The sequence below is a fragment of the Dermacentor andersoni genome, chromosome 11, assembly GCF_023375885.2.
Source record: "Dermacentor andersoni chromosome 11, qqDerAnde1_hic_scaffold, whole genome shotgun sequence".
NCBI classification, from domain to species: Eukaryota; Metazoa; Arthropoda; class Arachnida; order Ixodida; family Ixodidae; genus Dermacentor; species Dermacentor andersoni.
In genome coordinates this window covers 87,947,245-88,212,180 of record NC_092824.1, presented here as the reverse complement: position 1 = coordinate 88,212,180, position 264,936 = coordinate 87,947,245, and the positions used below count along the sequence as shown (strand labels likewise).

Below are 264,936 nucleotides of genomic sequence, written 5' to 3'. Positions count from 1 at the left end.
CCGCCCTAGATTGCAGATTCCGCATGCTTACGGTTCAGACATATTTAAAAATTTATGAGTTTTCAAAAATGCATGCGCAATATGCTTTTATCACTGAACCATCTGAGTTTTTTCAGGTATCGTGGTCAAGATTCCACAGCCCTCAGATACTATTTGTGCAAGCACAGTTACAACAATTGGACGTGTCCATACGCCAAGTTTGTCATTCAAATAATGACTTAACAGACCTCAAAATTGAGTTCGAGGAAATATTTCCGAATCATGCTAAACTGTTACCAAGGCGAGATTTAATTAACATCTTACATGACCACCTACACCAACTAACCACTGAAAATGTAATAGCCACTGACGCTTCTGTGTGCAATGAGAAGGCGGGAGTGGGGATCTTCTCTGAATCTCTACAATGGTCTTACTCGCTTCGTCTTCCCGATTTCACACCTATATTTCAAGCAGAATTATTAGCAATTATATTAGCGTTACGAAAACTTCCCCAAAACGACCCATTAGCTGTTATTGTGACCGACTCGCTATCTGTATGTGCAGCACTGACTGCGTCTTTAGATACAAGAATTCAAAGAACATTTCGTTCGATGGTACCTCCGTACTTACGGAAAGTATGTTTGCTTTGGGTACCGGGACATCAGGGGTTACACTTGAATGAAATGGCCGATTCACTCGCACGAGCATCCCTCAACGGCCCTATCATATCTGTTTTGCCGACATCAGCTTATGTCACCGCGGCTAGGTATAGAAATTTCGCTATATCCCAAAACTCTACAACATCCATACTAACACCGTCTTCTGATTTCCACCATCTTGGCTTCCCATGGAATAATAATTGGTGTCCTTCAAGACAATTGGAAGTATCTTTTACAAAATTGAGATGCCGTATACCTCCTCTAAATTTTTACTTACACAGGTCTGGTCTCGCGATGTCCCCTCTATGTTCTTATTGCAGTGCACCTGAAACTATCGAACATTATTTTCTCTCATGCCGCCGCTTTCTAAGACAAAGAAGAATATTAGAATACTCATTTACCAAACTTGGCCTATCACTAACCTCGACAAACATTCTTTCTTTTGGGGCAACTTCACTGGGAACCAGCCACAGGGATGCTTTTCTTGCTGTTTACAATTTTATTAGCGAGACAAAAAGAGTACCTTGCTGATTTTCTACAATTATCCATAGTTTCTATTACTTAATTCCTTTACGTTAAATTATTTTAGCAAAATTCTTACCAATACTTTCATTGCAAGTCTAAATTACAGTTCTATCGTCCCACGCTCGACTATTCAAATCTAGTTTGGCTTTACTACTAAGCATACGAAAAACCGCCTGCTTCTTGGCCAATCCCCCATAGTGGGTATGCGCCATTGTCTGGGACACAAGACAAGACAAGACAAGATCTATAGCGTCGCCTGAAGTCTCTTGTGGCTTTGTCTGTGACAAACTGGTGGGGGTGCTGGGTACGCGTCTATGTACTCTGACCCCAAGAAACTGGAAGCGGACAATCTACGCAAAAGCCGACGGCTTCAAAGACTGTCTCCGGAATACGGCCCGCAAGATCTGCCGAGGATGTCCACCACAACCGCAAGCCAGACACAGGAGACATATGGTACGGGACAGCCTCCTGCGTCGCTGGTTCTCCACACCCCACGCTGGCCGCGGCCGTTCCATGGTGAGCCTTTTGAGGACGTGGAAGACTGGCTCGATGACTTCGATCGTGTGGCAGACGTCAATTATTGGGACGAGCAGAAAAAGCTAAGGAACGTTTACTTCGCCCTAGAGGACTCTGCCCGAACATGGTTCGCTAACCACGAGCCATCCATCACCACCTGGCAAGAATTTCATTGGCAGGTACGCGATGCGTACAGCAGCCCCGCAAGAAAAGAGCGAGCAGAGCAAGCCCTTCAGAATAGGGTTCAAGGGCCGAACGAAAGCGTAGCCATGTTCGTAGAGGACATGTCGCGGCTTTTCAAGCGTGCTGACCCTGGCATGACAGAAGCGAAGAAAGTACGCCTGCTGATGCGTGCAGTGAAAGAACAGCTGTTTGCTGGACTGATGCGAAGGCCTCCAGCTACCGTAGCTGAGTTCGTCAGTGAGGCGACAACAATGGAGCGAGCCCTTCAGCAACGCTCCTCGGTCTACGATCGCCAAATCAGCCTGGGATCAGCATCTTCTCTCTCGTTGCCCTATGACACCGATGCGCTTCGAGAGCTTGTACGTAGTGTCGTGCGTGAGGAGCTCGCTCGACTACAGGGAGTGCGATTTCAACCGACCGTAACATCCCTCACAGATATCGTCCGTGAAGAAGTCCGCCAGGCGGCACAGCCATTCGTGCAAACCAGACCTGAAGCCACCCCCGTACTGACTTATGCGCAAGCAGTGAGGCTACCTGCGCAACCCGGGAACCATCGTAACCCGCCTTCTTCTGAAGAACCGCTGTGCCACCTCCAGGGCCAAGCTTCACGTACAAATATGTACGGGTCCACGAGCCCCAGAATCAATACGCGAAAGTCAGACGTGTGGCGCACACCTGACTATCAGCCACTCTGCTTCCACTGTGGCGAAGCGGGCCACTTGTACCGTGCCTGCTACTACCGAAGGATAGGACTCCAGGGCTATCACCCTGGCGCTCGTCGCCCACGTGAGGGAGAGCGCCCGCGAGAAATCCAGCAATATCTGGCCAGTCAACCTTCGTCGCCGTACGCGCAGTTCCCACCGGTTGAACAGTCCCTGAAACCGACCCGATCTCCGTCTCCACAGAGGCGCCAGTCACGATCACCACCTCCTCGACGATCGGTGTCACCTAGCCGCTACACTACGTTCTCTGCTTCCGTGGGCAACCGGTCCACAAGCCCAAGTCGGGGAAACTAAGAACAGCGACCTCCGGGGGTGGGGCCGCTGTCCAACGCACTTCGAAAGATCCTCCGCTGCGACACCCCGACGACGGCGTCGACGACGACGACGACGATAACGACGACGACAACGACGACTGCGTACCTTCGACACCTTCCTTCGAAAACCGTGAACCTGTTTCAGGCGACATACTCGTTTCTGTAGATAACCACCCGGTAACCGCTCTTGTCGATACTGGAGCCGATTATTCTGTCATGAGCGGACAGTTGTTTTGTGACTCCTTCCTGATTTGGCTTCCAAAAGGCGGCGGGCAGTAATATGTAAATAAAATAAAATAAATGATACATTAAATGACAAAGAAACGGTGTTCTGTATTCCACCAATCGCACATTGTTACTCTAGGGGCAACTGTCCTTTACCAAGCTCAATGCTACAGCAAGTCGTTCTCCAGGCTCCAGGGGTTTCTCGAATGTGGTGCTGCCGTGTGAGGTCCTCTGCTAAAAAGCTCAATAGCTTGTCCAAGAGCTGCGGCGCCTTGTGAAAGAACTTGTTGAACAATCCGTGGTCATCCTGACGTACCCGTTGCATCTGTAAAACTGGTGCATTATTGCCTGGCAGCAAGACCATGCCCTGCCCACATACACACGCAGGTATCAGGAGCTGTACACTTTTCACTGACACACACGTATAGCCACTAGCCATCATTAATTTTACCCCCTGCTTTGTTTATGTGCTTGAATACAAACAGTGGTTCGGCAAAACAGGAGAGCCAGTCAACGGTATATTAAAATTGTGCTGCCACTGCCAAGAAACTTCCGAAATTAGTCGCACAGAATTTTAACCTGCCCCCCAGGTCACACTTTAATTACATTACACTTCATATTCTACAGTCACACTTCTGAGAGACAGAAAATATAGGAAATCGTATCTTGTCCACAAGCTTCATATAAGACAACCAACACGTGTAAAAAGGTGTTCTTGAATCTATGTGCTATACTAATGGCACAAATATAACTAGCAGTCCTTAGCTATTTGTACGTGTGTGCTAATACCGTAAAAGTAGGTTTAGAATCGAATCAAATGAAGAAAAAATAATCTGGATATCAAATAAAATATCGAATAGCAGAAAATGTATTACAAAACTTAATCCTTACAAATTTTGTGCAAGAAAAGAGGGTGCTACAGAAGCTCTGTGTAAACAGTATGGTCTACTGTTAATAATGAAGGGAGCTCCAAATTAGTATTACAGATTGTCTGTTAAATAGAATCAAGCGCTTCTTCCCCTCTGAAGCTGAACAGTTAATGACCGTATGTCGTACGGCATACACGGGTTAGACTGACGGCGGTTGAAACGTCGTGAGGTGTCGTCACCACGTATCCAATATACTATCTGTATGCTTCCGGCGGCTAATCAGCCCGATCTTCGCCTATGCTTTCGCGCTTTCCGAACTGCACCCTGCTCTTGTCGTTCCCCCTGTTCGCGTACGTCACGTTATCGCTTCGATCGGTGCTGTCAACCTGGACGAACCTTGCACCGACGACGCGATGCTGTTCTGCGAATTGGGCGTTCGCGCGCTGCGAGTACGATCCCCGCATTACTACTTTAACCCTTTCACTTATGCGCGCACTTAAAAACGCTGATAAGTAATTGCTGTCCTAACGAAGATAAGTCCCCATGTCCAAACACTGGCTCCTAGTTCTACCACTGTAGATCATCGAAAGAAGTTACTCACAGCCGTAAAGTCCATCTTTACGGAGTTGAAAGACTGGCCGGACCCACCAACGTCGCCGCAGAGGCCGCAGACGCTTTCTGCGCTCCCGCCGCCTTTGCAAGAGCAGCAGCAGCAAAAGCTTCTTTCTCATGTGGTACATTGCGGGGAGAGAACGCTGATGCCGGCGAAGCAAGCGGCTAAGCAAGACCTCGGCAGCAAAGTCGTGCGTGGTCGCGCGCAGAAGTCAGCTGCAGTTGTGAGCAAGCAGACGCTATCGCGCGTGATGTTGATAATCGATGTAGCTTTTCTTGCCATAAGGATGTATAGATACGAACAGCGTGCATTTCTCAACTTAAAAACAATGTACTAGCTCTAACAGTGATAAATTAAATAAAAATGGCTAGCCATAATGAAATTAAAGATAAACTTTTCTCAAAGCCAAAGACGACCGTTTCCGCCATCGCTGGGCCGCTGGTCTGTCAGCCCTGTGCTACGCGCAACGAAGCGCGCACGTGTGCGCGTGTCGTGTGGCTGGACGCCCTTCCCTTAATGGTGGCCTGTAAAGCATTATGTTCTTTGAAGTCTCACTTCTACTTTCGACGGCTCTCGGCTTCGAATGGTATCTACGAGGCGCGTTGAATGAGACGTCCGAAGAACGAGGACATGAAACCGACTCCATTGTGAGTAATGCACGTTTGCGGGCAGAAGGGTAACGCGTCTGGGCTGCAGTGAATGGCCCTTTCCTACAGCTCTTGCTATGGGTCAGTAGATGCGATATTTTGCTGATGAGCATCCTGCAGAAAAGTTATTTCCTGCCCGCGGCGGTCGCAATCATAAGTGCTTTTTGGTAGGTGTTATCCGCTTCGTGTGCTGTACATGTGAAATGTCGCAGAGCTGTGCACGTCTGACGCAACGCCATCACGTGAGTTCCAAGCAACCGTGCACTGAAAAGCCGGCGCCCAAGTTTTTTTAGATCGTCCTAGGCTGGCGCTCGGGCCACGTTTTTGTATTTCCCGATGCAGGCCGCAGCCGCGTTAACGCCAGTCAAGTGCAAAGCGAATCTGGCCCTTTGCGTGGTTCATGTGCGCAGCATCTCCTGCTACGGTTCCATAGCAGTTTAACGAGATGATATAGAGTTTTAGAATAGGGGTCCCAGCACAGAACACCTATACAAACTTAGAGAAGGGAAACTGTACCTTCCACAGTGCTACGGAAATAAGCATAGCGGTGGCGTCGAACGCCGCGCCGAACGCTGCGTTGCTCGACGCTCACCGCGTCCAATGCGCGGCGCGTAGTCGCTGCGCCGTAGCCCATTGTCTTACACCCCTTGGCGGGTCGACGGGAACGCTGTCGCGTTCCACTCTTGAAGGCGAAGCAGAGTAACGCATGAGTTGTTTCTTCGTCTAGCCGAACCAAATATAGCCAAGCAACAGCAGTTCACCAGGCTAAACAGTGGTTCAACAACTAAAATAAAGGCTAGTATGCTTCGCATCCTGGGCTTAACCTTAGCTAAGCCACAGCCATATTTTTTTTTTTTTCGCTTCTGCTGAACCTCGCGTGGCCTTGGCGTGGAATCGTTTCAGTATTAAGTAGAAATGATTGCAATCGACCTTTACAACACTGCGCCGAATCTGTCAGGTGTAATTTCATAAAGAAAACGAAAGACTTCTTCTGAAATGATGAAATGTTTGTTTTGCTCTATATAAATGCTCGTTCCGGGCTTCTTCTGCATTCATCCAAAGTTGTGGCACCAGGTAAGCAGCAGTCGTTGCCGTACGATGCTCCACCGGATGCCATCAGCTGAAAGAAAGTAAATTACAAGCATGTATCATTTCGGTATATTGACCTAACAGGAGTATTGCGTGTAGAGGCGAAACGTGCGTAAGTGGTGAATGAGCGGCATTACAGATAAATTCACTTTTACGTACATTTCACAGCAAAGACTCCTTCCAAACAATGCCATAAAATCTGAACATCCGATTTTCAAGCACCCCTCCTTTCCCGGGCATTATTTCCTGCACTTTAAGTGCACAAATACACGGGTGACTGCGCGTTTCCAAAACAACTTGGCCTCAGTCGACACGATGGTAGGCCAAGTACACAAAGGTGGCTACAACACAGGCTCAGCCAGACCATGTTACACGCTCGCAGAATGCCTTCTAATCGCACTCAAGTCAGACTCGTGGGTGCAAAGCCTGTTTTCAGTCGCTCAGAATACATAAATGTCATGTTCTTGAGCTCCTCCGTGTTATCTTTTACGCGTCCAGCCGGCGCATGCAACACTCCCGTGTTATCACTCTCGGCAATCGCTCGTCGCGTTTTTGAGAAGCGTGAGTACCGAAATAAGGTATATGTCGTTGCAGGGCTATAAAATGCGTAACAAACTTGTCCCACTAAAATTCAGTACACGCAAAACTAACTCACTATGGCCGGCTTGCTTTTTTGCTAACAGCTTCACAACCCCAGGCGCGGCGAGCAAGCCTCAAGATATCCCAAAAAGTTACCAAATAAATTACAATACTTTTTCGGGTCAGAGAATGCGTCACGAACTTCTACCAGTAAGATTCAGTACACGCGAAACTAACTGTGGCACAGCCGAGCTGCTTTTCGCCAACTGCGTCAATAAGCCGGGCGCGGCAACCGTACTTCTAAACTACCCCAAATATAACGACGTTATTTACAATAATGTTGGGGGCCACAGAATGCGCGAACACTTGTCTGTCTTAGGCGCTACAACGTAGTACACGCATGCACACGCGCAAATGCGTCACACGGCCGAGCCGGCTTTCGCTTACTGCAGCGTCAATAAGCCGGGCGCGGCAAGCGTGCCCAAAAACTACCGAAATAAGTTACGGTAATGTTGGGGCTCCTAGAAAGCGTCGCAAACATCTCCCAGGACGAGGCATTAACTCAATTTAACTGCGCCAGGACGGCGGAGCTGTTTTTCGCTAACTGCGCCACTCGAACTAAGCCTAAATGTGCTTAAAATGCGCCGCACACTGTCAAACACAATTTCTCACCTTGCCGTAGTCCAGTAGTGCAGTGGTGCCGTGTCGAAATGCAGACGATACGCAAGAGAAGCATAGAGAAGGCCGGGAGCCCAAAAAATGGGCTATATCCAAAACAGACGGGTCGCCGAGCACGCGAGCTTCGCACGTACTCGGGCCTCTGAAGGCGGCAGCTAAAGCTTCCCGGAACGAGAGCGTTCAACAAAACACCATCATTACTGAAGACTGTTTCCGCCTTTCACTGAACCAGACACAACCCTGGCGAGCCGTCGATGTGGCCCAGCAACCGGACAGGCTACAACCAACAAGTTCAATGGGAAGGAAGACCTTACACTCACTTTTCAGAGACGGAATGACCTATAGACAACCCACACGGATTTACAGGAGCAATGTGTTTTGCGGGCAGGAGCATAGTCACGTGACCAGTCATACTACAATTCAAAGGCAACCCTTACTACAATCCAGCCAACCCAATCTCAAAGGCAAGCTAGTGCCTAAGAGCGACTTACACGCAAAGACACTACACTAACGTATGAAAACCCCAAAAATTTGGCTGTTAACGCCCCTCACATGAATCGAGACACGCTCTCCGAACTGCTGCGTACAGTGTATGTGTTAAATTGTTCTAGAGCGTTCGCAAGTCATAGCTTGTGTGCGATCTGGGCTCAATTGTTTTCTGTTGCGCCACCTCCGGACTCAAACTCTCGACACAACAAACTGAAAGTGGGGGAGAGTGTGATGAGTGGACTGGAATAATTGCAATGCACAGCAGCAGCGCAATGGAGTAAAAGAAGTGTGCGTGGTGATGCGCCGCCGTGTGGCATGCAAGGAGGGCACATGCTGAGATTCAATTGGGGATCGCTCCGGAGAAGGAGGTTGGACCTGCGAGGACCTGGCAAAACATGTTCAAGCGGGGTGATTCACTCTGCTACCGGTCCGCCTTGATGCATGCCTGTTATGGAACACAACCGGGCCAGCCTACACACGAGCGGCTAACGGTCCACTCGGGCAGCCGTCCAGGAATCATGGGGTCTTGGGAACTACTCCGGCGGCTGACGGTGCGCCCTGTTCCTGTTGGCCGTGCCTGAAGTCCCGCCCGAGTCCCACCGCCGCAACCACACAGCTCTGCAGCTCGAGTGGCCACCAGCATTGCCTTCGGCACAATTGTGCTGGCCAAAGCCAGCGGAGCTTTTTGGCTGCAATGACTCTGAGCCCCCAGAGGGGTAGCTGCACCTACCTGGTGCCAAGGCATGAACAGCTGACGTTCCGGTTCAAATCTACGTACCGTGTGTGCACTGCTGCGAGGCTGCGCACGTGATAGTCAACTATTAAGTGAAAATGGACACATATGTTAGCGAACTATACCGTGTATGCATTGATGGTTAGGCGAGGGTAATGGAGCTTTCTCTTACAGGCTTAAGTGTTCTATTGTTTTATTGTGTGTCACTGTGTCATATGTGACGGGAACCTGAACGAGATAAAGACAATGTCTGTGCTCCACGCTCTCCTCACTGTGTGCCAAGCCCCTAGGCCCTTGAACCTTTACTGTCACAAGAACCGTGGCCCCACGTTTACTGAGCAATTGGTAGCTATTCTAGATAATCAGAAGGTGTCCTGAAATGAGCTTGAGTCCATGCAGTAAAGCTTAGAATGTTGCATTGCTGAACCTAACAGAAGGCTGGCTTCAATTGAGCAGAACCTGCTGTCATTCCCAGGAAATTGTATAGAGGTTAGAAGAGTGTCTTCTTTCAAAGTTGAATGACCCGCTGTGGTTGCTCAGTGGCTATGGTGTTGGGCTGCTGAGCACGAGGACACGAAATCGAATCCCGGCCACGGCGGCCGCATTTCGATGGAGGCGAAATGCGAAAACGCCCGTGTATTTAGGTTTCGGTGCACGTTAAAGAACCCCAGGTGGTCAAAATTCCCGGAGTTCTCCACTACGGCGTGCCTCATAATCAGAAAGTGGTTTTGGCACGTAAAGCCCCATAATTTAATATTTTTTTAATGACCATGCTGAATTCCTCAAAAAAAGAATGGATGGCCTTAAATGTAGAAATCGGAGCAATAATTTATTTAAGGAATCGATGAATTTGAAACTGAAATGGTGGATTCGCTCAGGGGTGCTGTTTTGAGAGAAATATTTGAGAAAAAAAAAGGAATAAATGTAAGCAGCCTTTAGTGCATATACCGTTTGTGCAGAAAGGGAACAAACGAAATGTGCCCAGTGATAATTTGCTTCTTTTATTTGAATGAAAAAATGCAGCTTCAGAGAAAGGTAAATAAACTAAAGAACACAGACTACTCATTGTCAGTGGACTTTTCATTCAGAATTCAGAAAATAGGAAAGCAGCTATGGTCAACCGTTAAACACAGTTGTATGACAGAAAATTGTGTATCTAAAGTACGGTAAGCTAGTTTTCTACCTGGTAATGTACGTGTGGGATGGACAAGAATGAAAGACTCAGGCTTGTGGAGTCCGGTAGAGATTCAGACGGTGGCATAGCACAAAATAATGAAAGCCAGGCTGCGCCTCAACATGATCAAAGAAGCGCCTTGTGAATTACCGCGTTATTCATCGCTCAGGCCGAAAGCATTCAGTTGCAGGCGCTCTATCCCGGTCACCCCTGCCCTCTGGTCCTGTTCACTCGTCTGTTTCCACCTGCGGTGCCTTTGTCCTCAACATTTCCGACATGCCATCAAATCTTCGCTTATTCTCTTCGCTTATTGACTTCCTGTCTAGTCAGTCGCCAGCGCCGATCTCACGGATGCTCCTTCGTCAAGCCGCGCACTTCATAATTCGGGATAACCTGCTGTACCGCCACAACTACAATGCAAGCGGCTGCAAGTGGTTGCTTGTTATACCCCGAACCTCCGCTCCGACATCTGTGCCACGTTCCACGACGACCCACAATGCAGCCACGCTGATGTATTAAAGACATACTCTCGCCTCCAGCTTCGGTAATACTGGCGCGGTATGTACCGTTTCGTTCGCCAGTATGTCCGGACATGCCACATATGCCAATGAGGCAACGCGCCACCTCAACCTATTACCGGCCCCTTGCAACCTTTACCATGCCCCTTTACGGTCCACTTCCCAACACTCCAAGTCACAACCGTTGGGTTATTGTTGCTATCAACCACCTCATTCGGTACGCTGAAACTTCGGCACTAGCATCTGCCACAGCAAAAGACGTCGCCAGTTTTATCCTTCAAAACCTGATTTTTTTACGCCATGGAGCACCTTGAGAATTACTGAGCGACCGCGGTCACGCTTTCCTCTCCGACGCCATTTCAGCATTGCTAAAGGAGTTTCGCATCATTCACCGCGCTACCACGGCATATCATCCTCAAACTAATGGGATGACAGAACGTTTCAACTGCACCCTTGGCGACATGTTGGCCATATACGTTTCATCTGACCACTCGAATTAGGATCGCATTCTGCCTTTTGTCACCTACGCTTACAGTACTGCCACACAAAGCACCACTGGGTTCTCCACTTTCTTTCTCCTTTACAGACACGAACCTTCATGCACTATGGACACGATTCTACCTTACCGGCCAGAGGCTTTGGAGTGGATGACTGTTTCTAGGGCGGCTGCTTACACCGAAGAATGACGCCAGCTCACTTGTTCGTTCACATCCCAGGACCAGTGGTGCAAGAAGCATCGCCACGATTCATCCACTACGGCAATGAGCTTTGCTTCTGGCTCGCTGGTCTGGCTAAGGGTGGCTTCTACTCCTCCAGGCCTTTTCTCCAAGCTGCTCTCCAAGTACCATTGCCCTTATCAAGTACTAAAACAAACATCCGCAGTCAACTACCTCATCGAGCCAATGGAAGCGCTTTCCGACCAGCATCGTCGCGGCCAAAGTGTCCACGTCTCCCGGCTCAAGCAGTGCCATGACCCTCCCATGTTCTCGTGTCCTTAGGTTGCCAGGATGGCGACTCTTTCGGTGGGGGAGTGATTGTACTGAAGGCACTGCGCAGTGGGCTAGTGCTGGTGAAAGAGAAGGCAACAAGAATTGCTTGCTTCCCTGTTTCGCTATACTACTACCAACCTGTTTAAGCCTATCGCTACAACCTAGAACTAATGCTGCTAGGCGAACACCCCCTTTGTAGTACACCTTCCTTTTCAGTGAGAATGGTAAGCTTCCAGTGAGGAGTTGACACTGTCTACCGTATGCGATCCAACTCAATTTTATTCTATGAATTTGCTTTTCATGATCAGGGTTCCCTGTGGTTAGTTGACCTAGGTAAACGTACTCCTTCATAGACTCTAGAGGCTGACTGGCTATCCTGAACTCTTGTTGCCTTGCCTGGTTATTCATCATTATCTTTGTTTTCTGCATATTAATCTTCAACCCCACTCTTACACTCTCTCATGTTTAAATCCTCAATCATTTGTTGTGACTCGTCTGCATTGTTGCTGAATAGAACGTCATCGGCAAATCGAAGCTTGCTGATATTGGCCATCGATCCTTACTCCTAAGCCTTCCTAGTTTAATAGCTTGAATACTTCTTCCAAGCATGCAGTAAATAACATTGGAGAGATTGTGTCTCTCTATCTAACCCCTTTCTTTGTAGGTATCCTCCTGCTTTTCTTGTGTAGAATAAGGGTAGCTGTGGAACCTCTGTAGATATTCTCCAAGGTATTTACGTAAGCATTCTGTACTCCTTAATTATCTAATGCCTCTATGACTGCTGGTATCTCTACTTAATCAAATGCTTTTTTGTAATCTATGAAAGCCATATAGAGAGGCTTATTGTACTCTGCAGATTTCTTGATAATCTGATTAATGACATGAATGTGGTCCATTGTATAATATCCCTTCCTGAAGCCAGCTTGTTCCCTTGGTTTACTAAATTCCAGTGTTGACTTTATTCTATAGGAAGTTAGTTTGGTAAATATTTTATATAATACTGGGAGTAAGCTAACGGGTCTATAATTTTTCAATTCTTTAATGTCTCCCTTTTATAACGTTTGCATTCTTCCAGTTTTCTGGAAACCTTGCAGTCGACTGACACTTCGTATAAAGAGCGGCCAGTTTTTCAAGCATTACCTCCTCCATCTTTGATTAAATCGACTGTTATTCCATCTTCTCCTGCCGCTCTTCCTCATTCCATGTCTTTCAAGGCCCTTCTAACCTCATCGCTAGCTATAGGAGGAGTTTCTGTGTCCTGTTCATTACTGTTCCTAATTGAGGTACCCTGGCTCCTCTGGTTACTGCACAGGTCGGTATAGAATTCTTCCGCTGCTTTTAGTATATCTTCGAGATTGCTGATGATATTACCCTGCTTATCTTTCAGTGCATACATCTTATTTTGTCCTATGCCAAGTTTCTTTCTCACCGATTTCAGGCTGCGTCCATTTTTTACGGCTTCTTCCGTCTTTTCACGTTATAGTTACGAATATCCCTTATTTTCGCCTTGTTGATCAGTTTTGATAGTTCCGCGAATTCTAATGTTGTGCACTTTCATTCTTTGTCGTTTCTTTATTAGGTCCTTTGTTACTTGGGAGAGCTCGCCCACTTGTTGCCTTGGTGCCTTGCCTCCCACTTCAGTTGCTGCGTCTGAAACCAGCCTAGTTACTGTTTAATTCATTATCTCTATGTCATCTTCATCTCTCTGTTTTAAGGCTGCATATTTGTTTGCAAGTACCAGCCTGAATTTGTCTGCTTTTACCCTTAGTGCCTCTAGGTTGACCTGTTTCTTCATGACCAATTTTACTCTCTCTCTCTCTCTTCAAATTGAGGTGAATCATAGCCCTCACTAACCTATGATCACAGCACTTTTCCCTGTCTATCACTTCTACATCCTGCACTATGCTGGGATCAGCAGAAAGTATGAAGTCAATTTCGTTTCTTGTTTCACCATTAAGGCTTCTCCAGGTCCACTTTCTGTTGCTACGCTTCCTGAAAAAGGTGTTCATTATTCGAAGCTTATTCCTTTCTATGAATTCTACCAGCATCTCTCCACTAGCATTCCTTGAGTCAATGCTATAGTTGCCAATTGCTTATCCACCAGCCAGCTTTTTCCCCACTTTTGTATTGAAGTCGTACATTACTACAGTATACCGAGTCTGCACTTTTCTCATCACTGATTCAACATCTTCATAAAACTGATCTACATCATCATTGTGACTGCATGTTGGAACATAGGCTTGTACTACCTTTAATCTATACATCTTATTAATTTTGATTACATAACAGCTACCCTCTCATTAATGCTGTATAGTTCATCAATGTTGCTCGCTATGTCCTTATGGATTAGGAATCCTACCCTGTATTGCTTCTTATCTGGGAGACCTCTATAGCAGAGGACATGTCCGTTATTCAGCAATGTATAAGCCTCACCAGTTCTTCTAATCTCACCAAGGCTGATAATATCCCAAACAATGTCTGATAGTTCGCCAAAGAGACCTGCTATGCTAGCCTCACTCGACAGAGTTCGGCAATTAAAGGTTGACAGGATCAGTTTCCATTGGCAGCCTGTCCGAATCCAGAGAATCTTAGCACCCTCTGCCGTAGAGTTTCTCACTATATTACCTAGAGGGAAATCTGGCGCTGCTTTGCTGTGGTATGCATGAGAATGCTGGTATATTGTGACTTCGGATTGGCATCGTTGTCAGAGAGCCAGGACACCTTGAACGCCTGGCAAGTACCGTTCTGTCTGTCACAATGATTCATTTTCTACTAAAACAGGCACGTAAAAAGCTGTTTTAGCTTTATTATTACGCAAGAACATGTTTTGCTTAACTATGAGAACTTGTATTGCATGTACATTATATGATATGTAAATAGTATGAGTGGGCTGCTAAAGTTACATGAGGACAGACAACAAAATTTGCGCTCGCTTTGAAACAGTTTGTCGTCTTTTCTTGCTTTTCTTCGCTTGGTCGTGCATAAGTAGGTGAGTAAAGATGTAATGTGCGTGAATGGAAACATTTTATGAAGATTTTACTTTAAGAATGCATTATTTGTGTAGCCATAACCACATTTTAGACAAAGCCTCTTACAACACCAGCCAACAGAAGCCTCGCAGACACATATACCGTCATTCCCATGACGGCACAACACCCCTTAGGAAACTCCCATAGATGCTGGTGCCAGATTTCCCTCTAGGTGTTATAGTGAGAAACTCTATGCCTTCTGCTGCATTACAGGCCTGACTGGCGCCTTGGTCAGGTGCTCTGCAGCTGCTGGGGACTAAGGGCTGTGGGTGAATTGTAGGGATCATTTGGGAGGTGGTGGCCGAATACTGCACCAGGGAGGCCAATTCCTGTTCTGGTGTGGGAGTGTCTTTGTAGAAGCTTAGTGAGCCTTCCTAATTTGGTTGTACCTGGATTAGTATAGTCGCACTCGCTCTTGGCGTCTTTTGCCAGTGTCAAGCGCCACTCCAAGCCTGTAGATGTTGTGCTCTGTATATATGCAGGAACAAAACTGTTTTGCAACATACTTATTCAGTAAATGGCATTGTACTTAAGGAATCGCCACCTGTTAAATATCTATTACACATAATTTGAGTTGAGATCTTCTTGTTGATACAATCTGCACCAACGCTTTTAAATCTCTCCAGTTCTTTCAAAGCAGGCTTTCAAAAGCCCCTATGAAAGTGAAACTAGCAGCATATAAAGCGTTGGTCCGGCCATATCTGGAGTATGCTTCATGCCTATGGGGCCCTTATAGACAGAAAGACGTCAAGTTAGAAAAAGTTCAAAGATCAGTGGTCACATTCATTTGCAGTGAATATAAACACATTGATAGTGTGACAGAAATGATTATTTTTGTCTTGGTACTCTTAAAGCTAGGCATGCTGAATGCAGATTAACTTAACACAAATTAACAATCACAATTTCATTACCCGCCACACTCCGTATACAAGCTCATGTTTTAATCATGGGAAAATGATCCAGGAATGCAGTGCTCTAATGATGCTTTTAAATGCTCATTTTTTCCCAGAACCATAAACACATAGAACAAATTGCCAGGTCATATTGTTGATAGTCGCGGTGTTGAAGTGTTTATTACAAACTTGAAGAAAATGCATGGGTGAAGGTGTACTTGTATTCTTGTAATGTTTGAATTGCAGTGCTTCATGCCTTGGTTTCCTGTATTTGGTTCTTATTACCATTGATGTCTTCTTCAGATGTACTTCTTTCTTTGTGCCCACTCCTGCTTGGAGTCAAGCAACATTGCAGCATTCCTAAATGAAGTTTTTCATTGAATGAAGCGTGTCACATGGCAGTGTGATCTCGCAATAATGCTCTTTCCACAGTCAATGGTAAATGAGCTTGTATATGTGGCCCACGCAAGTATTATGCAAGTTAGCATTGCTGAACAAAAATTGATTGACATCTCATATCTACATCTATCTTTACTGCAGCATGCAGCTCACTCTTTAGCATGCGCAGAATGTTGCAACAGCCACTCCTTACAACACAGTGTATTCACGTATTATAGCCTGGACCTGCCTGAAAGAGGACCATTTGAATGAAAAAGTGTATTATGGATTATAATTGTGATTAATGGTGTCTCAGCGGGGAGTTTCTAAGCAAATACTTTGAACCATGTGATTTAAACAGTGCTATCTTTCTTATGGTTAAATGTGGAGGACAAGCTATCAGATTGGACAGAGGCCAGCTCATGATGTCGTAAAAGTCTTCTTTAGGTGGCTGTGCATGCCTGTTGAAGCATGTGCCTGATCATAGCATATTGTTACGCAAAGGACGAGTCGGTAAGATGAGCAACTATTTACAGGTTATATTTACAACAGCGGTTGCAGCGCTGACCGATTAGGTTCACGGCACGAGCCCAGTTTGTTCTTCCTCCTCTTTTCTCGAGAGATGGCGCCCACGCATGTCGTTCAAACAATCAAATACCATGCGCCTGTAGCATAATCCCCCGGCAGCAGAAGCGACATCCCGGAGCGTCTAAATGTCATCACTGGGAAGGTGATACTGCTTCAGTCATGTAACGTGCGCAATATCACTGGACTGGGAAGCAGATGGGGCGTCAGTGGTGATCTCATGGGTGACAGGAGTCATGGCATGAAGCACTCGCTATGGGCCTGTGTAACGAGACAGCAGTTTTTCAGCAGGCTGAGCTGACACGACGGGGACTGGGAAGTTCGTGGAGAACAGCCGAGCGGAGGTGTTTAGGGATCACAAGGAGTAATGCAGGGCCGTCGGGGTGAGCGTTGTGGTGGTAGAGTATGCCATCTTGAAGTGTGAATAAGCAGAGGGAACTGTCGGCAAGTGACGATTCCAGGCCGTCAATGATGATACACAAGGACGGGTCATGGCGCTGCTTGTCGGCAACATGGAGCAGTGGAAAAACGGAGAACACAGGCGTCAGTGTCAGTATCAGACATAGAGGTCGCATCTTCGACTGGGTAGGGAGAGAGGCAGTCTGTGTCCTGGTGTTGGCGTCGCGACTTGTAAGTCACTGTGTAGGGATAGTCTTGTAGTCAGAGGGCCCAACGACCGAGCAGGTCAGTAGGATCCTTCAGTGACGAAAGCCAACACAGCTCATGATGGTCTGTGATTACTGAGAAGGGCTTGCCATATAAATATGGGCGGAACTTGGAAACAGCCCAGACGAGAGCAAGACATTCGCACTCGGTAATCGAATAGTTGCACTCTGCAGTTGCCAGGAGCCGGCTAGCGTAGGCTATAATACGGTCGTGTCCATGTTGGCGTTGTGATAAGATGGCGCCGATCCCATAACCACTGGCATCGGTTTGGACCTCTGTAGGTGTGGATGGGTCAAAGTGGGCCAAGACCAGTGGATTGTTGAGAATCGTGATAAGGCGGGAAAATGCAGCAGCCTGAGGGGAACCCCACGTAAAAGGCACGTCTTTCTTCAGAAGTTCAGTGAGTGGTCGAGTGATTGCTGCGAAATCTGTCACCAACCGTCGGAAATAAGAACAGAGCGCCACAAAACTCCGGACGTCCTTGACAGACTGAGGTACAGGAAAAGCCGTTACTGCTTGAACCTTCTCCGGGTCGGGTTGTACTCTGGAAGTATAAACGAGATGACCTACACTGTAATCTGTCGGCACCCAAAGTGGCACTTCGATGAGTCTAACTGGAGCCCAGCCTTGCTGAAGACATCAAGGATAGCTGCGACGCGCTCATGGTGCGTATAAAATGTAGGAGAAAACACAAGGACGTCGTCGAGGTAACAAAGGCAGGTTGACCATTTGAAACCTTGAAGCAGAGAGTCAATCATTCGTCCGTACAGGGCGGGGGCATTGCATAAACCAAACGGCATAACCTTGAATTGGTAGAGGCCATCTGGAGTGACGAAAGAAGTCTTTTCTTGGTCTTGCTCATCAACAGAAATCTGCCAATATCCAGATCGAAGGTTGATGGAAGAAAAGTATTTGGCGCTGTGAAGACAAGAGCATCGTCGATTCATGGTAAAGGGTAGACGTCCTTTTTAGTAATTCGGTTTAGGTTGCGGTAATTAACACAGAAACGCCACATGCCATCTTTCTTTTTGACAAGCACGACCGGCGACTCCCAAGGACTTGACGAGGGCTTAACAATGCCTCTGGCCAGCATCTTGTTTACTTCCTGTTGAATAACTTGCCGTTCTGCCGTGGACACGGTAATGTCAGCAGTGAATAAGAACAGCATCACCAGTGTTTATCTGATGCTTAACAAGGGGCGTCTGACCAAGTGGTCAATTGTCATTGTCAAATATGTCGCGGTAGGAAAGCAAAAGGCAATGTAGGGCGGCTGCTTGGTCAGGTGCGAGGTCCAGAGCGACCATGGGACGTAATGGTTCGTCAAGGTTCAAGGCATCCTGTGGGTAATCGGGAGGATCTGGAGACGCGTCGGCTGCAAAAGTAGTGACGTGGTCATCTGTCACGGGCCGCAGCGTGGCCACCACTATGCCTTCAGCTAACGCTTGCTTCATCAAGCCAAAATTGATAACGGGGAGACACATCCGATTAGCGGCAAGGGTTACGACGGAGTGTGACACAGAGATATCGCACGCCAGGAGGACATCACGAATAGGTGCGACGATATAGTCGCCATTAGGCGCAGTTGCCGTTGAGGCCAATTCGACGAAGGTGAGGGCTTTTGGAGGTAAGCAAACCAACGCTGTAGTGCAGAGGGTGTTCGGTTGTTCGAGGCGAACGTCTGAAAGAAGAGGAAGCTCGAGGCACAGCGTACCGGTGGAACAGTTGACGAGAGCAGAATGCGTCGTCAGAAAGTCGAGCCCAAAGATTAAGTCACGAGGGCAACTGGTCAGCACGGTGAACAGGACTGGAACTTGGCGGCCAGCAATTCCTATGCGAGCAATGCGAATTCCCCTGACGGCAACAGTGGCACCATTGGTGACACGTATGGCTCAAGTGATGGCAGGCGTAAGAACTTTTTTGAGGCGACGACATAGGTTAGCGCTCATTATGGGCACTTGGGCTCCAGTATCAATCATTGCCGTCAATGGAACACCATCTATGTCTACTTCAATTAGGTTTGTGTTGGTGAGGAGCGTCTATGGAGGATTTGGACAGGACGAACGTGATGCAGCAATATTTAGAAGGTGCAGTGTGAACTGTAGGTTGCTTGTGGGCATTGTTCACAAAGAACACTGCCATCTCAAGTGGCTGCTGTCTTAGGCTCTTCTGCTCATTTGTTTTTGCAGCTGCTGCAGTACGATTGGAAAGAACTGCTTATGGATGTTGTGTGCAGTACCAATAATTTGAGGATTTCAAATAGTATGAAGACATTAAATGTATGGACTTACAAGTATGATGAATGGACATTTGTCAGTTTTGGGTGCTCGTACTCAGCCTAGAAACTTAAGCTTGTTACGAAGAGGCACAATCTTGAACACGAAAGCATTAAGCTTATTGTTGTGCTAATATTGTCTTACAACGTTTGGACAGATTTGCAGATGGAACCCATTCAATATTTTTGTTACCTCTGTAAATTGCACAACAAACAGCTCCATGGTGGGAATTTTTTTTCACTACTTTATTTTTTCATTGTGGTCACGCCTTCCACGTAAAGCGAGAGTATTACACCAATATTTTGCATGATTTTGTTTTTAATAAGTGTCTTTATTCCTTTGCTCTTACCATTTCCTTGCTTCTCATTTTCAGGTCGTCCACTTCCCGTCGTTGAGTACAGAAATGTCATACTGTACGCTAAAGAAAATGGAAGATTGGATGCTGCTTCTGTTTACTATGTTTTTGCTGGAGTATATTCTTGACAACAAGTTGGTCAACAACTTGCTTGCACGCCAAGAAGTTGTACCGATGAGGTTGCGTGCCAATTTCAAGAACCAGTGTGAGGAACTAAAGAGGAGAGCATTCTACACACACTTAATTTTGACATTACTTCCCGCTGCGGATACAGATAGGTATCTGGCTGTACACGGTGGTATCGTCGCAGCACACATGCTCTTCTCTCAAGACTTCAACGACACAACTATGCAACTGCTGCAGACTGTTTTCACTCACGAATCATCGGTACGTATTTTCACAATAAACTTGTGTGTAATGTCATGGTGTATGCCAACCGCGAAAACTGGAAATTCTCAGGAATTTTGAGTTGTCTGCGAAACCTTAGGGAATTTGTGCGTCTATCTGGGAAAATTAGCTGTAGTTTTATCGAAAGGGGACGAAAGTCGCGGTAATGCTAGCTTGAGTAACAGAAGAATCATAATGAATTATCTTTGACGCCGTGTTGTCGGCTGGAAGAGTTGCCAGTGGACAGTCAACGACCGACTTTCCGGATGCCCGATAATTCAGACGGCTTCGCGGCACTACCACGTACCCCATAGAGTTAATGTGTAACAACGTCTGAAATTTCGGACACAAGAACTCTTTGTGATCTGATTTTCCAGACTTTTTGCCGGTACCGCAGGTCCGAAACGGCATTAAATCAAAGCCACCACTGCCGCCATTTTGATTACCTCACCGGCTCGAACCGGTGCTCACGCACACAGATCCACTGGCAGCTGTAGCCACCACCGCGGCAATGCTAGGCTTAGCTGCTTCGACATTCGCTATGAAGCTTCTTGCCATTAGGTGCCATGTTTTGCATTTAAAGAATTCGCCGCTGTCAGAATGGCACAGACTCTGCCTTTGTGGTTCTCGCGATTGGCTTCGAAGCTCAGAAAGCGCGATGCGTTGCATAATGCTGGTTCCCGAAAGTCAGCTTCGCCTCTGTACAGCACTATTACGCTGTGAAGCATACGTTAAAGTATTGCGGTGAACCATAAGAAGGGTCATTTGTCATGGTGAACAGTATGTATTCCTTAATTTCACATGCATGCACTTGCCATCACCTGTTACAATACGAACACCGATATGCCTAAGAAGTGTACTGGCATGCCTTAAGAGATTTTTTGGTAGTGGCTGTAGTGATTTGATCTCTTAAGGGCAGTAAAAGACATGCATTAATTTTTTCAAACTGCCCAATTTTTCGGACATTTGATTTGCAATAGGCTTTACCATTTCTTTTGAAAATATTTTATTTGATGTGCATTTTACTAACCCCTGCCTTCTGTTTTCTTTTGGAATATGATAAACTACTCCTTGCTGTTCAAACTGGATGAAGTAGTTTTTATTTTTTAGCATGCTTTCTATAGAGTGACAGCATCGGGTGACATGGTGTGCCCGTGTTGACATAAAACTAAGTTCTGTGTCACTTGGGGAAAACCTTTAAAACTCGAGGAATTCGGAAATGTCAACTTGGTAAACACCCTGGTGTATAATTTTGTGAGAGATTAGTGCACATGTGTTAGAAGAAAAGATTGTCATGTGGAGGAAAACGATTGATCATCGTAATATCATGCTCCTAGGCTAATTCTCGACATGGAGGTAGAGACGTTCTACAGACACTCGACATACTAGCAAATATTGCTCCGCAAGGGACTTGTAAATTAAGTTTGTAGCTCATGCTTTCATTGAAATACTTAACTGAAATACCGTAATGACTGCGCGCTCAAATACTTCTAATAAAACCCGGTTCGTGTGTTGGCACTTGCAAACAGGGTAGCCACATACCTTGGCAGTTCAATGAGAAATAGGAGGCATTGTGGATATCGTAGCATAACACATATGTGCCAGGCATATACCAGCATTGTTGAAGATAGAAAGTTTAATGATACTAAATGCAGAGAGGTCGGCCCGGGATGCATTCCTCTAGCCCGCTACTTTGCACCTACTGTTGGGGAAGAGGAAAAAGAAGAGATGTATCATGGGTGACGTTCACAAGAGAAGGCGGACGTAAAACATAAAGCAAGCAATTTGCTCTACTTGGAGCCTACAGTTCAGGCCCATACTTTTTAAAAAAAGTAAGGCCTGGCTTGCCAAGGGCCTAAAAGAACGTCCTCTTATAGCAGTGGGCTGTTGAGGCGCGTAAGGTCATTGCTCATTTTCTCTTTCCCACGTACTTAAGGCAGTCGCACAGCACGTGATCTATAGTCTTAATTCACATTGCACACCTTGCTATCTGGTGACGCGGGTGCATCACATGTCGTGTACATACCTGCGTGTAAACGCTACCTCCGGCCTTAGTCTGTGCTAAAGGCTGGCACAGCTGCATTGAATTTTTGGTGGTAGCCTAAATTTCTTTGTAGAGTCCAATCTTGGAAGGTGTCTGTGGTGATTATCCGGATTATCCCCGTGCTATTCTGTCACTTTTGGGATGACGCTTGAGAGAAGGTAGTTGGCATCCGCTCTTGAACAAAGAATTGCAAGCAATAGCTCTGGTCCTTCAAGTGCCTTCTTCGCTTCTACATCAGCCAGTTTGTTGCCGTGTATGCCACATTCACTGGGAATTCATTGAAATGTAATGTGGAAGCCGTTTCCTTTCACTAGCATGTATAGTTCAGCAGTTTGAGGAGCCAGCACTCTGTAAGGGCTTTCTTTCATTGTAACTAGCTGCGGAGCCAATTTTGCATCGCTGAAGACAGCTGATACTTGAGGAGTCTAGTGAACTGCCTGTCTGATTGCCACGAGTTCTGTGGATGTTGGTGTCATCTTGTTACACAGACGAAGCTGTCAGATGACTTTATCCACAGCGACGATGAAAATGCATACGACAAGACTGATCAGTCTATATACGCATTCACCGAGGAGCCGTGTTCTTTCTACATTCAAGTGTTCGATGGCCGAGGCCCAGTAGGTATTCGTGATTTCTTTTTTGTAAATTCCAAGAGTATGGAGCCAAAACCCATATCTTGGACATTACCCATGGGGCCATACGTGGAAGGTCAGCAGGGGCAAAGCATGATGGTATAGTTGATTCTTGGCATTTAACGGCTCTTCAAAATGTGGAGTCCGACCTTATGTCGATAAGGGGTGGTGTCGTTGATAGCACAGCAGCCGCAGGAATACTCGAAGAGGTTTACAAAACAGTTTGTAGAAGGACAGGTAAAGGGGTGACGCAAGCTCCCTAAATTGTACCGTAAGTTCAGGTGAAACGTGGAACGTGGAACCCCTAGTGTTGTTGATGGTCACAGCAGAGGAGATCTAACACGAGTTGCTCCCTGGTGCTCTTTGAGGCACTTACAAATGATGCTCTAGAGGCATTCCACATTTCACCAATCTTAAACTGTGGACATTCTGTGCGAGATTTGGACCTTTGACGTTGTCCTTAACAGTTACTTTGGTGAGAACCGTTACACTTTGGCGCTCCCATGTTCTGGAGCTGAGACCAGCATTCAGGGCGTTCAGTTAAAAGTGTCCTTTTTCGCGCCCCATTTAATTTGCCCGCTTCTCTGTGAATTCACCACCGGAACTACGAATATATACGTGTGTGTGTGGGGGGGGGAGGCATATCCATATACATATAGGCACATACAGGGTGTTTCAGTGCACACTTTAAAAAATTTTCAAAGGTTGCCTGTGGCAGAAACCACAATTCTAGTTGATGAGCTGGTTTGAAGAGGCGGATATTGCTTGCACAAAAAATTGAAATGCATAATCAACTAATTAAAAAAAATTCATCATTAGGTTTTGAACAAATTATATTATGGCCTATATTGCAGCTTACAAATTCTAGGCATGGAGTTTCCAAGGTGGATCTGCCTGAAATGAATTCTCAGCATGACGCTAGTTTTGAGATATTAATTCCCAAAATTTATGGAGATATGCATTGGCATTGAAGTTAATTTCTTAACAAATGTCGTGTTTTGCATTGAAGCACGAATGTAACATGTGCAGACATACAAGCTAATAATAAACCTTAATATTTTATTATGAAGTAATGACACATTGACCAAATTTACCTGTTGTTTTCTATTACAGGTGATTCAAACTATGCAAACAATTTATTTGACATCACGCACACTACAGTTAATCGTCGGAATCTGCGGCTTGGTCAAAGAGGGATTGGCTTGCTGCGGAAGCGGCCAACTTTGGTCTGTTGCCATAACAGTATGTAAGTGAACATGGATATTACCGTTTTTAATACTTCTTGTTTGCAAACTATTTGAATCTCTCAAAATATAAAAATTGAAGAGAAGGAAATAAGTGTGCCTGTACAGTGATGATGATAGTCAATGGGACTGAATAGCTGAGTGCTTCTCGCAAGCTATTCACTTCAATCAGGAGGTGATGAGGGCAGTCATTCCTGCGCACTCCACCAAAAGTATCGAAACCATCAGGCACCCCGAGCTGTTGCAGTGCAGTGAGTGCGTCTCGCAGAGCTGTATTAGTTTATTAATAAAGGGAAAATGTTCACTGCCACAACTCTCTTGCGTGAGAGCACACTACCTTTTCGTCAGAGCCTTCTGGCGGCAGCGAACATTCGACCGCCGACCATCAACCACCGACCACTGCAAATATGGGCAAGAGGTCCAAAGAAAGCTATTCACATAAAAAAAAGATCAGTTGCACCGATTCCATCTCAATTTTTTCAGAATTTATTTGAGATTCTTCTCACCCTTCTGCTGTGTTGTCATATAATTTGCCATAATTTTGTCATATAACTTCAGGTAATTTATCTTTTATCTTTTTTTCATACATGCATAGACTTGGTATAAAAAACAGTTTGCCCTCATATGGAAAACATAACACCTTTGCAACGAATGCAATGGAATGCAGTTCATGGAACTCTGAGGTCAATGAAGGTCACTGTACGAGTATTGTATAACCAGGAGGGGGTGTATTGACCATCTTCGTGAAGTTGCAGTGACTTCAAACAAGGAACAAAAGAAACTCTCAAGGCAGCTGCAATACCTTGCATGCTCTATGACAACGTGTGACCCCTCTCTCGTACATTCCACTCGCTTCGTCATTCTCCCTTGTGGATGCCACTGAAGCTGCCCATGTTGGTGTGCATAGGCTACCTGAGTGTTTTTTCATTCGTAATGCCACTGAACATATGTGCGAGTTTGTATTCATAAACGGCATATGCTTTTTGTTTCTTTGTTTTCTTTACCTGGGTGAATGTGCGCATGTTGGTATCCATGACGCCACTGAATGCATGCGTGCTTGCAATTGCACTCTTGATGAAGGCTGGACTGCAGCCGAAACGTAGAAATGAAATGTTTGTTTTTGCTTATTTTATGTGCACCTGCACCTCTATCACTTTATTAAACACCGGATCGGCTCAACTACTTTAGTCCTATATATATGTATATATATATATATATATATATATATATTGTCGCGAAGCACTTTGAGCAGTAAGCGTTCGCAACTAGAACGTTTGAGCAGCGAGAGGTAGTGTAGCCGACCGAGCACCGAAACAATGTTGTTCTTTCTCATCGTCGTTGTCTCTCTCCTAGCCACAACCCCACTGCTCCCTCCCTATTTTACAGTACAATATATATATATATATATATATATATATATATATATATATATATATATATATGTGCTGGAGAGAACCAGACAGTCTCTTTTACTGTTGCTTCTTCTTTTCTCGCGCTCGCTGTGCAAGGACCTGAGGCCTTGTGCATTGCATCTTCACACTCGGCCACGCTGCAAATTTGCGGCATGGCTTGCAACCACATAACTTAACATGGAGAAAACTTTTACAAGGAGTGAAGTCGTCATTGATGAGCTGCTCAGCACGCAACCAGCTCCTCTGGTTGGTGGCACTGGATGCTTCACACTGGTCACAGATCTCTACGATTGCCCGGTAGCAGCTGGGCATGTACGGCAGGAAATCCTGTACACTGAACAGCCGCTTTTCTCTGAGGTTGCATGCCGGCTGTCTGGTTCTTTACAATGGCACAGTCGACGAAACACAGCCTAGAGCTACCCAGCCTTAAGGACAGTCCTCATGGGGACCACACCATCATGGGTATCTCCTGCTCCCAGGGGAGGCCATCCACACTTCCCTTGACACCATCGGCCTCTTAGCCAGCAAGGGAGGCTGTTCATGCTCCCATGGTCGTGCTTCCAGCTGTTCTCGCTCCTTTGGCCATGGGTCCGGCTGGTGTGAGTGCTGCGGCCTCATCATGCGCAGATTCCCCTCCTTGCTCAACGGGTAGTTCAGTAGGCAGCTTGACGAATATCGTGCTATCCATCTCGCTGGTGTTGAAGCAGCTGGCCTACGTCATTTCTGCCACCTTCAGTTTCTCTCCTGCAGCCTTACTACCATAGGCAGTCTTGGAACTATGGATCCCATTCTGTGGCTGCAAGTAGCCAATGCGCTCGGTGCTCAGCATGCTTGGCCAGACGACAGGATATGGGTGGTAGCAGCAGCAGGGTGGCTTCCAGATGGTGCCAAACAAAGCACGATGAAAACCCTGCAATGCTCGGGAGCAGCACCATTCTGCCGCTGCAGCTGCAGCTGCACAAGCTGCACATGCCATCACTTTTATATTCAACCTCTTTTCATCCACTGCAGCTGGTGACGTGGCTCCCAAACTCATTAAGAGGAAGCTTTAGCTTGGGCCCAAATCCTACGTGGTCTACTAAAATACATGTAAAATCCAAAAACACTTTTCTGAGATAACTTCTGAATTGATATTAATGAAATTTGTGTCATTTGATAGAGAAAGTTAAGTTCTAGTGACTGTTGGGAGCAGAACTTCAATTTAGGTCCTGAATCTTGACGAACAAATTTTCAAATATTTGAGAAAAATAGCATAAAGCTTAAAAATTAATAGCTCTGCATCAAGAATAAATATCGCGGTTTTGTAAACGGCGTCCATTAGATCATGCAAAGCAGGCAAATTCAATATGTCAATTTATATCTTTCATGAATTCGTTACGTTTACAAGATTTCTGCAAAAGCTGTATATACACATAACAAAATTTTTTGAGATTCATGTGCAACATATCAATTTTATGTGCTTTAGATGTACTACGAGATGCAATTCACAGAATTGTGATATCATTACTGAGTTACGGAGTTGTAAACTTGATAGTTTCATTTTCTGAAAATTTGTGATGTGTTCCAATTTTTACTAAAAAATTTACAATGTAAATCAAAAATCCAAAACCAACAGTCGCTACATCTTAAGCTTTTCTTATAAATGCAATACACCTCATCAAGTTTGGTGCAGTGGTTGCCGAGAAAAACGAATTCTTCTTTTACATGTATTTAGATAGGAGCACCGAGCTGACACTTCCTCTTAATGTCAGGTGCATTGAGGCATTGGCGCTACCACTCCAGGAACCCAATCTGTCCGTGGATCCTAGCAGGAGATGTTTCCTGGCCCGTTGCAGCTATATCGTTGGGTGCCGTTGCAGCTGTTCGCCAAATTTGCTGCTGTTCACCTTGCCCTGAGGGAGGCCTCAGTGAAGGAATCAAAGGAGACTATAACATGACTGAGGTCATTGTCATCAAAGGCCTTCCCATATACGACAGACGCACAAGAGACCAGACACTCAAGGCACGTGGTATTTCATCCAGCTCGACTGATTCAAGTGCACCTGTGAGCATCGATCGGTCAGTGGCAGCACTGCAAAGTATGCGACGTGTGACCAAAATGGCTGTTCAGTGTACAGGATCTCCTTCTGCACGTGCCCCATTGTGATGGGATAATCGTTGCCGAGATCTGCGACCAGCACAAAACATCCAGTGCCACCCTCCAGAGGAGCTGGTTGCATGCCCCGTTGATGACGACTTCACTCCCTGGATAAGCTGCCTCCTTGTTAAGCTTCCTGGTTACAAGCCGTGCTGCAAACCTGCAGCATGGCTGAGTGTGAAGACAAAGTGCAGTTGGGCTTCGACGCTCACACAGCGAGCGCAATAACAGAAGAAAAATTGATGGTAAAACAGGCGTTCTGGTAGACGGCCAGCTGTCTATTTCTTTACAATAATTAATTGTTTATATATATATTTATTTATTATTCATACTTTCAATGCCTGAAGGCGCTGCAGAAAGGAGTGTTAAGAAAGTAAACTAATATGCAGGCAACTATATAAAGAAAGAATGTTGAGTGATCGTGAGGTGGACTGCTGTTTTGAATGAAGATGTATCTGTGATACTTCATTCACTCAGTACTCAACATTCACCCGGAGATCGGTATGAAACTTAGTGAGGTGGACTGATAAGTTGATTCTTCAGCACATAGTTGGAGTGATAAACATTGCGGAATAGACAAAGGCAGGCACATTCGCGGCGTAATGAAAGTTCTGGCAGGTCCACTGTTTTTTTTTTATACAGGTTGCACTGTATGAAAAATGTTACATACGTGTGACATGTTACGTACCGTACATGTTACACTTTGCATGTACATGTTACCGTACATGTTAGACAGTTTATATTCGTCTTTCTTTGTCATGTTACACTGGAATGTCAAGAATAATTGGAAAAATTTAAGCGAGCTGCTCAATTTTGAATGACTTCAAGAGTAAGGGTTAGTGGTGATGCTCGATTGTTATCCCAAATGGCAGATGCGTATTCTGGTTTTGATTGAACTAGAATTTTGTAAAGTGTTAGTTTTATAGAAGTAGGAACTGTGGAAAACAAAGATATCTTAACATGCAATTAGCATTAGCAGTACTATAATTAGCATGCATGTTTCAAGACAGATCATTAGTTATGTGAAGGCCAAGATATTTGTGTTAACTGGTGCAAGCAAAGTGTCATTCGAAGTACATATCTACACTTACTGCCATTGCTGACCATGCAGAATATGCACATCGACTTACACTTGCTAGCGTTAAGTTTCATAAGCCATTTGTTAGATATACTGTGTGACGTGAAGTTCTGGTTTCGTGCCTCACCCGTAGCAAGTTGTTGATTCATTCAATTTCATTGCCATCAATTAATTTATTTAATTCAATTAATAAGTACAAGTAATTTCCTCTATGCGACACACACACACATACCTCTCCAACTTGACAGAGTTCACACACTTAAATTTTTGTTTTACCTTGACACTCCTGAACGTAATGCATTTATAAAAACAACTTGACTCGAGCCGCTGTGTTCAATCCCGTCACTTTACAAGGCGAAGTGGACCCATGTTATTAAAAGGAAGTGTTAGCTCGGGGACTCCAATCTAAATACTCAGCAAAGGATAAACTTTTTCTTCGCAATAGCTGCACTAAATTTGATAAGGCTTTTGCATTTAAAAGAACAAGTTAGAATCTAGGCACCGTTGGTAGCGAATTTCTCATTTATGCCCTCAACATTTTAAGTAAAAATTGTTGACAGTCACACATTTTCAGAAACAAACTATCAAGTGTACAACACGGCTACAAAAAAACGATGTCACAATTCTGTATATTGAATCTAATAGTATGTCTAAAGCAGATAAAGTTGATGTATTGTACATGGCTTTCAAATAGGCCACTAATACACAAGTAAAACCTTTGCAAAACCCTTGTAAACAATCTTAACTATTCACATAAAATATAAATGGATACATCAAATTTGTCCGCTTTGACTGTTGTAAGGGGTCAGTTTACAGAACTGCAATATCTGTTCTTGGTGCAGTGCCTGCATACATCAGCGTTACATGGCAATGAACAAGTGTGAATGAGATACTTTCTTGAAAAAATTCTCATATTTCTTCTTCTTTTATTTCAGTGAGTGACGTGTTTGCCCTCGGAGAGTTGGCGCTGGCGGCAATAACACCATTGTCTGATATTACTCTTCTTTATTTTACCAATTGAATTAGGTAAGTGAGCTTATACTTATAATTGTGTAAATTAATAATTAACCCTTTATTGATGCCTGTTGCCTACAGGCAACATATCAGAAAAATTTTTTTTACTGGCCGAGTTTTAATATTGAGTACGAACTTTCTAGCTTAATATCTTCACCAACACTGAATGACAGGCAGCAAGTGTCATTTGTTGCTCTAGAGCAGGAACACTGGGCGAGAAAGAAGTTTGGCACGCGACTCAGTGTGTTTTGAAAGCAAGGTCAGAGGAGACGTGTCGATGCAAAATATCCAGCTGCAGCAGTGTCACACATGTGATGTCATCATCATCAGCAGCAGCACGGTTACGCCCAATGCAGGGCAAAGGCCTCTCCCATATTTTTCCAACTACACCGGTCATGTACTCCGTATACAAGCTCATGTTTTAATCATGGGAAAATGATCCAGGAATGCAGTGCTCTAATGATGCTTTTAAATGCTCATTTTTTCCCAGAACCATAAACACATAGAACAAATTGCCAGGTCATATTGTTGATAGTCGCGGTGTTGAAGTGTTTATTACAAACTTGAAGAAAATGCATGGGTGAAGGTGTACTTGTATTCTTGTAATGTTTGAATTGCAGTGCTTCATGCCTTGGTTTCCTGTATTTGGTTCTTATTACCATTGATGTCTTCTTCAGATGTACTTCTTTCTTTGTGCCCACTCCTGCTTGGAGTCAAGCAACATTGCAGCATTCCTAAATGAAGTTTTTCATTGAATGAAGCGTGTCACATGGCAGTGTGATCTCGCAATAATGCTCTTTCCACAGTCAATGGTAAATGAGCTTGTATATGTGGCCCACGCAAGTATTATGCAAGTTAGCATTGCTGAACAAAAATTGATTGACATCTCATATCTACATCTATCTTTACTGCAGCATGCAGCTCACTCTTTAGCATGCGCAGAATGTTGCAACAGCCACTCCTTACAACACAGTGTATTCACGTATTATAGCCTGGACCTGCCTGAAAGAGGACCATTTGAATGAAAAAGTGTATTATGGATTATAATTGTGATTAATGGTGTCTCAGCGGGGAGTTTCTAAGCAAATACTTTGAACCATGTGATTTAAACAGTGCTATCTTTCTTATGGTTAAATGTGGAGGACAAGCTATCAGACTGGACAGAGGCCAGCTCATGATGTCGTAAAAGTCTTCTTTAGGTGGCTGTGCATGCCTGTTGAAGCATGTGCCTGATCATAGCATATTGTTACGCAAAGGACGAGTCGGTAAGATGAGCAACTATTTACAGGTTATATTTACAACAGCGGTTGCAGCGCTGACCGATTAGGTTCACGGCACGAGCCCAGTTTGTTCTTCCTCCTCTTTTCTCGAGAGATGGCGCCCACGCATGTCGTTCAAACAATCAAATACCATGCGCCTGTAGCATAATCCCCCGGCAGCAGAAGCGACATCCCGGAGCGTCTAAATGTCATCACTGGGAAGGTGATACTGCTTCAGTCATGTAACGTGCGCAATATCACTGGACTGGGAAGCAGATGGGGCGTCAGTGGTGATCTCATGGGTGACAGGAGTCATGGCATGAAGCACTCGCTATGGGCCTGTGTAACGAGACAGCAGTTTTTCAGCAGGCTGAGCTGACGCGACGGGGACTGGGAAGTTCGTGGAGAACAGCCGAGCGGAGGTGTTTAGGGATCACAAGGAGTAATGCAGGGCCGTCGGGGTGAGCGTTGTGGTGGTAGAGTATGCCATCTTGAAGTGTGAATAAGCAGAGGGAACTGTCGGCAAGTGACGATTCCAGGCCGTCAATGATGATACACAAGGACGGGTCATGGCGCTGCTTGTCGGCAACATGGAGCAGTGGAAAAACGGAGAACACAGGCGTCAGTGTCAGTATCAGACATAGAGGTCGCATCTTCGACTGGGTAGGGAGAGAGGCAGTCTGTGTCCTGGTGTTGGCGTCGCGACTTGTAAGTCACTGTGTAGGGATAGTCTTGTAGTCAGAGGGCCCAACGACCGAGCAGGTCAGTAGGATCCTTCAGTGACGAAAGCCAACACAGCTCATGATGGTCTGTGATTACTGAGAAGGGCTTGCCATATAAATATGGGCGGAACTTGGAAACAGCCCAGACGAGAGCAAGACATTCGCACTCGGTAATCGAATAGTTGCACTCTGCAGTTGCCAGGAGCCGGCTAGCGTAGGCTATAATACGGTCGTGTCCATGTTGGCGTTGTGATAAGATGGCGCCGATCCCATAACCACTGGCATCGGTTTGGACCTCTAGGTGTGGATGGGTCAAAGTGGGCCAAGACCAGTGGATTGTTGAGAATCGTGATAAGGCGGGAAAATGCAGCAGCCTGAGGGGAACCCCACGTAAAAGGCACGTCTTTCTTCAGAAGTTCAGTGAGTGGTCGAGTGATTGCTGCGAAATCTGTCACCACCCGTCGGAAATAAGAACAGAGCGCCACAAAACTCCGGACGTCCTTGACAGACTGAGGTACAGGAAAAGCCGTTACTGCTTGAACCTTCTCCGGGTCGGGTTGTACTCTGGAAGTATAAACGAGATGACCTACACTGTAATCTGTCGGCACCCAAAGTGGCACTTCGATGAGTCTAACTGGAGCCCAGCCTTGCTGAAGACATCGAGGATAGCTGCGACGCGCTCATGGTGCGTATAAAATGTAGGAGAAAACACAAGGACGTCGTCGAGGTAACAAAGGCAGGTTGACCATTTGAAACCTTGAATCAGAGAGTCAATCATTCGTCCGTACAGGGCGGGGGCATTGCATAAACCAAACGGCATAACCTTGAATTGGTAGAGGCCATCTGGAGTGACGAAAGAAGTCTTTTCTTGGTCTTGCTCATCAACAGAAATCTGCCAATATCCAGATCGAAGCTTGATGGAAGAAAAGTATTTGGCGCTGTGAAGACAAGAGCATCGTCGATTCATGGTAAAGGGTAGACGTCCTTTTTAGTAATTCGGTTTAGGTTGCGGTAATTAACACAGAAACGCCACATGCCATCTTTCTTTTTGACAAGCACGACCGGCGACTCCCAAGGACTTGACGAGGGCTTAACAATGCCTCTGGCCAGCATCTTGTTTACTTCCTGTTGAATAACTTGCCGCTCTGCCGTGGACACGGTAATGTCAGCAGTGAATAAGAACAGCATCACCAGTGTTTATCTGATGCTTAACAAGGGGCGTCTGACCAAGTGGGCAATTGTCATTGTCAAATATGTCGCGGTAGGAAAGCAAAAGGCAATGTAGGGCGGCTGCTTGGTCAGGTGCGAGGTCCAGAGCGACCATGGGACGTAATGGTTCGTCAAGGTTCAAGGCATCCTGTGGGTAATCGGGAGGATCTGGAGACGCGTCGGCTGCAAAAGTAGTGACGTGGTCATCTGTCACGGGCCGCAGCGTGGCCACCACTATGCCTTCAGGTAACGCTTGCTTCATCAAGCCAAAATTGATAACGGGGAGACACATCCGATTAGCGGCAAGGGTTACGACGGAGTGTGACACAGAGATATCACACGCCAGGAGGACATCACGAATAGGTGCGACGATATAGTCGCCATTAGGCGCAGTTGCCGTTGAGGCCAATTCGACGAAGGTGAGGGCTTTTGGAGGTAAGCGAACAAACGCTGTAGTGCAGAGGGTGTTCGGTTGTTCGAGGCGAACGTCTGAAAGAAGAGGAAGCTCGAGGCACAGCGTACCGGTGGAACAGTTGACGAGAGCAGAATGCGTCGTCAGAAAGTCGAGCCCAAAGATTAAGTCACGAGGGCAACTGGTCAGCACGGTGCACAGGACTGGAACTTGGCGACCAGCAATTCCTATGCGAGCAATGCGAATTCCCCTGACGGCAACAGTGGCACCATTGGTGACACGTATGGCTCAAGTGATGGCAGGCGTAAGAACTTTTTTGAGGCGACGACATAGGTTAGCGCTCATTATGGGCACTTGGGCTCCAGTATCAATTAATGCCGTCAATGGAACACCATCTATGTCTACTTCAATTAGATTTGTGTTGGTGAGGAGCGTCTATGGAGGATTTGGACAGGACGAACGTGATGCAGCAATATTTAGAAGGTGCAGTGTGAACTGTAGGTTGCTTGTGGGCATTGTTCACAAAGAACACTGCCATCTCAAGTGGCTGCTGTCTTAGGCTCTTCTGCTCATTTGTTTTGCAGCTGCTGCAGTACGATTGGAAAGAACTGCTTATGGATGTTGTGTGCAGTACCAATAATTTGAGGATTTCAAATAGTATGAAGACATTAAATGTATGGACTTACAAGTATGATGAATGGACATTTGTCAGTTTTGGGTGCTCGTACTCAGCCTAGAAACTTAAGCTTGTTACGAAGAGGCACAATCTTGAACACGAAAGCATTAAGCTTATTGTTGTGCTAATATTGTCTTACAACGTTTGGACAGATTTGCAGATGGAACCCATTCAATATTTTTGTTACCTCTGTAAATTGCACAACAAACAGCTCCATGGTGGGAATTTTTTTTCACTACTTTATTTTTTCATTGTGGTCACGCCTTCCACGTAAAGCGAGAGTATTACACCAATATTTTGCATGATTTTGTTTTTAATAAGTGTCTTTATTCCTTTGCTCTTACCATTTCCTTGCTTCTCATTTTCAGGTCGTCCACTGCCCGTCGTTGAGTACAGAAATGTCATACTGTACGCTAAAGAAAATGGAAGATTGGATGCTGCTTCTGTTTACTATGTTTTTGCTGGAGTATATTCTTGACAACAAGTTGGTCAACAACTTGCTTGCACGCCAAGAAGTTGTACCGATGAGGTTGCGTGCCAATTTCAAGAACCAGTGTGAGGAACTAAAGAGGAGAGCATTCTACACACACTTAATTTTGACATTACTTCCCGCTGCGGATACAGATAGGTATCTGGCTGTACACGGTGGTATCGTCGCAGCACACATGCTCTTCTCTCAAGACTTCAACGACACAACTATGCAACTGCTGCAGACTGTTTTCACTCACGAATCATCGGTACGTATTTTCACAATAAACTTGTGTGTAATGTCATGGTGTATGCCAACCGCGAAAACTGGAAATTCTCAGGAATCTTGAGTTGTCTGCGAAACCTTAGGGAATTTGTGCGTCTATCTGGGAAAATTAGCTGTAGTTTTATCGAAAGGGGACGAAAGTCGCGGTAATGCTAGCTTGAGTAACAGAAGAATCATATTGAATCATCTTTGACGCCGTCTTGTCGGCTGGAAGTGTTGCCAGTGGACAGTCAACGACCGACTTTCCGGATGCCCGATAATTCAGACGGCTTCGCGGCACTACCACGTACCCCATAGAGTTAATGTGTAACAACGTCTGAAATTTCGGACACAAGAACTCTTTGTGATCTGATTTTCCAGACTTTTTGCCGGTACCGCAGGTCCGAGACGGCATTAAATCAAAGCCACCACTGCCGCCATTTTGATTACCTCACCGGCTCGAACCGGTGCTCACGCACACAGATCCACTGGCAGCTGTAGCCACCACCGCGGCAATGCTAGGCTTAGCTGCTTCGACATTCGCTATGAAGCTTCTTGCCATTAGGTGCCATGTTTTGCATTTAAAGAATTCGCCGCTGTCAGAATGGCACAGACTCTGCCTTTGTGGTTCTCGCGGTTGGCTTCGAAGCTCAGAAAGCGCGATGCGTTGCATAATGCTGGTTCCCGAAAGTCAGCTTCGCCTCTGTACAGCACTATTACGCTGTGAAGCATACGTTAAAGTATTGCGGTGAACCATAAGAAGGGTCATTTGTCATGGTGAACAGTATGTATTCCTTAATTTCACATGCATGCACTTGCCATCACCTGTTACAATACGAACACCGATATGCCTAAGAAGTGTACTGGCATGCCTTAAGAGATTTTTTGGTAGTGGCTGTAGTGATTTGATCTCTTAAGGGCAGTAAAAGACATGCATTAATTTTTTCAAACTGCCCAATTTTTCGGACATTTGATTTGCAATAGGCTTTACCATTTCTTTTGAAAATATTTTATTTGATGTGCATTTTACTAACCCCTGCCTTCTGTTTTCTTTTGGAATATGATAAACTACTCCTTGCTGTTCAAACTGGATGAAGTAGTTTTTATTTTTTAGCATGCTTTCTATAGAGTGACAGCATCGGGTGACATGGTGTGCCCGTGTTGACATAAAACTAAGTTCTGTGTCACTTGGGGAAAACCTTTAAAACTCGAGGAATTCGGAAATGTCAACTTGGTAAACACCCTGGTGTATGATTTTGTGAGAGATTAGTGCACATGTGTTAGAAGAAAAGATTGTCATGTGGAGGAAAACGATTGATCATCGTAATATCATGTTCCTAGGCTAATTCTCGACATGGAGGTAGAGACGTTCTACAGACACTCGACATACTAGCAAATATTGCTCCGCAAGGGACTTGTAAATTAAGTTTGTAGCTCATGCTTTCATTGAAATACTTAACTGAAATACCGTAATGACTGCGCGCTCAAATACTTCTAATAAAACCCGGTTCGTGTGTTGGCACTTGCCAACAGGGTAGCCACATACCTTGGCAGTTCAATGAGAAATAGGAGGCATTGTGGATATCGTAGCATAACACATATGTGCCAGGCATATACCAGCATTGTTGAAGATAGAAAGTTTAATGATACTAAATGCAGAGAGGTCGGCCCGGGATGCATTCCTCTAGCCCGCTACTTTGCACCTACTGTTGGGGAAGAGGAAAAAGAAGAGATGTATCATGGGTGACGTTCACAAGAGAAGGCGGACGTAAAACATAAAGCAAGCAATTTGCTCTACTTGGAGCCTACAGTTCAGGCCCATACTTTTTAAAAAAAGTAAGGCCTGGCTTGCCAAGGGCCTAAAAGAACGTCCTCTGATAGCAGTGGGCTGTTGAGGCGCGTAAGGTCATTGCTCATTTTCTCTTTCCCACGTACTTAAGGCAGTCGCACAGCACGTGATCTATAGTCTTAATTCACATTGCACACCTTGCTATCTGGTGACGCGGGTGCATCACATGTCGTGTACATACCTGCGTGTAAACGCTACCTCCGGCCTTAGTCTGTGCTAAAGGCTGGCACAGCTGCATTGAATTTTTGGTGGTAGCCTAAATTTCTTTGTAGAGTCCAATCTTGGAAGGTGTCTGTGGTGATTATCCGGATTATCCCCGTGCTATTCTGTCACTTTTGGGATGACGCTTGAGAGAAGGTAGTTGGCATCCGCTCTTGAACAAAGAATTGCAAGCAATAGCTCTGGTCCTTCAAGTACCTTCTTCGCTTCTACATCAGCCAGTTTGTTGCCGTGTATGCCACATTCACTGGGAATTCATTGAAATGTAATGTGGAAGCCGTTTCCTTTCACTAGCATGTATAGTTCAGCAGTTTGAGGAGCCAGCACTCTGTAAGGGCTTTCTTTCATTGTAACTAGCTGCGGAGCCAATTTTGCATCGCTGAAGACAGCTGATACTTGAGGAGTCTAGTGAACTGCCTGTCTGATTGCCACGAGTTCTGTGGATGTTGGTGTCATCTTGTTACACAGACGAAGCTGTCAGATGACTTTATCCACAGCGACGATGAAAATGCATACGACAAGACTGATCAGTCTATATACGCATTCACCGAGGAGCCGTGTTCTTTCTACATTCAAGTGTTCGATGGCCGAGGCCCAGTAGGTATTCGTGATTTCTTTTTTGAAAATTCCAAGAGTATGGAGCCAAAACCCATATCTTGGACATTACCCATGGGGCCATACGTGGAAGGTCAGCAGGGGCAAAGCATGATGGTATAGTTGATTCTTGGCATTTAACGGCTCTTCAAAATGTGGAGTCCGACCTTATGTCGATAAGGGGTGGTGTCGTTGATGGCACAGCAGCCGCAGGAATACTCGAAGAGGTTTACAAAACAGTTTGTAGAAGGACAGGTAAAGGGGTGACGCAAGCTCCCTAAATTGTACCGTAAGTTCAGGTGAAACGTGGAACGTGGAACCCCTAGTGTTGTTGATGGTCACAGCAGAGGAGATCTAACACGAGTTGCTCCCTGGTGCTCTTTGAGGCACTTACAAATGATGCTCTAGAGGCATTCCACATTTCACCAATCTTAAACTGTGGACATTCTGTGCGAGATTTGGACCTTTGACGTTGTCCTTAACAGTTACTTTGGTGAGAACCGTTACACTTTGGCGCTCCCATGTTCTGGAGCTGAGACCAGCATTCAGGGCGTTCAGTTAAAAGTGTCCTTTTTCGCGCCCCATTTAATTTGCCCGCTTCTCTGTGAATTCACCACCGGAACTACGAATATATACGTGTGTGTGTGGGGGGGGGAGGCATATCCATATACATATAGGCACATACAGGGTGTTTCAGTGCACACTTTAAAAAATTTTCAAAGGTTGCCTGTGGCAGAAACCACAATTCTAGTTGATGAGCTGGTTTGAAGAGGCGGATATTGCTTGCACAAAAAATTGAAATGCATAATCAACTAATTAAAAAAAATTCATCATTAGGTTTTGAACAAATTATATTATGGCCTATATTGCAGCTTACAAATTCTAGGCATGGAGTTTCCAAGGTGGATCTGCCTGAAATGAATTCTCAGCATGACGCTAGTTTTGAGATATTAATTCCCAAAATTTGTGGAGATATGCATTGGCATTGAAGTTAATTTCTTAACAAATGTCGTGTTTTGCATTGAAGCACGAATGTAACATATGCAGACATACAAGCTAATAATAAACCTTAATATTTTATTATGAAGTAATGACACATTGACCAAATTTACCTGTTGTTTTCTATTACAGGTGATTCAAACTATGCAAACAATTTATTTGACATCACGCACACTACAGTTAATCGTCGGAATCTGCGGCTTGGTCAAAGAGGGATTGGCTTGCTGCGGAAGCGGCCAACTTTGGTCTGTTGCCATAACAGTATGTAAGTGAACATGGATATTACCATTTTTAATACTTCTTGTTTGCAAACTATTTGAATCTCTCAAAATATAAAAATTGAAGAGAAGGAAATAAGTGTGCCTGTACAATGATGATGATAGTCAATGGGACTGAATAGCTGAGTGCTTCTCGCAAGCTATTCACTTCAATCAGGAGGTGATGAGGGCAGTCATTCCTGCGCACTCCACCAAAAGTATCGAAACCATCAGGCACCCCGAGCTGTTGCAGTGCAGTGAGTGCGTCTCGCAGAGCTGTATTAGTTTATTAATAAAGGGAAAATGTTCACTGCCACAACTCTCTTGCGTGAGAGCACAGTGCCTTTTGGCGGCGGCGAACATTCGACCGCCGACCATCAACCACCGACCACTGCAAATATGGGCAAGAGGTCCAAAGAAAGCTATTCACATAAAAAAAAGATCAGTTGCACCGATTCCATCTCAATTTTTTCAGAATTTATTTGAGATTCTTCTCACCCTTCTGCTGTGTTGTCATATAATTTGCCATAATTTTGTCATATAACTTCAGGTAATTTATCTTTTATCTTTTTTTCATACATGCATAGACTTGGTATAAAAAACAGTTTGCCCTCATATGGAAAACATAACACCTTTGCAACGAATGCAATGGAATGCAGTTCATGGAACTCTGAGGTCAATGAAGGTCACTGTACGAGTATTGTATAACCAGGAGGGGGTGTATTGACCATCTTCGTGAAGTTGCAGTGACTTCAAACAAGGAACAAAAGAAACTCTCAAGGCAGCTGCAATACCTTGCATGCTCTATGACAACGTGTGACCCCTCTCTCGTACATTCCACTCGCTTCGTCATTCTCCCTTGTGGATGCCACTGAAGCTGCCCATGTTGGTGTGCATAGGCTGCCTGAGTGTTTTTTCATTCGTAATGCCACTGAGCATATGTGCGAGTTTGTATTCATAAACGGCATATGCTTTTTGTTTCTTCGTTTTCTTTACCTGGGTGAATGTGCGCATGTTGGTATCCATGACGCCACTGAATGCATGCGTGCTTGCAATTGCACTCTTGATGAAGGCTGGACTGCAGCCGAAACGTAGAAATAAAATGTTTGTTTTTGCTTATTTTATGTGCACCTGCACCTCTATCACTTTATTAAACACCGGATCGGCTCAACTACTTTAGTCCTATATATATATATATATATATATATATATATATATATATATATATATATATATTGTCGCGAAGCACTTTGAGCAGTAAGCGTTCGCAACTAGAACGTTTGAGCAGCGAGAGGTAGTGTAGCCGACCGAGCACCGAAACAATGTTGTTCTGTCTCATCGTCGTTGTCTCTCTCCTAGCCACAACCCCACTGCTCCCTCCCTATTTTACAGTACAATATATATATATATATATATATATATATATATATATATATGCTGGAAAGAACCAGACAGTCTCTTTTACTGTTGCTTCTTCTTTTCTCGCGCTCGCTGTGTAAGGACCTGAGGCCTTGTGCATTGCATCTTCACACTCGGCCACGCTGCAAATTTGCGGCACGGCTTGCAACCACATAACTTAACATGGAGAAAACTTTTACAAGGAGTGAAGTCGTCATTGATGAGCTGCTCAGCACGCAACCAGCTCCTCTGGTTGGTGGCACTGGATGCTTCACACTGGTCACAGATCTCTACGATTGCCCGGTAGCAGCTGGGCATGTACGGCAGGAAATCCTGTACACTGAACAGCCGCTTTTCTCTGAGGTTGCATGCCGGCTGTCTGGTTCTTTACAATGGCACAGTCGACGAAACACAGCCTAGAGCTACCCAGCCTTAAGGACAGTCCTCATGGGGACCACACCATCATGGGTATCTCCTGCTCCCAGGGGAGGCCATCCACACTTCCCTTGACACCATCGGCCTCTTAGCCAGCAAGGGAGGCTGTTCATGCTCCCATGGTCGTGCTTCCAGCTGTTCTCGCTCCTTTGGCCATAGGTCCGGCTGGTGTGAGTGCTGCGGCCTCATCATGCGCAGATTCCCCTCCTTGCTCAACGGGTAGTTCAGTAGGCAGCTTGACGAATATTGTGCTATCCATCTCGCTGGTGTTGAAGCAGCTGGCCTACGTCATTTCTGCCACCTTCAGTTTCTCTCCTGCAGCCTTACTACCATAGGCAGTCTTGGAACTATGGATCCCATTCTGTGGCTGCAAGTAGCCAATGCGCTCGGTGCTCAGCATGCTTGGCCAGACGACAGGATATGGGTGGTAGCAGCAGCAGGGTGGCTTCCAGATGGTGCCAAACAAAGCACGATGAAAACCCTGCAATGCTCGGGAGCAGCACCATTCTGCCGCTGCAGCTGCAGCTGCACAAGCTGCACATGCCATCACTTTTATATTCAACCTCTTTTCATCCACTGCAGCTGGTGACGTGGCTCCCAAACTCATTAAGAGGAAGCTTTAGCTTGGGCCCAAATCCTACGTGGTCTACTAAAATACATGTAAAATCCAAAAACACTTTTCTGAGATAACTTCTGAATTGATATTAATGAAATTTGTGTCATTTGATAGAGAAAGTTAAGTTCTAGTGACTGTTGGGAGCAGAACTTCAATTTAGGTCCTGAATCTTGACGAACAAATTTTCAAATATTTGAGAAAAATAGCATAAAGCTTAAAAATTAATAGCTCTGCATCAAGAATAAATATCGCGGTTTTGTAAACGGCGTCCATTAGATCATGCAAAGCAGGCAAATTCAATATGTCAATTTATGTCTTTCATGAATTCGTTACGTTTACAAGATTTCTGCAAGAGCTGTATATACACATAACAAAATTTTTTGAGATTCATGTGTAACATATCAATTTTATGTGCTTTAGATGTACTACGAGATGCAATTCACAGAATTGTAATATCATTACTGAGTTACGGAGTTGTAAACTTGATAGTTTCATTTTCTGAAAATTTGTGATGTGTTCCAATTTTTACTAAAAAATTTACAATGTAAATCAAAAATCCAAAACCAACAGTCGCTACATCTTAAGCTTTTCTTATAAATGCAATACACCTCATCAAGTTTGGTGCAGTGGTTGCCGAGAAAAACGAATTCTTCTTTTACATGTATTTAGATAGGAGCACCGAGCTGACACTTCCTCTTAATGTCAGGTGCATTGAGGCATTGGCGCTACCACTCCAGGAACCCAATCTGTCCGTGGATCCTAGCAGGAGATGTTTCCTGGCCCGTCGCAGCCATATCCTTGGGTGCCGTTGCAGCTGTTCGCCAAATTTGCTGCTGTTCACCTTGCCCTGAGGGAGGCCTCAGTGAAGGAATCAAAGGAGACTATAACATGACTGAGGTCATTGTCATCAAAGGCCTTCCCATATACGACAGACGCACAAGAGACCAGACACTCAAGGCACGTGGTATTTCATCCAGCTCGACTGATTCAAGTGCACCTGTGAGCATCGATCGGTCAGTGGCAGCACTGCAAAGTATGCGACGTGTGACCAAAATGGCTGTTCAGTGTACAGGATCTCCTTCTGCACGTGCCCCATTGTGATATGATAATCGTTGCCGAGATCTGCAACCAGCACAAAACATCCAGTGCCACCCACCAGAGGAGCTGGTTGCATGCCCCGTTGATGACGACTTCACTTCCTGGATAAGCTGCCTCCTTGTTAAGCTTCCTGGTTACAAGCCGTGCTGCAAACCTGCAGCATGGCTGAGTGGGAAGACAAAGTGCAGTTGGGCTTCGACGCTCACACAGCGAGCGCAAGAACAGATGAAAAATTGATGGTAAAACAGGCGTTCTGGTAGACGGCCAGCTGTCTATTTCTTTACAATAATTAATTGTTTATATATATATTTATTTATTATTCATACTTTCAATGCCTGAAGGCGCTGCAGAAAGGAGTATTAAGAAAGTAAACTAATATGCAGGCAACTATATAAAGAAAGAATGTTGAGTGATCGTGAGGTGGACTGCTGTTTTGAATGAAGATGTATCTGTGATACAACTTCATTCACTCAGTACTCAACATTCACTCTGAGATTGGTATGAAACTTAGTGACGTGGACTGATAAGTTGATTCTTCAGCACATAGTTGGAGTGATAAACATTGCGGAATAGACAAAGGCAGGCACATTCGCGGCGTAATGAAAGTTCTGGCAGGTCCACTGTTTTTTTTTTATACAGGTTGCACTGTATGAAAAATGTTACATACGTGTGACATGTTACGTACCGTACATGTTACACTTTACATGTACATGTTACCGTACATGTTAGACAGTTTATATTCGTCTTTCTTTGTCATGTTACACTGGAATGTCAAGAATAATTGGAAACATTTAAGCTAGCTGCTCAATTTTGAATGACTTCAAGAGTAAGGGTTAGTGGTGATGCTCGATTGTTATCCCAAATGGCAGATGCGTATTCTGGTTTTGATTGAACTAGAATTTTGTAAAGTGTTAGTTTTATAGAAGTAGGAACTGTGGAAAACAAAGATATCTTAACATGCAATTAGCATTAGCAGTACTATAATTAGCATGCATGTTTCAAGACAGATCATTAGTTATGTGAAGGCCAAGATATTTGTGTTAACTGGTGCAAGCAAAGTGTCATTCGAAGTACATATCTACACTTACTGCCATTGCTGACCATGCAGAATATGCACATCGACTTACACTTGCTAGCGTTAAGTTTCATAAGCCATTTGTTAGATATACTGTGTGACGTGAAGTTCTGGTTTCGTGCCTCACCCGTAGCAAGTTGTTGATTCATTCAATTTCATTGCCATCAATTAATTTATTTAATTCAATTAATAAGTACAAGTAATTTCCTCTATGCGACACACACACACATACCTCTCCAACTTGACAGAGTTCACACACTTAAATTTTTGTTTTACCTTGACACTCCTGAACGTAATGCATTTATAAAAACAACTTGACTCGAGCCGCTGTGTTCAATCCCGTCACTTTACAAGGCGAAGTGGACCCATGTTATTAAAAGGAAGTGTTAGCTCGGGGACTCCAATCTAAATACTCAGCAAAGGATAAACTTTTTCTTCGCAATAGCTGCACTAAATTTGATAAGGCTTTTGCATTTAAAAGAACAAGTTAGAATCTAGGCACCGTTGGTAGCGAATTTCTCATTTATGCCCTCAACATTTTAAGTAAAAATTGTTGACAGTCACACATTTTCAGAAACAAACTATCAAGTGTACAACACGGCTACAAAAAAACGATGTCACAATTCTGTATATTGAATCTAATAGTATGTCTAAAGCAGATAAAGTTGATGTATTGTACATGGCTTTCAAATAGGCCACTAATACACAAGTAAAACCTTTGCAAAACCCTTGTAAACAATCTTAACTATTCACATAAAATATAAATGGATACATCAAATTTGTCCGCTTTGACTGTTGTAAGGGGTCAGTTTACAGAACTGCAATATCTGTTCTTGGTGCAGTGCCTGCATACATCAGCGTTACATGGCAATGAACAAGTGTGAATGAGATACTTTCTTGAAAAAATTCTCATATTTCTTCTTCTTTTATTTCAGTGAGTGACGTGTTTGCCCTCGGAGAGTTGGCGCTGGCGGCAATAACACCATTGTCTGATATTACTCTTCTTTATTTTACCAATTGAATTAGGTAAGTGAGCTTATACTTATAATTGTGTAAATTAATAATTAACCCTTTATTGATGCCTGTTGCCTACAGGCAACATATCAGAAAAATTTTTTTTACTGGCCGAGTTTTAATATTGAGTACGAACTTTCTAGCTTAATATCTTCACCAACACTGAATGACAGGCAGCAAGTGTCATTTGTTGCTCTAGAGCAGGAACACTGGGCGAGAAAGAAGTTTGGCACGCGACTCAGTGTGTTTTGAAAGCAAGGTCAGAGGAGACGTGTCGATGCAAAATATCCAGCTGCAGCAGTGTCACACATGTGATGTCATCATCATCAGCAGCAGCACGGTTACGCCCAATGCAGGGCAAAGGCCTCTCCCATATTTTTCCAACTACACCGGTCATGTACTCCGTATACAAGCTCATGTTTTAATCATGGGAAAATGATCCAGGAATGCAGTGCTCTAATGATGCTTTTAAATGCTCATTTTTTCCCAGAACCATAAACACATAGAACAAATTGCCAGGTCATATTGTTGATAGTCGCGGTGTTGAAGTGTTTATTACAAACTTGAAGAAAATGCATGGGTGAAGGTGTACTTGTATTCTTGTAATGTTTGAATTGCAGTGCTTCATGCCTTGGTTTCCTGTATTTGGTTCTTATTACCATTGATGTCTTCTTCAGATGTACTTCTTTCTTTGTGCCCACTCCTGCTTGGAGTCAAGCAACATTGCAGCATTCCTAAATGAAGTTTTTCATTGAATGAAGCGTGTCACATGGCAGTGTGATCTCGCAATAATGCTCTTTCCACAGTCAATGGTAAATGAGCTTGTATATGTGGCCCACGCAAGTATTATGCAAGTTAGCATTGCTGAACAAAAATTGATTGACATCTCATATCTACATCTATCTTTACTGCAGCATGCAGCTCACTCTTTAGCATGCGCAGAATGTTGCAACAGCCACTCCTTACAACACAGTGTATTCACGTATTATAGCCTGGACCTGCCTGAAAGAGGACCATTTGAATGAAAAAGTGTATTATGGATTATAATTGTGATTAATGGTGTCTCAGCGGGGAGTTTCTAAGCAAATACTTTGAACCATGTGATTTAAACAGTGCTATCTTTCTTATGGTTAAATGTGGAGGACAAGCTATCAGACTGGACAGAGGCCAGCTCATGATGTCGTAAAAGTCTTCTTTAGGTGGCTGTGCATGCCTGTTGAAGCATGTGCCTGATCATAGCATATTGTTACGCAAAGGACGAGTCGGTAAGATGAGCAACTATTTACAGGTTATATTTACAACAGCGGTTGCAGCGCTGACCGATTAGGTTCACGGCACGAGCCCAGTTTGTTCTTCCTCCTCTTTTCTCGAGAGATGGCGCCCACGCATGTCGTTCAAACAATCAAATACCATGCGCCTGTAGCATAATCCCCCGGCAGCAGAAGCGACATCCCGGAGCGTCTAAATGTCATCACTGGGAAGGTGATACTGCTTCAGTCATGTAACGTGCGCAATATCACTGGACTGGGAAGCAGATGGGGCGTCAGTGGTGATCTCATGGGTGACAGGAGTCATGGCATGAAGCACTCGCTATGGGCCTGTGTAACGAGACAGCAGTTTTTCAGCAGGCTGAGCTGACGCGACGGGGACTGGGAAGTTCGTGGAGAACAGCCGAGCGGAGGTGTTTAGGGATCACAAGGAGTAATGCAGGGCCGTCGGGGTGAGCGTTGTGGTGGTAGAGTATGCCATCTTGAAGTGTGAATAAGCAGAGGGAACTGTCGGCAAGTGACGATTCCAGGCCGTCAATGATGATACACAAGGACGGGTCATGGCGCTGCTTGTCGGCAACATGGAGCAGTGGAAAAACGGAGAACACAGGCGTCAGTGTCAGTATCAGACATAGAGGTCGCATCTTCGACTGGGTAGGGAGAGAGGCAGTCTGTGTCCTGGTGTTGGCGTCGCGACTTGTAAGTCACTGTGTAGGGATAGTCTTGTAGTCAGAGGGCCCAACGACCGAGCAGGTCAGTAGGATCCTTCAGTGACGAAAGCCAACACAGCTCATGATGGTCTGTGATTACTGAGAAGGGCTTGCCATATAAATATGGGCGGAACTTGGAAACAGCCCAGACGAGAGCAAGACATTCGCACTCGGTAATCGAATAGTTGCACTCTGCAGTTGCCAGGAGCCGGCTAGCGTAGGCTATAATACGGTCGTGTCCATGTTGGCGTTGTGATAAGATGGCGCCGATCCCATAACCACTGGCATCGGTTTGGACCTCTAGGTGTGGATGGGTCAAAGTGGGCCAAGACCAGTGGATTGTTGAGAATCGTGATAAGGCGGGAAAATGCAGCAGCCTGAGGGGAACCCCACGTAAAAGGCACGTCTTTCTTCAGAAGTTCAGTGAGTGGTCGAGTGATTGCTGCGAAATCTGTCACCACCCGTCGGAAATAAGAACAGAGCGCCACAAAACTCCGGACGTCCTTGACAGACTGAGGTACAGGAAAAGCCGTTACTGCTTGAACCTTCTCCGGGTCGGGTTGTACTCTGGAAGTATAAACGAGATGACCTACACTGTAATCTGTCGGCACCCAAAGTGGCACTTCGATGAGTCTAACTGGAGCCCAGCCTTGCTGAAGACATCGAGGATAGCTGCGACGCGCTCATGGTGCGTATAAAATGTAGGAGAAAACACAAGGACGTCGTCGAGGTAACAAAGGCAGGTTGACCATTTGAAACCTTGAATCAGAGAGTCAATCATTCGTCCGTACAGGGCGGGGGCATTGCATAAACCAAACGGCATAACCTTGAATTGGTAGAGGCCATCTGGAGTGACGAAAGAAGTCTTTTCTTGGTCTTGCTCATCAACAGAAATCTGCCAATATCCAGATCGAAGCTTGATGGAAGAAAAGTATTTGGCGCTGTGAAGACAAGAGCATCGTCGATTCATGGTAAAGGGTAGACGTCCTTTTTAGTAATTCGGTTTAGGTTGCGGTAATTAACACAGAAACGCCACATGCCATCTTTCTTTTTGACAAGCACGACCGGCGACTCCCAAGGACTTGACGAGGGCTTAACAATGCCTCTGGCCAGCATCTTGTTTACTTCCTGTTGAATAACTTGCCGCTCTGCCGTGGACACGGTAATGTCAGCAGTGAATAAGAACAGCATCACCAGTGTTTATCTGATGCTTAACAAGGGGCGTCTGACCAAGTGGGCAATTGTCATTGTCAAATATGTCGCGGTAGGAAAGCAAAAGGCAATGTAGGGCGGCTGCTTGGTCAGGTGCGAGGTCCAGAGCGACCATGGGACGTAATGGTTCGTCAAGGTTCAAGGCATCCTGTGGGTAATCGGGAGGATCTGGAGACGCGTCGGCTGCAAAAGTAGTGACGTGGTCATCTGTCACGGGCCGCAGCGTGGCCACCACTATGCCTTCAGGTAACGCTTGCTTCATCAAGCCAAAATTGATAACGGGGAGACACATCCGATTAGCGGCAAGGGTTACGACGGAGTGTGACACAGAGATATCACACGCCAGGAGGACATCACGAATAGGTGCGACGATATAGTCGCCATTAGGCGCAGTTGCCGTTGAGGCCAATTCGACGAAGGTGAGGGCTTTTGGAGGTAAGCGAACAAACGCTGTAGTGCAGAGGGTGTTCGGTTGTTCGAGGCGAACGTCTGAAAGAAGAGGAAGCTCGAGGCACAGCGTACCGGTGGAACAGTTGACGAGAGCAGAATGCGTCGTCAGAAAGTCGAGCCCAAAGATTAAGTCACGAGGGCAACTGGTCAGCACGGTGCACAGGACTGGAACTTGGCGACCAGCAATTCCTATGCGAGCAATGCGAATTCCCCTGACGGCAACAGTGGCACCATTGGTGACACGTATGGCTCAAGTGATGGCAGGCGTAAGAACTTTTTTGAGGCGACGACATAGGTTAGCGCTCATTATGGGCACTTGGGCTCCAGTATCAATTAATGCCGTCAATGGAACACCATCTATGTCTACTTCAATTAGATTTGTGTTGGTGAGGAGCGTCTATGGAGGATTTGGACAGGACGAACGTGATGCAGCAATATTTAGAAGGTGCAGTGTGAACTGTAGGTTGCTTGTGGGCATTGTTCACAAAGAACACTGCCATCTCAAGTGGCTGCTGTCTTAGGCTCTTCTGCTCATTTGTTTTGCAGCTGCTGCAGTACGATTGGAAAGAACTGCTTATGGATGTTGTGTGCAGTACCAATAATTTGAGGATTTCAAATAGTATGAAGACATTAAATGTATGGACTTACAAGTATGATGAATGGACATTTGTCAGTTTTGGCTGCCCGTACTCAGCCTAGAAACTTAGCTTGTTACGAAGAGGCACAATCTTGAACACGAAAGCATTAAGCTTATTGTTGTGCTAATATTGTCTTACAACGTTTGGACAGATTTGCAGATGGAACCCATTCAATATTTTTGTTACCTCTGTAAATTGCACAACAAACAGCTCCATGGTGGGAATTTTTTTTCACTACTTTATTTTTTCATTGTGGTCACGCCTTCCACGTAAAGCGAGAGTATTACACCAATATTTTGCATGATTTTGTTTTTAATAAGTGTCTTTATTCCTTTGCTCTTACCATTTCCTTGCTTCTCATTTTCAGGTCGTCCACTGCCCGTCGTTGAGTACAGAAATGTCATACTGTACGCTAAAGAAAATGGAAGATTGGATGCTGCTTCTGTTTACTATGTTTTTGCTGGAGTATATTCTTGACAACAAGTTGGTCAACAACTTGCTTGCACGCCAAGAAGTTGTACCGATGAGGTTGCGTGCCAATTTCAAGAACCAGTGTGAGGAACTAAAGAGGAGAGCATTCTACACACACTTAATTTTGACATTACTTCCCGCTGCGGATACAGATAGGTATCTGGCTGTACACGGTGGTATCGTCGCAGCACACATGCTCTTCTCTCAAGACTTCAACGACACAACTATGCAACTGCTGCAGACTGTTTTCACTCACGAATCATCGGTACGTATTTTCACAATAAACTTGTGTGTAATGTCATGGTGTATGCCAACCGCGAAAACTGGAAATTCTCAGGAATCTTGAGTTGTCTGCGAAACCTTAGGGAATTTGTGCGTCTATCTGGGAAAATTAGCTGTAGTTTTATCGAAAGGGGACGAAAGTCGCGGTAATGCTAGCTTGAGTAACAGAAGAATCATATTGAATCATCTTTGACGCCGTCTTGTCGGCTGGAAGTGTTGCCAGTGGACAGTCAACGACCGACTTTCCGGATGCCCGATAATTCAGACGGCTTCGCGGCACTACCACGTACCCCATAGAGTTAATGTGTAACAACGTCTGAAATTTCGGACACAAGAACTCTTTGTGATCTGATTTTCCAGACTTTTTGCCGGTACCGCAGGTCCGAGACGGCATTAAATCAAAGCCACCACTGCCGCCATTTTGATTACCTCACCGGCTCGAACCGGTGCTCACGCACACAGATCCACTGGCAGCTGTAGCCACCACCGCGGCAATGCTAGGCTTAGCTGCTTCGACATTCGCTATGAAGCTTCTTGCCATTAGGTGCCATGTTTTGCATTTAAAGAATTCGCCGCTGTCAGAATGGCACAGACTCTGCCTTTGTGGTTCTCGCGGTTGGCTTCGAAGCTCAGAAAGCGCGATGCGTTGCATAATGCTGGTTCCCGAAAGTCAGCTTCGCCTCTGTACAGCACTATTACGCTGTGAAGCATACGTTAAAGTATTGCGGTGAACCATAAGAAGGGTCATTTGTCATGGTGAACAGTATGTATTCCTTAATTTCACATGCATGCACTTGCCATCACCTGTTACAATACGAACACCGATATGCCTAAGAAGTGTACTGGCATGCCTTAAGAGATTTTTTGGTAGTGGCTGTAGTGATTTGATCTCTTAAGGGCAGTAAAAGACATGCATTAATTTTTTCAAACTGCCCAATTTTTCGGACATTTGATTTGCAATAGGCTTTACCATTTCTTTTGAAAATATTTTATTTGATGTGCATTTTACTAACCCCTGCCTTCTGTTTTCTTTTGGAATATGATAAACTACTCCTTGCTGTTCAAACTGGATGAAGTAGTTTTTATTTTTTAGCATGCTTTCTATAGAGTGACAGCATCGGGTGACATGGTGTGCCCGTGTTGACATAAAACTAAGTTCTGTGTCACTTGGGGAAAACCTTTAAAACTCGAGGAATTCGGAAATGTCAACTTGGTAAACACCCTGGTGTATGATTTTGTGAGAGATTAGTGCACATGTGTTAGAAGAAAAGATTGTCATGTGGAGGAAAACGATTGATCATCGTAATATCATGTTCCTAGGCTAATTCTCGACATGGAGGTAGAGACGTTCTACAGACACTCGACATACTAGCAAATATTGCTCCGCAAGGGACTTGTAAATTAAGTTTGTAGCTCATGCTTTCATTGAAATACTTAACTGAAATACCGTAATGACTGCGCGCTCAAATACTTCTAATAAAACCCGGTTCGTGTGTTGGCACTTGCCAACAGGGTAGCCACATACCTTGGCAGTTCAATGAGAAATAGGAGGCATTGTGGATATCGTAGCATAACACATATGTGCCAGGCATATACCAGCATTGTTGAAGATAGAAAGTTTAATGATACTAAATGCAGAGAGGTCGGCCCGGGATGCATTCCTCTAGCCCGCTACTTTGCACCTACTGTTGGGGAAGAGGAAAAAGAAGAGATGTATCATGGGTGACGTTCACAAGAGAAGGCGGACGTAAAACATAAAGCAAGCAATTTGCTCTACTTGGAGCCTACAGTTCAGGCCCATACTTTTTAAAAAAAGTAAGGCCTGGCTTGCCAAGGGCCTAAAAGAACGTCCTCTGATAGCAGTGGGCTGTTGAGGCGCGTAAGGTCATTGCTCATTTTCTCTTTCCCACGTACTTAAGGCAGTCGCACAGCACGTGATCTATAGTCTTAATTCACATTGCACACCTTGCTATCTGGTGACGCGGGTGCATCACATGTCGTGTACATACCTGCGTGTAAACGCTACCTCCGGCCTTAGTCTGTGCTAAAGGCTGGCACAGCTGCATTGAATTTTTGGTGGTAGCCTAAATTTCTTTGTAGAGTCCAATCTTGGAAGGTGTCTGTGGTGATTATCCGGATTATCCCCGTGCTATTCTGTCACTTTTGGGATGACGCTTGAGAGAAGGTAGTTAGCATCCGCTCTTGAACAAAGAATTGCAAGCAATAGCTCTGGTCCTTCAAGTACCTTCTTCGCTTCTACATCAGCCAGTTTGTTGCCGTGTATGCCACATTCACTGGGAATTCATTGAAATGTAATGTGGAAGCCGTTTCCTTTCACTAGCATGTATAGTTCAGCAGTTTGAGGAGCCAGCACTCTGTAAGGGCTTTCTTTCATTGTAACTAGCTGCGGAGCCAATTTTGCATCGCTGAAGACAGCTGATACTTGAGGAGTCTAGTGAACTGCCTGTCTGATTGCCACGAGTTCTGTGGATGTTGGTGTCATCTTGTTACACAGACGAAGCTGTCAGATGACTTTATCCACAGCGACGATGAAAATGCATACGACAAGACTGATCAGTCTATATACGCATTCACCGAGGAGCCGTGTTCTTTCTACATTCAAGTGTTCGATGGCCGAGGCCCAGTAGGTATTCGTGATTTCTTTTTTGAAAATTCCAAGAGTATGGAGCCAAAACCCATATCTTGGACATTACCCATGGGGCCATACGTGGAAGGTCAGCAGGGGCAAAGCATGATGGTATAGTTGATTCTTGGCATTTAACGGCTCTTCAAAATGTGGAGTCCGACCTTATGTCGATAAGGGGTGGTGTCGTTGATGGCACAGCAGCCGCAGGAATACTCGAAGAGGTTTACAAAACAGTTTGTAGAAGGACAGGTAAAGGGGTGACGCAAGCTCCCTAAATTGTACCGTAAGTTCAGGTGAAACGTGGAACGTGGAACCCCTAGTGTTGTTGATGGTCACAGCAGAGGAGATCTAACACGAGTTGCTCCCTGGTGCTCTTTGAGGCACTTACAAATGATGCTCTAGAGGCATTCCACATTTCACCAATCTTAAACTGTGGACATTCTGTGCGAGATTTGGACCTTTGACGTTGTCCTTAACAGTTACTTTGGTGAGAACCGTTACACTTTGGCGCTCCCATGTTCTGGAGCTGAGACCAGCATTCAGGGCGTTCAGTTAAAAGTGTCCTTTTTCGCGCCCCATTTAATTTGCCCGCTTCTCTGTGAATTCACCACCGGAACTACGAATATATACGTGTGTGTGTGGGGGGGGAGGCATATCCATATACATATAGGCACATACAGGGTGTTTCAGTGCACACTTTAAAAAATTTTCAAAGGTTGCCTGTGGCAGAAACCACAATTCTAGTTGATGAGCTGGTTTGAAGAGGCGGATATTGCTTGCACAAAAAATTGAAATGCATAATCAACTAATTAAAAAAAATTCATCATTAGGTTTTGAACAAATTATATTATGGCCTATATTGCAGCTTACAAATTCTAGGCATGGAGTTTCCAAGGTGGATCTGCCTGAAATGAATTCTCAGCATGACGCTAGTTTTGAGATATTAATTCCCAAAATTTGTGGAGATATGCATTGGCATTGAAGTTAATTTCTTAACAAATGTCGTGTTTTGCATTGAAGCACGAATGTAACATATGCAGACATACAAGCTAATAATAAACCTTAATATTTTATTATGAAGTAATGACACATTGACCAAATTTACCTGTTGTTTTCTATTACAGGTGATTCAAACTATGCAAACAATTTATTTGACATCACGCACACTACAGTTAATCGTCGGAATCTGCGGCTTGGTCAAAGAGGGATTGGCTTGCTGCGGAAGCGGCCAACTTTGGTCTGTTGCCATAACAGTATGTAAGTGAACATGGATATTACCATTTTTAATACTTCTTGTTTGCAAACTATTTGAATCTCTCAAAATATAAAAATTGAAGAGAAGGAAATAAGTGTGCCTGTACAATGATGATGATAGTCAATGGGACTGAATAGCTGAGTGCTTCTCGCAAGCTATTCACTTCAATCAGGAGGTGATGAGGGCAGTCATTCCTGCGCACTCCACCAAAAGTATCGAAACCATCAGGCACCCCGAGCTGTTGCAGTGCAGTGAGTGCGTCTCGCAGAGCTGTATTAGTTTATTAATAAAGGGAAAATGTTCACTGCCACAACTCTCTTGCGTGAGAGCACAGTGCCTTTTGGCGGCGGCGAACATTCGACCGCCGACCATCAACCACCGACCACTGCAAATATGGGCAAGAGGTCCAAAGAAAGCTATTCACATAAAAAAAAGATCAGTTGCACCGATTCCATCTCAATTTTTTCAGAATTTATTTGAGATTCTTCTCACCCTTCTGCTGTGTTGTCATATAATTTGCCATAATTTTGTCATATAACTTCAGGTAATTTATCTTTTATCTTTTTTTCATACATGCATAGACTTGGTATAAAAAACAGTTTGCCCTCATATGGAAAACATAACACCTTTGCAACGAATGCAATGGAATGCAGTTCATGGAACTCTGAGGTCAATGAAGGTCACTGTACGAGTATTGTATAACCAGGAGGGGGTGTATTGACCATCTTCGTGAAGTTGCAGTGACTTCAAACAAGGAACAAAAGAAACTCTCAAGGCAGCTGCAATACCTTGCATGCTCTATGACAACGTGTGACCCCTCTCTCGTACATTCCACTCGCTTCGTCATTCTCCCTTGTGGATGCCACTGAAGCTGCCCATGTTGGTGTGCATAGGCTGCCTGAGTGTTTTTTCATTCGTAATGCCACTGAGCATATGTGCGAGTTTGTATTCATAAACGGCATATGCTTTTTGTTTCTTCGTTTTCTTTACCTGGGTGAATGTGCGCATGTTGGTATCCATGACGCCACTGAATGCATGCGTGCTTGCAATTGCACTCTTGATGAAGGCTGGACTGCAGCCGAAACGTAGAAATAAAATGTTTGTTTTTGCTTATTTTATGTGCACCTGCACCTCTATCACTTTATTAAACACCGGATCGGCTCAACTACTTTAGTCCTATATATATATATATATATATATATATATATATATATATATATATATTGTCGCGAAGCACTTTGAGCAGTAAGCGTTCGCAACTAGAACGTTTGAGCAGCGAGAGGTAGTGTAGCCGACCGAGCACCGAAACAATGTTGTTCTGTCTCATCGTCGTTGTCTCTCTCCTAGCCACAACCCCACTGCTCCCTCCCTATTTTACAGTACAATATATATATATATATATATATATATATATATGCTGGAAAGAACCAGACAGTCTCTTTTACTGTTGCTTCTTCTTTTCTCGCGCTCGCTGTGTAAGGACCTGAGGCCTTGTGCATTGCATCTTCACACTCGGCCACGCTGCAAATTTGCGGCACGGCTTGCAACCACATAACTTAACATGGAGAAAACTTTTACAAGGAGTGAAGTCGTCATTGATGAGCTGCTCAGCACGCAACCAGCTCCTCTGGTTGGTGGCACTGGATGCTTCACACTGGTCACAGATCTCTACGATTGCCCGGTAGCAGCTGGGCATGTACGGCAGGAAATCCTGTACACTGAACAGCCGCTTTTCTCTGAGGTTGCATGCCGGCTGTCTGGTTCTTTACAATGGCACAGTCGACGAAACACAGCCTAGAGCTACCCAGCCTTAAGGACAGTCCTCATGGGGACCACACCATCATGGGTATCTCCTGCTCCCAGGGGAGGCCATCCACACTTCCCTTGACACCATCGGCCTCTTAGCCAGCAAGGGAGGCTGTTCATGCTCCCATGGTCGTGCTTCCAGCTGTTCTCGCTCCTTTGGCCATAGGTCCGGCTGGTGTGAGTGCTGCGGCCTCATCATGCGCAGATTCCCCTCCTTGCTCAACGGGTAGTTCAGTAGGCAGCTTGACGAATATTGTGCTATCCATCTCGCTGGTGTTGAAGCAGCTGGCCTACGTCATTTCTGCCACCTTCAGTTTCTCTCCTGCAGCCTTACTACCATAGGCAGTCTTGGAACTATGGATCCCATTCTGTGGCTGCAAGTAGCCAATGCGCTCGGTGCTCAGCATGCTTGGCCAGACGACAGGATATGGGTGGTAGCAGCAGCAGGGTGGCTTCCAGATGGTGCCAAACAAAGCACGATGAAAACCCTGCAATGCTCGGGAGCAGCACCATTCTGCCGCTGCAGCTGCAGCTGCACAAGCTGCACATGCCATCACTTTTATATTCAACCTCTTTTCATCCACTGCAGCTGGTGACGTGGCTCCCAAACTCATTAAGAGGAAGCTTTAGCTTGGGCCCAAATCCTACGTGGTCTACTAAAATACATGTAAAATCCAAAAACACTTTTCTGAGATAACTTCTGAATTGATATTAATGAAATTTGTGTCATTTGATAGAGAAAGTTAAGTTCTAGTGACTGTTGGGAGCAGAACTTCAATTTAGGTCCTGAATCTTGACGAACAAATTTTCAAATATTTGAGAAAAATAGCATAAAGCTTAAAAATTAATAGCTCTGCATCAAGAATAAATATCGCGGTTTTGTAAACGGCGTCCATTAGATCATGCAAAGCAGGCAAATTCAATATGTCAATTTATATCTTTCATGAATTCGTTACGTTTACAAGATTTCTGCAAGAGCTGTATATACACATAACAAAATTTTTTGAGATTCATGTGTAACATATCAATTTTATGTGCTTTAGATGTACTACGAGATGCAATTCACAGAATTGTGATATCATTACTGAGTTACGGAGTTGTAAACTTGATAGTTTCATTTTCTGAAAATTTGTGATGTGTTCCAATTTTTACTAAAAAATTTACAATGTAAATCAAAAATCCAAAACCAACAGTCGCTACATCTTAAGCTTTTCTTATAAATGCAATACACCTCATCAAGTTTGGTGCAGTGGTTGCCGAGAAAAACGAATTCTTCTTTTACATGTATTTAGATAGGAGCACCGAGCTGACACTTCCTCTTAATGTCAGGTGCATTGAGGCATTGGCGCTACCACTCCAGGAACCCAATCTGTCCGTGGATCCTAGCAGGAGATGTTTCCTGGCCCGTCGCAGCCATATCCTTGGGTGCCGTTGCAGCTGTTCGCCAAATTTGCTGCTGTTCACCTTGCCCTGAGGGAGGCCTCAGTGAAGGAATCAAAGGAGACTATAACATGACTGAGGTCATTGTCATCAAAGGCCTTCCCATATACGACAGACGCACAAGAGACCAGACACTCAAGGCACGTGGTATTTCATCCAGCTCGACTGATTCAAGTGCACCTGTGAGCATCGATCGGTCAGTGGCAGCACTGCAAAGTATGCGACGTGTGACCAAAATGGCTGTTCAGTGTACAGGATCTCCTTCTGCACGTGCCCCATTGTGATATGATAATCGTTGCCGAGATCTGCAACCAGCACAAAACATCCAGTGCCACCCACCAGAGGAGCTGGTTGCATGCCCCGTTGATGACGACTTCACTTCCTGGATAAGCTGCCTCCTTGTTAAGCTTCCTGGTTACAAGCCGTGCTGCAAACCTGCAGCATGGCTGAGTGGGAAGACAAAGTGCAGTTGGGCTTCGACGCTCACACAGCGAGCGCAAGAACAGATGAAAAATTGATGGTAAAACAGGCGTTCTGGTAGACGGCCAGCTGTCTATTTCTTTACAATAATTAATTGTTTATATATATATTTATTTATTATTCATACTTTCAATGCCTGAAGGCGCTGCAGAAAGGAGTATTAAGAAAGTAAACTAATATGCAGGCAACTATATAAAGAAAGAATGTTGAGTGATCGTGAGGTGGACTGCTGTTTTGAATGAAGATGTATCTGTGATACAACTTCATTCACTCAGTACTCAACATTCACTCTGAGATTGGTATGAAACTTAGTGACGTGGACTGATAAGTTGATTCTTCAGCACATAGTTGGAGTGATAAACATTGCGGAATAGACAAAGGCAGGCACATTCGCGGCGTAATGAAAGTTCTGGCAGGTCCACTGTTTTTTTTTTATACAGGTTGCACTGTATGAAAAATGTTACATACGTGTGACATGTTACGTACCGTACATGTTACACTTTACATGTACATGTTACCGTACATGTTAGACAGTTTATATTCGTCTTTCTTTGTCATGTTACACTGGAATGTCAAGAATAATTGGAAACATTTAAGCTAGCTGCTCAATTTTGAATGACTTCAAGAGTAAGGGTTAGTGGTGATGCTCGATTGTTATCCCAAATGGCAGATGCGTATTCTGGTTTTGATTGAACTAGAATTTTGTAAAGTGTTAGTTTTATAGAAGTAGGAACTGTGGAAAACAAAGATATCTTAACATGCAATTAGCATTAGCAGTACTATAATTAGCATGCATGTTTCAAGACAGATCATTAGTTATGTGAAGGCCAAGATATTTGTGTTAACTGGTGCAAGCAAAGTGTCATTCGAAGTACATATCTACACTTACTGCCATTGCTGACCATGCAGAATATGCACATCGACTTACACTTGCTAGCGTTAAGTTTCATAAGCCATTTGTTAGATATACTGTGTGACGTGAAGTTCTGGTTTCGTGCCTCACCCGTAGCAAGTTGTTGATTCATTCAATTTCATTGCCATCAATTAATTTATTTAATTCAATTAATAAGTACAAGTAATTTCCTCTATGCGACACACACACACATACCTCTCCAACTTGACAGAGTTCACACACTTAAATTTTTGTTTTACCTTGACACTCCTGAACGTAATGCATTTATAAAAACAACTTGACTCGAGCCGCTGTGTTCAATCCCGTCACTTTACAAGGCGAAGTGGACCCATGTTATTAAAAGGAAGTGTTAGCTCGGGGACTCCAATCTAAATACTCAGCAAAGGATAAACTTTTTCTTCGCAATAGCTGCACTAAATTTGATAAGGCTTTTGCATTTAAAAGAACAAGTTAGAATCTAGGCACCGTTGGTAGCGAATTTCTCATTTATGCCCTCAACATTTTAAGTAAAAATTGTTGACAGTCACACATTTTCAGAAACAAACTATCAAGTGTACAACACGGCTACAAAAAAACGATGTCACAATTCTGTATATTGAATCTAATAGTATGTCTAAAGCAGATAAAGTTGATGTATTGTACATGGCTTTCAAATAGGCCACTAATACACAAGTAAAACCTTTGCAAAACCCTTGTAAACAATCTTAACTATTCACATAAAATATAAATGGATACATCAAATTTGTCCGCTTTGACTGTTGTAAGGGGTCAGTTTACAGAACTGCAATATCTGTTCTTGGTGCAGTGCCTGCATACATCAGCGTTACATGGCAATGAACAAGTGTGAATGAGATACTTTCTTGAAAAAATTCTCATATTTCTTCTTCTTTTATTTCAGTGAGTGACGTGTTTGCCCTCGGAGAGTTGGCGCTGGCGGCAATAACACTATTGTCTGATATTACTCTTCTTTATTTTACCAATTGAATTAGGTAAGTGAGCTTATACTTATAATTGTGTAAATTAATAATTAACCCTTTATTGATGCCTGTTGCCTACAGGCAACATATCAGAAAAATTTTTTTTACTGGCCGAGTTTTAATATTGAGTACGAACTTTCTAGCTTAATATCTTCACCAACACTGAATGACAGGCAGCAAGTGTCATTTGTTGCTCTAGAGCAGGAACACTGGGCGAGAAAGAAGTTTGGCACGCGACTCAGTGTGTTTTGAAAGCAAGGTCAGAGGAGACGTGTCGATGCAAAATATCCAGCTGCAGCAGTGTCACACATGTGATGTCATCATCATCAGCAGCAGCACGGTTACGCCCAATGCAGGGCAAAGGCCTCTCCCATATTTTTCCAACTACACCGGTCATGTACTAATTGTGGCCATGTTGTCCCTGCAAACTTAATCTCATCCGCCTACCTAACTTTCTGCCGCCCCCTGCTACGCTTCCCTTCCCTTGGAATCCAGTCCGTAACCCTTAATGGCCATCGGTTATCTTTCCTCCTCATGACATGTCCTGCCCATGCCCATTTCTTTTTCTTGATTTCCAGTAAGGTGTCGTTGACTCGCGTTTGTTCCCTCACCCATTCTGCTCTTTTCTTATCCCTTAATGTTACACCTATCATTCTTCTTCCCATAGCTCGTTGCGTCGTCCTCAATTTAAGTAGAACCCTTTTCGTAAGCCTCCAGGTTTCTGCTTGTATGTGAGTACGGGTAAGACACAGCTGTTATACACTTTTCTGTTGAGGGATAATGACAACCTGCTGTTCATGATCTGAGAATGCCTGCCAAACGCACCCCACCCCATTCTTATTCTTCTAATTATTCCAGTCTCATGATCCGGATCCGCAGTCACTACCTGTCCTAAGTAGATATATTCCTTTACCACTTCCAGTGCCTTGCTACCTATCGTAAACTGCTGTTCTCTTCCGAGACTGTTAAACATTACTTTGTCTGCAGATTAATTTTTAGACCCACCCTTCTGCTTTGCCTCTCCAGGTCAGTGTGATGTAAAGCAAATTAAATGTACACCTGTGGTTCACATATGATGAGAGCTGTATATAAAAAATTAAACACGAAGCCTTAGGCGGCTTGGGGTGAAGCCCACTTCCAGTTACCTGCCTGTTTTTTTCCTCCTCCTATCATCATCGTTGTTGTTGTTGTTGTTGTTGTTGTTAATGTGTTTTGCACATTTGGGTAGAAAATGAAAAATTTTTTTCTGGGGATTCATGTCTCGTCCTTAAAGGGACACTTAAGGCAAATATTAAGTCATGCTAAGATGATAGATTAGTGCTCCAGAGTCTCTAAGGTGTCAATATTATCATGAGCAGAGCTTTAATAACAGAGGAATTGAGGTAAATACAGAGCAAGGTTAGAGACTCCCTCGGGACATTCAAGCACTTGCCCGATGACCAAAGCACTCCTCAGTTAAATTCTTTCACTAGTACTCAACCATCCGCTGCAATAAACATCCTTTTATTGTAAGACGAAATAAGATGCTACTTGACCAGTTCTATTTCATCTTTTAGAAAAAAGAACTCGTTGAAATTACCCTTACAATGACACAGGCGGTTGAAAGGTTTCATTTTGACTCGACTCCGCACTCTCCACACTTCCGTGTTTCACTAGACTGGTTATCACGTAGTGCTGTGCTGGTTTTGCTGGCTCACGAAACTTGCACAAATTACAATTAGCAGAGAATTCAGCTTCCGTGTGATGTCATGGGATGCTCGAACAATCTACGCCACTTGACCAAAAAGCAGCTGCAGCGGCGAATCCACCGCTGTCTTTGCTCAGTAGCCCCGTCTGTTGGGAAGTGTTTTACTCACTGACGACAGCAAAGGGTGGTGGTGGCATATGCAACATCACTCCCCCAGTTGGGTGGCAGGCGATTTGAATTTTGAGAAAGAGATTTGAACCCTTTAGATGCAATTTTCTCGTAAACTAAGTCTTTTCTTTGCGCGAAACAAGCGTTGCGAGGTTTCTGGAATGATATTTAAACTGTAAACATCTACTTAATATTTGCCTTTAGTGTCCTTTTAAAAGGTTGAATAATTATAACCACAATGCCAAACATGAGTATATGCTAATACACCTGTAGTCCAGTTGTGTATTTTGTTTCTGAGAGCTAATCAGCCTTACAACTGTTTTCAATATTGTGCAATAAATTGCATATGCTAGAAGCTCATTATGATGAAGCAGGATATAACGAAATGATGCTTACAACAAAAGAAATGAAATTTCTCTTAGAGAACCCATAGAGATCCATGTATTTAAGACCTTGTTTTAACGAAGTGAAATTGCTCTGCCACTGGACATACAGTCAAATCTCGTTACTACGAACCCCACATTAACGAATTTCTCAAATTTACGAATATTTTAAGAATCCCCGCCCTAGTGCCTATATTTTCAATGTAAAAATATTTCAGAACTACAAATTTCAATACAGCGCATATTTCAGAATAATGCAAATAGTTTATGTTCCCCATTATAACCGAGGAACATCAGTATTACGAATTTGGCTAAAAGTAACAGCGCTGGAACTCTCACATGAAACAGAAACCGCGAGTGCAGCAGCTATCATCATCACCATGCCGAGTGCCAACTGCTTCCCCACAAACTTCAAGAAATTCATGACAAAGGTTTGGCATGTTCGTGTGGCATTGCCTCATCAACCATCGTGACCATTTCATGACCGTTTTTCGTTTTCGCCAAAGGAACAAATTAACTTGACACAGACAAGGCACGGATTCCTGTCGCAATGATCGTTTTCTAGAAGTGGCTGAATCGTACTCTAAAGACGATATTTTCAATGCAGATGAGACCGCATGTTTTTATCAGCTCCTACCAGACCGGACAATGCACTTCAAAGGGCAGCAATGCAAAGGAGGGAAGAAGTCGCATCTTCGCGCGCCAGTCCTGCTCTGCTTCAATGCAACAGGCATGAAGAAAATTAAACAGCTCGTCATCCGCAAGTACATGAAGCCTCGCTACATGAAAAACGTCATGTCGTTACTGTACGACTACCGCACCAACAAACGAGCTTGGATGACCAGAGAACTCTTTTCCAAGTGGCTCATCAAACTCGACAACCAAATGAGGAGGGATGACTGAATAATTCTACAGGTTGTCAACAACTGGTCTGCTTACATTGTGAATGTTTGCTTAACGCACATTCGCTTGGAGTTTCTGCCACCAAACAACACGGCCTTGCTGCAACCCCTAGACCAGGGCATTATGAAGAGTGTGAAAGCAGAATTTCGTAAGTGCCTTGTGCAGTAGTTGATTTTAAACCTCCGCCTAAAGCAGCCAACTGCAATCATTATTCACCAGGCAGCAGAAATGCTCACAGGAACTTGGTGGAACTTGAAAGCGTCCACCATTAGCAACCACTGGCAAAAAGCAGGGCTTGTCAAAGCACCTGTGCAGCTTGAAGATGACCTGGAGGTGACCGACAACAACCCAGGAGATCTGTGGACCGAGGTTGCGGAACTGCTGCCCATCATCTATTCTTTCGACGACTATGTGGAGAGTGACAGCGCAGCACTAACGGCGGCGGACCTGATAACCGAAGAGAATTTTAACTGCGTTCATGACATCTCCAGTGACGATGATGACCCGAAGGAAGACGACCGTAAGTCACCGAACACAGAAGATGAGATTGTGTCGAACATTGATGTTTTAGTGCACATGAACAAAGTCTGCACTTTCATCGCTCGGTGCAATGACGTACCCAAGGAGGTATTATGCAAAGAGAAAGATGTAGATGCATTCCTAACCGGTCGTGCGTGCTGCACGTGCCAGAAGAAAATAACTGATTTCTTCAAATAAAGTATTGAAGTGAATGAAACATTTTTATTTGAGAGTAGGCATGTCTGCAAACACGTCTACTGCCAAGATACATCATTTTCATTCCTAGGTTTGCCCACTGGCTTATAACCTTAAGGTTTTCATTACAATGTTTCAAAATAACGAACAATTTTCGGCAGTCCCGTGTGATTCGTTATATCGAGATTTGACTGTAATAAACTAGATTCATCTCCAAAACCAAAACAAAAGTGTGCCCAACTGTTCTATGCCAAGTCCATCACTTTCCACTGGGTGCGCTTTTAATGCCCAATTTATTTATTAGCATAATTGACGCGCCATCCCAGCTGGTTACCATGTAGTTTGGTATTTTCTACTCGGCCTTGTTCCAGCATTGTTCAGGCACAATTCCTTCTCTGTGTCATTCAGCCCACAGGGGTCACCCATCAGTCCACTTCTGTAGAATGGGGTGGCCATGGGGTGGCTGGGTATAGAAATGCTGGCCAGAGCATTCATTCAAGCAGATGACTCGTTGATCGTTGTGCCTGAGAAAAATAGTCCCAACATAGAATGCAAAGCAGCGGTGATTCTCAATTAGGTTGGCAAATGATTGCAAGCAGCATGCGTCGAAATAACTTTAACAAAGTCCTTCTATTTAGCGTTCCCTCACGGCAATGCCACATGAAGGGACAGTGACTTGGACAGCCTTGGCAAAAGTAAACGACTGGAATGGGAGCCATGGCTTCAGGTAGCATACATCAGCATGTATGCTTTCCTTGTTCATGCCTCAATGTTCCTGAAGGCATCGTAATGAACATGGCTTTTCATCCCTGCTTTACTTCCATGTTTAATACACATTTCAATGACATTACACTCGCAAACCTATTTTCACTGTTCCTGTGGCACTCAACTGGCGCACTTTCTGCAGTAACCTACCTTGTTTAGAAACCAGTCTTTTTTTTTTTCTTTCACAATCTGTGCAATACTGAAAAGAAAAAAAGAATACATTTAACGACAATATTTATTTCTGCATATTCGGGGACTCAATGTAACTGCGAGCGAGAGATTGGCCAATACCCTGTTTGGGAGCAGTGTTACTGAAGGTTGCTGTGGAAGGCTCAAAACGTTCGTCTGCTAGGCGGATGGGAACACTATGACAGGTGGTTGGACAGATATTGCGAAAGGTCAAGTTCCACACAGAAGACCGACTGATGGAGAGAACGATGGTAGACAGTGTGTTGGCAGCCTTTCTCAGAGATCACAGCGTCTGAAGGTCGTGAATGAATGCAACATAATAATTTCTTTCTTTCTTTCTCTGCCTTTTCCAGATTGCTTTTCCAGATGGTTGTCTGCTCCTCCAACCCTCTTCAAGAACCAAGCTCTCTCTCTCTGTCTCTCTCTCTGTATCTCTCACTCACTCTTTTTTTTTCTTTACAAAACTTTTTTTTTGAATTTAAAACATTGTGGTCGTGTGCACTTTTGTGTTCCATAGTGACTACTGCTCTCGTGCGCTTCGTAGTGACTACTGACTTGTCCTGTCACGACAAGACTGCAGGGTGTCTACCAAATGGGAAAACCAGGGATTCCCAGGGATTTTGAATAGTCTGAAAATACTCGGGGAAAACTCGCGGAATTTGTGCTTCTATCAGTTAAACTTAGATATAGTCTTATTAAAGGGAACGAAAGTCAAGGTAATGCTCGCTTGAGTAACAGAGTGAGTGAGTGAGCGAGCGAGCGAGTGAGTGAGTGACTGAGTGAATGAACTTTTATTTGGTCCAGCAAAACTCGATAAAACCAGCACCCGGCTAATCCCATGACAGGACTGACAGATCTAGCCTACCGGCCCGATCGGATCGTAAGGAATCGTCTTTGATGCTATATTGTTGGCTGGAGGAGTTGTGCACATACAGTCAACCACTAAGTGCAACAACAATGCATCTTTGCAGGAGGAGGAAGTAAACTTTATTACTCTAGAAAGAGTAATTCAGCGGTCGGGCCGGATGTCTTGATCTTCTATTGGTTGATGAAGATCTCCGGCCTGCATGGTTGGCGCCCCTATTCCAGGGCACCACTGAGCGTGGCTGCTCGTCGGGCATGTTCCACCAGCTTCCCTTGGAGGCTAGGGTCGCCGCTGGAGAGCACGCTCTCCCACTGCTCCGCACTCGGATTTTCTATTTTGTGGAATTCCTTATTCGTATTGCACTCCCATGTGATGTGATAAAGTGTGGGTATTGCACCACACCACGGGCATATGTCCCTGTATTGACTTGGGAACATTTTGCATAGTATATGTAAATTTGAGAAAGTTCCTGTCTGCAGCTTTCGCCAGTAAACTGCCTGTTGTTGAGTGAGTGTATTGTGGGGCGGTGGATATGTGATCCTCGTCCCTCTATGGTAATTTAGTATGTCAGAGTACGTTGGGATCACTGTCATGAAATCCTCAGGATCTCTGTTTAGGTCTGCTCGGTTTGCATGCTCGCGAGCGATCCTATCAACCCTTTGGTTGCCCTCAATCTCAGTGTGCCCAGGTACCCAAAAGATGGTGTGTCTAATGCGTTTATTCTGTTGGCCAGCGCGGAGGAAGATTTGGAGCGCTTTTTGACCGATTCTGCCGTTAATGTAGTTTCAGAATTGCTTCCTTGGAGTCTGTTAGAACTATAAGGGATCTATTTGTGCGGTAGCCCTCCACAGCTGCTAGAGCAACAGCCATTTCTTCTCCCTCGGTTACCGTACAATCCCGTGCCGACGCGCAAGCGATTTCCCTATAGTCCGAGTCTATTACTGCCGCGACAACTCTTTGTTCTGTTTCCCTTCGTTCTCGAGGATATACCGCGGTGTCCGAGTATACCGTGTTCGCTTTTGTTGCTAGGTATTTTTCTACATATATTGCCCTAGCGTTTCGCCTGGCTGTGTGTAAATTCGGGTCCATGTTTCTTGGTAGGGACCCTACCTTGATCGTGCTGCGATACCCATCGGGTAGGTTTGCCGTTCTTTGTTCTTGCCTTTCAATTTCTTTGTGCCCCAGTTTTTTTTAGGAGCTTTCTGCCCGTAGTAGTCTGCTGGAGACTGAGTAGCTGCGACCCTAATTGTGCTTCTTTGAGCTCCTCGAACGTGTTGTGGAGTCCGAGGGCCAGGAGCTTCTCTGTCGAGGTGTTGGCCGGCAGGTGAAGCGCTGCTTTGAATGCTTTCCTTATGATGGCGTCGGCCTGATCCCGTTCGCCTTTGTTTGTGTTGTAATATGGGAGGGCGTACGTAAGCCGGCTGATTTTGGGGCTCTTAACCAGCTTGACTGTATCATCCTCCTTCATGCCGCTTCTTTTTTGCGAGACGCAGGTGATCATACGTGCCACCTGTGTCGTCGCTTGCTTCAGTAGGTTTATGGTGTGTGTACAGCGTTGATTGCTCTGCACCCATATTCCCAGAATCCTGACGGCTTCTTTTTCTGGTATCCTTTGTCCTTGTAGGGTGACGCTGATTTGTTCTTCCGAGCGCTTTCCTCTTCTGACTCTCAGGAGCTGTGATTTCTCCGACGAGCAGGCGAGGCCTCTTTCCCTAACACATTCTTCCACGCATGCAGGAAGTTTGGGATAGGTGGGCAGGAAGGATTAAGTTGTGTAAGTAAACAGATGTGTTAGAAAATAGTTTCTCTATTGAAGCCACGTTAAACAAATTTTGGCGAGTACCCCAGCAAAATACGTACGTACATCACACGAAAGGCAAAAAAAATTCATAATGGAGACATTTAATTGTTATAATAATGTAAATGTCAATGAATATTAGATTTACAAGTGGTAAGGAACAATTGAAACAAAAAAATGATCAGAGAGAATACCTGTTTCATCACATTTATGTATACCCATATAGATATGCATATTGCTTCAAAAAATGCATAAGGAAACCTATTGTAGGGATGAGCTAACTTGAAATTTGGGGGTGTGTGCTTGTGCATGCTTAGGAAGGGAAAGGAAAACGCGGTGAAAGGCAGACAGGTTAACCAGATCAAGTGTTCGGTTGACTACTGTGTACGGGGGATGGGGTAAGGACAGAAAAAGTAAGAAAGCAAGAGAAGACATTAAAAAAAAGGAAAGCATTAGTTTTCACATTCTCAGATCAGCAGCAGCAGCAGCCTATCTTTATGTCCACTACAGGACGAAGGCATCTTCCTTAGGTCTTCAATTACCCTTGTCCTGCGCCAAGCGAATCCAACTTGTGCCTGCGAATTTCCTAATTTCAACACCCTACCTAGTCTTCAGTCATCCTCAACTGCGCTTCTCTTCTCTTAACACCCGTTTTGTAACTTTAATGGCCCACCGGTTATCTAACCTACACATTACATGGCCTGCCCAACTCCATTTTTTCTCTTAATGTCAGTTAGAATATTGGCTATCCTCGTTTGCTCTCTGACCCACACCACTCTCTTCCAGTCTCTTAATGTTAAGCCTAACATTCTTCGTTCCATCGCTGTGTGCATGCTTCTTGTTCTCGAGCTTCTTTATCACTTTCCAAGCTTCTGCTCCATATGTTGGCACCGGTGGAATGCCTTGATTGCACACTTTCCTTTAAATGATGGTGGTAAGCTTCCAGTCATGATCTGACATTGTCTGGTGTATGCTCTCGAACGCATTTTTATTCTCCTGTAAATTTCCTTCTCATAATCAGGGTCTCCTGTGAGTAATTGGCTTAGGTAAATGTACTCCTTCACAGACTGTAGAGGCTGACTGGTGATTCTAAACTCTTGTTCCCTTCCCAGGCTATTGATCATTATCTTTGTCTTCTGCATATTAATCTTCAACTCTACTATTACTCTCTGTTAAGGTCCACAATCATTTGTCCCAACTCGTCCCCAGTGTTGCTGAACAGGACGTCATCTGCAAACCGAAGGTTGCCAAGATATTTGCTGTTGATCCTCACCCTTAAGCTTTCCCAGCTTATTAGTTTGAATACTTCTTCCAAGTATGCAGTGAATAGCATTGGAAAAATTGTCTCTCCTTCCCTAACCCCTTTCTTTATAGCTATCTTTCTACTTGTGGAGAATTAAGGTAGCTGTAGAATCTGTAGATATTTTCCAAAATATATACATAAGCCTCCTGATAACGTAATGCTTCTATGACTGCTGGTATCTCTACTGTTGAAATGCCTTTTCGTAATCTATGAAAGCCATATAGAGAGGTCCATTGTATTCTGCAGATTTCTCGATTACCTGATTGATGACATGGATGTGATCCATTGTAGACTATCTCTTCATGAAGCCAGTCTGTTCTCTTCGTTTTATTTATTTATTTGTTGGATATTGTAATCTTTAGCAGGCCTTTACAGGACTGGACAATAAGTACATAGGTATTAATGTCAACAAAATATAAGAGTACACCTAAAGAATAGTCATCATACTTCACCACTATGTGTTATGCGACAAAGTTGGCTACATATTTCATCAAAAAAAGAGGAAAATTTTAGTTTCATGACTCTGTGTATGTCACAAAGTGCGTGCCCGCATCGCTAGTTATAGAAGGAGCCTCTGTAACCTATTCATTGCTACTTCGAATGGAGGTATCGTGGCTGCTCTGCGTTACTGTACAGGTCAGTACAGAATTCTGCTGCCTTTACTATATCTTGGAAATTGCTGATATCACACTGCTTATCTCTCAGTGCTTACATCTTGGCGTGCCCTATGCCAAGTTTTCTTCTCACTGAATTTACGCTGCATCCATATTTTACTGCTTCCTAAGTCTTCACCTTTCCTTTACCTTTATTTTACCTTTCCCAAGAACTCGTTAGGCTTTAGAGATATTTTCCTTGTATTTATATGGCATGGTGCGTTTATCTAGTCACAATGCACAATGCATGGAAGCTTTGGATATGCAAGAGATGTCCAAATCAGAGACATATGAATGCACGTCTTTTAGCTGACCCTTCACTGCCATGTACTAATGGAACATATAGATGTGAACTAGACGTCATTTAATGTCTTGGCTATTTGGTCTTTTGTTGTATGTTCAATGGATATTTGTGCTTTGCTGGGTGTATTGAAGCAGAACGCAGAGCGTCGATTACTTCCGAGGACGAATTTTACTTTTGCGTCGCATGGCATCAGTGCGTGAAGCTTCACTGGGTCGACAGGCATTCTGACGGCTGGCTTTGCCCATCTGCACCCGCTGAAAGTGATCTCCCTCAAAACGATCAACCAAGAATACCGTTCCAGGCTGGGCATACCTAAAACAAACGGAGTGACGGCTTAACTGCAGTCCTAATTAGGGGGCACAATAATATGTACAATATGATTGATTGATTTTATAATTAAAAGTAATATGAATTGAAGTTATGCGAGGTGCTATTGGGAAGGTCTTAGGATTAACGTTGACCAACTGTGGTTCTCTAATGGGCATAGAAGCCTACTAGAGACAAAAGTGATTTTCACATTTCGCATCATTGAAATGCAGCTGCCATATCCTGGAATCAAAATCGCCACCTCTTGCTCACCAGCAGGATGCCAGAACCACTGGTCTCCATGGCAAGTGTGAAAATTTTAATGAGAATGTTTCATGCTATCAGCAGATGTACAAGCGCACCTGGACTTGAAGCGTAGCGCCCGCCTAGTTCCTTTCATGGAACTAGGCGCTGTACCATAGCTGGTAGAGCAACTACACAGAAAAGGCATTGGTATCGGGTTCAATCACCAGACCAGAACAACATTTCTTCCACTGCAGAGCTTTCTTTCCAGGAAGCCTGTACAAGTTTCCTTTGTGGCTTTGCATTACTGTCAGGTGGATGGCAATTTCCATTGCTTTCATGAAATTTCCTCCACCTTGCGGTTTTCCATAGAACTGTTTTTTTAACAAGGAGCCCTGTATCTCTTGAGTACGTCAGTCAGTCACTGAATCTCTATATCTTTATCTAATCAATCAATCAGCATACTATTTTCTCAGTATAGAGTTTTGTCTCTCACCTGTTTGCCTACTAAGGCATTCTGTCCGACCCAGAGTGCTCGTATGGGGGTCCAACCCCGAGTGCTCGTACGGTGGTAGGCTGTCATACAGATGACCGCGCAGCACCAATGACAGCTGCGTCGACCTGTGCTCTCTGATCGCTGAGCAGTATGGTCTTCCCTGGAGGTCCAGCATTACGAGGGCCAAGACGGACTTCAACCTCGCCTCTACCACGGCAAGCCTTGACTTGGCTGGATACAGTGCTCATTGCCAAGATATGGTTTCTCACAGTTGTCATTGAGGTCTTTGCTGTTGTGGTTTGTAGCCTGTTGTGTTGTAGTTGCTGTGGTTTGTAGTACTGGCCCTTGTAGCAGCGCTAGCCACACCTGTGGCTTGGTTGTCGTTCTTGTTGTTGGCTGCGGTGGCAGCAGCAACAGGGCAGTGGGAGGGCTACCACCTGCTGAGGGCTAGACATTATGTGCACATGAAAAACAAGAAGTCTTCATTGACTCGAGACAGCAAGGAACGAAATGTGTTTATTGATGACTGCATGGCCCTTGCCCTGGGCCATATGCAATGGGTGCAACGTAACATCATTGTTTGTTGCTGTTTTTCTATTTCAGAGCATTCACAATGACCTGGCAGAGATTCCGTCTCACCTTCTCCTGCAGTTCTTCCTCAAAAGATGAAGCAGAGTGCCACATATGCTGCAAGTGATTTCTTTTCTTGTGACGTTTGCTAAAAAGAAGAAACCAAAACGTTCTCAGGAGCAGCTCTATTTGTACTACATGCGTTACACGTTGCAGTGAGCCTGAGTTATTGAGGTGCAAGTCCCCTAGTGGAAGGTGTGACACTGGGCGTGATGGCAGGGCACAGGCCGCGGGTTCAAGCCCCATACCTGTCGAGCGACAAGCAGCAGCTCAGCTTTCACGAGGGGGACATGATCATGCTCATTGGCGATCACAACAAAGGATGGCAGTACGATGTCAACCTCAGAAGCAACAGCTACCACTTGGGTCAACACCGGTGGAGAACATTGAGTTGATATGTAATCGTATCGATGGCTGTGACGTGTATCATCAGCACAAATATGTGGTGTCCATAACATGTTGATCATGGTGCGTTTCCAGATCCTGGAATTGCTTCTGGCACTTGCAGTATGCAAAGGAATTGCGTTCGAGACTAGCTTCCGCTCTGTGATGTGCAAATGAAAAAAAAAAAATAATAATGGTGGCAGTTCCTTTGCGCATAAGTTCATGGAAGTGCGGAGTGTAATTGCTCTGTAACCGGTTTCAAGCATGGAGTAGTCCCAAATATACATTTGAGACTTAGAACTAAGCAACTGTTACAAATACAGGTGAACCTGAAAGCGTAATGACGCATTGTACTGTGGAACCCCGGTTATGTCTCCCGGTTTTGCAATGACCCCAATTTTATGACAGATTAGTGCAGTTCCAGTGAAGTCCCCATATAAGCAGTGCATTAAAAACCTGTTATCTGACACACTTTTACGCCTGACCTGCGTTATACAACGACCCAGGTGGAGCGCGGGACCGAACAGCAAACGAAGGAAGGGGAGGAAAGTGCCGTGAACTTCTCCTCGCACCGTCGATTTCTTCCCTGTTCCTTGTCTCATGGTTCGTTTTTCTTTCTCCCCCCATCCCCCAGCAGCTGCTAGCGCTGCCTGCTGTGCCGAAATAGCGCCCTTCTCCACAATCACTTTCTCCGTCTTACTGGTGTTGCCTCTTGTCATGCTGGAAAAGCGTTCCAAGCATTCCAAGTTATCTCTCTCACAGCAGCAGCAGATCACCAACCAGGTTACAGCGAGAGGCTTAGGTGTTCGCATGCATTCGTCGCGAAGTTGTGGGTTGTGCCGCGCACTGACTGTGCGTGGTGTCCCAAAAGTGAACAGTTCTGTTGTTTGGCGATAAGCGGAACATCATCGAGGAGGCAGAAAAGCGACATGGAACCATGAAAGCTAGTATTGCCCAGGATCTGAAGATACCTGAATCTTAGCTTAAGATGATCTTGGAGAATGCAAACAAGTTCGAGCTCAAACAGAAGGCGGCAAAAGAAGGTCAACACAAGAAGTTGGAAAAGGTTTAGTTAAGTGACTGCATCAAGCATGGAGCTCTGTGATCATCGTTGGTGGTGCAATTCTCAAAGAAAAAGCTAACCTTGTTATCTTTTTCAGGCATCGAACGGGTGGCTGAACCATCTTAAAAAACGAAACAGGATTGTGTCTAGCCACTTCTGCAGAGAAAGCACCTCCGTGGACATTTCGACAGTGAACCAGTGAGTGTAGTTTCTGCTGGAGATGATTGCGGCATACAAGCCCTGCGACTTAGCGCCGACATGAGCGGCATTTTTTACCACATGCAGCCCGGGCAAACCCTTGTGTTTTAGGGTCACAGCTGTCGTGGTGGCAAGCGGAGTAAGGAGCATTTGATGGTGCTATTCTGTGCTAACGAGAATGGTTCTGAGAAGCCGCCTGTGCTCATAAATAGGAAATTTGCTAAGCCACGGTGCTTAAAAACTTGAAGATTCTGCGATGCAGCTGCAACTTTAATGAAAAGGTCCTCACTCTTCACCGACGTTCTCACTCTTCACCAATTTTTTGCAGCAGCTCAACAGCAAAATGGGTGCTAAGCCAAGGAAGATACTACTTTTCGTGGTCAATGCACCATGCCACCCACCAGATACATCCAGCCTGAGGAATATAAAGGTAGTGTTCTTTCTCCCCACTGTACAAGTGGGCTGCAGCCGCTGGATGCCAGCATCATAGAGTGCGTGAAGCAAGGCTATTAGAAGCAGTTAGTGTAGCGTTGGCTGGCAGCTATGGAGTGCAACAAGTCGGAAAAGGTTTCTCTGCTTGACGCCATGCATATCATTGCAAGTTTGTGGAACGCAGTAACACAGAGCACAATCACCAATTGTTCAAACATTGTGGCATCAAGTGAGAGGCTGCCTCCTATGCTGCCGGCATGACAACCTCTATCAACTGCACTCTCGAGGCCGATGTAAGCTTCACCGACGGCAATTTCAAGGATCTAAACCCCACCATGACCTTCGCCGAGTACATTGAGGCCGACTGCAGTGTTGCTATCTGCGACGAGGTGTCGCGGTATGACGCCATCGAGGAGGCATTGCCTCGTGCCGACACCATTGTGACATCGAACAAGGATGACAATGTCACAGATGTTGCCATACCTGAGCCTTCCACACTTGCTGATGTGCTAGGACACATAGACAGTATTCGTAACTTCATCTGTTCACCCGATACCGCAGAAAACCTCCTTTTGAATGTTGCCTAACTCGAGCGAAAGCTCTTGCATCTTGGGTAGGACAAGGTGCAAAAGAAACTGACCATTATTATTTTTTTTTTTAAGTTTGCACCGGCTGGCGGGAGTCGTGAAAGTGGATTGTGGTGCAAGGCTTGTTCAATGAAGCATGATTGGCATCCATACTGCAGTATTCTTTTTGCATTTACTTTTTTGGTGATTTGGGTTTCCAAGCCCCGCAGAGTATTAGTTTGTAGATTAAATTGAAGTTTCTCGTAAATCTGTCACGTGAAAGTGTTCTTATAGGCACAATTTTTGTTGCCTGTATTTCACGATGCCTGCATTTTTGGCCTCCACGGCCCCAACACACAGGTCACCCTGCTTCCAGCTTTGGTGTTTCCGCTAGCCCTTGATGCCTGGAGATCCTGCGCCGCCTGCTTTATTATAACCTCAGGTGCTCTCCTGAGGCCTCCTTTTTCCGGTTAAATGTGCCCTCCTGGAGTAGTGCTTGTAAAAAATCCAATCTATCGTCGCAACAGAGAACACCAGGGAGAACCTTGCCCCTTCAGATGCAGCGATCACCAAATGGGGCGTCCGTGTCCACTGCCTCACCACGTGGGCAGCCGGTGGTAGAGCATACACAAACTTGACCATACTCCGCAATGCCGGCATGTCTAGGGGACAAACAAGGCAAAGATGTTACAAGGAGATTAATATTTTAACCGAGTAACAGAGGTGAGCAAGGGAAGCCTCAGCCTGGAGCCAACGTTTCAACAAGCAGGCATATTTGTGAGCGCCGTAATGAAGACAAGTTCCCACTCTGAATCTTTCCTTGCTCGTCCACTTTTGATTGGCTGAACGTTCAGCCATACTTACTCCGAGCATATTTCAAAAACTTTGTGGGAGCACACTGTGCTCAGGTATGTCATCTGCTGTTTGAAGAGAAACAAGATTGTTTTTAGTGAGTTGTCTATTTGAGAAGTATTGAATAGACCGATTGTGTGAACATACCTTTTCTAGCTATCTCTTACAGTTCAGGCCTAGTCTAGTTATTAATTTTGTGCAATCTGTACATGAACCATTTTTAATTAACAAATGTAAAATAATTCACATATCCATGTCTAATTCTAATACTATGGTCGTCTTAACAACATTCCCTCAGACTTCATCATGCCATATAAATATCTTCCTGTACACATTACCAATTCCTTTTTAACATTTTTAAAGCACCATCTACGTTAAAGCTGCAGCTTTACAAGGTCCCATTAAGCTGGGCACTTGAATATACATCTGCAATATGGTATCCCAGTCACGTTAATCTTATTCGCTTGGACTAGTAAAAACTAACTCTACTCATTTCATTCTTTTTAATTGTAATCGTACTATGAATATAAATTCAATGAAAACTAGCCTGGCACTTATTCTATCTAACCACCGTAATGTCGCCCGTCTTTCGCTAGTTCATCAAAATTGTCCATCATACGACACTTTATGAAGACTTCAAACCGTGTCCTCAGTACATTTCAAACCGTGTTGATCATCACAGTAAGGTAGGAATTGATTCATGTTCCATGAAGTCTTTATTTATATTTTTCATTCCCTGTACATTTCAGGAATAGAACTACCTTCCTTCAAGTATCTTAGCCATTACAGATGAACATTTTCACAAAATAATTGGCTAACATTGTATAATCAGAATAATTATATTACCAGAACTCACTGCACTTCTTTGTTCGTTTGCTTTACTCTACTAATTTATAACCACTCCCCTTTCTAATGCCATATAGCCATGAGGGTATTTTAAATAAATAAAAATCAAATTATAAAATGAGTGACCGCCAGAGTTGCACTCATCAAGAAGTATAATTTCCTCAAAATTGCGTTGAGCGCATTTGATCGTTTTATAATTTTTGCATTTTCATGCAACAAGTTAGTGTTGTGAGGCAGCGTGTGATACCTGGTGGTAATGCCCGTCAAGCTTATTTGCAAAAAGCAGATGACAGTTTGTGGATTAGCCAGTAAGAGCTTGTTACATTGTTTCTGTTCAGGTCGTCATGGCTATAATGACTAGGAAAGAAACAAGTTGTCTGTCAACATGTTACTTCTCCGGTTGTCATAAAATGCCCTTAAATGCAAGTAAGCTTGTATGTAAAATTTCAGCATTCCTGCTTGGTATGATACAAAACTGTAGACTGCTGCTTTCCTGACAGTGCTTACACCCCTCTATCTGGTAAACTGGCAACCATTTCATGATGAGGCACATAGTTCAAGAGAACCTCTTGTCATTACAGTGACCGTTGAGGTTCGGATGGCTTAGCATGGGCAGCTTGAAGACAAATAATCTGTTATGTCTGTCTTCTTGAAAAGACGAATGATGAAGCCATAACAAACATGCAAACAAAAATGGTGAAGCAAAAGTTAGTCCAATAAGTAAACAAGTCACTGTTCTAGCTGAAGTGTTCGGAAACATACCTTGTGAGGATTTTAGCCCTTGATGTTAGTTCCACTGGTGACATTAACTGTTGGCTTATACATCCATGGAGACAATAGAGTCCAAAGGGGTGAACAAGTATGAGCAGCGTCTTGGAGGCCGAAGTCGAAAGAAAAAAGAGTAAGTGTGAGCGAGTTTGTCATGCATGTATCACTATGAACTGTGCACAAAACGCTGCATGAGAGAAAAGCACAAATACACACAGCACTGTTTTGCGTGTGCAGTTTCCAGCATTTTGTAATGTGCGTAGGCAAAAAAGATGGCGGCGTCTATAGAGCTAAAATAACTTGAGCATAAGGCAAAATCCTATCAGCATATGTGTTTCAGCCGCATTTGAGACCAGATGTGTCAAAACCGGCGATGGATGATGGTTTGATGTGTTGCGTTCTACGCAAACAATGACAGCATGGCTGTTGCACCGTATGTCTTACCGATGACTGGCAAAGAGCCTTGCTGTGGAATTTGACGACACATGTGCCGTACAGGCTGGGGACGGAATCGTTGTCCCCATCATATAACTTCATACGGGAACGTCAAAGAGGGACTTCGAAGACTTTATGATCGACGCATTCGGGTGAATCCTCCCGGTGGACCCCAATCCCATCATCATTGTGAGTGACCTCGTCGATGTGTCCCCTACCCTCTTATTAATGCTGTAGAATTCAACATTGTTGCCCACTGTGTCCTTATGGATTCGGAATCCTACCCCGTATTACTTCTTCCATTGTATTCCCAGTGTATCTGTTGCTATAGATTGTGGTGCAGTGAGACGGATTCCATAGCCGCGGTGAAAATTACATTTGGAATAATAGTAATATCATAAGAAGCCTACAAACACTGACACCAACGACAACATAGGGGAAATTACTTGTGCTTAATAAATGAAATAAAGAAACTATATATTAATGGAAATGAAAGTGGATGAAAAAACAACTTGCTGCAGGTGGGGAACGATTCCACAGCCTTCGCATTTCGCGTGCGATGCTCTGCCGATTGAGCTACCATGGCTCCGTTTCCCGATGCACTCTCTTGGGTATTCGTTTCCTAGTGGAACCCTGCGAGTGTTAGCCAGCGCCACCACTCACGGACCTTGGCAGCGAATGTGGAACATCCTCTCTGCTGCAGGTGTCACGAGAACGTAATCTTTTTGGGTGAAGGCAACCGGTCAATAAACCCACACATGCTACCTGAGGGCATCAGTGTTGCCAGATTCGAGACCCTCATTATCTAATAAACTAAAAGAAAGGGGGTTAACCGAGGGGCCCGTATCTATTAGTCATATCATAAGGAGCCAACAAACACTGACATCAAGGACAACATAGGGGAAATTACTTGAAGTGAGTGAAACTTGAGCTCGCTCAAGTTTCACTCACTGAGTTTCACTCGCTAAGGGAACAGGCTTTTGCGACTTAGCTAGATTTGAAGCGATCAGCAGGGGTCAAATGCATATGTGGTAGAGTTCTACTGGTACAACTTTCAAATGAGGGCCATTGTGCACGCACCCCTAGGGGCTCGTTTCATACTGCAAATACTAACAGCGGCTTTTTTTTAAAGGTTGTATGCCTTAATAATATTGTTCAAATATAGAACATCTGCAAATTGAAGAAACCTGGAGTCTCTGACGTAATTCCTAATGCATTTTGGTGCATTATATCATTCCCAATGAACTCCTCAGTATTGCTGTTAGTTTTCAGCATTCTTTCACAACAGATATTGTTCCTTCATCTTCGAAACAAACAAAAATCCTCCCTCCTTTTAAATCACTGACTAAGGCATTTGTAGCTGCATGTAGATTGATCCTCTTAACACCTTATTCAAGTGAAATGTTATAATACATAGCTTAAAAGCATATTGTTGAATTCAATGAATTGCATAATGCCTACCTAAGTTTTAACATGGCTTTCTGCATGGATTCAGTACCATCTCGCAGTTTATGGAATTCACTCATGACGTCACTCATGCTTGCATTTCCTAGCATTTCTAGCAATGCCAATCGCAATTAATAGCCTGTACTTCATTTGCTTGCTTTTCTCACATTGTCTGGTGTGTGGGTATTGTTCTAGTATACTTGAATAAAAAATTCAGTTGCAAGTCAGTGCTGTTGCATTTTTACTATGTCTTTCAAGAATGTACTAACTTGCCTAGCTGTCAGTGTGGAAGCTTAAAGTGAAGTTAAATTGAGAATCCAACATTATGACAACTGTCTGTAGGACAATAACAATTATTTACTGTTTGCAACTTGCAAGAGATAGAGTGTTACCATGTGCAAGGAACAGTCCTGCCTCTGCCTTGAATACCGCAATATCATCATAAGTGTGAACAGGTCTTTCACTGCAAGCCAGAGACCTGCTTAAGGGCTTTCTTTCTCTATTAAGTATCAGCTTCTTGCATTCTTACCGTGGTTGATAAACTGCTTACCCGATTTCCCATCCAAGTCCCTGCATATCATTCTGCTGTATTCTCCTAATTCAGCACCTTTCTTTCAGTAACATTAAGGACTACATTCATCTTGTGTCCAGCTGTTTTCTAATGCTCCAACATTAAAGTTCTCAAAAATTATCAAAGCTGACCCAATGACAAAAATATTCTCAGCCATAAAGTGTGCTCATTGAGACACGAGGAGCCTTGTCCCACAAAACATATTTTTTTAATTTTTATTAAAAGGACATGTTTCTTACCAAGCCACATCTCTACTCCAATAAGCACCCCATGGTCTTTCCGAAGAGAAGGTTGCGGAAGTATTTAAATACTCTTTAAACGTTTTCTGTTACAGAGCCCCTGAAACGGTTCGGACAAATTTTGTAGACGCTTAGGGTACAGCTTAAGTAGAACATTCGCACCACAATTTTAGTGAAGTGTTACGTATTAACGAAGCTACAAGCGATTAGAAGTTACCCTCCTCCCTAGCCATGCTTTTCCTCCTCAACTCGTTCGCCGAGTGGTCGGGGCTTCACTGGTTCTGCGTCACGATGCGACGTCAGTGGGGGGAAACTCCCCGGTTTCGGTGGCAGAGGTAATTGGCGCCGTCTCTGTAATGGGCGAATGCAAAAATCCGTTTCCCTTGCATGGCCTCGTAGATCGTCGCGCGCACACGCGCCGATCCAGGTGGCCTAGCCCTTCCTCCTCCTCAACTCCTCTCCAATCACTCTCCCTCGATACTGCCTTTGCAACTCCCTCACCTTCGACTGTCTCCGCGCGCACGCCGAGCAGCCCCGCCGGCCCGGAGCCAGCTCAGCCCGCTGCATGACGTTTCATGTTTCGTTATCTGCTGTTATCGCGAAGCGTGCGCTGCTGTGCGTTGACCGGCGTGGCTAGTTTCGTCAGTTTCGTGGTCCTCGGTAGATGTGTGCTTGTGCTCCGCGATGTTTCGCGCGTTTCACGACTCGTACCACTCGTGCATCGTGCAGTGGTGCACAGATACCTCAAAAACAAGCCCTGCAAGGTTGTTCCGGGTGCCTAAAGACAACAGGTGAGCGCTCAGACCCAAGGTCATCAGAAGGCGCATGTACAGTCTGTTTCACACTTGGGAAAACTCGGAGCGCATTGCATCGGCGATGAGGCGAGCGCTGGAGTCGCGCGGCGGAAGCAGCTCGCGCAGGTGCAGACGCTCTAGGGGCGGAGTCGTTATCTGCGTCGTCTCCTACGGTGGCACATGCCGGCCGCATTGTCGGGAAGAGTGTTACGGTCAGAGGCAGTGCGCGTATTCCATTGTTACTGCGGGAACTGAGCCGATATTACACATTAAGCGTTGTGCGACTCCAAACTCTTGAGTTTCATTGGGCACATTCGAGTTCTACAAACTTCTTTTGACGGCATGCTGCTTTCGTTTTTTCGAAAGGCCGGGGTACTTAGTACGTGGACGTATATTTCTTCGCTGTGTATGTTACCGTAACACGCAGCGACAAGAAAGCGACACCGAACTGTGCGCGCAACGTGCTCGGTGTTTATTTGACGCGAAAGGAAAACAACACTCAATGCAATGACTATGCGAGTCGAACACGGTGAAACAAACGTATAAGAATAAAAGAATGCTTTAGATTAAGGTATTGAGCTCAAGAGTGTTTCTTCTCGACAATAGTTCATTACACAAGACAGGTTCTGTCAGCCGACGAGGAAATGATGTATGTGTATACGCATGATACGCTTTTTTTTCTTCTGGAAAGCATGAGCATTGCAAGTGTCCTACATGCAGATTTTTGCAGTTCGTTTTTATTATACACAGGAGACCCAGTAGGTACGACTTAGTGCCTTAAGTGACGTAATTTTATTGCTAAGCATTGCATTCGGGTCGAAAGAAAAGTCGTGTTGTTGGCTTATTTTACCTGGTCTTTTATTGAGGAATAAGCCTTTCTGCGAATGTTTTCTATGTGCTGCTGCAAAAGCAGACTACCTTCAGTTCCCCTTGCCACCGTTACTCAAGTTGTGGCCAATTGCAAAGTAATGTGTGTTTCAGTTTTTAGTACGTTATTTTTTTCTGCCATGTTTTTTTTTTCAATTTGTTCAGCAGTAATGAACATATCACGCATTTCTTATACTTTCGTGCAGATTTATAAGTAGGCTCTTTCTTTTGGTATGGCTCTCAATCAAACAATGTTAGCATTTTATTCTATTTTTAGGTATTTTGAGTGTCATTGTTTTTGCCATTACCAGTGAGTTTTCCCTTTTTATAGTTGTCATGACTATGTCATTCATGTCGTCCAGTTTTGAGCAATATCTTAATGCATATATCAGAAGCTCGTCTACATTTCGGTCTTGAGGACGTTATATATATATATATATATATATATATATATATATATATATATATATATATATAATGTGTGTGCACATGAAACGGCCTTCGCGTTTTCTAGCGCTTTCTTTTGTTATTTTACCGTCTGCGAACTTGTGTGTTTAGTACTATTGTATATGTCATGCACCTTTCACCTTTGCTCATTTTTCGAGCGTGAATCACGCCACATTATAAGAAAAATCTGTTTTCGGAAACGAAGTCAATAAAGCGAGACCAAAAGATCTGTTGTGTTGGAAGTGGAATGTCTTTTATGTCCCGGCACATGCTGGTATAAGTATAGGCAAGACTGCGTGCCTGCCAACGCATAGCCCACGGCGCACCACGCGCCAGCTCGCAAGCAATGCCAATGCGCTGCGTAGCGCGCGCATTGCTTGCAGGCGTGTGGCACGCTATAAAACAACAACAAAAAAACGCGCCCCTTATGGGTAAAAACAAAAAAAAAAGAGCGGCGCGTATTAGTGTATTAGCGGCGAGTATTAGTGAAACATAATTTAGCCAATCAAACCTTTTTGAAAGACCAACGAATTTTCACTAAATGCCATTAGAATTATTTCTTTCTGCATTAAAAGAGCGAGTTCAGTGGATTGTCCTTTGCGAAACCTATATTGCCATTTATTCATCAAACTAAATGTATGGGAGCATCAACTGGTCAGCATTGAAGGTAAACAAAAAACTGATTAGAACCTTGGTGGTATCTAACCTAGCTTGAAAATTTACCTATGCCTATAATGATCCCATCCTCATCCCTTTCCTGCTTTGTTTTTTTTTTTTTCCACCAATACACCAATTGTCTCTTGCTGAACTCCACTGATGACCAGTTAATGCTTCCCTGAACTATGACACCAATGTTTACGGAAGGTGGACAGTCCCTCCAATTCTGGATGAATGGATATATCTTCACATTCCATTACAATGTCCTTAGTCATGCTTTTTGCTGCAGCAGACACAGGTATCAACCTGTTGCGAATTTTCGCTCCTGTGTCAGCTTACCTGAGCTGACTGCATGAGAAAATTTCTTGAAATTCTCTTTCCCCATTTCGTGTTTGCCGTCTTTGCAAAGCTTCATGGTCTTGTTTTGTTGCCATCCTTTGTATTCAATTTAATGACTCTCTCCATTTAAACTTTTTGATAGCGTGGTGGCCAAAATTCACGACCTCTACATCCATTCTGTCAGTACCGGTCCTGTACAATGCAGGCACATAAGCTCACGCTGAATTCTAGCTTCCGAGCACTACGATAATGTACTGTCTGGCCACTCGAAACGGCACTTTTCCGGCAGCATCAATATCAAAATAGTGCCTGCCCCGATACCTCCCACATGCGGTTACAACAACAGCGTTGCTGCGACACCCAAATCGCAACATGCACTGCGCGCCATGGATAGCTATGGCTTGTTGCCATTTTATAATACAGTTCAATGCCCCACCCGGTGGCGTAGCCAGAAATAATTTGCGTTAGGGGGGGGGGGAAGAGCGGTGGGGGGGGGCGTGCCCCTCCCCCCTACTTGACTACGCTACTGCTCCCCTTCCAAATACTTCCAAAACTGGGCGCGCGCCGCCGCACGCACATACACAAGCACGATATAAAAAGTTGCGGAGTATGAACAACCATGGAGCGGCGCGTATGGGCGTGTCTCGCTGAACAGTGACCTTCGCAGTGCAATTTGTATTTACCGCGACTTCCCGATACTGAGGCTGGCAGTGGAGTCAGTCAAGCAGAAATGCATTCAGCTTGATCATGCAGCTTCGGATCGCAGTCATTATAATTATGGAAACGCGTCTGCTCCCATCTCTATGCAGCTATAACGCAGCTATGTTTCACTTCTAGCAGCATTGCACAACTTTGTCCACGAACAGCCAACGCGCCCCGAGTAAATTAACCGGCCGGGTTTTCACAGAAGCACAGCCACCATAGAAGCACTGATTACCTATGGTGATAAGCCGCAGCACTTGGTCCAGCAATCGACAAAACAACATGTACGAGCCACGACAGCGAAAAACAGGCCTTTTGACTAAACGCTCTATGCAGACCAGCGCCGCCACTATTTATATCGTTTGCTACAAAAGAAGTCACAGCAAACTGCACACACAACTTTAAACTCGTATGGCTAAACTCATAGCGACTGCTGGTGCCACCTTGTCTTCTTCAAGCAAACGACAAGCGCATGCAGTACGTTCTATGCTAGACGTTACGATCGGGTTAGGTTACGTCACGTTACTGCCTCCGAAACTCGCGCCAATGTGCACAGTCTCGTGCGTCGTCTCCAAGCGGCAAGTTTATTGAGTGCTGTGCATCGAATTAGTCAAATCAAAGAGTGTCTGCGAGAACGCCGATTTTGTTCTGTGGAGGAAAGCGTCAGAACTTTCCAAATGCACGTAGTGCAACGACCTCCGCTGGCGCCGACACGCGCGACATTTTCGCCAACAGCGTTTTGGGGCCGCCCACCGGTGGCCACAAAGCCACGAAACTCAATAGATTGCATATTCAAAGCTGTTTGCACTGCCGTAAACCCCGTTGATCTACGCGCCTTCGGCAGCTTTGCGGAAAACGCCATGGGGGGACGTGGGGGAAGGGATGAGGGAAGGCCGTGAACATACACCATAGCGCCACAAAAAGAGCGCGAAGTTTGAGCTATCACACTACTTTAGCCTTTTTATTTTTTAAGGCACACCTTAGTATGTCATAAATATTACTATAGTTAGATACAGTGAAACCCTGCCAACACCCTCATAACCGCCAGCCACTTCCTCCGCGAGGCTGCATGTAGATCGTACTTCACACTTTCTTTGTTACCTACCTAAATAAGGCAGTAACCACAAAAATTAAATTATTAGCGCGTAATTTTATACGTCTGCACTCGTATATTATAGTGGGACGGTGAAATCTTAATTCTTCATTGAACTGGAATAAAACGCTTGCTTCGCTGCAACTATATATTGTCAAGTTTCGCTTCAGTTGGCAGTGAAGTTTCACAAGTAAAACGGGTTCAGCAATGAAGTGAACTGTACCGCGGATTTTCGAAGAGTGAAATGCTCAGACTCCATACACTTTGTCCATGTCTAGTGCACACCTCATCGTTTCCATCGATGAAAAGACTCTTCAACAACAGCAGACGCTCCGGAAGTATCGAGTACGACGCCATTTTGAAAATGTCGCATGGCGACGATTTCGTTTGCTTCTGTTATTAGCTGGCGGACTCCAACTTATTTTCATTATATCTCCATGAGCAGCAACATAGAAAACAAATCAACCTTGTTTTAGTGGATTTTCGGAAGCCCTCGATCAGGCACACCTTGAAAAACTAAATTATCTTGAGTTTGCTCTAGGAAACAGCCCACACTTTTTGAGTGGGTCAGAGATTACCTTCAAAATCAATGATTTGTAGAAATTGATTGGGTTAATTCATCAGTGATGCCAGTGACATTAGAAACGCCATATGTGTGTTATGGCATCATTATAATTTTCAACTAACAGAGTACTATACAAACTCATGTGTTCACTTCCATATGAAACTGTTATGACCGTATGCTACACCACAAATAAAGATGGGACCTTAAGATCTGCCTGAGAAGCACTACAGGCTAGTGCACATCTGAGTGGCACATTCACGACTCTTAATAACAGAAAACCTACATTATTATATTGTTACTATAGTTGCAAGTGATAGGCACAATTTAGAATCAACAATTCACGAAGAGCGCCATTTTCCGAAATATTACAATTCCTTCTCCGTTTTTGTTACTGCAGTTAATGGTATTAGCATGCAGTCTCTAAGCCCTATTACCAACCCATACATTGCCATAATGTATGCAGTTTATTTTACACCTCAACTGCCATTGTTATTTCGTACTTTAATTGCTTCTGTTTACTTCTGTTCCTTCACCTTACCTGTCATAATAGCTAAACCTCGACATAACGAACCTAAATGTAACGAAATTCTCGATATAACGAAGTATTGAACTTCATAACCTCTTGTCCATAGAACACCATGTATTAACCTCAACATAACGAAGTGCGTGTGCGATTTCAATATAACGAAATTTCGCCGTCCCAAAGGAATGCCGAGACATGGAAATGGAAACTTCTGCGGACGCAGATGGTCATATGATTGAATCACAAGCGGCTGCTCGCCAACACACCTCTAAAATCACTCGCCGCGCAACAAGAGCGACCGACCGCCGAAGTGGAGCCGCATCATGTTCTGTATAAAGTACAAGTGCGATAAGATCCTATAGCGCCCCACGCACTGTGTGCTTTAGGTGCGAGTAAAGGTGTGCGAGGGTAAGACAAGACACACAAGTGCCGCCTTCCCACGCGAGCAAAGGGAAAGAGTGGGAGGGGTGCAAGCTGGGGGCAACGCTATTTCCTTTCTCTGTGGTAACGCGATCAAGCACGCGCGAGGGGCCGGAATGGGGGGGGGGGGGGGGGGTATAAGTTGGCGCGCCTCGGCTGTGTCTGCGCATGGCTGTAAGCGCAGCTGAGCGCACACGCTGCCGCGCATCCCGTTTTAGTGGTAACCTGCTCTGTGTCCATGCGCTCAGCCGCGCTTACAGCCATGCGCAGGAACGGCCGAGTGGGCGTGCCGAGACGGCGTGGCACCATGTAAGCTGTCTTACCGTGAGTTTAGTATTGGAGGTTGCGTAGTATCGAGTTTCGGTGACCCGTTGAAGCGAGAGGCAGACGAAGCATTCGCTCCCCGCTGCCGGCGCTTTTCCCGATAGCGTCTCCCCAGTTGGAGCGACGCTATCAGCCACGGGACGGAGTGCACGCGACAACGTGGCAGGCTGCGTTTAAGTCGTAGCGCCGAGAAGATATCGCCAACGTACGTGGCATGAAAACGTATCATTCGTTGCCGAGTCCCAAATTTATCAAAATGAATCGTTTTCTCATTAAAATTTGGTTTTCCCGATTGCCCGATAATTTGGAAAACTCTGCGGCCCCTTTCCGTGTAAGAAAAATTGATCGGCGACTATACTGATTTGCATAAAAGGCCGAATTTCAATACAACCAAATTTTGATATAACGAAACAAATTGCCCATTTTACCGACTTCGTTATATCGGGGTTTAATTGTACGTGGAGCGTTAGAGATAGGCACGAATAACTACGGTACAAATTGCCAAAAGCGACACATGTATCTATTGCTCTTCTAGTGGCTCTACACTAATAACGCAAAAGGATGGAAAGTTGGGAGTGTTACAGTGACATACCTTTAGTTTATAACGCAAAGCGACACAGACAAAGACTAAAAGCATGCCGGATGAGCCCTAGCTCTCAAAAAAACATGTATTGAAACGATCAACATATATATATATATATATATATATATATATATATATATATATATATATATATATATATATATGATTGTCAAAACCTATGCAAAGAAACGTCATATGGTCTCAAGAATATCATCAACATTCTTTCTATGTAAACTTAAATCTGATATGTTCATCTGTTTGCTGTTATTCTTCAGACCATTTGAGGTTTCTTTGCTTACATTTTCGCTATCACTTATAAATTGTTTCAATAAAGATTTCAGTTGAGAGTTAGCTCTCGTCCTGTCTGCTTCTAGTCTTTATCTGTGCCCCTTCGCACTATAAACTAAAGATATATTACTAATAACATGGCATACATTTTGGACAATTTTCTCTATTAGACATGTATTGGACGTCACCTCTCTTGTCATACTTAAAGGGCCCCTGAAACGGTTCGGACAAATTTTGTAGACGTGTAGGGTACAGCTAAAGTTAATCATTCACACCACAATTTTTGTGAAACGTCTCATATTAAGAGAGCTACAGAAGATTACAAGTTACCCTCCTCCATAGTCATGCATCTTCTCCTCAACTCATTCGCCGAGTGATCGGGGCTAAGCTCCACTTTCACTGGCTCTGCGTCATGATGGCACGTCGTGTCATCGACTTCTGTGGTGCTCGCGAAAAGACTGAGACCGACTCTGACCGCGGAGCTCTCGTCAAAATGGAGTACGTTGTAACACAAGCAGACGACACTTGCTGTGTGCCGGAAGTGCTTAATTGTATTGAAAAATCGTTCTTGTGCATTCTCTTTATGTTACTTTCTGTTTATAAAAACAAATGAACTAACATTCCAACTATTACGAAGATCATTTGTTTACCATAAAGTTGGAAAAATTATTGATCACGCACCCTGGTCAGCCAATCGGATAGCTCGCCCCACTGACGTCATATGGGTGATTTTCGTCATATCGGTAGATATGGGTAGGGGCGGCTTAAAATTACGCCGAGCAGCGTGCTCCGATCGGCAGCGATGTGCATTTTTAAAACCTTATAATAAATTACACGCTTTACGCGGAGCACTTAGATGTGTCAATTAATCATCAGAAGGACCTACTCTAACGACTCAGTACGTTTGTAGAAAATCGTCAAAATCGTTTCAGGGTCCCTTTAACTGTAGTAACAAATTTTTTTTGTGCATTCTCTTTCTGTTACCTTCTTTTTATAGAAACAAATTAACTAACGTTCCAACTATTACGAACATCGTTTGTTCACCACAACGGTGGAAAAATTATCGATGACATGCCCTGGGCAGCCAATCAGATAGCTCACCCTAGTGATGTCAACTGGGTGATTTACGTCATATGGGTAGGGGCAGCTGAAAATTCCACCGAGCAGTGTGCTGCTATCAGCAGCGATGTACATTTTTAAAACCTTATAATAAATTACATGCTTTATGCAGAGTACTTAGATGCGCCAATGATCAGAAGGACCTACTCTAACGACTCAGTATGTTTGTACAAAATCGTTTCAGGGTCCCTTTAAACTGCAATGCAGCTGTTTAACTGATTCATTGCCAGCCTGTTAATATTTTTGCTAAGTAGCACCACAGTAGTCAAAGCTCGCGTGACATCTTCGGCTAGTAGCTGCTGCATGACAAATGCAATATAAAGAGGCACTGTGATGCCAAGTTCAATATGTAGTTCTTACATGCCATTAGCTTAGTGTGGGCCTTCACAGTGTGTAAACTGACATAACAGGCAGTGCCTGTCCCATCACTTCCTTCGCTCTTGTTCATGTCTGTGTTGCACTATTTACCTAAGGTGGTGCCATAATAGCACTGACATCAGAGCATTCAGTATGTTGGTTTGCATTAGTGTGATTCTCCACTACATCAAGCTGAAATCGAGCCTTTTTTAGCCTCTTGAGCCTGATAGCATACATCCCAGAGCAAAGTTAAGTTATATATTACAGATTAAACCATTTGGTAAGGCAACATGTGATACAATGAGACTGACTTGCCCAATTACAATAACACTAATGTGCTTTATTGACTGGACTTTAACATTTACAACAAGCATTCTGCAGCCATAGTAAAAATGCAACAGTAAAATGCATAAACTGCAAGCGAACAAGGGCAGGCAGAGTCTGTAGGCACGAAAATCTTGTCACCGAATCTAAAGCTGACAACACTATTGTCACATTACATATCACAGCTTAAATCCAGACAACAACATGGAGAAACACTGAATCCAGAAAAAGATAACAAGCAGGACAGAGTTATGAATGTTTGCTTGTTGTATAAGTAACCTGCATGTGTCCCACATGTTTGTACTGCATGCTGTCAAGATGACCCTTAACTAACACACACACAACCACTCTGAACAATTCTAATATCCGTAAATGTCCCAAGATTAGCAAAAAATTTGGTTCTTTCTTTTGTGCATTTTTCAGTGACAGTCATTTTGAACAATTTAATGCACACAAAGTACTCTGAAATTTCAGAGAGGAACCAAACTGTGAAAACTTGAGTCTACAGCAGACAAGTTGTTTATGATGTCCACCAAGCTACAGCATATAAGGCAGAAGTATTACCAGCAGTGCGGAATAAATTTCACTCAAAGCAGGCTTATCATGCTCACAAACTGGTGAATGCATGGCATGTGCAAAAAAAAAAAGATACATACACAAAACGTGTGAAAATGTTGAAAACAGATGTTAGATTTGTTCAGCTGCACGTAGGAACAAGGAACAGTGCCTACTGAATAAGTTAGCAGTGCAGAAAGTATGACAAACACATATAGTAAGCATGAATTGTCAGTGGAAGAAAACTTTCACTGAAAAAGTTTAGATATAATAAATAACCACGTTTGATGGAGATGGCCATTGGTCCGTGAATAGATTGCAGGAAAGCTGCTGCAAATGCTGCAAATGACAGAACAGTACTCTCCCCCTTCCTAATACAGGTGTCTCAATTCCTTTAAGATGGCTTCATTTGACAGCCGCATTGCCTTTTGCTAGAAGCCACATCCCTAGACTTTTGTGGCCACAATGCATACATTTTAATCTGGTAGCAGCAAAATAAGCTAACTTTATTAAGCACCAAAACGATCATGCTGTGCCAAACAAAGCCCAGCAAAAAAGTTAGGTAAACATCACATTGTCAAGCATGCCACCATAAGCTGAGCTACCGTTGTTGCTTAGCAAACTGGAAGCACGCATTTACAAAAGTGCAAAAGTAAATAGCAACATTTTCGCAAAGAGAGATTCATTTCTTTATGAGGCAGCGAACAAACCTTCCTGATGCAACAACAAGTGTGCCAATGCAGCTTCGCTAAAAAACTTGGTGTTTATAAATAAAATGCCGCAGGAAGAGTTCAATAACAATCACCATAACAACAAGTGGTGAGGCAGACTCGCAGGCCACAGCAGCCTGCAGTATAAGGAACATTTCTAAGGTTACATTACACTGGCACAAAGCTTCTTACAAGGACAGCTCAAGCAGGCACTTTTCCAAGTGGCTTATTAGCGGCCTACACTGAAACTAGTGCTCACAAATTACTACACGGTGTGCATGTACAAGAGATTTAGCATGGAAATTCTGTACAAACAACCTAGTCTGCAAAATGAATGTTGCACCAGCCACTGCAGCATACATACACATGCCAAGGTGATGCAATGCATAGAACATGACTTAGAGGAAATGTCAAAGGGCAGGAAATTTTGTTTATGCCTAAAGCAAATACTAATAGGCAAGATACACTTTGCTGCAAAGCCGACACACAACATCTAGGAGGACAAAGCTTTAGCTCATTTGCAACTTGAATTTCCATATTCAAATGCACATGAAATGCTGAAACACCCTTATTATGAGACAACCACACAGCCCATCTAAATTATACGTGCCACACGTGAAGAAAAAGTCAAACTCTATTGACTAATGTGGCTGAAGAATTATGATTTCAGGTCTTGAAAAACACGTTGTAAAAATTATAAACCTAAAATTTGGTTTGGTGATGCATGACAGCCACTTCACAAATGTGAACATGAGGGGTTGAAACATTGTGATGGCCTTATTTTCTTGCAGCCTTATACATTGAAGCGACTGCATTACGTTTTCAATTTGAGCCAAAGAAATAGGATATTAGTAGCTGGTCAACATATTGTGCAAACATATTGTTAGCACTACGGTGACTGGGCTTCAGACACTTTACAACTATAAAAATGTATCAGCATGGAATCTATTGGCAGGGTTGTGATGCATAACAATGCCTCTGCTTTCATCCAGCTGTGCACAGGGGGCCAATTGCAAACTGCAGATAAAGCTAGTGTAGGTAAAAATGACATTTGATCACCGAGCTCAGCCACATGCAATACACAAGCATCATACAGAGCTTGTATGGTTGCGACAACCTAAGAATGCACCTCCGTCCAACTTATATTTGTGTCTGTATATACGGGCCAGCCAACTACATTTGCTCATTCCCAGGATGCGCCGGCAGAGATGAACTTCTTTCAATATTAGGATGTTTCTGGAACTTTGTTTAAAAGCATGGAGGCAGTGAGGGTAAGTGCAGCTAACTTTTGTGGGCAAAGCTTGTACTATAGATTTGCTAGGCTAGCTTCACCCAGTTTTGTAGTAATCAATACAATAGAATGAGTATTTCATGTGCAGCAAGCAGATGCAGCAACGTAACCTTCATTTGTGAAATCTGGCCCATGTTCAAGTCAATATAACTGCATCACAAAATACAAAACTGGCACTTGGTGCATCCCTTTCTTTGTTCACGTTATAAAAAGCTATGAGGGACGTTCCAAAAGTAAGTTTCGTCATTTATTTTCACACGTAAAATTTATCGACAAAAAAAAAAAAAAATACACCATGGCATCATGAATAATACACCTTGCATTATTTTTCCACATAGTCGCCACCTACGTTGAGACATTTGCTGTAGCGTGCAATCAGTTTGAAGAAACCACCCTAGTAAAACTCGGTGCCCTGCGATGCAAGGCCTGAGACATGACCTCTTTACCATACACAATCGTTAGGCATTCATGGATGATGGACACACTAGTCCCACGTGCCCATTCATACCAGACGACAGCACACACTTCCATTGACCATGCTGTTAGCACACGTCTGTCTGCCACCGCAATTCGTACTCTAATAATCTCAGGCATGCTGGTTTGCTGCTACTCTCTCTTCTTCAGTGCTCTGGACATGCGTCATTCCTCCTCCACTGACGCTCCTTCCATCATTGAACCAGCAACGGGTTTGGATTCTTATGGCAATTGTTTGTTTCACCTGGTGCACCATCTTCTCTTTCAAAAAATGATGAAACTTACTTTGGAACGTATTTCATACACTAAAAACAGCAGTTGTGATGTAGCACCCCAGTCCAAATGTCACAAGAAAGAAATAATAAAGACAATAATAATAATGCAGCTCACAGCAAGGTGCACATAGGAAGGAAGTCAAACAGCCAAACAACTAATTATGTTGTTTCTTCCTCAGGGTGTCTGAATTTTCATCTGTCCCTTCTTCTAAAAATAGCATAGCTACTTGTTCAGCAAGCAGCATTACAAAAGCTAGGATTTTTGTGGCTGGGGACAATTGTTTACAGGACACACAAGTCACAAAAGATATATGTATATCAAACAGAGCAACAACCTTACGGCTTGTACAGGTCCCATCAGTTTGAAGGAAAAGCATCCAATCAGTACTCAAAAAACAACAAATATGTCTTAAGCCTCACTCGCTAGTACTTGTCAAGTATCTGTTCTGTAAAAGCATCAGCACTTTCATGCTCAATTTCAGTGCAATAAAAACAGGACAATTGAAAAGTTTTAATGAAAACCAAGTGTTAACAGTTCATACTGAACCCCCCTGTAAATGCAGGCAAGGACCCGGCAAAGCCCGAGGCATTTCATAAGCTGCATTCCTTAATACCCTCGCCATATCTGCCTTAAGGCGGGCCACTGACAGCATGTCTGCACTCCAGCTTGAACATATTTGATGCCATCAAACTCACCTCCCCTCCCACTCCACGTCAATCAGCTCTGTAATCACCCTGAAAGTGATATGAACAAGCCTCCAAATCAGTCGGGCCCCATGACCTGCCCATAGCTCTCCCACATCGAGGAGGGGGGATTTGAAGATCCAAATCAGGATCTTCAAAGTGCTCTAGACCACAAAAGCAAAGTGCATTTATGCATGAACCACATTTTCCCAGGTGGGTCTTCTCATCAGAGTTCACCGGTGTGGTTCTTTTCCTACCCTTTGCATGCGAACAGCTCTTGTGCCAACTTGAATAGGTGACCTCAATTTACTACAACTTAGCAGAACCAAGCTCCATTGGCAGCCATCACAACATTGAGTGAGACACTGTCCTAAAGCAAAGGTTTCTTTGCCTACCTTTGCAAGGTTTAGTGTGTTGTCTATCATGCCGGATAGGCTCAGCAAGGCGTTTAACAGAAGCTGTCGCTCAATAAAATAATATACGTGTCCAATGGCGAGAGTTCAACCAGGGTCCCCTACAACAATGGCGTAATGTTCTACCCATTGGGCCACAAAACAACACATGACACAAAGAGTAATGAGCTTAGCACTTCTATCATGAAAGCTAGTGCTTTGAGATGGATGCTTGGCACATGCGTGGCATCGCGCAGTGACAATTTATTTCTAAAAGTGAAAGTGTGCCAGTTTCCCGACTCCTTCCTCTGGCAGCTAGCATTTGAGGATCGACTCAATTTAACCAGTGCACTTCTTTCGGAATCAACACCAGTTGGCGATAGGAAGCATGTGCCTGGCTTTCGTGCTGTGTAACACTACTGTAGAGAAGCAGATAAAGTATAACACACGTTTGCAACAAAGCTCAGAAACAGTTGCATATCTTGCTGTTATGACTGCAATTAACTGTGAAGTACAATCATGAAACAGCTGCAAAAAATGACACTACAACTAGACAAGAAAAGAGCAAGGGCACAAGCACACATATGCTCTTGGTGCCCATAGACCGCCAATCTCTTATCCATACAGCGTAGCAAGTAAGTCGTTCCACAGGTGCTGGCACGTCTTTCAGCTCTTCAATGAAGAACGTCCCCTTTGTCCATGGAAGAGTAATGGCTATACTCTGAAACAATGTTTCATTTTTGTGTGGTTCATGGTTAAGCACAACAGTTAACTGTTACGAAGACAATCTCTTGATGATGTAATATTTCTGCCACCCAATCAATCACCACAACCATACAGTATGTCAAGATAACAGTGATAAAGAGCCAGCACACCCGCACATCCTTTCATCACTGCAGCTTACTTAAGGCTCACACTTAAGGCCTCTAAGGTTATCATTCCAAAATGCAGCCCTAACTCTCAAACTTGATTTCTTGTCTCTGCAGTGAAGAGAGAGTGATACTGCAGTGACAATAATACCGCAGGAGCAGCAACAACGATGTACAAGTGCTAATGTGTGGCATTAGAAGAAGGAAAGGGGCTCAGAGAGGTTCAGGTATAGAATTTGCTCCCTAAGGCAGTGAATACGGTTTGCATATTTCATTGGCAGTGCAGTAATAAGAATTGCCCCTTCATGCCTTCTACAATTCCAAATCTTTTAGGCACTTCCAAAGCAACTGGATGGGCATAGAATAATTAGCCACTTTCCAGTGTCATTGTTGTCTATCACTGTGCAAAATTATCTGTTATATTTTCATGTCTCAAAGCTGCAACATGGGCTATTATACTATTAGGCATGCCATATGGCAGGAAGCTCGTGATTAATTTTGAAAACCTGGGATTTTTTTTTTTAAGCTTAGCACACCAGCATAAATTTCCACTTTGAGCCCATAACAAAATGTGATCCTGTGGCTTCCCGAACAAGAGCAGAGTTTCATAGGCTCTGAGCCACTATGGCAAATCTAATGTACTGGATCATCATCATCATCATCATCATCAGCCTGGTTACGCCCACTGCAGGGCAAAGGCCTCTCCCATACTTCTCCAACTGACCTGGTCATGTGCTAATTGTGGCCATGTTGACCCTCCGAACTTCCTAATCTCATCTGCCCACCTAACTTTCTGTCGCTCCCTGCTACGCTTCCCTTCCCTCGGAATCCAGTCCGTAACCCTTAATGACCATCGGTTATCTTCCCTCCTCATTACATGTCCTGCCCATGCCCATTTCTTTTTCTTGATTTCAACTAAGATGTCATTAACGCGCGTTTGTTCCCTCACCCAATCTGCTCTTTTCTTATCCCTTAATGTTACACCTATCATTCTTCTTTCCATAGCCCGTTGCGTCATCCTCAATTTAAGTAGAACCCTTTTCGTAAGCCTCCAGGTTTCTCCCCGTACGTGAGTACTGGTAAGACACAGCTGTTATAAACTTTTCTCTTGAGGGATAATGGCAACCTGCTGTTCATGGTCTCAGAATGCCTGCCAAACGCACCCCAGCCCATTCTTATTCTTCTGATTATTTCACTCTCATGATCCGGATCAGCAGTCACTACCTGTCCTAAGTAGATGTATTCCCTTACCACTTCCAGTGCCTCGCTACCTATCGTAAACTGCTGTTCCCTTCCGAGACTGTTAAACATTACTTTAGTTTTCTGCAGATTAATTTTTAGTCCCACCCTTCTGCTCTGCCTCTCCAGGTCAGTGAGCATGCATTGCAATGCATGCAATGCATGTATTGGATAAACTGTATTAAAGGTCCTGCAGGACGTGCGTCAGCAGGTGTCTCCCACACAGGGACCATATGGCAAATCTATTGCTTCCACAAAAGCCTAGGTCATACCATTTTGTTTTGTTTCAGTTTCCATAACAGGGCAGTGGTTCATGTGCTATAGGTAGCATTGTAGCTATGAGTGGCTGTGGTAGGGTTACAGTGCCATAACCACAGTAACCTTTTTGCACTGTGCCCCCCATCAAGGTGAAATCCTGCGACTTCCAACTAAACAGCAGAGTAGCACAACCTCCGAGTCACTGTAGCAAGCCCATCGCTTCCACGAAGCTTTAGGTCATGCCAGTTTCAACAGTTGTTATATGGAGGAGCATTATGAAACATCGTTCCAGCGCACAATTGAACACGGACGAGAAGAGAAAGACAACATGAACGCCGGGAACACCAGGTAGAACAGAACAAGACGGTGGTCAAGAGCAAACGTGAGTTCTCTTGCACGGCATGTGGTCACTGCTAAAAGGTTGACAAAGGTCGAGGAAGGGTTTGCACATAAAGCAGGAGGGGAGAAAGGGCCCAATGTACTAGAAAGTATATCGCTAAGTATAGACAGCTGGGCTAGTTGGTTGTGAAGAAGCATTATGAAACATCATTCCAGCGCACAATTGAACACAGACAAGAAGAGAAAGACAACACGAATGCCAGCGTTCATGTTGTCTTTCTCTTCTCGTCCGTGTTCCATTGTGCGCTGGAACAATGTTTCATAGTGCTAATCACAACCAACTAGCCCAGCCATCCATACTTAGTTATAAGGAGGCAAGGGTGGATGTGGTGCAGATGGCACTGGTGCTTTGGGTAGCTGCGGGTAAACATGATCAGAGTAGAATCCATCCTTGGAGTAGGGAGGACTCCCCTCTTCTTGGAAGGCCCTCTGTTCTGTATCGGGTGTACTCGGATATGTGGATGCCCCCGGCATGAGAGGACGCGCTTCTGGGTGGGTGTGGGAAGCTGCGCCTGACATCACTGGACCTGGAATTGGAGCTGGACCCAATGATAGTGGCACACATGGGCTGGATTGTGTCACTGCCTGCAAAGCACAACATGAAGACTGAATATAGTGTTAAAAATAAGCTTTGTGATTGTTGACAAAAGATGTATGTAAAGGGAAAGGGCAAAAAGGTCAGCTCGCTGCTGACCACTCTGGCTTGTTATTCCGCATGGGGACAAAAGGAAAGAGCAGATAAAGAATTGCAACCATAGGTGATGATGAAGGGAAAGAGCAACAAAAATAAAATGATTAAGTGCTACTGACACAGAACCTGAGTACCATACTTAACAACAGGAGCTGCTCCTCGGCTTATTTTCTCTGAAGAATTGTTTTTTGTAGCTTACTGCCTCGACCTATGGCAATGATTACCCTAGTAAATGTTAGCATTATGCGTAGCTTGAAACAAGGCAGAGAAACAGCTTGTGCTGTTAATAGTGGCATTGAGGCTCTGCTGTATTGGTGCATTACAGCGTTGCTTTTTCTTTTTCATAATGGCTTTCAACAAGATATGTCTGTTAGTGTGCCTTTCTAAATCACTACATAGTATAAATGCTTTTTCTACAATGCTACCACATTCTTCTTTTTTTCATGTTGGAGGGCTCCTCACTAACCAGGCTGTCAGAAATTTTGGTTACAGTATACATTGGAAGTTGAAAACAGTCATCCAGGAAGCATTCTATCAAAAAGCGTTTGCTAATAGAAGAGATAGAGGCAAGTGAAATGTTGCGAGGTGTTGGTGCAAGGAGTTGCACCACTAACCCCACAGCAGTGGCTATTTTCCATTGCCTCAGTCGGCACATATGTGACATTTATGTCATCAACGCCATTTCTTTTTCACTCTCTCTTCTTTACTTGCTGTGTCGCACATTTCCACTGGCAGTTTTACCCACAATGCATTTCCCTGAAATCCCCAACCTCACATTACTCCTGGCTGTCTGCATTGAAAGTGGCGTGTATGACACAGAGGCAGTGGCAGTGACATTTCTGCTGGCGGAGAGAGAGGAGAGTGGCTACTCTGCAGAAGTGGTGCTCCATGTTTCCCATCCAATATTTACTTGTTCTTGCTGCTCACATCAGTGCAATACTTTGTAAACATGACTGCCTGACCTAGACACTGGGCTTGCCTGTATACAATGCCCAAACCAATAGAGGGGCCTTTAAGGATCACTTTTTACTGCCATTAGCTTGGAGTCACCTCATGGTGCCCCTTTGGAACTGTGATCATATTGTTCATGATATTGAACACAGAATCGAAACACACTTACACTAGAATTCTCTATCAATACTGTTAGAGCTTTCAGATTGTTATGAGTATTGTAGAAACATTCACGGAAACTTCCACGAGATACCTGAAGCAAGTGTGCACATTGTGTAAGGTAGCTAGTGTTGTGATGCATGCTGCATATGATGGATGCATCAATATGCTGACAGCAGAAGCTCAATAGAGCTACTGCTGCAAAAATGTTACACTAGGTGGTAATGGAGAAATGGGATACAATAAGGAAAAGACAGGGAGGATCACTGTCATGATCTAGGCCTCCGGTGTACTCCCACAACGCACTCCAAACTTAAGGAGACCATGCTGCTATCGGTCAGTGCCATGCTAGCACGAGCGCCAGTGTTAAGAAAAGGCGCACGGGAGACACAGTGAGGGAAAGTCTGGCTGCCTCTGAATGAAGCCTGTTACTGGACTCTTAAAAACATTTTGGCAGGAGAAAGTTCCACAGACAGTGGTGTGCGGTTGCCACTTGAAGATGAACTTTCCAAGTGGTTGCAATTGTGGGCACATTTAAAAAGGTCATCTGCATTTGTGAATTGTGCACTGCCGTGCCAACTTACCCATAAGCGTTGTCTTCTACGATAGCAGGCACACAAAGAGATGACACCAAATAATAAAGATAAGGCCACCACGACGGCTATTATGAGGATAGCTGGCAGGGGCCAAGAATCATCCCTCACTGCATGGAAAGTATACAAAAGGCTTTATATTTATAGCACAATTCATTTGTGGATGCAGATGCAAAGGCTAGGAGCAATGAGTAATTCGACAGTTAAAGAAAATTTTCGTAAGCAACATAATTAAACATGAAAATTTAGAGGAAAAAAAAAGGGAATCGCAGGAAGATGGAGACAACTTGATTATGGTGGGCTAACAAGGGTAGCCTCAGCGCAAAGTCAATGTTTCGATAAGAGGATCACAAGCCCTTTGTTCAAGTATTAGCTCAGGGCTAAGGCTTCCTTTGTTTGCTCACTGTTAGTCAATGATTAAATATAGACTGCAGTAATTGCCATGGTGTCGACAACTTGTAAAAAATGCATATATCTTATGTACTGAACATGAGACAAAGAATGAAATTTCCTTCCATAGGTGACTAGATTGCTTAAAGATTTAACTGCATTTGAGTACGATGCTGAGTGGCAATGGAATTTTGTCAGGCTAGGTGATAGATCATGGTAGTTGTATAGCGTAAGATACCAAATAACAACCTCACTTGGCAGCTACCAACTGACGTACTTGCCTCTCTTGCATTTCTACTATACATCATATACTGATTAAGAAATTATGCCCAGAACTTCCAAGAATGCACAACAAAATGATAAACAAAAATATTAACCACCTTTGTAAGTGATCCTTTGCAAATTCACAATCAGCACAGTACAGCCTTGTAAGTATGACCACAATGGTGTACTGGAGTCAGTAAGGACTTGGGCTGCTATTTTGTAACAGTGCCTTTTACAATGCTAATGTCTTCTCATGCTTCTGGCATTCATGAGTGATCAGAGCGACACTCTGATCCATCGGGATCTCTGGCAACGATTGTATGCTGCGAGAATGGTGAAATTTGCTCATTATTTCATTGACTCATCTCCAATATTATCTTGCACTGGGTATAAAACAAAATTTGGAGGACGCTTAAGCTTCACCTTTAAGAGTAGAATGTGACAGCATTAAAATATCCCCAACTTCTTCTCACACTTTCCGGCAACTGCAGCTTATGTAACTGCAATGTTTAACGGGAAGCGCTGGCAGCGAATGCTACGCACGAAGGCAAGCTTTCCGGTAGAAATGCAGCCTGTTGCGTGGGCTGCGATGCAGCGGAGGCAAGCGCCATCTGGAGGTGTTGCAAGGAACCAGGTGCACCGCTCCGTGGCGTCAGAGGTTTGTGCTCATTGATGCAGGCAAATCTCGGATGCCGTGGCCCTGTCTATGAATGGTAGAAGCGATGGAAAAAGTTTTTTTTGTGTATAACTGAAGTATGTTTTCTTGTATATTCAAACTACAATCCGACCCTATTATGTCTGTAGGTTGCGTGTAAGTCATACTTTACGATTTTTCTGAGGTATTCTACTTTGAGAAAAATCAGTTCAGTAACTTCTTTATGCTAGACGGAGGGTCTGCGTGGTTCGGAATCATTTTTGCTGAAACGACGGTTGACACAGGACACCAGACGCAGGACTCAGACGTCGCATATTCTGCGACATGGAGCTCTTAACGCTATCGTGTTAACGCCTGCTGCTGCTGCTGCTCTGTTGTTACCTAGCTTTAAGTGAAAACCAGCATAGTGTGCGGCACAACTGCACAAACTGTTTCCTGAATCTAAAAATTTTATTACCCTCATGGTTTTCCCATTACAGAGGGGAAAGGAATAGAAACACAAGGTAACAAATGCAACATCTTTAGTAACAAGAGTAAAGCTACATTAATTAGGTGAACAACCAAGGACATGTGGAAAAACAAAATATGATGATGATGATGGTGGTGGTGGTAACATGGCTAGTCAAGGTCAAAATTTATCTATTCGTGACAGGTACAGAGCTTTGGTCTTGTAAAATATTATATAACAAAGCATAACCTATGCACGTCATAATCATAACTACAACCATGATAGAAAAATGACTTGAGACCAGAAACAAAGATATGAGTACAATAATATATATATACTGGCACTCATAACTAAGTGAGAGAAACACAAAAAGAAGGCACTGAACTTAAAATGTAAACAACACTGCTATGGAGAGTGATGAATAAATCATGCAGATGGGATAATGAAGGCAAACGTTAAGTTAATCAGAAGTAACAGCATTCTAAGGCATCTAAAGTACTACTTTTATGAAGAGCATGGCCTTCGCATGCCAATAAGTGATAGAAACATAGGAAAACATTGGCACCGCCTCTGAGTATACACTATCAACAATCAAGGCATAGCATCTCCCATTAACAAACAGTAAATTGTAGTCAGCCAGTCATTGTGAAAAAGTGTTTTGTGTTCGATTTCGGTATAGGAGGAAATGAAGCTTGGCGAATGACACCACTCTGCTGGCACTTCTTAAGGTAATGTGGTACTCTCTGCATATAGGCCATGGACTCTGACATTGCCAAGCACAACTGTACTTGAGAGATCCAATTCGTCACGGCAAAATTTGTATTCTTGAAGAACAATGAAGCCCTGTCAATTGTGATTTTTTCATAACATGGCTTTCCCCAAAACTCTTGGCGTAAAACAAATGCCGCAAGCTTTTCAGAAGGGCAATCTAACAATATAGATTCTATTCGATGGTCGATTTGGCATGTCTATAACACCTGGATGCTATATTTTCACACTTATAAACAGTCAAGTGACCTGCTAATTGACAGTACACATCGTCAGAATTATTTTTCACACGATAAAGAAACTGGGTGATATGACGTCCATATGCCACCATCTCAATGTTCTCAAAATAAGTTGAGCGTTTCTAGGTTCTCTAAAGAATGCTGTTTAGCACTCACTAAACAATCGACAAAAAAAGAACTTAATCCCTTGCAAGTCCTTCAAACGTCATGGCAATCAATACAGTGCATATTTAATCCTTTATTAACCAGTTGGTGAACATGAGGAACCTCTGCACAGAGCTAATGTTTCAACAACAGGACTTGTAATCCCTTTATTGAAACACTACCTTCAAGCTGTGGCTTCCTTTGTTATCCCACTTTTGGTCAAGCCTTCATCTTTCTGTGACCCCTCTGTTCTGAATTTGCATATATACTATAATCACGTTCATGACAAAATTTTTGTTAACCACCATAACTCATTGCTGCTAATGTTTGCACTTGCAGTCACAAATAAAATGTCATTGTAAAGCCGTTTGTATACTTTACACACAATCAAGAAGTATGCTAAATCTTTGCCCCTGCCAGCCATCACCATAATGGCGTTCATGGTGGCCATGCTTGCAAGAAGCTGTGTCATCATATGGTATGCGTGGTACCATAGAAGACAAGGTGCACTGCTAGGGCGGTGCAGCAGTGCACATTTCACAAGTGCAGATTAGATTTTTAAAAGTGCCCAGTACATAATCGCTTGAAAGGTTTGTCCGAGTGGAAACAGCAAAGCACTGTCTGTGGAACCTTCTAGCACGTTTTTTCTAGAGCAGAACAACAGGCTTGAGAGGGAGCTAACCTTCCACGTGCTGTCCCCCTTGACTCTTTCCACAATACTGGCCCTCGTCCCATAGCGTAGCACTGAGTGATAGCAGCATAGCCTCCTTATGTTTTCAGTGCATTGTGAGAGTACACTGGAGGCCTACATCACGACAGTGCTGCTTCCTGTGTTTTCCTTATTGTATTCCATCTCTCCATTGTTATCAAATATAAAATTTACAGCAGTAGCTGTTTTGGGTCCCTTCAGACCTCAACATATCAATGCATCCATCATCAGCAACAGCATATGGTGTGTCCATCATATGCTATTACTAAACCCTATCTAAAACTTCTCTGTAGCATGCTTCCTAGACAACTGTTTACAACTTCCAGTGTATATATAACCAAAACTACTGATAAGGCTCGTGGTAAGGGGCCCTTTAACATAAATGAACATAGGTTTCTCACATAGGCAAAGCAATCATGCTATATAAAAAACTGGAAAGCAAACTAACTATAGCACTTTGTTGAAACCTGGTTTGGAAAACTAAAACAACATGGGGCCGATAAAGCAGTGCCTTGACACCACCACTGATATCAAAAGCTGTTTGTCTGTTTGGCTTCAAGCTATGTGTAAAACTTAAAACTAAGATTGTAACAACACAATGATAGTTAAAGGTCATACCAGTGAGCATAAAAGCAAATCATTGAAGACATTAAGCAGACAAACAGTTAATGCTGCTAACTGTAGTAATGACGTTCTGTCACAGGGGCACCTAATCATTTGCTTTTTATTGCTCCTTGTCGTCGTCATCACTCATGGTAGCAATCTTTTTCTGCTCTTTCCTTTTTCTCCCTATGCAGAATAACAGGACAGAGTAGTAAGCATTAAGGTGACCTTTCTGCCCTTTCCCTTTACGTATCCTTCCTACTCATCAAACACAGTGCTCATTTGTAACGTCTTTCAACCATCACGTTGTGCTTTGCAGGCAATGCTGCAACCCCACCCCTGTGTGTCTTCATTTTTGGGTCCAGTGATGTCTGATGCATCTACCTACACACACAACCCTCCCTCCAGAACTGCATCTTCTCACACCAGGTGCATCCACATTGCAGCTGTATGCACAACAGAAGGGCCTCCAGAAATGGAGGAGTCCTCCGTACCCTGAAGATGGATTCAACTTGTCATAGCAGCCCCTGCCACAGCTGCCTACAGTATCAATGACATCTGCATCCCCTAAGCTACTTCCCTTTGCACAAACTAAATGAAACATACTGCAATCCCCTAAAACACTGTGGAAGCGATAGACTTGCCACAGCAGCTCAGAGATCACACCACCTCGTTGAGAAGCAGGAAGTCACACAATCAAATCCCAATGAGGGCACAATGCAACAACCTTCATGTGCTATGTATGCTTTAGTAAACAACCTTAGGTTGCTACAAGAATTAGTCAGAAGCTGCACCATGTGCATTGTTCATAGCCCATGGTGCAGCTTTGGCACAATAAAATGTAAAAGTTTCCTTGAAGAGTGATGGACAACGACTGTTCTGCCAGAGTATTTTACATTCATTCAGCTACTTTGGAAGTGCTTGGAAGAGAAGAGGGTGTCAAGAGTCAATTGTTATGCTTCCATTACTACACAGCCCACTAAGACTGCATGCAAAAGCAACCATAATCATTACTTGTGAAAGCAAGTGCTATACCTGAACCTCTCTGAACACCCTTCTCTCTTATAAAGACACACTTTGCTGTGGAATTTGTATGTCACTGTTGCTGCAATTGCAGCATCACTGTCACCGCACTGCCGGTGTCACTTTGGTGCGCAGAGAAGACATGAAGCTTGAGAGTTTGTGCTGCATTCTAGAATGACAACCGCAGGGGTCTTAAATGCATCCCAATTCACTAAAACAGCAGCAGTGACAAAACAAGTGCTTGGGCATGCTGTAATTTCATCACCATTATTTTGACATACTGTGCGAATGCTTTGATCGTGTGGATATCTGAAACCTTAAAGGGAAACTCCGGCATTTTTTTTTTTTATCATATTAGGAGATTGAGATTTTCAAATGGCATTGACAGTCCTGTCACCAGTAGGGTGGTTCGATTTGCTTAGAAATTCATCAATAATCTTATATAACCAATAAACAAGATACTGAAGCCTACAGTACACTACTATCATGTAAACACACAGAATGCATGCTACACAGAACATGTAGCGCTAACGCCAAAGAATTGACGCTGACGATGTCTCCTGACAATACAGGGAGTTCTTACAGATTTTCCTAACTAGACAGCAGCGATTTCAGTGACAGTGGCAGCGTAGTCTCTGATGTCACATACACAGGGTGGACAGTAAAAAGTCATGAGTCGGGAACGCAACCAATCTTTAAAATTCATTTTCAGGAAAACTAAATGACTTGCAGCCATACTGTTTGGCATAGATAATCAGAGCGAAAAAGATAATGCATTCAGAATTTTATTAAGATCAGTGGATATCGAAAAATCACCAGATTTGCCATTTAAATCATCAAGAGGCTGTCTACGTGAAATATCGTACTGAACCGCATGCCATACAAAATTCAAAGCATCGTCATAAAGAACACTGTCCCAGAGTATAGCCCCAATACTTTCTTGGGCAGAAGGGAGAGGGGAAATTTGAAGAGCTGAGAAGTTTGCCAACATGCGTAGAACAACTTGCACGTTACTTCACATGGGGACACGACTGAAGGACCGTAGGCACCAAGAGCAGGATAGAGGTGAAAAGAAGAAGGCAGTGTCTCACCCAATGTTATGATGGCTGCCAGCAGTTATAAAGAGGAGCTTTGCTGATTCTGCAAGGTTGTATAATAGAAGTGACATCACCTGCTGAAGTTGGTACGAGAACTGCTGGCATGTAAAGGGTAGGAAAAGACCACATGGGGAACTCTGATGAGATGATGCACCAGGAAAACATAGACTACAACAATACACTTCGCGTGTGTGGTTTAAGGCAATTTGAAGGATGTTCATTTGAGGCTAGTTCTTGTCAGTTTCAGGGATCCATGGTCAATAAAACGCACAGTGCCGACAAAGGCACAGTATATTCAAATAAAATACATTTCAGCTTTCGCACGGGAGCCTTCTTCACAATGACTATTAATGACTATTGACAATGACTATTATTGGCCAGGGATCCAATTTATATGGGTCATCGACCACGAGGCTAGTTTGATGGTATATACAATGTGCTTGAGCAAGAATGCAGAGATGCTTTCAGTGGACTGCCTTAAAGGGGCCCCAAGACACTTTTTTAACTAATAATAGAATGGCCTCACTATTAAAGTACATTGTCTCACAAATCTCATGCCGCACAATCTTTTCAAAACCTTCAACTATAATAGGTGTTATCGCACCGATACGCGGCTTTCTCCCTCTTTTTGTCTTCACTACCACGCTGGAAGCTATACAGTGGAAAAGCTAAGAAGGCAACGCCCGGCCTAAAAGTTGAGTTGCAGCAGCAAAAGTACTTGTTGTAGCTGCAGCTTGCACCTCCTGACAGCTGCACTAAACTACGCTATGCAGCACGCCGTTGCCATCTTGAAAGCTACGCACAGCAGACGCAGCCACACGCAGTGCAAAGATGAAATAATATTTCTGCCATTTTGAGAAGGGAGACATATTTTGCATTTATTTAACTCAAAGTCAGCGACTGTGCACTACTGAGAATGCTTTCGCGATCATGAAATCAACCAATAGCATTGGTGTGCCAACTGCTTTTGACGACGACATTGCGGATGCAAGAGCAAGCAACTGTTCCCTGCTTTTGACAAGAGATTGTAAATTTCCTGCTGTATGCAGTGCAATATTATTTGGCTCACGTGTTCACAGGAGCTTCGTTAAAGTATCGGCCACATTCTTTTACTATGTTCAAAAAGTGTTTCAGGGTGCCTTTAAGCCACATTTAGCATGGGTTTGAGCAATGTGGCTTAACAAATGTCTCTTGGTTTGAAGAACATGTCCTAAGTGAATAAGCAATAATTAAAGGAAGCTTTCTTTGCCTATAACAGCATCATTTGGTGTGGGTTGTCATTCATCTGTCACAAGAGCTAAGCGAGAGCTAGCATGAGCTAGCATAGGCATGAGAGCTAGGATATAGCAAACCAGCATTATACAACACTGCCTGTTGACCGACGATGTAGTGCCAGTGTGTGCGTCTCTGTTCTACCTAACAAAACACTAAATCATGACATAAAGCATGTACATGTAAGTCGTCTCATAGGTATCTCTAAAACAGAAATACTTCTTAATGCCGCGCAATATTTAACATCTTCCCTGATTTTCCTAAATTTGTTGTATTTGTAGCACTACACCATTCTTGGGTCATTGGGTATGTGCCAATGGGTGTGTGCCAATTCTTTGCAAACCCTCCACAATTGGTATGTGAAACTGTGGCCCAAGGCGTATCATATCTTTAAATGTATGTCGTCCACAAGCATCATACTGCGCTGCATCTGCATTCTCTTTCCCTCTGTCTATGTTATTTCACATTGCCTAAGTCAAGCAAGCATCATACATTGCTTTTGTCCTCATGACATTGCTGCATCACTGTCTCACAATGTGCATTTGCCTCATTTGGTGCTTGCATTTCAGCATGGCTTGTGGTCTGTTATAACCAAATGTGCTTATCAGCAACTTTTTTGTTGTTGTAATAAGCAAATGCGCAGATGGCATTGGTGCTGTGGGCAGCTGGCAGGGACATGCTGCCCTTGCCAGTCGCTTTTGCATTGTGCTCCCATGGGGGGAAAAATCTTGCAACTTCCAACTAAGCAGCAGAGTGCGCCACCGTGGCCAGTCCATTGCATCCACGAAGGTCCAGGCAATGCTAGTTCGTTCAGTTGCCATAAGGGGGCGGTGGTTGAGGTGGTGCGGATGGCATTGTTGCTGTGGGCAGCTGGGGCAGGGACGAGCTGTTATAATCAGAGTAGAATCCATCCTTGGAGTAGAGAGGACTTCTCTCTTCTTGAAAGCCTTTCTGTGGTGTATTCAGGGTAGTCAGAGATGTGGATGTACCAGGTATGAGAGGATACGCTTCTGGGTGGCTACAAGTAGGTGCACCTGACATTACTGGACCTGGAATCGGAGCTGGACCCAATGTTGGTGGCACATAGGGGCCGGACCGCATCATTGCCTGCAAAGCACGACATGATGGCTGAATGAGCTCCGTAGTTGAGAATGAGGGATATATAGAGGTAAAGGGCAGGAAATCAGCCTGATAACAGCTCTGCCCCACTATTCTGCAAAAGAGCAGAAAAAATCTGCTGCCGTGGGTGATGATGGAGAGCAGGGGCACAAAAAAAAAAAAAAGAATATGATTAAGTGCCACTGATACAAAACCTCAGCACCACACAGTTAACAGCAGTAGCTGTTCCTTCCTCTGCTTAGCTTCTTCAGTTATTGGTTTGTATGACCGACTGCTGTGACTTGTTGCAGTGATTACTTTGTTACAATGTTAGCCTTATGCATATCTCAAAGTCAGGCAGAAAAACAGCGTGCACTATAACTCGCGGCAATGAAGCTCTGCTTTATTAGCCCTTGGTAACTGTTTTTCAAAGTGAAGCTTTCTCTGCCTCTTCCTCCCACTTTGCGACTGATGGCTGCGATCTTGACCAAGTAGAAACAAGCCCATTACTACCCACCTGACTACCAACCAGGCCACTAGCCACTACCACACTACTCACTAGGCTACTACCCACTAGTCTTGCCTCTGTGCAAGACTGGGTAACCATAGACGGTGCCACAATGCTGCTGCAGCTTTCAATTTTTTGCACCATGGGGCATTGAGAGGCACGAAGGAAGTCAGCAACAGAAGCACCCGAGTGTGGAGGTCAGTTGTTGCATGTCAAAACACGTCAAGTACAAAATGAGACCAAAGCATGCATCAAGTGTGCAAAAAACAGAAGCAAGAAGCATCAAGCAGAACAAAATTGTCTTCACTACACTTCGAAGTGTCATGCAGAATGCAGGTGAATGATAGCTCATGAATGCAAGAGAAAACAATGATGCTTTCCAACCTTGGGCAAGCAGTGAGTAGTGCGGTAAAAATTACACTTGGAAGCAGGAGTGTAACAATGACATGTGGAGGCCATGGACAGTGGAGAGACATGACCTGCAGTTCTGCAGCCAATTGACGGTCTCCTGTAAGCGCACCACTGGAAGCCTGAGTGCGATTTGTGTGCTGACATGGCAATTTACAAGAACAAGACTGTGCCACAGATCTCGTATTCAGCCTAATGAAGTTGTCGCTACCACCTGACACGGGTGGTACGGGTGACAATTTCTGTAAGGCCACACACGTCAGCGAACTCACTGCAATTTCCTTTTTTCCTTCCCTCCTCTCTCTCCCTGTTATCTTTGTTTTTCCCCTTTCCCTTTCCCCCGGTGTAGGGTAGCCAACCGGACATGATTCTGCTTAACCTCCCTGCCTTCTTCTTATCTCTTTTCCTCCCCTCCTGACACGGGCGCCGAGTGCACCCTATTAGACCACATGGTTGATGTACGAGTTTCACGAGTTGTGGGGATGTGGATGTCACATTGGTCGCCCTTTATATCAGACCATCAGCAATGCAAAAGATAGTTGTAACCCTTATTGTAACGAATTAATCGGGACAGGAAATTCACTTCGTTATAAGCAACATTTCCTTAAAGCGGAGAAGTTATAAGAGAGCCATAGCAACATCATTAGCATTAGTTTTGCAAGACATTTCGCTAAACATTAAAGAAAGGTTCACCTAATACAGATTCCCACATAAGCATGGTATCAGCCATTTTTTTTTCATGCTGGCTTTCAATGATGGCTGAGGTACAGTTAGCGAGTTTTTTACAGTTCATTATACTATAGTATAGTTGCTCTGTCTACGAGATGAATGCATATTTGTATACATTAAAGGGCTCCTCACCAGGCTCCATTTTCAATTTTGGTTAAACACTGGAAGTTAAAACAGTCGTCCAGGAAACATTCTACAGCAAGAATGTTTTTTAAAAAGGTTTTAGTAACAGTGAAGATAGAAGCAGACGAAATGATGTGAGGTGTTGGTGCGAAGAAGTGAACTGCACACCCTGCAGCAGAGGGGGCTCTTTCCCATTGCCTCGACCAGCACCCATAAGGGACATCCTTTCCCTACTTTCTTCCGAATCAGTCAAGCGGCCATGTTAGATTTATGTCACAACTCCTAGTCCCTTTTTACAGCAATAGCAATTATAGGGACACTCAAAGCACACCGTTGACATGGGGGTTGTTGTGTGCTCTTTATCAACGGCGCATGCGCACCATGAACACAGAGGATTAGAGGGCCACCAGAAGCATGGTGCGCATTTGACTGCAAAAAATATGATGCAAAGTAGATGCACCCTCAACAGTGCGCTCAATTGCTTTGAAGGTGGAGCCAGGACAGCATGTTGCTTTCCACTGCTGGCATGAGCATTGTGCACGCACACACTATTTAGCATACTGGCGTTCCTGTTGAGCTGCTGCGCGTATGTGCTGGTTTGAGCGGAATGAGCAGCGAATGTCAGACTAACATCATCTGATACTACAATGGAAGCTGACTATTGTCGACGGTTTCCCATCAATCTCAAACTTTGCACCATCAGCGTGCGATGCCTGCAACGCCACTCGCAGTGCTCTTCACCATGTCAGCATTGCCAGACGCCTGGTAGCTGCCAGGGCATTGTTCCAACACGTCGCACCAACACGTTGTATCCACATATAGTTAGAACATCATCTGAGGGGTTCAAGCACAACATTAAACCTTGATATTGCTGCCATGCTTCAGCCTTTGGGCGAAACAGCCAAATTTATTTCTGTCTATTCTTTTCTTGCAGCATCACACTTTTACACTGGCAGTTTTGCACATTCTGCGTTTCCTAGGGATCCAAAAGTTATGTTGCTGCTGGATATCTGCACACTTTCGGCAGTGAATGCGATGCAGAGGCTGTGCCAGTGACTTCTCTACTGGTAAGGAGAGGAAAGTGGCTCTTCCAAGAAGTGTGCGTGGGCTTTAGCTTGCACATTCAGCTGTCTTTGCAGCATACATTAGGCAATGTTTTGCAGACATGAATGTCAGACCTAGACAATTGGTTTGTTTACATTCCCCAAATAGGGCCCCTTATGATCACTTTTTGCTCCTATTACCTTGAGGTCACATTGTGGTACATGTGTGGGATCGCTTTTAATGTGATGATAACACTGACAATATTGAGCACAGAAAGCAGGGCCAGCATCATAATGTAAGGATTTCTTTTGTACAATTATGTTTCTTATCACCCATTGTTCATGACCAATTGATCACCAGGAATAAGTGGGCAGAGTGCTGCTCTGACTGACCACTGGCAAAACACACAGAGAAATAGCATTGGAATAGTACTGCTACATTATAGACCAGCTTCTTGTTGACGCCTATATTGGGTTAAAGAAAATATGCTAGCACTTTAATTCTCGACTTCTATCATTGTAGCTTTACAACTGTTATAGAAGCATTGAGTAAATATTTACTCAACCTCCTGGCAAATACCTTACGCATGTGCCTAGATTGTGCAAGGTAGTCAGTATGACTTATGGATGCATGAATACGTTGGGAGCGGAAGGAACCATAAACAGCTGCTGTTGTAAAAATATCATGATGGGCCACAATGTAGAGATGGTATAAAGTATGAAAAAGACAGAAAGGATCACTCAAAATATAGGCGTGCTCTCACAATGTAATGTAAGGTGTGCTCTCACAATTATTAGCTTGAAGCCACTTGAAGGCAAGCCATTCAAGTGGCTGAAGTTCTGGACACATTAAAAAATGATATCTGCATTTGCAAAGTGTACCGCTGCATCAACTTACCAGTGCGCGCTGTCTTCCATAGTACCAGACAGCCCAAAACATGGCGCAACATGCTACAAGTATGGTCAGTGGCAGACCAACAGCTAATAAGACGACAGTTGTCACACTCATAGGAGTCTTAGAATACTTCTTCCTCGCTGCATAGAGAATATACAAAAGATGTTAAAGTGCTATTCATTCGCAAGTGCAGATGTAAGCTTTAGCAGCAATCAGCAAGAGAGAAGTTCACTTAAAATCAGCGTAATGTGATTAAACATGCAAATTAAGAAGGGGGGTGCAGAAAGATGCTTCACTTAAAACAGGGCATACAAGGGCAGCTTCAGCTCGAAGCTAATGTTTTGGCATGGGAATTACAAGTCCTTTCAATGAAACATTATCTCTGAGCTGAGGCTTAAAAGATTCTATGGTTTCACATGCCAAAACCATGACATTGTTATGAGGAATGCCGCGGTGTCTGGGGACTCCATATTAATTTTGACCCCCTGGGATTCTTTAACATGCACTCAGTGCATGTGAGGCATGTTTGCATTTCGCCCCCACTGAAATGCGGCTGCCCCAGCCAGAATTTGATCTTGCATTCACATGCTTAGCAGCGTAACACCAAAGCCTCTACGGTAGGTTGAGCTAAGGCTTCTCTTTTTTGCCCATTGTTGATCAATGATTAAATACCAGGTGTTTCAGCAAACACTCAAAAATTCTTAAAAATAGGATCTTCGAGAAAAAATGAACACCTCTTCAGAAGGAAACTGGTGGCTGCGGTGGATGTTAGTATGTGTGAGACATGCTAATTAGTTAGCTAGCTAATTTAAATTTACTAATTAGCTTCTTAAATGGCAAATTTTGGAGGTTATTGTTAGTGGCAAATTTGTAGCCATGAAGAAGACGATGTCATATCAATTTTAAAACAAAGAAAAAGTCATTTTCTAAAGCCTTGCAGGGCTTTAGAAAACCTGGTGTTTTTTCCACACTATACCAAAACTCTCCGCATGAGGAGCGCCAGAAGTCTAGTGCGAACGCAACGTCCGCTGGTGACGTGTTGAACACTGAATCAGATCTATTGAATCAGTTTTATTGCTAAATTGCACCTCTAGAAAGCTTGTAACATTTTTCTGCCAAGAGATGACTTAATTATAGAAGAGTCAGCAGACTGCTGTGACGATGCAGCATCAGTGGGTTCCATTGTAAAATTGAAAATTGTCCAAACCGCATTTTCTCACAAGCTGAAACATAACATGCTTTTTCGCAATGTGCTTCACCATGGAAGTTCATAGAATATTTTCAGCAGCGGTGTCAATCTTGTTCTAAATTTTCTGTATTTATTCGTTTGTGAAAGCAGTGTTTCCCATAAAAGCGGCCCTTTGGACACCTTCATAATAATCGTCAGCCTGGTATGTTCAGTGCAGGACGAAGGCCCCTCCCAGCAATCTCCAATTACATCTGTCCTGCACTAGTCAATTCCAAGTAGTGCCTGCAAATGTCTTAACTTCATCATCATCATCATCATCATCATCAGCCTGGTTACGCCCACTGCAGGGCAAAGGCCTCTCCCATACTTCTCCAACTGCCCCGGTCATGTACTAATTGTGGCCATGTTGACCCTCCAAACTTCCTAATCTCATCTGCCCACCTAACTTTCTGTCGCCCCCTGCTACGCTTCCCTTCCCTCGGAATCCAGTCTGTAACCCTTAATGACCATCGGTTATCTTCCCTCCTCATTACATGTCCTGCCCATGCCCATTTCTTTTTCTTGATTTCAACTAAGATGTCATTAACACGCGTTTGTTCCCTCACCCAATCTGCTCTTTTCTTGTCCCTTAATGTTACACCTATCATTCTTCTTTCCATAGCTCGTTGCGTCGTCCTCAATTTAAGTAGAACCCTTTTCGTAAGCCTCCAGGTTTCTGCCCCGTACGTGAGTACTGGTAAGACACAGCTGTTATAAACTTTTCTCTTGAGGGATAATGGCAACCTGCTGTTCATGATCTCAGAATGCCTGCCAAACGCACCCCAGCCCATTCTTATTCTTCTGATTATTTCACTCTCATGATCCGGATCAGCAGTCACTACCTGTCCTAAGTAGATGTATTCCCTTACCACTTCCAGTGCTTCACTACCTATTGTAAACTGCTGTTCCCTTCCGACACTGTTAAACATTACTTTAGTTTTCTGCAGATTAATTTTTAGTCCCACCCTTCTGCTCTGCCTCTCCAGGTCAGTGAGCATGCATTGCAGCTGGTCCCCTGAGTTACTAAGCAAGGCAATATCATCGGCGAAGCGCAAGTTACTAAGGTATTCTCCATTTACTCTTATCCCCAATTCTTCCCAATCCAGGTCTCTGAATACCTCCTGTAAACATGCTGTGAATAGCATTGGAGAGATCGTATCTCCCTGCCTGGCGCCTTTCTTTATAGGGATTTTGTTGCTTTCTTTATGGAGGACTACAGTGGCTGTGGAACCGCTATAGATATCTTTCAGTATTTTTACGTACGGCTCGTCTACACCCTGATTCCGCAATGCCTCCATGACTGCTGAGGTTTCGACTGAATCAAACGCTTTCTCATAATCAATGAAAGCTATATATAATGGTTGGTTATATTCCGCACATTTTTCTATCACCTGATTGATAGTGTGAATATGATCTATTGTTGAGCAGCCTTTACGGAATCCTGCCTGGTCCTTTGGTTGACGGAAGTCTAAAGTGTTCCTGATTCTATTTGCAATTACCTTAGTAAATACTTTGTAGGCAACGGACAGTAAGCTGATCGGTGTATAATTTTTCAAGTCTTTGGCGTCCCCTTTCTTATGGATTAGGATTATGTTAGCGTTCTTCCAAGATTCCGGTACGCTCGAGGTCATGAGGCATTGTGTAAACAGGGTGGCCAGTTTTTCTAGAACAATCTGCCCACCGTCCTTCAACAAATCTGCTGTTACCTGATCCTCCCCAGCTGCCTTCCCCCTTTGCCTAGCTCCCAAGGCTTTCCTTACTTCTTCCGGCGTTACTTGTGGGATTTCGAATTGCTCTAGACTATTCTCTCTTCCATTATCATCCTGGGTTCCACTCGTACTGTATAAATCTCTATAGAACTCCTCAGCCACTTGAACTATCTCATCCATATTAGTAATGATATTGCCGGCTTTGTCTCTTAGCGCATACATCTGATTCTTGCCAATTCCTAGTTTCTTCTTCTCTGCTTTTAGGCTTCCTCCGTTCCTGAGAGCTTGTTCAATTCTATCCATATTATACTTCCTTATGTCAGCTGTCTTACGCTTGTTGATTAACTTCGAAAGTTCTGCCAGTTCTATTCTAGCTGTAGGGTTAGAGGCTTTCATACATTGGCGTTTCTTGATCAGATCTTTCGTCTCCTGCGATAGCTTACTGGTATCCTGTCTAACAGAGTTACCGCCGACTTCTATTGCACACTCCTTAATCACACTTCATCTTAACTCACACACTTAATCACACTTAACACACACTTAATCACACTTAACTTCATCACACCGCCCTATTCTCTGCCGTCCTCAACTGCAGTTCCCTTCCCTTGGCACCCAATGTGCAACTCTAAATGGACCACCAGTTGTTTGCCCTACACATCACACTGCTTGCCCAGCTCCATCTTAATGTGTAAGCATTCTTTGACAAGTAGCCAGGCAACATGGTAAGCAAAATCATGTCTGCAACGCAAAAAGCACGACACCTTACCCATAGGGATCCATAGGGCTCCATAGCAGATGCTTGAAACCTATAGTAGGGGTGGGCCTACTTGAAATTTGGGTTCGGGCTAAATTGAAATTTAAGGGTGGCCCAAATGAAATTTGGGGGTGGGCCAATCTGAAATTTGGGGGTGGCCCAACTTACATTTGGGGTAAATTAAACAGCAGTGGGTAGACAAGCATAAACTAGGTAAAATGAAATAGGGGAAACAAAAGCAAATGCTAAGTAACAGCCAAGCCAAAGAATGCTTATGCATTAGTAGGCAATTCTCATAATTTCTGTAGCAATTTTTCCCCTTAATATGAATTGTAATATCAACTATCCCCCTTTTCTTTCCAATCCACAACATGGACACCTTAGTCCAGACCTTATGTTCCAACGTAGGGACTTCCAAGTCCTCTTGACAATACACTGGCTTCAAGCCAAGTTGCTTGCCCATGTTTAAGTCTTCATCTTTTTGAGATCCCTTTGCTCTTAATTTGCATGCTTATGGGCACGTTGCAAGTGCTAGGCGGCGCCCTGTCTTTCCGACCCCTAGCGCCATCTGACGAATAATCGCGCGAATGTGGTAGGATTACTCACGGCATCAGCAGCTCGCGCTGCGTGTTTGGCGCCCTGTCAAACGGTAGCGATGGCGCGAAACAGCGTGCCGATATTAATTTTAACCGGGTTTCGGGAATTACAAGATCTTCATAACTTTTTTCGTGAAAAGAATTTAGAGAAAGGAAGTCGTCTATTTGAAGTGGGGCATGTCTACGACGTGAGGGAAGTGTTGAACTCGCCTGATCGGAAGTGACTGCTAGCTTTATTCCACAAACGAAAAATAATGCACCAGCAAGATGCGTGAAGCTCAGCGTAAGTTACTTCGTTATCTACGGTGTGGAAGCATGAAATTATAGGCGACATTAATTCTTGAAGATCGGCGACAGCAGACAAATCCTAGCGGGGAGCTGCGATTACCATGCTGGCATCGCAGGGAAGTGCAAGAAGGCCGCGGTAGTTTCCCTGTACATACAGGACGGCAAATACGAATCCAAAACATCTCATCCAAGAACGTGGGGCGTACGAACGACTCGTAAGACCTACCAGAGGTATTCTAACGTTGCTCTCCCCAAACACAAAAAAAGGGGATGAACTTACCAGTGTGTTAGACTACGCTGGGAAAATATTTTCGCCCAAGTTACTGGAAGTGCGATACTTTTATGTTGCGATTTTTCAGAGTGTGCAAAGGAGGTTCCAATAAACCACGTTGTCAAAAATTTTGGTGATCTCAACTGCCCCTTAGTTGATATGCTGGGCGCAGAAGTGAATGCTAGCTCAGCCGGCTGCAAGCCCTAGCGCTGTTTGAATGGGAGAGGATTGGAAAATAGTTCCACAGCTTTACTGAGGTACAGTGTGGGAACAAACTACTTTGTTTGCTGCATAACCTGGTACGCACTTCAGGCACTGGCGTAGCAACGGGGCCAGCGGGGGGGGGGGGGGGGGGGGGGGGGTGTCATATACGTCTGAAGACACGCGGAAATTGTTGATATCCTCGCCTTCCTCGAATAAACACGGGGGGGGGGGGGGGGGGGGGGGTGACAGAAGACCTATGGGCCCCGGGTGCCAGACGACTTAGCTACGCCACTGACTGCAGGTGTCCCGCTGCTGCCATCATTGCTGTAAAAGCAAAGAATTCAGCGTTATAACGCACTTGGCATAACGCCGGAACATAAAACAGCTTATGCCGTCGGACGAGTGCTATCCAGTGTTGACGCCGTTCTGCTTCATACGGTCGGCTTGGACACCTGTAAAACTTTGTTCCTCGTGAGTTGGTGTACGTGCTGTTGCAGCCCACTACTCAACAGCTCGGATTGCACTTCGGCATTGCTCAGAAAAGGCAACAGCTACGCGCGAAACAATGCACAGACAGGCTTTCCGAACGCAAGCGGGCCGGTCGTATCCTGCCGGTTCCGCGCTCGCCGCCGCGAGGGGCGCCCTAGTAGGCGCGGGAACTACGTTCGCAACCTGCCTATACACAAACTTTATAAATATGTTTTCAGGTAGCTGCAGTTTTGCTGATTTCTGCTAAAGTTTGTGTTTGCAGTCACAAATAATGAGCGCTAGAAAACTTTTCATATACTTTTTACACAGCAAGGAACAAGTACATCAAGTTTTCTATACCTCTGGAGTCTCATCATAATAACCTTCATAGTTTTGCAACAGGCTGTGCCATATTTTGGGGCATGGTACCGTGTCAGATAATGTGCATATATAAGTTGGGGCAGCAGTGTACTATTCGCAAGTGCAAATCACATTTTTAATGAGCCCAGTACTACAACCACTTAAAACCACTTCAAGTAGCAATTGCAAAGCACTGTAACTGCCACTGTAAGCTCGACCGCACCAGTATGGTGGCAATTGAATGATGACATTGCGACTACAGCATCACAACAGCTGTGCACCTGCAGTTCCTTCTATGCTCGTTTACTCCACAGAACCCGGATGCTACTCCAACCATTCACTTTAAAATACCGCAGATCCCACGCACTGTGGGAAAAGATTCAAGTGAAACATTGGGGAGCCGGCAGGGCGAAACAGCACATCTCGACAAGAGACACGCAGCTCTGACAAATGTGCCGTGCCCAGGTAGTGGAGTAACCCAACACCGCACGTAAATCTTCAGATTTCACACAGCTCTCATGCAGAAGCACATCCATCTCAAAGAGCCCATTTTCATTCAGCAAGAAATGCACTCTCCAACTCGGTCGGATAGCTCACACACTGCCCTTTGTCTCAACAAGCTACGTGACCAGAGCCCAACATTCATGGTGGCCAAAGAAAGCTATGGGCTTTAACACCTGAAAATGAGAATGAAAGGCCAGCATGCACTTCTGCAGAGGAACCACTCTCCTCTCCCTTGCCAGGATAAGTGTCACTAGCATTCCCTCTGCATCAAAAGTGCTGCCTGCGGTGCACAGATAGCCAGCAGCAATGCAATCTCAGGGATTCCTGGGAACTGCAGAGCATGCAAAACTGCTAGTTGAAATGCATGATGCAGCAAGTAAAGAAAGAAGAGAGCAGAAAAATTGTTCATAAGCTGTAGAAGCGGCTCCATAGGAGCTCCATTTTCAGCAGCACGCATTGAAGGGTCTGCATGGGGAAGTCTGTCATTTTCACGAAAACGACCTGAACTGTCCGTCTATACGCACTTTCTTGTTTTCTTGTGGTACAAGGTTTCCTGAACAGCTGTTTAAAACTTCCAGTGTACATAATCAAAATTTGTATTGGGGCCTGGTGTGGATGCCCTTAACATAAACAAACATGCACTAGTTTTGTGGACATAGCAACTATGTTACATATGGTGAACTGGAAAGTCACGCTAACTATACCTGAGACACACACTGCTGAAAGGAAGTTTGGAAAAAACCACAAATATACGAAACCAATAAAGCAGAGCCTAGGTTATACAATTAACAGCATCAACCTCAGCCTGGCTTCAAGCTATGCATAAGGCTAATGTTGTAACAATGCAATTATTCCTAAAAGTTGCAGCAATGAGCCACAAAAAAACGAACTCTTAAGCAGCTGAGCAGAGGAGCAGCTACTGCTGTTAACTGTGGTACTGAGGTTCAATACAGGCGGTAAAATTTAATCACACCTTTTCCTTCCTTTAGTGCTCATTGTTTCCAACATCAAATGGTAGCAACTTTGTCTGCTCTTTCCTTTTTTTCCCGTGCAAAACAGGACCGAGCAGTTCGCAACGGGCTGATCTTTCTATCCTTCAAGTTTACATATCCCTCTTTCTCAACAACCACAGAGCTAGTTCGCAAGACTACTCGGTCGTCATGTCGTGCTTTGCAGGCAACGCTACAACCACATACCTGTGTGCCTTCGTCAGGTCCAGCGACGTTTGGTGCACTTGCCTACGCCCCTGCTCCCCCAAGAACCACATCTTCTCATACAGGGTGCAATTGCATTACATCACAACAGGACATCCAGGAACAGAGGAGTCCTCCATTTTCAGACGATGGACTCTACTCTGGTTATAGCAGTATGCCCCTGTCACAGCTGCCCACAGTACTGCCAGTGTCATCTGCACCATTGAGTCTCTTGCAAAAACTGCTAAAGATAACTGTGGCATTAGTGTCTACAGCATCTGCAAGCATGGCAGTTCAAAGGGCATGGGAATGATGGTTGGTACAGTTAAACCTCAATATAACAAAATTCTCAATATAGCAAAGTATTTCATTTTTCATAACCTTTTGTCATAGAACACCATGTATTTAGAACCTGAACGTAACGAAGTGTGTTTGTAAGCGATTTCAGTAAAACGAAATTTCGCTGCCGCCGGAAAGGAATGCCGAGACAATAAATGGAAACTTCCACGGATGCAGATGGTCAAATGACTGAATTAAAAGAGGCTGCTTGCAAACGCACCTCTCAAATTGTGCGCGGCACGACAAGAGCGACCACCGAAGTAGAGCCGCATCATGTTTCTATAAAGTCTAAGTGCGACAAGATCCTATTGTGCCACGCGCACACTTTGTGCTATAGGTGCGAGTGGAAGTGTTGGAGAGTGAGAAGAAATATGGTGGCTCCAGGAGTGCCGCCTTCCCGCACAAGCAAAGGGAAAGAGGAGGAGGGGAGCAAGCTCGTGGTAGCACGATCAAGCGCGCGAAGGACAGTTAAGTTAGGTTAAGTTGACATGCGTTGCAATTACTGGTGCGAGTCTTGGCCGTGGTTACGCATGGCTGTAAGCACAGCTGAGCGGCAGCAGCGCACCCCGCTTTAGAGAATCTACCATGCGTGCAGAGAGTGGGCGTGCAGAGATAGCGTGGCATCATGTAAGCTGTCTTCAAGTGCGTTTAGTATTGGAGGTTGCACAATCTCGAGTTTCGATGACCCATTGGAGCGAGCGGCAGACAAAGCATTCGCTCCCCACTGCCAACGCTTTTCATGATAGCCTCGTCCCAGTGTGGGTGATGCTATCAACCGCGGGGGTGGAGCACATGCAAAAGTGTGGCTGGCTTCGCTCAACTCGTAACGCTGATGTGAATATACCATTGGCGTGGCATGAAACTATATTGTTTATTGCAGACTCCCAAATTCATCAAAATAAATTGTTTTATCACTCAAGTTTGTTTTTTGATTGCCCGATAATTCATAAAATTCTGTGGCCCCTTTCCAAGTACGAAAAATCGATCGGCGCCTGTACTTATTTGCGTAAAATGTCGAATTTCAATACAATGAATTTTCAATATAACGAAGCAAATTGCTGATTTTACCTACTTCAGTATGTCAAACTTTAACTGTACATGGATATGCCTAAACTTCGCCTTCCTCACTTCAAATGGCTTTACGATATTGCAAAATTGATAATTTGCAACGAAATATTGTGCTATAAATGCAACACTTTGCAATGATTATGCATGCACAGTGTATTATTGCATTCTGCACTTATATAAATATGAATGATTTGAAATTCAGGCCAATAGGTGGGGCTCAAATACGTGCCCCAGTGACTGCTTTCTCCAGATCTTAAAAGGCTATGCCTTAGCTAAGTGTATACACCGGAAGCGATTGCGGAGCTGGAAATATGTCATCAACGCCATGTTTCAGACAGTACCTATAAAGGCAAAGTGTAACTTAGGCCACAAGAACGTGTCAAGTCGCAAGAACTATAAGACAAATCCATGTACTAACCATCCTTCCCATGGTAGCCGAAAAATCACAGCACCAGAGTTCTCCCCCAAAAGTTCAGTAGGAAACCCTATTATCTGCACTATCACTCACTTACAAAAACCGAACAAGTACTGACATCACCTAAAGCATCACCTAAAACATCAGGAAAGTGACTGACTTGTCATGGGCTCAGAGGCCACACCACTGTTGCCAAGCAGGAAGTCACGGGCTGGCATCCTGATGGAGGCCATAAGACAAAAACGCTCGCGTACTATTTCAGTTTTAGGAAAGACTGCCAAGCTGCCAGAATCGCAGTTTCTTGTCCAAATTCAAAACTTGGTCACACAAACCATTTGAACCACCTGTTGAAACGTTTTATCTAGAGCCAGGTGGTAACAGCAGTGCAGGATTCCTTTATCAATAGTAGACGACTGGTATGTGGCCCCTTTGCAAGGAATTACTGTGCCCACTTCTGCCCTACAGGCTTACAATGTTGTGTCGTTATCTCATTCTTGGAAAAAAGACTGCTGCATCACTTTCACATTTCCAAACTTGACAGCCCTCAGCTTTCGGCACTGTCCTTTGCTTTAGAGACACACCAGAAGTGAGCTAGATGTTCCGCATTGATCCTTGGTGTTCACTTGCTGCTTGCTATGGCATCCTTCATAGCCTATGGTGCAGCTTCAAGATATTAAAATGTAACAGTTAATTTCGCAGTGATAGAAAATAATGGAACTGGCAAGCACCCTATTATTTCATGTCAATCAAGCTGCTTTAAAAGTTTCTGGAATGTTTGGAAGTGCAGGGTGCATATCAAGGGAGAACTGTTAAGATCACATTATTACATCGCCAACTAAGAGTGCCTGCAAAAGCAGACATGTTCATTGCCCGTGGGAACAAATGCTGTAACTGAACCACTCTTTACTATTTTCTTTCTTGTAATGTCAGACATTGCTTTGGGACTTGTACATTACTATTCGTGCTGCTGCAGTATGATTGTCGCTACAGTGTCAGCATCACTTTGATGCACAGACAAGAATCTTGGGCATTGGGAGTGCATTCTAGAATGATAACATTAGGTATCTTATGTGTGTGCAAATGATCTAAAACTGTAACAGTGATGAAAAAAAAGCATGTGGGTGTGCTTACTACCTTTCTATCACCGTTATTTTGGCATACTGTATGAATGTGCTGATTAGGAGGATGGCAGAAACCTAAGTCATCAGGTAGTTGTCACCGTAACAGTACTGAACCAAGTAACTCAGGAAAGTGAAATCATTGTCACAAGGGATTGTTTCAGTGTATAGCCCCTACCCTTCCAGTCCAGGCACAGAGATAGAGAGGTTCTTTTTTTTTTTTTCATTAAAAAGCTAAGATATGTGCCTGGATGGTGAAGGCATTGGAGGTAAGCACAAAAATAGCTGTGAAAAGAAAAAAAGCAGTGTCTCACCCAATGTAACAATGGCTGCCAATGGATACAAAAAGAAGTTTTGATTTGGCAAAGTTCTAAATAGAAATGATATCACCTGCCCAAGCTGGTAAAAGGACTGCTGGCATGATAAGGGTAGAAAAAGACCACGCAAGCAACTCTGACAAGATGACCACCTGTGAAAATATGGGTAATGCATAAATACTGCTTGCATATGTGGTCTAGGGCAATTTGAAGGATCCTGATTTGAGGCTACTTTGTGTCCCTTCCAAGGACCCAATTTGTGGGGATGATTGACAATGAGCAAACTTCATGGTGATAAAGAGTGCTCAACAGGAATACAGAGGTGCTTTCAATGGCCTGCCTTAAAACAACATTTGGCATGGTTTTGAGCAATGCGGCTTAGAAATATGTAAGGAATTTTCAAAGTGAAACTGTTTTTGCCTGCCACAATGCTGTTTGGCATGAGTCATCAATCGGTCATCAGTTTCTCACGTGATAGGCATGAGAACTAGGATCTAGAAAACTGGCTTATATAGCACTGCCTGTTGACTGACAAAGTAGTGCCAGCGAATGGATCTCTGTTTTACATAACAAAACAATAAATCACAGCACAAAACCTGCACATATAGTGTCAGCTAATAGGCATCTCTAAAGCACACAGGCATCTTAATGGAATAGCGCACAGTATTTAATAGCTTCCTTTGAGTTTCTTATTCTTACATTTGTACTACCCCGTTCCTGGGCCATTGGTATGTACCAATGGTTATGCACCACAAGGCATGCCCGAATTCTTGGGCAAGCTTCTGCAATAGGTATGTGCCACTATTGCACAAGGAGTATAGAATCCCTAAACGTATTTAGAAACATGTCGTCCAAAAGTATAAATTGCCTTCGTCATCGGGACACCACTGCGTCGACGTCTCACACTGCATCTGCCTCATTTGGTGTTTGCATTTCAGAATAGCTTGTGGCCTGTGCGGTGCATAAGCATTAATGAGAATGAACCACACTTAGTCCCATGACACGCCACTAACCACTTCACTAAATCTTCGCTTCACATAGATTGTAACATGTGCTTTAGATGGATCTGCATAATTTTTATGTCAGGATTGTGAATGGCAGATGGCATTGGTGCTATTGGTGGCTGTGGCAGGGACATTCTGCTTGACCACAGCAGCATTTTCGCATTGTGCTCCCATCTGGGTCAAATCTTGCAACTTCCAACCCAGCAGCAGAGTTTGGCATAGCCTCTAAGCCACCATGGCAATTCCATGTTTGCTCAGTTGCCATAAGGGGGTAATGGCTGAGGTGGTGCAGATGGCATTGACGCTGTTGGTAGCTGGGGCAGCGATGCACTGCTATGATCGGAGTAGAGTCCATTCTTGGGATATGGAGGACTTCTCTCTTCTTGAAAGCCCCTCCGCTGTGTGTTCAGCGAAGTCAGAGATGTGGATGCACCTGGTACAAGAGGATATGCTTCTAGGTAGGAATGGGCAGGTGCACCTGACACCATTGGACCTGGAGATGGACCCAACAATGGTGGCACACAAGGGCTGGATTGCGTCATTGCCTGCAAAGCCCGACACAATGGCTGAATATACTATTAAAGAATAGCTTTAAAGTAGAACAGAAAGGGGGGGATATGCAAACGGAGAGATCAGCCCGATGCCAACTGTTCTGCTGTTATTCTAAACAGGGTCAAAATAGCTCAAAAAATTGCTACATGGGTACCAGTGCAGCGAAAGAACACACAAGAAATAAAAAAGAGAGAGAGAGAGAGCAGAACATTGGTGTTATATTTAACAATGATAGCTGTCACTTAGCTTAGCTTCTTTAATGGCTTGTTTTATGATGAACTGCTATGACTTATAGCTGTGGTTACTATTATTGTGTTAGCCTCATGATATCAGAGACATGACTAATTGCTATGACTATTATTACTATGTCAGCCTCATTTACTGAACATAGAAACCAGCATTTGCAATAATGGCTATATATTAAAAAGAAATGTGCTAGCTCTAGAACTTTTAATCGCAGCTTTACGACTGCTATAAACATTGAGGAAACATTTACATAACATGCAAGAGATACCTGAAGAAAGTACAATGATTGTGTAAGGTGGCTAATGTTGTGGCACGGCCTACGGAAAAATGCATGGAGACATTATTAAGAGCTGAAGGAATCCAGAACAGCTACCACGGTAAAAATGTTATGCAGCAATGTAAAGATGGGACACAATAAGGATACAAAGGTGCACTGTCATTATCTAGGCTTTGGATATATTTTCCCACAGCACTGGAAAAATAAAGAGGCCATGCTGCTATTGCTCAGCGTTGAGGAAGGGGGACAACGAGGCGACCGCATTTATAACTTCACTGGCTCTAAAACCTGTCACTCCACTTTATAAAAAAATTTGTGCCGTAAAAGGTTTCAAGGACAGTGCTTCGCAGCCGTGACTTGAAGATAAACCCTTCAAGTCATTGTAATACAGTACCGGGTACATATAAAGCTTTAAATCTGCACTTGCAAAGTGAACATTGCTAAATCAACTTACACTCACCAGTGCTTGTCGTCTTCTTGGGTAGAAGACACACCAAAACATAATACAGCTTGTCACAAATGTGGATAGAATTAGGATTATAGTGATGATAGCCCAAAAAGGGAGTGCAGGCTTAGCATACTTCTTCCTCGCTGCATAAAAAAGCAATGCAAAAGGTTTTACAGTGCTTTTCATTTCTGGCTAGATGTGCAAATGCTAGCTGAAATCAGCAACATGGTAGTTAACAATATTTTTATAATAAACATGATTAATATGCAAATTCAGAACAAGATTGTTGCAGGAAGATGAAGGCTTAATTAAAAGTGGGCAATAAAGGGAACCCGCTGATTGAAGCCGCTGTTTCGACAAGGAGATTGCAAGTCCTCTCACTGAAGCATTAGCTCCAATGATACGACGCAACTGGATAAGTTGGGTTTCACCACAGACAACAGCAAAGTGAGGTATGGTAATAAAATACAGGGAAGAGACATTGTTAAAGTTATCATTTTCTGTAGTCTTTTTTTAACAATGGGCCTGATTGGTCTTAAATAGGCCTGCTGCATTCTCCAGAGAACAATCGACAGGTTGTGACCAATGTTGTTCGGAAGGGAAGGAGCTCATACGGTTTGCACCGTGCAACATCTTGCTCATAATATAACTCACTATCCTTGTTTCCACATCACTGTTTCTTTATTTCCCAATGCTAGAAACTGCAAAACAGCAGCAGGTCCTTTTGAATCTAATGCAAAATATTATGGACGGGCCCCCCCCCCAAAAAGGTAACATTAATTTTACCATGCTACAAGCACACAGTCACCGCTTACACCATGGCACTGGTTATGCTATCCAAGCTGTATCAACATATATACTCAATTTTATCATGTGTGTGTGTGTGTGTATCCACCTCAAGTACTAAAATTGTGCTATTTGCCACAGGTGATTTTTAAAAATTCTGTAAAACTTAAAGATTATCACCCCATATTAAGTAGCTTTCTGCATAAAGCATCACAAATCAAAAACGACTACAATGGGAAACATGAAGTGAGGCTCCAATTGACTGCACTACTTGCACAAGTTTCCCAGAATAGCCTGCTAAGTACGAAACGGAGTATATTGATGCGTCCTTTTGTTTGTTTTGTCCCCTCAGTGCAGGTTATTCAAAAATTAAGAGAACTTTTTAAATGTAATATACAATCAAATGTCAATACTTCGAACTTGAAGGGACTAAAAAAATTTGTTTGGACTAAACAGAGTTAAAATTAAAGGAAGCTCACTGAATGGAGAACTTACGTGCAACACTGCATTCGGCAGTGCATATGTACACTGAACTTACACAAGAATGACGAGCTCCAAAAGTGTGGCTTCACGGCAGCATGATGCATCCTACCATGAAGCCACATGTTTAGGCAAAGTTCTTGCAGCTGTAAAGCCACACCTCAAGAAAGAATTTGCATATAACCCACACCCCAACTGCTAATTTCGGAAAAAAAAAATTTTACAGGTTATACGCGCCAAAACACAGTATTTGCAATGAGAGACGGGAGCAGCGCCTGGAATGCAAATGCACTGCCAGGTCAGGGACGCCGCGGCATAAGTTGGCGTGCTGAAGAGAACATGGTCGCCAGCACAGTATGTTCTGATTGTCCGTTGCAAATGCTTGTGCGTTCAAATTACTGGACATTTTCGCACATTGAAATACACATAATTTTGACAGGACTGCAGCGTCAGGTCGAATAAACCAGAAGTTAAAATTAAGCGTATTCGAATTAACGAGATTCTACTGTATAACAAAAATGAAAAGGAAATAACTATATGAGCCAACAAGTCAAGCGCTTAAGAATAAGGCTGTCATTTGATATCGTAAAAACGACAACTAATGACAGCATCTGTAGCCAAGCCATAAAATGTATACTAAAATGAGGTTCTTTGTCAACAACCTACTGAAATGCAGCCAATCCTCGAGGTTATGAAGTCACTACAAAGCAAACTTCTATCTCCTTATGTCTCAGATTAATTAGAGAATTTCACACAAACATTGGTGCACACAAATATGAGCTAGGAAGCATGCAAGTTACTTCTTCGCTTTGCACCACAAACGGCCTTGGGTAGCCACTGCTGTCCTTTGAAATGCGTAGGTCAAGCAAGGCCAAGCCAAGCATTGCTCAAACAAGCCTTTTTCTCTGTTCATACAGAAATGGTGCAGACAGATAAAGAATGCAACTTTAGTGCATCAGGCAATCTAAATGCTACTTTTGTAAATCCTTTGCTTTTTGCTCCTACCTACATACCTTGGGCTTTCTGCAAAACTTTACCTTGAAATAAAGAGACTGCGTCAGGCCCTGCATGTGTGGTTTCATTTTAGCAGCTTAATGCTTACATAAGACATGGTCAACCAAGTTTCAGATTTATCTTTGTTGTATCCAATAATTTGTTATACAGAGTTTCTACTATGTAGGAATCAATGCTATAGGATTACTGTCAGTCGGTTAACTTCTGCATCACGTGGCTTTCTTCTGTAGCCTGTCATGACTGCCAGGATGATCGGCAGCTCCCACAACCTTATGGCCAAAACGAAGAGTCGCAACACATAGCCTCCAAGATACTACACATGTTCCCAGGCTGCATGTTGGCTGTGGCTGCAGTGCCACCTCACGGGCGCAAGAAACGGAGATCATTTGAATAGTGGTAGCAATCTCAAAAGCCATTGTTACACAACTTCTCTGCATTGTCTACTGCATGGCGGCACATGTGAAGCACCTTGCTTGCAGGTGCAGTAAGCAATAGAAAATATATATACTAGAGAAGCAATGTTTGCAAAGGTGTTGGGTGTGTAACTGTCTAATTTTCTCATTAGCAGCTTTCAAATAGCACTTAAGCAGACAGTGCGTGCACCTAGTGGTTAGCGGATATGACACAAATTCCAGCAGGCCTCCGAGATTTTCAGCATGCTGTGGGCGCCACCTAATATCGAAGGCCACGTTGAGCAACCGTTCTGGTTCTCAACATTCTGAGTGATGTGTCCTTTCTGTTGAACAGTAATACCTTTTTTCTAGATTCAGTATAAAAAAAAGTCCATTTTTGCTAGCTTTGTGTGACGCATCATACACTTGTGTTTCAAAAGTAACATTTTGCATGGAGGCTGCATCAATCTACACTACTGGAACCTAAACTTTTTACGTGGTCCAAAATTTCAATGCAGTTAACCATTATGGTGTACTTCGCAAACTGACCAAGTTCATACCACATTTGGACTGCACGCTGGCACAGCAAACAGGGTCTTCATAATCTTGCAATATATCTCTGTATAAATCGTGCATACACATGAAATTAAAAAAAAGTAAAAAAGATCAGCATGCATCTTTGTCCCGCCCCCTATTTGCTGCAATGGTGTACTGTCAAATGGGGCGCGTTGCATCAGAGGACTTCAAAAGCTTGCACACTAGTTCACAACAACAACCACGAAATAAATAAAAAGAAACAAGAAAAAAAGAAAACTTACTTTTTTCAAGAAAGTCGTTATCTCCATTCACCATATTCCACAGAAGAATGAAGCAAATGCTTCCAGGGGCATGTGTAAGACGGTCCATATTGCAGTAGAGTTAAACAGCTGCCTTGAGCCTGCATACCACAGGCAATTGCTGACATATTTGCTTTTGAAATTAAAAGCCTCTTTCACAACCACAGGACAGACTCTGTTGGAATAAATCTGTTAACAAGATAAGAAATCTGCCCGGCTAAATTTGCTAACTGGATAGTTCAGAGATTATTGTACAGGTACAATTCACACAGGTCGAACTTTTTTATAACACCAGTACCACAAAGGCATGAAAATGTTAAAAACTGAAATTAAGTGGTTAACGCATTAAAAAGCACTGGTGCGGTTCCATTTGAGCAAATTTCTATGCACCTTAGTTCACAAACACTCATAAACACACACACAGAAAATGGTATTCATGCCCAAAGTTTAATGCCATTTGCATGGTGCCACCCAAGCATGTCTAATGACACTCAAACTTATCACCACTTGCAACATGAAAAGTTTCCACAACTCATTCAGCCACCAAATAGTGCTCTCCCTCCCAATGTTTGATACAACCTGCATCACTGCCAGCTTTCAACTATCACAGCATATAAGATCATTAAAAATGTGCATATTGCACCAATCTTAGATGTAGGGTCATTACGAGACTTCAAGGCCTCGGCCATTTAAATGGAATTATTCTTCCCCATGTGGTACAGGTATACTTAACGTGCACTACTTGAAAGGTCTGCCACAGTTCAATCACCCTAGAAAGGGCACAGTCTCAACTCGAGGGCTTACCATAATTGTCTTCACACCATTCTCCTTAAGCATGTTTCCCCCATAACCAGAAGCTCTCAAAATCAACTGAATTCAGCACTAGCACATCTTTTGGTTCTAGCCCAAAACACAACTGGGTATCCACATTTTTTTTTTTTTTTTTTTTTTAGCACCAGCTTGTGCTTATGACAATACAAAGAACATCAACAAGCATATTTTAGCTCTGAGCATCCATGCATGTGCTAAAAGAACCCTTGGAGGCTGATGTTTCGAGAAATCCAGCATTACTGTACAGAATTTTGTTTCAAACCAAGCAAGTATACTGCTCTATGCAGGGAGATATAGCATGAGCACAATGACTAAAAAGATTTGTGCTTTGGTGATGAACGAGGACCCAGTCCCAGCTTTGTACATTTGCTTCTAAAGACATTCCTGCATAAACTAGCCCAACTTCAAATTGTTCTCAATATGGAAATCAAAGCGTTACTGCCCATAGTCACAGGACTGCAGCACAGGCGATTAGCTGACAAATGATGCCTTGTGCCAGAGAATAGCCATCACAACAGTGATGTTGTTGCGAGATGGACAAAATTTCTGTAGCCAGAAGGTGGCTAGAGGAAGCGCAACTATCTGCCCCTCCTCTGATCGTTTAATTTATTAAGGCCGATCTGCGCATAAAGGAAAATGTGACATATATCACAGATACAGATCTGAAAAAAAAAAAAAAAATACGTCAGTGATAGGAGTGTGCTGACCTGGGCTGGTTGGTACATCATTAGGACGGGACGAAGCGAGGACGATCGACAGACAAAGCGCTGAACGAACTACTGGTTTATTACGGGGAATGCAATTAATATATACAAAAGTACAGGCTCAACGCAGAAGACCAATAACCCGGTATCTGCGCCGGCAAAGAAATGAAATCACATCACGTGCGTCGATCGTCAAGCATGCTGTCACGTTTTTAACAAATGGCTAATCTCACAGCTATGCAGATAAATCTCTTGTCGTCGCCCTCACTTCGTCCCGTCTAAGTGCTGTTTGTTCCCGTCCTAACGTCGGCGATAAAATGCAGAATGAAAAAAAAAAAAGAAAGAAAGGCAGCGACTCAAATGTCTAAACCATGATGAAGTTTTATTAGGTCGCTTTCCCGCGTCGACACGCCCAGAGGAAAATAGCCTGTTAAGTTTCTCTGACCTTCTGCGCACGTTCAAAGCTGTCGCGCTGAATGGGCTTTGAGAATCATCGAGCTTAACTTAAAAAAAAAGAGGAACGAAGTCTATCGCGAGTGGGTGTGTCGCGATCCATAGTGCACCTACAACTGTACAGTGCCTACAGCATGCACTGAGTACACCACGTTATAAGCACAAATGCACATCCCGAAATGTCACTAGAGCTGGTGCTACCACAATCAGCTGAACTGTCAATTTGCAAGTGCAGGCAGCAATAAACAAACTCGCCGTACGCCGCATCAACCGGTGTCATCGAAAAGGACAACACTTAGCAAGTTTAGCTCAAACGAAACCTCAGTAATGTTTTGCACAAACAGAAATAACGCACGTTTGCTTGAAGGTATGTCGTGCAGCCTGACTGCTATGAACGCAGAATAAAAGTAGTAAACTACCGTAATACTTAATGGCGCCCAACTACATCGAACGCAAAGCTGCCCAGTAGCGCTGCCCAGTAGCGCTGCTGTTGGTTTCTGCCAGAGGTCACCTAATCTATAGAGCATCGTCCAAACACTCCTCAGGAAAGGTCCCAAATGAACGGGACGGCAAAGCGAAAGCCGCGACTTTATAAACAGGCACCAGCCGTATTAGAGCAATTAACACTGGCAAATGACGACCTGCGCAGCACTTACATATATCGCATGCTTCGTCACTGTAAAGAAAGCCTCAACACGACCATGCCCAAAACAGCAACAAAGTTTTTTTTCACCGGTTATCGACGATGGCCGCCGGTCCAATCGCCTCTCTGGCGCTGGCGTGCGTGGTGACTGCTGCTGTCATCTTCGGGCACCAAGAGTCCCTAGAATAGATGGAATAGTCCCTAGGATATCTAAAGAGTTTAGGGGCATCTTCTGCCGAATGCGAAACCAAAACAAGATTCAGGTACTTGTACCATATTCTGTGCTTGTACTTCAACATAGCGTTCTGCCTTTACTGTTTTGGCAAAAATCGACGTACGGAGAACTAGAAGACCACATCACTATGCCTTTGAGCGCAGGAAATTTGTCTCCAGCGCGCCTGTGGCGATAGCTACCTTCGAGAATGTATCGGTACGTCCTGCACCCACGTTCACGTTCATGAATGAACCTTGGCCTTAAGGGTAGGCTCTCGGCCGCTGTTGGCGAATAGGTGGAACCACGGTGGGTGGGACACAAAATTAATTTGTTGTGAGTTCGCTATTTCTGGAATCTTGCCTACTGCGCTCAGATCTATTAAACATGAACGCGCCAAGTTATTTCGATAGCGCGAACTAGATTCGATAAACTTACATCGTAAATATGTTTCCCAAAGGAAGCACCCTTAATTTCCTGAAGCAGTAACGGACCTAGAGGAAGAGGTTTTAAGTGGGCGTTTCTTTTTTTTTTTTTTTTTTCTAATCAGCTTCGCCGCAATACATAGGTGTTATGCAGTAAAACACACGAACGCCGCGAATGCGGTTTTATATCTGATTGCACCACGTAAGAAATTTTCGCCCAAGTTTTCTTGAAAAAAAAATATTGTTACAGAACCCATCTCACGACGGATTAATGCGATTAGCAATGACATTGCACACCGAATTGCCATCGCAGAGACGCGCCATGCGTATGGGGCCTGTATGCAGCCGGGGCTCTCCTCTGAAAAAAGCTTTCCCCGATCTGTACACACTGCGTCATTTAGCGGCGGCGCCGCGAAGACCGCGTTTGCCGTTTGGGTGAATGTAACATTCAGAAAAGTTTGCCTGATTATATATGACGCAGGTTTGATACAGCCCAGTACCGAGGATATTTTAAATGCATGATATATTTTATGCCAGACCTGTGCAAACCAACTAAATGCCACATGCCTAGTGGCCCAACTAAGTGTCAGGTTCATTGAAGAGCGGCGCAGACCTAGCAGTACATTCCCAGCACCTCCAAGTTGGCATCAAAGAGGTTCACTGAACAGCAGCATATATATAGCCAGTGCCACGTACATACCCGATGAACCAAGTTGGTCTGACAGCTGGGTTATAACCCCATTCCATCAGCACAGCAGCCCGATGCACGACCCATTAGACCATGGACTACCCACTCCCAGAAGCACAGGTTGACTTGAAACGGGTTAACTGATGAGCCACACATATTCACTGTCGCATACCCGTGAGACAAGTTGGCCCGACAATTGGTTTTGAACCCAGCTCCCTCATCAAAGCAGTGCGATGCTCCAACGACTAGACAATGACTACTCAGAGACCCAAGTTGGCAGGAAAACGGTCGGAGACGTCGCCAGATAGATAGCCCCCGGAAAGTGCCCGAAATACTCCAATAATGCTAATAACACTGAAAAAAAGTCACTCGTTAGAATCAGGTAAATACCGTAATCATGTTATTGTGAGCTATGGTTATCGCTTGAAAATGCTTCTAGGGCAAGCTGAGAATAGGCGATTTCAATGGGAGGTGACATAAGCTCGACGCATTCACTGTCCCCCTGAGCTCCGCCAAGACAGACGCTGCCATAGAGGTCAGACGTGTGCGTGTTGACTGGTCAAGTTCAAATTATCCGGCAAAGGCTAACTTTAGGATTGAAATAACGAAAGTTTTGGCCCATAGAAATGTATGGGTGCTGACCAGAACTTTCAGTCGAGATTGAATGAACCAAATAAGTCAAATTAACAGAGGTCTACTGTATCTGGGGCACCTCTTCAGTGAAGACCACTACAACGAAACTACCTGCCCAACAAGGAATTTAGGTCTCCCCCTGCAGCTAATTTGTTGCTTTACAATGAACATGCATAGTGGCGTAACCACTGCCTTCGGCAGCCACCACTAAGCCACAGTGCACATAGGCAGCACTGGTCGACACCACAACAAAGACACAGAGCATGCCATGAAGCTCGATGGCATAAGGTTGATCAGATGTATATTTCATTGGAGAAGGTGCACAGAAGAAAATTAGCTACATTTTTAACTATAGTTGGCAACAACCGAAGAATCAAAAGGTTACTTATAATTAAAAATTTGCATAGACAGGCTAGTTAATTAGGTTTGCTTATTTACCTCATGTCAAGTGGTTTTGAGTCTTTAAAACGGCTGTTATCTCCATACAGATTGGTCTTTGCGTCACTGGTTTCACAATGAAACGTCTACGGCAACTTTACGATTGATCCTAGTATCAGTGCTCAGCCAAAGGTAACATTTTAGCTTGATACAACTAGCTTTTATGTTGCAATCAAAAATTAAATTGTGGGGTTTTACGTGCCAAAACCACTTTCTTATTATGAGGCACGCCGTAGTGGGGGACTCCGGAAATTTCAACCACCTGGGGTTCTTTAATGTGCACCTAAATCTAAGTACACGGGTGTTTTCGCATTTCGCCCCCATCGAAATGCGGCCGCCGTGGCCGTATTTTGCAATTAGCCTGGCATTTACTTTAGCAGAGCAATGTCATTAAGCTGTGAGCAAACTCCAGCTGGCTCAGCTCTTTTTCAGAGATGAGGTGAAGGTATGGTGTGTTTTTGTGGATGGAGCACATCTGTAATTCTTAAATTGTCACCGACTATAGGCATCTCTTGAATTATTCTTATATTTTTTTTTTTACTGAGCATAGTATGGTACACAATCTTTACAATAACGTGACCTGCATGACAAAGGATTTTGGAGGTCCCAATTGCTTTGATACGAAGGCATTTGAGTGCACTTCAGGTTGAATCACAGTGTACATTACACACCCTCCCACAATTACACTACAGCACCAACATAGCAACATCTGCCAGTGATACCTTATGGCAAGTTTAAATTCTGAAAATAAAAAGCGCTAGTACAAAAGATACTACGTACAAACAACCCAGAATAATTGACACTCATGCACACTTTGAAAATCTGGCACACAGAGCAACACGTGATGCAGTTGTTCACTTAGCATCATGGTATTCCAAGCTGTATACTGGTTTTTTAGCTTTCCACATTTTACGAGGCCACTAGGTTTCCTATACGCACAGTGAAATAGCAGTACCAAGTGCTGGTGGCATCTCTCTTGCTGTGGAATTGTTCAGGTGCCTGCATTAGGCAAGTCAGTTGTGATGTACACAGCAAAAGATTACTCCCACCCTGAGCTAACACTACCCTCTCCCTTCCTCTTGGATGTGAAAGACAAGTGGTATTTATCTTGCAGTATGGTAGTCAACTTCAAATGTTGCTTAGGTGACCAACTATCTCATGGTCATGCATCTAATGCTCATTCAGCATAGGTTGAGGCACCTACAAAGCTATGAAAACACTCACAAAGAATGATAGTACGTAATGGTAAATTATCTTTATTGATCATTCGGGAACAACTGAGATACCGGTGTACAGGTCGGCATGCACAGTTTGATGAACACAGGTACATTGTGTAAGAGTCAACCGAGATGGTGATGCAAAAGTCTTGACATATCACAGTGTAAAAAAAGGCACAGGTAAAAGCACTGACACATACACACTTGTCTTAAAAGCCTGAACATAAACAGGGCAATAAAAATGTTGCTTACTGTATAGTCATCATCATCATCATCAGCCTGGTTACGCTCACTGCAGGGCAAAGGCCTCTCCCATACTTCTCCAACTGCCCCGGTCATGTGCTAATCGTGGCCATGTTGACCCTCCAAACTTTCTAATCTCATCTGCCCACCTAACTTTCTGTCGCCCCCTGCTACGCTTCCCTTCCCTCGGAATCCAGTCCGTAACCCTTAATGACCATCGGTTATCTTCCCTCCTCATTACATGTCCTGCCCATGCCCATTTCTTTTTCTTGATTTCAACTAAGATGTAATTAACGCGCGTTTGTTCCCTCACCCAATCTGCTCTTTTCTTATCCCTTAATATTACACCTATCATTCTCCTTTCCATAGCCCGTTGCGTCGTCCTCAATTTAAGTAGAACCCTTTTCGTAAGCCTCCAGGTTTCTGCCCCGTACGTGAGTACTGGTAAGACACATCTGTTATAAACTTTTCTCTTGAGGGATAATGGCAATCTGCTGTTCATGATCTCAGAATGCCTGCCAAACGCACCCCAGCCCATTCTTATTCTTCTGATTATTTCACTCTCATGATCCGGATCAGCAGTCACTATACCTGTCCTAAATAGATGTATTCCCTTACCACTTCCAGTGCCTCGCTACCTATCGTAAACTGCTGTTCCCTTCCGAGACTGTTAAACATTCCTTTACTATTCTGCAGATTAATTTAATTCTGCATAAATCACCATGACCTCATAAGCTTTGACAGCTGGATAGATCTGTGTATATTCGGCAATAAAGAAATCATCGTTCGTAGCAAGAACAAAGCTTTCGTAAGCGAGAAAATTATGAAAATGGAAAATCGCAGCGGCACCATTTCATGTGACGTCAACAGTGGCCGATTCCAAAAACATACGGATGAAGAAAATCGCGTTCAAAGATACCTCACGTCAGAGCTTGGTGATTACGTCAACTCGTCTGTTTCGGCGTGGGCGGTTCAAATCATGGCACAGCAGCACGACCTTTGGTGACAATTTTCTACAGAACAAAGTCACACATATTGGCACACAGAAAGGGAAGATAGTCTTCTAGTCGAATAATCGATCAACATAACTCGGCTTGATATCTTAAGTTGGTGTCCCCTTTAATGAATCCTGGAGCACTTTGCCTGGCAGCAGAGGCTGGAATGATGAGAAATGAAATCATACGCACAGTGTACCGTCAACAGCAAATGTTTCCGGGACGCAGGATCTGCCGAGAAACTGAATTTTGGCGAAGCGTGGTCACACAGCCCCAAATTAAATGTTCCAGGATAGCCTTCGCCACCTACACAGCGATTCATTAAATTAGACGTGTCATGCCTTACAGTGCAGGAATTCCCATTTGCAGGGGAAACCTAATCCCATAAACATTTGCTGCTGATTGTACGTCACAGCAGACACACAACGTACTCAAAACACGCCCCAACGCGCAACATTCACACTAATTAAACTATCTTGTTAACACCTGTCTTCTACGAAGGTTAAACATCCCTTCATTGTGCAGAACGCACGTGCAGCGCTAGCCCGTGGTTCAAGTAAGTGTCGTAGAAGGCCACTCAATCGTAAGATTGCAGCTCAATGCCAGCAATACCGAATATTTATTTAAAATTAAACGGACAAGATCACCACTGTGTCCAAAGTGCAACGTACCCCGTCAATGCATGGCCAACTTAATTTGCCCTTGCAGCCTATTAGCAATACAAAGAAGCCCTATATTGCCCACGCTGAATATATGTGTAAACATGGACTACATTTCATGTACTTCTAAAGAAACCAAACACTCAACCTAGCAAGTTAATAGAATGTATGGCGTGCCAAAATGGCCCAAATAGGTGAAAGAAAAAGCGTTCGAGATCTGTGACGTCAAAATGGCATACCAGAGGTGCTTCAGCCCTAAATTTAAAATTTTTCGGTCTTTATGTTTATTGTTTTAAAGGAACAATAAAACTAAACACAATAGACACAACACAAGGAACAAAAGAAATAAAATAAATTGATCTACATTCATAAATTACGCTTGTGTTTGCTTATAAACGTCCCACCGCAAACAGAGAGATGGTACGCTAGGAAAGACACAAGCTTGGAAGACAAGTGGCCAGCACCATCTCGAAGTTCCCGTACTATAAGCGACGTCGGGATATTAAGAGCTTCTGCGCTGGACTAATTAGCACTTTGTAAATAAATTATTGCATTACATTGCTAAGACTCAAGCTTCGAGAATTTTCTCTGCACCGAAACGGCACCAAACGTACGCACACAGCTTGAAATCCGTGACATAACACCGACGTATCGGCACTGCAGCACAAAACGTGAAACTAGGGCCTTCATTTTCTGCGCTAGTAGTCAACGCATTTCCACCAAATAAATGAAGGCAGCGTCTTCAACCAATACCACACGATTATAAATTGATTTATTGCCACTTTTCATTGTTTCTTTTGTGCAAGCCACATTTTTGAAAGAATAGTCGAGCGGTGTAAATTGATTTAGTGTTGACGACAAAGGGATACTAAAGAGAAATGATTTCACCTGTATTAGTAAATTACCCTTCTACAATAAAAAAAAAAAACCTCATGCCACGAGAAGAGGCTTGGTATGCAAGAAAAAAAAACAAATATATCACAGTTTCGCCATAAGGGCAAAACAATGAACGCGATAGCGACGTGTTAGAATACTACACGAAGTGTAAGGCTCGTAGCTGAATGAATTGAAGCTATGATGATAAAGCTACAATGAAGCTACATTTGATGAACTAAATGAAGTAAACGTAAGTTGCCTAAGTAAAAACAAGCTGTTGTGATAGGTATCCTGTTTGAATCCTGCCATCGGACAGTTTCATTTATGTTTATGAATTAAAGTCAGTGTCTTTCTTAGCAATTTTACCGCCACTTTTACGTATCGGGTATGTTTCAAACGTCTATCCTGGGCCCTTGAGGTAGTTAGCGCACAGCCATTGCAATAAAATTAGACCATTTTAAGGTTTCAATTACGTCATTGGTTCGCAATTTTAATATTTAAGTCTTAAAAGATTTAAGATAAAAGGCATGTGCTGTCACTGTTTCGTTTCACGACATTTGTTTGTGGGCTACCGTTCTCAAAATTCTGGGGAATAATCTTGTGAAGAGTGTAAGACCTGATATGAGCAAATTTAGTGATAGAATGGTGTGACAATATAATCAGCATATACCGCATGTCATATTGCATGGCATAGCATATAGCATACACATACCTAAGCATATACGGAACCTCACGGCGGCGCCAATGACAAAAATTCGTTTCGTATGTCCACATAATTGCTATCACAATAAAATAAATATCACAAGACAGCGCCGCCGTCTTGAAGTTGCTGCACCAGCTTGCCTTGACGTCATGGATTTTTACGCCGCCCGCAAGGGTCTGGCTAACTGCATGTCGAAAAAATGGGCATTGTATTCTAAAAGAGTGAAAGATTGAACTTGGCAAGTTTTGGGAACTTTCAGTGAGCCCACGCAGCCCAATTCCGAGAATATGCTTTGAAATCCGTCACGCCAGACTGACATACCATCGCCGAGATTTCGGCGTGAAATTCTAAAGCTGAAACTTTTAGCTTCATCTTATCTTCGAATATTCAAACCCAGTGTCCCCAAGATTAACGAAAATAAGTTTAGTTTTTCTCTCTTTAGACCCTAAATTTAGTGCTCCTTAGTGCTTGCCTATTCCCTCACCCTTTCTGCTTTTTTCCATCATATTTCTTTTTTAACCGAGCTACCTCATCTACTCACACTGAGGCCAGCTGCCCATCGTGATATTCATGGCAACCACTATCCCCACGTCGCCTTCCTGCATTCACACTGTAGACCACGAAATGCAGAAGCACAATAAGAACCACAAGCGGATCACGTATGTGGCTCCAGAGGTCAAGAGCTGTTGAAGTAGGAGTTAAAGCCAACTCGCCTCGTACTAATATCCCCATTATACCTGTAACACTTCTCTAAAATCACACATACAGATTAACACTGTATCAAAGATGCACATGTACAAAGTTCAGCTCAACAAGTACAAAAACATGTATCCACATGCACCAACAGTTGGTGCAGTCTGGAGCTGAAATGGACACATCTGATATTCACTTAAGTAACACACTCACGAATTATCAATACTTTTACAGAAGCATACTGTACACAGAATTAGCAAAATCTATAAACTCCGAAATGGCAAAGGCACACACAATGCAGGAATGCAAGCAGATGCAGCCAGAAATAAAACTTGCAGTTTGCATATTGCACTCGCAGCACTTCTCTAGAGGTCAATTATACGAAGTGACTAACTATACAACACAGCAACTGCAACTCAGCAACATATATACATATGCCATAACGATCCAAGGTTATGCAACTTTTGCACGTAGTAGTATCCAAAAATTTTAAATTTCACATCACTTTACATATCACAGAAATTCACAAGCAGCAATGGTGGTCTGCAGTGACTCGTGCTGTAAGAGCACTTATCAAGCAGACAGCATGGGGAATCATTGTGGGAACAGAATGTAATGGGATTTCTTATGTGCGTACAGAGTGAAAATAGAGTTATACAATAACAAATATATAGCTCCTAACACAAACTTAGTATGTCATTTAGTTTGCCAGTTGACAGAGTTCAAAGATGGCAATGTTGTGGGAGCCGCAGTGATTGGTCAGTGCATGGATATAGACTACATCCAACACGTGGATGTAGTCGGCTTCCATCTAAAGTCTCGGGGATCACATATTTTCATTTGATCTATCAGAAGTTCGAAATTATCTGAAGTTAAATAAAATATGGTTCACAGCAGAATATTGAGTGCTACATGAATACATAGACACATATCCCATCGCATTTGAACACATGTACAAAGAGAATAGGTATGAGTCAGCAGCGTCATCTCATAGTGGCACCCAACAACATACACAGCAGCCTGAACAAAAACAGGGGCCTGTGTTGACTATTCATGCCTTATGATTGCTCTATTATCAGCAGTTTATAGCTGCGCTGCATTGCTCCAGAAAGCCAAAAAGTTTGAATTAGTTGAGTCTTATTTGTAATAAGCATATTCAAACATGGCAGGCCAAGCAAGTTTTTGACAGTTCTCTGAATCAACCAGGACTATAGGAGTACTGACATTTCCTTTTTGACTTCATTTTTTGCAGTAAGTGAAGATCCTGTACCTCAAATACCCAGAAAAAATAGCACTGCCAAGACTCGGAGCACCCTAAATATTTTACAATGACAGCTCTTCTACAAACCAGTTTTGGTTTTGTTTCCCACGAGTTGTATATGTGCTATGACACCATGACACAGAAGGGGTTCACATGGGAGCAGGACACTGCGATGATTGGGCACTGACTCCTGCTCGTTAAGTTGTCTGCTATGTAACTAATCCCTGCACGGTGCAATGTAGTTGGTACATCAAAGTGGTTTTGCTCACTTAAATATCCTTAAAGGCTGTTCTATTAAGGTAAGCAGGTAAGCTAGCTATCTTGAGTTTCTGGCTATTTCATTGGCGTGTGCATATGCAGTAGCTTGCTCAATGTAATTAAGGTAAAAGGGTACAGAACACATTAGGTAGCATCAAAATTATTAACAAATAGCTTGAAATCTCGGAAGCCCAATAACTGCTGGAAATACACTCGAACCTCGTTATAACGAAACTGGATATAGCATAATAATGAGTATACCGAAGTAATAAATATCCCCCTGGAAATCCCCATAGAGATCCATGTATATAAAATCTCGTTATAACGAAATGAAATTGTTCTGCCAGTGGATATAACGAACTATATTCGCCTCCGAAACCCAAAAATATCGCACTGTTGCCCGCCGAGTACATCGCTTTCCGTGGGGTTCGGCACTCGTTCGCTGTGGCAGTTCAAAACTCCCGCTTCCCTGCGCCGAATACATCGTCGAGCAATACTGGTCTTTCTCAATGCTGCGCGCAACTGCCCACCATACTGCCCATCCACGCACTAGCAGCAGCTCACTATTGCACTTCTACACCGACTTCTCTCTCTTGCGCATGCCTGGCTGTGGGAGCCACGCCCCGCTGTGCGGCAACGCGTGGAAGTGTGAAAGGTTAGCGCATTCACTTCTGCGTAGCGCGCCGTGCAGTCAGGCGCAGCTGAGCGTAGACACCAAGATCTCAACAAGGCCGATTCTTGGGCTAGTTGATACGGTTTGCTCATAACGGCAAAGCCTTTAGCGCAATTCAAAAAGACAGGAAAATGACAGAGACACAGGACAGCGTTAACTTTTAACTGACGTTTATTTAAACATGGAGGCAGATATATAGTGAAGCAGGCAGGTGGAAAGAAACAAAAGATACAAAAATACAAAAGACAAATCACACTCTACGCATGCACACGGCATTACCGTCCAGGAACGCGATTTCGTTGTCAGAAAAATGAACGCAATTTCCTTGTCAGAAAGATTTACTGAAGGTGTACTAACACAGTCTGCTCCCTTTTTTCGAATCAGCCATGCTTCGATTTTTGTGGCAAGCCACGTTCATCATAATGAGAGCCAGCCTTCTTTGGAAGCCAAGAGAATATCCGCGAGAGATCCGGACAATCAGCGGGGATGCTCTTCCGAATGACGTGCAAGGGGTTCTGCGCCTAGGCCCCAAGTATGCTTTTGAAACGAAGTGCTCCGCAACTGCTGTCTTATGTGTGGCGAGTGTCCGGACGTGCAGCGGTGGGTGAAAGGGCCGCCTGCATTTCTGATGGCGTGGATGTGCTGCACCACAAGAAGCCCAACGTGTCCAAACTGCCTATACGCAAGGTGACAATATCTGCGCAAAAATTGCCTTTGTGTTATTCTCGCAGACAAAGAGAGGGGATTTGTCATTTTACCTGAAGGGCACTTTATCAGCAAGGCAAGGGATGCTATCACGTCTCTGTACAAGAAGCAGCGGAAAGTTGCATTATCTAAGGTGAAGACAAAAACAAAGCTGTGCAATAGCCTAAACCTTGACCATCTAGCTAAGCATGTAGATAATAGTGAAAGAAACAGTTTGCAGGTATTGTTTTCCGCAAAATCTCACAAAGTGGGATGCCCTCTAAGGGTAATCATTTCTCAGTGTGATTCCTGGCAGAAGACTGTTGCCGGTCTTCTGAAAAAAAAATTAAATCTCTTGGAAATCGACGATTCGTTTGTGCTAAAGAATTCTGAAAAGGTTGTAGAATTTTTAGCAGATAATTCCGACAAGCTCATGACTGCCATGTCTGTAGACGTAAAAGGTCTGTACTATTCGCTCCCTCATCACCAGTTGCTTGCTTGTGTGGAAGACAGCATCGATTGCTTTGGGCCTATCGCGTTTCAGAATGCTGCTGGTACATCAGTAGCAGGGTTCATGGAACATTTACATTATTTATCTAAACTCCACCTATGCAGAATGTAATTATGGTGTGTATCTACAGAAATGTGGTGTCTGCATAGGGTTTTGCACACAGCACCGGTTCTTAGTGATTTGTTTTTAGCTCAACGTGACAGGACGGTAGCCCCCGTCTACAAGATTTGAAGGTTTTAAAGGTTTTCATATTTGTTGATGATTTTTTAAATTTTAATAGACAACAGCATAGCTAGCATTGGTCAGGACCTTACATCCTTTTTAAGACCTTTTAGGTACCTTTTTAAGCCACTTGATTTGACCCCTGAACTACGGGCTAACAACAAATTGCAATATTTAGATTCAATGTTAATTTCCGCAGAAACCCACATAAGCTGGTATTACCACCCTAGGGCTAACAAACCACACCTTTTGTATTCATCTTCCCAGTCGAAGCTTGTTAAACGGGCAATTGGAAACATGTGCTTCACCAACGCCATGAAAAGTCATGTCCTGTCCCGATACCCGTCAGCATGAGCGAGCAAGCCAGTCGGCTTTCTGCGGCTGGTTATCTCAAAGATGTACTTGTTTCTGTGGCGGAAGGCTTGGTGGAGAAGTGCAAGAAGAGCTGCGGCGAACAATCCACCAGAAAGAAAAAGATGGCGGTGATTCCATACATGCACGGTATCTCCCATAGGCTGAAGGGGGTTGCCAATAAGGCCAATGTGAAGTTGACGTTCTTTGCCCCAGACAAGCTATCACAGTTGTGTAAGTTGACAGACCCTTTTCCCAAACTATCAAGGGGATGTAAAGTGAAGCATAGAAATAAGTTCGTGGAGTGCTCGTAAGGGGTGGTTTACCGTATTCCATTAACTTGTGGCCCGGTATACATAGGGCAAACTGGGAGATGCCTCAGTGAAAGGCTTGCAGAACATAAGCGAAATGTGGCAAGACCTAGGGACGGGAACCTTTCTGAACGTTGCCATGATTGTTCCAGCAAAACGTGCAATGTTCGACGCATGGACAGTGGAGGCCAGAAGCAAGGACCACTGCATGCGTGAAATATTCGAAGCCCGGCTGATTCAAAAAAGGGAGCAGACTGTGTTCGTAAACGTTCAGTTACTCTTTCTGACAAGGAAATCGCGTTCCTGGATGGTAATGGCGTGCGTATGCATAGAGTTTGATTTATCTTTTGTGTTCTTGTATCTTTTGTATCTTTCCACCTGCCCGCTTCACTATATATCTGCCTCTGTGTTTCAATAAACGTCAGTCGAAAGTTAGCGCTGTCCCGTATCTCTGTCACATCCCTGTCTTCTTGAATCGCGCTAGAGGCTTTGCCATTATGAGTAAACCAAGACCTCCCCGGCGCAATCTCGGGGGTCAGGCGCAACCCTGTGCTCAAGTGCGAGTCGAGGTCAATGGTCGCGCCATGCTGCGCGGCTAGCGCGTTGGTGCGAAAGATTAGTGCATTCACTTCTCTCTCTCTCTATGGCACGTCGCGCAAGCAGCCACAGCTGAGCCTGGCCTCAGGGATCTCTCCGGCGCAATCTCGGGGGTAACGCCCCCAGGCCGTGCATTCACTTCCCCCGCACACTGCAGCGCACCGTGCGGGCTGGCAGCTGGGCATGGCCTCCGGGATTGCATTGCATCAGTGCGATCTCGCAGGCCACGAGCCGGCTGAGCCAAGCCAGGGAGGCAAAGTTCGCTTGCCTTCTCGATCACACAGCAGCGTGCTGTGTTGTGTGCCATGTGCGGCTCGACCGTGACGAGCCAAGTGGAAAGCAGATATGTAAAGGCTGTCGCGTCAGCTGCTAAGTCGCGTCTTGCACACGCCAAAGATTCTTTTGTTGTTTTATTCAAATTTCATCGTATGCCTGGCCGTGTAGCGGTTCCCTGGGCTGCAAAGCCGTCTTCTTATTTCCATGTTTACAGTTGTGCACTCAATTGAGCGTATACTGCAGTAAATGGCAATAACAGATATAACAAAGTAACGAATATAACGATGTAATTTCGGCTACCCTTCAATTTCGTTATGAGAAGGTTAGAGTAAAAGCAACGCCGCTTATATTGTATGGTGCAACGTTATATTAACATGTACTGAGTAGACAGCATGTCAGATCAACTAAAGAGTTCTGTCAAATTATTGTGGACTGTTTCCACTCTTACAGACAAAATATATTGAATTGCAATGATGTGCTTTAGAACAAAGATCATTGGTGCACACCTCATTCCCCTCCATTAAGGCTTAAATTTTTAAATAAGAACTGAGTATTTCATCACAAACGACTAGATTGAACACCTGAAAATTTAAGTGGGCTGCTTGCCCCAAGGAAAGAATTACCTACAGAAAATTTGCACTGTTTACTGCTTTACAACAGGTTCAACAGGCAGTGTCGTTTCCAGTGAAAACATTTACAGCTGTTTCCACAAAAGCTCATGGAATAAAAGCAATCACAAGTGAAAGTGTTTGTCAAGCAAGAACTGGAAGCAGGAACTCAAAGTGCTTTCACAAAAGTTTTCCAAACGAAAGCACCCACAAGTGAGCACAAGTGAAAAAGAAGCAAACAACGGCAGAGGTGGCATCAAACCCATAACCGTTCTAGACAAGCCGTGCTCATCCAAGCCCTCATGTCCCCAAAGTATTTAGGATGAGTGCAGCTCGTCCTTGCGGTTCTTGCTCCCTCCTTGAGCATTTTGGATGAGAGACACTCGTCCGCAGCTTAATTTATGTTTCGGTCGGCAGATGGCAGTATATGCCTGGTGATTTCTCTTCTTCTACACCTCGAGCATGTTTTTCATGTGGAAACTAGCATTTCCAATATGGCGTCCAACAGAGGCTAGGCGTGTGTCGCCGACCTGTCTTTCAGAAAAATAGGCATTTGTTTGTTTTTTCCCGACGATGATGGTTCAGGCATTGAGGTGTACATTGTTTCAGGAAGTGAAGACAAACGTGATTATTACTGAATTTCAAAGCTCCTTGGACGAATAAGACAAAGAGGAAAGCTCACAGGACGGCCTTGCAAGTGCATGTCTGTGGACTAAAATCAACAAGAACAGCATTCCGATGAAGCCTCCGCTGTTTCCTTCTTTTCCTGTACCCTGTAAGAAAGTTATTGTAAGCTCGCCAGGTCAATTGTTTGACTATATTGGGGGTTTTATAGATGATGAGCTGGTTTTGATGATGGTCGTTGAAACAAATGAGAAAGCGACTCTGCGTAATCCCTTGTTTTTAGCTGTAGTACAGGCTGCCAAAACTCCCTTAGCCAAATAACGCAATGTTAGCTTGCGCAGCTGCTGTCACCAAGACAAAACAATTCTGTATATATTTGTTCCATAACTATTGTTGATTACAAGCAGGTGGTTGGTGCATTTATACTATGGCGTAGAATAAAATTCAGTAACCTACATTTATTTATTCTATGACTCCTCAGTTACCTTTTTCTCCCTGAAAACCCTACTTTTTACAACAAAGGTATTCACAATCAGCAATAAGAAATCAAGCATTCTGGGTAAGAAATTTCTTAATAAAGCAAAATGGCTAAGGGGTTAAGTAAAACAAGCTGTTGATAATCTACCAAATTAGTGCAAGACTAGAATTCCTATCTGGACCACACCCTCAGTGATATTATATCGACTATCAAGATTTCATCCTGTAGGCTTAATAAATCAGTATTTATTAAGGTGCGTTTGATTGTAAGTGACCTTTAATACTAGTTAACTGTGATTCTTACATCTTTCAGAATCTATCTGATATTGTAGTCACTTCTATAACTCAATGAATTGTGTTAATTGCACATTAATGGATTCTGATAACACCTTACGATTTTTTTACTTGAACCTGTTCCCTTTCCTGTAATCATTCAAGTTGGATGTAGGAGCTTAGAAGCAGAAAACCAATTTGCCTTACAACTAGGCAGATTCAAAATTAATCAAGAGAGGCATCACAAACATAGCTTTTTTAATGCCCTGAATAAAACTTGCCCATAGGCTGAGCAGTGCATCTTTAGAATACAGGTCGGATGTTTGTTGGTTACTGGTAACTCAAGAACTCTGCTGTCGGCTGCAGCTATAAGGCTGATTAAGCTTGTTTTCACAATAGGACAATCCCCATAAATGCGACACTACAGACGAGAGCCAGTTGGTTGTGCTATCCCATGTGCATGACATCTTGCACAGTTTTAAAGAAGACGTCACACAGCACAAAAGTGCATGTGGTTTAACTGACTCCTTAAAAACTGCAAATGTTGTGTAAATTTGTGAATGCACCTTATACAACCATTTCTGCTATTTCTCTGAAGCACAACTCGCATGTTATCTCCTGCGCAATTAGATGGTATCATTTAATCAGTTTCACTGATGTGTGTGGAAAAAGTTTTTTTTAATTAGATTCTGAGGTCTATGTGCCAAAACCACGATCTGATCACGAGGCTCCAAAGATGTCACTAAAAACAATGCTTTGAAATAATTTGAACATTTTTCTGAAATAACCTTACTCCATCAAGACAATTTTATAAGAAAATACATAAAGCAGTCCATCTGCTGAAATTGAATGTTTGTTACTAAACACTTGTCCAGATAAGGCAGTTCTTATAATACACGCACTTTGCCTGTGCGCTCAGTTGTGTGCATGTATGTGCACGCACACATGTGTGCTCGTGTGTGTGAGAGCACTGGATTGCAGCGTAGCTTTGCACAATGCCGGCATTTTCCCTGCCCTAGTATTACTTCTTGGCCCAACAAAACTGCAGAAGCGGCGAAAATAGCAATGCAAGCAATAATGCACTGCTCGATGTTACAGCACCATCCACTGCCTTAGTCTTTTTTTTCCCCCTTCCGTGAATGATTTGCTGAGGCTAGAGTGTTCAGTTTCCATATGGAGGTGGCGATTCAAGGGGCGCTAATGGCATTGGTGCTGCAGATGGCTGTGACAGAGGTATGCCCTTGTTGTTAATGTTGAACCCAACCTCTGGATGGTGCTCAGGCAGCTGTTGTGGATTTGGCAAGGCTGAATGTGTAATTGCATCCGGTAGGAGAGCGCGCATTTCTGGCTGGCTGTGGTTCATTGCCCCTGATGTTATCGGAGCACAAGGTGCTGTCGTGCAGGGACTTGGCTGCAGCATCCCCTGTGAAGCAACATTCAATGTGTCATTGTGGTTATAAAATGAGCTGTGCCATAGGTGAAAGTTACAATTACATAAAAGGCAATAATAATGATAATTAATAATAACGCTTCAAGACAAGGCATAATTTGTATGCCTCATTTCATGTCTGCACTGATGACGCCATCGATAACGAAGCCCTTAAAGGGACACTAAAGGTTACTATGAAGTCAAGTTAAAGTTATAAAGCAATGCTCTAGAACGTCTAAGGCGTCGATATAATCGCGAATAGAGCTTTAGTAACCGAGAAATTGAGCTAAATGCATGACACGATTTGAGACCCCCCAGCGACATTCCGGTACTAGCCCGATGACGAAGGCACTGCTCATCGTAATTTATGTCACTAGTACTCAAATACTCGTATTAAAAAGATCACTTCATTAGGTTATAGGACGGGAGAATATGCTACTTGTCTACTTCTGTTCGATTCTAAGAAAAAATAACATTTTGACATTACCCTTTATACAGTAGTATGGGTGGTCGAAAGATATCGTTTTCGCTCGACTCTGCGTCGCGCGCGTTTTGGAGTTTCAGTTGTTTCGTTATTGCATCGTGCTGCGCTGGTTCTGCTGGCTCGCAAAACTTGCATTTGGAACAAGCAGCGAGAATACCACGTCCATGTGATATCGTGGGATGCGCGAACGGTTCGCGGAACTTGGCCAAGGGCGGTTGCAGCGGCGAATCCAACGTTACTTATCACTGTGTGCCAATGAGTGAACCTCTCCGTTTGAAGTGGTTAAGTGCCGTACCTCTGCAACAGCACGTTGGCAAAGAGCTGAAAAATCGCATAGTGTGCTCGCTGCACTTTCGTCCAGAAGATTACGAGTTCAACGCCGACTTACTGAAGTCCTGTTGAGTGCCTTTCAAAGCAATGCTTTCCCGTAGCGCTGCTCCGTCGGTCTTGCCTGCATTCTCCGAAGCGCAAGAACAACTGCAGGTCGAAGACGGGGCAGTGAGTGCGGCATTTGGTTTTTACGAAGGAAAAGCTAGGAATGTGCGAATATGTACAGCCATGACATACAGTTGCCGTCATAGTAGTACGCAACGACGCCGGCAGCGCAAGCCCTCAGCAGCAGGTCACGTTCATCAGTGCTTAAATCGCTGAAGTCGAACCCAGCATCGCGAGCCAATGTGTCGTTGTCAGGGTCGTCCATTGCAACGAGCGTCAAAGTTGGCATCATAAAATAAAGAATCAGCTGATCGCCACGTGCTTTCCCTTCCGCTAGCCACCATAGTACCACTTTCGCACTGCTGTCGGCTCTGTCTTGGCTCTGTTTCTGGCCGCGCGTTTGTGTTTTACGCAGAAAAGCCGTAGCCCCGTCTGCGGGCGCCGTTTTACTCACCGACGGCACAACGTCACTATGAGACCATGACGTCACCACTCCTCGATCGGAGGGCGGGCTATTTGAGGTACGCGGATGCTTCAGAATGCACTTTCTCTTAAGATAAGTCTCTTCTTCGCATGAAACAAGTGTTTCGAGGTTTCTGGGTTGGTATTTAAACAGTCCAAATTGACTTAATATTAACCTTTAGTGTTCCCTTAAAACAACCCATCAATGTGGCCATTGGGATGCCTGTTCAAGCCGTTCTGTGAGGTGCTGCATGATGGCATGCTTCACGCTTCTGAGATAGTGCCCAAAGATCAAAGTGGTGCGTAATTTGTACATCTTCTACCAAAACGCTCACGGACTTCGCACCAAAGCATGTTAATTTTTCTCCAATATCATGTCGTCTTTTTTTCCTATTTTTGTTATTTCTGAACTTAGCTCTGCAGTGAAATTTCCTCTTCAGATTTTTTTTCCACCACACTATAACATCTTCCACAGTGACCAGGACTTCAGTGGATTTAAACAAAAAGGTGATGGCGTACTGATTGCTGTTGACAGTTCACTGAGATGTGTTAGGTGCAACGACATAGAAAGTGCACAGGAGTCAATTTGGCTCAAAGTCAGCCTAGTGCACTGTGGAAAATTGTTAAACGGAACTTTCTATGTACCGCCGAATATTTCTCCTGTCTTGTTTGATGAAGTCATCTCTTCCAATGAAAGTAGAGTAACACAGAGTAATCCTTCTTGGTGATTTTAATACACCTGGATATGATTGGAACAGGCTTAGATATTCTCATTACAATCATTAGATAGAGAACAAATGCAGCCTGTTGTCGGAATTTCTGTCCTTCTGTTCACTTCAGTAACTTGATCACCTATTCCTGTGGCAACATCTTAGACCTTTGCCTCTCGAATGCTCAAGTTATAGATGTGTCTCGTTCTGACATTTCCCTTGTGAGTCCTGATAACTTTCATGCACCACTAAAGATAACTGCCCCTGTGTCAGCCCTGAGGCAGAGCTCCTCCAATGGCATTAATGAATCCTCTCGTTTTGCTTTCAAGCGCGCTGATTATGTTGGTTCATATGATTTTTTGTCCGCCACCAATTGGTCACTGGTCACGGACAAAACCAATGTTGTTAACCAAGTACATCAATTTGCAAACCTAGTTTTGAGCAGTATGTGCAAATACATCCTCCAGTACAGTCCTAAATGTTCTCATTTGAACTTATAACTGCCCTAAAGTATAAACATTGTGCGCACTGTAAATTCAGAAGTCCTGTGCCCAGTGACTAGAGAGAAGAATTCAGCTTTTTTCTAACTCTCTGCAAATGCCTCTATATGCATGCAGCCAGCAAAAGCACATCCTTCAGGATCGGTTCCTGAGAGGGAGCTGCCGCTGGGGCTTGAATTTGGGCACCACCCATGCTCAAAGATGGTGCGATCCGCATGACAAAATTGGAATCAAGTTTTCCTATTTAGGATCAGAAAAATACATGTTTACAACAGAGGGCAAACAACGGAGTAAACCAGATCACAACGAAAACGAGAAAGAGCACTGTGCTGAATACACACAAAAGAGAAATGCTCATCGTCCTATCTGTAGCTCCCTGTGAACTTTCTCCCTCCTCTTTCCTCCTATCTATCTACTTCTTTCTTCTTCCTCTTTCATATGTATTCTTCTTTCTAGCCTTCTTTTCACATCTTTACTTCTCCCATAAACAATGCTTCTCCCACTTCAACAATGCAACTCGCAGTCTTATTTACGTGCCACATACTTGTTCATATTACAGGAACTTGTATTTACAGTCTCTTTTCATCAACTTAACCGGAATTCAAATTACAAGCACTTACAAGCCACTTTCATAAGCCTGTATATGCACCGTGTTGCTGGTACAACCATTCCACCATTACCTTCACTTTTACTTTCAACCACGTGACCTACGACGCACTTCCCCACATAACCTTGATGCACGGTGTCGCCACATGTCCACTCCCTGCCGCCCACTCTCCTCTCTGCCACTGACCTCTGCCCCCTCACATGAACCCCTCCTCTCCTCACCCACTGCTCAAAACATATTGCTGCATTGTATTTTGGATCCTCTCAAGGCAAGGCCTTGAGAGGATCTCATGCTCTTGCCACCTTTTCTTATTCTAGCCTCATTTTCTGTTGGGTATATAGTTGTTTCTTCACATCATGTAGCCTGACCATTTTGTCTTATGCCCTAAGCCTCAGTTGTAATGTTCTTCCCACTGACCACACACAAAATGTGGTTGTTCCAAACTTTTACCCTTTCTTGTCACTCTTTAATGTGTCCATCACATCATCATTATTCTAGCTATCTATAGAAGTTTTGAATGTTTTAGACTAATTTATAAATCCTAACAAAACTTTTTTACTTGTGAAAAAAAAAGAGTGCACTAATATGCTGAGGGCAGTTCAGGACTTTAATTAAAATAAAGACTGATAGACATTCCACACAGTGAAATCCAAATTCTTTTTAAAGTTACACACAAAATGTGTCAAAATGTTGAAAACAGGTGTTAGATTTGTTCAGCTGCACGTAGGAACAAGGAACAGTGCCTACTGAATAAGTTAGCAGTGCAGAAAGTATGACAAACACATATAGTAAGCATGAATTGTCAGTGGAAGAAAACTGTTTCACTGAAAAAGTTTAGATATAATAAATAATCATGTTTGATGGAGATAGCATTTGGTCCGTGAACAGATTGCAGGAAAGCTGCTGCAAATGACAGAACAGTACTCTCCCCCTTCCTAATACAGGTGTCTTAATTCCTTTAAAATGGCTTCATTTGACAGTCACATTGCCTTTTGCTAGAAGCCACATCCCTAGACTTTTGTGGCCACAATGTATACATTTTAATCTGGTAGCAGCAAAATAAGCTCACTTTATTAAGCACCAAAACGATCATGCTGTGCCAAACAAAGCCCAGCAAAAAAAGTTAGGTAAACGTCCCATTGTCAAGCATGCCACCATAAGCTGAGCTACCATTGTTGCTTAGCAAACCGGAAGCACACATTTACAAAAGTCCAAAAGTAAACAGCAACATTTTCGCGAGGAGAGATTCATTTCTTTATGAGGCTGTGAACAAACCTTCTTGATGTAACAACATGTGTGCCAATGCAGCTTCGCTAAAAAACTTGGTGTTTATAAATAAAATGCCGTGGGAAGAGTTCAATAACAATCACCATAACAAGTGGTGAGCGAGACTCGCAGGCCAGAGCAGCCTGCAGTATAAGGAACATTTCTGAGGTTACATTACACTGGCACAAAGTTCCTTACAAGGACAGCTCAAGCAGGCACTTTTCCAAATGGCTTCTTAGTGGCCTACACGGAAACTGGTGCTCACAAATTACTACACGGTGTGCATGTACAAGAGATGTAGCATGGAAATTCTGTACAAACAACCTAGTCTGCAAAATGAATGTTGCACCAGCCACTGCAGCATACATACACATGCCAAGGTGATCCAATGCATAAAACATGACTTAGAGGAAATGTCAAAGGGCTGGAAATTTTTTTTTATGCCTAAAGCAAGTACTAATAGCTTGCTTTACTAACGACCTCTTTTCTAACACCGACTTAGGATTTGACACCGATTGTATCTTTATAGATTTTGCTAAAGCCTTCGATACCGTATCCCATAGCCTACTAATCTATAAACTTAGTCTTCTTAACATTGACCCGCTAGTACTGGACTGGATTAAAAACTTTCTTGCTGATAGAACACAATACGTAATCGCTAACAATTCGTCGTCTGTGCCCCTCGCGGTAACGTCAGGCGTGCCACAAGGGTCGGTTCTCGGTCCTCTACTTTTTCTAATCTATATTAATGATCTTGCTTCCTGTGTGAAATTTTCAACTATTAGACTTTTTGCTGATGACTGCGTTATATATCATAAAATTACTGACCTCAATGATTCTCGTAAACTCCAAGACGACATTAATAACGTTCTGTTATGGTGTAACAAGTGGTCTATGAAGCTTAACTTAAGCTAATGTAAATGCATGCGGGTATCACAGCGTACTAATACTACTAAACTGCATACATATTTCCTGAATAATAACCCTCTCTCAGTTGTCTCGTCGTACAAATACCTTGGACTAAACATCACCAGCAACCTTTCCTGGCACATGCATGTCGACATTATATGTAGCAATGCCAATCGCATGTTGGGCTATTTGCACCGAAACTTCTCATCCGCACCATCGTCACTGAAACTAACTCTCTACAAAACATTAGTTCGCTCCAAACTAGAATACGCATGCGCCATTTGGGACCCGGCTAACATTACACTCATAAACAGCATAGAAGCCATTCAAAATCGTGCAGCGCGTTTCATCTTATCAAACTACTCCCGACATGCTAGCGTTACCTCAATGAAGATAACACTTAACTTGCCAGAACTTTCTTTCCGTCGTAGATGCTTCCGCCTTTCGCTATTCCATAAAATCTACCACCACAACCCTTTGTTGAAAGAACAGCTTATCACCCAACCGTCATACATATCATCTCGCTCTGACCACAGTTTCAAAGTTGGTGTGCCGTCTTCACGTACTAAACTTTGTAGTAATGCATTCATCCCTAGCACAAGCAAAGATTGGAACCACCTTCCCGCCACCGTTGCAGCCATCCTGGATACCGACACCTTCAAAACCAGCATTCATGAAACGCCACGTTGAATCTGTCTTTGTATATTGCACAAATGTTTTGTTATGTTCACCCACTCCTTTCTGTAATGCCTTCGGGCTCTGAAAGTATGTTAAATAAATAAATAAATAAATAAATAATAGACAAGATACACTTTGCTGCAAAGCCGATGCACAACATCTAGGAGGGCAAAGCTTTAGCTCATTTGCAACTTGAATTTCCATATTCAAATGCACATGAAATGCTGAAACACCCTTATTATGAGACAACCACACAGCCCATCTAAATTATATGTGCCACACCAGAAGAAAAAGTCAAACTCTATTAACTAATGTGGCTGAAGAATTATGATTTCAGATCTCAAAAAACTCATACAAATTATAAACCTAAAATTTGGTTTGGTGATGCACGACAGCCACTTCACAAATGTGAACATGAGGTGTTGAAACATTGTGATGGCCTTATTTTCTTGCAGCCTTATACATTGAAGTGACTGCATTACGTTTTCAATTTGAGCCAAAGAAAGAGGATATTAGTAGCTGGTCAACATATTGTGCAAGCATATTGTTAGCACTAAGGTGACTGGGCTTCAGACACTTTACAACTATAAAAATGTATCAGCATGGAATCTATTAGCAGGGTTGTAATATATAACAATGCCTCTGCTTTCATCCAGCAGTACACAGGGGGCCAATTGCAAGCTGCGGATAAAGCAAGTGTAGGTAAAAATGACATTAGATCACCGAGCTCAGCCACATGCAATACACAGGCATCATACAGAACTCGTATGGTTGCGACAACCTAAGAATGCACCACCGTCCAACTTATATTTGTATATACGGGCCAGCCAATTACATTTGCTCATTCCCAGGATGTGCCGGCAGAGATGAACTTCTTTCAATATTGGGATATTTCTGGAACTTTTTTTAAAAGCATGGAGGCAGCGAGGGTAAGTGCAGCACAATTTTTTGGGCAAAGCTTGTACTATAGATTTATTAGGCTAGCTTCACCCAGTTTTGTAGTAATCAATACAACAGAATGAGTATTTCATGTGCACCAAGCAGACACAGCAACATAACCTTCATTTGTAAAATCTGGCCCATGTTCAAGTCAATATAACTGCATCACAAAATACAAAACTGGCACTTGGTGCAGCCCTTTTTTTGTTACCGTTATAAAAAGCTATGAGGGACGTTCCAAAAGCAAGTTTCGTCATTTATTTTCACACGTAAAATTTATTGACAAAAAAAAAAAAAAAATACACCATGGCATCATGGACTATACACTTTGCACTATTTTACCACATAGTCACCACCTACGTTGAGACATTTACCGTAGCGTGCAATCAGTTTGAAGAAACCACCCCAGTAAAACTCGGTTCCCTGCGATGCAAGGCCTGAGACATGACCTCTTTACCATACACGATCGTTAGGCATTCGTGGATGACAGATGCGCTGGTCCTACGTGCCCATTCATACCAGACGACAGCACGCACTTCCATTGACCATGCTGTTAGCACACGTCTGTCTGCCACTACGATTTGTACTCGAATAATCTCAGGCATGCTGGTCTGCTGCTACTCTCTCTTCTTCGGTGCTCTGGACATGCGTCATTCCTCCTCCACTGATGCGCCTTCCATCACTGAACCAGCAACGGGTGTGGATTCTTATGGCGAATGTTTGTTTCACCTGGTGCACCATCTTCTCTTTCAAAAAATGATGAAACTTAGTTTTGGAACGTACTTTGTACATTAAAAACAGCAAATGTTATGTAGCACCCCAGTCCAAATGTCATAAGAAAGAAATAATAAAGACATTAATAATAAAGCAGCTCACAGCAAGGTGCATATAGGAAGGAAGTCAAACAGCCAAACAACTAATTATGTTGTTTCTTCCTCAGGGTGTCTGAATTTTCATCTGTTCCTTCTAAAAATAGCATAGCTACTTGTCCAGCAAGCAGCGTTACAAAAGCTAGGATTTTTGTGGCTGGGGACAATTGTTTACAGGACACACAAGTCATAAAAAATGTATGTATATTAAACAGAGCAACAACCTTACAGCTTGTACAGGTCCCATCAGTTTGAAGGAAAAGCACCCAATCAGTACTCAAAAAACAACAAATATGTTTTAAACCTCACTCGCTAATACTTGTCAAGTAGCTGTTCTGTAAAAGCATCAGCACTTTCATGCTCAATTTCAGTGCAATAAAAACAGGACAATTGAAAAGTTTCAATGAAAACCAAGTGTTAACAGTTCATACTGGACCCTCTCCCCCCCCCTAAGTGCAGGCAAGGACCCGGCAAAGCCCGAGGCATTTCATAAGCTGCACTCCTTAATACCCTCGCCAAATCTGGCTTAAGGCGGGCCACTGACAGCATGTCTGCACTCCTGCTTGAACATATTTGATGCCATCAAACTCGCCTCTGTAATCAGCTCTGTAATTATCCTGGAAGTTATACGAACAAGCCTCAAATCAGGATCTTCAAAGCGCTCTAGACCACAAAAGCAAAGTGCATTTATGCATGAACCACGTTTTCCCAGGTGGGTCTTCTCATCAGAGTTCCCCAGTGTGGTTTTTTTCCTACCCTTTGCATGCCAACAGCTTTTGTGCTAACTTAGGTGACGTCAATTTACTGCAACTTAGCAGAAACAAGCTCCATTGGCAGCCATCTCAACATTGAGTGAGACACTGTCCTAAAGCAAAGCTTTCTTTGCCTACCTTTGAAAGGTTTAGTGTGTCATCTATCTCGCCAGGTAGGCTCAGCAAGGCGTTTAACAGAAGCTGTCGCTCAATAAAACAACATATGCGTCCAATGGCGAGATTTCAACCAGGGTCCCACACAACAATGGCGTAATGTTCTACCCACTGGGGCCACAAAACAACACACGACATAAAGAGTAATGAGCTTAGCACTTCTATCATGAAAGCTAGTGCTTTGAGATGGATGCTTGGCACATGCGTAGTGTCGCGCAGTGACAATTTATTTCTAAAAGTGAGAGTGTGCCAGTTTCCCGACTCTTTCCTCTGGCAGCTAGCATTTGAGGATCGACTCAATTTAACCAGTACACTTCTTTCGGAATCAACACCAGTTGGCGATAGGAAGCATGTGCCTGGCTTTCGTGCTGTGTAACACTGCTGTGGAGAAGCAGAGAAAGTACAACACATGTTTGCAACAAAGCTCGGAAACAATTGCATATCTCACTGTTATGCCTGCAATTAACTGTGAAGTACAATCATGAAACAGCTGCAAAAAATGACGCTACAACTAGACAATAGCAAAGGCACAAGCATGCATATGCTCTTGGTGCCCATAGACCGCCAATCTCTTATCCATACAGAGTAGCAAGTGAGTCATTCCACAGGTGCTGCCACGTCTTTCAGCTCTTCAATGAAGAACATCCCCTCTGTCCATGGAAGAGTAATGGCTACACTCTGAAACAATGTTTCATTTTTGTGTGGTTCATGGTTAAGCACAACAGTTAACTGTTACGAAGACAATCTCTTGATGTAATATTTCTGCCACCCAATCAATCAACGCAACCATACAGTATGTCAAGATAGCAGTGACGAAGAGCCAGTACACCCGCACATCCTTTCATCACTGCAGCTTACTTAAGGCACACACTTAAGGCCTCTAAGGTTATCATTCCAAAATGCAGCCCTAACTCTCAAACTTCATGTCTTGTCTCTGCAGTGAAGAGAGAGCGATACAGCAGTGACAATAATACTGCAGGAGCAGCAACAACGATGTACAAGTGCTAATGTATGGCATTAGTAGAAGGAAAGCGGCTCAGAGAGGTACTTAGAGAGGTTCAGGTATAGAATTTGTTCCCTAAGGCAGTGAATATGGTTTGCATTTTTGGTTAGCAGTGCAGTAATAAGAACTGCCCTTTCATGCCTTCTACAATTCCAAATATTTCAGGCACTTCCAAAGCAACTGGATGGGCATAGAATAATTAGCCACTATCCAGTGTCATTGTTGTCTATCACTGCGCGAAATTACCTGTTATATTTTCATGTCTCAAAGCTGCAACATGGGCTATTATACTATTAGGCATGCCATATGGCAGGAAGCTCGTGATTAATTTTGAAAACCTGGGATTTTTTTTTCACCTTAGCACACCAGCATAAATTTCCGCTTTGAGCCCATAACGAGATGTGATCCTCTGGCTTCCCGAACAACAGCAGAGTTGCATAGGCTCTGAGCCACTATGGCAAATCTATTGTATTGGATAAGCTGTATCAAAGGGCCTGCAGGACGCGCGTCAGCGGGCAGCGGGCGTCTTTCACACAGGGACCATATGGCAAATCTATTGCTTCCACAAAAGCCTAGGTCATACCATTTCGTTTTGTTTCAGTTTCCGTAACACGGCAGTGGTTCATGTACTATAGATAGCATTGTAGCTGGCCCTTGCGCCAAGAAACAATATCCATCAATCAATCAAGCATTGTAGCTATGAGTGGCTGTGGTAGGGATACAGTGCAATGACCACAGTAACCTTTTTGCACTGTGCCCGCCATCAAGGTGAAATCCTGCGACTTCCAGCTCAACAGCAGAGTAGCACAACCTCTGAGTCACTGTAGCAAGCCCATCGCTTCCACAAAGCTTTAGGTCATGCCAGTTTCAACAGTGGTTATAAGGAGGCAAGGGTGGATGTGGTGCAGGTGGCACTGGTGCTTTGGGTGGCTGTGGGTAAACATGATCAGAGTAGAATCCATCCTTGGAGTAGGGAGGACTCCTCTCTTCTTGGAAGGCCCTCTGTTCTGTATCGGGTGTGCTCAGATATGTGGGTGCACTCGGCATGAGAGGATGCACTTCTGGGTGGGTATGGGAAGCTACACCTGACATCACTGGACCTGGAATTGGAGCTGTACCCAATGATGGTGGCACACATGGGCTGGATTGTGTCATTGCCTGCAAAGCACGACATGACGGCTGAATATAGTGTTAAAAATAAGCTTTGTGATTGTTGACAAAAGATGTTTGTAAAGAGAAAGGACAAGAAGGTCAGCTTGCTGCTGACTACTCTGGCTTGTTATTCAGTTAGGGGACAAAAGGAAAGAGCAGATAAAGAATTGCAACCATAGGTGATGATGAAGGGAAAGAGCAACAAAAATAAAATGATTAAGTGCTACTGACACAGAACCTGAGTACCATACTTAACAACAAGAGCTGCTCCTCTGCTTATTTTCTCTGAAGAATTGTTTTTTGTAGCTTACTGCCTCGACCTATGGCAATGATTACCCTAGTAGATGTTAGCAATATGCATAGCTTGAAACAAGGCAGAGAAACAGCTTGTGCTGTTAATAGTGGCATTGAGGCTCTGCTGTATTGGTGCATTACAGTGTTGTTGTTTTTCTTTTTCATAATGGCTTTCAACAAGATATGTCTGAGGCATAGTAAGTATGCCTTTCCAGTTCACTACATAGTATAAATGCTTTTTCTACAATGCTACCACATTCTTTTTTTTTTTTCATGTCGGAGGGCTCCTCACTAACCAGGCTGTCAGAAATTTTGGTTATAGTACACACTGGAAGTTGAAAGCAGCCATCCAGGAAGCATTCTATTAAAAAGTGTTTGTTAATAGCAGAGATAGAGGCAAGTGAAATGTTGTGAGGTGTTAGTGCAAGGAGTTGCACCACTAACCCCACAACAGTGGCTCTTTCCCATTGCCTTGGTCGGCACCCATGCAACATTTATGTCATCAATGCCATTTATTTTTCTCTCTCTCTTCTTTACTTGCTGTGTCGCACATTTCCACTGGCAGTTTTACCAACAATGAATTTCCCCAAAATCCCCAACCTCACAGTACTCCTGGCTGTCTGCGCATTGCAAGTGGCGTGTATGACACAGAGGCAATGGCAGTGACATTTCTGCTGGCAGAGAGAGAGGAGAGTGGCTACTCTGCAGAAGTAGTGCTGCATGCTTCCCTTCCAATATTTAGCTGTTCTTGCTGCTCACATCAGTGCAATACTTTGTAAATATGAGTGCCAGACCTAGACACTGGGCTTGCCTGTATACAGTGCCCAAATCAATAGAGGGGTCCTTAAGGATCACTTTTTACTGCCATTAGCTTGGAGTCACCTCGTGGTGCCCCTTTGGAACTGTGATCACATTGTTCATGACATTGAACACAGAATCGAAACACACTTACACCAGAATTCTCTATCAATATTGTTGGAGCTTTCAGATTGTTATGAGTATTGTAGAAACATTTACAGCAACTTCCACGAGATACCTGAAGCAAGTATGCAGATTGTGTAAGGTAGCTGGTGTTGTGGTGCATGCTGCATATGATGGATGCATCAATATGTTGAGAGCAGAACGAGCTCAATACAGCTACTGCTGCAAAAATGTTACAGTAGGTGGTAATGGAGAAATGGGATACAATAAGGAAAAGACAGCGAGGATCACTGTCATGATCAAGGCCTCTGGTGTACTCCCACAACGCACTCCAAACTTAAGGAGACCATGCTGCTATCGGTCAGTGGCAAGCTAGCACGAGCGCCAGTGTTAAGAAAAGGGGCACGGGGGACACAGTGCGGGAAAGTCTGGCTGCCTCTGAAGCCTGTTACTGGACATTTAAAAACATGTTGCGCAGGAGAAAGTTCCACAGACAGTGGTGTGCGGTTGCCACTTCAAGGTGAACCTTCCAAGTGGTTGCAATTGAGGGAACATTTTAAAAAATAATCGGCATTTGTAAAGTGTGCACTGCTGCGCCAACTTACCCATAAACGTTGTCTTCTACGGTAGCAGGCACACAAAGAAATGACACAGAATAATAAAGATAAGACCACCACGATGGCTATTATGAGGATAGCTGGTAGGGGCCAAGAATCATCCCTCACTGCATAGAAAGTATACAAAAGGCTTTATAGCACAATTCATTTGTGGATGCAGATGCAAAGGCTAGGAGCAATGAGTAATTCGACAGTTAAATAATATTTTCATAAGTAACATGATTAAACATGAAAATTTAGAAAAAAATAAAGGGACTCGCAGGAAGTTGGAGACAACTTGATTAAGGTGGGCTAACAAGGGAAGCCTCAGTGCGAAGTCAACATTTCGATAAGAGGATCACAAGCCCTTTGTTCAAGTGTTAGCTCAGGGCTAAGGCTTCCTTTGTTTGCTCAGTGTTAGTGAATGATTAAATATAGACTGCAGTAATTGCCATGGTGTCGACAACTTGCAAAAGATGCATATATTTTATGCACTGAACATGAGACAAAGAATGAAATTTCCTTCCATAGGTGACTAAATTGCACAAAGATTTAACTGCACTTGAGTACGATGCTGAGTGGCAATAGAATTTTGTCAGGCTAGGTGATAGATCATGGTAGTTGTATAATGTAGGATACCAAATAACAACCTCACTTGGCAGTTGCCAACTGACGTACTTGCCTCTCTCGCATTTCTACTATACATCATATACTAATTAAGAAATTATGGCCAGAACTTCCAAGAATGCTCAACAAAATGTTAAACAAAAAAAATTAACCACCTTTGTAAGTGATCCTTTGCAATTCACAATCAGCACAGTACAGCCTTGTAAGTATGACCACAATGGTGTACTGGAGTCAGTAAAGACTTGGGCCGCTATTTCGTAACAATGTCTTTTACAATGCTAATGCCTTCTCATGCTTTTGGCGTTCATGAGTGACCAGACATACACTCTGATCCATCAGGCTCTCTGGCAACGACGGTATGCTGCGAGCACGGTGAAATTTGCTTGTTATTTCATTGGCTCATCTCCAATATTATTTTGCACTGGGTATGAAACAAAATTTGGAGGACGCTTAAACTTCGCCTTTAAGAGTAGAAGACGACAGCATTATGATATCCCCAACTTCTTCTCAAGCTTCCCGGCAACTGCAGCTTATGTAACTGCAATGTTTACCGGGAAACGCTGGCAGCGAGTGCTTCCCGGCAACTGCAGCTTATGTAACTGCAATGTTTACTGGGAAACGCTGGCAGCGAGTGCTACGCACGAAGGCAAGCTTTCCGGTAGAAATGCAGCCTGTTGCGTGGGCTGCAATGCGGCGGAGGCAAGCGCCATCTGGAGGTGTTGCAAGGAACCAGGCGCACCGCTCCATGGCGTCAAAGGTTTGTGCGCATTGACGCACGCAAATCTCGGATGCCATGACCCTGTCTATGAATGGTAGAAGCGCTGGAAAAAGCTTTTTCTTAACAGAAGTATGTTTCCTTGTATATTCAAGTTACAATCCAACGCTATTACGTCTGTAGGTTACGTGTAAGTCATACTTTATGATTTTTCTGGCGTATTTAACTTTGAGAAAAAACAGTTCAGTAATTTCTTTATGCTAGACGGAGGGTCTGCGTGGTTCGGAATCATTTTTGCTGAAACGACGGTTGACACAGGACACCAGATGCAGGACCCCAGACGCTGCATATTCTGCGACATGGAGCTCTTAACGCTATCGCGTTAACGCCTGCTGCTGCTGCTGCTGCTCTGTTGTTACCTAGCTTTAAGTGAAAACCAGCATAGTGTGCGGCACAACTGCACAAACTGTTTCCTGAATCTAAAGATTTTATTACCCTCATGGTTTTCACATTACAGAAGGGAAAGGAATAGAAACACAAGGTAACAAATGCAACATCTTTATTAACAACAGTAAAGCTACATTAATTAGGTGAACAACCAAGGACATGTGGAAAAACAAAATATGATGATGATGATGATGATGGTGGTAACATGGCTAGTCAAGGCCACAATTTATCGATTCGTGATAAGTACAGAGCTTTGGTCTTGTCAAATATTATATAACAAAGCATAACCGATGCACGTCATAATCATAACTACAGCCATGATAGAAAACTAACTTGAGACCAGAAACAAAAATATAAGTACAATAATTTATATATATATATACACTGGCGCTCATAACCAAGTGACTAGAGAGAGTGATGAACAAATCATGCAGACGGGATAGTGAAGGCAAACATTAAGTTAATCAGAAGTAACAGTGTTCTAAGGCGTCTAAAGTACTACTTTTATGAAGAGCATGGCCTTCGCACGCCAATAAGTGACAGAAACATAAGAAAACATTGGCACCGCCTCTAAACATACACTATCAACAATCAAGGCATAGCATATCCCATTAACAAACAGTAAATTGTACTCAGCCAGTCATTGTGAAAAAGTGTTTTGTGCTCGATTTCCATATAGGAGGAAATAATGAAGCTTGGAGAATTTCACCACTCTGCTGTCACTTCTTAAGGTCATGTGGTGCTCTCTGCATATAGGCCATGGACTCTGACATTGCCAAGCACAACTGTACTTGAGAGATCCAATTCGTCACGGCAAAATTTGTATTTCTGAAGAACAATGAAGCCCTGTCAATTGTGATTTCCTCATAACACGGCTTTCCCCATAACTCTTGGCGTAAAACAAATGCCACAAGCTTTTCAGAAGTGCAATCTAACAATATAAATTCTATTCGATGGTTGATTTGGCAAGTCTGTAACACCTGGATGCTTTATTTTCAAGCTTATCAACAGTTGAGTGAGCTGCTAATTGACAGTACACATTGTCAGAATTATTTTTCGCACAATAAAGAAACTGGGTGAAACGACGTCCATATGGCACCATCTCAATGTTCTCAAAATGAGTTGAGCATTTCTAGGTTCTCTAAAGACTGCTGTTTAGCACTCACTAAACAATCGACAAAAAAAGGACTTAATCCCTTGCAAGTCCTTCAAACGTCATGGCAATCAATACAGTGCACATTTAATCCTTAATTAACCAGTTGGTGAACAAGAGGAACCTCAGCACAGAGCTAACATTTCAACAACAGGACTTGTAATCCCTTTATTGAAACACTACGTTCAAGCTGTGGCTTCCTTTGTTATACCACTTTTGGTCAAGCCTTCATCTTTCTGTGACCCCTATGTTCTGAATTTGCATATATAATCACGCTCATGACAAAATTTTTGTTAACCATAACTCATTGCTGCTAATGTTTGCACTTGCAGTCACAAATAAAATGTCACTGTAAAGCCGTTTGTATACTTCATACACAATCAAGAAGTATGCTTAATCTTCTTTGCCCCTGCCAGCCATCATCATAATGGCGTTCATGGTGGCCATGTTCGCAAGAAGCTATGTCATCATATGGTATGCGTGGTACCGTAGAAGACAAGGTGCACTGCTAAGTTGGTGCAGCAGTGCACGTTTCACGAGTGCAGATCAGGTTTTTAAAGGTGGCCAGTACATAATCACTTGAAAGGTTTGTTCAAGTGGCAACAGCAAAGCACTGTCTGTGGAACTTTCTAGCACATTTTGTTCTAGAGCGGAACAACAGGCTTGAGAGGGAGCTAAACTTCCACGTGCTGTCCCCCTTGACCCTTTTCACAAAACTTTCCCTCATCCTATAGCGTGGCAGTGAGTGAAAGCAGGATAGCCTCCTTATGTTTTCAGTGCATTGTGAGAGTACACTGGAGGCCTACATCGATCATGACAGTGCTGCTTCCTGTGTTTTCCTTATTGTATTCCATCTCTCCATTGTTATCTGTTATAACATTTACAGAAGTACCCGTTTTGGGCCCCTTCAGGCCTCAGCATATCAATGCATCCATCATCAGCAACAGCATATGGTGTGTCATCGTATGCTATTACTAAACCCTATCTAAAACTTCTCTCTGTAGCATGCTTCCTAGACGGCTGTTTACAACTTCCAGTGTATATATAACCAAAACTACTGATAAGGCTCGTGGTAAGGGCCCCTTACACATAAATGAACATAGGTTTCTCACATAGGCAAAGCAATCAGGCTATATAAAAAACTGGAAGCACTTTGTTGAAACCTGGTTTGGAAAACTAAAACAACATAGGGCCGATAAAGCAATGCCTTGATGCCACCACTGATATCGAAAGCTGTGTGTCTGTTTGGCTTCAAGCTATGTGCAAAACTGTAAAATTAAGATTGTAACAACACAATGATAGTTAAAGGTCATACAAATGAGCATAAAAGCAAATCATTAAAGATATTAAGCAGACAAGCAGTTAATGCTGCTAACTGTAGTAATGACGTTCTGTCATGATGGGCACCTAATCATTTTCTTTTTATTGCTCCTTGTCGTCATCACCACTGATGGTAGCAATCTTTTTCTGCTCTTTCCTTTTCTCTCTATTCAGAATAAGAGGACAGAGTAGTAAGCATTAAGCTGACCTTTCTGTCCTTTCCCTTTACGTATCCTTCTTGCTTCTCAAACACAGTGCTCCTTTCTAACGTCTTTCAACCATCATGTTGTGCTTTGCAGGCAATGCTGCAACCCCACCCCTGTGTGTCTTCATTGTTGGGTCCAGTGATGTCCTATGCATCTACCTGCACACACAACCCTCCCTCCAGAACTGCATCCTCTCACACCAGGTGCATCCACATTGCAGCTGTATGCACAACAGAAGGGCCTCCAGAAATGGAGGAGTCCTCCGTACCCTGAAGATGGATTCAACTCGCCATAGCATCCCCTGCCACAGCTGCCTACAGTATCAATGACATCTGCATCCCCCAAGCTACTTCTCTTTGCACAAACTAAACAAAACATACTGGAATCCCCTAAACACTGTGGAAGCGATGGACTTGCCACAGCAGCTGAGAGATAACACCACCGTTGAGAAGCAGGAAGTCACACAATCAAATCCCAATGAGGGCACAATGCAACAACCCTTATGAGCTATGTATGCTTTAGTAAAGAACCTTAGGTTGCTACAAGAATTAGTCAGAAGCCGCACCATGCGCATTGTTCATAGCCCATGGTGCAGTTTTGGCACAATAAAATGTAAAAGTTAATTTGCAGAGTGATAGACGACTGTACTGCCCGAGTATTTTACATTCATTCAGCTACTTTGGAAGTGAAGAGGGTGTCAAGAGCCAACTGTTATGCTTCCATTACTACAAAGCCCACTAAGATTGCATGCAAAAGCAACCATAATCACTACTTGCGAAAGCAAGTGCTATACCTGAACCTCTCTGAACACCCTCCCCTCTTGTAAAGACACACTCTGCTGTGGGATTTGTATGTCACTGTTGCTGCAATTGCAGCATCACTGTCACCGCACTGCCGGTGTCACTTTGGTGCGCAGACAAGACATGAAGCTTGAGAGTTTGTGCTGCGTTCTAGAATGACAACTGCAGGGGTCTTAAATGCATCCCAATTCACTAAAACAGCAGCAGTGACAAAACAAGTGCTTGTGCATGTTGCAATTTCATCACCATTATTTTGACATAGTGTGCGAATGCTTTGATCGTGTGGATATCTGAAACCTTAAAGGGAAACTCTGGCATTTTTTTTATCATATTGGGAGATTGATATTTTCAAATGGCATTGACAATCCTGTCACCAGTAGGGTGGTTCAATTTGCTTAGAAATTCATCAATAATTTTAAATGACCAATCAACAAGATACTGAAGCCTACAGTACACTGCTATAATGTAAACGCACAGAATGCATGCTACACAGTACACGTGCCGCTAACGCCAAAGAAGTGACGCTGATGATGTCTCCTGACAATAGGGGGAGTTTTTACAGATTTTCCTAACTAGACAGCAGCGATTTGAGCGACAGTGGTGGTGTAGTCTCTGATGTCACAAACACAGGGTGGCCAGTAAAAAGTCATGAGTCTGGAACGCAACCAATCTTTAAAATTCATTTTCAGGAAAACTAAATGACTTGCAGCCATACTGTTTGGCATAGATAATCAAAGTGAAAAAGAGAATGCATTCAGAATTTTATTAAGATCAGTGGATATTGAAAAATCACCAGATTTGCCATTTAAATCAAGAGGTTGTCTACGTGAAATATCGTACTGAGCCGCGTGCCATACAAAATTGAAAGCATCGTCATAAAAAACACTGTCCCAGAGTATAGCCCCAATACTTTCATGGGCAGAGGGGGAGGGGAAATTTGAAGAGCTGAGAAGTTTGTCAACATGCGTAAAACAACTTGCACGTTACTTCACATGGAGACACGACTGAAGGACCGTAGGCACCAAGAGTAGGATAGAGGTGAAAAGAAGGCAGTGTCTCACCCAATGTTATGATGGCTGCCAGCAGTTATAAGGAGGAGCTTTGCTGATTCTGCAAGGTTGTATAATAGAAGTGACATCACCTGCTGAAGTTGGTACAAGAACTGCTGGCGTGTAAAGGGTAGGAAAAGACCACATGGGGAATTCTGATGAGATGACGCACCAGGAAAGCATAGACTACAACAACACACTTTGCTTGTGTGGTTTAGGGCAATTTGAAGGATGTTCACTTGAGGCTAGTTCTTGCCAGTTTCAGGGACCCATGGTCGATAAAACGCACAGCGCCGACCAAGGTACAGTATATTCAAATAAAATACATTTCAGCTTTCGCACGGGAGCCTTCTTCACAATGACTATTAACAACTATTGACAACGACTGTTATCTATTTGGTCAGGGATCCAATTTGTATGGTTCATTGACCACGAGGATAGTTTGATGGTACATACAATGTGCTTGAGCAAGACTGCAGATGCTTTCAATGGTCAAAGCAGAAAACTGGGCTAGTTGGTGTGTCATCATTATTCAAGACTAGTGCAAAATAGCAGGGACAAAGACAGAGAAGACAACAGGACGAGCGCTAAACATCAACTGAGGTTTTTACTGCGAGTGAAGGTACATATATACATTTCGTTGCTGCATGCACACACAGGGTTAAAACAGTACAAGCACATTCTAATCAAAATGTGGCAGACTGTTCTGTAAGTACATTTTTTTCTTTTTTGGACAAGGCAAGTGAAGCCGTGCCAGACACAGTTATCACCTTCCCTGTCAATGTGATATGCCTCACTAGTGGGGGCGCGAGATTTGTGCGGCATATCACATTGACAGGGAAGGTGATAACTGTGTCAGCACGGCTTCACTTGCCTTGTCCAAAAAAGAAAAAAATGTACTTACAGAACAGTCTGCCACATTTTGATTAGAATGTGCTTGTACTGTTTTAACCCGGTGTGCGCATGCACCAACGAAATGTATATATGTACCTTCGCTCGCAGTAAAAGCCTCAGTTGATGTTTAGCGCTCGTCCTGTCGTCTTCTCTGTCTTTGTCCCTGCTACTCTGCGCTAGTCTTTTGAATAATAGATTTCAATGGTCTGCCTTAAAAGGACCCCAAAACACTTTTTTAACTAACCATAGAATGGCCTCACTATTAAAGTACATTGTCTCACAAATCTCATGCCGCACAAACTTTTGAAAACCTTCAACTATAATTGGAGTTATCGCACCGGTACGTGGCTTTCTCCCTCTTTTTGCCTTCACTACCACACTGAAAGCTATACAGTGGAAAAGCCAAGAAGGCGACAGCCGGCCTAAAAGTTGAGTTGCAGCAGCAAAAGTACTTGTTGCAGCACCTCCTGGCAGCTGCAGTAAACTACGCTATGCAGCACGCCATTGCCATCTTGAAAGCTCCACACTGGAAGCTGCACAATGGAAAAGCCAAGAAGGCAACGCCTGGCCTAAAAGTTGAGTTGCAGCACCTCCTGGCAGCTGCAGTAAACTACGCTATGCAGCACGCCGTTGCCATCTTGAAAGCTCCACACTGGAAGCTGCACAATGGAAAAGCTAAGAAGGCACCGCCCGGCCTAAAAGTTGAGTTGCAGCACCTCCTGGCAGCTGCAGTAAACTACGCTATGCAGCACGCCGTTGCAATCTTGAAAGCTATGCACAGTAGTCACAGCCGCACGCAGTGCAAAGATGAAATAACATTTCTGTCATTTTGAGAAGGGAGACATATTTTGCATTTGTTTAACTCAAAATCAGCGATTGTGCACTACTGAGAATGTTCTCGCGATCACGAAATCAGCCAATAGCATTGGTGCGCCAACTGCTTTTGATGACGACATTGCGGATGTCATCAGCAACTGTTCTCTGCTTTGGACAAGAGATTGTCAATTTCCTGCTGTATGCAGTGCAATATTATTTGGCTCACGTGTTCACAGGAGCGTCGTTAAAGTATCTGCAACAATATTTTACCATGTTCAAAAAGTGTTTCAGGGTGCCTTTAAGCCACATTTAGCATGGGTTTCAGCAATGTGGCTTAACAAATGTCTCTTGGTTTGAAGAACATGTCCTAAGTGAATAAGCAATAATTAAAGGAAGCTTTCTTTGCCTATAACAGCATCATTTGGTGTGGGTTGTCGTTCATCTGTCACAAGAGCTAAGCGAGAGCTAGCATGAGCTAGCATAGGCATGAGAGCTAGGATATAGCAAGCCAGCATTATATAGCACTGCCTATTGACCCGATGATGTAGTGCCAGTGTGTGCGTCTCTGTTCTGCCTTACAAAACACTAAATCATGACATAAAGCATGTACATGTAAGTCATCTCATAGGTATTTTTAAAACAGAAAAGCTTGTTAACAAAATACCGCACAATATTTAACAGCTTCTTTGATTTCCCTAAATTTCTTGTATTTGCACTACACCATTCTTGGGTCATTGGGTATGCATCACTGGGTGTGTGCCAATTCTTTGCAAACCCTCCACAATTGGTATGTGAAACTGTGGCCCAAGGGGTATTGAATCTTTAAATGTATGTCGTCCACAAGCATATATTACTGCGCTGCATCTGTGTTTTCTTTCCCTCTGTCTATGTTATTTCACATTGCCTAAGTCAAGGAAGCATCACACGTTGCTTCTGTCCTCATGACATTGCTGCATCATTGTCTCACAATGTGCATTTGCCTCATTTGGTGTTTGCATTTCAGCATAGCTTGCGGTCTGTTATAAGCAAATGTGCTTATCAGCAACTTTTTTTGTTGTTGTTATAAGCAAATGTGCAGATGGCACATTGGTGCTGTGGGTGACTGGCAGAGACATGCTGCCCCTGCCAGTTGCTTTTGCATTGTGCTCCCATCGGGGAAAAATCTTGCAACTTCCAACTAAGCAGCAGAGTGCGCTACTGTGGCCAGTCCATTCCATCCACGAAGGTCCAGGAGATGCTAGTTCGTTCAGTTGCCATAAGGGGGCAGTGGCTGAGGTGGTGCAGATGACATTGTTGCTGTGGGCAGCTGGGGCAGGGACGAGCTGTTATAATCAGAATAGAATCCATCCTTGGGGTAGAGAGGACTTCTCTCTTCTTGAAAGCCTTTCTGTTGTGTATTCAGGGTAGTCAGAGATGTGGATGTACCAGGTATGAGAGGATACGCTTCTGGGTGGCTGCAAGTAGGTGCGCCTGACATTACTGGACTTGGAATCGGAGCTGGACCCAACGTTGGTGGCACATAGAAGCCGGACTGCATCGCTGCCTGCAAAGCATGACATGGTGGCTGAGTGAGCTCTGTAGTTGAGAATGAGGGATATGTAGAGATAAAGGGCAGGAAATCAGCCTGATAACAGCTCTGCCCCGCTACTCTGCAAAAGAGCAGAAAAAATCAGCTGCCATGGGTGATGATGGAGAGCAGGGGCACAAAAAAAGAAAGAAAAAATGAAAGAAAATGATTAAGTGCCACTGGTATAAAACCTCAGTACCACAGTTAACAGCAGTAGCTGTTCCTTCCTCTGCTTAGCTTCTGCAGTTATTTGTTTGCATGACCGACTGCTGTCACTTGTTGCAGTGATTACTTTGTTACAATGTCAGCCTTATGCATAGCTCAAAGTCAGGCAGAAAAAACAGGGTGCACTATAACTCGTGGCAATGAAGCTCTGCTTTATTAGCCCTTGATAGCTGTTTCTCAAATCTTTCTCTGCTTCTTCCTCCCACTTTGCGACTGATGGCTGCGATTTTGACCAAGTAGCAACAAGCCCATTACTACACACCTGACTACCAACCAGGCCACTAGCCACTACCATACTACTCTCTAGGCTACTACCCACTAGTCTTTCCTCTGTGCAAGGCTGGGCAACCATAACCGGTGCCACAATGCTGTCGCAGCTTTCAATTTTTTTGCACACAAATTTCAATTTTTAGCACACAAATCGCACCTCAGTGCGATTTGTGTGCTAACATGGCAATTTGCAAGAACAAGACTGTGCCATGTATCTCGTATTAGCCTAATGAAGTTGTCGCTACTACCTGACACGGACACCGAGTGCATCCTATTAGACGACGTGGTTGATGCACGAGTTTCATGAGTTGTGGGGATGTGGATGCCACATTGGTCGCCCTTTATATAAGACCATGAGCAAATGCAAAAGATAGTTGTAACCCTTATTGTAACGAATTCATCGGGACAGGAAATTTACTTCGTTATAAGCGGCATTTCCTTAAAAGCGGAGAAGTTATAAGAGAGCCATAGCAACGTGGAAACACGAGAAACTCTGAACAAAGCGATATTTTAAATAGAGCGATTTTATTAAAATGAGGGTTTACTGTACTTTCTTGCTTTGTGCTTCCTTGTGTAGGCACCCGGGATAATGACCCCTAGCTATAACTGCCATGACTTGCAAGTACGGTAGGTCTTTTACCAAAGACATTTACATCGACCTGTGAAAACTGGAGAACAAGCAGTTACTGAGCTTCATGGAAGACATCTTCGTTCTGCATCTGACAGCTGCATCTTCGTTTTGCAGCTGTCACCCCACCCTGTTGTCACTCCACACATCGAAAAGTGTTGGTGCGATTGACCACATGTTCGCCAGAGCAATTGAGACTTTGAGTGTTACTTGTTGCAACCTGTATTTCTCAATGCACACTTTTCTTTTCATCATTGTGCAATTTCCACAACACCAAAAACAAGAACACAGTACAGAAGGTGCAAGGCACAAGCTAGCTCGCTGCATCGCCTGCAGTCACGACATGACACCCCCGCAACCATGTGAAATGGTGCTAATTGAACATGCATTGGCGATTACAAACACAGACATTCCTCAAGATACACAGTGTGAAGAAACTGCCTTGTGAATTATGGTAGTGATGTGCAGTGATAAAAGAGTCACAGTTTCGCCGGAAAGGCAAAGCATCGATTGCGGTAGCAAATTAGGAGACAGCCATAAAGACTAAGGACAGTACTTTTATCAGCTGTATCAACTTGTAAACATTCGCTAAATTAACAAGCATGGTGTCAACAACACCCACAGCAAACATGAGCACATCACACTCGATGACCACAGACACTTGCAGACACTCGCTGGCGTGAGGAAACGCAGCAGCAGCACCGAGCAAAGTGATCTTCGTGCCGTCTATCTCTTCAATCTAAAATGGGTGCCGAGAACACACAGCACACACAAAGCTATGAGCCGCCAAAGCACCTAGACTCTGCCGCCGACGCAGATCGCTCTCAAAATATGGCCACGCAACTGTGCGCAGCCACCACATGCACAGCTGCAGCCGGGGTAGAACACCGCACCCCCCTCCCTCCCCAGTGTCTCGCAACGTTGGGTGCCTTGTGTGCGACGGAAGACGGCGCGCTTCCTCTGTGCTTTCGTCCCTCTCGCACGGGCTAGATTCAGCCATGCTCATTGGCTCCCCTTGCACACTTTTACTCGTACATACAGCTTAGGGCATGCAGTGCTGCTGTTATCGCCCTCAGACTTTATAGGGAACCTCTCGGCGACACCAACGGGACAAATACGCTTGGAGTGTCCATATAGTTGCTATCGCAATAAAAAACCAACAGACACGTCGTTTGCATGCAATAAACTTATTTGCATTTATGTTGCACTGAAAGCACATCGTGTGTCCTGTACTCCCTTTGTCCGCATCTTCTTTTTTGTCCGCAACATTGTATTGCATTTGTATCATTTTGTACAAGCAATTGCATCATTAGCATTAGTTTTGCAAGACATTTCGCTAAACATTAAAGAAAGGTTCACCTAATACAGATTCCCACATAAGCATGGGATCAGCCATTTTTTTTCATGCTGGCTTTCAATGATGGCTGAGGTACAGTTAGCGAGTTTTTTACAGTTTATTATACTATAGTATAGTTGCTCTGTCTACGAGATGAATGCATACTTGTATACATTAAGGGGTCCTCACCAGGCTCCATTTTCAATTTTGGTTAAACACTGGAAGTTAAAACAGTCGTCCAGGAAACATTCTACAGCAAGAATGTTTTTTAAAAAGGTTTTAGTAACAGTGAAGATAGAAGCAAACGAAATGATGTGAGATGTTGGTGCGAAGAAGCAAACTGCACACCCTGCAGCAGAGGGGGCTCTCTCCCATTGCCTCGACCAGCACCCATAAGGGACATCCTTTCCCTACTTTCTTCCGAATCAGTCAAGTGGCCATGTTAGATTTATGTCACAACCCCTAGTCCCTTTTTACAGCAATAGCAATTATAGGGACACTCAAAGCACACCGTTGACATGGGGGTTGTTGTGTGCTCTTTATCAACGGCGCATGCGCACCATGAACACAGAGGATTAGAGGGCCACCAGAAGCATGGTGCGCATTTGACTGCAAAAAATATGATGCAAAGTAGATGCACCCTCAACAGTGCGCTCAATTGCTTTGAAGGTCGAGCCAGGACAGCATGCTGCCTTCCACTGCTGGCATGAGCATTGTGCACGCACACACTATTTAGCATACTGGCGTTCCTGTTGAGCTGCTGCGCGTATGTGCTGGTTTGAGCGGAATGAGCAGCGAATGTCAGACTAACATCATCTGATACTACAATGGAAGCTGACTATTGTCGACGGTTTCCCATCAATCTCAAACCTTGCACCATCAGCGTGCGATGCCTGCAACGCCACTCGCAGTGCTCTTCGCCATGCCAGTGTTGCCAGACGCCTGGTAGCTGCCAGGGCATTGTTCCAACACGTCGCACCAACACGGTGCATCCACATACAGTTAGAACATCATCTGAGAGGTTCAAGCACAACATTAAACCTTGATATTGCTGCCATGCTTCAGCCTTTGGGCGAAACAGCCAAATTTATTTCTGTCTATTCTTTTCTTGCAGCATCACACTTTTACACTGGCAGTTTTGCACATTCTGCGTTTCCTAGGGATTCAAAAGTTATGTTGCTGCTGGATATCTGCACACTTTCGGCAGTGAATGCGATGCAGAGGCTGTGCCAGTGACTTCTCTACTGGTAAGGAGAGGGAAGTGGCTCTTCCAAGAAGTGTGCGTGGGCTTTAGCTTGCATATTCAGCTGTCTTTGCAGCATACATTAGGCAATGTTTTGCAGACATGAATGTCAGACCTAGACAATTGGTTTGTTTACATTCCCCAAGTAGGGCCGTTTATGATCACTTTTTGCTCCTATTACCTTGAGGTCACATTGTGGTACATGTGTGGGATCGCTTTTAATGTGATGATAATGCTGACAATATTGAGCACAGAAAGCAGGGCCAGCATCATAATGTAAGGATTTCTTTTGTACAATTATGTTTCTTATCATCCATTGTTCATGACCAATTGATCACCAGGAATAAGTGGGCAGAGTGCTGCTCTGACTGACCACTGGCAAAACACACAGAGAAATAGCATTGGAATAGTACTGCTACATTATAGACCAGCTTCTTGTTGATGGCTATATTGGGTTAAAAGCAATATGCTAGCACTTTAATTCTCGACTTCTATCATTGTAGCTTTACAACTGTTATAGAAGCATTGAGTAAATATTTACTCAACCTCCTGGCAAATACCTTAAGCATGTGCCTAGATTGTGCAAGGTAGTCAGTATGACTTATGGATGCATGAATACGTTGGGAGCGGAAGTAACCATAAACAGCTGCTGTTGTAAAAATATCATGATGGGCCACAATGTAGAGATGGTATAAAGTATGAAAAAGACAGAAAGGATCACTCAAAATATAGGTGTGCTCTCACAATGTAATGTAAGGTGTGCTCTCACAATTATTAGCTTGAAGCCACTTGAAGGCAAGCCATTCAAGTGGCTGAAGCTCTGGACACATTAAAAAATGATATCTGCATTTGCAAAGTGTACCGCTGCATCAACTTACCAGTGCGCGCTGTCTTCCATAGTACCAGACAGCCCAAAAGAAGGCGCAACATGCTACAAGTACGGTCAGTGGCAGACCAACAGCTAATAAGACGACAGTTGTCACACTCATAGGAGTCTTAGAATACTTCTTCCTTGCTGCATAGAGAATATACAAAAGATGTTAAAGTGCTATTCATTCGCAAGTGCAGATGTAAGCTTTAGCAGCAATCAGCAAGAGAGAAGTTCACTTAAAATCAGCGTAATGTGATTAAACATGCAAATTAAGAAGGGGGGTGCAGGAAGATGCTTCACTTAAAACAGGGCATACAAGGGCAGCTTCAGCTCGAAGCTAATGTTTTGGCATGGGAATTACAAGTCCTTTCAATGAAACATTATCTCTGAGCTGAGGCTTAAAAGATTCTATGGTTTCACATGCCGAAACCATGACATTGTTATGAGGAATGCCGCGGTGTCTGGGGACTCCATGTTAATTTTGACCCCCTGGGATTCTTTAACACGCAATCAGTGCATGTGAGGCATGTTTGCATTTCGCCCCCACTGAAATGCGGCTGTCCCAGCCAGAATTTGATCATGCATTCACATGCTTAGCAGCGCAACACCAAAGCCTCTGCGGTAGGTTGAGCTAAGGCTTCTCTTTTTTGCCCATTGTTGATCAATGATTAAATACCAGGTGTTTCAGCAAACACTTTCAAAAATTCTTAAAAATAGGGTCTTCGAGAAAAAATGAAAACCTCTTCAGAAGGAAACTGGTGGCTGCAGTGGATGTTAGTAAGTGTGAGACATGCTAATTAGTTAGCTAGCTAACTTAAATTTACTAATTAGCTTCCTAAATGGCAAAATTTGGAGGTTATTGTTAATGGCAAATTTGTAGCCATGAAGAAGACAATGTCATATCAATTTTAAAACTAAGAAAAAGTCATTTTCTATAGCCTTGCAGGGCTTTAGAAAACCTGGTGTTTTTTCCACACTATACCAAAACTCTCCGCATGAGGAGCGCCAGAAGTCTAGTGCGAACGCAACGTCCGCTGGTGACGTGTTGAACACTGAATCAGATCTACTGAATCAGTTTTATTGCTAAATAGCACCTCTAGAAAGCTTGTAACATTTTTCTGCAAGAGATGACTTAATTATAGAAGAGTCAGCAGACTGCTGTGACGATGCAGCATCAGTGGGTTCCATTGTAAAATTGAAAATTGTCCAAACCGCATTTTCTCACAAGCTGAAACATAACATGCTTTTTCGCAATGTGCTTCACCATGGAAGTTCATAGAATATTTTCAGCAGCGGTGTCAATCTTGTTCTAAATTTTCTGTATTTATTCGTTTGTGAAAGCAGTGTTTCCCATAAAAGCGGCCCTTTTGGGCACCTTCATAATAATCGTCAGCCTGGTATGTTCAGTGCAGGACGAAGGCCCCTCCCAGCAATCTCCAATTACATCTGTCCTGCACTAGTCAATTCCAAGTTGTGCCTGCAAATTTCTTAACTTCATCACACCGCCCTATTCTCTGCCGTCCTCAACTGCAGTTCCCTTCCCTTGGCACCCAATGTGCAACTCTAAATGGACCACCAGTTGTTTGCCCTACACATCACACTGCTTGCCCAGCTCCATCTTAATGTGTAAGCATTCTTTGACAAGTAGCCAGGCAACATGGTAAGCAAAATCATGTCTGCAACGCAAAAAGCACGACACCTTACCCACAGGGATCCATAGGGCTCCATAGCAGATGCTTGAAACCTATAGTAGGGGTGGGCCTACTTGAAATTTGGGTTCGGGCTAAATTGAAATTTAAGGGTGGCCCAAATGAAATTTGGGGGTGGGCCAATCTGAAATTTGGGGGTGGCCCAACTTACATTTAGGGTAAATTAAACAGCAGTGGGTAGACAAGCATAAACTAGGTAAAATAGGGGAAACAAAAGCAAATGCTAAGTAACAGCCAAGCCAAAGAATGCTTATGCATTAGTAGGCAATTCTCATAATTTCGGTAGCAATTTTTCCCCTTAATATGAATTGTAATATCAACTATCCCCCTTTTCTTTCCAATCCACAACATGGACACCTTAGTCCAGACCTAATGTTCCAACGTAGGGACTTCCAAGTCCTCTTGACAATACACTGGCTTCAAGCCAAGTTGCTTGCCCATATTTAAGTCTTCATCTTTTTGAGATCCCTTTGCTCTTAATTTGCATGCTTATACACAAACTTTATAAATATGTTTTCAGGTAGCTGCAGTTTTGCTGATTTCTGCTAAAGTTTGTGTTTGCAGTCACAAATAATGAGCGCTAGAAAACTTTTCATATACTTTTTACACAGCAAGAAACAAGTACATCAAGTTTTCTATACCCCTGGAGTCTCATCATAATAACCATCATAGTTTTGCAACAGGCTGTGCCATATTTTGGTGCATGGTACTGTGTCAGATAATGTGCATATATAAGTTGGGGCAGCAGTGTACTATTTGAAAGTGCAAATCACATTTTTCATGAGCCCAGTACTACAACCACTTAAAACCACTTCACGCAGCAATTGCAAAGCACTGTAACTGCCACTGTAAGCACGGCCGCACCAGCATGGTGGCAACTGAATGATGACATTGCGACTACAGCATGACAACAGCTGTGCACCTGCACTTCCTTCTCTGCTCGTTTACTCCACGGAACCCGGATGCTACTCCAACCATTCACTTTAAAATACCGCAGATCCCACGCACTGTGGGAAAAGATTCAAGCGAAACATTGGTGAGCTGGCAGGACGAAACAGCTCATCTCGACAAGAGACACGCAGCTCTGACAAATGCGTCGTGCCCAGGTAGTGGAGTAACGCAACACCGCATGAAAATCTTCAGATTTCATACAGCTCTCGTGCAGAAGCACATCCATCTCAAAGAGCACGTTTTCATTCAGCAAGGAATGCACTCTCCAACTCGGTCGGATAGCTCACACACTGCCCTTTGTCTCAACAAGCTAGGTGACCAGAGCCCAACATTCACGGTGGCCAAAGAAAGCTAGAGGCTTTAAAATCTGAAAACGAGAATGAAAGGCCAGCATGCACTTCTGAAAAGGAACCACTTTCCTCTCCCTTGTCAGGATAAGTGTCACTAGCATTCCCTATGCATCAAAAGTGCTGCCTGCGGCGCGCAGATAGCCAGCAGCAATGTAATCTCAGGGATTCCTGGGAAATGCAGAGCATGCAAAACTGCTAGTTGAAATGCATGATGCAGCAAGCAAAGAAAGAAGAGAGCAGAAAAACTGTTCGTAAGCTGTAGAAGCGGCTCCATAGGAGCTCCATTTTCAGCAGCACGCATTGAAGGGTCTGCATGGGGTAGTCCGTCATTTTCACGAGAACGATTTGAACTGTGTCTATATGCACTTTCTTGTTTTCTTGTGGTACAAGGTTTCCTGAACAGCTGTTTAAAACTTCTAGTGTGCATAATCAAAATTTACGATGGGGCCTGGCGTGGATGCTTTTAACGTAAATGAACATGCACTAGTTTTGTAGACATAGCAACTATGTTATATACAGTGAACTGGAAAGTCACATCAACTATACCTCAGACATACACTGCTGAAAGGGAGTTTGGAAAAAGACACGAATATAAGGAACCAATAAAGCAGAGCCTAGGTTATACAATTAACAGCATCAACCTCAGCCTGGCTTCAAGCTATACACAAGGATAATGTTGTAACAATGAAATTATTCTGAGGAGTCGCAGCAATGAACCACAAAAAAGGAACTCCTTCAAGCAGCTGAGCAGAGGAGCAGCTACTGCAGTGAACTGTGGTACTGAGGTTCAATACAGGCGGTAAAATTTAATCACACCTTTTCCTTCCTTTAGTGCTCGTCTCCATCATCACTCATGGTAGCAACTTTGTCTGCTCTTTCCTTTTGTTCCCGTGCAGAACAGGACCAAGCAGTTTGCAACAGGCTGATCTTTCTATCCTTCCGAGTTTACATATCCCTCTTTCTCAACAACCACAGAGCTCATTCACAAGACCACTCGGTCGTCATGTTGTGCTTTGCAGGCAACACTACAACCACATCCCTGTGTGCCTTCGTCAGGCCCAGCGACGTTTGGTGCACTTGCCTACGCCCCTGCTCCCCCAAGAACCACATCTTCTCATACAGGGTGCAATTGCATTGCATCACAACAGAAGGACATCCAGGAACAGAGGAGTCCTCCATTTTCAGACGACAGACTCTGCTCTGGTTATAGCAGTATGTCCCTGTCACAGCTACCCACAGTACTGCCAGTGTCATCTGCACCATTGTGTCTCTTGCAAAAACTGCTAAAGATAACTGTGGCACTAGTGTCTACAGGATCTGCAAGCATGGCAGTTCAATGGGCATGGGAATGATGGTTGGTACAGTTAAACCTCAATATAGCAAAATTCTCAATATAGCAAAGTATTTCATTTTTCATAACCTTTTGTCATAAAACACCATGTATTTAGAACCTGAACGTAACGAAGTGTGTTTGTAAGCGATTTCAGTAAAACGAAATTTCGCTTCCGCCGGAAAGGAATGCCGAGACAATAAATGGAAACTTCCATGGATGCAGATGGTCAAATGACTGAATTACAAGAGGCTGCGTGCAAACGCACCTCTCAAATTGCGCGCAGCGCAACAAGAGCAACCACCGAAGTAGAGCCGCATCATGTTTCTATAAAGTCCAAGATCCTATCGTGCTACGCGCACACTTTGTGCTATGGGTGCGAGTCGAAGTGTTGGAGAGTGAGAAGAAACATGGTGGCTCCAGGAGTGCTGCCTTCCTGCACAAGCAAAGGGAAAGAGGAGGAGGGGAGCAAGCTCGCGGTAGCGCAATCAAGCGCGCGCGAGAGGCGGTTAAGTTAGGTTAAGTTGGCATGTGTTGCGATTTTTGGCGCGCGTCTCGGCCGTGGTTACGCATGGCTGTAAGCACGGCTGAGCAGCAGCAGGGCACCCCACTTTAGAGAATCTACGACGCGTGCAGAGAGTGGGCGTGCAGAGATAGCATAGCATCATGTAAGCGGTCTTCATGCGTGCTCAGTATTGGAGGTTGCGTAATCTCGAGTTTCGGTGACCAATTGGAACGAGCGGCAGACGAAGCATTCGCTCCCCACTGCCGCCTCTTTTCATGATAGCATCATCCCATTGCAGGTGACGCTATCAATCGCAGGGGCGGAGCACATGCGAAAGTGTGGCTGGCTTCGCTTAACTTGTAACGCTGATGTGAATATATCATTGGCGTGGCATAAAACTATACCGTTCATTGCAGACTCCCAAATTCATCAAAATAAATTGTTTTCTCACGCAAGTTTTTTTTTTTGATTGCCCAATAACTCATAAAATTCTGTGGCCCCTTTCCGATTAAGAAAAATCGATCGGCAACTGTACTTATTTGCATAAAAGGTGGAATTTCAATACAATGAATCTTCAATATAACAAAGCTAACTGCCGTTTTTACCTACTTCGGTATATAGAGGTTTAACTGTGCTGTACATGGATATGCCTAAACTTCGCCTTCCTCACTTCAAATGGCTTTACGATATTGCAAAATTGATAGTTTGCAATGAAATATTGTGCTACAAATGCAACACTTTGCAATGATTACGCATGCACGAAGTGTCTCATTGCATTCTGCACTTATAAAAATATGAATGATTTGAAATTCAGGCCAATAGGTGGGGCTCAAATACATGCCCCAGTGACTGCTCTTTCCAGTAACAAGAGCAGATCTTAAAGACTATGCCTTAGCTAAGTGCATAAGCCGGAAGCAATTGCAGAGCTGGAAATATGTGATCAACGCCATGTTTCAGACAGTACCTATAAAGGCAGACAAAGTGTAAATTAAGCCACAAGAACGTTTCAAGTCGCAAGAACAACCATAAGACAAATCCATGTACTAACCATTCTCCCTATGGTAGCCAAAAAATCACAGCACCAGAGTTCTCTCCCATAAGTTCAGTAGGAAACCCTACTATCTGCACTATCACTCACTTACAAAAACCAAACAAGTACTGACATCACCTAAAACACCAGGAAAGCGACTGGCTTGTCATGGGCTCAGAGGCCACACCACTGTTGCCGAGCAGGAAGTTACGGGCTGGCATCCTGATGGGGGCCACAATACAAAAATGCTCGCATACTATTTCAGTTTAAGGAAAGGCTGCCAAGCTGCCAGAATTGCAGTTTCTTGTCCAAATTCGAAACTTGGTCACACAAACCTTTTGGAACCACCGCCTGTTGAAACGTTTTATCTAGAGCCAGGTGGTAACAGCAGTGCAGGATTCCTTTATCAATAACAGATGACTGGTATGTGGCCCCTTTGCAAGAAATTACTGTGCCCACTTCTGTCTGACAGGCTTCCAATGTCATGTCGTTATCTCATTCTTGGAAAAAAGATTGCTGCATCACTTTCACATTTCCAAACTTGACAGCCCTCAGCTTTCGGCACTGTCCTTTGCTTTAGAGACAAACCAGAAGTGAGCTAGATGTTCCGCATTGATCCTTGGTGTTCACTTGCTGCTTGCTATGGCATCCATCATAGCCTATGGTGCAGCTTCGAGATATTAAAATGTAACAGTTAATTTCGCAGTGATAGAAAATAATGGAACTGGAAAGCACCCTATTATTTCATGTCAATCAAGCTGCTTTAAAAGTTTCTGGAATGTTTGGAAGTGCAGGGTGCATATCAAGGGACAACTGTTACGATCACATTATTACATCGCCAACCAAGAGCGCATGCAAAAGCAGACATAGTCATTGCCCATGGGAACAACTGCCGTAACTGAACTGCTCTTAACTATTTTCTTTCTTGTAATGTCAGACATTGCTTTGGGACTTGTAAATTACTATTGGTGCTGCTGCAGTATGATCGTCGCTACAGTGTCAGCATCACTTTAGTACACAGACAAGAATCTTGGGCATTGGAAGTGCATTCTAGAATGATAACCTTAGTTGTCTTATGTGTGTGCAAATGGTCTAAAACTGTAACAGTGATGAAAAAAAAGCATGTGGGTGTGCTTACTACCTTTCTATCACCGTTATTTTGGCATACTGTATGAATGTGCTGATTAGGAGGATGGCAGAAACCTAAGTCATCAGGTAGTTGTCACCGTAACAGTGCTGAACCAAGTAACTCAGGAAAGTGAAATCATTGTCACAAGGGATTGTTTCAGTGTATAGCCCCTACCCTTCCAGTCCAGACACAGAGATAGAGAGGTTCTTTTTTTTTTTTTCCTTAAAAAGCTAAGATATGTGCCTGGATGGTGAAGGCATTCGAGATAAGCACAAAAACAGCTGTGAAAAGAAAAAAAAAGCAGTGTCTCACCCAATGTAACAATGGCTGCCAATGGATACAAAAAGAAGTTTTGATTTGGCAAAGTTCTAATAGAAATGACATCACCTGTCCAAGCTGGTAAAAGGACTGCTGGCATGAAAAGGGTAGAAAAAGACCATGCAAGCAACTCTGACAAGATGAGCACCCATGAAAATATGGGTCATCCATAAATACTGCTTGCATATGTGGTCTAGGGTAATTTGAAGGATCCCGATTTGAGGCTGCGTTGTGTCACTTCCAAGGACCCAATTTGTGGGGATGATTGACAATGAGCAAACTTCATGGTGATAAAGAGTGCTCAACAGGAATACAGAGGTGCTTTCAATGGCCTGCCTTAAAACAACATTTGGCATGGTTTTGAGCAATGCGGCTTAGAAATATGCAAGGAATTTTCAAAGCAAAACTGTTTTTGCTTGACACAGTGCTGTTTGGCGCGAGTCATCGATCGGTCATCAGTTTCTCACATGATAGGCATGAGAACTAGGATCTAGAAAACTGGCTTATATAGCACTGCCTGTTGACTGACAAAGTAGTGCCAATGAATGGATCTCGGCTCTACATAACAAAACAATAAATCACAGCACAAAACCTGCACATATAATGTCAGCTCATAGGTATCTCTAAAGAAAACAGGCATCTTAATGGAATAGCGCACAGTATTTAATGGCTTCCTTTGAGTTTCTTATTCTTATATTTGTACTACCCCGTTCCTGGGCCATTGGTATGTACCACTGTTTATGCACCACAAGGTATGTCCAAATTCTTGGGCGAGCTTCTGCAATAGGTATGTGCCACTACTGCACAAGGAGTATAGAATCCCTAAACGTATTTAGAAACATGTCGTCCACAAGTATAAATTGCCTTCATCATTGGGACATCGCTGGGTCAATGTCTCACAATGCATCTGCCTCATTTGGTGTTTGCATTTCGGAATAGCTTGTGGCCTGTGCGGTGCATAAGCATTAATGAAAATCAACCACACTTAGTCGTATGACACACCAATAACCGCTTCACTAAATCTTCGCTTCACATAGATTCTAACATGTGCGTTGGATGGATCTGCATAATTGTTATGTCGGGATTGTGAATGGCAGATGGCATTGGTGCTGTAGGCGGCTGTAGCAGGGACATTCTGCTACGACCACTGCAGCATTTTTGCATTGTGCTCCCATCTGGGTCAAACCTTGCAACTTCCAACACAGCAGCAGAGTTTGGCATAGCCTCTAAGCCGCAATGGCAATTCCGTGTATGTTCAGTTGTCATAGGGGGGTAATGGCTGAGGTGGTGCAGATGGCACAGATGGCATTGATGCTGTTGGTAGCTGGGGCAGGGAAGCACTGCTGTGATCAGAGTAGAGTCCATTCTTGGGATATGGAGGACTTCTCTCTTCTTGAAAGCCCCTCCGCTGTGTATTCAGTGAAGTCAGAGATGTGGATGCACCTGGTATGAGAGGATATGCTTCTAGGTAGGAATGGGCAGGTGCACCTGACACCGTTGGACCTGAAGCTGGACCCAACGACGGTGGTTGCGTCATTACCTGCAAAGCCTGACACAATTGTTGAATATACTATTAAAATTTAGCTTTAAAGTTGAACAGAAAGAGGGGATATGTAAAGGGAAATGGTAGAAAGATCAGCCCAATACCAACTGCTCTGCTGTTCTGCTACTCTGAACAGGGTCAAGATAGCAGAAGAAATTGCTCTAATGGGTACCAGTGGAGCAAAGGAACACAAGAGAAAAAAGGAGAGAGAGAGAGAGAGAGAGAGAGAGAGAGAGAGAGAGAGCAGAACATTGGTGTTATATTTAACAATGATAGGTGTCATTTGGCTTAGCTTTTTTAATGGCTTGTTTTATGACGAAGCACTAAGTCTAGTAGCTGTGGTTACTATTACTATGTTGTTAACGTCATGATATCAAACATATGACTAATTGCTAGGACTTGTAGCTATGATTACTATTACTATGTCAACCTCATTTATCGAACATAAAAGCCGGCTTTTGCAATAATGGCTATATAATAAAAAGAAATGTGCTAGCTCTAGAACTTTCGATCACAAGTGCTGGAGCTTTACGACTGCTATGAACATTGATGAAACATTTACATAACGTGTAAGAGATATCTGAAGAATGTACTGAAGAAAGACTTTGGACATACTTTCATACAGCACTGGAAAAATAAGGAGGCCTGCTACTATCACTCGGCGTTGAGGAAGGGGGACAACGAGATGACCGCATGCAGAAGAGCTTCACTGCCTCTAAAACCTGTCACTATACTTTATAAAAAAAATCTGTGCCGTAAAAGGTTTCAAAGACAGTGCTTCACAGCTGTGACTTGAAGATACTAAACCCTTCAAGTGGTTGCAATACTGGGCACATATACAGATTTAAATCTGCGCCTGCGAAGTGAACACTGCTCAATCAACTTACACTTACCAGTGCCTGTCGTCTTCTTAGGTAGAAGAAACACCAAAACATGACACAGCTTGTCACAAATACGGATGAAATTAGGATTATAGTGATGATAGCCCAAAAAGGGAGTGCAGGCTTAGCATGCTTCTTCCTCACTGCATAAAAAAGCAATGCAGAAGCTTTTAAAGTGCTATTAATTTCTGGCTGGATGTGCAAATGCTAGCTGAAATCAGCAGCATGGCAGTTAACAATATTTTCATAAGAAACATGATTAATATGCAAATATAGAACAAGAGGGTTGCAGGAAGATAAAGACTTGATTAAAAGAGGGCGATAAAGAGAACCCTCTGAATGAAGCCATTGTTTCGACAAGGAGATTGCAAGTCCTCTCACTGAAACATTAGCTCCAATGATACGACTCAGCTGGATAAGTTGGGTTTCACCACAGAAACATGAGGACAACAGCAAAGTGAAGTATGGTAATAAAATACAGGGAAGAGACATTGTTAAAAGCTAGCAGTTTCGGTAGTCTTTCTTTAACAATGGGCTTGATTGGTCTTAAATAGGCCTGCTGCGTTCTCCAGAAAATAATCGACAGTCTGTGACCAACGCTGGTCGAAAGGGAAGGAGCTCATACGGTTTGCACCATGCAACATCTTGCTCATAATATAACTCGCTGTCTTTGTTTCCAAGTCACCGTTTCTTCATTTCCCAATGCTAGAAACTGCAAAACAGCAGCAGGTCCTTTTTAATCTAATGGAAGATAATATGGATGGGCCCCCCAAAAAAGTAACATTAATTTTACCATGTTATAAGCACACAGTCACCACTTACACTGTGGCACTGGTTATGTTATCTAAGTTGTATCAAGATATATACTCCATTTTATCGTGTGTGTGTGTGCGTGTGTGTGTGTCCACCTCAAGGACTAAAATTATGCTATTTGCCACAGGCGATTTTTAAAAATTCTGTAAACCTAAAAATTTATCACCCCATATTAAGTAGCTTTCCGCATAAAGCACCACAAATCAAAAATGACTGCAATGGGAAACATTAAATGAGGCTTCAATGACCGCACGACTTGCACAGGTTCCCCAGCATAGCCTGCTAAGTATGAAACGGAGTACATTGGTGCATCCTTTTGTTTGTTTCATCCTCTCAGTGCAGGTTACTCAATGTTTTAAGAGAACAATTTTTTTTGAATGTAATATACAATCAAATGTCAATACTTCGACCTTGAAGGGACCTAAAAAATTTGTTTGGACTAAACAGAGTTCAAATTAAAGGAAGCTCACTGAATGGAGAACTTACACGCAACGCTGCGTTCGGCAGTACATGTGCACTGAACTTACACAAGAATGACGAGCTCCAAAAGTGTGGCTTCACGGCAGCGTGACACATCCGACCGTGAAGCCACATGTTTAGGCAAAGTTCTTGCTGCTGTGAAGCCACACCTCAAGAAAGAACTTGCATATAACCCACACCCCAACTGCTAACTTCTGAAAAAAAAATTTTTTACAGGTTATACGCGCCAAAACACGGTATTTGCAATGAGAGATGGGAGCAGCAGCTGGAATGCAAACGCACGGTGAGGTCAGAGATGCCGCTGCATAAGTTGGCGTGCTGAAGAGAACATGGTCGCCAGGGCCGCTATCTTGTACACGTTCGAAAAGCCGACGTTCGATTTCGCCCCGCACGAATGTCCAGGCAGCGCCGATATCGCGGACTAGGCCAATCTAGTCCAATCCCATGAGGCGAAACCGAACGCCGGCTTTTCGAAAGTGTACAAGATAGCAGCCCAGCACAGCGTTCTGAATGTCCGTTGCAAATGCTTGTGTGTTCAAATTACTGGATATTTTCACACATTGAAATGCACATAATTTTGACAGGACTGCAGCATGAGGTCGAATAAACCAGAAGTTAAAATTACGCGTGTTTGAATTAACAAGATTCTACTGTAAAAAGAAAATGAGAAAGAGATACGTATGTGAGCCAACAAGTCAAGCGCTTACAAATAAGGCTGTCATTTGATATCCTAAAAGCCACAACTAATGACAGCATCTGTAGCCAAGCCACAAAATTTATAATAAAATTAGGTTCTTTGTCAACAAACTACTGAAATGCAGCCAATCCTCGAGGTTATGAAGTCGCTACAAAGCAAACTTCTATTTGTTTATGTCTCAGATTACTTAGACAATTTCACACAAAGATTGGTGCACACAAATATGAGCTAAGAAGCATGCAAGTTACTTCTTTGCTTTGCACCACAAAGGGCCTTGGGTAGCCACTGCTGTCCTTTGCAATGCGCAGGTCAAGCAAGGCCAAGCCAAGCACTTGCTCAAACAAGCTTTTTTCTCTGTTCATACAGAAATGGTGCAGACAGATAAAGAATGCAACTTCAGTGCATCAGGCAATCTAAATGTATGACCGGGTGTATCTAAATGCTACTTTTGTAAATCCTTTGCTTTTTGCTCCTACCTACATGCCTTGGGCTTTCTGCAAAACTTTCGCTTGAAATAAAGAGACACTGCATCAGGCCCTGCATGTGTGGTTTAATTCTAGCAGTTTAATGCTTACATAAGACATGGTCAACCAAGTTTTAGGTTTAGCTTTGTTGTATCCAATAATTTGTTATATCATGTTTCTACTATGTAGGAATCAATGCTTTAGGATTACTGTCAGTCGGTCAACTTCTGCATTGCATGTGGCTTTCTTCTGTAGCATGTCATGACTGCCAGGATGATAGACAACCTTATGGCCGAAATGAAGAGTCGCAACACATAGCCTCCAAGATTCTGCACATGTTCCCAGGCTGCAGTGCCACCTCATGGGTGTAAGAGACGGAGATCATTTGAATAGTGGCAGTAATCTCAAAGGACATTGCTACACAACTTCTCTGCATTGTCTACTGCAAGGCGGCACATGTGAAGCGCCTTGTTTGCAGGTGCAGCAAGCAATAGAAAATATATATACTAGTGAAGCAATGTTTGCAAAGGGTGCAAGCATTACCTTCGGCTGGTAAATGTCTAATTTTCTTGTTAGCAGCCTTCAAATGGCACTTAAGCTGACAATGCGTGCACCTGGTGGTAAGCGGATACGACACAAATTCCAGCATGCTTCAGAGATTTTCAACATGCTGTGGGCACCACCTAATATCGAAGGCCGTGTTGAGCAACCATTCTGGTTCTCAACATTCTGAGTGATGTGTCATTTCTGTTGAACAGTAATAACTTCTTTTTTCTAGATTCAGTACATGAAATGTCCATTTTTGCTAGCTTTGTGTGACGCATCATACGCTTGTGTTTAAAAAGTAACATTTTGCATGGAGGCTGCTTCAAACTACACTACCGGAACCTAAACTTCTTACGTGGTTCGAAATTTTAATGCAGTTAACCATTGCGGCGTACTTCGCAAACTGACTAAGTAATCAAACTGACCAAGTTCATGCCAAGTTTGGACTGTACGCCAGCAAAGCAAACATGGTCTTCATAACTTTGCGATATATCTCTGAATAAATTGTGCATACACATGAAATTTTAAAAAAGTAAAAAGATCATCACGCATCTTTGTCCCACCCTATTTGCCGCAATGGTGTACAGTCAAATGAGGCGTGTCGCATCAGACGACTTCAAAAGCTTGCACACTAGTTCACAACGACAACCATGAAATAAATAAAAAGAAACAAGAGAAAAGAAAACTTACTTTTTTCAAGAAAGTCATCTCCATTCACCAAATTCGATAGGAGAATGAAGCAAATGCTTCCAGCGGCATGTGTAAGACGGTCCATATTGCAGTCGAGTTAAACAGCTGCTTGAGCCTGCATACCACAAGCAATCACTGACATATTTGCTTTTGAAATTAAAAGCCTCTTTCACAACCACCGGACAGACTCAGTTGGAATAAATCTGTTAACAAGATAGAAAATCTGATCAGCCAAATTTGCTAACTAGGTAGTTCAGAGATTATTGTACTGGTACAATTCACACAGGTCAAATTTTTTTAAACACCAGTACCACAAATGTATGAAAATTTAAAAAACTGACATTAAGTGTTGAACGCCTTAAAGGGCACTGGTGTGGTTCCATTTGAGCAAATTTCCATGCACCTTAGTTCACAAACACTCAAACACACACACAAAAAATGGTATTCATGCCCCAAGTTTAATGCCATTTGCATGGTGCCACCCAAACAAACCTAATGACACTCAAACTTATCACCACTTGCAACATGAAAAGCTTTCACAACTCATTCAGCCACCGAATAGTGCTCTCCCTCCTAATGTTTGATACAAGCTGCATCACTGCTAGCTGTCAATTATCACAGCATATAAGATCATTAAAAATGTGCACATTGCACCAATCTCAGATGTAGGGTCATTACGGGACTTCAAGGCCTCGGCCATTTAAATGGAATTTTTCTTCCCCATGTGGTACAGGTATACTTAATATGCGCTACTTGAAAGGTCTGTCACAGTTCACTCACCCTAGAAAGGGCACAGTCTCAACTCAAGGGCGTACCATAATTGTCTTCACACCATTCTCCTTAAGCCCATTTCCCACATAACCAGAAGCTCTCAAATTTAACAATTCAGCACTAGCACATCTATTGGTTCTAGCCCAAAACACAACTGGATACCCACATCTTTTTTTTTTTAACACCAGCTTGTGCTTATGACAATACAAAGAACATCAACAAGCATATTTTAGCTCTGAGCATCCATGCATGTGCTAAAAGAACCCTTGGAGGCTGATGGTTCGAGAAATCCAGCATTACTGTACAGAATTTTGTTTCAAACCAAGCAAGTATACTGGTCTATGCAGGGAGATATAGCATGAGCACAATGACTAAAAAGATTTGTGCTTTGGTGATGAACGAGGACCGAGTCCCAGCTTTGTACATTTGCTTCTAAAGACATTCCTGCATAAACTAGCCCAACTTCAAATTGTTCTCAATATGGAAATCAAAGCGTTACTGCGCATAGTCACAGGACTGCAGCACAGGCGATTAGCTGACAAATGATGCCTTATGCCAGAGAACAGCCATCACAGCAGTGATGTCGTTGTGAGATGGACAAAATTTCTGCAGCCAGAAGGTGGCTAGAGGAAGCGCAACTATCTGCCCCCTCCTCTGATCGTTTAAATTATTAAGGCCGATCTGCGCATAAAGGAAAATGTGACATATATCACAGATACAGATCTGAAAGAAAGACGTCAGTGATAGGAGTGTGTGATAGGAGTGAGAACAAACAGCGCTTGGACGGGACGAAGCGAGGACGACAGACAAGGCGCTGAACGAACAACTACTGGTTTATTATGGGGAATGCAATTAATATATACAAAAGTACAGGCTCAACGCAGAAGACCAAAAACCCGGTATCTGCGCCGGCAAAGAAATGAAATCATCACATCACGTGCATCGTCAAGCGTGCTGTCACGTTTTTAACAAATGGCTAGTCTCACAGCTATGCAGATAAATCTCTTGTCGTCGCCCTCACTTCGTCCCGTCTAAGTGCTGTTTGTTCCCGTCCTAACGTCGGCGATAAAATGCAGAATGAAAAAAAAAAAAAAAAGAAAGAAAGAAAGGCAGCGACTCAAATGTCTAAACCATGATGAAGTTTTATGACTTAGGTCGCTTTCCCGCGTCGACACGCCCGGAGGAAAATAGCATGTTAAGTTTGACCTGCGCACGCTCAAAGCAGTCGCGCTGAATGGGCTTTGAGAATCATCGAGCTGAACTTTATAAAAAAGAGGAAAGAAGTCTATCGCAAGTGGGTGTGTCGCGATCCATAGTGCACCTACAACTGTTCAGTGCCTACAGCATGCACCGAGTACACCACGTTATAAGCACAGATGCGCATCCCGAAATATCACAAGAGCTGGTGCTACCACAATCTCTCGAGCGTTAAGAACAAGTACGTCCCAGGCAGCTAAACTGTCAATTTGCAAGTGCAAGCAGCAATAAGCAAACTCGCCGTATACCGCATATCAACGGGTGTCATTGAAAAGGTCAATTAACACTTAGCAAGTTTAGCTCAAACGAAACTTCAGTAATGTTTTGCACAAACAGAAATAACGCACGTTTGCTTGAAGGTATGTCGTGCAGCCCGACTGCTATGAACGCAGAATAAAAGTTTGTAAACTACCGTAATACTTAATGGCGCCCAACTACGTCGAACGCAAAGCGGCCCAGTAGCGCTGCTGTTGGTTTCTGCCAGAGGTCACCTAATCTATAGAGCATCGTCCAAACACTCCTCCGAGAAGATCCCAAATGAACGGGACAGCAAAGCGAAAGCCGCGACTTTAAACAGGCACCAGCCGTATTAGAGCAATTAACATTGGCAAATGACGACCTGCGCAGCGGTTACATATATCGCATGCTTCGTCACTGTAAAGCGTCAACACGACACCCAAAACCATGCCCAAAACAGTTACAAAGTTTGTTTTTCACCGGTTATCGACGATGGCCGCCGGTCCATTCGCCTCTCTGGCGCTGGCGTGCGTGGTGACTGCTGCAAGAGTCCCTAGAATAGTCCCTAGGATATTTGAAGACTTTGGGGGCATCTTCTGCCGAATGCGAAACCAGATTCAGGCACTTAATTGTGTCATATTCTATGCTTGTACTTCAACATCGCGTTCTGCATTTACTGTTTTGGCAAAAATCGACGTACGGAGAACTAGAAGACCACATCACTATGCCTTTGAGCGCAGGAAATTTGTCTCCAGCGCGCCTGTGGCGACTACCTTCGAGAATGTATCGGTGCGTCCTGCACCCACACGTTCACGTTCATGAATGAATGAACCTTGGCCTTAGGGGTTGGCTCTCGCCCGCCGTTGGCGAATAGGTGGAACCACGGTGGGTAGGACACAAAATTGGGTACACAAAATTAATTTGTTGTAAGTTCGCTATTTCTGGAATCTTGCCTACTGCGGTCAGATAATTAAACATGAACGCGCCAAGTTGTTTCGATAGCGCGAACTAGATTCGATAAACTTACATCGTAAATATGCTTCCCAAAGGAAGCACCCTTAATTTCCTGAAGCAGTAACGGACCTAGAGGAAGAGGTTTTAAGTGGGCGTTTCTTTCTTTTTTTTTTTCTAATCAGCTTCGCCGCAATACATATGTGTTGTGCAGTAAAACATACGAACGCCGCGAATGCGGTTTTATGTCTGATTGCACCACGCAAGAAATTTTCGCCCAAGTTTTCTTGAAAAAAAAATATTGTTACAGAACCCATCTCACGACGGATTAATGCGATTAGCAATGACATTGCACACCGAATTGCCATCGCAGAGACGCGCCATGCGTATGGGGCCTGTATGCAGCCGGGGCTCTCCTCTGAAAAAAGCTTTCCCCGATCTGTACACACTGCGTCATTTAGCGGCGGCGCCGCGAAGACCGTGTTTGCCGTTTGGGTGAATATAACATTCAGAAAAGTTTGCCTGATTATATATGACGCAGGTTTGATACAGCCCAGCACCGAGGATATTTTAAATGATATATTTTATGCCAGACCTGTGCAAACTAACTAAATGCCACATGCCTAGTGGCCCATCTAAGTGTCAGGTTCATTGAAGAGCGGCGCAGACCTAGCAGTACATTCCCAGCACCTCCAAGTTGGCATCAAAGAGGTTCACTGAACAGCAGCATATATATAGCCAGTGCCACGTACATACCCGATGAACCAAGTTGGTCTGACAGCTGGGTTATAACCCCATTCCATCAGCACAGCAGCCCGATGCACGACCCATTAGACCATGGACTACCCACTCCCAGAAGCACAGGTTGACTTGAAACGGGTTAACTGATGAGCCACACATATTCACTGTCGCATACCCGTGAGACAAGTTGGCCCGACATTTGGTTTTGAACCCAGCTCCCCCATCAAAGCAGTGCGATGCTCCAACGACTAGACAATGACTACCCAGTGACTCAAGGTGGCGGGAAAATGGTTGGAGACATCACCAGATCCGGAAAGTGCCTGAAATACCCCAATAATGCTAATAACATTGAAAAAAGTTACTCGTTAGAATCAGGTAAATTCCATAATCATGTTATTGTGAGCTACGGTTATCGCTTGAAGATGCTTCTAGGGCAAGCTGAGAATAGGCGATTTCAATGGGAGGCGACATAAGCTCGACGCATTCACTGTCCCCCCAAGCTCCACCAAGACAGACGCTGCCACCAAAGGGGTACCATTAATTGGGTCACCATAGAGATCAGACGTGTGCGTGTTGACTGGCCAAGTTCAAATTATTCGGCAAAGGCTAACTTTAGGATTGAAATAACTAAAGTTTTGGCCCATAGAAATACATGGGTGCTGACCAGAACTTTCAGTCGAGATTGAAGGAACCGAAGTCAAATTAACAGAAGTCTACTGTATCTGGGGCACCTCTTCTGCGAAGACCACTACAACGAAACTGCCTGCCCAACAAGGAATTTAGGTGTCCCCCAGCAGCTAGTTTGTTGCTTTACAATCAACATGCATAGTGGCGCCACCACTAAGCCACAGTGCTCATAGGCAGCACTGGTCGACACCACTACAAAGACACAGAGCATGCCATGAAGCTCGATGCCATAAGGTTGATGAGATGTACATTTCATTGGAGAGGAAAATTGGAGAGGAAGCACAGAAGAAAATTAGCTACTTTTTAAGCTATAGTTGGCAGCAACCTAAGAATCAAAAGGTTACTTAAAATTTTGCATAGATAGGCTAGTTAATTAGGTTTGCTTATTTAGCTCATGTCAAGCGGTTTCGGGTCTTTAAAACGGCTGTTATCTCCATACAGATTAGTCTTTGTGTCACTGGTTTCACAATAAAACGTCTACAGTAAGCTTTGCGATTGATCCTATATGGTATCAGTGCCCAGCCAAAGGTAACATTTTAGCTTCAGACAACTAGCATCTATTTTTCAATTAGCCTGGCATTTACATTAGCAGGGCAATGTCATTAAGCTGTGAGCAAACTCCAGCTGGCTCAGCTCTTCTTGAGAAATGAGATGAAGGTATGGTGTTTTTGTGGGTGGAGCACATCTGTAATTCTTAAATTGTCACCGACTATAGGCATCTCTTCAATTATTTTTATATTTTTTTTACTGAACATAGTATGTGCACAATCTTTACAATGACGTGACCTGCATGACAAAGGATTTTGGAGGTCCCAATTGCTTTGGTACAAAGGTGTTTGAGTGCACTTCAAGTTGAATCACACAGTGTACATTACACACCCTCCCACAATTACACTACGGCACCAACATAGCAACATCTGCCAGTGATACCTTATGGCAAGTTTAAATTCTGAAAATAAAAAGCCTAGCACAAAAGATACTATGTACAAACAACCCAGAATAATTGACACACACACGCACACACACGCACGCACACACACAATTTGAAAAGCTGGCACACAGAGCAGAGCACCATGTGATGCAGTTGTTCACTCAGAATCATGGTACTAAAAGCTGTATACTGGTTTTTTAGCTTGTTTTCACATTTTATGAGGCCACTAGCTAGGTTTCCTATATGCACAGCGAAATAGCAGTACCAAGTGCTGGTGGCATCTCTCTTGCTGTGGAATTGTTCAGGTGCCTGCATTAGGCAAGTCAGTTCTGATTTACGTGGCAGGAGATTTCTCCCACCCAGAGCTATGACTACCCTCTCCCTTCCTCTTGGATGTGTAAGACAAGCGGTACTTACCTTGCAGTAGGGTAGTCAACTTCAAATGTTGCTTAGGTGACCAACTATCTCATGGTCGTGCACCTAGTGCTCATTCATCATAGGTTCAGGCACCTACAGAGCGCTATGAAAACATTCACAAAGAATGATAGTAAGTAATGGTAAATTATCTTTATTGATCACCCGGGAACAACTGTGATACCGGTGTACAGGTCGGCATGCACAGCTTGATGAACACAGGCACATTGTGTAAGAGTCAACCGAGATGGTGATGCAAAAGTCTTGATATATCACAGTGTAAAAAAAGGCACAGGTAAAAGCACTGACACATACACGCTTGTCTTAAAAGCCTGAACATAAACAGGACAATAAAAATGTTGCTTACTGTATTGTAGCAAGTTCAACACTCTACAACCTGCAAAATGACTGACTGTGGTTGATACGCGCACCAAAGGAATTATTCAGTGAAGGAATAGATACCTTCCTGTCAGTACAAGACAATTGATACTGCTTTTAACATTAATTTGTCTTGTGGCATCAAAAATTTTACAAGGCATAATTGTAAAACCCTGTTTTTAATGTAAAGTTCAAGAAAGAGTGAAAATGAGGTCCATGAGAGTTGAGAAAGTCTGGTGGCTAGCTGAGATGAACACCCACACAATGGAGATGTCAACGGACAGATTGAAGCCTGGGCCTTGTCCAAAGAAGGTGGTGCAGGGTTTGCTTTTCATAAACGGTTTGCTGAAGGGTAGATGAAATGGCATCCTCTCAACCCCTCCAACCCCCTCTTGTACCCAACCCCTCATTCTACCATAATATCATGTACACCTCTGTCGCATGGTTCACACTAACATTTAAAAAGTGAAACGCAAGAAAATAGAAGTGGTGCTTCTAACCACGGCTGCATTTAGTAAATGACGAAGAGAGTATTAAAATGAGGACAAAGAATAAGAAACACGCAATTTTGTGTTACGCATTCCTTATTTTTCCTTAATGCAGTGTGCTCTATATGTCCCATCACTGGAAGAGATGCAGATCTAGTTGATCCGAGTGAATTACTGCATTAAGCACAGAAGATGTGAAGGAAACACTTTTGGACAGTAAATGTTCGGAAGAGCCACACTGAAGAAGCACTGTGGTTCCCACTGTGAATGACTAAACCGAGCTTGTTCATGGTAAAATAATAACTAAGTTGAGAGCAATCACATAAGTTCACTTGGCAACTCACTCCATAACTGGGATGATGGTACAATATACAGGTACAATGTCATAAGTTACTTGGTACAGTTACTAATTCGCACCTCCACCACATGCGTGGTAACCCTTATATTATGAAACCTTCCAGAGAGAGAGAGAGAGGAAGGCGACACACCCAATTGTGACATGAAAGTTATTAACAGTGCTCACAATATTATTTGGCACTGAAACTCCCAAGTAAGCTAACAGGACTGTAGTTGCTAAATAGCAATCCGAAAAAAAAAAGTTGTATATATCTCGGATATACTATATAGTATGTGACCCGAGGTTACTGAAGCTTAGCGACACATAGCAACAGACTTATGGATATACAGTCGAAACTGGATATATCGAATCTGAAGGAGATCACAAAAAAGTTTGATGTATATAGGTAATTCGATATACAAAGTAAACGTATACAAAAATTTTCAGCAAGATTTAACAGCTATTCGTTCTACACAATAATTTGTTATATGTGAATTCGATATATCCAGGTATACAGTATGCGACTTAATTACTAAAACTTGATGACACATGGCGACAAACTCATAAACCTGGCCAGTAAAATATATATGGGTCTGGCCACACTGAAAAGAGACTCCATTCTGTGATAAAAGCAACAACAGCATGGGGCAGCTGATCTACAGAGAAATACAAATGAGCATAGTTGTGTCACAAATGACATGAAAATAAATATGCATTGTGTCCAATATCCACTATAAGTGTATATTCATTATACACTGATATTGGCGAGAAACATTTTAGATTTACTTTGTTATATCCATGTCGTTATTAAAACCATTTGTCCTCCTCCAACTTCAAAACATGGTTGCTACAATTCCTGCCAATATCGGCAAGTCACAATGGTATAACAGCCCCGGCATTGTCTTGCACTTTGCCTGCAAATTGAACTTTGATATATCCACATTGCAAAAAGCAAACTTTTGCCAGACATGTAACTAAAAATAAATTAAATGCTGGAGTTTTACGTGCAAAATGCACAATATGATTAAAAAGTGCGCTGTAGTGGGGCACTCTGGATTTATTTTTGACAACCTGGGGTTCTTTAACGCGCACCTAAGTCTAAATGCTCAAATGTATTCGCATTTAGCCCCTATTGAAATGCTGCCGCCGTGGCCCGTATTGAACCCGCAATCTCAAGCTCGGCAGCACAAATCCATAGCAACTGGTTCACTGTGGCAGGTCCGACGGATAACAATACCAAGCACTTCTGTGCAAAGGTAATGCAAGGCAAAAGAGCAAAGCCACGAAAGAGCCTGGTTTCAACCCAGGCATTGCTTCGCGGCTTCACCAGTCATGGCACAGCGGCACCTTGGAGATATCCTTGGAATTTGCGTGACCGTAACGAGAGCCTGCAGAAAGATAACCATACATAAGAATGCAAGCTGCATGGGAGCAAAATACAGTAGAACCTTGTTCATATGGTTTAGAAAGAAACACAAGAAAACCGTACTAACCAGGAAAACGTACGATTCGAAGTAACTAAAAAATTTGACAGACTCAACATTAGTTGTCTCTACATAATGCGCGGATGCGTCTCTACACGCAAATGGTTGCAGCACGAGAACACACGTCGAGCTGGGGAGGCTTCAGTGGCATACACCTTTTTTTTTGTTTTGTTTTAAGACGATGACGGGAAACCGAAACGAAGTCGAGCTGGTGGGCGACATTGGAACAAGATGCCTACGATGCCGCCAGAGCGAAACTTGACGCTCACATCGGGCCGCCTATAACAAAACTATAAAGCTTACAACTCTAACTCAGCAATGACTAATCATATCACAGTTCTACAAATTGCATCTAATAGTACAACTAAAGCGGACAATATTGATGTATAATACATGACTCTCAGATAAACCACTTATATGCAAGTAGGTCTGTAGCAAAACCCTTGTAAACAATGTAACAAATTCACATATGATATAAATTGATACATAAAGTTTGTCCACTTTGTGTGCTCTAACAGATTCAGTTTACAGAGCTGCAATATTCTTGGTGCAAAGCTATAAATTTGTAAACTTCGTCCTTCAATTTTTTAATCATACAATTTTTTTTAAACTTATTTTTTAAAATTTTGGCCCAAAATCAAAATTCCGTTCAAACAGTCACTAGAAATTTAACTGCCTCGCTCAATGCAACAAATTTCATTAAAATTGGCCCAGTGACTATATCAGAAAAGTGTTGGTAATATGAGCTATTTGTTTCGTTATATCGAAATTTTGTGCGACTGAAATTCGACCTTTTATGTAAGTAAGCACAGTCGCCAATCAATTTTTTTTACGCGGAAAGGGGCCGTAGAATTTTCCATATTGTTGGGCATTCGAAAAAAAGCAGATGTGAATTAGAAAACAATTAATTTTAATCAATTTGGCAGTCAGTGACGAATGATGCGGTTTCATGCCACGTATGTTGGTGATATCTTCTTGGCGCTAAGAATTAAGTGAAGTCAGCCACTGTTTCGCGTGCACTCCGCCCCCATGGCGGATGGCGGATGTTTTATGAAATGAAACATCATCCGCACTGGGATCATGCTATCAGGAAAAGCACTGGCAGTGGTGAGCAGATGCTTGGTCTGCCTCTCACTCCAACAGGTCACCTAAACTCGAGATTACACAATCTCCAATACTAAACGCGGGGTATGACAGCTTACATGGTGCCACGCCATCTCAGCATGGCCACTCTTTGCACAATCGGCAGATTACCTCTAAAGCAGGGCGCACGGCCATATATGCGCTCAGGCGTGCTTACAGCCACGCACAGCCACGGGTGAGACGGGTGCCAACTTACCACCACTCCACCCCTCACGCACACTTGATCGCGTTACCGCAAGCTCGCTCCCCTCCCCCTCTTTCCCTGTGCTCGCACAGGAAGGCGGCACTCGTGAAGCCACCATCTTTCTTCCCTCACCCTCACACACTTTCACTCGCACTTAAAGCATGCAGTGCGCAGGGCACAAATAGGATCTTATCGCACTTGGACTTTATACGGATCATGGTGTGGTTCCACATTGATGGTTGCTCTGGTGTGTTTGCAAACAGCTGCTTGTAATTCAATAATTTGACCATCTCCGTTCGTGGAAGTTTTCATTTATTGTCTCGGCATTCCTTTGCAGCGGCAGTGAAATTTCGTTATATAGAAATGGCATACAAACACACTTCGTTATATCGAGGTTCTAAAAACATGGTGTCCTGTGTGCAAGAGGTTATGAAAAGTTAAATACTTCGTTATATTGAGAATTTCGTTACACTGAAGTTCGTTATATCGAGGTTTAACTGTATTTGAATGGATGGTATTGGAGTTTGGCCCAAGCTAAAGCTTCCTCGCAAGGTTAACACAGAGCAAGCGTATGTCACAACAAAAATTTTTTTGGCTGTGCAGTGCTGCTAGTTCAATCAAGATCCTTTCACTTTGCCATAGTTTCATTCTTGTTATATTTGACATATATATATATACTTCCTTTATACTTCCAAAGCATAAATGGTATGGGAGGCTTTTGCTCTCCAACACTATTTTCTTATCCTGCCTCTCAAGGCGAGTTTCCTACAATGAAATGTCTCCCTCATATCATGACTGCATCACAACAGTGAACATATCCAAGCCTTTCATTCCAGTGCTTCAAGTTGCCCATCATACAAGGAAGAGAAATTGTTGGTTATTTGCATCAGGATTGCTTATCACAGGAGGTAACACAGAAAAGCACACCAAAGGCAGCTTTGCTGGGAAGAGACACAGGAAGCACTAGCAGCTGCAGTGCTTCCTACACAAGGCACTGGAGGGCCGCAATCAACGTTACTAGACTAGCTTCAGTTTTAAAACTCGGCGCCGTTGCGCGGAACCGCTACCCGCCCACGCCTTCGTGGCGCTGCAGTCGCGCCTGGCTTCACTTCCTCACTAGCCGGCTACGCGGGCGGGCCGGACTAAGCACACGGTGCAGCGTTGGTGTATGCTGTGGTTCGTTGTTGACAGCGAATTTCAGCAAGCATGTCATCCGTGGAACTGTAGCCTTCGCCGAGTTTCTTAGAATATCAGCAGACGATGCCGACGTGCTGCGTACTTGGCTGCATAGGCCGCTATCGGAACGATGTCGACAGTTCGGCGCACCACTTTTTCTGTGCTCCCAGCAATGAGACGCTTCGCTCGGCGTGAAACAGAGCGATTTCTCATGCCGACCGCGAACTTTCTGCGAAATCCACAGCCCGCGCTCGTGCCACTGCTCCCACATTCATCGCCGTCTTCCGCAGCTGGCTGCGTGGCCATTCATCTTTCCAGCGTAGAATTTCACTTCACTTCTGTCGTCGTAATGGGGAGGCTGCGTTTACGGGGGTATGAGCCATTCCTTAAGGGAGTATGAGCCACTCATGGTCTTACGTAACGGAAAGATTTACTTTTGAAGAAATTTAATTTCGAAGAACCACAAGCGGCAAATCGCAGAAGGCTGCTAACCACGCCGCCGAGCAAACTCGAGACATCGAACGCAAGCGACAACTGCGGACTGCGGGCATACCGTCAGTGACGTCGTTCTCTCCGTCGCAGCCGATTGCGTGTGTAACCTCATAACTGAGAAATACTTTATTGAACCCTCAGGATTAACCCAGTGATAAACACAAGGGCTGCACGTTTCAGCTTCGCTGATTAAGCATCTTCCCGGAATGAAAAATCCGACTTTTTTATTTTTTTTTATTTTTTGTGGCTTGTGTGCACAAAGGCCGACCTCATCTTTCTTTTTGTAGCGCTTCTTTGGCGTGGTGAGAAGCTTCGGTGGGGATGAAGATCATCCTACAATCACGCACTTTGGCCAGATATTCAGGCTCGTGCGCCTAAACTGCGCGAAATGTTAAGACGACAGGAAGAAACACATGACATTTAGAAACGCAGCTTCTGCGCTTCGCTATATGCATTTCTTCCTTTCGTACAGTTTACCCTTCTTTCAGTATTAACGAACTGGCGCGATAAATCTTATTGCTGTAGGTGGATACCGCTTTCTCGTGGTATCACTAATTCGGACAAGGAAGAACGCCAGCGAGCGTGAAACACGCGCAAACTGCCCGACCGCACGAGCTCAAGGCTGTGCCGAGGCGTCTGCACTGGAGCCCGATGGAACAGCGTTGCCACCTGGCGGCTGTCACAGAAGTGGCGACAGCGGCTGTAAGCGCGCGGGCGGGGAGTTTTACAACTGGAGCTAGTGTAGTAACGTTGGGCCGCACTTACGTCTGGTAGAGATAGTATTCAGTTGTTCTTTCTGACATGACAGCAGGTATGGCATGCACAGAGTTGGAGCAACTTGTAAATAAAGCAAAGATAAACAAAATAAAACACCAGGAGTAGCTACGTGGCATGCTCTGCATTGACAATGCTCTGCGACTCATTTTACATTCGGTAACATTCTTGGCATTGGCAATACAAGATACAGGGAAACACATGGTCAAAACACAGTGGTCAGATGTTGGCAAACATGCTTCAATCTGTGCAATGGCCCCAAGAGATACATGACCAAATTTTTCGTTCATCATGCAGCTTCAGAGTCAGGGTTGCCACACAAATGCAGCTCCAGCGCACTGGTACTATAGATCTACTTACTGACTCACAAGTACACCCTCCCCCTCCCCCTTCTTCCCCCGACTCGTACTCGCTTCACAGACATTTCACAAGCATGAGACGAGTGTCAGTGAGTGACAAAGGTTGTGAGTGGACATAGTTACTATGTGAGTGAGTTCCAGTGACTGGATGCAAACATATGAGCATGAGTCGATGCTGGCAAATGTGAATGGAAGTGACTGTGAACATGAGCAGGTGTTGCCGAGTAAAAACATGAGCAAGTACTCACAAATGTGAGCAAAATATCTGCAAATATATTGGTGAGTGAATTTAATGGAGCACCCCCTTATCATGACAATGTTTCAATGTGTGTCTGATCACCATTAACAGCTGTGCTCATCTACAAGCCCTTGAAATGAGTTCTAGAGAGGACAGTTTAGTTGGCATAAGGTGGCTCACGTGGTGCAGGCTGTGATGGCAGCGGTGCAGCAGACAACAGCTGTGCCGGAGGTGCCATGGTGTTACTCGCGTTGACACCGCCCTGTGGGTGTGGCACATTCGTCTGCAGATAGTAAGTCTGTTGTGGATACATCACATGAGCTGGAGCTGCACCTGGAACCAGAGTATACACTTGTGGCGGTGCAACCAGAGCTGGAGTTGTTCCTGGGAGTGGAGCATATACTCCTTGTGTAGTTGCCCCCGATGTCACTGGAGGTCCAGTCGGTAGCATTGGTGATAGAGTGCGAGGTCTTGTTGGCTGCATCATCGAAAGGATGGCAGGTTCGTCAATGTTTCATGGTACGAGAACTTTATCCTAGCATTACTGTTACCAAGTGCCATGACCAAGCATGCATTTTTACTGGGCTCCGGCAAGTCTACCGGCACAGCTGCTGTCGGTTACTGTGTTTGCATAATGACATGAATGTGCCCAGGCTGTCCAATTCGATCCTAATTTGTTCACGTTACTTGCTTTTCATTGCAATAGCAAGAAATAAATGACTAAATCAGCCATTGTTTAGTTTCATTTCACAAAGGTTTATCAATAACTTGTCATTATTGAGATTGGTTGTTTGATGCTGCTAGGCCTTAAAAGAAGGTACCAAGACGGGAAAGTGTGTTAATTTCCAATTAGGAAATGGCATCACAGCATAACACCGAATTTTGCAGTTATACATCGAGGTAGCACCCAGCATGCCCAATGTGTACATTTAGCAACAGATTAAACCACAGTAAACTACATTGCATTCACTATTGACAAAATGATTGCAGTGATTAGTACATTTCGTACCATGACCCTTGCCAAAACAAGCAGTCTTCCTTCTTGTTTTCTTGTCAATTACGGGACAGCTGCTGTACTTTGATAATGAAGAAGAAGTATCAATAAAATTTCTGGCTACCTTTTTATCCTATGTGAAAACGCATGCATTTATGAAATAACGAGGAAGTCATGCCACCTTTCCTTAACATTACAAACAGAACCAATACACTTAATCATAGTGAGAAATTTTTTAGCCACGAAAACCACTTCATCACTTGGAAATCTTGCCGCCTGTGGTCTATCAATCAAGCATGCCAGAACATAACTATAATAAAAACTACTCTTAAGACGCCTTCAGTCTCACTTTGAAACTTGTCCCATGCATGCTTGCAAAGAATGCATCATTGCACTACTTACAAACCACTCAGGGTGTCGTCGATGGCAGGTGCAGCTTATGATGAAACAGGTCAGTACTAACACCGCCATAACAGAGAAACCAATGATCACTTCAATAGGCACACTTATTGGGGTGTGTTCCAGGGGCGGGGTATGTACCCGGTGAATCTCGTGCCCTGTAAGCATAGTTGAGAAGTTACTTCACACAATGCGTATAGATATTCTGGGGACTGTGATGAGCAGAGAAAGAAGAAGAAATTCAGATTAAGTAGCTTGTGTAGTTCTGTCTCCCGAACCATTTTACAGCAACCAATATAAAACGGCAGATTTGTGTACATGTAACAAAGGAGTAAGAAAGCTTCAACTGTCTAATTACCGTAGATGTTCCATTTACAGGAATAAGCTGCATTCACAACCATAAATGAAACTTGTCCATACACAAACGGGTACTCAAATTATCCTTCCCACAGTACACTTTACCGCACAAATGTAAACAATACAGATGTCTGCAGGAAGGTGGCAATCTGGGCAGGTTTACTGCATCATTGATAGTGAACCAGTGCAGAAAAAAGAAGGACAGGGACAAGGAGAGCAAAAGGAGCCTGTTCCTGCTAATTCGCGTTTTTGCATTCGTTCACCGCCGACAGTTGTTCAGATGCTCGACTCTCGCGACCCCTGATGTTGTTTTCCCTGCATGTCTCTCACATCTCCTAGAATTTGGGTTCACCGCATAGCATATGCTGTGGCAGAAGTTGGCGCAACTGCACAGTAGTACGAGAGATGGTGCGAGTGTTTTGCAGCTAATTCCACCTTACAGTAGGAATACATGCTGTAATGTACCGTAATGCTGAAATAAAATGAGTGAGTGAGTGAATGAATGAATGAATGAATGAATGAATGAATGAATGAGGGGAACTAGCTTCTTCATCATTTATTTAGGGTCGGCGTCGCACATGGACGGCCATGTGCCCACCAGGATGCTTCGCGGAACTGCCCCACAAAACGCTTGTAAGCAGTACAATGGGTTGGATGAACAAGATTTTTCGAATGCACCTCCGTTGCCATGACTGTACCTGCGAATGAATTTAGCATTGGCATCCGGCATGGGGCAAACTATTCGCTTGATATGCTTGCGCGGTGAATCAAACTTCTTCAATCCGTCAGCGCCCATCAGTTCCATTATTTATATTTCGGCTAGCCTGTTTTTGCAGAGAAAGTGCAATAAATGCCCTTTTGCTTTGTCAGCAATATTGCATTGTCATTCCTTCATACCTCGAGTGTTTTAAGACTACACACAATTCACTGGAGAATGCAGACTCAATATGATCAATAGTGATTGCAAAAGACATGCCTCTGGAGTCAACATTTCAACAAGGGGACTGGTCTTCATCAGCACTCAGACAAAGACAAAGCGCCCTTGTAGAAATTTTAGCTCCAGAGGCATGCCTTGTTCAACTACTGTTCATGACTTCATGCAGACCTCCTCACTTCGAAGCTTAAGAATTACAACCAGGATGCCCAAAAATAAAAAATTTTGGTTAGAAATACTAAAAATTGCTTCATTACTCAATATGCTTATTGCTCATTGGAATAATTCACAGAGTTTATTATGTATAGACGCTGTGAACAAGTGCTTCTCTATAGTCACAACTAGCATGATCTGTGACACAAATGTAAATAATCATGAAGTTCATTCACAAAATATTAATGTAATGGCAAACAAAAATTTGGTTGCCATCATGCACTGGTTATGTGGAGTTGTTGGTGGAGCTGCAGATTTACTTACAAATAATAAAGTGGGTTCTAAAAGTCTGGCTCTGAAGCTCAGCCCGCAACTGTATATATTATTTTTTGCAATAGATCCTGCCCTAAATTGGGTGCGAATAAATAACTGTAAGCCATTGGTGTCTATATGACAATCGTAAATGAGCTAAAAGAAAGGGAGGAAGAGTAGCATACACTTCACATCCAACAGTAAATGCTATTTTAACGCATAAATTCCCACAAAGGGATTAGCATCCCTCTGCCATGTATGTTGTTCCTGGGTGTTAGCCACTCCATAAAAGATGCGGCTCGGGGATGTAAATGTTCGGTCCTCTTGCTCCGCAGGCCACTGAAGTCCCACAGGAGGTATTGAATGGTTGGGCTGACTCCAGCACTGTATGTACTGTAGCCAATGAGCAGCACTGCCGAAGAAGTTTCTTTCTCTTCTGTCATTTCCATGTCGGACGGGTGTCGTCCTCTCAGTCTATAGGTTTTCCATCTTGCGAGCATATCCTCTGTCAGTGCAGCTCCAGTGTTGACCTTGTGCATCAACACCTGCACCTCAGGCAGACCTTTCGGTAAAGGTGCAAGGTTCGGAGCTGTTGCAGCATATGTTGTTTGCTAGCCTGGTGGCAGCCTTGATTTCAACAGGGTCTGGGTAAGGGGGTGCCATGGAGGCAGAGGTATTGGAGTGGTCGTCCTTGTATGCACATGAGCGGTTTCATTACCCAACAGCACCACTGTGTCTCAGGACCAAGTCCACTCAAACCTCAATTCCTTCATCCAGCAGTTCCGAACACAACCTATTGATTGGATAGCAAAGCGTGCACTCATGAGATGTCTTCATTAACAGAGTGAGAGCTTCTCTGCTGTCAGTGAAGGTTATTACACAAATCTGTGTGCATATTCGACTGAAGGACTCTCGTACTTGAGTCAGCAATAAGTGTATAGCATCAAGTTCAAGTCAGAGCATAGTGCTCCCGGCCAGCAGCATACGCGAGAGTGGCTTGCCGTGTCTCTGCACACCATGCAGCATCAGTGAAGGTTGCATGCTCCACAAGGTCAGTATGTGCTGCAACTGTGGCTATTCCCTGGTAGTGCTGCTCATGGTTCTCCCCGCACATGAGTGGCATGGGGTTTGCATCAGCACATCCAGCCACGTTGGTATGCTCTTTGGAGGTGGGGTATCTTGTGCGGGTGGGTGTCAGCCCTGTAAGTCCAGCAGGCACCTACCAGCCCTAGTAGACGTCCGTCGTCATTGCCGATCATTGATGCAAGTCTGTATGATAGTTTGAATGGTAAGGAGATTTGCATAGCGATACAATTTTTCCATCCTGGTGTGTCTCGAAAGGCCTGCGATTGCACATAGACACGTAGCACGTTGGAACAGGTTGGCTAGCAATAGTCAGGTGTACATGGGCTCTGTTATGATCAAGGCCACCAACAATAAAAAATGTGGTCTTCCCAGGAGAAGGCTGCAAGCCAGTAGTCTGGAGCTACTTATCTATAGTATTAAGGGTCGTTTGCATGGCTGCAATCGTTTCCTTAGCGCCAAACTTCAACTACCAGACATCATCCGCTTACACGGTGTATTGGAGGTGTGGGACCGCATGCAATTCTCTTCCAATGTCTCTCATGACCAAACTGAAAAGTGTAGGCAGGAGAATGGCCCCCTGAGGCACTCCATGAAAGTTCCAAGTAAATGTCCGAAATTAACAAAGCAATTCAGCTGTTCCAGATGTTACGGTGTTGTAAACAACTAGCTCAGTGTCTGTGCATCACTACACGCCTCTCAATGGGCAACCTAGTTTAGCAGTGACTAATAAGAGCAGCTGGATTCATAGTTGGGCAAGTTGGTTTGCTAACATATTTGTTGCAACACAAAAGACGCAGACACAGACAAGAAACACAGGCTCCTTCAATTTTGTTCCTGTTTTGCAATCGCCTATATACTCATTCTTTTCCAATAAAATTTTCAGTTGAGAGTCGGTGCTCGTCCTGTATTTCCCGGCTCCATCTGCATATTTTTGCGTAGCAACAAATATGATCCTAACAAGAGCTCGTTTCAAACTTTAATTTGTTCAATGCTTAGCTACTCCATGACTCAAGGAACAGTGTTCAGCAAAAACAACACAAATGCAGCTGAACCTTGCCATAACAAACACAAATATATACAAATTATTGAATATAATGAAGTGAATCTGAAATGCTTATTACTGATATGAGCAAGTAACAAATATATGCTTATGACAAATATAGACTATAGCGAAGGTATTTTCATGTCAGATGCAGCTTAAAACTGCGTTTTGCATCTCAGAACATGCACTTGTGTTTTTTTAGTTATAAGTTTGTGTGAGAATTCGCAATGTTCCTGGAATAGTTAAGCAAAGGAGGAGGGGTACAAAAAGAATTGTCACTTCTGCAATAACACTTGATTCAAAATAACTTGAACACTGCATATTTGGAGTGATATGTTTAACTCAAAATTAGTAGCAGATGTGCCAAAATATTAATGACTACATTAAATCAAATTCTGGGCTTTTATGTGGCAAAACGATGAACTGATTACGAGGAATGCTGTGTGCATGACTCTGTACTAATTTTGATTACCTGGGATTCTTTAACGTGCACCTAAATTTACGAACATCAGTGTTTTTGCATTTCACCCCCACTGAAATGCAACCGTTGCGGCCAGGATTCTTGAGCTCAACACTGCGACGGCATAGCCACTGGGCTGCTGCTGAAGGAGAGAGAGAGGGAGAGAGAGAGAGATGCAAATGAGAGAAAGGTAGGGAGGTTAACCAGAGTTAAAGCCTCCGGTTTGCTACCCTGCACTAAGCGACGGGAAAAGGGAAGTAAAATCGGAAAGGTAGAGCGGAACATAAAGAATGGCGCAAGGAAAAAAAGGGCTGCTGAAGGAAATGTTAATGGCTGCCTAGACACACTGCATTTGCAGTTGAGAGCCTGTTATTGCACGCATATGATCAAGCCTCCTGGCACCACATGTTGATTACATTTTGTTCACCAATTTAGTTTTTTGCTGAGCTGTCGTGCTTGCTATATTGTTCAATGAATTAAATAAAACATACTTTGAATACAAGTTGTTACAGCACTAATTAAGAACATTTCTATGCAACATGGATTTTTCAACAGAATAATAGCAACTGAACAAACAGCACGAAGAAAAACAGAAGTTCTGTGAAAATGAGCTGACTGTGTTGACACTTTCCCTGTTTCTTGTTTGGGCGCATTTTACAACAATCTTTGCAACATCTATTAATATTGTGAGCCACAATAATATATGTCATTAGGGTTTGTGAGAAAATGTTTTTGCTTGCACAGAACGTGATGGCAGTGGCATCACATATTATGTCATGATTTGAAGCTTGTTTATACCAAAGCATCAAACAAGTGAATAATCACTCTCCTTGATGTACCACACAAAAAGTTCAACACAAGAGTATGCTCATTTTGCATCAAAGTGGTATAACACTACTGCATGACAAGGTTGCAAATAAAACGGCAATGAACTTACATTTTTTAGCATCAAATTCATCATCAAAAGTGTGTGCCAGATTGAGTACAAAACTGAAACAGACACACTCCATGAAAAGCTTGATGAAAGGATCCATGCTGGGTTGGAAGTGACAAAAGCTGCTTCAGGCAGGCCTGCATATCAAAAGAAAGCAACTACTTGTAGTTCAATCATTAATCTTCGTAACCATCAGGGCAGCAACACTCAAAGTAGTGTTTCAACATGGCATTTCCTTGCTTGGTGCATCCACACTGTGTTATTCAGTGCGCAATAACCACACGGTGGCCATGGTCAAAACGTGTTTTATGTGGTTCATACTTTCCGGGTATGATAACAGAATCGTTATCATACAGCATAATAAAGATCCGCCGATGCCAAGCCAGAAATATGTCAGAGATACAGTCAGCATGGTTACAACTCAACGAAAATGAATGCCATTCATATAATAAATTACGACCATGTTTATGAGGGAGTTATACAAAGTTCACCACTCCATGACATGTCAAGAACAGGTACATTACGGAGTGTAATTCATGCGGGCATTTGTTTATCCAGAAATCATCTGCATGCTGTTAATGTAGAACAGTTCGACAATAAGTACACAAGAACAAGGTGAATGCCAGAGCCAATGTTTTGACAAGTGGCCTTGTCTTTTTCAAGGCCTTGAAGAAGACAAAGTCCACTTGTCGAAACGTTGGCTCCAGCTTTCACCTTGTTCTCGTTTTGCTCATCGCCTAGCTAACGAGCAATATATGAAACCACACATGCGCTGTTCGTGCACGTACTGATGTCATTACTGCATAGCCAAATTCAAAGTTTAATGCTGTCAAGGAGGAAAATGAAATAAGTGACTCTCTGCACAGTCACTGTGACAGAGTATCAAACTTTCTTAAGCTCCGCTATGTCTCTCTTGCAAGAATTATTCCATATTAGAAGACTTCCAGGGAGAATGCGATTAATGAGGCAAAAATAAAAATGTGGTGCATCGTACAGCAGAACCGGGATTCAAGAGATTCTTTCAACCCAGCAGAAACAGACTGCAACAAAACTAACTGCAACAGGAAGCTGCAGAATGTTTACGCAGCAGAGGGGACACTGGCGAAAATGTATAATGCCTGCCTGCTCAGAAAGGAATAGAAAAGCAATTCACAAACATATAGGGTGCACAAGATAGAGTGCACAGCTTCGGACATTATCATTATATCTGTCTAAGCGCTTAACTTTGCCTTCGCCAGCCCCTTTATCACCTTCTAGTGCATTTATTCCAAAGTAGCTGTTTCCATGACACAGCAGATGAAATCGCATGCAGTCCATAGTTGCTTCACATCGGGCATAGTGACTTGGAGATTGCAGCCTTCTGCAATGTGTCAAAATCCTTCGTTTTCGAGGAGATACAATATCTCACGACCACCATTCATCTGTGACAAAGAAAAACGAGCACTGACCAGTGGTCAAGCATCATTCAGGCAGTCGAGTTTCTACAGCAGGTGGAGACCATGAGAGAACCCTCAAAAGCTATTGATGGCCACTGCTGGGCCGTTTTAGGTGGCGGCGGAGCCAACACTCGCAATTCCTAAGGAATTACCAGCTAGTTAATTAATTTTTTACCGCAAGGCCTGCGCAACCTAAGAGTGGCTGGCTGAACTTCTATAATCGCATCACCACGACCGGCTTTAATGATAATTAAAGCCGGTCGTGCGCATCACTCTCCATGCGGTGTCCTAATTCCCATTATTTAAACTTGTTGCAGTATCATGTACGAGGGAATCATCGAGAGGAAGCCTATAAAACATCCATGCAATGCTAAATATTTGCCCTGCGGAAGCAGTAGCCAGCATCAACAAGCACCATCTGATCTGAGCATACAGTCATCAAAGCCAAATTCAGTCAGATATTGGGGCTGGATATGATATCATTCAATAAAAGGAATCACCAGCAAAGCAAGCAACGCAAAAAAAAAAAAATTATAACGGATATATGTGATCTTGTTTGAAAACGTACGTCCTCAAATACCTCGCACACCCAGTAGACATACGTCTCGTCTTCATAATCAATGACTGGATAATTTCTGTATTGACTGTAGTGTCGGCGAATAAAGGCGTTGAAAGAAACGCACGTACCAAGAAATGACAGCAATTAATGGTGTTGAGTCATGGGTTGTGAGGTGACAATGAATGTTTGCGTATTTCAGTTTTTGAACACGATTGATTATCACCGGAGAACGTCCACTCACGTATAGTACATGCGTTGAACTGTCAATAATATTTATACTAATAAACTGAGAAAGCGCACAGGCGCCGGAGTTAGGGAGAAACAATCGTAAACACCCATAAAATTTAAAAGCTACCAGAAAATAAAATATCAGGTGGCTATTCAGTTTTTAACCTGCTCCTATGTTAGGGACACTTTTCGGCGGCCGCGAGAAGCAGCTGACTCAACGAGTTGAAAGGAGACTGCAACCGACCGGCTGTCTTGTTTGTAATAGTCGAACATCGCAAACTTCGAAGGACATCGCAAAACATCATAGCGACACGATGGTGGATATTCTACCTCAAAGTGAACAGTTTTTTGTTATTACCTTTGGTTTGCTCCGGCTTTCATAAACGGTGAAAAATGTGGACTGGCGGACCACTCGGCTGCCAGCAACACCCACAACAAACACTACTACTGCACCCTACGCACCAAAGGAGCACGCAGCTTATACACGCGCACGGCAATAACAAGCAAATGAGATGCGCAGACGTCACGTGTTGGGCACGTTCAAGCGGCGCATAAAGAAGAACCGGTCTCTTTTTTTGCTGCAAACTTGAGCCGACATTTCCCTAGGACAACCATTCAGAAATCCCCAACTTCGTATATTCCTTGCCGGTGCCATCGCGCCTCGCACAGACACGCGCTCGTGCCACTGCTCGCGCGTTCATCGTCTTCTTCCGCAGCTGCCTCCGATGCCGCTCATAGTGCCAAAATTAAAAATAAAGGCAAAGTTAATTAAGATAGAGTTGATTCAGGCTCTAGAACCCTCGAGCTTATGCGGCAATCGAACCCACGTACGGCCAGGGGTGTTAATTAAGGCGAAGCTAAATATAATTAAGGCAGTTAATCAATGTAGAGTTAAGGTTCTCGAACCCACGATATTTGGTGGGAGTCTAACTGGCTACCGTTGGTGTTAATTAGGGCGAAGTTAATTAAGGTAGCGTCAATCAAGGCACTCAATAGAAAAATAATTAGAAGTGACAACACATTGCATTGCATTGGCATGAGAATGTCAAGTACTCTCATGAATTTCGCTTGAGCACACAGGCTTTCACCTTCGCCCTCTTTGGCATATGCTAAAGTGGCTGTAAATGTTTTTTTCTTTAGAATCAGTGGAGTGTGGGTAGTAGGCATTGTAGGTCGACCGAAAACGGCAAAAAAAAAAAAAAAAACGTAACAAGCTTTTAGTCCACGATTCCTAAAGTCTTTAGATCTAGGGATATATTTGACTTGAACAGTGGCTCAAACAAAGAAGTGGGCTCAACGAGTTCAATTAACTGCATGCACCACTTTCTCCATTGAGAGAGAAGAAAAAAAAAGTATTGTGATGCTGTAATGCATTAGGCTACCCTTGTCATTCAATGCACATCAATTCGTCCTTTATCGTCTACCCTTAAAACCTCTATCATCCTGTCTTTATGCTCAACTTTCTCACAATCATTAATCTAAGTTTGTCCTTTTGGGTTTCCGATCCTACTCCTTGCACACTTTCTGCCTGCTTTTGATTGCACCCATTTAATGACACTGATAGTGCGTGTGGTGGATATGTACTATGTCAGTAGTTCACAATAACACAGGGACTGTTGTCTATCAAATACATGAGCCAAGACCAATTTATTATGCTCGGACTGAAATAATGTAAGGATTCCTTTCATTTGATTTTATATATAATCTTATCTTACCATCCTTTGACTATCCAATCTTTGTAATCATATAGGTGTAGCTGATGAAGTGCAAGAAAGAAAAGAACTGGAATAAAATTGTTTCATTATTTTAACCTTGTTCAACAAAATTTATTTTAAAAAGTGGCACTTAACATGCAAAATGAGACAAACAGCAGATTCCTCATACCCAGCTTGATTCACTCAGACTATCTGTTTCTCCTATTTGAGAAGTTGCTGAGCACGTTACGTCCCCAACAAAGTTGTATCCAAATGATATCTCGTATATTGTGACTCTTTCTTCCCATGCTTTAAAGAAAACTTACAAAATGAAAGTAAAAAAGTGACATCGCTGCAGTCTTGTGCATACAAATTCCAAACTTCCCAATCATGTTTCCAAAGAACGAGGCCCACATGCCTCTTGCAATAAAAACCGACAAGAGTGCTTCAATCTATGCACACTGCTGGCATATCACTTATAATTTAGAACCACAGAGTAGGTATTTCTGTCTGTAAAATGATGGCGCAAGCTGCTTGGCTGCAAGCTGGATGCCATAACTGATTGATATTGAGTGACACTGTTATAGTGCAGCTAGAAATAACTGAAAATGTTATATGCATGTTTTCCTAGAGTCCTGAAAGAAGTACTCCATCATGCACAGAGTTGTTAACACTCATTTTCTTCCTGCTTACGGTGTAATCAAAATGTAGAAAATATTTCTCCAGCGTTCTGGAAGAAGCAAAAGTGGCAGCAAATTCATACAATTGGTGGGGGATCTTATGGGTGATGTGCAGTGAAAGCTAAATTAGTTAGTAGGTAATTTAGTTTAGACACAACTGCTAAAGTCATATTTTCTTCCTATTTAGGGGCATTAAATAAAGCAAGTACTTTTCTTCCCGCCTTTCTGGGAAATCTAAACATGGCAGGGAAATTGAGTTTGCATGCTGAGATGGATTGAGGCACATTATTGGTGATTTGAAATCAATATTTAAAATGGATATAATTACGGCCTTTATAGAAAATTACTAACACATGCATTCCAGAGTGCTAGAATAGTGTTTTACAAACCATGTAGAATTTGTCCTGAAAGAATTGAACATGACACAGAGTTTACATTCTGAAGGAATAGGGCATCTCGTGGTTTACATGTGGGTAAAGTTTCAAGTGTGTCAACTAAATATGGACTTTGCAAAAAATTATTTAGATAAGTGCTTGAAAGTGTTACGCAGCCTTTATATGCATTGTTTTCCAGTGTCCTTGGAGAATCCCTTCCACCACTACTGCAAGTGAGAGAAACGTGCTTAATCAATTTTTCATGCAGCATGCTTATGAAGTTTACACAGTAGGCTAACCAGGCAGGATCAACTGTCTCATGGCCATGCACTTACTGCTCATTCTGTATAGCCTACAAATGCTAGAAGCTAAGATTAATCACCTGTGAGAGCCTGGAAACACTCACTTATACAATAGAAAAGTAGTACAGTGGTAAGTTATCTTTATTCATAACTCAGGAACAACTGAAATGAAATGCTGGTACACAGGGCAACATACACACTTGCAATGCAAGAAGTAAAATGGTGCGTGTATAAATGGCAATTTTCTAAGTGAAGATGGGAATACTTTGCAAAGGTCAACACAGATTGAGACACAGAGCAGACATAATGCGATTGTTCAGCATATCACAGTATAAAAGAAGGCACCTGTAAGAGACTGATGTATACACATTTATCTATCACGGCATAAATATGAACACTGAGAACATCTGCAAACACATTCAGAAGATGGAGAGCATAAAACAACATTCTTGAGGAGCCAAAAAGGCACAGTCTGTACACCATGCATTGGCAGTGTGAAGCGAGGTGTGCACGTCAGTTAAAAGCTTGCATATGTAAGTTCTAGACGAACACTTCAACAAGAAGGTCAGGGAAGAAAGTTCCACACTAAAGCTATCTGCATGTGACAAACACGGTCTTTTTGAATGCATATGGCATTCAAAGTAAAAACTGCAGTAGACTCACTGTAACAAATGGTGGATTTAACTTAAGTGCCACAATAACTCTTTGCACCAGTGACACTGGAACTGAAACACAGCAAATGACAACTTGCATAAACATTACAAGCCCCGTTGTTAAAAATAAATTAAAATTTGCAGTTTAATATCCCAGGTGACTCGCAGACTATTAAACACTATAGTGGAGTGCATCAAATTATTTTGACCACCAGTGTTCTTTTTGTTTTTTTTAATGTGCACCCAAGGCAACACAACAGCAGCACTTTTGCATTCTGCCGCCTTCTAAATGTGTCTGCCGTGGCCTTGGATTGAACCCACAACCATGTAGCCAGCAGCAGAATGCTATGGCCACTGATTAACTGTGGCAGGAAGCACATGTGAATTATACTATAATGGATAGGCTGGACCAAGACACTATCCTGAAGAAGAGTGAATGATGTGCAGTCTGACACCTCCTCCTTCCCTTGCAGCGGCCTTCTGTGCCAGCTCTTAAACAATATAGGACTTTCAATCAGTTGATATGCTAGCTAACTAGGCAGTGTAAATAAAGTACAGAATAGTTTGGACAAATATATCCAAGTCAGGAGGCATAAAAGTTGCAAGTGGTTCTTGCTGTGTACCAAACTCAAAAGCATAAAGGAAGGACTTAATTTTTTTTATTTGATTAACATGGGGTAGACGGTGTCATGTAACTGTGTTATAATAAAATGGGTGGCTTTCACAATTTGCAAGGTGAGGCTATCAACATAGGTCTCACTTCTCAGCGTTGCTGGAAGAGGGAATCTTTACTTTTTTAGAGGCTGCTCAGATCGAAGAACTCTGCTTACTAAATACCCATGTACTTTCCAAAGTAACCAGCGCAGATGTAAACACTACCGAGGGTGAGCTTTATGTTGCGCCATAAAAAACTAGGTCCTTAAAAATCGGTATTAGTCGCTTTAAAAAAACTTACGGCAAGCATTTTCTGCTTGGATGGTATTCCGAGTCATTCACTTGCAGGGTTACTTTCAACACTGTCTGATACAGCAGCATGATTACGCACTCTAGTGATGAGCACCGTTTGCTGGCTCAGCTAATCAGTGAATACCGAAAGTGATGCATGTCAAAGCGATCAATTTAGAATGTGGTCCCTGATGATATAATGCCTGCAATTCTCACTGCAATGTTGCTGTGCTTAGATTCAAGGCAAGTTCGAGAGCACAATCTAGCTTAATCATGGCTGTCACCAGTGGATCACATTATTTTGGCAAAATTGGAGCACTCAAAGACTTTCATAATTATTTTGGAATGCATGCAATGGAAACCTCCTTCGAAAGGTGGACTTCTTTATGCAGAGATTCATTATTCCGGGAAGGAAGATGCCTTCTAGTCAGCATACAACAGTCAGGACAGATTAGACAGTTAGCAGAGCTTGGTTTGTCAAGTGACAGATGCAAAGCTGTCCTTTCAACCCTGAAACTTAGTCATATGTAACCCCTCATCCTCTTATACTGCCATTTGCATCTCTGTATAAAGTGAAATGTATGTTATTAAAAAATATAGTGCTTCTGAACACAGTTGTAATTCAGTGTGCCACAGAGAGAGCATTAAAATGAGGATAAATAAGGAATGCGAAATTGTGTGTTGTGTCTTCCTTCTTATTCTTTTTTCCTCAGAGCACTTAACTGTCGTATTTGTCACATCTCGCCACTGCAAGAGATGAAAATCCAAAGGATTCCAGAAAAATACTGCTTTCAATACACAAGATGTGTAGGGAACAGATTTTGGCAGTAGTAGCAGTTTCACGGAACAACACTCTTTGAGAAACAGTAATTGTTTTACTGTGAATGATGAATTGCGTTGTTTAAAGTAAAAAAAAAAAACACTTCATTTGGCACTCATTTAATCATTGGCATGACAGTGCAGCATATGCTATATGATATACCTAAATTACTAATTTGTACAGTATATTGTACTGAAACTTCACAGAAATATGATTGCGATAAACAATATATTGGGCCCCTCAGATACCCTTATTCTAATATGAAATTAGTGCTTTGTCCTATAAGGTGACTAGATGGTGACAATGAGTAAATGCACAAGAACTCAAAAATCACTAGCACACATCGGCCAAAACTGGTTTTGCATTGTGGCCTCTTGGTACTGCACAAAGTCATATCACTCATAGTGTAAAAACTAAACAACAGATAGACCTAGTGCTCAACAGTGTGTTCAAAGGGGCTGGTTGGTTCATCTTTGCAATAAAAAACAGAAACAGTGCGATACAGGACGGGCAAGTAGAGAGCACAGGTCAGAGCGCTGACTAGCAACCAAATGCGTTATTTGCAGAAGCAGCATATAAAGGCATCACTGAAGGTGACATAAAGAACAGAAAAAGAAGGATAAGTGTTAGCCACGGAAATAATCCAGTTCTTTTGTTGATAGCATGAGGGATGCAGAACTGACACATGTGTTGCCACTTGCGAATATGCGAATATCTGTGACTATGCAAATATGTGAATATCTTTAAGGCATTTTGCATATTCCTCACACTATCAACAAGCAGATGGGATTATCTCAGTGGCTAACGCTTATCCTTCTTTTTCTGTTCTTTATGTCACCTTCAATGATGTCTTTATATGCTGCTTCTGCAAATAAAGCATTTGGTTGCTAGTCAGCGCTCTGTCCTGTGCTCTTTACTCACTCGTCCTGTGTAGTGTTGTTTCTGTTTTTTATTCCATAGCACTCAACAGGTGAAAAAAGTAAAGCCACCCAGTGATACTGGTATCTATGGCCAAACATTTTCACGGGTTACATGGGTTACAGATACACAATGTTTGTAACAAATGAAAATTTGGCTCGTAAATGTATTTATTTTGTCCAGTATCACGTGTGTACTGTTATAAATGTGCTGTGTTTCTCTGCAAACATGTCTTCTTTCTATCTTATCATTTGTCCTTTTACCTTAGGCTTTGTTTAGGAAGATTTTATTGCTTGTAGCTCGAACATTGACCAAGGAGACTGCGCAGCCCTGCACACAAGCCTTTGGCTTATGCAGGCTGGCTATTCCTTCGCATATAAATTTTTTGCAATAAAAGCTCTTATTGTTATTATTATTATTCTTATTATTATTATTACTATAAATGGAAGTAAAGGAGCAAAATGGGTAATAAAAGGTGAAATCTCAGACATGATGTAGTACACATATATGACTATCAACTTTACAACTTTGCTGAAGCTGCTTTCACCAGAGAGGTGCTCAGCTTCGCAACAGTCGCAGTTTTGACAGCATGACATGGAGGAAGCTCCAGCGGAGAAACACTCCTGATCACAACAGCAAGAGAAACAAGTATTTGATTGCATAGCAACAGGGTTTTTTTTTTTTTTTTGCCTAGCTATGTGGCGTGGCAAATGCAAATGGTGTAATGATCAGAAACATATGGAGAGAGTTGACCGTTACAATCTGCGCCATACATTTACATACTATATATACTACATTAGGTTATTATACAGGACTGCACTATAGTAAATACAAGAAACAGCGGAGCGAAAAGTGTAGTATGCTATACTGTTCTTTCGCAAGTGAACAAAATAAATAACTATCTTCTAACTATCCCCAGACTGGCCACCTAGGAAACTTAAGAGATTCCATTGGGCAATAAAATAACAAGAGCACAGAGTTAGGTCTACTGAAATATTGTAACAAACATTCACCGTTCTTCATTTTCAAAACAAAGTTATCAAAATTCTTTCTAACTCCACAATTCGCAATATTATAACACTGCCAGCATTTTATTGCACTTTGCCTGTAAATTCAACCTTGAATTGTCGGCATTGCACAAAGCAAGCTTTTGCTTCTTGTGCGACAGTATCAGTTCTGATTAATATCAGTAAGAATTTCGTGCAAAGAGGATACAAGGCTTCACCGCTCGTGGCCCAGAACTCTCGGGAACCTACAGATCCGTAACAAGGACCCGTAAAAATGCACACAAGAATTTTTAAAAATGCGAGCTGTGTGCGAGCACAACAGTCAGTGCCGACCACTGGCACCAACTGCACTGCGCCCGAGACTCTCAAGCACTGGCTCTCTCAATGCAGAGCATGTGCCCCTGCATGCCACCAGCTACTGTCCAACTTCAGGAGTCGGAGCCTTGCTTCCAACACCGAGACAGTGCTACTCTTCTCCATTCATGAGAAAGCTTGCACTACTTTGGCGACGCTACTCCGGGAGAAGTGTGCAGGCCCTGGCAGTGCACATCACAACATTGGGCAGCAGACTGCACAATATGCAGATTTGCATAATAAACATGTATGCAAGTTACTTCTGCATCTATTTTATTGAGTGTATCTTTATTTCTCTTACCATCTAGTGCTGTCCCATTTTCTTGGCTGTAGAACAGTTCAGGTAAGTGCCTATATATCGACAGATGAGACAGTTAAATAGCCCACAGCCTGTCCTCCTCCATTATCTACCTTTAAACAATAAAAGCAAGAACAATAGAACTCCACATGGAATACGAGTCAGGTGTATTCTATTGATTACTCCTGTACGAAAATAGAGCGCAAGTCAAAGAAAAAAAAAGAGAGGTGATAAGCTGAGAGTAGGCTTCACATGTGCAAGCTGGTCTCCCATGCAGCTGGCTGCAGTGTAAGCACAGGACAGTGGCAGGTTGATGATGCACGCTTTGAGCTAGAGACCTCTGTGTAGGGAGCATTCATTATAGTGCCAAAGTGATAGGTGTGCATAACTTTTCCAGCTTAACTATTGCCTTTGTCACACTCCGACTTCTCATATATAGTAGTTGGCACTCTGTGGTGGATGCGCTGGGAGCCACTCTAGGTTGCATTACTTCTCCATTTTAGCCGGGATGAGTAAGAGGTACACATCGCTTATGCAATGCATTCACTGCAAAATGCCACCTCTGGTAGAAACCGGAGTGCAAACAAGCCAGCCATTCAGCCGTCATGGTTTTGCATACATGGTGCTCTTATTTACACTACATTAGATCTGTACACAAACATGGACATTTGTTGAATTCTTGCTTGCATCTATGGAGGAAATGCAACAGGTCATGCAACAGAGTGGTGTTTGGCACAATTTTTCCCATGTTTATGCGGTAACAAGCTCTGAAACACCAGAAGCAACCTTTGAAGTGATTTTCACCACCTGGGGTTCTCCTGTATGTACAAAAGTCTAAGTACACAACTGCTTTTTCACTCCGCCCTCATTAGAATGTGGCCAGGGCTCGAACCCACGACCTCGTGCTCGGCAAGAGAATGCCACAGCCACTCAGCCACCGCAGCGAGTCAACACATGTGCGATCACCATTCACGGCTGTGCTAGCTTATCTACGATTTCGTGAAATTCACTGCAGGGGGATCGATATAAGGTGGTGGTGGATCAAATGGTGCATATGGCGATGGCAAAGGTGCAGCAGACGGTTGTACCAGTGGTGCTGCATAGTCACCCATGCAGGGGCCTTCCTGCGGGAATGGTGCAGTCGGCTGGGGGTGGTAAGTCTGTTGGGGATATGACGTGGCTGGAGGTGATGGTGCTCCTCCAGAAACTAGGGGATATGCTTCAAGGGAAGAGTGCATCCTTGCCCCCGATGTCACCACAGGAGCAGCCGGCGCCAGCGGAGGCGGAATGCGGGGACTGGCATTCTGCACCAATGACGAGAAAGCAGGCTCATCAGCAATTTGGGTCATGGAACAGGTCATACTGTTATAACTGCAGTTGGCTAGTGTCAATTTGGCAGCAGGATCTTGACATGCCCAAATCGGTACAGGCTTAATCAAAGGAAACAAAGCCACTAGAGGCATAAATGCCAAAAAAAAAAAAAAAAGTGGCAACGTCGTGGCAAGGATCAAACCTCCCTAAGTTCATTGCAGAAGATGCTTTCGTGAAAGTAACGTAAAGTGCTCAGAACTATTAAAAGAGAGCAGGATGAACTGGGCACATTTTAAAAAAGTTCAGTGTTGCATTGGCTGTGCAGTAAAATATACAGAAAAGGCCTTTGTTTTGAGAAAGCATGAATAACTTACTATGGCATATACCATATGGAGGTGGTATAGTAATAGCTTTCTCTGTTAATTAAAAGAAGATAAATAACTTTTAAAATAATTATTTGTGCAAAAAGTGCATGGTCATGCATCTGATGGCCTACCATCAATCACCAATTCTTGCTGACAAGAATTCAAGACAGTGGCAGACATCAATCATTCAAGAATTATGAATTGGCTTTTCAATTAACAATATTTCACAAATTTATTTTCGGAATAACTTCAGTCATTCACCCCTGAAATCAGAAAAATGTGCGTATTTGTCCACAGAGCTCAATAAAAGCTTCATGGTGAAGCGTTAAATGGAATGCTGATGGATTTTTTCACAAGTTAGGGAACAGATATTTCAAAACTTGTTTGGTTTATTACTGCGATTGTGCCATGCAATGTTTTCAGGCCCTTTATTCAGTGCTCCTTCAGCAAATATATGCAGTCATGAGTCAGCACTGTGTTCATTTATTGCCTTGATATTTTCTGCTCTGGCATCACTCAATGCTGCATTCCAAAAAGATTATTTACCGATTTGCTCAATTAACGAGCCCAGTCAAATAATTGCAATAAACCAACTGCTTCTAAGGAGACTAAGAGGTCAAACCCACATCTTTCGCATTACGTTTGTGATGCTCTACCAATTGAGCTACAGATGCAACCATCCCCCTCTCCACTTCCTTGTGCATTATTGTTCATGTAGTAAGCCTAGCCCCGGCCGGCACATCATCAAACTTGCAATGCAGAAAACGTGGGCTCATCTCCCACTAGTGGGAAGTTGTCTTTTCGTCCACATTCCCTTTTCAGTAATACCCTTACAGTGCCATGCGCACAATTGTGTACACCAAGACAGTGTATCAAAAGCAGAACATTAATGAAAATAATTCGATATAAAATGTGTAGCGTAAACCTTGAAACACTTCTGATGGGACCTGTGCTGCAAGTTTGAGCAATATGAGCAAAGTGTTTTTAGTAAAACAATCGACTTGTGATGTTGATGGCTGGGTGTTTACTCTTAGTTTCAAGTATCTAATCATGTAGCAGGTTTCTTTCTTTCTTTCTTTCTTGCACATTCTTCTGATTACAACACATGAATATAAGCAAGACTGGTTAAATACATAGACATAGGCTAGGTTTTAAACTAAAATATACCAGAACAGGCAACAAATTGAGTGTACAAAGCAAACAGTACATAAGAAAACAATTTCTACTGATAAAGAAAAATGTGAATAAACATGAAGTGTGAACCAGTGTAAGGCAATACATAAAAAGAAAACAACAAATGCTTGATAATACAATTAATATGATCTAAAGCATAATGCCTAAATGCACTTGTTACATCGTTTTGCACTGACAGTCTAAGAAGGATTCACTTCTTATGTTATATTTTGCAATGTTTTACATTAGGCATGTTTTTCAAGTGGCTCTATAGGTGGTTCCCAAGTTAATTGTTCTCATCTCTGATGTTCCTGCACAGAGTTCTCGCATGGAGCTCACTTACTGTAAACTTGACAAATTTCACTGAAGAACTGAAAATACATGATCTGCACTACAGTTGTGCACTTTTCTTGACTCTGAAGTTACAATAAATGTGGTGAAGCTAAATTTTCAAAGGACAGAATTAATTAGCACCAAAGGGGATAATGTTTCAACATTTCAATTAAAAAAACAATGTTGCCCATGCTTTCCTTGGTGCTTCATTTACTGTTGGCTTTGTACAATTGTAACTAATACTGTGGTTTCACCAAGAAAAGAATGCACTGCTTTCAAAGCATGCACTGTTGCGCTATACTTACATACAGGCTGTGTTGTCGTCGAAGGCAGGCACAGAATATGCTGATACAACCTGCTGCAACTGTCACCGCGACAAAGATTATGAAGATTGTTGCAGGAGGCAATGCAGTCCTGTGTTTTTTCCCTGTGCAAATATTGAGTTTATTTTACACAGATCGTACAGACTTACAACATTTGATGACAGCAGAAAAAAAAAAAAGAAAGCGTTCGAATCGGGTTTCTCTATTAGTACCGTTTCTCTAACCAGAACAAAACAAAGCAGCAAAGTTACATACATCACTTGCAGTAAAATAATATACCAAGGATGATGGAATGATCAGACATGACTAATCACCAAATAAAGAAAGCTCGCTGACCATGATGAAGTTGTAATATACACCCAGTTAAGCACTTGCATTAGTATGTACATAATATATAGAAGTTATTTTTCACTATGATGCTTCAGGCAAATGCTAATGGCTGTCTCGGCATGTTGCATTTATTGCTGAGAGCCCCTGTGAATGCATACGAACTTGGTGGCCCGCAATGATCATGCTCTGTATACAATTAAGTTTATCATTCCTTTTCTCTAAAGAGTAGTATTTCATATATCATGTTCAGTAAATTAAGAAAAAAAAAAACATACAATGAGAAGATTCATGCAGTACCTATAATTTTTTTTAATTGTTGCTATGCAACATAGTCCTCTGAATATAATGATAACAATTGACTATCGGCATTAAAAAATACCACTCAGGTTCAAGACTTTGTGAAACTTAACCGAGACATTGAATAGATGCCATTACGAAATCTTTCATCCTCCTCAAGAAGCGAGGGCTGTGTAACTGCACAATTCAGAAGCTCTGCTTAGAAAGTACATACTACTACTAATACTATTCCACACTGCTTAACGACACAGTATAATATGACAAATGTGAAAGCTCATGAATAGGAATCATCCACACACACACATGCACAGACACACGCACACATGTGACACGAGCAGGAGGTTGCGGGTGGAGACAAACATGGTCGCCCGAACATTGCCTTTTATTCTTTGTCTACCTCCTTCTCCACTATTGCACCATACCTTCCTTGTGCAGATCATCACACGCTTCCCCCTCCCGCTGAGAGTCATAGGTACAAGGGCGGATGATACCGTCATAATGTCCTCACATATGAACAATGTTAGTGTGGCAGTCCGGTGACGTCAGCCGAGCTCAGGTGGCTGAGGCTGGCTGTTGTACTCCGGACAACATATGCATGCCCAGATAAAGGAAGGTTCGGACGCATGGGAGCCGTGGGAACTCGGGTGTCGTTGCGACTTGGAGACACATATTGTCTTCTGCTCGAACCTTCGGTGGTCTGGGTCACTGAGGCGACAATTCTGTTGTTGCGGTACGCCTGGAAAATGTCTGTATTTTTCGTCCTTGTGCACTGCGTTGTCGCAGGAATCCTTGGCATGGGAGCAGTCCTGATATGTGGTGCTGAAGGTGTGTACGACAACATTTCTTTCTTGCAAAACGTCGTATTCGTTGCATTTGCCTTGGGTTTAGTTGCCTTGCACAGACGTTTTCCTTGTTGCATCTTTGCTTTTGGCGACGCTCGTTGTCGTCGTCCATGTCAAAGTTGTCTTCGGGGTCGCTGAAGTAGTTCCTGAAGTTGCGGATGTTGATCTTTGTAGTGTTATTGCAACAGTTGTTGAAGTAGCGTACCTATCGGAATATGCCTTTGATTGCTGGAACTAATTGATGTAGAGATGAATGACTGGTGCGTACACTGCTCCTTTTTGCGAGATTTGTCTGGTGGCGAGTGCAGTGTGGCAGCCTTCTCGGAAGGCTTTCCTGAGGCTGCCGCAACAACATGACGAATGTGCGCTTCGGTAATTCTACAATGCGTGATGCTGCTTTGCGTGTGTGACGCTTCTGCACTGGCAGCGTCTTGTTGAGGTGTAGTACTCAGCAGGCTTGAGAGTCACGAAGCAGCTAGATCTCTAGATCTCTAGATGTGTATGGCTCCAAATTGTCTTCGCCTTGGAAAGTATGTGCGTTGATGCTGGTACTTGTATTTTGATTTCGTCCTCACACTAACCAACTTGGCTTCGTTATATCAGAATTAGTGACAGCTGCGCTTGAGATAAGGTGTTTGACAGCCGTTGAAGTGTCACGTAACGAGAAATATGGTGGCGGGTCTGGGCGTACAAGACAATGGTGTGAGCACGTCAAATGTCGAGAGCGTAGATGGTAAAGACGGTTCTGCGGTTGTCATCATTATGCAAGGCATGCGTATTGCACGCCTCTTCTCAGGGGGAACACTACATGGGAAAGTTGTCGACGAACTAGTCATATGTGACTTTGGTCGGAACTGATGATGAGCGCTACGGTGGAGACTGTGGGAGACTGCGGCGAACCAGTTGTAATGTTTCCAGCTGTTAGATAATGAAGAAGTCTGCAGCATATACCTTAAATCGACTGATCACCTCTTCCTTGATCTTCTCCCACGATTCAGTATTATCAAATATGTGCGTTAGGTAGAAGCAAAATGCCTCACTGGTGACGTAGTGACTGAAGTGGGCAACCATGTCCTGTTCCAACCATGATGCAGCGGATGCGCTGAGCTCGAAGAGGCGAAACCAGTCTTCATTGGGCCCATCATCCGCTGATCCAGTGTACTTGGGTATGTCCAAGGCTTGTTATGATGCATTCATAATGTTGGTCGGTGTCAGCGGTGGAGCTGTGCGCTCCGGGTTCACACTGTGGTGTTGAGTACTTGCATGATGATGTGAAGCCGATAAGGTAGCTGTCAGATCTTTATCCTCTCGACTTGCGTGACGCGAGCAGGAGGTTGTGGGCAGAGACAAACATGGTTGCTCTAACACTGCCTTTATTTTTCGTCTACCTCTTTCTCCATTATTGCACCATACCATGCTTGTGCGGATCGTCTCTCTCTCTCTCTCACACACACACACACACACACACACACACACACACACACACACACACACACACACACACACACACACACACACACACACACACACACACACACACACACGCACGCACACACTGTTTTAGTACAAGGGGGTCAGCTATGGCTGAAATTTGCCTCACCTTAACCCAACCTTTTGACAAAGCGATTTGTTTCATCTGGGCAACAGCTGCTTTTTGTTGCCTTTTACAATAAAACGAGATCCGGTCCTAGCTTGAACGGAAAGTTGGAGTAATCGGAATATATATGTATATATATATATATACATATATGTATGCACGTATAGTGCTCATGGGCAGAGGTACAATGTAGGGACAGACAAAAAATTAAGGAAATGCAAAAAGTGCTCAGAGTTGCAGACATTGGCTCCACTGCTAAGAGCTTAAGAACAGCAATGTGATACGTTCCACCAAACTAGAAACATACAACATATTCCATGCAGCTTGATTGAAACATTTCTTTAACGTAGCACATTGTTCGTAGACAATATTTGTTCACAGTCACGATGGTACTTCAAATATTTTTGAAACTATTTGTGGGCTGAGTTAGCTGTTTAGTTCAAAGAACACATGAAAATTCATATTTACTATTACGTTTAAAGCAGAACCTCGATTTCAATAAGTTCTACAGAGCATTTTATGAACACTGTGTGGCTGTTTCTATGGAGCTAAGAATATTACACTAAGTTTCTTGCTGCATGACCTGAATAAAGCCCTAAAAACATAAGAACATTAAGTTTCTTGCTGCACGACCTGAATAAAGCCCTAAGAAACATAAGATAAAGATTATGACTATGTGAATGCACACTTGGGTTCCAGCATTCTCAAGTGCGCTTTCAAAGAAAAAAGCCAGCATGCCTGTTGCGAAGGAGTGACCAGACCAAGTCAAATCTGAGCCAGGCAGCTACATCAGCAACTCTGTCATAAAAATAAAAGACCGCAACGACTGCAAGAGATAACTGACAGACTGTCAACAAAAGCTGACTGAAGCTCTCCCATCCACTTAAATTGGTGCAGCACAGTACGAACACACTGTTCACTGAAAACACATATATGACAGCATTGCAATCCTTGCATTTCGTGGGCTTTCTTTAAATTTGCAAGAAAAAAACATAAAATATGGATTCAAGGAATAAATTGGGCCAAGTGTTCCAGAATGTGTCCTGCAACTTTCTCAAGTACAACTATGACTAAAAAATGCCTATAAATTGCCCCATAAATCATTGCAGCTAATTACCTAGGTAAGTGCACCTGAACTAAGTATTCCAAGTCGCTCAGGACAACTGTTGAAAATGTGTTGCAGGTTTCACCCACACATGAATTTCCACTTTTTCTTTTTAAAGCATAGTTAAAGTTTTATTAAACACCCCATAAAGATAAGTTGCACGTTTGTAAAGAGACAGACACAGCTGAGGTAAAAAAATTACACTTTTGACACTTTTACTTTTTGCTGTTCACTGCTTCAAGCAGAAGTCTTAGTAATGTAACTTTTGAAGACTTGGCCACATCTAAAATTCCTGCCTACTGAGGTAACCCATATGCCATGAAGGTTTGTCAAAAATGTTTCTGTTTACACAGAATGTGATGGCCACATATTTGCAATGTCATGCTCTGCAGCCTGTCCATAGCAAAGCATCAAAGAAGTGAACAATCACTTTCCTTGACCTAATGTTTTGATAGGCAGCCCAACAATGGGGGCAGAAGAGTGAACACAGCACTGAATTAGTTAGAGCTTTAACTTTTCGTTTACTCTTTTGTCCTCTCCATTTTTGTTGCATTGTATATAAAAACAACAAGCCCGATCCTACACCCTTCTGCACTTCCCTTGAAAAACCACCAAGAAAGCTCAACACAGAAGCATGCTCATTTTGCATCAAAGTCGGCATGGCAGTGCTTATAATGACATTAAAAATAACTTACATTTTTTTTCAAATTCGTCATCAAAAGCATGTGCCAGACTGAGGAGAAAACTGAAGCAGGCACACACCACTAAAGACTTGACGAAAGTATTCATGCTGAGCTTGAAGCGACAGCAGCTGCTTCAGGCAGGCCTGCATACCCCAAGAAACCAATTATTTGGGGTTCGGTGATAATATTTATAAATCAGCATAGCCAGCAACACTCAAAGAAGTGTATTGACATCGGGTAGCATCACTTTGTACAATCACACAGCATTGCATGCTTATTGCCTTACTGTATAATCACTAAAATGTGTTTTATGCAGTCACTGTATAACATGGATACACCAAAGCATGGTATTTTTTAGGAATGATAATGGCACAATTATCAAACAGTATAAAAAAGATAAACCAATGTTCAAAAAGCATCAGATACACATTTCACATGGTAACTGGTTAATGGAAATGAATGCAATATGTGCAATAACTGGTAAGCAGGTTTATAAGGAAGCCCTAACAATCTTATGTCATCCCCGTATGACAAGTTCAGCAGAAATACAATGTCCCCAAATTTCAAGGTAAAATGTCTATAAATTAGGTGGCCACTGTTAGCCCACTGACAATAGCTTGTACAGCAGTGACATTAGCTTGTGAGCAGTAGGAAACTGGACATCATCGTATGTTGTAGTGACGCTATCACTAGATGAGCGAATAACTCAAGGCACAGTGCATTTCAAGCAAGCAAATGCGATGTTTGATTGTTGCACACTTACTGTGACACAATATGAAAATTTTATGATAATTAAGTTGCCACATCTTTTTGCAGGAAGTATTAAGTGGAAGGCTTTCACATGGCTTCGTTTTCTTTGTAACCAAATGCACTGCGTGTCTATGGGTGCCTTCTAATTCTGCACATGTGTTGTCAATATTAAGACAGCACAATGGTGGCAGCAGCATCTAGAGTGTCTGAAAACCAGTGAAAGAAAACCACTGATCGCTTGTTCATGCCGTGTCCGGTATGGTCATTTGTCGAATCGATTTCAGGAACAAAATATTCGCTTCTAAAGGAAGACAAAAACAGCATTGCACATGCTTGTCCTGCAACAAATGAGTATGGTTGGGTACAAAATTTGTTTACTTAATCAGTTCACTCACAGTCCCTATCATGAATTAGGGTTAGTTTCCGAAACTAAAAGGACATCTTTTTTTGGTCGTGGGGTAATAAAACGTTGGCTAAATTGTTGTGTCTGACATTTCACTCTCCCTTTTATTTTGGTCTTTTTACATATACGCATGTATTTTTTTGGAACTAAACAGCCACAACTTGTAAAGAAAAATCAACAAAGCGAAGGAATAATACAGCCTGAGGTCCGTCTTCCTTTGAGAGTGTGTTAAAGCTGTGGGTGAGAAATAGGGTCCCATAGTCCAGTAAAAACCAACCACAGGGATTTCCAATTGGGCCAGTTGGTTTTTTAAGCAGAATGGGAGCCAATCAGATTGAAATGGACTGCAATGGCCTCTCAATTGGACGCATTGGGTCTCATTGGCACAAATGTGTGAACACGTACACTTAGGCAATTCTCTCCAATGACATACTCACCATTTATCACTTCACTATGAAGTATATCTATCTAGTACTATATATCTAAGCAATATTTGGTTGACCAAGTGGTGCCAGTGGTTCAAGAGAAATTGGTAAAGCTTCAAGGCAGATTTTTAGCTCCACAAAAAGCTAAATGCTCTCTCCATTAATCACACCAAAATGAAGAGAGGTTTTGTTTGAAGACTTGCATCATAATTATGCTATTGTTATTATAAACTATTTTGTTGCTTCATGTGATGACTCATCCAGTGACTTCACATTGTGTCCAACTGGTAACAATTACCATATTAAGCCCCAATGATGTCCAATTAGAACTATCTTAATACAAATTGGACTTGCAGTGATCTCCACTTGGAACCAACTGGACATCCAAATGATGTCCAATTGGAACCAATCGATAACATTGAAAAACCCAATTGGGCTCAATGGTACTGGAAGTGTAGCCGTAGCATACTTGCCTGAGGACTTTCGCACACATTGCTGAACAGTGACCAATTAATGTGTGTTGCTGATGTCACAATGATTCTCAGAGATCTGCATGGTGTTACTAGCGTAGGTCACTGAGGAACTTAACTTATTCGTTACTGCTGAATGTGCTCACTTTATTGGCGCTTTTATGTTTTAATGTTGCATTTCAAGACGAAGTAGTTTCAACATATACTGCAATACACATTATAGCCTGTTCACTGATGCTTTGAATGGTGGTGGTGGTGGTGGTGATAAACTTTATTAAAAGGGGGAAGGGTAAAGAGGGACGTGGCTGAGGGTTAGGGCTCAAGTAAGGCCCTGGGCCTGCTTGGCCTTTTCCGCCCAGTTCACCAGTTCAAGTTGTCGGTCGACGTCCCCGGAACTGAGCCAGGCTGTCCAGTCAGTCTCGCTGCTGACGGGGGGATGAGAGAACGGATGTGAAGCAGTAACAATTGCTCAGACAGTTTGAGAATCCTTATGTTGTAATTTCAAAGAAGCGCCTCAAGGAATACGAAGGAAAGTAATAATTTGCTATTTTTATATTAAGTAATGAGAGCAAAAGAAAGTGAAATATACAAAATATGCATTCCGGTTTCTAGTTTCCTAATTCTGCAAGTCAGATAATGCAAAAAATTGTTCCGAATTTTTGTTGGCACCAATACTACCCATAGTGATGCCCATGCCATGCAGGAATGCAGTAGCTTCGCAAATATAAAAATGAGTAAGTTTCTATTGCACCGGGAGCATTTGTTTTTACTCACTGCAGCAGGCACCTGGTTCCTGTTTTACTACATTCTTTAGGCTCGCGAAACAATGGCTGTCAGGTCAGGGAGCATGCAGAAGCTTCCTCATGCTTGATAATTGTATTCAGTCAGCTTTTCTGTGCAAAAAAAGGTGGTCTATACTCCGTTCCATACATAGCAGTCAACGCTGTGGAAAGTTATCACTCTGCACGTTCTGTCTATGCTTCACAGTGCACCAACAGCGTTCACTCGCGCAAGCATGTATGTATGCGAGGCTCCTCGCAACAAGTTGCAAATAAAAAATCTGAAAAGAACAACAAAAACAAAAATGATCTAAAACAATGCACTAGCCACCATATACCACAGTGTGTTTGTAAGGATTGAAACTTGTTTCATTCAATAGTGAGCCTATATAAAAAACAGTTGTGCACAATTGTGGTAAAAAAAAACATCGAACTATATCTAAATGCGAATGAAGCCACTGAAAGAAGTCTCTCTAGCCTCATCAACGTTGACTGCTATTGATGGAATGGAGTATAGCGTGCTTTTGACTGCTGCTGGAGCCTCCACGTGCGTTTCTCAGTTCCTGTAATGAGCTGTACAGTAACGCGCAGTGTTGCACAATATTGTACATTTGTAAAGGCACTTGCAAGGCAGCGTTGAAAATGCAAGAGATTAGACAGCTAGTCAAGCTTTGGTCAAAGTTCGGTTTGAAATCTACTGCGTGCTCTTATGCAAGTGAAACATCATACAACGAGAAGGATTGCTATTTGTACATGCACTGTCGAAGCGCTGATGGATAAAAGCAACCCACAGTAAGGAAAAGAAAATTGCAGATCGTATTAGTCGAATCCAATTATCAAAATAAGACACAGTTATGGATATCTACCATTGTTTGAAGCATCATTAAAACGGCTCATATGTCTTACTGGAAGAGTGACAGCCCGAGAAAGGCTTCTGTGGCATAACTGCTGCTGTCATTTAAAAACGATCTTGCTGAGTCAACCAAAGCGCAAATTTTAGTTCTTTTTATTGAAGAAGTGCTAGGAGCCCTAGAGGCCAGTTTTGACGGTACCTCCAGTCAAAGCTTTATTTTTCCAGACTTCCCAACCTGCCCAAAATATTTATGAATATGACAAATAGTTAAAAGTTCAGTTATCATTTCAGACAATGCATGATGCCATTAGTAGAAAAATTCCAATGCATAGAAAAAGTGCTGATCAAATTGATCTATTCCTACAGGTGCGGTAAAGAGAGTTAAGCCCCTGAATAGTTGGAGAAATACATCTGAGAAATACTTCACTTTTTATTTTCTATGTGCTGTTTTGACAATGCATGCGCTACGAGCTTATCGGTGAAGTTGATAGATTTTTACTCCACATAGAATTAACGGGTGCTTTTAAAGCAGACGTCTTTGCTGAAAAAAAAAAGAAATTTATCGTATCTACTTGTGTAAGGCCCACATTACAGGAGACAAACTACTCACTGGTGCCTCGAACTGCACTCCAACTTCTGTGCAAAGTAACTCAACTACTGGCTCAACCGACCATGCACACGGTTACAGGTAATGATTTCCCTGGCACAGACATGCCACAAATATGTCCAAATAATCAGACAGTGTGAAAAAAAAAGAAAGTAAAGAAAGAAAGAAAAACAAATTGCGATGGCAAAATCGATTTAGTTTTTTTTATAGCGCAACATGGTTGTAAATTCGTTTACATACTATTGCTCACTGTTGTTCTGTATTAAAATAAAGTTAACTTGAACTGTCATGATTGCCGAGGCTGCAGGTCTATTTCATGTTGATCGGTTGGGTGCAGATACTGCTGCCTTGACTCTGCTACACTGTCGCTCTAGGCTGTGTTGTGAAAAATGAATTTGGAGCTTTATTTATTGACTTTTGCCAGTGCGCAAGCTTACGCCATTTCATTCAGTAAGCACACACACCAACATCGTAGTAGGCATTTTCAGTAGTTGCCAGCCCAAGCATATGTTACCCACAGACCAAAAAATTGGAGGATGCTTAAGCTTCGCCTTTAAAGAGTGGAACGCCATAGCATTCAAAGATCCCCCACTACTTCTCACGATTCCTGGCAACTGAAGCTTATGTAACTGTTTCTGTTATTGTTTTGCACTTTTACTATTTAAGTCTGCGAAGATTTAACATAGAGGGCATGCACTGTTGGGGTTTTGTTACATGACATTTGTTTGTGGGTTGTCATTGTCAAAATTCCGAGGAATAACTTTGACAAGAATGTAAGACAAGGTATATGGACAACTTTGGTGATAGAATGGTGGGGCAATACAACCCGCATATACTGCATGCCATATAGCAAGGCGTGGCATATACATTTACCTAAATATATACGGAAATCTTAACTCGCGGACAACTCCGCCGACGCCGGTCTTTCCGCGACACGGGGCCCTTCACGAAGGGCGCACGATGAGGAATTTTAACCCTATTGCATTAAAAATTCCGCAACTGCCGGCTATGCCTACGCACCGCTGAGCAGCTTCGACGGTGCAGTGGGTATCGCTTTCAGTGCGCGCCGGTTCGTTAGCTGAAAAACCAGTTGGGCCGATTGGCTAGTTGGGCAAGACCGCTCCAAACATCCAACTCGTCGTGTACTAAGTCACGCGAAAGTGACAAATAGTATCGCCAAAACTGATCGTCCGATCGAGGATGTGTCCGCTTCAGAGCATACTTGGCTTGATCGTTTTTACAGCCAAACGCAGTGCGCGTCTAAACCACCGTGCGCGCCGCGAGCCGCACGTGCGTTGTCGATACCGTGGCAGCACGGTGTCGCCGTGGCGAACGCGCCTCAAGTATTCGTATAATTGTCATCGATATAATATATAGAATAGACAAGCGCGCACCCACCGCGACTGATCGTACAGCGCCTCAACAGCAGCGAGAAACAAGAGAGCTATGATGTTGTAAGCACGGCATTTTGCGGACAATTAAGGCAACGGAAAATAAAATCACATGTGATTTATACACGTTTTTGAACCTGCACGTACGGTAATGAAAGACACGAGAAGCAGTTGATGGAAACGAAGTTTGGCTGTTCTGTTAATTTATGGTAAGGCTACGCGAGCGGTTATCGAATGTCACCTACTTCAGAGGATATTGCAACAGGTCACAGACATAACGGCATCCGAAAGTGCCTGGCAGGCAGCATTTTGCAATCACCTTCGGTTTCCTTCGGCTTTTTGAACGGCGAAAAATATGCTTGGCGGCTTGCTTGGCTGGTCAGGAAAACAGGCGTGACAACAGTGAAGGCACACGAACGGCAGCTGGGAATCAAGGCATGCACAGGCACACCGCACTACCAACACGGCGCACGGCAATGAAACACACTGACATATGCCCATAGAATAAAGAAATATGCCGACATCACGCTCAGCGAGACGCGAAGACGTAAACACCCGCCCTTGTCACGTGATCCTCATGTGCCTAGGTCATGGCCCCACGGACGAGATGCCCCTAGAATAACCCTTTAAAATCCCCATTTTGCCGACAGTCATTTGTGCTTGTTCATGTCAACGTTTACTATAAATACATTTAAGAGCGTCGGTTCATGTAACGACGACCGCTTGTACGCGCATTATGATATATATATATATATATATATATATATATATATATATATATATATATATATATATATATATATATATATATATATATATATATATATATATTCCTATTACTCCAAATTTCCGTTCAAGCTAGGGCCGGATCTTGTTTTATTGTTAAAGGCGACAAAAAGCAACTGTTGCCCAGATGAAAACAAATCGCTTTGTCGAAAGGTTGGGTTAAGGTGAGGCAAATTTCAGCCATAGCTGACCCGCTTGTACTAAAAGAACGGGAACTCAGAGCCCAATAAACACAGGACAGAGACGAAGCACGGCCTAGGGACATGCCGCTGGAATTAAAAACACAGTCCACTTCCGTTAATTCGACCCTGAAGGGACCGACGAAATTGATCGAGTTATCCAGTGGGTCGGATTAAATAAGATGCAGAAGAAACGTCAGAGCACCGCTGATACATTTGGAAATATTTGTCCGATTCTCAAAATTAACTACATTAATTAATTAGGATTAATCAACAAAGACGGAAACCAAGCAAACGTGTCAACATACGACCAGACGCGTTCGGATACGTTACAGACGTATGCATGCAAGTTGAGAGGCTGGAAAGAATGCTTACGCACTATCTCAAAAGTGTCACTAGAAAGTTTCTGCGCCAAATGTAAGTCAGCTTTGCCGCAATATGTACGTGTTATGCGGCAAAGCACACAAACGCGGCGAAAGCGGTTCTCGGTCTGATTTTTGCGAGGGGCAAAATACGCGCATTAATCGGGTAAATACCATAATCGGACGTGAGCTGCCGGTATTGCTCGCAAATCTTTCTAGAGCAGGCCACTAATAGGCATTTTCGACAAAGCTGGGGACGCGTTTCAACGCATTCACTGTCCCCTATAGGCTCTGCCAATGCCTCGACGGACGCTGCCAGTAAAGTGGGCTTACCATAGGGGTCAGGCGAGTGAATGCCGGCTGGTAAACTTCGAATTATCCGGCAAAGGTCAATTTTAGCATCTAAATAACGAAGGTTTGGACCAATATAGGAATGCATGGGTGCGGGCCAGGATCTATTGTCAAGATCGAATGAGCCAGAAAATCGAATTAACCCGTGTCGAATTGACAAACCTTTATTGTAATACATTTATCGAAGAAAAAAAAACATTGCATGCTTAAATTCCAGCACGTGATTCTATAGAAGAATATGCTGTTGGGCTATTTGGTGCATATTTCTAAAATGAAAAACAGAGCATAGAATGGGACAGGAAAGTGAGACAAACACAATGGCTTCAGTTACAAATCAGCAGTGTTTGTACTTTCTTGTCCTGTTCTGTGTGCTGTTTTCGACATGGTTCTACCCAGCTGGGCTGACTCAGACCCTGACTCACCAGAATTCTACACAGCTGGGTCCACTTGCATTTAGGCTCACCAATATTTTACTCAGCAAGGCTCACTCGGCATCAGACTTGCCAAAATTCTACTCAGTTGGACTCACTCAGACTCACAGGTCACTCCGAGTGAGTTTGCCAACCTATGGGTATCATATTGTCAATAATAAGGCCAAGGTGACAAAAGCAATAATCCCAAGAAACTGAGACAACCACGCTTGAACTGTACACGATGTCAGAAACTTCAACCTTACTTGGAAGTTGAGCACCACGGTCCGGTGCACTGTATTTTTGTGCCAATCTTTATGGTGCTGCTACACTTTGTTCTTCGTTATGCCCAAGAAAACATACTGGAAACAGAAAAAATTGTGGCAGAATACATCTTACGATGGCTTTTGATGTTAGTGCCATTAGTATACAAGCAATGTAGCAACACGCTGTATTGTTGAAGACACCTTTAATTATAACCTGCAGGGGTAATTACAAGATTTTCATTGCTTTAGGTTCATTACCAATTACACAGATCTCATTGCTTACGCAGGAACTGGTGATACGCAAAGCTTTCTATCATGCTTGCACAAAATGTAAATGTTATGTAAAACAAAATTCTTATGATGGAAATGCTTCTACAAAATGCTGCAAATGCATGTACTTTCACACACTTCTCTGTAGCTGACTTCTTGAATTTTATGTTGCTGAGGAGCCCAACGCTCCTCGTTCGGTGTACGCTGGAACAGGACAGGCCGCACAAGAGGCACGAAAAACCAAACTTGCTCAATGCACGCTTGAGTCCCAGTTTGTTCATTTCAATTTTTTTTCCACACCTAGCTGCTTCTGTTGCCGACTTCTACACTTCTGGCCTTTGTGAATTCGGGTGCACATGGCATCGGCCAAGAATGGGCATGTACCCAGTGGCACATAATCAGTGGTGGTGTTGCAGCATGCGGGGTTAGCTTGCTATGATTGGCCGGCAGTTATCACACCGAAGCACCCCACACCTTGTTAGCAAAGGAGTGTCGCCAGATGTTGATCAATTTTGTGTTTGGAAGAAAGGCAATCGACAATCGTAGAACTCCCTTCCCGTTTACTTCTGGCTGTTCAGGGAACATTTCAACTTCGAAGTTTATGTTTAGGAGACCTTTCTTTTGTAGGTTGTAAACACTTTTTCTCGGATACAGAATGCTAATTTTCTGGCCTTGCAGTTAGTACTGGTGATTACAGTGACTAGTGATGTGGATCAGACAGAAAGGCCCATAGAACCAGATGTGAAGTTCAATAACCTTTGCAGGTGGGCTAATTGATGATTTATTCTTTGTTGCAGTGTTAAAGCGCATATAAACATAGAAAAGAAAGAAAGGACATGAAAGAGTGCTGACCACAACTCAGAACTTGCTTAGCATATCTGAAAAAGAGTGTTGCCTTCTGGTGTCGAAGCCTTGTTCAGAGGCTTTTGACCTATCTCACCACCGTACCAGAGTATACAGTATACCTCGATCTGAATGGCAATGGCAAAGTCGTCTACACAAGGAATTCCTGTGGCTCCTACAACATTCACCCAATGCCTTAGAATGGGCTGAACCAGTGGCCTGTGTTTGCTGAAACCATCGACCAGACCACAGAACTGCTGTGGCAGCATCCACTTTATAACACTTCGACAGTGAATACTAAGCAAGGTTGCTACTCAAGGAAACCACATCCACATGGTATCCATGTGGTATACTGCCACTTCCTGATCACATTAGGCAAGTTCTTAGTTGTGGTCAGCGCTCTGTCATGTCCTTTCTTGATTGTTAATACATTTATATTTGCTATAACATAGATGCAAAGAATACATCGCCAGCAAACATTATTGAGGTTCAATTCGAACGAGGATGGAGGGCGTTTTGCGGGAGATGCATGGTCAAAGCTTTAACTGTATAGCTTAGCTAAAGACTTATTCAAACATTTAAGGTCATTAGATGTGTGTTTTACAAGTACATAGGAAGTTTGCTCTGCATCTTTGCCACATCAAGAGTTTACATTTCAAGGGCATAGGTGAACCAGTAGTAAGAACTATCTCATGGCCGTACCCCTACTGTTCACACTGTGTAGGCTACAACATTACAAAGTGCCGCAAGCTGAAATGTGACCTGTGAAGCACTGAAAACGCTCATTTCATAAAATAATAGTGATGAAAAATTATATTTATTTACAACTTGGGAACAGCTGAAATTAAATGGTGTACACGCCAGCAAACACATTTGTAATGCAAGAAGTAATATGGTGTACATATATATAGTGATTAAATGAAGACAGGCACACTTTGTAAGAGTCGACAAAGATCGTGACACAATAGAGACATAATGCAATTGCCTTGCATATCACAGTATAAAAGAAAGGCACCAATAAGAGCGCTGACGCCCACAAACTAATCCGAAAAGTCTGAGCATAAAGAGGACGAGAAATGGTGCTCATTTGGATGCAACGAATTCGGCACTCCACACTTACAAACAGGCAGATGCGAGGAGTCTGCATATCTGCAGTCACATTCACAAGATAAATCTGAACACTGAGAACATATGCAAACACATTCAGGACAGGCAAAGCACAAAGCCACACCCATCGAGTCAGAAAGGCAGTCTTTTCTTTTCTGAGCTGGCAGTGTAAAAAGTTGTGCGCATCAGTTACAAGCTTACCTATTTTATAGGCAAACACTTGAGCTACGTTAGGGCAAGAAAATACTTCCCGAAGCTACAGCAAACCCACGTTATAACGAAATCACTTTAATCAAATGTCCCTACAAGGTCCTGATTGCAGTGTACACATTCTACACCAGAGTATTCTAAATGTAGTAATGCCCGACTCCACTTAGTATGAAGTGCGAACTTGGCACAGCATACACACTGCAACACTGTTACGGTGCGTCATTGTTCGAGTCAGCGAAGCACCGATCAACAGGTGGCCAAAAGGCCATGGGAGTAGGAACCGGCGAGCAATACGGTTATTGCCAGCCGCTTGGGCAAGTGGCCGAAAACGTCGAAGGCAGCTTTGGAGATTCTTTTTTTTTTTGGTTGGCTTGACCTTGACGCCTCGAGAGCCTTTTGTAGAAACCCATGTGCATTTTCTGCTCCGTGCGTGCATTGAGAAGCTTGCCAAGATCGGAGGGGTTACGAATACCCCGAAATATGTGGTGCCTCTGTGCAATCCCGTGTCCACGAATTTCTAACAGTGCATGTGTGTCAGAGGGTTTGGTGCCATATGGTCGGCTGCCATTGTTTCTTCTATGTTTGTCAACGGACATTAGAGGTCCACCACAAATTCAAGGGTGCGCATGTGTGTCTGTGTGGTGCAATGCAAGGGCACGACCTCTAACAGCGGGGGGGAATCATCCGTTCCTTCACCCCCAATTAAAAAAGGTGCGGCCATGACTTTGGGAGAGTCATGGTACAATTGGGGGGGTGAACTTGATTGGATCGTCGCCAATATCCGCCGTTCCCTTAACAGGGAACAAGGGAAAGGAGAAGTTATTTAAATGCAGGTTTTAGCCCCAGCTAGGCAGTCTAGATGCTGAGCCTATGATCTGCTGAGAAGAGTCGAGGGGCTAGTGCTGTCCAGTATCGCCTGGACCGCCTAGCCGTGTCTGACCTCCGAGTGACTAGCTGACATAAGAGACGACAAACCAACATCTGCAACGAAGCTCACAGCTAGTTCCTTTCAAGTTAGCTCAACCTGCTCGAGGAAAGTCGTCAGATCTAGACTTCCGGGAAACCCAGCACAGCAATCGCAGCCACTGCAACAAGATCGGCTCGCCAGCGTTGTTCAGGAAAGCTCTGCCATCAACTCCACGCTTTGTGGGCTTGTAGCTGCTGCCTGGCTATGTGTAAGCCATCATTTGTTTTCTTTTGAACTCTGTTTTAGTGGGTCACTATTAAGTGTATTCTTGTGTAGTGTTAGTCTTTATTCCACTGTTAATTGCTCACTGTATTTATTTTGTCGTCATCATTGATGTATATTAATTCCATGTGTGTTAGTGTTCTTGTGTCATTTTTTTTAGTTAGTGTATCATTGTCAGCTGATAAGTATCTTTCTTTTTTTCTTTCTCCCGACTCTGACCCCTTCACTGTGTTCTCTTGAGTACAGAATGACGAACCCGCTTGTATACCCCGTTGACGACTTCGTGTCGACGGCGAATGGGTGACAAGCCATAACAAACACCCTTGCTTTTCTTCGTGCCAAACTGCACAGGCACAAACACAGCTCTGTTCTTGTGCGCTAAGTTTTACAAGCCTCCGGACTGCTGGACTGCCAGACTATACTTCCTGTGTTACTAAGGCTTCTTTAGAGCACGTAAGCTTTTAATGTAACACTGCTTATAGCAAACTTTCGTCTCCAGAATATCTCGTTACAATAAGGGTCTACCATACCTTGCATGTGACAAAAACAAATTTTTTTAAAGCATTTGGCATTCGAAGTTTAAAAACTGCAGGAGACCCGTTGTAAAAAAAACAGTAGATCTAACTTGGGTGCCACAATGACTGCTCACACCAGTGACATTGGCAGTGACATACAGCAAGGGAATACTGATATATTAGACATTGCAAGCCACACTGTTAAAAAATAAGTTTATGCGGTTTAACATCTCAAGGTGGCTAATAATAAGTAATGTGCAATTACATATTTTACTTTGCTTATTATTTGTCCTCAATGCAATGAACTGTTACATCATATCTCACCAGTGCAAGAGCTGAGCATCAAGATGATTCCACGGAAATACTGGTTATGATACACAAGGTGCGAATGACACAGGCTCTGGCATTATCATTTTCATAGTGAATGGCACAATCACATCATTCAAAGCAAAAAGAAATAACGCGAATTGTGCGCAATCCTAAAGCTTAATTTGGCCACTCATTCGATCACCAGCGTAACAGTACATCATATACTTATAAAATGAGCTACCTAAATTAGTAATTTGCATATTATTTTGTACTGAAACATTACAGAAGTATGCTCGTGATGAACAAAAAAATAAAATCCCATTAATCCCCTTATTCCAGTGTGAATATACCTCAGACCACCATCTCTGCCTTTCATATCAATAGACTTCTCTCTCTTGTCATTTGTCACAGAGAACGACTAGACGTTGACAATGGGCATGTGTGAAAAAATTCAGAGTTTCACTAGCGCACACCAGTCGAAACTGGCTTTTTGCTAAGCGGCCTCTTAGGTTCTGCACAAGTTATTATCACTCAATCTAGGAAATAAATACCGGATAGATATGGTGCTTAACAGTTGAAGATAATGCCACAAAGTTGCTTACATTGCTTTGAAACTGCGCTTAAATTTGTGTTATGAGCTGCAAGTTCAAGCAAATAAACAAAATTTAGTGAGTGCTTTAAAAATACACCTTGTTGTTCAAGTGGCCACATGCAAAGACTTATGAGCAGTTAATGAAGAGAGGTACAGCATTAGCACTTGCCTTACTTGTGGTTTATCATTCGTTTCTTGTATGCTGCCCGTTTCACACAGTTAATAAATAACAAACAGTAAAGAACCAGATCATCTTTCCATTTTCACACAGAATTGGCAACAAAGCTTTTGTCGACTTGAGGAAAAAGAAAAATCAGTGCCTGTCAAGATGGCACTTGTTCAAAGTGTCCACTTGCAATATGAGCCTCGTATTTTATCATTCACCCATTGACCATTTTAATTAGGAACAGTGAGACAACTACACTTGTGCCTTGTCTGCTCTTCCTAGTATGTAGTCACAGGTGATTCATAAATAGTGAAAAACAATATATAGGAGCAAAATGGTTAATCAAAAACAGCATTATATGTATTATACCAGAGTATGACCACCAATTCCAATTTATTGTTTACCATACTCAATGCAGTGAATATTAGTGAAGCCTGGTGTTAAATAATGAGAAACAAACGAACTTGACTGTTGCAATGTATACTATACACTTATGCTACATATAGTGTTTTAGATATGTTCTATATACTATACAACATTGTTTGCGGGACTATGCTATAGTATATACAGGAAACAGCAGAGCGCCTGCAAATGAATCAAAATAAATAAACTCAGGACTATCCTGGTTTGGCCATCCGAGGAATACAATCCATTGCGCAATAAAAGTAATAATAGCACAGGGCAACGTTTACAGTGAAATATAACCACAGCCTTCCCGAACATCAAAATGATGCTATCACAGTTCCTGATAATTTCACAAGTCACAATGCTATAAAACTGTAAGCATATTTTTGCACTTCATCGGCAAAATAAACCTTCAAATATCGACATCGTGCAAGGCACGCTCTCACTCTACATGTAATAATACCGGTATCAGTTCTGATCAACATCAGAAACAATTCTGTGCAAAGAGGATGCAAGGCAATAGAGCAAAGGCCACAAATAAATCTGGTTTCAAGTCCAGGCATCACTCAGCTTCACCACTTGCGGCACCAGTTGCACTCCACAGAATTCTCTGGAAGCTAGAGTTCCATAACAACGACCAGTAAAATGGTATTATTACTCACAGTGCGGACTTCAAACACGGACAAAGAAGAGAGAAGATAGATGAGCACTGTGTATGGTCTTTCTTCTTTGTACGTGTTTGAAGTGCATGCTGTATGCAATAATGCAGATATACCGACTCGCCCAGCTAGCTTCCGTACTACAGTAAAATGACACACAACGACGATACAAGTGCAAACCGTGTGCAAACAAGGTATCCTGAGCCGATCACTGGCCCCCGACTGCAACATCACACGAGAGTCTTGAGCACTTGACCATTAAATGTGCAACATGCCACTCCAACGCCAAGACTTTGCTGCTCTTTCCCGAAGGCACAACATGAATTCGCACGCTCGCATTGTGACTGTGACTTCCCTGGAGAAGACTGGCTTACAGCACACATTGCAACATTAGACAGCATACTGTACAAAATGTACTGGCATTTATTAAAGCGAAGCTTTCTTTGCCTTTTCCTTCGACTTTCCCCCTGCTGGTGCTGCTGCTGCTGTCGGCACACCACATCAGGGTGTGGTTCAGAGCGTGTATATACATGGAAGGAGTGGGAGAAGAAAAGAGATGCGAGGTACTCGTTTGGACCGCACCGCATTGAATGGAGCTCTCGGGTCATCGCCCCATTAGCTTCTTGACAGCTGTAATCATTCGTTACCCCCCACAAGCGCTTACCATTCTACCAACGTCCAGAGGGAAACTAGATAGAATGGAAGAGAGGAGGGGGGAGAGAAGGCAAAGAATGGGTAGAACCGACGCAGTCGTGAAACGAGTGAATAACAGCCTTGCAACTCTTTGCTCGCAGTTCCCATACAAATACAAGGGGGGCGGGATAGGGAAAAGGTGATGTGAGAAGGCAAGGAAACGCTGGATAAACTTAAGTTCAAGGCACGGTACGGTGTTGTTGTGCTATTTCTGAAAAATAAAACCATGCAATTATGTCTAGCGGACAACTTATGCAGGGCGTGCAGGAGCAGAGCCGCATTAATTAAAACATACCGCAGGGCCTAGCAACACAACGGAAGCGGTCGCAAGTCAAATCAACACTTCTGTGCCCGCCGCCATAGCTTTGCGGCTATGGCATTGCTTGAGGTCGTGGATTTGACCGAGGCAGCCGTATTTTGATGGGGGCGAAATAAAGAATGCTCACGCGCTTTGATTTATAAACATGTTAAAGAACACGACGGCGCCAAAATTAATCCGGAGTGCGTCACTACGGCCTGCCTCATAATCCGATTGTGGTTATGGCACGTACAGCCCCATAATCCAATTCAAGTTTTAACATTTCTGCCACAATGCGATTTGTGATATGAGGCAATGACAATGCTCAACCCTCTCAGAGGCTATGAAATATAGCGCACAACAACGCTTCAAGCAAACACTTCTTCCTTTGTGTTTTGTGTACTACGCAGACAAACAGCAGTGGTGCACGCAAGGTAACGTTTAACATCAACTCACCACTCTGGTGTTGACAAAACGTTGAAGAAATTAAACATTCGCCGTCAACATCACCGCTAATTATCGTCAGTCAAAGCAAACAGCACAGAAAGCTTCGCTTACATCGATTCCCACAGTGCGTGGGACCTGCATAATTTTTCAAAATATTTTTGTGTATATGTTTTTTAGATATCTGTTTCAAGTTTCAAGTTTTATTGCTTCATTCATTAGTAGTACATATATGCAGTAGAAGTTATACAGAAAGAGGTCCCACAGTTATAAACTGCAGCGGGACCTCTTGTTCTTAGTTAGATAATAATATATAAATAAAAAGGCGTCAGTTGCGGTTATAAACAAAGAATGGATTACACAATTTATACAATGTTAAAGTAATAAAACCTATGGCAACACATCACAACATAAAAGAAATTACATAATAAGCAACATAAACATACTTCAAAGAATAGATGCAGTTTACAGGGTATTAATATAAGCTCTCAGTAAACGTTGGTATAACGATAATGTAGGTGAGGATTTCACGTGAGTAGGTAAATTATTCCACATTTTCACACTAGCAAAACCAACAGTTAGTTTGCCATAGTTGCTGCGTGATTTTGGAAGTAAAAGGTTATTTTGTAAAGAGAACCTGGTAGTGTTAGGATTAGCAAGACTATTCCTGCCAATTACGTAATGTAATTGTGGGTTTTGAAGAAGGTGGTAAATAACGATGCTGTAGTTGTACCAGATAATTTGTATAATATGTATTATAGATAATATGTATAAACATATAGCACGTTAGTTTCTAGTTCTTAATCACGTAACCTTTGTGTCTATTTCGTTGGGTCCAAATTCATCTTCTGCGGCCCCTTTAGTGTTGTCCCCTTCTTTTGTTTTCCCCCTCTTTCTCACTACCTTGGCTACAGGACAGTCTCAGAAGATGTCCACCGACAGGTGAAACTATTACAATGCCCGCAGCCTGTCCTTCTCCATTACTTCTCTTTAAACAGTACAAGTAACAACAGAACCAGAAGTGAGGACGGAATATGAGTCACACAACATGTGCTGCAGCGGACATCCTTGTATATGAAAATCGAACCCACGACCTAGTGCTCTGTAGCAGAATGCCATAGCGATGAGCCACTGTAGTGACTGCTATTCACAGTGGCGATAACCACTCACCAAAACATGTCCGATCACTATTTGCACTTGAGCTCATCTACGACTTCCTGAAATGGGTTTCGGGGGGTATGGTTTGGTTGACGTAAGGTGGTGGTGGATCAAATGGTCGTGACGGCGATGGCAATGGTGCAGCAGATGGCTGCACCAGTGGTAACATGTTGCTACCCATGTAGGGGAGTCCCTGCGGGTATGGTGTGGTTGGCTGTGGATAGTATGCAGGTTGTGGATACGACACAGCTGGGGACTGTGTTCCTCCTGGGACCACAGGGTACACTTCCGGTGAAGCACGTGTCCTTGCACCTGATGTCACCGGAGCTGGAGCTGGTGCCAGTGGTGGTGGAATGTGGGGACTGGCATGCTGCACCACCGAAAAGATGAAAGGTTCTTGAGTGATTAGTTCATGGACTGGGTTGTAGTGAGATAACCGCAGTTGACTTATGTCCCTTTGGCAATAGAATCTTGATATGAACAATCTGGTGCACCCTTTGTCAAAGGAACTAAAGGCACTTCCGTCATAAGTGCCACCTCAACTTACCTCTTAAGTGTTTTGTTATTTTGACCTTACTTTGCTTCTTTATGGCTTATGTTCAAACTTCATTCTATCAAAAACCCTTCTAAGGCTTTTTCAACCAACTTGCTTCATGTTCTAAGCGTGAAAACGTTGCACCACTGCCGGGCCAAGTCAGCGTCATCTTCACTTTCCGTATCATTACTTTTGGTAAGAGGAACTATCATCCTACTATCATCATCCTCTTTGCTCAAAATTACAAAACTAGTGCATCACTTTCACTCTCATTGTCAGAGTCAAGCAGCAGCTTTATTTTGCATGCGCAACTCAAGAGCGAGCTGTCAGTGGCAGATACCATCGTTCTAAACACGTCAAAAGGCACGAAAATTATGCAATGCTAAATATAGAATTTTTGGGTGCTGACAAACTGCTGCCATCTATATATGTAGTATAAAACAAAGAACGTAATAAACGAGCCTCTCCACTGCTGACAAAACAGCTGCTATCAAGGTTGTAGAACACGAAGACTGAATCAACACAGCCTTCGATGTGCTGAAAAAATGCAGGCATCTATGTAGTAAAATAAAAAAGAGTGAAATAACCACTAATTTCCAACGTTGGCACTGCAGCCGTCTATGTGGCAAAAGAAAAACTAAGTGGACATGCCGATGTCATCCAAATTTCTTGAAAATGGGACTGTCGCTGTTAATGAGTTGAGCAAACTTTAAAGCAAAATTAACCAGGATTGCGTTGACAAGCTGCGCTCATCCAAAACACTTAAGGAGTTAAAGGAATATGGCAGCGTAGAGGTGAGAGTTCAAACCATGACTTTATTGTAGAATATGCTTCCTTGGAGGTTAAACTCATCTATAGTCGAACACCTCTACAGTGAAACGACTTGTATAACAAAGGATTGAATATGTCCTGGCCGAGTTCGTATCTTTCATATGTATTGTTAACACTTCTATTACAAAGACCACTACAACTAGTGCCACATAGCGGTGTTCCAGTGCCCTCCGCAGACATCGCCAAGGTGCACTATGTGCTAATGGCAGCGCTAGTGATGTACTTGACCCGTAGAGCTTGACGAGTGTGCCGATATTAAAGTAGTCTCGCTGCACTGCTCCAGGAATCGCTAAATTCATACGCTGCCAGTTGTAACACAGCAGCGGCTGCGATGACTGACACATACATCACAGTTGATGATGACATGATGTAAATCTTAACTGAAGAACTGACGACATCTTCCAAGCCATCTAAAGCAAAATGGACGCGAATGTCAAGAAAGACAAGTGGTGAAGATCTTTTAAGTGAACCAATAATTTTGAAAGCAAGGGAGGTGATACAAGTATTTAGGGATCTCCCGCTCTTCTTTGTGCAGTTCTTGCAGTTCGTCACAAAGCATGATCTCTGTCTATAGGGTCATTCCATGCCAAATCAACCAGCATTTTTTCGACCGTGACAGATATAGATGAAATAATTTCAACATGTTTGTTGAAGTTAGAAACTTGTTCTCCACATCTAATTTTCTCCCAAAGGATATTCTAGCATTTGGCCAAAATTTATTGTTCTTGCCCAGCTGTGCCATAAGGCATCAATGACCATATTTTTTTCAAAGGCATATTTTATGATCCAGCCGTTCAAATGGTGTGCATTAAAAGACAATGATGTGATGTGACTGCCAACATAACCAATATTTTAAATATCTGAATACTAGAGGTGCTTTTTTGCACAGGCGAAAGCCGCTAAAATTGCAAAGTTTGATTTTTTTTATTAGAACACAGGAAAATTCAGAAGCCACAAATTAAATATAGAATGGTAGCCTGGTTGACATAGTATAGCCGAAAAATATTTGAAGCTATGCAGGTTCAGCCAATCGACTGAAAAATAACCGTATAATTATAATTCTTTGCAAAATGCTTCGTGTTCAAGGTAAAGAAAGTAGCTTTGGTGTTGGGCTTAAAAATATATGCGCAATATCATTAGATAGCTCTACATCGCTGTTATGCATGTGAGAACTTGCAAAAAGGTATTATTTTTTTAAACGCGAAAATAATATTTTGATATGTTTGTACGTGGATTGTGCAGACAGCATAAATATATGGTCTTGCCGTCTAGCAAGGAGAGATTGCTAATAAAATGAGCATGAAAAACTGTTCAACAAATTGCAAATGTCTTTTTTTTAATTAATAATAAGACAAGGGACGCCCAGTGGTGCAGCCTTGACTCACATTTTCTTTTCTTTCCATGAATGTAAAAAGTGAATATCAACCATGTCTGAGCACATTACCTGAAGAGGGCACGTATGAATTTTATAGCCGAGCATGTTCATGTTGTCGAACAGCGGTAATAAACCACACCAGAAGTCTTTGTTCACGCCCATGTAGGCTTTCAGTTGTAATTATGAAGGTGTTTTGTAGTTGCATCGTCTTATGGCAGTCTTTGGGTTCCAGGGAGCAGGGCACAAAGTATGCCCTGTATGTTGCACTGTATTGAAGTGCGACACATCTATTCAAATGCTTTGCGTGATCGATATCAGTGCTCTTTCTGGAATTACTGGCTACTTAAGTGCAAATATTTCTCTTTATAAACTGCACGAAACATATATTTTAACTCTGCAGGACTCCCTGATGAATTTAACACATCGTGATATTCCTTGTGCAATGGCTGCATGGTTCACCTGGCACACACAAAGCACAAGCCGCAGTGCATTAGAGTGTGCTTCTCTAGGCAATGAAACATAGACCATGACATCATTTCTCCGCCATCTGCGTTGCAGACGAAGATAGCTTTGTCGTCTGCAACTTAGGCTGGCAAGCTTGGGCGCAAGTCAGAGAGAAGCCGGTGCTGACACAAAATTCAACGAATAATTTTGCGACTTCAAATAATGATACCTTTTTGTAACTTCTTACATGCATCACAGACGTGTAGAGATGTCAACTGATATATCACATATATATTTTAGGCCAACCACCAAAGCTGCTTTTTTTACCTGGAACACGAAGCTTTTTGCAAAATATACAGCTATTTACAGCTATTTTTCAGGCAATCGGCTGAACCTTCAAAGCTCAAAGTATTTTTTGGCTATACTATGGCAACCAAAATTCACACTTTGCAAATTTATCGGCTTTTGCAGGTGCCACAAGAACCCAACGTGTCCTAATATTTGAACTATTGTTTACTTTGGCAGTCACATCACTTCAGTGTCTTGCCATACACAACATTTGAACTACTGGATCATACAATGCGCCTTTGAAAAAAAAAATCCTTATTGATGCCTTGTGGCTCAGCTAGGGAAGAAAAATAATTTTTTGCCAGAATGCTAGAAAGCCTTTGGGAATAAAATAAATGGGGAGAATGAGTTATAAACTTCAACAAACACGTGAAAATTTTTTCAACTATATCTGTGACGGTCGAAAAAACACTGGTTGATTTGTCGTGGAATGACCCTAAGCAATAAGGTTAGGTGCAGTCACATTGTCAAAGTGTGCAAAAGCAAAACAAAATAAACAAATTGTGAGTTATTTCACTAATTAAATATCTCTTGAATTCATGTTAATAAAGGTTTTGTTTTGACGAATGTGCTTAGCCTGCTCTACTGAGAGTGGTAAGGTGCGCGACCTTTAGTATGAAGTGACCTTATTATGAAGGATTCTGGAGATCCCATAAACATTGTTATGAAGGTGTTTGACTGTATGCAAAAGTAGCGATGCAGAGCTCGACAAAGAGCTAAGCACATTTTTAATAATTTAATTGCTCTACTGGCTGCACCATCAAAAAGTATGCACAGAGCCTCTGTTATAAGAAAGCTTGGCATGATATGAGGTGTTTCAGTGACAACTGTCTCCATTTATTAAAAACAAAGGATTAAAAAGAAATCGTAGGCCTTGCTTGCAAGAATTCATGGCAGTGGCAGACACCAGATAATCTTGAAGAGTCCCAAACCAGCTTTTCAGGTAATAAAATTCCACTAAATGACTTTGCATTGTTTTGAGATATTGATCCTGAAATCACAGAGGAATTACAACAGCGCTTTGTGTGGGTTTGTTTGTCCACACTGCTCAAGGAGGGCTTCGCGGAAGAAATATGCAGGGTGTTTCACGCAACTTGAACCAATAATTTAAAGAAAGTGGTTAGCCACAGCTGAACGAAACTAACAGTATATGGTTTGCCATGATGTGGCGCTCCTTAGAGTATTTTTATATTCCGCCTAATTAGTTAATTAACTAAGATGACTTATGCAAATTTGTTAATATTCACTTTAAAGCCAAGTGTGTTTTGTTGCATTGTAGAGGGGTTTCAGAAATGACTGATCCAATTTTTTGTGGCAACGTACATGCTATGTGGCAATTTTTTGCCCTTCTACAACGCAATACAACGCACTTGGCCCTAAAGTGAATATTAAAAATTTTGCTTAATTGATCTTAGTTAATTAAATAATTAAGCGGAATATAAAGGTACTGTAAAGACTAAATGACGGCAAACCGTATGTCATTGGTTTCATTCAGCTATGGTTAACGATTTTTTTAATCGTTAGTTCAAGTTACGTGAAACACTGTGTTTTTAGAACCGAAATTGATTTTGTGAAGTTTAAACTTTATTGTTTTTTTATGTCTACAAGAACTACACAATGTTTGTGGGTCCTCTATATCAGTGCTGTTTCAATACATAAATTTAACCACAAATTATCACTGTGTCTATCTATTCCCGTCACCTGTTTCATGCTGCTGTCACCTCAAGATGGTTTCTACAAAGATGAATCACCGATGTGCCCCACCTTGTCAAATAACTATAATAAAAGTTATGCAGGTACTATTATCAAAGATGACTGTCAAAGTAAGTGAAGCTCCTCACTGTTTGACTGTCTTGGCCACCTCTTGATTGAGTGAGCTTCTCATTTTATGGCTGAAGAGGTATTATGTGCTGTGCCATTCTTTACCAATTGATGGGCCACACCATCTGGGGTCATAATCTCGAGCAATCACTTTCCCGAGGTTTCATGTCAGGCGGCACCATTGACATGTATGGGCGAAAGGATTCCTCACACTGTACGAAGATAGTGACCTTGGCATCGTGCCAGGAATGCTGTTGACTGTATACACTCGGTGTAAAGTTCCGTGAAATATTGTGAAAGTGATTGTATCCCCTGAAAGTGGTCACTCGAGAATGCTGCTCCTGGAGCCCTCACTGTAGCATTGCATAATGCGCCTGTGTAACACACGTCACTGAGGCACGTCCCTTCTGCCACAATGAATATGATGTCATGATTGACACCATCAATCAATTGGTATGACACACTATGTATTCTCTACCTCTCTGACATCCTCCACTCACGAAACACCCTTTTTCCACATTCCCTAGGTTTCCTCGATTTGGCTGCACTTTTTGCACTAGTTCAGAAAAGTGTCGTGCCAGTGCAGCGCCAGTTCTTGAAGTGTGAGTGTAGCGCGACGCTAGCACTTTCGGTGCAGCGGTCAAATCGAGGGCAAAAGTGCAGAAACGTAAAGGCCTTCGTGTGCTGCGACTGGGCGTCTGTGGCTTTTCTTTTGTTGGTGTGTGCCGCTAGCGTAAACGTGTGCGCAATGGCCTTTTTGGTCCTGTAGAAAGAATCTATGTATTAGTACCTGAAAATTAGTTCAACTTCGGCATCATTATTCAGAAAGCATGACCAAGCGCGGTTCCCACACCTTTCTGAATCATATATGGCACAGCGTTTCAAACGACTGACCGATGTGGTTTCGCGCAAACTTAACGTCGAGGTAGCGGTAAGCTCCTGAAAATTAATACAAACGACTGTGACCTGAGGGAAAATCCCGGCCTTCAGTGCACTTGGCCGCAGCTGAACCCGGAAAGCGCCCTTAACAAGATGCTGCGTACACATCCTGAAAAAAAACTGGCGTCCGTGGTGCGTTACTAATAACAGGCGCCGTCGATGCCGTCTGCAAAATGGCCACGGAGCCGCATGTGTCGTCTGCTATCAAAAGCCTTGCACTACGTGCACGAGAAAAGAACTTGCGGAGAGTCTAGTGCCGAAGTGTGCATGAACTCGTGCAGCACGACGTCAAATTGAGTGCCGAAGTGCAGGTGGCGCTAGCTGCACTGTCAAATCGAGTGCTGGAGCGCTGCACCCCCTGAACTAGTGCAGAAAGTGCAGCCAAATCGAGGAGACCTCCTTCCACTCTTCACAGTCCAACAACTTCAGAAAGCCTGTAGTGTCGCTTACAAAAGTGTTCCATGCTTACAAAACGTGCACTTTTTGTACTACTTACAAGCATGCTGTCTTTTCGTCGAACCCAGCAGCAGCACAAGATAACCCAGATTGCTGCGACCATCAACACGACCACGATTATAAAGATCATTCCAGGAGGCAACCTTGGGGGTGTGTGTATCCGGCGCCCTGTGATCACATTTGACTTTATTTCACATAAAGCACACTGCACTTCAAACATACCATATGTTCCACGTAGCTTGAATGAAACTTAAGAAAGAGGCGCAATATTCATAGACAATATTCTTCGTAGACACCTTGAACACTTTCAACATTCCTGGATATCTTTTCTTTTTTCAGAGCGCTTTGTTAGTTGTTCCATTGAAACAGGTTAAGCAAGCTTGTAGGCATTCATTTTAAGGCCTAAATTGCAATTGAAAATGTTCTGCAGAGCACTGAAATGAACACTACCACGGCTGCTTCTAAGAGGTTAACTTTCTACATCAAGTTCATTTTTCTGGGCTCTGAAGAAAGTCCACAAAATACAAGATAAATGACGCTGATATGTGACTGCATGCTTGGGTTGTAGGACTCCCAAACTATATGTTTTCAAAGAAAACAGTCAGCATGCCTGCTTTGAAAAAGTGACCGAACTCATGTCAAGTCTAAGCCAAACATCTAAGTCAGCAACTTTGTCATAAAGATGGAAACCCACACTGATAACAAGTGATAAGGGACAGACTCAATGAAGGTTGACTGAAACTCTCCTGTCCACTTAATGCATGGAACAGCATGGAGACACTGTTCATTGAAAACACATAAGATAGTACTGCAATTCTTGCATTAAAACCTAGAGAAAAATATATATAGGACAGTTTCGTGTAATCAATAATATCAAGTGTTCCAGAACATGTCCTATACATTTTTCAAATACAACTTATGTTGTAAAAGGAATACCAAAAGCTTTTCATAAATTATTGCAGCTATTTAACTAGCTAAGCTCACTACGAGAAATATTCCAAGTTGCACAGGACAACTGTTGAAAATACACTGTCAGTCTCACTCGTATGTGAAGTACAATTTATCTTTCTTTTAAACATATACCTAAAGCAAGAAACGCCCCATTTAGGCAAGCCACATGTCTGTAAACAGACAGGCGTAGTTCAGGTAAAAAAAAGCTGACAACTACATTGACACTTTTGTTCTTCACCACTTCGAACAATTCTTGCAAAATAACTTTTGAGAACGTGGCCACGTCTATTAATCTTGGCTGGTGCAAGAACTCAATCCACCAGAGTTCTTGTGACAAATTCTTTTTTGCTTGCGTAGGATTTAACAACAGTGCCACCATATTTTTGTTACACGTCATGCCTGCAGCTTGTCTACACCAAGTAGGGATCAGATTAGTCAACATTAACTTCTGCTGAATTGCTAGAAAAGCCCAACATAAGAGCGAGCTTGTTTTGCATCAAAGTAGGCATGGCACTGTTGCATTATAAGGTTACAAATAAAATGTCAAAGAACTTACATTTTTCCTCAAATTCATTATCAAAAGCGCATGCCTGATTGAGGAGAAAACTGAAGCAGATAAATTCCACAAAAGACTTGATGAAAGGATCCATGCTGGCTTGAAAGCGACAGCTGCTGCGGGCAAACCTGCAAACAAGAAGAAAGCAACAATTCGCTGTTTGGTAGTAAAATTGGGAGCGTTCAAATAGTGTTCAAATTGAATTGAATATGAATATTCGAGAAACGGGACCACTGAAACATGAAAATTGTATGGAGTCCATTTGGTAAAAAATGAAATCAGGCTCATATACTTTGGCCATTTGCATTTAACACCAGAGTGTTGGGCCAAATTTGTTTCGTTCTGGACCGAAAACGGTTCAGTTCTGGTTTAACTCCTGAGTGAAAAAAAAATTGTTCAAACTGGTTCAAGTTCATTTGCACAACCAAAGAATATTTACAGGAAAACAGCACAAAATTATTTTGTGCAAGAACTTGAAGCTGCTGCTAAGCTGCACTGAAAGATTATGTGTGTTGTTCTTCCCACCGCACGCAGTTAAATATAATTATGCAGATCCAATACCAATGTGGGAATCTAAGTGAAGCAAAGCTTTATTGAGAGAGACAGAGAGAGAGGAAAATATATTGAGGAAACGCAGAGAGTCCTATGCCCTACTGCTCTGCCCAGGTAGAAAGGAAAGAGGAGAAAAATAGGGGACTGAGAAGTAATGATTAGGGTAGGCAGCAGGATTTGATTATAGTATACAGGTTTGTGTTTGAAGAGCCCGTTTACAGCCTTGATGGCTCACTGCATCGACATGTCCGGCCAAGAGCCCAGTAACACTTTTTCATTGAATGGCCTGCAGTTAATTGGCGCCAAGAAAGAAATCAATGCCTGCCTTTCACAGTCATAGTAGAGAAAAGAAACAGATATGTGATCAACTGTTTCAGGTACTTTGCACATATCACAGTTTGGTGAATCCAGGCTTCGGGTGTGACGCATATATTGTCGCGTAACGATAGGCTGAAAAGCCCACTAACGATGCTGCTACATTTAGAACCACGGGAAGACGGCGTGTCTTTACAAATCCGGTGGCATAGTTGAGCCACAAATGCAGGCAAATGCATGGATCAAAGCTCCAGGAAAGGTTATCAACCTGAAATGAAAACCAGCATTTCTTACCCTTTCGGTTTTGCTCCGGGGCAAAAACAACAACAACAAGAAAACGTAACATTCTGGTTCAGTTTCACTTCAAGTAAACATCAACATTCTTATTTCTCGTTTTTTTGGTTCAGTTCAGGTTCGGTATCCTGTGTAACACTATTAACAGTTTGACATCCAAGGCAACTGAGGAGCTCATAAATCATAAACTATTTTCAATTATCTGGGGCATAATGGCCATGAGAATAACGAAACATGGTGACAGCATGTTACCAGATACACATACAGTGCCATGTTTGCTAAAGGAGAGATATTACTAGAGCACTGACTATAGCTTTAAAGAGATGCAAACATGGTGGGACTTTCCAAATAGTAAATCGTAACAAATTCCTATATAGGCCATCTAAAAGGGAGCCATTTTAATTGATTGATTGTTAATTAATGAGCAGACATTACGTGGCCAAGTGTTTGCTCAAAAATTCGTGCCCCTGTTCAGCCACTGTGGCTATCCTCCAGAAGAACTATTGGGAACAGTCCTGGCATCCATCATTCTGTCTCCCCGTAGACTCCAATAAGTGTATTTTCCTCTCACATATTCAAAAGAAATAAATATTCAACAACCTTAAATAGTGAATTCTGTAACTGAATGCAAATAAAATGGCAGGGGCTATTCGATTTGTATTCAAAAGTTCAGATACTCACATACCTCTAGACAATATATGTATAATTAAACATAAGAGTAATAATCAAATAAGTGTTTTGTCATTAAGTTGCCTCGCTTATGGCCTCCATGTAGCGTTGCATGCTCAACGACAACACTGTAATCATTACCAAAATGTGTTTTATCCAATGGAAAGATCACAGCGCACATTTTGGGCATGATAATTGCAGTTATCATACAGTATAAAAAGGTCATATCATAAGAAGCCAACAAACACTGACACCAAGGACAACATAGGGGAAATTACTTGTGCTTAATAAATTAAATAAAGAAACGATAAATTAGTGGAAATGAAAGTGGATGAAAAAACAACTTGTCGCAGGTGGGGAACGATCCCACAATCGAATGAAAGCATACGTATATTACCGTAGCACAAAGCACTTGTGAAGGACAGAGAAATGCGCACATAGTAATGAGCTGCGAACTAACAACGTGACATGAATTTCTACGGAAAGATATGATTTAAGGAAAGCAATGTTCACACAAGGAACATTGAAGGTATGCGATGTACAGATAAATTTAAGGCTTTATGAACATCCATTGACACGACGGCAATTTGTATTTATCATTGAACATACCGCTTCTTGTGTAATTAGCCCCGACACGATTATGACCTGTGCCTCAGCTTGTACTTGTATGCAAACGCATGTGCAGTTATTATTGCCCGCAGCACTGACGTTGCTCTGCATTGCGAACGACAGCTGTGACGTTGATGCGATGTGTTCCCAACTATACGTTACGTTCACACTACGATGGCTTATCCGTGTAGTTGGCGTTCCATTAATTTTATCGCAAGAGCGTATGTTGGGAACCCGTGGAACAGGAAGACAACAGACAAGAACGAAAGACCCGACAGGTCAAGGATGGACACAGAAATGTCCAAATGCATATTATTAATGCACGTACAAGAGCTTTGCACCAACTGCGAAGAACGCCCGTGTGCAGTACTTTATTGTGTTGTTTTCCTTTAGAAGAGTGCAGCGAATGAAGTGAAGAAGGAATCACCAAACACATCCCAATGTGCTGCTTTTGTTAATGTGGTTTCCTTTAAATGTAATAATGTATGGCAGCGACGACTTGTACAGGGATGAGTTCATTACTTGGTCTGCGAGCAGCTACTTTTGCCATTCCGTGTTCATATAACGTTCGTTTGAACAGGACGCCTGTACCCAAGAGGGGACCATTGCTTGAGGTAATTAATTGTAAATGTTATTCGAAAGAAACGGAACTTTGAGCTGCCAGAGAACAAAACACCCGATTTTGCCTCACTTCTCGTGCCAGACAAAATAAATAAACATAAAGTATACCTGATTTCTTCTGATTTTCCTTTTTAAAAATGGCACCCAATTCTTACCCCCAAATTAACGCATACGTATGAAGCCCGTAAAGGAAAGTTCCTGGATATACGTCATCGGCTCTATTAAACCGATGCCATTACGCGTGTCCATTTCAGTGTCGCTGTGCAAACGGAATCTTCAACCTCATTTTTGCCGATATATATGGATCACCGCGCGTGTGTTTCACGTACCTTGAACGAAGCTGTAAAAGAATCCTTCGCAGATGAAAGCCAATCTGAGCAACTGGTGCACAAGAGACAGCGAAGCCGCAAGCGAGTTAGAACATCCTTCGGAACTACCAGAGCTCTGTTTGCTGAATGCTCTTATAGTGATGATTCGTCACCGACGCTTTGGTCATACAGCCGCTTCGCGGTTCTCGCGCAGCTTTCATTTGAACTTGCTGCTCTTTGATTGACATTTGATATTGACCACGATCGACGTCAGCTTCCACTACCGCAGCCGCATACATTCCTAGCTGACCTCCAACGTGGAGCTGGTAAGACGCAAGGCGAGAAACAAAAATGACGGAAAACTGGCTCAAAAAAAGTAAGAAAAGACCGTGCAAAGAAGTTGTCTATTCGAGTCAGATACACGCAAGTTGACAAGTATTTTATATAACTGATAATTACGTTTCAAAGCGAAAATTCGGGACTCCGACTCAAATGTTGGGTTGCTGGCCGTTCTTTGACTGACATTTTGCGAAAGCGGTCACAATGCCGTACGCCTGCCTTCACTGCCGCACGAAAGCGGCTCTGGAACTTCCCCTCAAATGGACAATAAAGAAAAAACAAACAAACTATAAATCTGTTTTGTCTGCCGCAGTAATCTTTGAAACCCCTATTTTCGTTAATATCGCGATAATAGGTTGATTATTAGAATAGAGAACAGGAGTCAAAGTTTCATTTTCTTGAATTTCGCGGCGAAACCCCAGTGCCTACACATCAGTGTGACGTCACGGAATTTCAATGTAATTTTTTTTGTATTTGAGTGGTTATGGCTCAGTAGATATTCCTGAAATTTGCTGAAGCTCAGTCCTTTGGATCTTTTAGAACGCAATGCAATGGATGTTTAGCGATAAAATATTAATTCCGAGCCAACGCCGTCAAAGTCCGTGACGTCATGGCGGGCTGGTGCGGGAACTCGACGGCGGCGTCGCCACCCGTCTTTAGGTTTTCTTGCGTCTTTTCTGGCTTACCAAGGGTGAACGTGGCTTTTTTTTGGCGTTGTAGAAGGGTAATTTACTAAATACAGGTTATATAAGTTTTACCTTAGGCGTCCCTTGCTAAAATAGAGCAACTCAGGCGGTGGAGACCAAATGAACATTGTTACGGGCAAACGTTACTCGGCTGCGATAGGAGATCTGTGGACGAATATACAGAACGAGGAAGACGAGACGCGTTTAAGGGCAGTTGGGAAGCCCATAACCACAGGATAAAAAAAAAATGGGGCGCGATGATGGCAAGAATGAAGAAGTATTTTGCGCTAGCGAGTGAATCGCGCTGTTTTATAGGTAAGTTCAAATAATAGAATAGATAAATATTCGTTTTAGGACCTAAATTTGATTTGGAGCGGAAGCGCGAGGCAGCAGCCCTGGTGCAGCACACGCCTCTTCCCCGACGCGTATCGGTGTGTCGCTAAATAGGTTCAATGCTAATCGCATTAATGTTTACAGCTATTCTGAGATAATTCTGCCGGAGTTTTTCCCCCGGGCTCTCAAGAAAGCCAGAGAGGAAAAAAATACATGAAAAAATGAAAAAAGAAAATCACTGCACGCATGTCTACCTGGTTTGTAGCGCTGCCTGTCGTGTTCGCAAAGAGCGAAGACCACATTCTTGTGTTGCAAGCAAAACCGACGATATTCGACGTCCGCGTGTACTTAGCATACTTTCGTTGCGAATATCGAAATCCACTCGCCGGCTTCATTTTACGGCTGGAATGTCATGGCCTCTGAGATCTCATCGGCACAGTCGCACAATCTTTCATTACATAAAAAAAAAATTATGGGGCTTTACGTGCCAAAACCACGATATGATTATAAGGCACGCCGTAGTAGGGCACTCCGAATTAATTATGACCACCTGGGGTTCTTTAGCGTGCACTTAAACCTAAGTACACGGGTGTTTTTGCATTTCGCCCCCATCGGAATGCGATCGCCGCGGCCCGGATTTGATCCCGCGACCTCGTGCTTAGCGGCGTAACACCAAAGCCACTAAGCAACCTTCGCGGGCCTTTTATTACTTGAAAGCACCGTTGAGAAAATTGCAAACCAGATGGGCAAGAGCGAAGTGACTTCATTTGTTCCATATTTCGTGGTCTCGTATTAGACCACGGAAAAAAAGAAACACGTAAAAGATAATCTAACGGAAACAACTTCATTAGATGTTTCTGAGCAGTCACTAAACTTACTTATACGACTAGTCTCACTTCAATATATAGTTTAACTAAGGAGGACAACGTATAGAGAGATCGAGAGAATTGAAAGGAAATGCATGTAGGTGAATCATTACAAAAAATTCGCTTGTGTAAGTTGTTCGTAAAAACTGCAACACATTCGGGGCCCTCTACTGCGGCGGCTCGTAAACTGGGTATTCTAAAATGATTTGTTCTGGCAATCGTCTGTTGTCGACACGAGTTAGCGCTGTCGCGGATGTTTGCCTCTGGACATTGTATCGAGGACAGTCGGACAAGATGTGTTAGTTTGACTCACTTAAGATGTAATACAATTTTAAAGGCTTGGTTGAAAATGCGCGAAACACCGGCCCGGTATGTGATTTTCTGAATTTCACTGGATGTGGACGTTACAATTGAAGCTATGGTGTAACGGCGCACACTTTTCTGACCGTACGTTGCAGATGGAGATACGGCGTCTAAACCAGTTCATATCGCGAGTCTTCCTAGTCCATACCCACAGGTGGCGGATGGGCCATTAAAGTTAGCTGGCCCAACTCTATCTATTTCTGCGCACTGTCGCAACAAAACCCCACTTGGGAAATTAAATTTACTTTTGACCATAACACGGAAAACAGAAATGTTAGTACTAATAAAAGTTGAATTTCATTGGCCATGGTAAACGAAGTAGGGTTTTTGCACTTACGGACGGTGCCATTAAAGAACGTGAGCAGCCGCGAAAAAAAAAAAATAAACTCAATATGGCGGTGACAACCCGCTTGTGATTTCCTTTATACAGCTTTCTGTGGTAAAGCAGAGATAAGGCGCCTCAGAAAGACTGGCCAACGTTTCGATAGGAGGACCCATCTTCGTCAAAGGCATATGTCCTCCGATCCAAACGCTGGCCAGCCTTTCTGAGGCACCTTATCCCTCGTTGTAACTTGTATACCATAATGCGCTACTCCATCCCGCGAACCCCTTCTTGATTTTAGCACATAGCCTTAAGTATGTAATGGTAAAACAAAAACATATTGTAGGTAATCCCAAATCATGACGTACTCGAGCGTGAGAAAGCACACCGCGACTTGCTATGACTTCAGTGGTCTCATGCAGGAACAATATACCAGCCGCAGCGGCAACTGCATGGTTCTATCGTGGGAAAAGGAAAAACATAGCGCTGCTTTGACTGTAGACTGACAGGCAGACTGATTTGAAACGATGGCCTGTGACGATGACAAAATATTTAAGATAGTTAATAGTTGTGAAAGAATACAAGCTTCAGTTCAGTGGGCCAGGAATAGGAACGTGGGCAAATGCAGTTCGTTCCAGCAACAAATTAAAAAAAAAACACATACGTAAAGATTAAAAACGAATGCACAAGATGATACAACATGAAAATCCGGTCATCGAGTTGGATGGCCGGGCATAGAAAGGCGGCCAACACGATTATCAGTCATAAGGATGCGGCGGCGCCGCGTCAAAGAACCTACACTTCTTAGCTGGGTTCATCTTGGAACCTTCGGGGCATTGAAAGGCTCGCGAAAACTCGGGAAAATTCTGCAGGGCCTTGTTGCAGTCCACCCTGTAAGGGCTAGGGGTGTACCTTCGCGGACAGGTCATGAAGCAAAGCGTCGTGAAGAACACCCTCTCCTCGGTAAGGTTCTTAGCAATTCGGAACCGCCGCCCGTCCTGCTTGAGCGCCCGTTGCAAGGCCGCGTATGCGACTTCCACGGCCGGGATCTCCGGGAACACGCTCGCGTTCGCTTCTCGAACGCGGCAGGAGTCGCGGGCTGCGAATTCCTTGCACGATTCCTCAGCGAGGAAAGAGTTCACGGCGCTGCCGTTCGGGTGCCACCGCAAACCGTTTCTGTCCAGCGACTTGACGAGCTGCAGCGTCATTAGGAATCCGATGCCTCCGTACAGCATGCCTCTTGTGCCGTTCCTGTAGTAAATCGGCCTGGAGACAGCCCCCATGGTTACGAGTACGCGGTTTAGGATGGCGTCGTACGTCAGGTACGGCTCCGCGGAGCTGATGGGCTTAGTGGACAAGCTGCGGTACTGCTTTGATTTCTTCGCTCCGCGAACGCTCCTGCGAGACGCGATCCAGTAGGAACCGAAGGTCGACGCTTCGTACTCAGGAAAGTCCTTGTAGACGTCGTCCAGGAATCCCGGTTCGAACACAATGTCTTCGGGCCACAGGTGCTTCTGGACGGCCTTGATCTTTTCCACGGCCAGCATTTTGCTATGTGTGTCCAGCCAAAAGCAGTTCATGAGCTTTTCCGTGGCCGCCAGGACTAGGCTGTCGAAGGTCGCGTCGATCAAGGGCCTGTGGTTGCTGTACGCACTAGAGACGTAGCACATCACTGAAACGAGCAGGCGGTACGGCAATTCGACATTGTAGCCGCAGAACAGGGGTCGGTATATCTTGGACCTTTCAGCGCTCCCGTATACGCCGATAAAGAACTCGGGAGCGGCGGCAGGAATGTACATCTTCATGAATAGCCATGAGAGGTGTCGTATTAGCTGCTGGTTCTCGTGCTTGCCAAATAGATCGTTGATGGCGTTCATGTACCCTACGTGCGTTACGAACACTTCGGTCGCCATTGTCGGACGCACTGGCAGGACTAGCTGCAACGCGTCCAGCCAGCGTGCGGGCGAGATGGCGGGCGTATAGTTTCCGAATTCACTGACTGCGAAGAGTGCAGACTCGGGTGACGGATCGGCCGACGCGGCGTAAAGCTGCCGCAGGATTTCAGCGCCCATGACGCTGGTCTCGTTGATTTCCACCTCGTCCAAGTTGTGCGATGCTCCACCCGCAAATAAGTGGAGGATCTTCGTCCAGGTCACCGCGTACGCGCCGCTCTCGATTACGTTTCGATAGTGCACCATGAGCATGGGCAGGTAGAAGCTGGGTGACAGAACGACGCGCCATTCGCCGGAAGAGCCCGGCGAGTCGGAGATGGCGACCGAGAACCAGAAAGAGGCGTCGTAGTCGAAGGCTAGTGAGACGAATAGTGTCAGGGCGTCCACCTTCGGCACCGGGGCGAACGGCCAGATGAGCCCGGTCTCGTTGAGAAAGAGTAGGAACTCGCTCGTGCTGTTGCCGTACTGCGAGTCGTCGCCCGTGCAGACGTCGTACATGAGCATCGCCTTCCGGCCAATGGGAATCTTGGCGGACCCTTCACGGAGCGTCTCGTTGAGGCCCCGCATCCAGCCGTAGATGGCGGCGTCCATGGCGCTCGTGTAACGGAGGGTCTGCATCATGTGAGGCGACCAGGCCGAGCAGACGTACTCGCTGAAGTCGTCGCACGGATCGATGACCGCGGAGGTGACTTCGCCGAGGAGGAGGGCGTGACGCTCGCAATCCTCCGTTTGGCACAGGGGGTCGCCGGCGTCGCCGGGCGTTTGGCGATCCCGCAGTTGGACCACGATTATGACCAGCGCCACGCAAAAGAGAGAAAGCCCGGCGCTGATGACCGCGGCCCGCACCCACGGATCCCTGTCACCCGAGGCCAAGGTGTCAACGGGTCCCTGAACTCGCACCTGCAATGGAAATGTGATAGCACTTTATATTGCGATTAAATATACGCTTCTCGGAGAGACCAGTCGTGCTAGCGTAGTGGCTTGGCATTGCGCCGCTGTGCCCGAGGTCACGGGTTCGACCCCGGTAACGGCGGCCGCATTCCGGTGTTTATGGAATCCAGAAACACTCGTGTACCGTGCATCGGGGGCCCGTAAGAGAACTTCAGATGGCCAAAATTATTCCGGAGTCCCCCACTAAGGCGCTTGTCCTCATCAGACCGTGGTTTTGGCGCGTTAATTCCCAGATTTCTTCTTTAATTGGAGATAGTTCCACCTGATCTATCGGAAGTGGTGAAAGAAGGAAAATATCGCGCGTCAAACGAAAGAATTGTTGAGATTTTACTGGGTAAACACAATAGCGTTTCGTGGTCAATGCGCGAACGTACCATGTAGGAATAGATCGCTAGACTCTCCGAGCACCATTACAAGTCATTGTTTATGTTTCCTCAAACAGAAGAGATGATTAAAAATTACAACTTATGCGAGCCCGTGCTGATCTCGAGCACAAGGCTCTTGTTGATGGACCGGTACCCTTCTGTTTCAGAGCGCCTAACGACAGATAACAGCCGTTAGAAACTTGTGAAAGACAACGATACCACAAATAGGCGGTATGAAGCTTCAAAGAAAGAAAGGAAGGAAAGAAAAAGCATGACAGCTTTTGTACACTTGAAAAATATTGACAATATATTTGCCGCAGTTTTGACTTGCAACGACAACTGAACCGCAGTGTTCTCGCCTTCTCGGACTCATAATCTACCCGATTTCAAGACCGTATGTCCGATCACGTTATCTTGAGGTAGAGTTGGAGTACTTGCCCTACTAACGGCACACTGAATGCCATTGTCACGCATCAATAATGTATTGGGATATCATGTGCACGTCAAAGACGCACTACTTTGTATTCTGCTCTTTCTTACATAACACATATCCTACGGACAGCACCTGATTATTTCAAGTGCAAGGCATAAGTTCACATAAGTTCATTTGCGCAAGTCATTCGTACACTTCCTGCAAACAGATTTTCTGCCGCCTCCTAGAACCGTGGTCTAACTGTAACATGATCCATCCTATGGACATTTCATTTCGAGTGTAAGACCCTAGGTCTTCAGATCGTCTATTTAGACAGTCGTTTAACTTGTGACCATGTATGTGCTTTCCACGAACATCCTACGCACTCTGTGGTTTGTAGTAGTAGTCCAAACTTTCTACAGGCTTTCTACGAGCCGAATTTCTATGGCATGCTAGAACCCTATGTGTTCACTCTCTGTAACATAACCTAATTTACCGCAAGTGTAAGGCAATAAACCATATGCCGTCGAGAGACATCAGCGGACTTTCGACCTTAAATGCACTTGCAATCAAATGGCTATAGGTCCACATTATTCAAGGCTATGTAATTACTGAGCACAGGCTGCGACCTCAGGAAGTCTAACGTATCTAAATCATTTAACGTGTGCGTTTGCAGACTTTCCGCAAAGACACCTTCCACAGAATATTTGAACGGTGCGCACCATTTTCCTGTAACGCCTATGCAAACGATCAGTACACTGAATGTATGCACTGAAATTGAAAAAAAAAAGGAAACGTTCTCCCCACTCACGGTGTCGTGCAGGCCGTCAGTCAGGTTCGACAATGGCTTGTGGCTTCCTCCGGCTACACGGAGGGCCCCCTCTGGCTTCGCCGCCGTAGACTCTGATGCACGGCCAGGAGTCGGCCCCTTCGGCGAGCGCCCCGACAGCAGCAGGCCGGCCAGCACTGAGCCCCTGGGTGTAGCCGCAGCTCCTGCTGACGCCTTCGCGCTTGGCCCATCCGGTGATCGAGAAGGCTCGCCGGTCTGTTCGACAGGCTTGGGTGCCGAGACGGCGCTTCCGGTGCTGCTGGGCTCGCACGGTGGGCCGGGAATCTGCGATGGCTGGCTTCCTGCGCCTGGCAACGCCGTGCCGTCGTCGGTTTGCTCCTTGACTGCGCTCGGCTGAGCGATGCTCTTCGCAGCACCTTCGGTGGCGGTTGGTCTGGCTGCCTCCACCGACCGCGCTGCGGGCCACAGCGTGAAGAGTTCGCTCGCCGCAGGAGGCGACACGACAGCGCACGAGACGGCATCGCTAGCTTTGCCAAGGGGAAGCACCTTTAACAAACCACTGCCCCAGAGTCTCCTGTTGGCTTGAATGGATGACGTCCCAGCTGCGACAGTTGTTGACGACGGGCGACTCGGCGCCTCTGCCGTCTGAGTCTGCTCCTCAGCCCTTGATGTCGACGGTGCACCGTCGCCTGTGTCCCGAGATGACGTGCTCCGACTGTCGGGGAGCCTCGTTTTTTTCGGCTGTTCTCTTTGGCTCCCGACGTGCTGTCGGCGCCCAGAAGCAGCTGTAGGCGTTGCGTCGCGGTCCAAGTCGTCCCTTGCTGCGACGGACGATATTGCGCGGACAGTTTTCGACGGCGCGTGTCGTGCCGGTGACCCCTGGTAAGCCGGAGTCACCGCGGTGGAGGACGTTGTCGAGACCCCGGCAAGCGTAGACAGCTGGCTAGGCGAATCGCTTTTGTCCTTTCGCAGTCGCTGGCGTCGGTACTTGCCCAGTTTCTTTTTCTTCGGGACTTCGTTCTCGGTGTCCTTCGAAAGAGCCGAGGGATTCCTGCGAGACATTCGAGACACACGTTTGATTTCAATTCGCCAGCGAGATGCCGTTGCTCACGATACGCAAATCGGCTGCGCGGCATCAGAAGCCAACGCTCGTTTTCGGGTGAAAACTGGCGTCCACGATGGCCAGGAGATCGAGCGGAGCTGCCGCTTGACGGACACTGGCTGAACCACGATAGTGTGGAGGGTGCGTGGCGTCGTCCGATTGCCGCTACTTGTGTAAATGTGCTCGTATGGCGCAAATATTATTGTAAGTCTGTTTGTTCCGTGGTCGTACCGCAGTCGTAAGTGGTGGTACGCATTTTTTTTTTTTTTTGAGGACGCAGAGACTCATTTTGGCTTCGCACTGTAGTCTTTTTGCACTACAATAAACTCAGTGACTGTATGTGCCGAGCGGAGTGTGTGTGATCGTCGCGCCATTCGTTCGTCACAATAATTCAACTTTTATGGCCAAATTGTGGTTCGAGCACATCACAAAAAAACATTTGGCGCCGCTTAAAATTAAAAAAAAAAAATAAGAAGCCGTCGTTGCGATACCTCAACGCCGCACGCTTTAGTCATTCCTTGAAGCGATGTGTTGATCACTCTGCAATTTTTGTGATACCACGAAACATTGCAACGAGGTGGAGCGAGATCATTCAGCAGTATAGGGGAGGAAATCTTAAATGCTGATACAATGTCGTAAGATACAATTGATCCTAGGCGTATAATTGCGTGACTGTGGTTGTGAAGGGGGTTAGTGGTTACGCTACGATCCCTAGCTGTTTCTGAGGTGCCCTTCTATTGTGTGAATATCCCACTACGCGGAAATGATTTGCCCTCGCAAGTGAATTTTTGAGTTTTTGTACTTTATCTGCTCGAAAAGGGAAACGGTTATAGTATTACGAGAGGATAATGTGCAACATTGCGGCCGCTAGACACAGGACGTCGTAAAACTGAGTTACTGGAGGCTGATATATTGCTCTCTTTAGCATGGTGTTGCTAACTTGACGGAAGGCAGCGGCCAGTTATTTTCACGAATAACGAAAACGCCGTAATGAGGTTGGCTTTTAAAAATAATTTAATATTATTCGCACCATTCTCGTGCACATAATCACTCAAAAGCATTCTTGTGCTAAAATGCTACGTTTTTTACTGCTACCACGAAAAAAAAAAAAAAGAAACCTGTGCGAAGCCTCACTGTGATCCTGCCAGTTCGCAGTCATTCATAGTGGCGTACCTTGTTTAACTAAACTTAGTAACTATCCTGTGTTTGATAGACAATCGAAAAAGAAGTAAAAGGTAGTGAAGTGGGGGTGCGTGCAAGTAGTGAAGTAGAGTCATAATACTTGCTACTTTAACTTCGTTGCACAGAAATACAGGGATATCATTGACCGGTGCAAGAATAGCAGAAAGGCGAGCAGTTTTATAACAGCGCGAACAAACGACCACACACACAGACACAGAGAGAGAGAGAGAGCGAGAGAGAGAGAGCACACAAGGACAGGCGCAGACTTGTGTGCTGTCTCTCTGTGGTCGTTTGTTTGCGCTGTTATAAAACTGTTTGCTAATATGCACCAACTCGCCCAACAAGAAGTTCTTCTAAGCTACAAATAGCAGAAAGCTTATACTTGCACAACAGCTGCGCCAATATAGGCTGAACGCAAGCCGAACACCAACAAGAAGTACTATGGACGTATAGGAACAGAGACTACGTTTTGCGCTCCTTTCACGTTTAGTAGCAATGTTCCGTGCATTTCGTGCAGAAAATGCGGCATTGCAGGGCAATATATTGACACGTGAACGTATGAAGAACACAGTATTGCTACTATGTTCTTCATACGTCACTCCACGTGACAATGTCATCAGTTTACTGCAATCAGCGCGTTTCGTTACCAAACAATCGGGCCAAATCGAAGCACCACCATGTACACATTTCAATTCGCGCCACAGACCATCCATCCACAGTAACGCGGCGACGGTGCCGCCACCTATAGTTCGATGTCGCGGCCTATAGCAGAAATTCCCAAAGGACAACCAACTGGGATTTAGCAGGAAGGAAAGCTCCGCAGTTGAGAAATCCGTCCAAGGGGGAGGGGGTTATCCTCTAGGAGTCCACCTAGTGGACTGACCATTTCGGCCGCTGCTGATTGGCTAGGCCGCTCGTCTCCTCCTCCCTCTTAAAGCTGCATCCAATCGGCAGCGGCCGAAATGGACAGTCCACTAGGTGGACTCTTACAAAATACCCTTCTTGGTCAACCGTTCAATCCCAGCACTAGCGCTTTTGCGATGCAGTCCTTCTACCATGCTGCATAGCTAACCAGGAAGCTGCGAAAACACCCGTGTGCTTAGATTTAGGTGCACGTTAAAGAACCCCAGGTGGTCGAAATTTCCGGAGTCCTCCACTACGGCGTGCCTCATAATCAGAAAGTGGTTTTGGCACGTAAAACCCCATAATTTTTTTAACCAGGAAGCTATACAACATTTGGCAAGGCTAAGGTGAATTAATCAAATTTAATTATTCTTCATGTTATACACACGTGTTGTGGTATCTTAGCGGCTGTAGCGTTGCATTGCTGAGCTGGAGGTCGCAGATTGGATCCCGGGTACGGCGGCCGCATTTCGACGGGGGCGAAGCGCAGAAAAACGGTCGCGTATTAGAATTAGGTGCATGTAAAAGAACCCCAAATTTGTGGAAAAAATCCGCAGTCCCCTTATACGGCTTGCTTCGGAATCATATTGTGGGTTTAGCGCGTAAAATCCGAGGATGTTGTTAGTTCAAATTACGCCGTATACAACCTGGTTGACCATCCGATTTCGCACTAAATTCACGAATCTTAATTCGCCTCCATACTATCGCCGCAACTTATTTCGTCGAAGTTACTTTTCCTTCTTATCAAGAAGGGTAGACATTTTTCGCGATCCTGCAATATCATTCCTATATTAAGGCTTCACTCAAGCGTTCCATACGTAACGTACTGAAAGCGCTGCTAAGGCTAAGCCTATACGGGGAGGTCCTTCCATAGCTCCTTACTTTATAACGTAGTTTCAGAACCGCATTACCACAACGTGCTTTTTCTTTAGTATCACGCGGATGTGTGCTTATTCTTTCGCGCGTTACAACACAGAATACTCACCTCGAATCGGGAAAATTGCTCTGTTCTTCCTCCATGGAGAAAATTCCGTTGCGTGTTCTCCCGCTTCCTTTCTTCTTTTTCTTCGTCTGAACGTATCAAAGATCTGGCTACTGCCCACAGCTGGGGGTATGCTGATGCGATACATTATCATTATTATTATCAGTCTCTATGTGGTTAATTCGGGTTTATACAAAAATCAAATAGAACACAAATGGAACATAGGAAGGTTGGTGTCAGGAAGAAAAAGGAGTATAGGGTAATACATATGACTGGTAACGAAAGAATAAAAGAAAGAAAAAAAAAGCGCTGAGTATTCAGCTTAAGATTAATCTTACTTTTTTTCTGTTTCTAACAATCTAACAATCCCCCCCCCCCCCCCCTGAATACGTAAAAAAAGCAAAAAAGAAAACAGGAAACGACAGCCTGCGACGGCGTTCATAGTCAAATTCAAAAGTCAGATTATGCTAACGGCTTTGAAAATTCTTTTTGAAATCATGAAATCTGGACAGCGTCTGCTATAGTCTATCGATAAACAGCTATCACCCTGCATTCTGAATGAACCAAAGGATGAACCTAGCGGACTTTGAGAACATTTTTCGGAAAAGACTGCCCCATAGTGCCGGCTGCAAATCCCACTACCAGATTGAAAGAGCAGAGAATGAAGCAGGAAGAGCAGCACAGACGGGATTGGATTGGATTTCCTTCTAGGGAAGCTTCTTCGTCTTCTTCTTCTACTTCTGCTTCTTCTTCTTCTTCGCCTTCTTCCTCTTCTTCTTCTTCTTCTCCCTCCTCCTCCTCCTCCTCCTTCAAATTTTGGCACGTACCCACGAGGGGCGAATTGGCCATGGTTCTCAGTGGAAACATAATATGAACTTCTTGCTTCCTGTTAACTTATTGATCTATGCTATTTATATTTAATTAATAGTAAATATAATTTATTTTCTGTTTCCGTTTATTGAATAGTCGTAATGCCAATTATGACGAAGATGCTATAGTATGAAAATAACGCGAGTCAGGGTTAATAATGGGAAAAATG

At 43.5% G+C, this 264,936-nt stretch overlaps 3 protein-coding genes and 3 long non-coding RNA genes across 26 annotated transcripts; 1 reads left to right on the top strand and 5 right to left on the bottom strand.

Annotated features, from left to right (window-relative positions):
• Positions 1-5,080: 5,080 nt before the first annotated feature.
• Positions 5,081-73,060, top strand: LOC126517817 (uncharacterized). Of its 3 annotated transcripts, none has more exons than XR_008609795.1 (11): positions 5,081-5,252; positions 19,699-20,067; positions 23,857-23,989; positions 29,550-29,640; positions 34,275-34,643; positions 38,433-38,565; positions 44,115-44,205; positions 48,839-49,207; positions 52,996-53,128; positions 58,664-58,754; positions 70,123-73,060. It is a non-coding gene; the product is annotated as an uncharacterized lncRNA (long non-coding RNA). The 3 variants fall into 3 exon arrangements; XR_008609794.2 differs by lacking the exon at positions 70,123-73,060 and adding an exon at positions 63,905-64,051 and having other exon boundaries at positions 5,082-5,252; XR_008609796.2 differs by lacking the exons at positions 58,664-58,754; positions 70,123-73,060 and adding an exon at positions 56,293-56,526.
• Positions 73,061-87,346: 14,286 nt separating this feature from the next.
• Positions 87,347-129,070, bottom strand: LOC126517414 (uncharacterized). Of its 7 annotated transcripts, none has more exons than XR_008609637.2 (7): positions 128,819-129,054; positions 126,157-126,275; positions 122,679-122,809; positions 116,886-121,688; positions 103,226-105,610; positions 96,883-97,001; positions 87,347-95,082 (listed from the first exon to the last, which is right to left on the bottom strand). XR_008609637.2 is itself a non-coding variant. In XM_072285307.1 (7 exons), exons 2-4 carry the CDS (start codon positions 126,242-126,244, stop codon positions 121,398-121,400), a joined length of 516 nt encoding a protein of 171 aa, XP_072141408.1. In that variant the 5' UTR covers positions 126,245-126,275; positions 128,819-128,935; the 3' UTR covers positions 87,347-95,082; positions 96,883-97,001; positions 98,089-105,610; positions 116,886-121,397. The 7 variants fall into 7 exon arrangements, 5 of the variants coding, with proteins under 5 accessions (XP_072141408.1, XP_072141410.1, XP_072141407.1 ...); XM_072285307.1 differs by having other exon boundaries at positions 98,089-105,610; positions 122,673-122,809; positions 128,819-128,935; XM_072285309.1 differs by having other exon boundaries at positions 98,089-105,610; positions 128,819-128,934.
• Positions 129,071-132,436: 3,366 nt separating this feature from the next.
• Positions 132,437-159,075, bottom strand: LOC140214058 (uncharacterized). Its single transcript, XR_011890974.1, has 3 exons — positions 157,902-159,075; positions 146,014-156,087; positions 132,437-145,135 (listed from the first exon to the last, which is right to left on the bottom strand). It is a non-coding gene; the product is annotated as an uncharacterized lncRNA (long non-coding RNA).
• A 7,461-nt stretch (positions 159,076-166,536) lies between these two features.
• Positions 166,537-189,014, bottom strand: LOC129380231 (uncharacterized). Of its 9 annotated transcripts, XM_072285316.1 has the most exons (5): positions 188,158-188,226; positions 186,779-186,989; positions 185,496-185,610; positions 172,067-172,203; positions 166,537-167,462 (listed from the first exon to the last, which is right to left on the bottom strand). In XM_072285316.1, exons 3-5 carry the CDS (start codon positions 185,578-185,580, stop codon positions 167,166-167,168), a joined length of 519 nt encoding a protein of 172 aa, XP_072141417.1. In that variant the 5' UTR covers positions 185,581-185,610; positions 186,779-186,989; positions 188,158-188,226; the 3' UTR covers positions 166,537-167,165. The 9 variants fall into 9 exon arrangements, with proteins under 9 accessions (XP_072141417.1, XP_072141413.1, XP_072141416.1 ...); XM_072285312.1 differs by lacking the exons at positions 186,779-186,989; positions 188,158-188,226 and adding an exon at positions 188,241-189,014; XM_072285315.1 differs by lacking the exon at positions 186,779-186,989 and having other exon boundaries at positions 188,158-188,225.
• Positions 189,015-191,618: 2,604 nt separating this feature from the next.
• On the bottom strand, positions 191,619-213,710 carry LOC129380094 (uncharacterized). Of its 5 annotated transcripts, none has more exons than XR_008609675.2 (6): positions 207,790-213,710; positions 205,212-205,345; positions 204,287-204,416; positions 199,934-200,985; positions 198,718-199,015; positions 191,619-194,075 (listed from the first exon to the last, which is right to left on the bottom strand). XR_008609675.2 is itself a non-coding variant. In XM_072285334.1 (5 exons), the coding sequence occupies exons 2-5, from the start codon at positions 205,306-205,308 to the stop codon at positions 194,011-194,013; spliced, it is 615 nt and encodes a 204-aa protein (XP_072141435.1). In that variant the 5' UTR covers positions 205,309-205,345; positions 207,790-213,710; the 3' UTR covers positions 191,619-194,010. The 5 variants fall into 5 exon arrangements, 1 of the variants encoding a protein (XP_072141435.1); XR_008609677.2 differs by having other exon boundaries at positions 199,934-200,088; XR_008609676.2 differs by having other exon boundaries at positions 204,287-204,413.
• A 2,489-nt stretch (positions 213,711-216,199) lies between these two features.
• LOC126517412 (uncharacterized) lies at positions 216,200-230,074 on the bottom strand. The gene is made up of 4 exons (XR_011891132.1): positions 229,833-230,074; positions 223,848-223,978; positions 218,964-219,085; positions 216,200-216,780 (listed from the first exon to the last, which is right to left on the bottom strand). It is a non-coding gene; the product is annotated as an uncharacterized lncRNA (long non-coding RNA).
• Positions 230,075-264,936: the final 34,862 nt, after the last annotated feature.

What these genes read in the sequence shown, in the direction of transcription:
- LOC126517414 (XM_072285306.1), bottom strand. Translation starts at nt 126,244, where the DNA reads ATGGACCGTCTTACACATGCCCCTGGAAGCATTTGCTTCATTCTTCTG. An exon ending in TAACGACTTTCTTGAAAAAA is followed by an intron (nt 109,448 to 126,156) that starts GTAAGTTTTCTT and finishes TTCTCTATGCAG; the next exon opens with CGAGGAAGAAGTATTCTAAG. An exon ending in ATGGAAGACAGCGCGCACTG is followed by an intron (nt 105,611 to 109,310) that starts GTAAGTTGATGC and finishes CGTGCTTTGCAG; the next exon opens with GCAATGATGCGGTCCGGCCC.
- LOC129380231 (XM_072285312.1), bottom strand. Translation starts at nt 185,580, where the DNA reads ATGGACCGTCTTACACATGCCGCTGGAAGCATTTGCTTCATTCTCCTA. An exon ending in AGATGACTTTCTTGAAAAAA is followed by an intron (nt 172,204 to 185,495) that starts GTAAGTTTTCTT and finishes TTCTCTATGCAG; the next exon opens with CAAGGAAGAAGTATTCTAAG. An exon ending in ATGGAAGACAGCGCGCACTG is followed by an intron (nt 167,463 to 172,066) that starts GTAAGTTGATGC and finishes CATGCTTTGCAG; the next exon opens with GCAGCGATGCAGTCCGGCTT.
- LOC129380094 (XM_072285334.1), bottom strand. Translation starts at nt 205,308, where the DNA reads ATGGATCCTTTCATCAAGCTTTTCATGGAGTGTGTCTGTTTCAGTTTT. An exon ending in TGAATTTGATGCTAAAAAAT is followed by an intron (nt 200,089 to 205,211) that starts GTAAGTTCATTG and finishes CTATGCTTACAG; the next exon opens with GGCACGAGATTCACCGGGTA. An exon ending in GACGACACCCTGAGTGGTTT is followed by an intron (nt 199,016 to 199,933) that starts GTAAGTAGTGCA and finishes TCGATGATGCAG; the next exon opens with CCAACAAGACCTCGCACTCT.